Genomic DNA, 203216 nt, shown 5'->3' on the forward strand with positions numbered 1-203216 from the left:
ATAGAGATAATAATGTAATTTGCAAATGTAAGTTTCTGTTGATGTTTTCTAATTGTGTTGTTTTCTGATGGTAGTAGTGGATTGTCTGTTAAATAAAGCGGATTGTTTGGATAAGGCTGAGGAGCAAGAGGAAGCGTTGCTTTGTCAAAAGGCTGAGATATTGCAAAAACAAGCAGAGGTTTTTCATTAGGCTTAGGCTAAGATGGATAAGTCTCTAGCGCAGCTGGATCGTCTGCGTAAGGAGAAGCGTATAGTGTTTAAGAAGGGGCGTAAGGCAGCAAAAGAATGGCCTGCAGACCCTGTTATGGATCCTGTTGTTAAGGCTACTTATGTAGTTTAATTAAATAGTGGTTAGGGTGCTATGGACTTGTCGTTTCTTCCTCCTAGGGATGCTAGTGATTTGTCCTGGATGTCTAGGGGCGTTGGCGACCTGTTTTCTAACTTCCCTAAACTAGTCCCTGCTGCGCCTAAGCATTGTAAAAGTCCTGGAGCAGCTGCTAGGAGTGCTGGAGGTTCTTGACTAGTTCCTATGAGTTGTCTTTGTGCCTGTAGTTTTTCTATTTAATAAGATATTTGTTATAACTATCTTTGTTCCTATAGTTAATGATTTGTTTGACTTTATACTCTGGTTTGTTGGGTTCTACGATAATGCAGTCTTTAGTGTGTGATCCGCGTGGTGCTAGTTTAAGAAGTGTAATGTAAAAGACTAGGTGGATCTTTATTATGTTAGGTAGCTTAAGTTTGTAGTTAACTATTGAAACTTTTTGGATGATTTTAAAAGGTCTAAGTTTTTTGTAGTCTAACTTGTTGCTAGGTTGTTTAGTTTTAATATTTTGTTGTATAAGGTAGGCGCTATCTCCCTCTTCTAAGGATGGTCCTCTAATCCTTGAAGTGTTAGCGTACTTTCTTATTTGTTCTCTAATAAATTCTAAATCTTAGGAGACGTTTGTCTGGATTTTGCGAATTTTGTTGATCTTAGCTACAGCCTTTAGGGCTTGTGGTCCTTTGCGTAGTTCTCTATGTGCGGTAGGTTTAAATCTGTAGTTTAGGTAGAATAGGGAGTGTAGTATGCTTTCTCTAACTGCGCTGTTGTAGGCAAACTAGGCTGTAGGTAACAGTAGTACCTAGTTGTTTTGGTTGTAGTTGATATAGCATTGTAGGTACTGTTTAAGTATCTAGTTAATTTGTTTAGTCTGGCCATTGGTTTGCAGGTGGAAAGAGGTAGACAGTTTGTAGTCTGCACTAAGTTGCAAAATTAGTAATTTCTAAAACTTTGAAGTAAACAGCTTGTCTCTATCTAATACAATTTTGTTAGGTAGTCTGTAGTTGCTAATAATGTATTTCAAAAATGTGTACGCAAGGTCTTCTGCTGTACTTACTTCTAGGTATAGGATAAAGTAAGCGTATTTAGTAAGTTAGTTAACTATAACGTGGTTGATAAGCTCGGCGATCAGACAAGCTCGGCGATCACCCAACCGCAACCACAGCACATTTCCAACTAATAAGCAACACCCAGGAAATCAATTGAATTCCAACTAATGGAGGTCCTCTTCCTCAGATATTTCTTCGACAAATTGACATGTTCGCGCATTATGACCGGTGTTCCCACAGACGCCACACCGCCGTTGGCCCGTCTCAGTCCTCGGTCGGCGACCACTACTCCGGCGCGTTTCCTCCTCAATCTGAGCTGTCGCCTCTCTCTGTGATTGAAGGTCCTCTGCCTCAGCTATAGTAAGACTTCCTCCTTGTTTGAGACGGGTTTTCTTAGCCCTCCTGCGTCGGCTAAGCAGGTTATTCTCCTCTCGAAGGATCTGGACCTCCGACCTTAATAAGGCAATCTGGTGCATAAATCCTCGCGCTCCCTTTGATAAATGCTCTACAGCTTCAATAATTGAAGTTGGGGAGCTATTCTGATGGCGGGATATCCTCCTTTTAATGAGTTCAGACTGAGAAGATGCTTCTGTTGGGTTGTTTGGCGTCTGAGAAGTCCACGCAGGGGGTGTTGTTGGGAGGGACCCTGGAGGTGTTGGAGTGTGTAACTTGACATCAAGCTTTGAAAGCACACTTTCTGCGCTTAGAGGGACAAGCCCTGCTCCTCTGAATCCTCCCTGAATGTTATTTTCCGTGATAGCTTGCGTGAAAGCCTTACGAAACGCAGGGAAGAAGTCTTCTTTCGCAATATGCGTATTACCCCGGCGTATCTTATCCTCAATTTGTCGACCGTATGCCGTCTTTAGTGGCCCAAAACACCCAACGTCCAAGGGCTGAAGCAAGTGAGACGAATGAGCCGGCATGCAGAGTGTGACGATACTGTTTTTCTTGCAATATATCTCAAAGTCGGCGGCGTGGTGACTTTCGTGCCCATCGACGATAAGGAGGCGATGACTACCACTTGCACGCAGTTTTGAATGCCGATCAAAGTGCCGTAGCCAATCTAGGCCTCTTTCGTTTGTTGTCCACCCATTTTCAGACGTTGCAATGACCCAGTCGCGTGGGAGACCGGTTTCAGTATACCAGGTGGAGAGGTGATATTGGCCCGCAACGATGATGTACGGCGGAACGCTGTAGCCTGACGAACTAATGGCCTGAATGACTGTAACCCATTCACGATTGCCAGGCTGCATCATTCTCGTATTTGACCGCCTTTCGGCACTAGTGACGACCATTCCGGATGCAATCTGGCCCATCATAAAACCAGTCTCGTCAAAGTTGTAGATGTCGGAGTCCACGATGCCGTATTTCGCGATTGTGTTCGCCACAAGGCGAAACCACGCGTTTATCGCGCCTGCATCTTCGCATTGGGCCCTCTTATAGTCGTACTTACGAAAAAAGCGCGTCCGAAGCTGTGGTTGTCGCTTGACGAAGTTTGAAGCCCAGCGCTTCCCAACTGGGGGTGCGTCGCGGTCGGCAAGCAGTCGATTAGCCATATCTTCCACACCACTGAGGCGAGGAGGAAACGATCGGGAATCCAGGTCTAGAATGTACTCAACTAGCTTCTCCTCTTCAAGCGCAGTCAAATTTCGTAAGCTAGGCAATACGTCGCGTCGTGACAGCTTTCCCTTAATTCGGTCGCGTAACGTTGAGTAGGGTACTGAGTAGATCCGGCATGCGGCTCTTATACTAAGATTTTCAGTTTGTTTGATTGCCTGGATAGCTAAGTTCAATTAAGCTTCTTTATTCATAAGGGACATTGCTGAGTATAGTGTGATGTGTACGTAAAGGTGAAAGATTAGTTTATCCGGTCGGGTGATCGCCGAGCTTGTCTGATCGCCGAGCTTATCAACCACGTTAACTAATACACTATTGTAATAGACCTTTGTAAGTGGTTCTCTTGACTTTGGTAGTTTGACGATAAAGTCTAAAGAGATTGAGTGCTATGCTGCTGGAGGTGCTGGTAGTGGCTGAATTAGTCTGTAGGGCTTGTGCAGGCTGTTCTTGCTTTTCTTGCAGAGGTTACAATCCTGGATTGCGTCTGCTACGTCTTGTTGTGTTACTTGCTGGTTGTAGTGTTGTTAAATTTGTTTCTAGGTCTTAGTAACTCCTTAGTAACCATGTGCTTAAGCACTGTGAATTTCTCTAATTATCTTATGCGTCATCTTGTTGGTTGTGCTAACCATGACTTGTTTGGCGATTATAAGTAGCTTCTGTGCTGGAATAAGGTCTCTATTCTTGTCTGTCTTAAGGATGACTTGCGTTTCCTCTAGGATAGGAACTTTGTAATCTGTCCTTCTGCTAAGAGCATTGGCTCTGCTGTTGTTAGTTCCTTTTCTGTAGATAATCTAGAAGTTATATTCTAAAAGGAATTCTAACCATCAGACTTATTGTTTGTTTAGGTTTTTAGACGTTGTAAAGTGTGTGAGGTTCTTGTGATCTGTGTACACGAGAACTTTGTGTTTTGTACTAGATAGTTGTGGTCTCTATTCATGGAATGCTTTGATGATTGCCATAAGTTCTTTGTTGTAGATCTAGTAGTTTAATTCTGGTCTGTGAAATGCTTTTGAGAAGAAGGCATAAGGGTGTAGTCTTCCTTCTTTATTGCGTTGACTAAGTTGTCTGCCTATAGCAAAGTTGGAGGCGTTAGTCTTGACTTTAAAAGGTTTGTTTGGGTTGGGGATTTAAGTGATAGGTTTTGAGGTGACTTGTTGCTTGACTCCTTTGAATGCATTGTTGCGTTCTTTGGTTTATTTGAATGGGGTGTCTTTTTGTGTGAGGTTCTGGATGCACTGAACTTTTCCTGCGTAACCTTTAAGGAATTGTTGATAAAAGTTAATAAATCCTAGGAACGACTGGATGTCCTTAACGTTCTGGGGTGTAGGCTAGTCCTTAACTGCCTGTACTTTCTTTGCTTCTATCTTAATTTGTCCTAGTGTAATAGTGTATCCTAGAAAATCAACTTTCTTGCTGTAGAATTTACATTTCTCTGCTTCTACTAGTAGCTTAGCGTCTTAGAGCTTCTAAAGGACTTTGTGTATGTGTTCCTTGTGTAGCTTAAGGGTAGGTAAGAAGATAAGGATGTTGTTAAGGTAGACAACAACAAATATGTTAATAAATTTGCTAAGAACGTGGTTGATTATTGTCTGGAAGGTGGCAGGCGCGTTAGTAAGTCCAAAAGGCATAATAAGGTACTTAAAGAGTCCTTTGTGTGTTTAGAACGCTGTCTTCCATTCTTCACCTACCTTTATTCTAATCAAGTTGTAGGCTCCTTTAAGGTCTAAGGCTGTGAACTACATTGCTCTGTGTAGCAAATCTTAGAGTTCTAAGATAAGTAGTAGTAGGTAGCAATTTTTCTTTGTAATGCTGTTAAGCTGTTAGTAGTTAATACATAGTTGTAGCTTACCCTTCTTTTTTAGCACAAACAGGATTAGATATCCTGCTAATAATTTAGAGGGTCTAATGTATCCCTTCTTAAGGTTCTCCTTAAGGTACTTATTAAGTGCTTTGCGTTCTATTTCATTAAGTCCATATATTAGATAGAACTTTAGGTAGGAGCCTTTAATAAGAGGGATCTTGTAATTATAAGGTCTATGTTCTAGTAAGCCTGTTTCTAACTCTAGGGCAAACAGCTTTTTGTACTTCTAGTACTCCTCTAGAATAGCTAGGAGTAGGTCTGATCCCTAATCTAACGCTGCTAGGGCTACTGTCTTAGAAGGCTGTATCTCCCTAAGATAGGCAATGTATTGTGTGTTCCTTGTATTTTTTATGTTGTCAAGAGGTGCTCTAGGAGACTTGTTTAAGGCCTAACTCTTGCAGTGCTGCTTAGTAACTAAATCTAACTATTAGAGTTAGCTAGTTCTCTAATCTATTTGTAGGTTGTGCTTCTGTAACCATGTAATTCCTAGGATGACGTTAATGTCTCCTATTTCTGTAATGTTAAGTTGGAGTTCTTCTTTCTAGCTATGAACTTGCAAAGGGAGGTGCACTGTCTCTAAAACAATAAGTCTGCCGCCATACTCAACTTGTTCTCCTTCGACCGTCCGTAACGCGTACAGGCGTTCCTTCTTTTGCTATAGTATCTGTTGTTCATTTACCAATTGGGGTGAGATGAAGTTTCCTTGGGCGCTGCTGTCAATGATTGCATGTGTCTGTTGTCCTTGGATCTTAATGTCTAGGTTGAAATGTGCTGCGTTGTAGGTTGCGCATAGGGTCTTATAGGTTGTTGCCGTATGTTGCCCTTCTGTTGTAGGCGTCATTAGTTTTTTAACTGTTAAGCTTCTTTCTTTTATGCCTTTTGCTAGGCCTTTGCCTTAGCTTTAGAGTAGATAAGGCATTTGTTGTGTTTGTATTCTTGCTATCCCTTGTCGTCATTATAGTACAACATAGGGTATTTAGGGTCTAAGGTAAAGGTTGCAATGTTTCCTTCCTTATAGTATTGCATTATCTAGAATAGGAGTTGTCTGCATAAGTAGACATCCTGAATAGGTTCTTCTGTGTATCGTTAAGGGTAGAAGTAGAACTTCTTCTTGCTCTTTCTATGTATCTTGCAGTTATCATCCAGACATTCTGCCTAAAAGAGGTCTGCGTAGTCCTTATAGTTAGGGTTTAGTAGGGGGTAGTCTTTAGGTATAAGTAGTGTAGGTAGATAGTTCTTCTTATACGCTGTCCTATAGAACTAGACTAATTGGTTGTCCCTCTTAGGGTAGATAATCTAGTATTCTAGTTGTTTCTAGGGTTCTAGGCTCTCTTCTTTAGAGCTAGATGCAATGTAGGTTTTGTAGTACTGACTAGGCATGATCCTATAGTCAGGTGTGTCTTCTGAATTATAGTCCAAGCTGTCTAGCCCTTGCGGGTGGTCGCTTGCAGCGCGTTCGTACGCTTTTCTCTGTTGGGGGGTCCATGTTTGTGGGTCTTAAGGGTTGTCTGCTGCAACTTAGTTGAGTGTGGTGATCTTGATCCCTCCTCCTGGTGTTACTAGTCCTTGGAGTGCAGGTCTCTTGACTTCTTTAAGTTGTCCTATCTAGAGCATTTTGTTAAGTTGCTTGTTGATTTTGCGTGTAAGCTTCTGACTAGGGCCCCTGCGCATTATTGCAAGGGTCTTTAGTTGTTCTTAGGTTTTCTCTAGGGTGTCATCCTTCTTAAGTCCTTTCCTTGCGTCAGGGATCTTTTAGTAAATAGCAATCCTGCAGGCTTATTATAGAACGTTAACACATTGTTGTTAGTGTTCCTTAGGGGTTTTATATATCCCTATCTTCTTGTAGCCTAACTAGGTTATAGCTAGAGTCTAGGGGGTCTTAGGGTACTATCCTAATTGTTTTTTGCTATCTTAGTAAGTAAGGTAGTTGTTGTTGTAGCATGCAGTCTATAAGAGTAAGGCGTAGGGGATGTCTTTATTAGCAATGTTAATTTGTTAGCCTTTCTTAGGTACTAGTTGGAACTGCTGTTTCTTAGGTTGTTAGCATTCTCTAGCTATATGTCCTGGCTTGTTGCAGTTGTAGCACTTGAAGTCTTGTGCTTTGTTGTCTTTCTAGGCTACGCTAAGGTCTATTAGGCTACTGTAGTGTCTATAGGCAGTGCTGTTGCAATTCTAGTTATTTTGCTAATAGTTTCCTCTAGGGCGCTTGGCTTGTCTGTTGCGCTAAGGGTGGTTCTGCTGGAATTGTTGTTAGGGTTGCTATTAGTACTTCTTAGCTAAGTTAGCTGGTGCTTGCCTCTTGCCTCTTTCTTTGCGTTGTTTGTAGAGGCAGTTGTTAATCTTAATAGCAAGTTTGGCGTACTAAAGGAAGTCTTCCAGGCGATTAAGCTTAACGATCTTATCCTTGACTTCATCCTTTAAGTTACTGTAGAACATAAAGATCTTAGTGTCTTCAGTAAGCTTAAGCTAAGCGCAGAGTCTTCTGAATTCTGCAGCGTAGGTAGTAGCAGACTTGGTCTAGCGTAGGTAAGCTAAGTCTCTTTCTGCTTGTCGTAATTTATCAGGATCCTAGAATAGGGATTTCAAGGCGTCTTTAAATCCTTAGAAATTAGCAAATATATCCCTAACTTTGCTGGAACAATGGTCAAGGGTCTTACTGTTAAGGTATTCTTCTAGGAAAGGTTTGAACCATTAAAGGGCTTGTCCTTGCAAGAAGGTTGCAGCATGAATGACTCTCTTGGTTCTACTGCAAAAGTTTCCCTAATGGAAATTCTAATAGTTCTTAACTTAGATAAGGAATCCCTTAAGTATTCCTAGGGTTCTGTTATAGGTGATGGGTAAGTTGAGTTTAAGTTTCTTACGTCTATCCACTAGAGTCTGGATGATGTTGGCCATAGCTTGGAGGGTCTAAACCTCCTGCTGGAGGGTTGTAGCCTAGTCTGCTTTGTTCTTTAGAATCTCAGTTTGTTCTATAAGTTCGTTAATAAGCTTCTAAGTAGTGGCTAGGTTGTTGTTGTTTTGTCCTAGCTTGGCGCGAATCTGGTTGTAGACTTTGCTAGTAAGAGAGACTTCTCTGTTGGTGTCTGGTTGGAGTTCAGGCAGACGGAAGTCCTCTATAGTCTGGTTCTTAGCTAACTCCTAGGTGAGGTTTTTGGCCTGTTGCTGGCCCTGGGAGCTGGAGCTGGAAGTGGGAGTGTGACAAGTGGCTATTTTGTTAATACTGTTTGTTAGCTTTGTAGGGTCAACTTACTAAACAGGAGCAATTAAAGTGTTACAGTTAGCTTTCTGTAGTAGTATCTATTAGCAGAAGCTGAGGTAATAAAGCTAGGGAATAGTGCTATAAGTTGTACTAAAAGGATTAGGTCTTTAGAGGATACAGTAATTAGTTGTATACTCAACAAGGGGTTGTAACGTTAGTCACTAGTAAAGGGTGCTAAGAGTATCTAAGGGGATAATCATAAAGTTGATTGCTAAAGAGCTATAGAAGATAATCTATCTATGTAAAATAAATGTCCTTATATCCTATTCTTCTTGTTAGTGTCCCTGAGGTCCTATTGGTATCTTGGCGGAGTGATCAAGTGTAGTAGGTCTAAGGTGAGTTGCTTACTTGGTGATTACCTTAAGTGATTACCTTATCTCTTAATCACTTTCTTATCATTACGTGACCTTTTATCGTTCTTCTGTTCCGCTCCGTAAGCGCCGTCAGCATGCATATGAAGCGTGCTGTCCCCTGTTTCCTTGCGAGGGGTCGTTCCAGGTGGTTATATTAACCAACGCTTTTCAGGTCGTAACAGTTGTTTAGTTTTAATATTTTGTTGTATAAGGTAGGCGCTATCTCCCTCTTCTAAGGATAGTCCTCTAATCCTTAAAGTGTTAGCATACTTTCTTATTTATTCTCTAACAAATTCTAAATCTTAGGAGACGTTTATCTAGATTTTGTAAATTTTGTTAATCTTAGCTACAGCCTTTAGGGCCTATAGTCCTTTGCGTAGTTCTCTATGTGTAGTAGGTTTAAATCTGTAGTTTAGGTAGAATAGAGAGTGTAGTATGCTTTCTCTAACTGCGCTGTTGTAAGCAAACTAGGCTGTAGGTAACAGTAGTATTTAGTTATCTTAGTTGTAGTTAATATAGCATTGTAGATACTGTTCTAGTATCTAGTTAATTTGTTTAGTCTAACTATTAGTCTGTAGGTAGAAAGAGGTTGACAGTTTGTAGTCTGCACCAAGTTGCAAAATTAGTAATTTCTAAAACTTCAAAGTAAACAGTTTGTTTCTATCTAACACAATTTCGTTAGGTAGTCTGTAGTTGCTGACGATGTATTTTAAAAATGTGTACGCAAGGTCTTCTGCTGTACTTGCTTCTAGGTATAGGATAAAGTAAGCATATTTAGTAAGTTAGTTAACTATAACTAATATACTGTTGTAATAGACCTTTGTAAGTAGTTCTCTTAACTTTAGTAGTTTGATGATAAAGTCTAAAGAGATTAAGTGCTATGCTGCTAGAGGTGCTAGTAGTAGCTAAATTAGTCTGTAGGGCTTGTGTAGGCTGTTCTTGCTTTTCTTGCAGAGGTTGCAATCCTAGATTGCGTCTGCTACGTCTTATTGCATTACTTACTAGTTGTAGTGTTGTTAAATTTGTTTCTAGGTCTTAGTAACTCCTTAGTAACTATATGCTTAAGCACTGTAAATCTCTCTAATTATCTTATGCGTCATTTTGTTAGTTGTGCTAACTATAACTTATCTAGCAATTATAAGGAGCTTCTGTGCTGGAATAAGGTCTCTATTCTTATCTGTCTTAAGGATGACTTATGTCTCCTCTAGGATAGGAACTTTGTGATCCGTCCTTCTGCTAAGAGCGTTAGCTCTGCTATTATTAGTTCCTTTCCTGTAGATAATCTAGAAGTTGTATTCTAAGAGGAATTCTGACCATCTGACTTGTTGTTTGTTCAGGTTCTTAGAGGTTGTAAAATGTGTAAGGTTCTTATGATCTGTATACACAAGAACTTTGTGTTTTGTACTAGATAGTTGTAGTCTCTATTTATAAAATGCTTTAATAATTGCTATAAGTTCCTTGTTGTAAATCTAGTAGTTTAGTTCTGGTCTATGGAATGCTTTAGAGAAGAAGGCATAAGGGTGTAGTCTTCCTTTTTTGTTGCGTTGTCTAAGTTATCTACCTATAGCAAAGTCTGATGCATTAGTCTTAACTTTAAAAGGTTTATCTAGGTCTAGGATTTAAGTAATAGGTTCTAAGGATACTTGTTGTTTAACTTTCTTAAATGCATTGTTGCGTTCTTTAGTCTATTTAAATAGGGTGTCTTTTTGTGTAAGGTTTTAGATGTACTACACGCTTCCTGCGTAATTTTTAAGGAATTGTTAATAGAAATTAACAAATCCTAAGAACAATTAGACGTCCTTAACGTTCTAAGGTGTAGGCTAGTCCCTAACTACCTGTACTTTCTTTGCTTCTATCTTGATTTGTCCTGGTGTAATAGTGTATCCTAGGAAGTCGACTTTCTTACTGTGGAATTTGCACTTCTCTGCTTCTACTAGTAGCTTGGCGTCTTGGAGCTTCTGAAGGACTTTGTGTACGTGTTCCTTGTGTAGCTTAAGGGTAGGTAAGAAGATAAGGATGTCATTAAGGTAGACAACAACAAATATGTTGATAAATTTACTAAGGATGTAGTTAATTATAGTTTAGAAGGTAGTAGGTGCGTTAGTAAGTCTAAAAGGCATAATAAGGTACTTAAAGAGTCCTTTGCGTGTTTAGAACGCTGTTTTCTATTCTTTGCCTTTCTTTATTTAGATTAGGTTGTAGGCTCCTTTAAGGTTAAGGGCTGTAAACTAGTTTGCTCTATATAATAAATCTTAGAGTTCTAAGATAAGTAGTAGTAGGTAATAATTCTTCTTTGTAATGCTGTTAAGCTGTTAGTAGTTAATGCATAGTTGTAACTTACTATTCTTTTTTAGCATAAATAGGATAGGGTATCCTGCTAATAACTTAGAGGGCCTAATGTATCCTTTCTTAAGGTTCTTATTAAAGTACTTGTTAAGTGCCTTACGTTCTGTTTTATTAAGTCTATATATCAGATAGAACTTCAGGTAGGAGCCTTTAATAAGAGAGATCTTGTGATTGTAAGGTCTATGCTCTAGTAAGCCTGTTTCCAATTCTAGGGCAAACAGCTTTTCATACTTCTAGTACTCCTCTAGAATAGCTAGGAGTGGATCTAATCCCTGATCTAATGCTGCCAGGGCTACTGTCTTGGAAGGCTGTATCTCCTAGAGATAGGCAAGGTATTATGTTTGTAGTTTCTGTAGTAGTATATTATCAAGAGGTGCTCTAAAAGATTTGTTTAAGGCCTAACTCTTGCAGTGCTGCTTAGTAACTAAATCTGTCTATTAGAGTTAGCTAGTTCTCTAATCTATTTGTAGGTTGTGCTTTTGTAACTATGTAATTCTTAAAATAACGTTAATATCTCCTATCTTTGTAATGTTAAATTAGAGTTCTTCTTTCTAGCTATAAACTTACAAAGGGAGGTGCACTGTCTCTAAAACAATAAGTCTGCTACTGTATTTAACTTGTTCTCCTTTAACTGTCTGTAACGCATATAGGCGTTCCTTCTTTTGCTATAGTATCTGTCGTTTATTCACTAGTCTAGGTAAGATGAAGTTTCCTTAGGCGCTGCTGTTGATAATTGCGTGTGCCTGCTGTCCTTAGACCTTAATGTCTAGGTTGAAATGTGCTGCGTTGTAAGTTGCACATAGGGTCTTGTGGGTTGTTGCCGTACGTTGCCCTTCTATTGTAGGCGTCTTCAGTTTTTTAACTGTTAAGTTCCTTTCTTCTGTGCCTTCTGCTAGGCCTTTGCCTTAGCTTTAGAGTAGATAAGGCATTTGTTGTGTTTGCATTCTTGCCATCCTTTGTTGTTGTTGTAGCACAACATAGGGTATTTAGGGTCTAGAGTAAAGGTTGCAATGTTTCCTTCCTTATAGTATTGCATTATCTAGAATAGGAGTTGTCTGCATAAGTAGACATCCTAAATAGGTTCTTTAGTGTATTATTAAGGGTAGAAGTAGAATTTCTTCTTACCCTTCCTGTGTGTTTTGCAGTTGTTGTCTAGACATTCTACCCAAAAGAGGTCTTTGTAGTCCTTATAGTTAGGGTTTAGTAGGGGGTAGTCTTCTAGTATAAGTAGTGTAGGTAGGTAGTTCTTCTTATATGCTGTCTTATAAAACTAGACTAACTAGTTGTTATTCTTAAGGTAGATAATCTAGTATTTTAGTTACTTTAGGGGTTCTAGGTTCTCTTCTTTAGAGCTAGATGTAATATAGGTCTTGTAGTACTAACTAGGGATGATTCTGTAGTTGGTTGTTTCTTCTAAATTGTAGTTCAAGCTGTCTAACCCTTGCAGGTAGTTGCTTGCAGCGCGTTTGTACGCTTCCCTTTCTTAGGGGGTCTATGTTTGTAGATCTCTTAGGTTAGCTGCTGCAACTTGGTTGAGCGCAGTGATGTCAATCTTGCCGTCCGATGTTATCAGGCCTTAAAGGGCTGGTCTCTTAACTTCTTCAAGCTGTTCTGTCTGGAGCATCTTGTTAAGTTGTTTATTGATTTTGTGTGTAAGTTTTTAGTTAGGGCCCCTTTGCATTATAGCAAGAGTTCTTAGTTGTTCTTAGGCTTCCTTCTTCTCAGGGGTGTCATCCTTTTTAAGTCCTTTCCTTACGTTAGGGATCTTTTAGTAGGTTGTAATCCTGCAGGCTTATTGTAAGACATTAACGCACTGTTGTTAGTGTTCCTTAGGGGTTTTGCATATCCCTGTCTTCTTGTAGCCTAACCTAGTTATAGCTAGAGTCTAGGGGGTCTTAGGATACCATCCTAATTGTTCTTTGCTGTCTTAGTAGGTGAGGCAGTTGTTGTTGTAGCACGCAGTCCATGAGAGTAAGGTATAGGGGGTATCTTTGTTAGCAATGTTAATTTATCAGCCTTTCTCAGGCACTAGTTGGAATTGCTGCTTCTTAGGTTGTTAGCATTCTCTAGCTATATGTCCTAGCTTATTGTAGTTATAGTACTTAAAGTCTTATATCTTGTTGTCTTTCTAGGCTATACTAAGGTCTATAGGGCTGCTGTAGTATCTATAGGCAGTGCTATTGCAATTTTAGTTATTCTGCTAGTAGTTTCCTCTAGGGTGCTTAGCTTGCCTATTGCGCTAAGGGTAGTTCTACTAGAATTGTTGTTAAGGTTGCTATTAGTATTTCTTAGCTAAGTTAGCTAAGGCTTGCTTCTTGCCTTTCTCCTTGCGTTGTTTATAGAGGCAGTTGTTAATCTTGATAGCAAGTTCAGCGTACTGAAGGAAGTCTTCTAGGCGATTGAGCTTGACGATCTTATCCTTGACTTTATCCTTTAAGTTGCTGTAGAACATAAAGATCTTAGTGTCTTTAGTAAGCTTAAGCTAGGTGTAGAGTCTTCTAAATTCTGCTGTGTAGGTAGTAGCAGACTTAGTTTAGCGTAAGTAGGCTAAGTCTCTTTCTGCTTGTTGTAATTCATCAGGATCCTAGAACAGGGATTTTAAGGCGTCTTTAAATCCTTAGAAATTAGCAAATATGTCCCTAACTTTGCTAGAGCAATAGTTAAGGGTCTTGTTGTTAAGATACTCTTTAAGGAAGGGTTTAAACTACTAAAGGGCTCTTCCTTATAAGAAGGTTGCAGCATAGATAACTCTTTTAGTTCTGCTGCAAAAGTTTCCCTAGTAGAAATTCTAATAGTTCTTAACTTAGATAAGGAATCCCTTAAGTGTCCCTAGGGTTCTGTTATAGGTAATAGGTAAGTTAAGCTTAAGTTTCTCACGTCCATCCACTAAAGTCTGGATAATGTTGGCTATAGCTTGGAGGGTCTAGACCTCCTGCTAAAGGGATGTAGCTTAGTCTGCTTTATTCTTTAGAATCTTAGTTTATTCTATAAGTTTGTTAATAAGTTTCTAAGTAGTAGCTAGGTTGTTGTTGTTTTATCCTAGTTTAGCGCAAATCTAGTTGTAGACTTTGCTAGTAAGAGAGACTTCTCTATTAGTGTTAGGTTAAAGTTCAGGCAGACAGAAGTCCTCTATAGTCTAGTTCTCAGCTAACTCCTAAGTAAGGTTCCTAGCTTGTTGCTAGCCCTAGGAGCTAGAGCTAGAAGTAAGAGTATAATAAGTGGCCATTTTGTTAATACTGTTTGTTAGCTTTGTAGGGTTAACTTACTGAATAGGAGCAATTAAAGTATTACAGTTAGCTTTCTGTAGTAGTATCTATTAGCAGAAGCTAAGGTAACAAAGCTAGGGAATAGTGCTATAAGTTGTGCTAAAAGGATTAGGTCTTTAGAGGATACAGTAATCAGTTGTATACTTAATAAGGGGTTGTAGCATTAGTTACTAGTAAAAGGTGCTAAGAGTATCTAAGGGGATAATTACAAAGTTAATTACTAAAGAGCTATAGAAGTCTGTCCTTAAGTCTATCTAAGTCCATCCTATATACAAGTCCTATGTGCTTGTTGCTAAGGTTCTAGCTTACACCTAATTACTAGTAATCTAGGTGTTGTATGGAGTAATTACTTAAAGTAGGGTGCGTAAGCTGATGATGATGATGATGTATTTAACGTCCAGAGTAAAAGGGACGTGCCGGGCGGTACCGACATGGTCTATCCTAATCTAAACTATTTTACAGGCTGCCGTCTTCACCTAACGTTCCTGGTCAATGACTCGGGCAGATTTCGGAAAAGAAATTGGTCGCCTCCATCCATTCGCACAGAAGAGAAGCTCCCTGCGTAGTACCTAGCAGAAAATCTATGCTTGCCTTCGCCATACGTCGGCGGAGATGCCGCGGGGTGGCCTTACGGCCACGCTTGCAGAAGTAGAAGTGTACTGGGGTTTTGCGTCTTCCGCAACTGCAGTGAAGTAGTGCGTCTTGGTGGGCAAATCTCTCGTGGTACGCTGCAAAGTCTCCATGATGCGATCTTGCCGCATATAGCCTTCCTAGCAGATGCCGAGGAAGGCGAAGTTCGGGGGGCTTGGGATGAGGACTTATCCCAAGGTCGGCATACTGCCGAGGGCAGATTGACGGCCATCTCCTAGCGAAAGCCTGCAGATCGGCTGCTCTGGACTCCCGCTTCAGGTGCGCCAATGTAGGCTGTGGCTGTGATTCTGGGGTTTGTCTGCAGGCCTCCTTGGCAAGAGCGTCTGCTTCCTCGTTTCCAGCTATTCCCGTGTGTCCAGGGCACCACCAAATGTATACCCTGCCAGGCATCGTCCAGCTTGTCCGTCCTCTCTGTGCCCAAGAGGCGGAGAGCTCACTAAAGGCCCTAAACCTAGCCTGGCTGCTTCCTGGGCTCCGGGTGACGAGTCTGGCTGCGACTGCGAGGTTATCGAGGCAGATGTGAACATTGTCTGCCATCCGCGCCGTGGGAGACCTCATGGCTTCCAGTAGGCCCCGGAAAGCGGCTTGCGCTTCTGCGTCAAAGACCTCCGTCTGGTGGCCGAGCGGCTCTGATCCTCGGAAGATCTGCCGTGTGGCCTGGTACCCAACCCAGCCTGCTCCGGCGGCGGTTCTGCTACCGTCCACCATTAGGGAACCGTCAGTATAGACAACAATGTCCCGCTTTGAGAATGTTCCCAGTCTACCTGTAAAGGCGGTGGCCAGTTCATCCTTGGTCTTCCTTGGTTCATAGCCGACCATGCTCAGGGCTGTGTGCCAGTCGGCTGAGCGCTCCCAAGGCGGTAGCTCTAGCGGGTCGATGTATTCGGCATTTCTCTCGATAAGGCTTGCCATTCGCCGCAGTCTTGAGTCCGGTCCGGGCCTGTCTCCGAGCCTCGTTCGGAGGGGGTGTCGATCGTCAAGGCGATGGATCCTTACAGAGGCTTTATGGAGCTTCGCATCTAGCATCACCTCTGCTGGGGGCAGGGCAGCTTCACGCTGTAGGATCAGTACAGGCGTCGTTCTATACACAGGAAGTGCAGCTCGAATAGCCTTGGCCTGCGTAATATCAAGTTGGTTGAGTAGGCCGTTGACCCCGTTCGAGGCGATGTGCCCATTCTTGATCCGATTCCTGCCCGGCCACCATGCCTCTGATGCATAGTACTGAATGGGCAATACGCAGGAGGCAATAGCACGGCGCAGCAGGTGTGCCGGCGCGCCCCAGGCGGTGTTCCCTAGTCCCCGTAGTCCGTTGACCACTTGGCATGCTTTGGCGCAGTGGCCTTTCACATGGTTCTTGAAAGTGAGTCTCCGGTCGAAGTGGACCCCAAGCCACCGTAGTGAGGCCCCTTGATTGACGGCCTGAACTGTGTGCTGTCTCCCGTCCAACAGTCTGACGGTTATTGGCGGGTTTGTATTTTTTGGTCTCTTGGTGAAGTGGATGAGCTCGGATTTATCGGTGTCGAAAGTGATGCCCTCTAACGCCCCCCATTCTTGGGCTTCTTCCCATTCTTTCGCTAGCAGAGCACAATTGTCCTCTAGTGAGGTTGAGCTTGCCATGATGGCAATGTCGTCGGCGTAGCCAAATCGAGACCGCTTCCTGCCTGGATGAACAGTGCCCAGCTTGAATAAGGGTTCGATGTAAAGCATGAAGAGGATGGGGGACACGGGCGAGCCCTGTGGTAGCCCACACTCAAGGTCGAAGACGTCCCCCATCTCTCCGTCTAGTCTTATTCTTGCTCTTCTCCCGAGGACGAAACTCGAGACCCACCGCACGAGGTTCTCCGGCCATCCTTGGCATCGGAGGCGTCGGATCAGCCTCCCTGGCAGCACAGCGTCGAAGGCCCCTCTGATGTCGAGCGTAAGCATAGAGGTGACAAGACCTCTTTGCCAGGCACACTCGATATCGTGGATGGCCGCGGCGATGAGGTCGCTACACGAGCGGAGGGGGAGGGCCCCGAACTGTTGGTCGTGCAGTACCCGGAACTTGACTGTGATCCAGGCAAGCCTTCTTGCGACAAGTCTCTCCAAGCCTTTTCCGAGCACAGACAACAGCGCGATTGGTCTATACGAGCGCGGGAGCGCCCTGTCTCTCTTGCCCGGCTTAGGCAGGATGACTAGGATAGCTTCTTTGAAACAGGTGGGATGCCAGCCCTCGCATACGCATCCGCTGTAGAGCCGGAAGACGATATCCTCGATAACGGGCCACGCTGTCTTGAGGACGGCCGTTGTGATTCCGTCGGACCCGGGGGTGGTGCTTCTCGCAGAGAAGATTGACGTTTGTACCTCGTCTTTTGTAACATGCGGGAAAGGAAGATTGGCTTCCAGGCGAGGTCCTGGGCTCTCTGCTGGTATGTCCGTGGAGATAGCAGCATTTCTGAGGAGGACGCGGGCGAACAGATCCCGCTTCTCCTTCGGCTGTGAGATGAGCGCGGTTGGATTGCTCCCATCCCGGAGTGGAGGGGTCTGGAAGGATCCCTTAGCCTTCTGCCACCCGACCATTTCAAACACGTCTTTGCCAGTGGAGGCTGCGGCGATCTTTCCTCTCCAGTACGTGTCCTTAGAGCGCCGCAGCTGATGGAGAAAGTCCTGTTTCAGAGCGTCCTCCTCGTTTCGCTCCCATTGACAATCTATTCCCAAGGCGCAGAGTCTTGCCACAGTTGCTCTCTTGGTCGTGTAGGCTCGGTGTTTTCGCCTGCAGTTCTCGTCCCAGTATGGTCTCCCAGGTCCTCTGCCAAGCGCACGCCTTGTAGAAGCCGTAAGCGCTTCTACAAGGCAATCTGTGAGCTGCTGTGCTAGCATGTCCAGAGCCTGTGGGTCTCTTGCGTTGCTTGCAGTATGGCGCATGGGATGTATATTTCGCTGAAGGATGTCGAGGAAGAGCTTCTCGTCCATCGTGTCAAGCCGGAACCTCCCCGGGGTTGGGTCGACCGGATCGGTTAGGGCCAAGGGGACCCGGGTCAGCAGGCTTTCGTGGTCTGACGTTGTGTGTAGGGACGTTTCTATGCTGGTGGATGCCCCGTGGAGGCTGCCGGACGCCCAGCATAGGTCTAACGTGTTGCCGTCCTTATGTGTGGCTTCACCTATCGGCGACAGGAGGACAAGGCCAACGGTTTCTGTCCATTCCACCAGGTCATCAGCGTCCGAGGAGCTGGTCGCCTCGGGTTGCCAGGTCCAATGATGGAGGTTGAAATCCCCCGCGACCAACACACGTTCCTGGTGTCCGGGTTGCCAGGCTGTTATGATATCCCTAATCGCTTGGCCTGGTCGCAGCGAGCCACAAGGGGCGTTGTACACGTTGATGACTGTGAGAACTTTCCGCTTTCCCGCCAGGAGTTGTAGGAAGAGCAGGTCTGTGGATGGGCTGGGCAGCGGGCGTGTTTGTACGCCCCGTAGTCCCGTTCCTCTGCGGAGGTAGGTGAGCACCCTGGGTCTGTCTTCAACCCAGTTGTCCACTGGGGTGAAAATCTCGAAACCCGGGTGGCATCTTGTGAGCCTTCTCTCTTCCGAGCGGATAGCGGGCTCTTGTAGTAGCAGTATGTCGACATGGGCCGCGTAGGCTAGATTCAGTGCCGTTTCGTGTGCGAGTGGTCGTCTGGCCACGTTCGCCTGCATGATCTGCAGGACTTTAGAGGGCCGCATTCTCCTGATGTCCCTCATTAGCTTGGTTGCAGTCCATCTCTTCTCCTCTTTCTCGGGATTGTTGATGCGACTGCTGGGTCGCAAATCTCCATGATCTCTCTCCCTCGGCTCGGATGGCCCGTAGCTGTGCCTTGTTCCTCCTCTGGACTACGCCCCTCACCACTTTTGGTCTGATAGGGCAAGTCACGTCAAAGGCGGCATGGGGCCCGTTACACGACGGACACTTAAAGGGGCAGTCACAGCCATCGTAACCCTCAGTGCCGCCGCAAGGTGCCCGGTGTTGTTCGGTCGTGTGGGAAGGAGAGCTGCACTTGAGGCATCTCTTCCTTCTGGTACACGTTCGTTCGTTGTGAAAGCCGCCGCAGCGGTGGCATTGGGGAGACCTCTTCTCCTTCGGAAACTGCAGGTTGACGAAAACGCTGGCCCCCATCAAACGGAGGCGCCTTGGTAGTTGCCTTACGGCTTCCGCCTTGAACCAGGCTGTCACCGTGCCTAGCCTTTCGGCTTCGTCTTTTCTGGAAAAGTATGCTTTTTCGGGCTTGAGTTTCGTCGTGGCCTGGATCTCTTCAAGGAGCTCCTCGGTCGTGATTTCCAGCTCAGTGTTGGTGAGCAGGCAGTGTCTGGTGTAAGGGACGTTTGCGATATAGGCCCGGATCCAGGTGTCGCGCTGCTCGACCGCCTGTGCCTGGAGAAGGGCAGCAATCTGTTCTCTGTTCTCTAGCAGGACTTTTGCCCCATCTGCTGACGATGGTAGGAGTGCTAATCCTGTCTTGACATGGTCGATCCCCTTGAGGGCTTCTCGGGCTTGGGGACTTAGCTTTTCACGAACGAACGCGTAGATGTCGTAGGCTCTCTCGTTGCGGAGCGGGCTTTCAGGTGGCAGACGTGCGAAGATGCGAAGGTCTTTTGAAGCCGCCCGGTTTGCGGCTTGTTTTGCTGGCGTTGGTTCATGCAGTTTTCTGGTAAGCGGCTGGCTCGCCACCATCGCGTAGGACCGAACTTGGGGCGGCTGGTTCTGGGCTGTGTGTAAGGGATGCCCTTGGAAACTCAGGGCGGATTCGCTGGGTCCTGTGCTAGCAGCATGCATGGACCTTGCTAGACCGCGTTGGTGCCGGTCTGAACGCTGCTTCTCTTCCTGAAGCTCTTTCTCCAAGGATTCGATCTTCATCAAACAGTCTTTCAGGAACTGTGCCCTTTCGGCGTCCCGTCGTAGGAGATCCTGGACGAGGTTTGAGAGCTTGTTGATCTCGTCTTTAAGCTCCGCATTGTCTTGGTAGCTGACTTGCTCAACCACTCTGACCTTTGCGGTCGGTTTCCGGACACGTCCAGACCGTCGAGATGTACTGGCGTCCCCGTGAACGGTAATCGATGGCCCTGCGTCTAGAGAGACGGCCATGATGGTGAAATTCAGCTCGCGTGGGCTGATGGTGAGAAATGATAGTGCGGTGGGCCGGAGCCCTCTATGATCTTAACAGCTACTAACAGTGGATACCTTGTGAGGAGAAAGTTCTCTGACAATAAGCTCCAGGGTGCGTAAGCACTTACGTTGTGATCAATTGTGCTTACGCATAATCAGTTGCTCACTTCCTTATCTCCACGTGACCTTGCATTATAGTTCTTCTGCGCTGGGGGAGTGCACCCTGGTTTCCTGTGTCTGCGGGTATAACTTGTTTGTAACCGCCAGGTGCCCTGTGGGGGCGTCCCCTGGTCCTGTTATGTTTGACGGGTCGTAACAACTATATAAGCTAAATATAGTATCTATATTCTAAAAGTGTTGGAATAACATGATCACATGACCGTACGACACCTACGACTCAGGAACAAAGTGCACAGACTGGATTGTGCAGCACTCACTCATACACAGGGGAATCATCACTTGGCTCGGCCCGAATGACTCAAGGCCGGACGAGACAGTATATCTGTCTCGTACGACCCCAATCCTGTAGTTAGAAAGGACAGTCACAGATATCCAATCTTTGGTTCACCCTACATTTTCAGTACCTGCGTGCACGTACAAAGTCCATTCAACACTGATCAGTGATTGCTTGGGCAATCACATGGGATTGCTTCGTGCGATCACAGATTAGCAAGAGTGAAGAGACAAGAATTAACGTACTGGACGTCGTACGTTAATGAGTCTTATTCCTACCTATTGTCGCCTTCCAGCAAGAACCGGGTAGATAGGTGCAAGACATCTTGTGCTAATTCCTTATTCCTACCTACTGTCGCCTTCCAGCAAGAACCGGGTATTAGGAATAAGACGACTACTGCTACAGTATCGTACGAGAAGAATCTCTGTTGTCGCCTTCCAGTAAGAACCGGACAGAGACTCCTATCGTATAATATTTGAAGTACGTAGTGTGCGCTAAAGCACTAAACATAATAACAACAATCTGATACCGTACGATACGACACGGTTACCACAATGGCCGCTACTGAAGAGCCAGAGACTAGCCAACAAGGTCAAGTCCAAGAAAAAGAACCTTACCAACCTACGTACGAAGAAATGAGTGAGAGGAGCGAAATACCACTCAGCGTATGGAAGAAATCAACAGACCCAAGGTTCTGGGGCAATCGAATCAACATTAATGCAGCCCCCTCAGAAGAGGAATTAACTACGTACGTTGGGTACGTAATGATGGAGATTATCCACATTAGTCCACCAAAAGAGCAACTAAAGACCTCCCTGTACGAAGACTTTCACCAATGGACAACCTATCAATGGGATCTTGTCCATCGTACGTATAGGAATGAGTTGATCCGACTACTTAAACAGAAGGGCTTTGTGCTGCTCTCAGCACGACGACTCTCAGAGCAGTTAGTTGAGCTTGTGAAAGGAATTGGACAGGAGTTTGATGCCCAGGATGAGCAACTTACTCCTCGTACGACATCAACTCCAGGACGGATTACTACAACTACAGACACACCTGTTCGAAACCCTGAACCAATTGTTCCACAGACTGCAGCTGAACCGGCAATAGACTCAATTGAACACTCGTACAACGTACAGACAAGTCAGGAATCAGTCGTACGAGACAACCAACCAGCTGTACGAAACCTGCCACCAGGAGCACGATTCACCCAGGAGGTCGATAGTTTTCCGCAATTCCAGGGTCGTACAACACCTCTCTATCAAGGAGACAGTATCTATGACCTTCCACCGAAACGTATAGTCCAGAACGGACCATGCGAGCCAAGTACAGTATCTATATTCCAAAAGGGATGGCGGAAAGACAGAAACTACACTGGCAAACCGTACGACATCTTGTACGACAAAGCCAAGGTTTTCATCAGCTTCTGTCGACGACTTCACATCACAGAGGATCAATACCATGCTGTATTTCCAGATATCCTTGAAGATCGTGCGGAAGAATTCTACTTGCATCATATTGGCCCAACTAGGAGATGGGATGAGATGTACGACATGCTGGATAAGCATTTCAACACCAACATTAATCACAGCCTCTATTGGGCCGACTGGACCACTATGTCCTTCGCACGAGTTAGACGGGAGAATCCTGACAAGACCCTTATGGAGGTGCTTGAAACTCTTCTTGACAAGATACCTCTCATCCAACGAGCCCTTGGATCAGGATTCCAGGGTGAGGTTATGCTTCGTACGCAAGTTACTCAAGCATGCCGAGGAGTGCCTGAACTTGAGACTGCTCTTAGCAATCTTAAGGCAGACCACACGTGCGAAGAATTCTTCTCTAACCTCAGGGCATCCCTCCAGGTTGCCCTAGATCGAAAGACACCTTCACACGACATCCACTTTGTAGATAGGAGGTACACCTCCAACTACAAGGGACGTTTTAAGCAGCCGTACGACAGAGGTCCTCCCAGACAACCATTCGACAGGGGAAAGAACCAACGTTTTGCAAAACAAGGACCTATTCGTACAGGCAACAAGAGATGTTTTGTCTGCAAGAAGGAAGGCTGTTGGTCTACCAATCACACGGATGACGAACGCAAGCGTGCAAAAGACCAATACCTTCAGGCATGTACCATCCTTCATCAGGAGCCGTACGACGACTTTGCTGCCTACCTCTTAGATGTTGAAGGAGAGAACCCTGCTGAGGACTCGTACGATGAGGACCAAGACATTAATTCAGGGGATGATGAGGTATCCGCCTTCCTCATGTCCTCAGCATTCTTTCATCGTACGACAGGAGAAGACATCTTTTCAGCTCCAAAGACATCAGAAGCAAGCCAATTCCTACTGCACGACCCTTACAGTGCGGTATACCAAGGAGAACTATGGGACACAGGTGCTGCCAAATTCTCAACGGTTGGAAAACCTCAAGTATTAGCGTACTTAAGGGAATACCCTCGTACGAAGATATCCTGGGAGCCAGGATCAGCTCACGTACGATTTGGCGCTAGTACCTCAGTTGCATCTATTGGGACTATGAACATGGAGAACCCCCTTGGGAGTGTTACATACCATATCCTAGATGCACCTACACCTTTCCTATTTTCCTTGTACGACGCCGACAGACTTGGAGCCTACTTTAACAACGTAGACGATGTTATCGTACGAAAGAACGGACCACCTATTCCAGTTATTCGGAAATGGGGTCATCCATTCTTCAACGTCAGTCGTACAGAGGCCAGTATGTTCTTTACTGAAGAACAGCTCCGACGCCTTCACAGACGATTTGGACACCCTCGTACGGACCGTCTGCACCAACTCCTGAAGAATGCAGGGCATGATGATGTAGACTCTGCCATTCTAGAAAAGATCCAGAGGTTCTGTCATCACTGCCAGTCGCACGATCCTGCACCAAGACGATTCAAGTTCTCCCTGAAAGACGAAAGCCACTTTAATTACGAGATAGTTGTGGACGTCGTACGACTAGGGGAGAAGAATGCCCTACATGTTATTGATACAGAGACTGGGTTCCAAGGTGCTACATTCTTGAAATCTCTATCCGCACGAGATACTTGGAACGCTCTTTGCAAATGCTGGATCAGTACGTACGTTGGCCCACCAGACCACATCGTACATGACCCAGGCACAAATTTTGCCTCTGCAGAGTTTCGAAGTCAGGCTGAGATCATGGGGATTACGTGCGATGAAATGCCAGTGGAAGCCCATTGGGCAGTTGGCAAGATTGAGAGGGCTCATGCACCCCTCAGACGTACGTACGACATCCTCCATCAGGAGATCAGCCACAACACAGATGAGGAAACAATCCTCCAGATGGCTGTCAAGGCTCTAAACGACACTGCTGGCCCAAACGGCATCGTACCAACGCTTCTTGTGTTCGGTACATACCCAAGGATCAACAAGGATTCACCACCCTCACCAGACGTCGTACGAAGAGCAGAAGCCATCCAGAAGGCAATGAAGATGCTTCAAGGCATCCGTGCAGAAGTCGAGATCAATCGTGCGATCAACACTAGGAACGGTCCTAACCTCCAGAAAGTCCTTTCACTTCCAATCCAAAGTGAAGTCCTAGTATGGAGAGAGAACAAGGGCTGGACTGGACCGTACGAAATCCAAGGCATGGACGGATACACAGTAACAGTCAAGATGGTCAATGGCCCTACCCAGTTTCGTGCGACACATGTCAAGCCCTACTATCGTGAGGAACCCTCACAAGGAGAGGCTGACCCAGACGTCGTACAACCAACTCCTCAACAACAACCAAGGAAGAGAGGAAGACCAAAGAAAGGCCAGAGACACGCTGTACGAAAGTCAACACGGGTGCATATGGTATACCTGTCTCAGAAGGAAAAAGACCATTATGATCTTGCTGTCAAACTCCGACTTGACAACGTCATTACAGCCCCAGGAGCACCGTACGAAGAGTCCGATGGGATTGAGATTGATTCCCTGATCAATCAGGGAGTATTCATCTTCATCCTGTATGATCCAGACAAGCATGGCAACATCCGTATCTACAGCACACGTATGGTACGAGAGATAAAGAATATGTCTGCTAAGCCGTACGAGAAGTCAAGACTCGTGATTCAGGGATACGGGGACTGGGAGAAGGAGGAACTCCTAACCCAGGCACCTACAATCCAGAGGATGAGCCAGCGGCTGCTTCTTGCCATTGCAATGACTCTCGTACGATACTTCGGATGTCATGGAGAAATACGGGACATCATCCAGGCCTACACTCAGGCAATCGACGAGTTGACCCGTACGATCATTGCAAGACTGCCAAAGGAACTAGAAGGCAGATATCCTAAAGGGACACTTCTCCAGGTCATAAAGCCATTGTACGGACTTGCAGAGTCTGGGCTTTACTGGTACAAGACATACTCAGAACACCACAAGGTAGATCTGGGCATGAAGGAGTCTACGTACGACCCTTGCCTTCTCTACACCACTGAGGGACCAGACACCTTTGGGATTACAGCAATGCAAACAGACGACACTTTAAGTTTTGCAACTCCTCAGTTCTCCCAGAAGGAGGAGCAAGAATTGTTGAACAAGGGGCTTCGTGCGAAACCAAAGACCATACTTCAGCAAGGCAAAGGAGTTGACTTTAATGGAGGACGAATTCGATTATACAACAACTCCATTACCTTCACCCAGAAGGGACAAGTCAGCCAACTCCAACTTGTTGACGCCAACGCGCACGATGCTCAGCAGCAATACATCTCACAGAGAGCAAGAGGAGCATATCTTGCCTCTATTTGCCAACCAGAAGCCTCGTACGACCTGTCCGTTGCTGCCTAGGTGAAACAACCTGAAGCAAAAGACATTGAAGCCTTGAACGTACGACTCAAGTGGCAAATCGACAACCCAGACCGAGGTCTCACTTTCATTCCACTTGATCTGTCACGTACGAAGATGTATATCTTCACAGATGGATCATTTGCAAACAATGCTGACCTATCTTCACAACTGGGATTTGTGATTGTACTTGCAGAGGAAACTGCTCGTACGACCACCGACTTTGAAATCCAAGGGAACATCGTACACTGGAGCTCAACTAAATGCAAAAGGGTCACCAGAAGCGTCCTTGCAAGCGAATTGTATGGGATGACCACTGGCTTTGACAGTGGTATTTCCCTTAGCACGACGTTGAACGAGATCCTTCGTACGCTCCAGGCCCCACGGATTCCAGTTGTAGTTTGTTCAGACTCACGATCTCTGTACGAGTGCCTCGTACGACTAGGCACCACAGATGAAAAGAGACTTATGATTGACATTATGAGCCTACGTGAGTCGTACGAAAAGAAAGAGATCTCAGAGGTGAGATGGATCAACGGCAAAGACAACCCTGCAGATGCCCTCACCAAGAAAACGCCAAACTCAGCACTGCAGCAGTTAATTACAAGCAATACTTTACGAATCCGGGTTGAAGCGTATGTGGATAGACTGGAGAAAAGAGGTTCGCACGATGATCAGAAAGAACAGGAGTAGAGAAGACGTTTGGTGTATTTGCTTCCTGTCGCACGACCAGGACTATTTCTCTCCCAAACTAACCGCACTTATTACCGCATATCCCGCTTGTTTCCTTGCTCAATCCTGTTATTCGTACGACCATCACCAGTTTTTCACCATTCCCTTTGTCGCACGATAACCCAGATAACCCAGAAACCCAGAAGACCCCTTACTCAATCACAAGAGGAGCAGCAGATCCACCAAGCTCGCGACCACTCATGATCGCACGAGCCTTCTGCTTCTTCTCACGGCGAGAACGAGAACGAGTACGACGAGGAGCCTCATCAGAGTCATCATCCTCATCATCATCATCGTACGAGCCCTTGCCGTAATGATGGCAACGAGCTCCGTGCGACTGCCAAACGCACTCAGCACAAGCACCATTCTGGTACGTGGCGATGCGAGTGCAGGCACGAAAGCGAAGAGTGCCACCACGAGCGCACTTCTGAGGGCATGCCTCAACAACCTGTCCACGACTCTGGACAAGCACCGCACGAAAATAGCCCTCACGGCGAATGATCTTGGCGAGCAAGAAGGAGACATCCTCTCCAGCCGGAAGACGAATCTCGATATCGCGCGAAGGCATTTGAGCCACCTGACGCTCCTCCTCCTATGTCAAAGTCAGCCTCGTACGAATCAGCAAGCAAAAGGAAAGAGAATGTATCGTACGTTGATGGAGAGAGTAATAAAGAAGGTGCGATTGTGAGCAGTCGAAGTAGGAAGGGTGACCCAGCGGGTACCACCAGCATCAGCGCGAATGGTGATGGTGCCCATAGGGGTCATCTGACTGCCGGCAGGAACAACAGACATGGTGATGATTCGTACGAGTGGTTGATCGTTCGAGATGGTTCAGTTGACGATGTTCAGAGACCTGAGTAGACTAAAAGTCAGCAGATGAAAGGAAGGGAGTTAACTGGACGTACGAGATCTTGAGGTTCTCGGTTTCTTGAGTCTTTTCCTTGTCAGAAAGTTTTGACTTGGTGAAGTCTCTGTTGACGAAGAGGTTCAGAAGCTTCGTACGCCTTGTTCGTTCGAATTTCGTTTCGTACGGTGAAGAGATTTTGGTGCAGGTTGTGAAGGAGAAAAGAGAAGAAGAAAAACAGAAGGAAGAAAAAGGAGGAAGAAAAGGGCAACAGGCCGCCTCACCAGGCAGGGCAGGCTGGCAAGGTGAAGTCGGAAGGTGAATACAACAAATCCACGTGATCTGTCTGCTTAACCAGACAAGAAGGAACGACCGTACGAGAAGGGAAGGAAAGACTGCTGGCGTTATTGACGATTCTTATTGTTTGGATCCATCGTACAACAATCAGTGGCCAAACCCACTGAATCCGTACATGAGGTTATTGATGGAACAATCAGTGTAACCTGATTGGCTACGTCAGAGGGATCGTACGGTCAGGTCACAAAACAAAAGCTGTGAGTGTTGGAATAACATGATCACATGACCGTACGACACCTACGACTCAGGAACAAAGTGCACAGACTGGATTGTGCAGCACTCACTCATACACAGGGGAATCATCACTTGGCTCGGCCCGAATGACTCAAGGCCGGACGAGACAGTATATCTGTCTCGTACGACCCCAATCCTGTAGTTAGAAAGGACAGTCACAGATATCCAATCTTTGGTTCACCCTACATTTTCAGTACCTGCGTGCACGTACAAAGTCCATTCAACAGGTTAACTTATTAATTACCTAAGTGTAAGCTTAAGTAATATCCTATATTTCTTTATAATATCTAAAGTATTATATAAAAGTTATTATAATTGCAAGAAGCAGCTGCTAGCTTATCCTCTAGATTGTTAGTACCTAAGTTAAAAGTTCCTCCTTCTCTTAGTCTTTATATTTCTAAATTATAAGTCTTAACTTTTTATATAGCTTAGTAGATATATTCTTTATCTTTTATACTATATATATGCTGTAGATATAGATATTGCTATACTTATTTAGATTATATAAAATAAAGATAAATACTCCTTAATTAATTAGAGAATTAATCTTAATCCTATTAGACTCTTTATATAGTGCTCTTAAGGCTATAATAACGTTATTAAGTTAAAGTTTTATAGTAAGATTATAATAGTCTTTCTCCTTTTAAAACAGGTATACTATATGCATATATATTAACTTTTGTATAGCATATCTCTAGCCTTTCTTTAGTCTTCCTCTCTTCTTTAGTTGTTATTAAGGAGTTAGTTGTATAACGTTTAGGTTAGCCTCTTCTTATAAAGGTTCCTTATAATAATAAGGCTTAATATGTATTACATAAAACTAAGTAGGGCTATTAACTATCTTAACTATTACTATATATTTATTTATGCCTTAGATCTTATATAGTTTAGTTTAGCCTTTATTTTCTCTTTATACTAGGACTTTACTTTAGATTAAAAGTAAAAAAACCTTCTAAAGGTTAGAACTGTTCCTAATGTTAATTACATAATTAATCTTAACTTCTGTATAAATGCCTTAAAGCATCTTTATTACCTTTTAGATAGCTTCTGCTCTTTATATAACATCTAGTAAGGGTAGTAAATCCTTATTTATCCTTAGGTATATTTTAAACATAAGAAGCGTTAGTATAATGCTGTTTAGACTAGCAGTATTATTTAAAGCCTTAATAGCTATCTAGAGGATTATTTCCTTATTTATATTATAAATAATCTCCTAGTAGAGAATGTTATATATATGTCTAAGGGGTGTATAAGCCCTTTTAATCTTGCTAACTGCCTAATAAACCTTTACTAATATTTTATTATATATAATCTCTATAATCTTAGCCTAACTTTAAAATTCTATAGAAGTAAAGTTTATACTTAGGTTATATATAATATAGTCTAGTAGACTAACATACATACTAATCTAGCACTTACAAAAGGTATTTTAAGTGTCTTATGTAGATAGGGATTTTAAGAATATAGCACCTTAAAACCTAGTCTTTATATTAATAACATATAGGGCATTCTTCTCCTTTAGTTATATAACATCTACAACTATCTTATAATTAAAGTAGCTTTTATCTTTTAGAGAGAATTTAAATTATTTTAGTGTAGGATTATACAACTAGCAGTAATAATAAAACCTCTAGATCTTTTCTAAAATAGTAGATTCTATATTATTATGCTTTACATTCTTTAAAAGTTAGTATAGATAGTTTATATAAGGGTATCTAAATTATCTATAAAGGCGTTAGAGCTATTCTTTAGTAAAGAACATGCTAGCTTCTATACAACTAATATTAAAAAATAGATAACCCTATTTTTAAATAACTAGAATAGGTAGTCTATTCTTTTGTATAATAACGTTATTTATATTGTTAAAGTAGGCTTTAAGTCTATTAGCATTATATAAAGAAAATAGGAAAGGTGTAGGTGCATTTAGGATGTAGTATATAATACTCCTAAGAGGGTTCTTTATATTTATAGTTCTAATAGATGTAACTAAGGTACTAGCGCTAAATTGTATATAAGCTAATTTTAGCTTTTAAAATATCTTTATATAAGGGTATTCTCTTAAGTATGCTAATACTTAAGGTTTTTTAACTATAGAGAATTTAGCAGCACCTATATCCTATAGTTCTCCTTAGTATACTATACTATATAGGTTGTATAGTAAGAATTAGCTTACTTTTAATATCTTTAGAGCTAAAAAGATATCTTCCCCTATTATATAATAAAAGAATGCTAAAGATATAAGGAAGGTAGATGCTTTATTATCCTCTAAATTAATATCTTAGTCCTTATTATATAAGTCCTTAATAAAGTTCTCTTCTTTAATATTTAAGAGGTAGGTAGTAAAGTTATTATATAGCTCCTAATAAAGGATAGTATATACCTAAAGGTATTAGTTTTTTGCATGCTTGCGTTTATTATTTATATAATTTATAGACTAACAGCCTTCCTTCTTATAAATAAAACATCTCTTATTGCTTATATAAATAGGTTCTTATTTTACAAAACGTTAGTTCTTCCCTCTATTAAATAGTTATTTAAGAGGATTTCTATTATATAGCTGCTTAAAACATCCTTTATAGTTAAAAGTATACCTCCTATCTATAAAGTAAATGTTGTATAAAGGTGTCTTTTAATTTAGGGTAACTTAGAGGGATACCTTAAGGTTAGAGAAGAATTTTTTATATATATAGTCTGCCTTAAGATTACTAAAGGTAGTCTTAAGTTTAAGTACTTTTTAGCATACTTAAGTAACTTGCGTATAGAGTATAACTTTACTTTAGAATCCTAATCTAAGGGCTTATTAGATAAGAGGTATCTTATTAAGAAGAGTTTTATGTTATAACCTATTAGATATAATAGGACTAGGGGACGCCCCTATAGGGCGCCTAGCAGTTATAGATAAGTTATAAGCAAGCAGATATAGGAAACTAGGGTGACTCCTCTAGCATAAAAGAACTATAGTGCAAGGTTACATAAAGATAAGGAAGTAAGCAACTAATTATGCATAAGCATAATTAATTACAACGTGAGCGCTTATACGCCCTACTTTAAGTAATTACTTTATACAACACCTAGATTACTAGTAATTAGGTATAAGCTAGACTTTATTAGCAAACATATAGGACTTATATATAGGATAGACTTAGATGCACTTAAGGATAGACTTCTATAGCTCTTTAGCAATTAACTTTATAATTATCCCTTTAGATACTCTTAGCACCCTTTACTAGTAACTAACATTGCAAGCCCCTTATTAAGTATACAACTAATTACTGTATCCTCTAAAGACCTAATCCTTTTAGTACAACTTATAGCACTATTTACTAGCTTTACAGCCTTAGCTTCTGCTAATAGATACTACTACAGAAAGCTAATTGTAACATTTTAAGCACCTCTATAAGGGTCTTATTAGGATTTTTTTATTTTACTTATGCAAAAGATATAGCAGTCTAATTAGCTTAATAGAGGCTGTAATTAATATTAATATTAAAATGCTTATCTAGCATATTGTATATCTTATTCTACCTCTTAGTTAGGCTAATATAATGTAAGTAGAATTCTTCTATACAATCTTTAAGGATATCTAGAAATATAGCATAGTATTAATCCTCTATAATATAAAGTTATTAATAGAAGCTAATAAAAACCTTAGCCTTATTGTATAAGATGTTATACAGCTTGCTAGTATAGTTTCTGTTTTTCTACTATCCCTTTTTGTTGAATGGACTTTGTACGTGCACGCAGGTACTGAAAATGTAGGGTGAACCAAAGATTGGATATCTGTGACTGTCCTTTCTAACTACAGGATTGGGGTCGTACGAGACAGATATACTGTCTCGTCCGGCCTTGAGTCATTCGGGCCGAGCCAAGTGATGATTCCCCTGTGTATGAGTGAGTGCTGCACAATCCAGTCTGTGCACTTTGTTCCTGAGTCGTAGGTGTCGTACGGTCATGTGATCATGTTATTCCAACATAACCTATATAATTATTATAAGACTGCTAAAGGAACTAGAAAGCAGATATTCTAAAGAGATACTTCTTTAAGTTATAAAGCTATTATATAAACTTATAGAGTCTAGGCTTTACTAGTATAAGACATACTTAGAATACTATAAGGTAGATCTAGGTATAAGGGAGTTTATATACAACCCTTACCTTCTCTATACTACTAAGGGACTAAATACCTTTAGGATTATAGTAATGCAAATAGATAATACTTTAAGTTTTGCAACTCCTTAGTTTTCTTAAAAGGAGGAGCAAAAACTATTAAATAAGGGGCTTTATATAAAACTAAAGCCTATACTTTAGTAAGAAAAAGGAGTTAATTTTAATAAAAGGCAAATTTGTTTATATAACAACTTTATTACCTTTACCTAAAAGAAATAAGTTAACTAACTTTAACTTATTAACGCTAATACGCATAATGCTTAATAGTAATACATCTTATAGAGAGCAAGAGGAGCCTACCTTACCTCTATTTGCTAACTAAAAGCCTTATACAACCTATCTATTGCAGCTTAGGTAAAACAACCTAGAGCAAAAGATATTAAAGCATTAAATATATAACTTAAGTAGTAAATTAATAACCTAAATTAAGGTTTTACTTTTATTCTACTTAATCTATTATATATAAAGATGTATATCTTTATAGATAGATTATTTACAAATAATGCTAACTTATCTTTATAACTAGGATTTATAATTATACTTATAGAGGAAACTACTTATATAACTACTAACTTTAATATCTAAGGGAACATTATACACTAAAGCTTAACTAAATGCAAAAAGGTTACTAGAAGCATCCTTATAAGCAAATTATATAGAATAACTACTAGTTTTAATAGTAGTATCTCCTTAAGCATAACGCTAAACTAGATTCTTTATACGCTTTAGGCCCTATAGGTTCTAGTTGTAGTTTGTTTAGACTTACAATTTTTATATAAGTGCTTTATACAACTAGGTACTATAGATAAAAAGAGACTTATAATTAATATTATAAGCCTACATAAGTTATATAAAAAGAAAGAGATCTTAGAGGTAAGATAGATTAATAGTAAAGATAACCCTATAGATACTCTTACTAAGAAAACGCTAAATTTAGCACTATAGCAATTAGTTATAAGCAACACTCTATAGATTTAAGTTAAGGCGTATATTAAAAGATTAAGAGAAAAGAGTAATTAATAATTACTATATATAAACCTACCCTTATACGTTAACTACTTAATTATTTACCATCTAATTTAATACTACGCTAGATACTACTACTATAATTGCTATTATTACAATTATAAATCCTAAATTTGTTGCTTTATATAACTACTTAGCTTTCTACTTATAAGATGTATAATAACTAACTAAAGATGTAAAGAGATAAGATTACTCCTTCTTAATTAACTAAGGATTATATAAAGATCCTAAAAAGGATCTAAAAGTACTAACGTTCTTACCTAAACGCTTGCTAGAAGTGCGCTAGTTACAGCCCTTATATATAAAAGGGGGCTTATAGTTAGAAGGAGTAAGTCTATTATTATTAGATAAATTGTTATTATTGCTAAAGATATTACTAACACCTTTATGCTAGCAGCAGGCTTTATAAGACTAGAATATATACTTAGCGTAAGATCTATCTCTATATAAATTAAAATAAATGCACTAATAGAAGCATAGATTAGCAATAGTTGCATACTTATTAATATACGCATAAATAGCGTAGCTACAGCTTTAAATAAGCATTACATAGAAATAGTCCTTACAGTAGATAATTAAGGCAACTATCTACATAATAGTCTTATTAGTAGATATATAAATCTAAATGTTATATAAAGGTAAAATAATAATACAAACTTCTTTATCTTATGCATACAATTAGCAAGATTACTAATACCTATTAAAAGTATATATATTAATAGCAAGCAACATTAGGAAGCAGTAATTATTATTATTACTAGTAAGGAGATAAAGCTACTAAACTCCTTTATTATTAGTAACGCATATATTGCTAATAAAGGTATTATAGTTCTAAATAAAAACTAAAAGAGATATAGTAAACTAGCAACTAGGCTTTATAATAGTATTAAGAAGCCTTTAATGCATAAAAAGGTTAGTAGAGGAAGAAAGGGAATAGATAAGAGGATATATAAATTGTTTCTTATATCTAAAGAGATTTAGAAGCTTTATATATTAGTTTGTTTGTTTTATTTATTTAAATTTTGTTTTATATAGTAAAGAGATTTTAGTATAGGTTGTAAAGGAGAAAAGAGAAGAAGAAAAACAAAAGGAAGAAAAAGAAGGAAGAAAAAGGCAATAGGCTGCCTTACTAGGTAGGGTAGGTAGGTAAAGTAAAGTTAGAAGGTAAATATAACAAATTTATATAATCTATCTGCTTAACTAGATAGGAAGAAATAAACGTATAAGAAGAGAAGAAAAAACTGCTAGCGTTATTAATAATCCTTATTATTTAGACCTATTATATAATAATTAGTAGCTTAACCTACTAAATCTATATATAAGGTTATTAATAGAACAATTAGTATAACTTAATTAGCTACATTAAAGGGATTATATAGTTAGGTTATAAAACAAAAGTTGTAAGTATTAGAATAACATAATTATATAACTATATAATACCTACAACTTAAGAATAGAGTGTATAGACTAGATTGTGCAGCACTTACTTATACATAAGGGAATTATTACTTAGCTTAGCCTAAATAACTTAAGGCTAGATAAGACAGTATATCTATCTTATACAACCTTAATCCTATAGTTAGAAAGGATAGTTACAAATATCTAATCTTTAGTTCACCCTACATTTCTAGTACCTGCGTGCACGTACACAGTCCATTCAACAACCAGGAACATTTGCTAGAAGTGTCTTCCAAGTACTATTACCATTTCTTCTTCAGCTATCCGTAGTACTTTCCAGCCGGCAAACACGATACAAAGTTGTGCGACATTTGTTACCTGCGTGTATACATTAATGCCCCCGAAAGTCTACTAGTAGCCAGGCTGCTTTTTTCACATCAAGTTAGATAGACCCAACTGCACATCACTGCCATATTGCAAGCAGGCCACATGTAAACCAAATGCACCACAACGCAAAAGCTCTAGTCTTGCATTATTACCACCTTTAATGTACTCATTTATAGTTACGCACCTGCAGTGACCAGTTACAGTAACCGTAGCACGCTACTAAAATGTGTATCGTAGCTTTTATGATATTGATCACTATTTCTTACAGGGTGAGATCAATCCCAAACTTTTTGGCCGGAGCACCCCTCAACTTTACACAAGCCATTCTAGAGATGTCTACGGGCCGATTTCAGTTTGTTGTATTACTAGGGGCCCTGGATTTAGTATCTTTATGACACAGTCTCCTACACTGCAGTATTCCCATAAGACAGAAAGATGATTCCACCACGGACCCTTAGATAAGCAGTCAATCCGAGGAATTCGGCTTGTAAAGCAATAAAGATCTCAACCACTATTCACGTATATAAACATGTTCCGTCCATTGCGAATAACTTACCTTGTTCTCATCACCACAACTCTTACATTCCAATTTGACCATTTATTCAATTGTGGAAACATTAAATCCAACGCTTTTACATTCTCTGATTTCTCTACGAATCATTGTCATGGCTCTCGTCGCTGCTCGCTACCCTGATCTTGTAACCACCAACGACAAGATTGATGACCAGGATCGACTTTTCATCAGCGAGGATCAGTACAAGGCTATCAAGCCTGTGCTGAAAGCTCAGTACGCTGATGTAAGCGCCACCAACGACAAGATTGACGACCCGGATCGTCTTTTCATCAGCGAGGAACAGTACAAGACTGTCAAGAACCCTTCGGCTGCGGATGTTGATCTAAATGCGCTGCTGTGGAAGCTATATGGTCAGCGATCTCAGTAACCCAGGAGCGGAAAGCAGGTCTTTGTAAGGTTTAGCTTGGTATACAGGCTGGTGGTTGTTACAGGCCGTTTGTTGCAGGTTCAGGTTTCTACGGTTCCTTGTGTCGACTTAAGAAATTACTGTCACTAATCTAGGGGGTTACTAATTAGGAAATTGACTATGATTTGATTTAACTCCCTATTATTCATATGTTCATACGTCTGTCAGGTAGGCGAGTAGAATTTTCTATCAGTGTCTTACATGGCGAGAGCTGCGATCAGTAAAAACTTGGAAGTTTTGAAAATTCTGTTAGAAACGATTCATGTGCTTTTCGTAATTGCGCTGCACTAAGAAGCGATGCGCGTCTTTTGCCGGCCAACCTTTGACGAATTAAGACTTCAACATTTTTGGGAGGAAGTATCAGTAATCTAGTCAAGCTAGGAAACCTCGCTTGTGAAAAGCACCGCGCTTGTTACGGGGTTATAAAAGCGACTGTGATGAAACACCCACTCGACCTTAAGTCCGAGTCCGAATCCGAGTCCGAGTCCCAGGTTTGAATTTGCCCTCGCCCGCGTAACTTAAAGTGGGTTACGCGAGTGACTTTGGGTTACGCTGCTGGGGGTAAATCCGAACCTAGGTATGCCAAGGCTTGGGACAGGTGGTTCAATAGGGTTCAGTTGAAAACATCACCTTAATACTTGACCTTAACAATCCTACCAGGGGGTTTAAATGAAGTTTTAGTCTGTGCGGTGGTGAGTTGTATAGATGTTCTTAGCAAAAAATGTATTAGTACTTCTCTCATGGTAGACTGCAAACAATAATGCCACTAGGTTTTAAGTCATCGTCTACAAAGTTACGGAGACAAAGGATGTTTGAGGTCCCCGCGAGGGTTTAGAGCACAGAGCTTAAATATCAGTAATCGCTATCAAAAGACCTTGTCCATGATACCTTTCCTTGGCCGCACTACATAAGTCCTGGAAGAAGCTGTGTGGCCTACCATTAAACGTGGTCTCGATAAATTGTACGGAAACAACTTGATTTCGGTTTCGGGGGGGACGGCCAACTCTACCAACTCCATCAACCTTACCAACCTTCTCGATTAGAAGCTGACACCATGGAGTCTGTCCAACCGGACCAAGACTTTTGCGAAGCTCCCACCGCCATTGCCTTTGTGCCCCGTCGGACACCCGCCCTCCCTTGTGCAAACGGGGCTTACTACGTCGCGAGCGAGTTTCAGTATTACCCGGGTGGCTCCCAGACGGCGAAAACCAATATCTGGAAAACCGGAGGATCTCAACCCTTCTTCACCATTCTTGGTTCTGGTGCAGGCGAAGCGGGCTGGGAAAACCCGGATCCAGATTCTTGTTCTTGGCTCGAGGGCACCACGGTCTTGTTGTGGGCCGTACCAGGAGATGGCCTAACCAAGTTATATACTTTCGATGCGAAGGCTCCAAACCAAGAGTATAGTTCTCCAGGACGCGTCACCATGATCACCATGCAGCATGAGCAATACTGACAAGACCAACAGGCCGCAACACGTGTGTGACTTGCCAGGGGACTGTTCTCAGATCAAGACATTAAAGTTGGATGACAGCTGTAGCAGTTTCCGGGTTGGATTTGTCGCACCAGAAGCTCCAGGGGACCGGCATAATGCTACGACAGACGGCCACGGTTCTGCCAGGGTGCCTCGAGGCTCCGGTCGACTGTACACCAAATTGCCAGCCCGATGGTTGAGTGAATACCGCACCGCCCACGACGGTACCGAGGCTCGGCGAGATATGAGCGTCTTTTACGTGACCATTCACCGCCGGGATAACGGCAACGATGCAGGACGTGGAAGATGGATGCTCTCGGACCCACAGGCGCAGCCTCGCAACGTCTTGCACGGTACGGATCTACAATTGCCGCCCTGGACGCCAGATTCGTTTGTCATGTATCCATCAGGTTTTCTAATCAACGCAACCAGAGGCTCGATCAACACTGGGAGCGAATGGAGACACGAACTCTTCAGTGTTGACATGGCTGGTGGCGCGGGACTTGAACAAAAATTGCTAGAAAACCCCATGGTAGCACATGTCGTACAGCCCAGTGGCTGGAAAGGCATGCCCGAGTCTGTTTGTGTTTCTGCCTCGGGTACGTTCGCAGCCTTTCTGCAGTGCGAGAAAGACAATGTGTGTTTTGATCATCCCACCATTTTCATCGCCAAGCTGAAGGGTGATGGGAAGCTTGGCGTTCATATTCATAAGCTCGTTCTGTCCTGCTTCGACAGGACCGGTCTAGAGGGCGAAAGCCAATGGACCCCGTTTATTGTTTCGGTCCAGTGGGCCAGGCTGACAGACAAGATGGTCTACATACTAGTACAGAACTCGGGCAGAGTGGAGGCGTGGAAGGTGGCTATCCAAGACGACCCGGACACCAACCAAGATACAGGCGGTGTAGGAAAGGAGGCGTGGACCGGCACAGCAACCTGTCTTGTCCACGCAGGATGCATCACCAGCGTCGTGCCGTTCGCGACTGCCGACGGTGGTGCAGAGAGAATAATGATTACAAGATCGGACTTTGACGCAGCGTGGGTGGTAGAGACGGTAGACGTCGTGTCTCCTGACACCAGCGTGCATCTTGTGGACGAGCTACGCCTCATCCCTTCAGGGCCCGGTCTGCAGGCTAGCCATCACACCATTACTTATCCTGTTGGTGTTGTCGCCGAAGGCAGAGGCTATCACGTCCAGGCCTTCGTACACACACCGTTGGAACCAAAAGACACATCTCAACCCTGTCGTCGTCGTCGGAAATACCCAGTAATGGTTCTCATACACAGCGGGCCCAACGACGCTCACCGTGAAGCGTGGTCGGTGACCTGGAACCCTCTCTTGTGGACCAGCAGGGGTTTCGTCGTCATCGCGCCGAACATCAGTGGCTCCGTCGGCTTTGGACTGCCGTTTGCGCATTCCATCTTCCAGCAATGGGGCGGCAGGCCGTACGATGACATCGTTGCCCTGCTGGACTGGCTTGCCTTGAACAAAGACGGCGTCGTCGAGGACTGCCAGATCGACACAGACAAGGTCCTCTGCAGTGGATACAGTTATGGCGGCTATCTGGTAAACTGGATAGCCGGCCAGCAGAGTCGGAGTCAGGGTCAGACGAACAACAACAGCATTAAGTTCCGCGCCCTCACGGTTCACGGCGGCGTGTTCTCTCCCCGGGGCCTACTGGGCAGCGACCTCCCTCTGGCCTTCGCCTACGACTTTGGGGGCTTTCCGTGGGAGGGGGAGGAGGGGGAGGGCAAGGACGATGATAAAATCAACAGCTGGACCCGATGGGATCCCGCCCGCTTTGCGCGAAACTGGAGGACGATGATAAAATCAACAGCTGGACACGATGGGATCCCGCCCGCTTTGCGCGAAACTGGAGGACGCCCATGCTGTTTACTCACGGCAGCGAGGACTTTCGCGTCCCCGTGACAGAGGCCCTGTCTGCTTTCCAGGTCTGTCAGTACAAGGGCATTCCATCAGAACTATTGATTCTTATGGGCGAGGCGCACGTGGTCAGAAAACCGGTGAATAGAATTCAGTGGCAGAAGAAGATGGTAGAGTGGTCGCTTAGGTGGATCCAATAGGGAGAGTATGGTTGGTTTTTTGGGTGACAAGTTTGATGTATATCTGGTATGAGTTAGTCCTGCGACGAGATCTTGATTTTGATACTGAACAGGTTATGCAAATTCTCGAATTTAAGGATTCTAGTCCCGGGCTGTTGTGCTTGTTTGTTTGTTTGTTTGTTTGTTTCTTACCAGTAGGCATCACGAGAAATCTAAATTCTTTCAACCCAAAAAACAAGCCACTTGGAATCTCTTTCCCACATTCCTAATCCCTCATCTACCATGGGCACCATGTGCGCGTTGACGTTGAACTTGACACCACCGCATGCTTTCCCAACGTCCTCCCAAAACAAATTGAAGCTTGTAACGTCGTGGGCGAAAAGTTCCTTGCTCTGCTTTGACGGGGCGGTGCCATCAAAAGCCTTCATAACCTCACCACTTTTCCTCTCCTCCACTTCCGTTTCCTCTGTCGGCAGCAACACCTTTGCCATCATATGAAAGGCCTTCTTGTCATGATCAATCTGCTGCAACTCATTCTTGTCTAGCTGGTCACGGGTGGCAATCAGGCCACGACCACGACCACCACCCCCGTCGTGATCATCAACCGCCCCTGGAAGCTTGACAGGTCCGCCTTTAGAAGTTGCAGCCATCTGAGAGCCAACAATGACAACCTCTTCTTTCTGCAATAACAGCTCCGTGACCACGCGACAGCAGATCCTCACCTGATCGTCATAGCCAAAAAGATGCAGGACATTGACCAGCGCAACAACACTGAACCTGCCGTCTAAACATCTCTCCCCTAGACCCTGACTTCCGGGTGCAAAAACGTCAAACAGCATGTAGTTGTCGCCGAGCCCGTCGGCGTCACGAAACAGCCTTGCGGCACATGTCTTGTATCCGATGAAACGGTCCGCCATGAAAAGCTGCGAGACCGGAACACCATCAAACGCCAGCTTGCGCACTTCCTGGCCCAGACATGCACCCAGATCAAGAAAGAGGGGCGGCGGCTTGTCCTTGTCCGCGGCCTGCGAGAGGTAGGAGAGCAGGCGAGGGTAGAATGAGTAAGTGCTAAGGCGGAGGCGAAGGAACATGAACTGGCCGATGCAAGGAAAAGGGAATGTCTGCCATGCTTCGTTGCGCTGTACACATAGGCAAAGGGCCTCTTATCAGCCATTCTGTTTAAACCACAAAACACAAAGGTAATTGTGTGCATAGGAGAGCAAGTTGCTTCGGATGTGGTGTGCTGGCACTAACAATACTCTTGATGTGGGCGGGCTGCTCAGGCTCTGAGATCCCACTGTACCCAGATAACAGCTTGACTATGTCAGGACCTAACGCGGTCTCGTCTAGATCGACTTTATACCAAGAGACCTGTTGCGAAAACATAGCCGCAGTATAGGCTGAGGGCTCTTCCATTGTTTGTTTGGCCTTGACTGTATATCACAACGCTGTGGTGGATTTAGGTATCGAGGGAAAGCGAGCGTGGTAAGCTGAGGGGGGGATGATGTTTTCCCTCTTGCCTTGGCCTTCAGATGTATTGTGGGCAGTCAGTGTGGTGTTGGTCGAGAAGAGAATACCTGAGTAGTCGACTCTTTCTCTCTCTCTCTCTCTCTCTCGTGCTGCTCTTGGACATTTGGTGTTGGATTAACTTCACAGGCTGGTGCAGAGAGAAACTAAAAGTGCCGCCCCACCTGATGTAACCGGCGCTAAACTCCATTTAACATTTGAGAGGGGAAGGCTTAATTTGTATTTACATCGTACACCCTGTGTGCAACTTAGAACCCTATATTATCGCTTGGTGCCAGAGAAGCTTTTGCGGTTTTACCTTCTCTTGAATTAGGCTCAACACATTCACGGTCAGTATCAAACTCTCTTGTTCCACTATCGGGTCACATACATACTGTAGATGCTGAGAAAGGCTTAATCGCGATTAACTGCAAGGTCTCCCTTCCCAGCCAGGGCAATTGATGATCAAAAGCAGAAAAGGAAAGCAGAAACCAAAATGTAATGTGACTGCTCTGCTGGAAGCCCCGCCCCTGTGACACACATAATCACCCGGTGTGCATTTATCTAGCTCAAGCGCCAATGATTGGCGAAGCTGTGTTGGTATCTAAGCCTCGGGCAACAGTACCACCGCGCATTGTCCATGTACACATACAAACACACAAACAAACACACACAAACACATGTTGCTCTATGAAGTCATCAGTCTCTATTTCCCTGGCTGATCTTTGTTTGAATCCCACCGCTCTGCTTAATCCATCCATCCACATACTCAAAGCACAAGAACACACACACAGGACGGTTGGCTCCAGAGACCCGACCATGGCTACGCAAACAAATGCAATGCGAGTTGTCATTGTTGGCGCAGGTGCAGCCGGCCTGGTCACTTTGAAGACTCTTCTTGAATACATGAGACCTGCGTGCGCCCAGAAAGTGGAAGTAGTCCTATTTGAGTCGTATGTGCCCAAAACACTCTCTGCCTCTTCCCAACAACAAGAAACGAAAGTACAGGAGAGTATACCAACTGACCACAACGGCAGCCAGCCAGAAATCGGCGGCACTTTCCGCTATCGTGTGTGGGAAAATTCGGAACATGTCAGCTCTCGCCAGCTGACACTCTTCTCGGACTACAGACTCCCGCCGGGAGCCCCATACCATCTTCCCATCACGCAGTATGTCCAGTATCTACAGGACTACTGCTCCGAGTTTGGCTTATGGCCGTACATACATCTTTCTACCGTGGTGACCCGCGTCAGCCGGATTCAAGATGACAAAGGCCCTTGGCGGCACCGCGTCGAGTATCGTGCAACCGCAGGAGGCGATGCCGACACAGTCAACGTGCTCGAGTGTTCGCACCTGGCCGTATGCTCTGGGTTGCACGTGGAACCCAACATTCCCTATATACCTGGTATCGAGCACGTTCCCGAGTTCATCCACTCGTCCCAGTACAAGGCAAGGGCCCAGGTGAAAGGCAAGCATGTGCTGGTTCTCGGATGCCAGGAGACAGCCCACGACATCAGCTACGAGTCCCTCAAGGCCGGCGCCAAGTCAGTCACAATGGCTTTCCGTGATGGCTTCCTCTACTTCCCCAAGATCCTGAACCGCCTGTACATCTTCGGCATCAAGATCGACTGGGAGCTGCCAATCGACAGTTTCAACTCAAACCTTTTCGAGACAGCCTATGTGCACCCTAAGCTGGAGGCTTCAAGAGCTAGGTGGTTCCTCGCCGAATGGGTCTTGCGTCCTGTCGAGTGGCTTCTCACTGGTTCGACTGGGGAAGGGGCTGGGATAGATCAACATATCGGATTGGTAGCTCCTGAGCAGCAGAATCGGGCTAGTACAATTCACTGCAAGACTCCTCGAGCAATGGCGTATATGGTAGGTTTCATTGCACATTTTCGAAGAATCAAAGCAGCATAGTCGGTCTATTAACTAACCATAACCCTTCCGAAATCAAGAACCGACCATGGAAGAAGCCCAAAACCATCCGGGAAAAGCTGGGAAGCATCTTTGCAGACCGTCTTGAAGATGCCCAGTCCTTAGAGGTCATCAACACGGCTACCTGGCCGCGTCGAATCACTCCTGACGGCATAGTAGAGTTTACCCCAGACGCACAACGACCTGACTACGCCCGCATCAAGAGCATTGGGCCTATTAAGCCTGATATCGTCATCGCGGGCACAGGCTACAATCATTCCTTCCCCTTTCTGACACCCGGCCAGTACCCGGCTGCTTGGGACGCCACAGTGCGTGACATCGTGGCTCCAGGCCATCCGGACGTCGGCTTCATCGGCTTTGTCCGCCCTGGCGTGGGCGCCATCCCGCCAATGGCGGAGATGCAGGCCTTTTGGTGGACGGCGCTCATCTCGCGCCGGATGCAACTGCCAACCACTCCGGGGCACTACCATCTGCAGCACCCGCATGGCGCGAGGGTCCGCTACGGCGTTGACCACATCACCTATGTCGCCACCCTTGCGAGGGACTTTGGCGGCGTCCCAGACCTCTGGACGCTGTGGTGGAAGTACGACACCAGGGTTCTGCTGTGCTACTGCCTTGGCACCGCGTACAACAGCTTCTACAGGCTCGTGGGCCCGTTCGAGAGTCAGAGGGCTGCGGATGTCGTGCGGAGTGAGCTGTGGCAGATGGTAGTCAGTAGGGGTTGGGTTTACACGGTCTTCTTTAGCCTCATCCCCATGGCGTTCTGGGGATTGGTCAACGCGCTGTGTTGCCTTCTGGAGTGGGTTAATCTGCTGCCAAACATGAGGTCGATGGAAGAAACCATGGCCGATGTGAATAACAGGCTAGGAGAGAGAAAATGTCGAAGGTGAAGGAGAGCATAATTAATGATGTTGACCCTGAGCACCTAGAAGATTTCATGTTACTGCAGTAGCAGTGAAATTTGTTTAGCTTCCTGTAGATTGTCCCATTATCCACACATTATTTCCTATCAATGATATGATGAGCCTTCAACAACGATGTCCATGTGCATATCATGTTGGCGATAGGCGATAGGCAAAGGCCAACCTATCAGTCAGGCATCGGGATCCTGTCGGAGTGTGCGCCTATCGCCCGACGACTCTACAGGGGGGGACCCTAAGGTCCCCACGTCTCTCGATAAGAAACTCCTCCTGGCAACGATGGGGGGATCGGCCGGGAAACTCAGCAGTCCCTAGCCGTGTAAGCCGTGTCGTCCGACCGTCACATATCCAGCAGACCAACGACTGCGTCATCACTTTTCGACTTCTTCTCCCAAGCTTTGCAATTCTTGTTTAATCTGCGCAAGTCACAACGCCTATCAACATGGGCAGTGACATCGCCAATGACACTGCCGTCAAACCGACGTCCCTCATCAATCTCCAGCTGGGATGGCCGTCGCCTCGTCTCTTCGCCGCGAGTGGTCTGCTCGAGGGCGCCACTCAGGTTCTCACTTCAGACGCCGAGACGGCTGCCGCCCTTGTCTACGGACCTCACGTCGGACATCCTCCCCTCCGCGAAAGCGTGGCAGAATGGCTCTCCTCGGTCTACGGGACCACAGCTGATTCCGAAAGAATAAGCATAAGCAACGGCGCCTCGGGAAACCTGGCCAACGTCCTGATGAAATTCACCGATCCGCTCTACACCCGCAGGATCTTCATGGCTGAACCAACATACTTCCTCGCATGCCCCATCTTCGAAGACAACGGATTCCAGGGCAAGCTCAGAGGCGTCCCTGAAGATGACGAGGAGGGTCTCGACATGGCTTTCCTTCGCCGAGGGCTAGAAGCTGCAGAGGCGGAAGCATTGTCAAACGCCGAAGCCAGTGGCCAGCCAGACTTTCCAACGATAAAAACTGGCAAGACTTACCCAAAAGTGTACAAATACGTCATCTATCTCGTCCCGACGTTCTCCAACCCCAGCGCAAGGACCCTATCGCTGCAGGTGCGGAAGGATATTGTTAGTCTTGCGCGAGAGTATGACGCCCTCGTTGTCTCGGACGATGTCTACGACTTCCTGAGCTGGCCCGAAGAACATTCTGCTCCCGCCGACGCTGTGGGCTCTGTACCTCCTCGCCTTGTCGACATTGATCGACAGATGCCCGGCTGCAGCCACTTTGGAAACACGATCAGCAACGGGTCATTTTCCAAAGTCATCGGACCGGGTGTCCGGGTTGGATGGGCTGAGAGCACACCGGCTTTTGCTAAGGAGCTTGGGGAGGTGTAAGTCACGGGGGGGTGCTCCCTCCTTTTGTCACCCAATATCTAACTGACGCGGTAAAACTTAGTGGCTCTTCAAGCTCAGGCGGTGCTCCTTCACATCTCACCTCGACCTTTGTCGACAAGATGCTCCGAAGCGGTCGACTTCAGTCCCACATCAAAGACACGCTCGTTCCCACGTACCGCGAGAGATACTACGCGCTCATGTCCGCCGTCAAAGACGTTCTGGCGCCCCTCGGGGTCCGTGTGGAGGCTAACAAGCCCAAAGACGCGGCTGCTGCGATAGCCGGGGGTTTCTTCACATACCTTAGGCTACCAGACGACCTTCCCGTTGCTAGGAACGTAGCCGCGGTTGCGCTGAAGGACAAACAGCTACGCGTGGCGTTTGGGCACATGTTCACCGTCACGGGAGATGAGGGCAGCATCTCTCGGGCCGAGAGGGAGGACGGGGTTTCCCGATGTATCAGGCTTTGCTGGGCGTGGCATGAAGTTGCAGAAATCGAAGAGGGCATCGACAGACTCGGTGCTACCATTGTTGATATCAGGGAGAGAATCAAGAAAGGGGAGGACTTGAGTAGCCCCGTAGCCATTGGAATAAGATAGCCGTACTATGAAGTACGGTTTCAAATGCAGCGTATACATTGATCGCAACCAAAGCCTCCTTGGCGTGGACGCTTCTTGTCGAATAAGTCAAGTACTCATCATCGCGAATAGTTGCGCAGATGAATCGACCTCAGTCATCAATCAGAAGCATTGCAGGTTCTGAGCGAAAGGTGACAGAAACATTACGAAAGAGGAAAAGCACTCTGGCTCTTGCTAAGCAATCGCTCATTCCATGGTTTCCAAAGCTACCACGACCTAAAGCAAAGCCCTCTGATAGCTCCCCTGATTGTTCTACAGCAACTGACACCACCCTCAACCACACCCCCTTTTTCTCTTCCAACCTCAAATAATCGTGGCAGAGCTGCGAACAGGCTCCACAGCTCCCACCAACTTGTTTTCAGTCTCCTTTTCCATGGAACTCAAAGGGTTTGTGATCTCGGCTTCGGAAACAGGCTGATTCGCAGCTGCGACAGCCTCTTGCCGGAGCTGGCGTTTGTGCAGAAAGTCCGCGACAACTGCCATGCAGTGTCTTGTTAGCAAACCATATCTGATACTGCATAGGGAGTGTTGGTGACGTACGAACGAGAACTACCGCTGCGAGTGCAAATGCCAGGACTGAAGGGAACCCTCGCTCGAACTTGGGAGCCATGGTCTGCGGGAAGATGAGAATCGGCAAGAAGGAGTCTGTTATACCACCAGTTAGTCGCAAAAGTCTGTAGGTCATATCACAGGTACCTCACTCGTGGCGTAGAACAGCCCGTTCATGCTGGAAATTGTCAAGGCCCTCTCCTCGGCATTGCCGTTGTTGATCTCGTTGGCCCAGGTCTGTTTTCTCGGTCAGTCTCACATGGATCCTTCCATCGGCTCGAGGTACGACTCACCCAAGCCACTGCAGTCACATAACCACAAGCAACCAAGAAGAAACCCGCAACCCGTGCACCGTCAGAGTCAGGGTAGGCGGTGAGGATGGAGGAGCCGACGACCGTGGTGCCCAGCTGTGCGGTATTGTCAGCAACTTTCTCTCTTGCGACAGGGAGGAGGTTCTCCTTACCAGCGGGCCAACCATCCAAAGTGGCCGGTTCCCTGTCAAATCCGACAGGAAACCCCATGAAAAGTCGGTCACCATCGTGACAAGGTTGGCGCAGGCCGGGATGATATTGCGCTGGGTGACGCTGTATCCGTTCTCACCTACCCATCCGTTAGCTGGACTCCTTGCCTGCCGTCCAAAAGGCTAAACATACGCAGGTAGATGGCAAAGTAGTTGTTCGCCTGGCACGAGTTCCCATACTAAACCCACAGCAATAGTCAGTGTCTTCCCGTCACATTGCTTTGATTCAACGCAGGAATGAGAACAGAGGGAGGGCTCACAAAGATGTACATCATACAGAGCGCCCACCACCTCCAGCTTCCAAACATTCTCTTGACGAGCTTCAAGTCCATGACGCCCGTGATCTCAACTCGGCCCAGCTTCGCCGACCGCTGCATCGCGAGCTGCTTGTCTTCCTCGGTAATGTACCACGCCGTTGTATTGTGTGGGTAGTCCGGTAGGAGGAACCAGACGGACAGCGCGATCGGCAGGCTCATGCAGCCGCAGATGATGTACATCCAGCGCCAGCCCGCCATCCCGAGGTGCCCGTCCAGGCCCTTGTGGATGCCAGCTTGGAGGAAGCCGGAAGTTGCTTGCCCGAAGAAGCCCGTGACGTGCCATACGGCCACGCGCCTTGGGGGTAGAGTCAGCATGATGTTCTGTGATGCGGGCCACAGGGTTGTGCACTTACTTTGCAAGCTCCGTCTTGGTATACCACGATCCAAGCAGGAAGATGATGATGGGGGAGAAGGGACTCTCGAAAAGCCCGACCATGAACCGGAAAGCGTACATTTGGTTGCTGGTTTGGGCCGCAGCTTGCGCGAAGCTGTCATGTTTGTTTTAGCTACGCTTCTTGGCCAACAGCAGTGGTTCATGTTGTTTTCTCACGTAAAAGCTGTCCAGCCGAGCTCGCAGACCACGAGGCAGACCCGGGGTCGGACTTTGAGGGCGATCATGTTTGCTGGAATTTGCATGATGGCGAACGCGATGGTGTAGCACACTACACATCAGAACATTGTTAGAAGGTGACTTATCTTTAAGATTGTACTTTTGCACTTACTCAGCATGTATGTGTACTCGTTTCCCTTGATGTTCAAATCCTCCTTCATACCGCTGACATCTGTCGTTGTCTCGTCAGTGCACCATCCTCTTCAAGCCCTGGTCTTGCAAACGGCCACTCACAGGCATTGGTAATGTTGCTCTGGTCAATGTATTTCATCCACTGGCAGACCCATGAATTAGCAAGTGAGGCCAGCTCATGAAGGCATAAGGGTCACTTACCCATCCCAGGGTCGCACAGATGAGAATACCGAAATCCAACTTCCTCACCAGAGCCCTCTCCTGCGGGCTCTTGAGATGCTGGTCCGAATCCCACAGGTGGTATAGAATCTTCTTCCCCAAGGAAACATTGTGTTGCTCGTGCGTGCCGACGCCGACATCAGAAGCAGCGGGAGACGCGGCCGACTTGACCTCGTGCCTGTTTTTGCCGTCCATGGTTGAGCGAGCTCGGTGCGAAACCTGGAAAACGATGACAACAATAAATTCTTCAGAAGAGAGACTTCCACAGAACACCAAAGAGCCAGTGAGAGTTTCGACATTGAGACACAGATTCAACGATTACTCGCACTCCATAATGTAAGTTTTGTTGTCCTCCCCCCTCGGCCGCGGGTTATGATAAGCAGCCAACCACGCAACCAACCCCTGGCCAACCATACACCATGCGGCGTCTCACACTCACCTGCGTGATATCAACAGTATCAGCAGATCGAAAACGCAATCCGAGACCTTAGCACTCCTTGTGGATCCCTCTATTTTTTCGGCATCCTGCCCGAAGATAAGCTGTGCATGAGAAACACCACGCGCCGCTCCCTCGTCGGGCATCGTCCGACGCCTCTCCTTGTTCTCCCTCGATCACTTTCCCCGCATTCCTATCATTCGATGCCCCCCCCCCTGGTCCCCGGATAAGCACCCCCCGGTCGACCGGTGCGGCAGACATCCAGCGGCCTTCGCGGCGCCGACGTCGGGTTGCCAATCTACTCCAGCTTGTCCTATCTAAATCAGCCTACAACGAGACGACCATCTGTCATCCCTTCGTCCTTCTCGGACAATTTTTTGGAAGTTGCATCATTCGTTTCCGTCCCAACAGCCAGCAATCACTCAGAACACAGCCATAGTGACGCCCTCCCTCAACATCGCCAAGGAAAAGATGTCTTCGACAATCCCACCAGACCAGCTCGCCCTGGCCCGCGAGACGGTCCGCCCGAACCTCGTGAAGAGCCTCATGCTCCAGAACCGCCTCGCCCACTCCTTTGGCCTACGCGTCGCCTTCTCCACTGAGATGCCCCTCGTCGCCAAGCGCGCGGGGTACTCCGCCGTGCTCATGAACCTCGAGCACATGGCCATGAGCATGGAGACAATGAAGGACATTGCCGTGTCGTGTCTGAACGTGGGGTGAGCGCAGCAGCCTGACACTTTTCCCCCAACCTGAATTTCATATCGAGCTTCATCACGGACCAAATGAAAAACACAATCAAGGAGATTAGTTGGCTGATGTTCGCGCTTCTTCTTTTTTCCTCCACCAGAATCACTCCGACGGTGGTCGTCCCAACGTGCTCCCAAGAATGGATCTCGCGCTGCCTCGACTCTGGCGCCCAGGCTGTCATCGTTCCGCACGTCAACACCGTCGAACAGGCAAAGATGTGCGTCGACGCGTCGAAGTTTCCTCCACTGGTGAGTCCAGCTTCATTTCCTCCTTGAAAAGGATTAAAATGTAGTCCGTCTCCCTCTCAGGCAAGACTTACACCAAACCCCGTCACCTAGGGTCACCGCTCGGTCACAATGGTCACCGCAATGACCCAGTACACTACCCAACTATCCTACGCGGCCATCGCCGAGGTCGTCAACGATGAGGTGCTGATCATGCCAATGATCGAGACCAAAGAGGGCGTCGAGAACGTAGAGTATGTGTAGCATCCTTTACGAGGAGGCAGAAAATAGCCCCCGCGTGAATGAGTTCTGATACTTTTCTCCTAGGGCCATCGCCGCGGTACCCGGCATCGACGCACTCTTCATCGGATGCGCAGACCTATGCATGGAGTATGCTCTGTTCCCATCGCACGCTCGAGAAATGGCTAATAGTGAAATAAGACTAGGTATTCCCGGACAATACGACTCGGAGCTGTTCCATTCCACCGTGGCCAAGATTGCAGGCGCGGCGGAGAAGGCGAGCGTAGACGGCCGCAAGGTGTATGTCGGACTTGGAGGGTTGGAACCGAGGCCAGATCTGCTTGAAAAGTTTGCGAAGCGACACTCTCCTATCCGGTGAGCAATACTTTCCATGACACATTTTGCTTTGTACTAACGACGATCAACAGATTTGCCATGGCAGGCCGCGACTTGGCTCTGCTTCTGGCTGGCATGTCGAAACAAGCAGCGTCAATGAACGAAATCTCGACAAGGCTTCAATAAAAAGACTTTGGCCCAAGCTCGAGACGTGAGTGACGCTGCGCGATAGATTGTCAGTACGATGAAAACCATAGGAAGCTTTTGCGTGCCGAGAAAGACTTACATGGCCGTCACAAGAAGCGCGATGCCGGCCTGATAATCCCAGTCAGGTTAATGACAGGGGCAGCGCCGCCTGCCGCCTAAAAGGTACACAATCAACCCCCGGTTTGACCATCTTTGCGTCCAGTCGCTCTGTCCCAAATGGACAGGTTTTTTTGAGTCCGCAAGATAAGTCGGACAGGCAATGCTGAAACGTAGAGGAAGAAGTGGCAGCTTGAATTACATACCCTAGGGAATAGGCAAGCGAAAAAGCAGTGGAGGACAGGAGAAGAAGGGTGTAGGGTCCTTAAGTGGAATAATACGGATTCTCTACAAAACATAATCACTTGTGCAGTCTCGCAAGTCTACATTTCCACAACACAGGCAGCACATCTTAAAGCGCCAAGGTGTGGTTAACACAAGGATGTAGAACAGAAGCTCTTGCGTCGGACAACAGAAGAAGCTACCATCTGGGGGTCAAAATGTTCGTCTGCAGGTTTACAGCGGTTATGATTACTCCAATCCAGCACAGTCTCACCTATCCAGCAGCATAAAATCACTAGGGGGCCCCAAAGCGATATAGCCGAAGCTGTCTACGTCTATGGGCATGCTCAACTGGCAAAAGTGCGGTGTGACAGGCTCGGACATGTTAATGAAAACTTCTTTTCTTGATTCATCTAATGTAGTGTTATTTGTAGTCTTTGTAAGCTATATAAATTACAAGTATAGACAATACGCTAGATTAGTGATTACTTTTGAGATATCGGAGACTATTTCGTTAAAAGATATAAGTGTTAACTATGGTAAACTAATACCCTAGTTCTTACTGGCCCAATAACTGCTATTCTGTTTAGAATGCTGAAATAAAAAGTGGTCATGCAATAGAAGACACTCCTCTGAGACCTTAGTGCAAACAGCATTTAATTTCCCGGCGTAACAATCCCTGAGCTTTGGGGGATCTGGGCTTGATATCGCCATTCATTCTCGTCAGAGGTCCAGGCTTTAATAAGGTCTAGCTGTAACGGTACTCGTCGTTGATCAGTGTTGATAGAATGGGTAACAGACGAATACCGGATCATGGTGAAGTCAGATATCACCGTATCTGTCATGACAATGATATGCTCTCCGTGATATGCGGAATCGGAGACTTGAAGAATTTCTGGACGAGATCTCAAACGTCGGTCTGATTCGAATGAGTACGGGGGCGGAAAATCTTGCACGTCTAGATGGCTCGCCACATTATCCTCGCACTTTTTCCAGCATAACCCTCCACCACCTGTCTGCGGATCATATATAGCCATGACTGTACGGTCGATATTTGGACCATCACCGTTGAATTCGTCGGCCTGATATGCAGCCCATAGCAAGACATGTCCGGTCGGAGGTAGAACAGCGGCCGCGACAGTCACCAGTGATACCTGCACACTTGGCCCCCAATGCCCAGTTTCCGAGACATCAGGGTGGATTGCAAATACAGATAAATGAGAAGCTCGCGATACGGTCAGGTGGAAAATGATGAAGGGGATAGTGAGGAAGGCAACGGCATTTGCTATGCGGATCATGTCGCAGATTGAGACCGTGGATATTCTGATAAACGTTTTCCCGGAAAGAAAAGTCGATGGTTAACAGAAAAAAGTTCTCTACAGGCTGGATATCACAAGACTCCGAACAAAAGAATGAACTTTGGTAGAATCTTACTCATTGAGTAGAAAATTTGGAAGATTGACAATAGAGCATGCATGTATCGTAGTTTTAACTCCCGATGTTACATTTCAAGGTGTTAGATTCACAATGGTAGCGGACGAAGCTAGAGGCGCCAAGCAGCTGGGCCGAGCAGAAGTAGATGTTCCTTATCTCTAAGCACCTCATATGGAAAGTAAAAAGTATATTATCTGCGTCTAATCAAGTGAGGGAATTCTTTCAGCTCTGTCGTGGGCTGGGTTGTCCAGTATAGGCCATGCTCCAAGCCCACTTTTGGCTGACCAAGTATAAATAAAATCAAATGTGGGGTTGCGCGATTGCCTGCGTCGAGCCACTTTTACTACGTCACGTATGTAATCTGTAGCCACCACTCTTAACAGCTCCAAAGTGCCCTTTATGTATTCTGCACGTGCCTTAATTGCAACAGATAATTTTGGCTATAGCTTTCGTATGTAGGAAGGTTTAATTATCCTACTAAGGTTCAACTATTCTAGTAAGGTTCAATAGTTTCAGTAGGCTGCGCTTATTCCCCCTACGCGGACTTCAATACGTCCCCTCTAGCCACAGCCATTGCTAATTTTCAGCAGGTAGATACTCAATCTAGTGTCCACCTCTTCAGGGATACCAAAAGTTAATGTTTAACTGTTCTAAGAAGCAGGCATTCTTGCGGATTGTGTGAACCTCAACATTCAGTGTCCCTACGCCCTGCTGACCTGGTTTTTGGCAGCCCCTTTCCTAGGCGATAAAGCCCTTACAAAGTTTATTGCGACGAAGCCTGCAGCAAGCCCTTCGTAGCCGCAGACCAGCCGGCTCAGCCGGCTTAGCCAATCAAAATGTCCGATCTCCGACGGCCTTCGAAGTTCCTTTTGTGCCTCTTGCGCCCCCTGATTTAATTGTAATAGCTAATTTGTGGCTTCCCTTTCGTATCACTTAACACTGTAGGTGTTGGTATGCGTAGTTGTCTCTTAGCTAGTGTTACAACTAAAACTTCCGAGACTCGGGTTGCAGAAATTACAGACCATTTTTGGTAAGCAGGACTGGCGCTTGGCATCGCCATTCTTGAGCTCGGCGGCAGCTTCAGCTGAGTATATCTCTAAGATCGTGGGGAAACAGCAGAGGATAGGGATGTAAGATTTCATATGAGTATTTGTCATGCAAAGAGAAATGGGCAATGCAAGTTAAGAAAGAGAAGGCCCTCGACTCTATAATGCATTTCAATGTAGACGAAAGCTTGGATTGAGGACACTGACCATTTCGGCGAGTCTTTGGCACAGTATTTGGATCGAGGTGGGAAAACAGGGAGTGGATAGATACATCATTATACGTTGGTTAGATTCAATAATCTATATCTATACACTAGGCTATCCTTTGAAAGTTTAGGGTGATATTCGTCCCGAGATGAGACAAGTTTGTCATGATGGCCTGCACCTGACTCTGGTCGCATGCCATGGTGATGGAAACATTAAAGTGACACGGAAACGGAACAGAGTGCTCGTCGGGCTGTCGTAGCCAAAGAGGTGTCGTTGCAGAGTATGGCTTGTCTTTCATGACACAGTCTGCATTGACGAAGCCCGAATCCGTCATCTTGGTGTCCATGGTGATGGGAGATCCCATTAAGCCGGTCGGCGAGAAGTGCAAGTCATCCGTCTTTGGTTCTCCCAAGTGGATGGCCGTCCTATCCTTGTGTGTGGGCCCAGAATCCTGACTGTTGGGGGTCGGGCAACCGTTTGTCGAGTGTGAACCTGGGATCCCAGTTTTGATTAGCAACGAACCAGATGCTCTTTGGGGGGATCACGTGTATTACCATAAAACATTGGCGGTGACCTCTGGTTGGAGGTGGGGGCCGTGTCTTCGTTTCTAAAGGGACGAGTTGATGCCGAGGGATAACAAGACTCGATGAGCGACTCAAACTGCATGCAGTTGTCTACCTGGGTCTCAAGCATCTCAGTGCCAGGAGTCATCTTCAACAGTGTCGGCCTGTTGCTGGACAGAGGCTCCCTAGAAGCTGACTGTCGTCTCTGTGGCCTTTCCCCCTTGTCCGAAGCGCCGCTACTTTGGTTGAGCGCGGCATTATCCTCTTCGTTGTCGTCGCAGTCGTCCTCTTCCGAGTCGTCGTCATCCTCGTCATCGTCATTGTTGCTTCCCGTGCTCTTGCTGCCAACGGACTGGGCGGCTGGCTTGAATAATGCCGGGTCTGTCAAGTTGAGGAGTTCCCACTGTGATGTTTGGCTTTGTGAAGAGACGCTGTTGGGGCCGCTCGACTGGCGTTTTCTGCCTATCGCGTCGGACTCGCCTTGTCTGTTCTTCTTGTTCTCGTTTCTCAGTCGTAGGGTTGAATAGCGGTTCTTCAGCGCAAGTGTTGTCCGGATCGGTGTGTGGAATCCCGCAATGGTCGCCCAGTTGGTGCCGTGGGTGAGGACTTCGTGGAGTAGGCTTGCGTCCTGTGACTTGTTAGAAATGTCTGTTTCAGCTCCAGCAGCAGCAGCAGCAGCAGCAGCAGCAGCGTTTAGACAAAGGGCTGACCAACCTCTTCCTCGGCCCAGTCACAATAGTTGATGTTGGGGTTCAAGACCTGACTCCAGTGGCTTGAGCACTGGTCTGAGTTTCTGGACCTGACTTCGGCCGCAACCTGGCTCCAGTTCATCCCATACGTTTGGACTGCGGTGAAGAGCCGCTCATCCTCTTCCTCGGACCAGGGGCCTTTGTTGATGTGATTGTTTGCAAGACTGTTCCACCATCTCCGGCGGCAATCTTTGTTGGATCGTCCCGGCACCGATTTTGCGAGTTCGCGCCAGAGAAGCGGCCGTGATTCTTCCTCGGCTGGTTTCCCTCAAGAGGTCAGCACATGTAGGGATGATGGACGCAGCAATACGTTTGGTACCGCACCTTTTTGAACAGCAGCGCAGAGGAGCTTGTCTTCCTTGGCGGTCCAGTTTCGTCTAATTCGCGACATGGTACATGCAGAGAGGGGTGGGTAGCCGGCAGTTGGTCGGGTTGGTTGTGTTGGTTGGTTGTCCGATGTCAATTTGCAAGCGCCAAGAGGTAGAGTCTAAATAGCCTACGATGCCAAGAGGTTCCAAGATCACAAGCAATCCAATCATGTCGGCATTTGCAGAGTATGGGCTTGGAATTCGCCCCCGGTCAGTTCCGCGTTCGCCCCAAGTCTGCCCCCGAGTCATTAGCGGGCACCACACCATGTTACAATCAGCAATATGTTAGGATAGCGAAACCTTGTGAGGACCCCTGTGGCAGCTGGCTGTGGGAACAGCTTGACGGTGGTCTTGTTGTACATCCATCGTACAGGTGGAAGCAACACAACACACCGATGACTAGTACTCATCCGTCCGTCCGTCCGGCCGATAAGAAGGCCAGACCGGGATTCAAGCGGGACCTGTGGCGGTGGTGGCAGTGCCTATTTGATTATAAATGCACTACATCTATACGAAGGTCAAGATGGGAACGAAACCGAACTGGGCAGAGAAATTGCCGGCCATTCGGGCCGCTACGAGGCGGACTGTTTCGGGCCACGGGCATTTTCATGGTCTCCGGGGCAGGCAAATGACAAAAAAACCAACCAGCCGAATCCAGAATAGTGTCGCAGCAGAGCAGAGCCCCCACACACTCCAGTTGCCGGGCAGTGGATCCTGCGAAGCGGCTTCCCCTCCCCGAAAAGGGAAGACAACCCCCTCAGTAACCCCCATCATTGCAACATGGCATTATTTTATAGTTTTGGATGCATCTTAGGTAGCTCGTGGGATGGAGCCTTTCTTGCCATGATGGGTTAAGCGTACAATGAGGCCTGCTCGGGAATACTAATCCGCCAAAGTGAAAACAAAAAACTAAAAAATATTACCTATGCACCCTCTCCTCCTGCAATGGTGAGTTGGATTCTGCATCAACGCGTAATTGCCCCAACGTATCTCCTAATAAGGGAGGTAGTTAACTACTCTATCTGCGGTAGTCAACTGCTGCAGTTGCTAAACTTATTCCTTCAACAAGACCCTTATCTCTCTCTATACCTTGGAGTGGCTGTCGCAAGTAAATCTGGAGAACACTTGTTTTGGCGGAGTGGTCCCTGCAGGCTGCCGTAACATGAACCCCATCACTACCACGTGTAGTATCCTCTTGATCTGACGCGTAGCATATCCACCAAGAGGCCACCGTCATTTTACCAGTTGCTGTTCTTCCTCCAATCTATCTCCCCTGTGGCCTTATCAAGCAGTGGGCCTGTCAGACGGATAGAGGAACCTGGATGCCCCCTCCTTCTGCTTACGCTGTCTTTTGGCAACAATCACAAAGGACCTGCGCGGGGACACTGGAGACGGTGGGGAGACGCCACGGTTAAATAGAGTGATGCCCGAGCGTCCGTTCCATCGAGCGCATCAGCTGGAGAACGGAGACCGGACAGGACAACCGGCCGAGACCGATTACTGTATGTAAGTTTGGCTTGCCGGTTGTGGCGCGGTCTAACCTTTCCAAGACACCAGCAGCCGACGGGAGCCCGGCTCGTCGCGCTCAGTCAGTCCCGGTGCAGTGACGTCGGGGTGCCAATTTTGGGACAAGATCCTACATCGAACGTGTGTATACGAAGCCCGGTGAAGCCGGTGGGATAGATGAACCGGCTCTGCAACAAGGAAGCTAAATATAACCATACTCGCCATGTGCCCGGTTGCCCAAAACTCAAAACAGTTTTGCGATTCGCGACATAATTGTAACCCCCCGCGTGTGTCTGTCTGTTGACTGATCACTCCGTGACAGTACCGCTGGCATCTGTCCCCGCTCGCAAACGATGGGCCTGAGACCAAGTTGCCGTCAATATGATAGTGGTCGACCGGTGTGTGTGTGTGTGTGTGTGAGTGAGAGAGAGAGAGATAACCACTGTATCATGTGTGCACCGAGTAAAGATGCTTGTCCGTGGCGCGGAACCGAGTAATTACCCCCGTCGTGGCCCGAGTATTGCACAGGTGTTTCCACCACCCATACCGTACCCAAGTAAGTTCGTGTGTATATAGCGACTAGGCAGGTGATTTGCTAGCGAAATTATCCCTGAATCGCGACTTGCGAGTCAACCAACTCTTCCGTGTATGTTAGACTACTATTCATCCCGGGCTGCGCGAAATACCTCTTTTCGTTCTCGCCATCGGATCCATTTTGCCCCGTGTGCGTATCAGCGACGACCATGGCCGAGGACAACCAAGAGAAGCAGTTCATGCCGTTGATGCGGGACCATGATTCCGATGCCGACACGTTGGACGAGTTCACCTGCCAGAAATGCAGACACGCCGGCCGCCAGCAGACTATCTGGCCTGCGGTCGGCGTCAAGGCCATCCTCATCGCCCTGTTGGCCGTCGCCGTCGTGATGACCGGGCTCGGTATCGTGGCCTTTGCCGTCGTATACCAAAACAGCAACAACTGCGACCACCGCGAGCATGAGTCGAGCACCCTCAACTTGCCGACGGATTCTCTTTTCGGAGATAGTAAGTTGGCATCTTTCCGTTGCAAGACCTTGATCCAGTTCTCGTGAAGGAATCAAGCAACCGATCAAGCAAGTAAGCAGCTCGTTAACTTCCTTATCATCGAACTTCAGTCCCGTGGCGAAGGGTGATTATGGAAAAGGATCCCCGATACCATGATCCCACCCTTTCTGCGACCGACCAAGGCAATATGGAAAGACTAAACGACACTTTTGTCTGGAGCGACATCCTGCCGAGTAAGCGCCTGCACCCCCCCGTGCCCGATGGGATCTTGATCTGATAACCTCGTCCCAGCAACCATGATTGCCGTTCCCGATCCGTCCATCTATGGTTTAAGCGGCGGCGGTAAGGTATGGGAAAATCCGGCGGACTTTGACGATAAGACTGAGGCATGGACCGTCTCCGTCATGCATCAGCTTCACTGCTTGGTTAGTCCAGTCCCTTTTTCATCTTGATACAAGCATCTGGTCCGTTCTAAGTGAGAGCCGGAACACTAATGGCGGGATTCGCCCTGATCAAACAGGCCGATTTCAAGAAAAACTTCAACAATCTGAGGAGCGGCGGCGCCCTCAACGACGGACAGTACGCGCACCTCACGCACTGCGTCGAGATTGTGCGCCGCAACGTCATGTGCAAGGCCGAGCTCGCTCTCGAGCGTCCCAACGACCCTCACATCTGGCCGGTCCAGCACGTCTCGGGCTGGGGCAACGCGCACGTGTGTAGAGATTGGGATCAGGTCATGGCTGCCATCAAGAAGTACGCCATCACCCGCGGCGAGAATGGATGGCGAAGGATCCGGGACGATGACCCGAAATTGATTATTTGAAAAAGTCCAAGTCGCCTACTGCCAGAGGCAGAGTTGCGAAAGATTGACTATTGTTGATTCTCTATTTCCTGGACGTATAGTGCTTATTACATAACTACTATATAGGCAGGATGTACATAATCTCTCCCCTGTGGGTTCATAGCTAGTGGAGCAAGTTTTCCTCAATCAAATAGGTTAGAACTTTCACAGCAGTGTCTATATTGTCACGCAGCTCCCGAAAAGGGCCCTCTTAATTACGGGGCTCTGCGTCACACAAATGTGTACTGGTTCGGTCGGAGAGTTTTATTTTCTTGCCCATGATAATAGAAACATGAACTTAGACACCCTCATATGATTCAATTTAGGATAACGTACGGAGTCGACGCATAAACATGTTATACAGGAGAAAACCTTGCGTAAATGAATCATATTAACCAACTACAGAAAGTGGGAACGTGGCCACGGCCTCTCGTTATTCCTCATCCCCAGGCAGCCAGATCTCGTGCCCGTTGCCCTCTCTACAGGCCAGGGTCAGGCAACAAACAGATACCGAAACGGCGGCCAGAATCCAAAACGCCAAGCCCGTGAATGCGTGTGATGTTCCATAGCTATAGATCACGCCCGAGACGGCCGAACCGAAAGCGCGAGCTGCGCCGCTCGAGACAAAAGCAATGCTGTGCGTGCGCGCAAGGGCGGACGGATGAGGCGATGCACTGAATTTGGCCGGATTAGCCCCTCTTCTCAGCCCTTCACAATTACACTATGGCAGGGAAAGATTATTATCGAGGGTCACTTACAGTCTGATGAGCATCAGCTGCGATGGCGTGACGAAGACGGCGCAACCGATCATGGCCAGCTGCACGCAGATTGCCAGCCCCCAAACAGCAATGCTGTGAGTGCCTTGGCCTTCCGATACCGATGGCGTCAGCCTGCCGACGACGGCAATGTACGGCGCGATGGTGTAGATGACGGGGAAGCCTCGCATGAAGATTCGCCATGTACCCAAGGCGCCCAGCTTCTGGCTTACTCGCGGGTATACCCAGAACTGCAAGGGCAAACCCAACACGCCAATGACGGAGAGAGTCCAGCCAATATCGGACGGGGCCATGCCCACTCCGCCCGAGAACCGAAAGGGCAGGGCGTCGCCCTTGGCATGCCGGACCACGGGGTCGCTCAGGAAGTTGACCCAGAGGGATGTGTACGCAGCCAGGTGACTGTCGTGGATCGATGAGACGATGAGCATCAGAACCAGGTTTCTGGTCCACATGCGTCGGAGAGGGAGTACCGGGGGCATCTTGCGCTTCGGCTCTGTGGATAGAGTCTCCCGGCTACCTGTATCGTCGTCGCCTGCGCTGCTGCTTGGCGACCGCAAGGTATTCGAGTCGTCGCTGTCGGTCTCCATGAGAGGCACGTCTTCCACGCCCGTTGAGAGCTCGTCGACATCCAAGCGTGTGTATGAAGTGGTCTGTCGTCTGGGCGAAAACCAAGACTTGATTCTCTTTGCGATGGCCGCGGTGGGGTCGTGATGGTTCCGTACATGCGGAGACGTCTACAAAGATTTTGGGATTGCGTTAGATACGTGCCACACATCGCTTGTTTTTGACGTCATCGTTAGACATACCTCTTCTAGAAAAAAGAACATGACCAGGAATGCGACGAGGAGGATGACGGTATTGGCGAGTGCCGGGGGAGCATACGGATAGGTCTTCAGGAACGCACTGTTGCCGAACCTCGCTGGATACCTACCGGCGAGATTGGCCAACTGGCCTCCCATCATTGGGCTCAGGAGAATGGCCAGATTGGTCGCCATTGCGAAGCCTACAAAAGCTCTCGACAAATACCTGTGTGAGGAGTCGTTGGTCAGTACTGGCGGTCTTTGGCTCTCATGGCATCCGCAGTGAAGCAACACGGTCAGAAACCTACTTTTTCTCCTGAACCACCTCGGTGACGACCGTTCGACACGTTGCGACGTTGCCGTTGAAGACGCCTTCAAGACCCCATAGGAGGACGCCTTGGTAGAAATGCCGAATGAAGCCAAAGGAGCCGCAGCTGAGGACTGGACGGAACAGTTGTCAGGCTTCGTTCACGGGTCGGAATCAAGTCGGGCTTCCAGGCCAGATGATGGACACTTACGTGAAGCCCCCGTACCGAGCAGGAGAACCAGCTTGCGACCCCCCCTCGGGGAGTCGGCGAGTTTGCTGAGAAGGAGGGATGACAGGCATTGGCCTATGATGTAAGCAGCTTGGATCGCTGCCGACTGCCTCACGATCTGTCCGGATGATAATGTTGGGTCCAAAGACTCGAGTTGGTAGTACAAGTAAGTCTGCCAAGGGCGTAAGTGTTATTGTTCTCGCTGGCCAACTTGACAATGTCACAATGTGTCGTGAGGGTTCGCTTACAGAACTGGAATATCTGACAGCGGGCTCAGCGAAGCGAAGCAGGAACAGGATGGCCAGTTGGTCTTTCTTGGGCAAAGACATCCATCCTACTTTTTCGTCAACTGAAGCCATTTTTCCTTTCTCAGGTCAGGTCACAGCTGTGAGGGCCTCGTGCGCGTGCTTGTTGTGCGCTGAGCATATGTGACAACTTCAAGTTCTAGGTTTCAAGGCCGAATCAGTCAGTGTATTCAGGCTAGGTACAGTACATCTACAGTTTTCATGAGAGCCCTTTAATGCAGACAACACTGCGATGCTGCCAGATAACGTGACCCCAAAAGGGCTCGTTGCTACTTGTTTCCACGCGAATCAGGGAACAGTGGCCACGACCAGGGTTGTCTTTGTCACGTTACAAGGATGAACAGCACCAAGTAAGCTGCTCTGCAACAGGTAAAAGAAGGCGCTGTGAGGGCCTCTGCGCGCGTGCTTGTAGTGTGCTACCATAAGCACACGTAACAACTTCAGGCTCAAGGTTCAAGGCCAAGTTAGTGTATTTAGGCTACTTAAGTACAGTGCATTTACAGTTTTCATAGGCGACTTTTAATGCAGACAGCGCTGTAGTGCTGCTGGACAATGTAACCCTAAAAAGCCTGCTGGTACAGTATCTGTACTTGTTTCTGCGCAAATCAGGGAATGGTGGCTACAGCCAGGGTTTTCTTTGTTATGTTACGAGGAAGAACGGCACCAAGTAAGCTGCTCTGCAACAGGTAAAGAAAGGCATGTTGGGCTGCCAGAATGAGCCCCGAACCTAGAGCTGATTGCCGCCTCTCCAGTGCTGTTTTCCGACCTTGCAGTCTAGACACATACCGGAACTTCTCCTACGCCTTGCCGGAGACGACGGTATTTGTGCAATTTGTGTCGCTATATGCTGGGGCGGAGACGGGTAGACGGATACGCAACCTCTCGGCGGGCCCGGGTAAGCAACACGAGTCGTCCTTCTTTAATGACACGTTGGGGTTGCTCCAAGACCTTTGATTCCATTTCTCCCCGTTGTATTGTTTTCGCGCGACATTGTGTTGACTTTGCCCTTTGAAGAATGTTTCCCTTCAAAACCAGTGCGTCTGAATTTGAGACCACGGACCGTGGGCAGTACAAGGTCCTTGATGACCCAACCGACGATGACCTTGGAAGAACGCCGCTGAAGGAGCTGGGACACCTGAGGAAGCGTCTGCGGTTCTACCAAGTCGGCTTTTACACGGTTCTCGCCTTCCAAGCCCTGGCCGTTGTCTACTGGGCTTTCCTGGGCCATGCCGACTCACACTCCTCCGTCACGTATCGCGAACTAGAATGGAGCGGTTTGCTTGGAGAGGACTGGAACGGCCTTGTTCCTAACGGTCAGTGAAATCAGTCACCTGGACAGGGAAGAAAAAAAAAGCAGTGAATCGCTGACAGAAAGGGTTGCTACAGGTGTTGGCCAGCCGCTGAAGCCGGTTTATTTTGGTCCGGACCATCCCTACTACATGCCCGAGGATATTTTCGACGATTTCGACAAGTCCATGGCCATGATTGACAAGTGGAAATCGATGCATAACGGTGAGTTGCATCCAACGCCTCGGATTCCAACAATCTGTTCTTGCGAACTAATACGGAGTTAAACCCACTCTCAGGCTCCAGCGTGCTTGTCGACAAAGACGCGCCTCGTGTCAAGAGAATCAAGCCGGATGGTGATGTAGCCGAGATGGAGCCGTTCTGGCCGTGGGAGCCTCGCGCCGATGGCAAGCAGATCTATGCCATCCGCGGGTTTCACCAGATGCACTGCATAGTATGTAATTCTGCGCGATTGCGGACAAGAAACCGGGGAGAAACATGGGATACCTGTGCTAACTATCTACGTCCTGCGCAGTTTGTCATCTCGGAAGAGTTCACCTTCCATTACAACAGGGTCAACGAGACCAAGTGGACAGCCGGGCACGTGGCGCATTGCATCAACACGGTCCGCGACGCCATCATGTGCATGGCGGACTCCCAGCCGTTGTCCTTTGCGAACGGCTACAAGGTCGGGCACGCGACGGACGACCAGGCCATGATGTGCCGCGACTGGAAAGCGTTGCACGCCTGGGTCAGCGACCCGAGCCGGGGCGTGCGGGTGAAGAATGACGCGCCGCCGGGGAGCAAGTCGGACAAGATCGTGCCCATCATTCCGTACCCAGAGCTGACGGAGGCGGAACTCAAGGGCGATGCGTGAGGGTTGGGCGGCACAGAAGACGATGCTCTAATGTATATCAGTGGAATTCAACTCGAGCATGCAGCGCTTTCGTAGACTTTGAACATCCGTCAGCATTTCACATATTGTATGCTTTGTAGAGTTTTGCACAAGACTAAATGTTATACTTGTAAACAGTTTGCCAATTCTCCTACCAAATATCGTGAAGATACCGCGTCAAGTCTGGTCAGTGTCCTGTAGACGAAGTGCTTGAAGTGAAGAGGTAATTAAAGCCTTAATAGTCAGCGAGGACTGTCGTCGGTTCATTGATGGATACACAAGAACATTAACACTGTCGTTCCGCAAATCAAACAACAAGTCGAACAAAGTCTCAGGATCATGTGTTTCTTTCGTTTTTGTGACGTACATTCCATCATTGATCAAAATTGTTTATTTGGTAGTGTGCATTCCATCATGCCGAAAGTCCTTTCTCATTACATTCCGTCATAGTTCAAAGTGCTTAAGCATGACACCCGAGAGCTTGGTGAAAATCCTCCGCCGCTCCTCTACCAGCTTCATGTACGTCTCTCGGGGCTCAATGGCAATGGAGTCAATCACAATCAGCTCATCCCCCGTAAGCAACTCCGCATACGCCTTCTCGGTGAACTCGTCCAGCGGCATGCCGTACGTGCGGCCCCGCGGTCCTGCGTAGTCATGAAGCTCACCTTCGTGGTGTCAGTATGTGTTTGTAAATGTGCTTAACCCAAAGAAGAGGGCGGCTCGTGTTGAAGTGTCCCAAATTTGGGCAACACGACATGGAAAAATGAACGGGATGAGATGCAGATATGGTTGGGAAGGCTTACTTTGCACGACTGGGGGGTAGATCTCGACAATCTTGGTGGGCTTGTGGCGGTTCTGTTCGCGGAGACAATCCACAAAAGAAGTCAGGGCGGCTTTGGAAGCCGAGTAAGCAGCGAGAGTGACGGCCGGCACGACGCCGAGGTGGGTGCCGGTCACGATCAGGCCCGTGGGTGTCGTCTTGGCCTGCAGGTGAGGGAGGAACTTGATCATAAGGTTGACGAGGCTGGAGAAGTTGACGTTGATCTCGTTGTGGAACGCGGCCAGGTCGAACTCGGCCGGCCGCGACAGCCTGGTCATGCTCTGGACGCCCGAGTTGAGGAACACGCAGTCCAGGTCCGGGTGCTCGGTGAGGACCCTTGTTTGTCGGAGTATCAGCACAAGAACGACACCACCCACCACACGGACAAAGGTGGATTCTCACTTTTGGACAAACGCATCCATGCCCTCGGTGTCTGTGACATCGAACCTGATGGCGGCCGCCTTGCTAGGGTCGCCGTGCTTCTCGACGAAGCTGTCCAGCCTGTCTTGGCGGCGGCCGACGGCGATCACCTTCGCGCCCACGCTGACAAGCTTGTCGGCCATGCCGGCCCCGATGCCGGAGGTGGCGCCGACGAGAAGAACACTCTTGTACGGGAAAGACATTGTAATGGGGACTCGAATTACGCAATTCACAAGTTTGATGATAGAACTGGAAGCATATAGCTACCGCGTCAACTTGATCTTTGCGCGGGGTTTTAAAAGATAATCGCACTGAAGGCACAGCACATGTATGGATACGACCGTGCTGTGACAGGTCCAGTATACGTAAATCAATGCATCATCAACCTTACTACAGTGCTTGCGCAGGCATCTTGCTGTTTCACTGACCTTTCAGTATCTGTGGCCCTTTTCCTATCGGCCTACTACCCGGGTCAATCCCCGAGGCAGTTCCCTCTCCCCCCCGGTAGCAACCGCCGCTCGGGCCAGTGGTTTTCTATCTCCCGGTGCCCCCTCACACGTCGTATGCCTCCAATTTGACGTGATGCGCTAGGGACGGCCCCATGTGCCAAGAGGACATGGGTGACGGGAGGGGAGGCTGTCGAGCTGACTCGAGCAATACCCATGCAATGCTACGTGGCAAAGGCGTCAGGACCAAGGAACCAGAGATTTCCCAATTACTCGGTGCCGGGAACCATTTACTCGGTGTCCGGCACCAAGTATATCGCGTTATCGAGCCCCACCGGACAGGAAAGTAAAAGTAACAGCAGCAACTAGGATTAGGTGGTGGCTAGGCTGCCAAGGACACGCCGAGACGGGCTGACAGCGGCAGATCTTCGCCAAGGTGCCTTGTCTGGGGTTTTATCATGTCACAATGTGACAACCATGTAAGTAGATAACAAACGCCTGTCGAGATACCGAGGCTTCCGTGCCACGAGTCACATCCGAGATGCTGGTCCTTAGCTACCGCGGAAGTATAGTAATATCACAAATCACACCCTTACTCGGAGGCCGACATGGGCCTAGCGGCACATGGCAGGGTCTGTCTACAGGTAGAGCCGGAGAATGCGGAGCTGCATCCATCTCGGTCTCGGTAAACTACCCCGCGTATCTGTACCGTATCCGTATTCTGGACACAATATCGAAATCTATATCCAACTTTAACCAGCTGCGTCGTGCCCCCTGCCCTCCCAAACACCCCCCCACCCCCCTTCTGTCCCCTGTGACGCCTCCCATACGCTGCATTCCTTCTTCCCCCCCAAAGCTGGCTTCGATGTATCAGGCACTACCCCGAATTATGGCTGTGGACCAGAGAGTCGCCATGGCGCTGTTGGCGTTTGCTTTCCTCTCGTTGGTATGGCTCGTCTCCAGACTGTTTACCGGAAATTCCGACTTGCCGTTGATGGGCAGCGAGTATGGCAGTTCGGAGAAGCGCCGGAAGGCGTATCTAGCATCTGCGGGTGCCATTTACAGAAAGGGCCTTGACTTGTTCAGGGACAAACCGTACCGGCTAGAGACCGCCGATGGTGTGTAGTTGTTTCTATGATGACAGGCTCGGAGACTGACGTGAGCTAGGTGAGCGCATCGTGGTGCCCATGTCGGCCATGGACGAACTTCGACGCCTACCCGACGATCACTTGAGCATGATGGATTCCGTGAAAGAGGTAGTAGATTTCATACATTCACGCCACAAAACACTCCAAGATGTGGGCAAAGAAACTGACAGCCGGGCCACCAGAGCACCGAGACGAGATACACCGGCATGACGGATGTTGCCGACCTGCAATTTCTGGCCCATGTTCTCCGGGCAGACCTTACGCCGAATCTCGGTGAGTGGGCAATCAGTCCAGAAGAACATCTCTGTATCTGGATATGACGGTTAACAACATGTCTCCAAGCCCGTATGAACCTGAGACTGGCGGACGAGGTTTCCCGGACGGTGGATGAGACCATCGGAGCATGCGAGGACTGGACATCTCAGCTCATGTACAGGCAGCTCCTCCGAATCGTCGCCATCGCGTCGGGCAACACGTTCCTCGGGCCCGAATTGTGCCGCCGCGACGAGTACGTCCGCTCCAGCATCAGCTACACTGTCGACGTGTTCAAGGCGATTGCGCAGATCAAGAAGTGGCCCAAGTACCTCCGGTTCATCGGCCGGTACTTCACGCCGGAGCTCAAGACGATTGCGGTGCACCGCCGCAACGCCGAGGAGTTCTTGCTCCCCGTGATTCAGCAGCGGAGAGCCCGGATGGCCAAGGGGGAGGAGATTCCCGACGATTTGCTGCAGTGGATGACGAAAAAGGCCAAAGAGCGCGGCTTTACCGACGTCATGCTGGCCGACGCCCAGCTAACCCTGAGTATGACGGCCATCCACACGACGACCATGGCCATCATAGACGCCATGTGCGAGCTGGTGATCCGGCCGGACCTCGTCAACGAAATTAGGGACGAGGTTGCAGGGGTCTTGAGAGAGCACGGCGGCGAGTTCACCGCCAACGCCCTCTTCGACATGAAGTTGCTGGACAGTGTAAGTGCCACGAGGATGGCGGAAGATGGATGGGATCGGTTTACGGTCTTTTGGTGACCCTGATACTGAGCCTTGGGTGCAGGTCATACGAGAGTCTCAGAGACACAACGCCGATGGCAAAAGTAAGTCGACCACGGTGATGAAGAACCGAGATGGAATGAGAGATCAACACACTTACAAAACAACCGACAGTTCGTTTCAACCGTATCGTCCTCAAACCCATTGTCTTGAAGGACGGCACCGTGATCCCCAAGGGGTACACCATCGAAGCGCCGTATGCCGCCTTTGTCAACGACGCCCGCAACTACCCCGAGCCCGACACCTTCAACCCGTATCGGTTCGTGGACCTTCGCGAGGGCAAGGCGGCCGACCCGATCGGGTACAAGAGCACAGAGCAGTATCAGTTTGTGACGGTGACCAAGGAGAACATGGGGTTCGGGTACGGACGGCATTCCTGGTAAGATCTCTCAACACCTGAAGACTTCAACACATCCCCAGCCCCTCCTCCAAGACATATCTCCAATCGGTGGTGGCTAATGCGAGACGCGAAACAGCCCGGGCCGGTTCTTCGCCGCCAACGAGATCAAGATGATCCTGGCCTACATCATGGTCCGCTACGACATGAGGATGCCGGGAGGCGGCAAGGAGAAACACCCCAACGTCGGGTCTGGCGCACGATCGCGCAAAGACCCGGGGGCCAAAATCGAGTTCAAGAAGCTTCCGACGCCTTTGTTTTGATGGCCAGCCTTGAGTCTACCGGCTCGTTGAAGTCAGTGGTCTTTGTTTAGATGAAGGATATGTAAATCATTCAGATAATAAAATATCAATCCGCAGTTCTGAGTCCCTCAAGAGCAAAAGCGAATGGTACAACGTGTAGATGATGTGATGTAAGAAACTAATGAGTCGGTGGTGAATAAGGGGGCCGCAGAATCAACCGTGAACTATAAGCACCGAATTGGTGTATCATGTTGGTTTCTTACAGTATTGTTGTGTGCAGGTTCCCGCTGCTTTGTCTCCTTCAAATCCACTATACTAAGTATAAAGGGCATCTCAAGGATAGTGCGATGGCGCAAGAATGATCTGGGTTCATCGAAAGTTTTATCAAAGTACAACGGCTCATGATTCCATGCTTTAGTTTAGGTTCAAGTCATTAGTTGTTCTAGAGAGTTTCTATGGGTTTCTTCTCTATGCTACGGGGTTTACAACGTCTTCTTTTTGACGAGCGTAAAGGTTACGCTGTTGGCGCTGGCGGCTCGGGCTGCTCGGGTTGGGGTCGTTTCTTCATTGTAGCCCAGAGCCCTGACTGAAAGAAAAACCACGAGTTTTCCACCTGGAACCTCTCGGGGTCGACGATGCGGATCTGTTTACACAAGTAGACAACGTCAGCAAAGACTTGTTGATGACGACAAGGGGGGAGGGGGAGGGGGAAAGGGGCCGACTGGAACTTACATCGTAGTTGAGAATCAAAAAGGGGATCAGCTTCTTGATTTCGAGAATGCCCACGTACCGGCCTAGACAAATACGGCGGCCGCCACCAAACTGGAACACAAGGATCAGCAAAGCACACCAACCAACTAACGAAGAGAAAGACAAGACCGAGAGACTAACCGTCAGGATGCCCTGCTCCAGCTTCTTCTTGTGGGCCTCGTCCTTCTCCAACCACCGCTCGGGCCGCCAGAAGTCGGCGTCGTCGCCGAACCAGCCCTTGTGGCGGTTGACGACAAAGGGGCTGCCGCCGACGACGGTGCCCTCGGGAAGAAAGCGGCCGAGGATGGTGATGCCGCCCTTGGGCACGACGCGCTCAAAGGGCAGGTTGAAGGGCGGGTGCATGCGGACGCCCTCCTGGACGCAAGCATCGAGGTACGGCAGGTTGCGGACCTCGCTCCACTTGGGGAAAGGCATCGACACGTTGGCGTCGCGCAGCTCGCGGTAGAGGGCGTCGAGGGTGTGCGGGTACTGCAGCAGGTTGAAGAGCGTCGTGCCCATCAGGCTGCCCACCGAGTCGGAGCCGGCAATGACGTTGGAAAAGGTCCAGGCGACGGGGGCCCTAGAGATGGTCAGTTTGGATATTGTGATACAAACGAACGTAGTCATGGACAAAGGGGCAGCGTTGAAAAGGGGTTGCATGTTTGGGCATGTGTGTGTCTCCCTTACCAAGGCGGGACGGACGAGTCCTTTTCGACAATCTCGATGTAGCGCGTTAGAAAGTCCTTTCCGCGGCCGTACTTGTCGTCGTTGGCGTCGTTGGCGGCGGTGAGCTTGGCTCCCTGCTCGGCGCGCTGCTGCTTCTTGTCGGCGATGGCCTTGCCGACAAAGGCGACGATGCCCATGGACGCCTGGAGGCCGAGGATGCGCTGCAGAAAGTCACCGACGCGGTTCTTGCGGGCCAGCTTGTCGAACCAGGGGATTTGGGTGTACTGGTGAGAGATGCTGTCAGCCGTGATGTTCACATTCACGTTCATGTTCAGCCCTTTGGGTGAGGGAGGAGATATGTGCTCACCGGTGCCGAGACGCGCATAAAGTGGACGATGTTCTGCAGCATGTTACCGACGTCTTTCCCCGTGTCGAGAAAGCCGTAACGCTTGGAAAAGGTCAGGGTGCCCATGACATCAAAGGCAAAGTACTGGGCCCATTGGCCTAGGTTGACGACGACGTTGTTTTGGACAAAGTGCGAGTCGAGCTTGTCGCGCAGGCACTCGAGCACCTCGTCGACGCGCGGTTCCAGGTACGGCACGTTGGCGAGGGTGAAGAGCGGCGCGATGGGGCCCTTGAGGGTCTTGTGCACGTCGTCGCTCGTCGTGTTGAAGATGGCCTCGAGCTTGCCGCCGTTGGGCGTGTATCCCTGGAGGGTTGGGTAGAAGTCGGACTGCCATGTTGATGTCAGCTTGGTCGTCATGGTAGTTGTGGCTGTATAGGGTTATTGTAGTTGTGAATATGTTCTCTCTCTCTTCCTCTCTCACTCTCTCTCACACACACACGCACACACACACACCTTGGGAAACCCGGTACGGGTGGTGTAGATGACGGGCAGAACCTCGGGGTTGCTGATGGAGACGGTGTTGGGCCCGATGCGCACGACCTCGCCGTGGCGGGCGTGCTCTTCTTGGAGGATCAGGTGGGCTCGCGTCGTCTTGACCCAGAAGATGCGTTGCAGGTTGGTGAAACGGGCGAGGAAGGGTCCCGGGATATGGCGCAGACGCCACCACGTGCGGCCGAGCTGGAGGACGCCGAGGACTAGCAGTGCGGCGAGGGCCAGCGGAACGAAGTGGGCTTGTGCGACGGCCAAGGGGGCGGCCCGGACGGGAATTGTGGCGGCCATGTTGGTGGTGAAGGTGGTAGAGGTGGTGGTGGTGAGGTTCCCGGCCGAATCCTCGTGAGTGAGAGTCATGTAGTGGTATCCGGGCGGACGGGAACAAAGAGGAGAGGAGAGACCAAGAAGTTGACGTGCTCTGTGTGTGCGTAGGACAGTTTTGTGATTAATTATACGCTGCTTCAGTGGACGCAGTTCACACGATGCATGTTGAGATGGGATTATATGATGTGCAACTGTACGTGAAGTCCTACGCATTGTACGTGTAGTCCTATAGATGATGGTTACCGCGCGGCAAATGGTCACGGATGTTTGCTAATACTCTCACTTCCCTGTCCAAAATGTGCTTAACTTTATCCTTACCTGGTTCCATAACTCGGAGTACAGCCCAAGACGGTTTCGGTGGGTCTCGGGAGGGGCGGATATGTGTTCGGCCGGATGGACACCGAGTAAAATGCAGTAAATGCTACGTTGGCGATACGATGCATGGGGCACAGACCGAGATGGAGATGGCCGACAGAACTGACTGTGTGTGCCATGCCCAAGTATGCCTGGCCACGTGGCGAGCACACGGCTACATGGGAATCCTTATCGGAAGAGAGTTGTGTGCAGTGTAGTGTAGAACCGGATGGGGGTCGTTCATTGTGTGTAGTATAGTCGTCAACATGCTGGGTTGCAATAGTCAACACGTCCGGCTTAGAAGAAAAAAAGGTTACATAAATCCGGTAGTCCTACGACGCTTGTTTCTCGACGGTTGCGGACTATCACCAAACGACTCAAGGAAACTCAACTCAAGTGCTCAACCCGACGTGCTCAACTCAACGTCGGTAATACTTATACATACGTATTTATACATACATACTTATACATACATACTCGACGTAATCCCATAATCAGGCACAGACAACAGTACATCATGACACTTGTCAACCCCTCCCGTATCGCCTTGTTTGGGCCGCAAAAGGCCCACTGGACACCGCAGGCTCTCGCAGCCCTGCAGACGACGCTGAAAAGCGATGCCCGTTTGGCCTTCCTCCGAGAGGCTCTCGAGACGCTCCCCTCGCTGTGGCCGCTGATCGACTCTATACTGGATACGGCGGACACGGCATACCCTGGGGCGCAGAAGCTGCAGCATCTCCACGACCTTGCAACGGGTACTTCCACGATGACGACGACGACGAAGCCGTTGGAATTTTCCAACACGGAACTGGCGCCGCTCACAGTGGTGTCCCAGGTAGTGGACTGGATCCAACGCCATAGCGACAACAACAACCTCGGACTCGACACGTGTGACGCCGCCCAAGGCTTCTGTCTCGGCTTCCTATCAGCAGCAGCCGTTTCCGTCGCCACTGATACGGTGAGCTTCCGGCAACACGTCTCGAACGCCATCCGGCTGGCGGCATGCATCGGCGCCGTCATCGACGTCGAGGACTTGGCGCACGCGGCGTCTGATACCGTCGTTGCCGTGTCGGTCCGGTGCAAGACGCCGCAAGACCGGGCCCATCTGGATTCCTGTTTGGAGATTCTGCCCAGGGTATGTTTGTGTCCCCAAAGCAAGCTATCCATACAAAGGTGGTTATCGCAACTCGCTGACACCCCAGCTAGGCCTATATATCGTGCATCACGGACGACAAGACTCTGACCGTCACTCTGCCGCAGGGCAGCCAAGAGACGCTGAGCTCGCTCCTGAAAGAGGCCGGCATTACGGTCGTCCCCGTCGGCATCCGGGGCCGCTACCACAACCAGGAGCACAGCCGGGCGGCCGAGAGGCTCGCAAGAGTCTGTGCCGAGCACGGTGATCTGCAGCTCCCTGGGGCCGACAAGTTGCTGCTGCCGCTGAGATCGACGGCGACCTCGGAGGTCATCGAGACGGGATCTCTGCACGACATCGCCATCCAGCTCATCCTCTGCCGACGCGCCCACTGGTTCCAGACAGTCAAGAAGACCATTGGCAACGGGGAGCATCACCAGTTGTTGAGCTACGGTACGGAACCGTGTGTACCTCCGTCGTTGGCTCGCAAGAGCAAATCCAACGGCACGGCAACCGGCGGCGCAGCAGTATCATCATCCGACAAGGACGACGAGATCGCCGTCGTGGGAATGGCGTGTCGGTTCCCGCGGTCCGAGAACCTCGAGACCTTTTGGCAGCTCCTCGCCGATGGCCAGACGGCCCTCGGCACCATGCCGGCTGACCGCTTCGACCCGGCGACGCTGACGCGCGAGCCACGGCTGGCCAACTTCTATGGCAACTTCATCGACGCGCCCGACGCCTTTGACCACAGGTTCTTTGGCATCTCGGGCCGCGAGGCCAAGTCCATGGACCCCCAGCAGCGGCTGGCGCTGCAGGTCGCCTACGAAGCGCTCGAGTCGGCGGGGTACGGCGGGGGTGCCGGTTCCGGTACCGGCGGCGACGGCATCAAGTCCACCGGACCGAATGTCGGGTGCTACCTCGGCGTGGGCAGCGTCGACTACGACGCCAACGTGGCCGCGCGCGACGCCAACGCCTTTGCGGCGACGGGCACGCTGCGCGCCTTCATCAGCGGCCGCGTGAGCCACTTCTTCGGCTGGGACGGGCCCTCGCTGACCATGGACACGGCGTGCTCGTCCTCGGCCGTCGCCATCCACACGGCCCGCCGCGCCTTGCTGGCCGGCGAGTGCGCCATGGCGCTGGCCGGTGGCGTTAACGTCATCACGAGCCCCGCGTTGCACCAGAACCTCGCCGCCGGCTCGTTCCTCAACACCTGCGGGTCGTCCAGGGCCTTTGACGACGGCGCGTCCGGCTACTGCCGGGGCGAGGGTGCCGGCATCCTCGTGCTGAAGCCGCTCTCCAGGGCCGTGGCCGACGGCGACCGCGTGTTGGGCTTGCTGGCCGGGTCAGCCGTGAACCAGAACTCGAACCGCAGCCCCATCACGGTGCCCGACTCGTCGTCCCAGGGCAGCCTTTACCGGCGCGTGCTGGACGAGGCGGGCATCCAGCCTCACGAGGTGACGTACGTTGAGGCGCACGGAACGGGTATGTGCAAGGACGATAGATATTATGTGTATCTAACATGGTACATCCAACGTGTCGTGCTAACTAGACATAGGAACCAAGGTCGGCGATCCGATCGAGTACGAAAGTGTCCGGAGCACCTTTTCCGGTCCCCTCCGTACGGGTCCCGTGTACCTCGGCTCCGTCAAGGACAACATCGGCCATGCCGAGGCGGCCTCGGGCGTGGCTGGCGTCATCAAGACGCTGCTCATGATGCAGCACCAGACAATACCCAAGCAGGCCAACTTTTCCCGCCTCAACCGGACCATCAAAGTCTTGCCGGGCGACGCCGATGACGTCGTCGTGCCTGAGAGCACCCTTGCATGGACGACGACCACGACGACAGAGAGGCGAGCTGCCCTGGTTAACAACTACGGCGCAGCCGGGAACAACGCTGCCATCCTCGTGCGGCAATACACCCCAGCCCCATCGACTCGCCAGTCCATCTCGTCGCCGGTTTCATCGTCAACAGCCTACCCCATCGCCCTCTCCGCCAAGTCGGAGACCAGCCTGAGGTCGTACATGGACGTGCTGAAGGGCTTCCTCCTGGACAGGGACGAGGACGGGAACCCGCGCCGCCCCCTTGCCTCCGTGGCATACCACATCGCCCGGGCTCACAACCCAGCTTTTGACCGCCGCGTCGCCATTGTCGCGCACGACGCCCAAGATGCGGCGGCCGCCCTCGCCACGGCCAGCCCCGCCGTCGTCGCGGCCAAGAAACCTGTGGTTCTCTGCTTTGGCGGCCAGACCGGACGCACCGTTTCCGTCTCCAAGGCGCTCTACGACGACAGCGACCTGTTCAAGAGTCACCTAGTACGTTGATCATGCTATAAAAGAGATCAATAGAGAGACAAAGGAAGAGAGCAAGCTAACTGACAAACTCACCAGGACAAATGCGAGGCCACCTGCCGCACCCTCGGGGTCAGCATCTACCCGGCCATCTTTCAGAACCAGCCCGTCGATGACACGGTCACGCTCCACTGCATGCTCCTCTCGCTGCAGATCTCGTGCGCCCAGAGCTGGATCGACAGCGGGCTGCAGGTCGACACCCTTATCGGCCACAGCTTCGGCCAGCTCACCGCCCTCTGTATCGCCGGGTCCCTGGACCTCCACGACACCTTCCGCCTCGTTGCCGGCCGCGCCCGCCTGCTCCGCGACTCCTCGGCCATTCTCCAGGACCGCGGCGCCATGCTGGCCGTCGAGTGCGACGCCGCCGACATCGACGACATCGTGACCGGCGTGAGGATGACCGCAGCTGGTCACCGCGTCGACATCGCGTGCTACAATGGTCCCCGGAACTTTGTCCTCGCCGGCGACGTGGCCTCTATCGCCGCTGCCACCGATCGCTGTCGCCTCCACGGCCGCGTCAAGACGACCAAGTTGCAGAACGACCACGCCTACCACTCTTACCTGACGGACGCCATCCTGCCCGACCTGCGGGAGCTGGCCGCCTCCGTTACAGTCCGGCCACCCCGCATCCGCGTCGAGACCTGCACGGCTGACGCCTCATGGCCATCGTCCTTTGGCCCGGACGAGATTGTCGAGCACACTCGGCAGCCCGTCTTCTTTGACCAGGCAGTCGCCCGCATTGCCGCCAGACTCCCCTCGGCCGTCTGGCTCGAGGCGGGCTCCGCCACGCCCATCATCCCCATGACCCGGCGCGTCCTCTCTTCCACGACGACGACGACGAAGACGACGACGCAGATCAATCCCCGTTCTGCCGACGTCTTCATCCCCGTACAACTCGGCACGACCGTCGACGCCGCGGCCCAGCTGGCCAAGGCCACTTGCGACCTGTGGACCGCCGGCTCGCCCGCGCAGTACTGGCTATTCCATTCGTCATCGAGCCATCGCTATCAGGAGGATTTCAACGTGCCGCCGTACCAGTTCGAGAAGTCGTCGCACTGGTTGCCGTTTGAGGCGCCGGTGCCGGCGCCCGTCGCTACCGGTGCCAAGCCCGAGGCTATCTCCACTCCCAGCCCCGAGTCCGAGCCCGAGTCCGAGTCCGAGACCCACTTCCCTCCCGGCTTCGTCACGCGAGTCCACCCGGGCGACGCGGCAGTGCCGGGCGAGCACCTGTTTGTCGTCGACACCCAGGGACCACTTTTCCAGCTTGCCGCACGCGGCCACGCCGTCACGGGCCAGAGCATCTGCCCGGCGTCCATGTTTGTCGAGATGGTGGCCCGGGCTACGATGCTCGTGCCCAAGAAGCCCTTGACACGCCGTGGTGGTGGTGGTGGTGCGCAGGTTCCCTCGCTGAGCGACCTGACTATGTCGGCCCCGCTGGGCATCGGAAACAGCCAAACGACCGTCATCCGTCTTCGCGAGACGGGCCCGGACGCGTGGGCGTTTGCCATCATCAGCCAGGCCTCGGCGAGCGACCCCCGCGGCGCCACGCAGCACGCCAGCGGAACCTTTGCTTGGACGGGCGCTGACGACGCCGCCGCCGCGAAGCGCCTGCAGCTGCTTGGCCGCCTGGGTTCCTCGCAGCTCAAAACGGCGACGTCGTCGGCGACGTCGACGGCCGCCATCAGCGGCGCCATGGTGTATAAGTGGTTCGCCGAGGTGGTCGACTACGCCGACTACTACCGCGGCGTGCAGAGCGTGTCGGCCGACGACGGCAACCGGGCCGTGGGACGCGTCGCAATGCCGGCGCGGCGCCCGCCGCCGCTGGCGGACGCCGGCGTGTGCGATCCCATCACGCTCGACAACTTCCTGCAGGTGGCCGGCATCCACTGCAACTGCCTGTCGGACCGCGATAAGGCGGCGGTGCTCATGTGCACGTCGGTCGACGAGATTGTCTTCTCGCCCAACTTCCTCGCCGCAGACAAGAGGAGCGACGATGATGAGTGGGTGGTGTACACGCGCTTCGACGACGACCCCAAGCAGCCCAAGACGCGGACCAACGACATCTTTGTGTGCGAGGCGGCCTCGGGAAACATCGTCGTGGCCGTTCTTGGCGCGACGTTCCATAGTGTTCCGTTCCGGTCGCTGGCAAAGAGCCTCGGCAGGCTGAACGCGGTCGTACCCGAGTCAGTGCCCGTGTTGCAGTCCACCAAGCCCGTCATTCCCGACTTGGACGATGCCGCCGCCGACTCTGGCTACTCCTCGACGGATCTGGTCTCTCAGGCGTCGGACGTGGATAAGACGGAAACCCACGTAGGCGTCTTCTTGTCTGCTGCTGGTGATGATCATGATACAGCTGCTTCATCAACAACAACAACAACAACAACAACAGCAACGTTTGTCGACACCCTGGCCAAGGTGCGCGCGCTTCTCAGCGACATGATTGAGATACCTGTCGACGAGGTGACGCCGGTGACGACGCTTGAGGAGCTCGGCATCGACTCGCTGCTTGTCACCGAGGTACTGGCTGAGATCCAGAAGCAGTTTGGCGTACAGCTGTCTCAGGAGCAGTTCGCCGGGTGCGACCATGTGCGCGACGTGGCCACACTGCTGCAGCCCGTTGCCGCTGCCGCTGCTGATGCCGATTTCGACGCCGATGAGGCTCATGTCACGGTCAAGACGCCGGCGATGCCGCCCTCGGTCTCACACGGTTCTTCGTCGATTGCTACTTACCCTCACCCTAAGCAGACTCCCGGACTTCCAAACCTCGCTTCCATCGGCCACGACGCCTTCACCCGGTGCCTCTCCTCGTACGACACGCACGCCGACGCGGCGGCTTACACCGACTTCTACTCCCGAGTCTTCCCCATCCAGTCCGAGCTCGTCGTGCAGTACGTGCTGACGGCCTTCGCCCAGCTGGGCTGTGACCTCGCCCGTCTCGGCCCAGGGGACATCCTGCCGGCCGTCGACCACCAGCAGAAACACTCCAAGGTCGTTACACAGCTGCACCAGATCCTCGTCGACGCCGGCCTGGCCACCAAAGACGGCTTCCCTCACGCGGGCGCGGGCTCGACCACCTACCGGCGCACCGCGATGCCTCTGCCCACCACGCCCGCGCCCGTGCTGATGGAGCGCCTGCTGCGGCAGTTCCCGCAGCACGCCTCCGAGACGAAGCTCCTCTACTCTACCGGCAGCCGGCTGGCCGAGTGCCTCACCGGCCGGGCCGAGCCCGTGTCCCTCATCTTCCAGGACGCGGCCGCGCGCGCCCTCCTCGCTGACGTCTACACCAACGCGCCCATGTTCAAGACGGGCACCCTGCAGCTGGCCGAGTACCTCTCGTCCATCGTCTCGGCGCTCGCGGGCAAGGGCCGGCGCCCACTCAGGATCCTCGAGCTCGGCGCCGGCACCGGCGGCACTACCAAGAGCGTCATCGAAACTCTGATCGCCATCGCTCCCGCCGGCGGCGCAGCAGCAAACTTCACCTACACCTTCACCGACCTCTCGTCGTCACTGGTGGCCGCCGCCCGCCGCCGGTTCGCACAGTGGTCCTCCTTCATGGAGTACAAGGTCGTCGACGTCGAGAAGGACCCGGCGCCCGAGTTCCTCGGCGCCTACGATGTGATCCTGTCGACCAACTGCATCCACGCCACGCGCGACCTGGTCGCATCGACGGGCAACATCCGCCGGATGCTCCGCCCCGACGGCTTGCTGTGCCTCGTCGAGCTCACGCGCAACCTGTACTGGTTCGATCTCGTCTTTGGCCTGCTCGAGGGCTGGTGGCTCTTCGAGGACGGCCGGCAGCACGCGCTGGCGGGCGAGGAGAGATGGGAGCAGGCCCTGCGGAAGGCCGGCTTCGAGTGGGTTGACTGGAGTCGCAGTTCGACCAGGGAGTCGGAGACGTTGCGAGTCATCACCGCCTCGGCGCATAACCCGGTCCCGGCCAAGGCTCCGGCCCCGGCTCCGGTTCTCGCCCATAACCCCTCGACAACACAGCAAGGCGTTCAAACGATCCTGTTCAAGGATGTTGACGGCGTCCAGCTCCACGCCGATATCTACTACCCCGAGGCGGCGGTAGCGTCGGGCAGGAAGCTTCCTGTAGGTAAAAAATTCCCCTCTCCCTTCCCCCTTGCATCCATTGTGGACGAATGTTTGACTAACGCTGCAAGCATCAGCCCTCATGATCCACGGCGGCGGCCACATCATGCTTTCTAGGAACGACATCAGGCCCCGGCAGACTGACATGCTTCTCAAGAGCGGCTTTCTTCCCGTCAGCGTCGACTACCGCCTCTGCCCCGAGGTCACCCTCGCCGAGGGCCCCATGACAGACGTGGTCGACGCCCTCTCCTGGGTCCGCAACGTTCTCCCGTCCCTCCTCCGCCCCGGCTTCTCCATCGACACCAACCAGGTCGTCGCCGTCGGCTGGTCCACGGGCGGTCATCTGGCAATGACGCTCGCGTGGACCTCACTCGCCCGCCAGGTGGCGCCCCCCGCGGCCATCCTCGCCTTCTACAGCCCCCTCGACTACGAAGACGACTTCTGGATGCATCCCAACCTGCCAAGAGGAGCCACCTCGGACTCGGCCGAGTCTTTCCCTCTCGACGCCCGCATCTGGGACGGCGGCGTGTTCGATACGGCCCGCGTAGAGTACCGTGTGGCCCCGGCCAAACGCGCCCTCGGCGGCTGGATGGCCGCCTCGGATCCCCGCAGCCGGCTGGCCCTACACATGAACGCCCAAGGCCGCACGCTACACGTGCTGCTCAACGGGCTGGACAAGACGACGCGCCAGCCGCCCGCGGCGCCGACGAGCGCCGAGATCGCGGCCGTCAGCCCACTGGCGCGGGTGAGGGCTGGCCACTACACAACGCCTACCTTTATCATCCACCCGCGCGAAGACGACCTGATCCCCTGGCAGCAGGCGGACCGGACGTGGCGGGCGTTGAGGGACCGCGGCGTCGAGGCCGAGCTGAGGCTTGTCGAGGGCGTGCCGCACCTGTTTGACCTGGCGAGGACGATGGACGACGCTGCTGAGCGGGCTGTGGTTGAGGGGTACGAGTTTCTGTGTCGACATGTGGGCGTGAGTCTGCGATTGTGACGCATATGTCTGGCCTTGGCTGTTGGCTGACCGAAGTGCTTTCTGCTGGGTTTGTGTGTGTTTCTATTGTTTTTCTTGGTTTTTACCGGGTTTCCAGTATTGTTTTGCTCATGTACATATGCACGGTTGATGTTGAGATTTCCGTCTGCCCGAGTTTTCTTGTCTGTTTGTATCGGCCTTTTTGTTAGTTTCATTTTCTGTCCAAGACTTATGATAATGGCCCTCTTGACGTTATTCTTTTATTCTCCGTCTAGATTCTAGATCCTGGTTCGCTACATACTAGACCTCTTTCTGAAATGATTCGTCTTTATTGTATAGAATGTACGTATACATAGATATCTTTGCCAAGTATAAAATAGTTGAGTTACTTGTTGTTTGTTGAATTCCTCTTGGACACTTGCACGAATATTTCACCAAACTCAATTGTCTGGGAAAGTTCAAGAAAAAGCTGACAGTATTACATGAGATTAACTTTATCTAGGACTTTATTTCTTTATTCCCCTTGGGCTTTGCTGTTTGTTATCTGTGGCCAAAGGTGGAAATGAGGTCTGCGGAAGCAAGGGCTCCGTGTCATTAGATACGATGTGCTACATCAAGACATCTAGAGCGATAAGATCTTTCAAGAGTTTCTACGTGTTATGATTACGCCTCCAAAATAAAAATTAGACAAACTCCCTTTATTCCCTTAGTTAACCTCTTGCCCTCGACTTCGCACTTCAACCAAGCCAATGTCCTGTTTTACATCTGCACCAGGGCTTACTCGAGGCTCGGTTCTGGTTGACTTGGTCGGCACGAAGTCCTTGCAAAACAGCCAGCGCGTATCCGTCTTGATGCCCGACTGCGCCCATCCATTCACCTTCTCTGGAAACAGCGGAAGCACGCCCTGCAGAGACAAGTCATGTGCCATGACGACAAGCACGTTGTCCAGCGCGTCGAGCTCTTGGATCTTGCCCACGCTCGCCAACGAAGACGGCCCATCGGGGAAGATGGGCCCGGGGGCGTTGACCTCGAAGAAGGGCGCCGTGGAAGGACGCGCCGTCCATGCCTCCAGGAGACCGGGACAGAAGCCCGAGTCGTGGCCGTGACGCAGGAGCTGCTGCAGAGTCTCGCTGGGCGGCAGCGGCTGCCATGGACTAGGCCGGAGGACCCCCATGTGGTGGCACGCGTCAGCGCCCATGAAGACGAACGACGACTCGATCTGTCCGTCCGGGCCCCGGACGGCGTCCGTACGCGCCAGAGCGCACATGTGGCCGACGGCGTGGCCTGGGGCATCCAGGAGGTAGAAGGAGCCGTCGCCGAAGAAGTCAAAGGCGTCGAAGCGGCCAACCTTGGGGCCGTCGTGGCTGTCGAAAACGATCTCGCGCACAACACGGCCCTCGGCATCGGCATCGAGCACAATGGCATCGGGCCGCGTGGGCCAGCCGGGCCAGGTGGCGGCGCGGACACCGGGGCCGATGACGAGGTCCGTGGTGGACGGGAAGCGCGTGACGTCGCCAATGTGGTCAAAGTGGTTGTGGGACCAGATGACGGCGTCGACGTCGGTGCTACGGACGCCGACGGTGTCATAGGCGTCGTCCAGCATGGCGGCGACGTCGGAGCCGGGCGTGACGATGGTGGTGGACTCGATCAGCTTGACAGTGCGGGGCGCGAGGTTGCGCCAGTCAGGTCGCACGCCGAGGTCGAAGACGACGTGCCGACCGGTGGTCGGGTGAGATACGAGGAAGCAGTAGATGGGCGCGTGCAGGCCATCGAAGCCATCCATCTTGGGCCGCCAGAACAGCTCGGGGTTGATGTGGAGCAGGGTGTTACTGCGGGCACGGATGGTGTTGGCATTAGCATGATAGATTTACTACTGGCGTGGGGGCAAGCAAATGGGTGGAATGCTGCACCACACGCCATCGGGGAAGACAAAGACGTACGTACGTATCCATGACCCGGACGTCGACGGTGGACAGGGACTCTGGGATGGCCACCGCCGGGGGGCCGGCAAGGGGCTTGGAGGAGGTGGTGGTGGTGGCAGACATGTTTGGTGATGATGATCCGTCCTAGGACGTGTAAGCGTAGGAGGCTTTGCTGTTGAAGCTGTTGCTGTTGAGGCTTTTTGCTGCTTTTAGCGAATCGGACATATTATCAATGTGTGCTCCCGTCTGTTTGAATGGCGCGCCGTGAGCAAGATCACCATCAAGGGGAGCTCAAGGGGAGCTCCAGGCGTTGCATTCGACGCAATGCGACTTGGAGCCAGCCGGAATGAGCCGTGAGGCCGGCAGGAGAGAGGATGGCCTTGCCCCGGCTCTATTGGTAATCACCCCCTACTTAGACCAGACCAGACCAGACCAGACCATACCAGACCAGACCGGGACGAGTCGTGTTGATGTCATATAAACTTGGGTCCCTGGCGAGTGTGGCATATGTGGTTGGGGTTGTAGGGAGTGCTTGTAGCCCGTGTCGATCCGTGGTTTGAACACCGAGTAAACTGCACATGTAGCAAGGGCCTAGGAAGACGACGAATGGGGTTATGTTATCCGTTGTCAACCAAACAGGGATGCCCCGTGTGTGTGTAAGCCGCCCACCTCGAAGCACGTCCCATGTCGTGGTGGGAATCCCATGCAACCCTGTTTGTATATGGGGATGGATGGATGGTGTACAAAACGCAATCCCAGGTCGAGACACAGCCAAGCGACAGAGGCTTGAGCAGAGAAAGAAAGACATTCATTCTTCGCTCTCTCTCTATTCTATTCTACACTGTCATCGTCTCTATAAACCCGCAACCATGGATGTGGCCGTCGCAGTTCAGCCCGTATCAGCAATCCCAGCAGCAGCAGCATCAGCATCAGCAGCAATCCTCAATGGCTCCGTCAGCGAGGCTCAGGTTGCCGCCAACCATGACAACGACAAGGACGACGACGCTCTCTACTGGTTCCGCACCAGCGGCCAGGACCTCGCGCGCATGATGTACGAGGCTAACTACCCGGTCGAGACGTCGAACCGCTTCCTCACCTTTTACCGCGACGTCGTCTGCCCGCTGCTCGGCGGCCGGCCCCAGCCCGACTCGCTGCCGACGGCCGTGGGCTGGGACGGCAACCCGTTCGAGTACAGCTTCGAGTTCAAGGGGTCCACCAAGAAGGCCGGCGTCCGCTTCGTCCTCGACCTGAGCGAGGTCCGGCCCGCGAACCGGGAGTACCCGCTGAGCCTGGCGACGGTCGAGAAGGTTCTGGATGTGCTGTCGACCAAGAGCCCGCTGTACGACGACCACTGGCACCGCTCTCTCGAGCGGTGGTTCGTCTACTCGCACAAGCCGTCCGAGAGGCAGCGGGAGCTGGTGGCCAAGGTCGGCTACCAGACGCCCACCATCCTCGGCTTCGACATCAACCCCAAGATCACCGAGCTCGCGCCCGCCCTGCTCCCCGTCATGGTCAAGAGCTACTTCCCGCCGTGCTTCGTGACCGAGGACCGCGGATTCACGCGGTTCCGATCCCTCGCCCTCGGCGTGCGGCAGCTGCCGGACATTGGCTCGCACCCCAACATCCTGCTGGGCCTCAAGATGATTGAGGACTTTGTGGCCGACAACCCGCAGTACGAGGGTTGCGGCCGCGGCCTCTCGACCGACTTCGTGCCGGCCGGCCAGGCGCGTCTGAAAGTCTACCTGCGGTACTGGGGCGACTCGTTCGACGAGATCTGGGACTACTACACGCTGGGCGGGCGCATCCCCATCGCCGACCTCGAAGACGACAAGGAGAAGCTGCGCGACCTGATACAGCTGTCGCGCGGCTCCGAGTACCCGGCGGACAAGACCCGGCCCGAGACGGAGGCCGAGAAGAAGCGGCGCGCCATCTTTGGCACCAAGCCGACGTCGCTCTACTTCTCCCTCACGCCCGAGAAGCCGTACCCGATCCCCAAGCTGTACTTCTACCCTGCATTCCAGGCGCCCAACGACGAGGCCATTGCTCAGGGTATTGACACCTGGCTCAAGAGGCACAACTGGTATGACGGCGGCAAAACGCTGGAGGAGATGGTGGCCAATGTATTGTGAGTATTTTTTACCTCTCTTGTGGTGTTACAACTTGATACTACCACTAAGGTACTGACTGGCTAACTTGTTGATAGTGACTACCGGAGACTCGATGAGAAACCTGGCATCTTCACCTTCCTGGGTGTTGGACGGAAGGAGACCGGCGACGATAGCGGGTTGAGTCTCCAGGTCTACGTGACGCCCGAGTTGTACGAGAGCCCGCGGTACTGAATTGAGTCGGGGTAATGCGACATGAGAGCAACATGATGTAAACAGTATATGCTTTTCGACCGCGTGTGTGTTGCAAGGGAATGAATGGGATTGCATGGGTTTTATTTTGGTTTGATCGACTGCGAGAACTCTGTAGATTTAAGCCTGTCCATGCATTGAAATTTGATGCCATGTTTATTTGCCTCTGCTTTTGTAGTCTTCCTTGGTCGTGTTTCTTGACAGCAGCAGCCCTGACTGAGCACATTCGACAAGACTCAAGATGGTGACGGCTGAACAGAGGAGAGAGACAGAGAGTACATTCAAGTCTTTGGCCACGACTGTTGTGGCTGATGGATGAACTTGAAATGTATTCAGTCCCTTGCATTTGAACCCTTGGATTTTCAAAATTCTTCAAATGTAGCGTTTAGCTAGTTTATTTAGTTTCTTTAGTAGCAAACAGCTGGAAGCCACCATTAGTTTGTCTGGTCCCTGGTAATTTTGAGTGTGCAAGTCCATGAGCAGCGAACCCAGAGTCCACCCTGAAGAGTCGTTCTTATTCATGCTATGTATATTATTCATTGAATACGTAACCACTGACTGCTGTGATAGAGATCCAACCTAAAAAAGAGACCCCTCGACAAGTGGTGTAAGAACCACGCATACATACACCTCCAAATAAGAACATTAACGCCTGCAAACCCCCAACCCAACTCATCCTGCATGACCATCTAGGACTAGACATCGAGCTCGGCCTCGATGATGCGCTGCACGGCCAGCGGCGACGACCAGATCTTGACGACGCGGTAGCCCGCCGACTTCAGCAGGGCGCGCCAGTGCGTCTCGGTGCGCTCCTCGCCGGCCACCATGACCATCATGGTCAGGTCGTAGGCCGTGGTGTGCGGGTGCGCGATGGTCTCGGGCGCGATGTGGTCGTGGATCAGCAGGCTGCTATAGCCGGGCGTCAGGGCGTCGCGCTGCATCTCGAGGATCTTGCGCGCCGGCTCGTCGGACCAGTCGTGCAGGACGCCGTGCATGTAGTAGGCGCGGGCTCCTTTAAAAGGAACACCAATCAGCTTTGGGTCATATGGTGACGGCAATAACACGGGGAGGCATATACGACAACAGGGCACACGGGGAGAAGGGAGATGGTACTGAGACAACTCACCCTTGATGGGCTGGGGCGTGAAAAAGTCATGGCCCAGCTTGTTGACGGGATCCGGGCACTTGGACAGCTTGACGACCTCGGGCAGGTCCTCGACGTACAACCGGGCGGCGACGTGCGGGTGGGCGGCGCGGAAGCGCTCCATGTCGTGGCCGATGCTGCCGCCGACGTCGACGAGGACGGGGCCGTCAGGCCGGGCCGTGGCCAGCAGCGTGTCGTGGGGGAAGATGTCGAGCCAGCCGGCCTGGGTGGCCATGACGCCGCCCATGACGTGGTTGAAGGACTCGCCCTCGGCGCGGTTCTCGTCCTGCTGGTAGAAGTGGAACATGTCGAGGCCGCGGCAGTCCTTTGCGTACTGGAAGATGCCGTCCTCGGGGTCCACGGGGTTGCGGTACTTTGTCTGGGCGAGGTGGCGCGGCATCTTGAAGAAGCAGGGGAGCGTGGCATCGTAGCTGCGCCTGTTAGAGTCTGTGTCTCTGTCTCACTGTGTCTCTTCCGCTCGGATGGTGGTGATATGGTGATATGGTGACGGTGATATGGTAACGGCAACACTCACAGATGGTTGATCCACTCGCCAAACACGGGCTTGGTAAAAGAGACGGACAGCGCCGTCGGCTTAAAGACACCCGCCGACGGCTCCTCCAGGACGTGGTTCGCCGCCAAGTGTCGTAGGATCCGGGCTGACAGGCAGTCTACGTGTCAGCATACATACATACTTATTTGAGCTCAAACAAGGTATCGTGACCTGGGAGACTCACAAAGCAGCTTGGTTTCGATTTTGGGCACCAGCTCCTGGATCTCTGCCAACGTCTTCTCTCCGTCGCCGGCCGTGTGCCACTCATGGAAGAGCTGCAGATCCATGGCGACCTTGAGCGCGGCGCCAAGAGCGGGCTTCATAGAGGGGTCAGGGTTGTTAGCATACATAATCATTCTGTTCGCTTGGTCCCCTCATCTGTATGACGTGGAAACATGTTTATGCTCACCTGGCCCATAACAAGCCTCAACACAAAGTCCCACGGCGTCTCGAGGCGCGCCACCAGGGCGTACGCGGCTGTGACGGCTTCGATGCGCTGGCCATCGTTCTCGAACGATTCCGCATTGATGCCGTTGAGCGTCTGGATGATGGCGTCGTGTTTCGAGGCCCCGCCGTGGCCGTTGACGCCGTTGACGCCGTTGGTGATGGTCTGGGCCGGCATGCTGAGAATTTTGGAGCACAAAACTAAGTATATCAAGTAAAAGGAAGAGTAATAGTATGCTTAGGCTGTCAGGAAGTTGAATCGAAGGATCATACAAGGCTCACGAGAATCTCAAGGCAAATTAGCTTGGATTATACGTGCAGCTGATATTTGGGAAGTCTTGGTGTGTGTCAGCACGGTTCAGAATGCAACATGATATGGATAGCTTTCATTTAGTTAATTAGCACCATCTTGATAACTCCCGGTCCCCTCCACCAACTCAGGTCCCGGTCACCGAGTAAACCTTAGCAGCGCCGGGGACTGAGTAATGTAATAGAACCCCTCCAAAGGGTCACAACCCCTCTGTATCATCAGCCATATCTGTTGGAGATACTCATCTACCGGTAGCCAGCAGCCACAATGTCATCCCATCGGGTGCTGCGTCATGTTTCTCTACGGGTAGAGTCATATATGCGCTTTATCCTGGTCCAGGCAGAGATGGTCCTCATTGCCCGATAACATTGAACACACCAGAGGACCTACACCACCTACACCACCACCACCACCACCACCACCATGCTCTTCGCCCTCTCGTCGGCTCTCGTCCTGGTCGCCGCCGTGGTCGTCTACCGCGTGCGCTTTCACCCCCTCCGCGCCATCCCCGGCCCCTGGTACGCCGCCGCGTCGCCCCTGTTCCTCTGGACGATATGCTACCTCGGCATCGAGGGCCGCGTCATGCGCCGCCTCCATGAGAAGCACGCCACGGCCGTGCTCCGCGTCGGGCCCAACTCGGTCTCCGTCTCGGACAGCAGCGCCATGCACGAGATCTACGTCGCCGGCGGAGGGTTCCTTAAGGACGACCGGTACCGCAACTTCAACCTAGGCCCCGTCGAGACCATCTTTTCCACCCTCGACGGCGCCTACCGCGACCGCCGCGCAAAGGCCGTCGCGCCCTTGTTCTCGCCCGCCCAGATCCGCGCCGAGAGCGGCCCCCGCGGCTCCGTCGGCCGCCACGTCGACAGCTTCGTTGCCCAGCTGGCCGAGCTGCGCCGCGCCCGCGTCCGAACCGACCTGCTCGACCTCTGCGCCAAGCTGTCCATCGACGTCGTCTCCGACTACCTTCTCGGCCTGCCGTACGGCGGCCTGACCGAGCACGCCCACCTCAGCCTGCCCGACAGGCAGACGCGCGAGGGCAAGCTGAGCGCCAACGAGTTCGTCCACGCCATCGTCGGCTTCGCCCGCTTCTCCCTGCTGCCCAACAGCCTCTTCAAGCTCACCTACGCCGTGTCCCAGCGCCTCAGCCACAGCGTCAAGGTGGACGAGTCCCTCGCCAGGATCGGATCCTTTATCAACAGCGTCATGGCTCGCGTCACGGCAGACGCCGGCATCGACAAGAAGAACGCCGACAACAACGACAACAAGAATGACAACAAGACGGCGGGTTCCAGAACACACCTCTACCCGGACCGTCTCCTCGCCGTCGGCGTCTCGCTTCCCGAGACGGCCGCCCAGAGCAAAGCCATCCTCTTCGCCGGCGCCGACTCGACCGCCGTCGCCCTCGCTACGACCCTGTTCCATCTCGCCCGCAACACCTCCGCGCGCACCCGGCTGCTACACGAGATCCGCGCCGCCACCGCCGCCGGGGGCAGCAACAAGCAGCCCGACCTGGTTTTCCTGCGCGCCTGCGTCAAGGAAGGTCTGCGCCTGTGCATGGCGAACCCAGTGCGACTGACGCGTGTTGTGCCCCGCGCCGCGGACCTGCACGTCGACGGCCTCCGCATCCCCCCTGGGACCACCGTCGGCTGCGCGGCGTACGTCATGCATCACGACCCCGACGTCTTCCCGCACCCGTTCGCCTTCAAGCCCGAGCGCTGGCTCGACGACGGGTCCAGTGCCGGCTTGCGCCGTCCCGCCATGGAGAAGTCTCTAATGCCCTTCGGCCACGGTCTCCGCGCGTGCCTGGGCAAGAACCTGGCCATGCACCAGCTTCACCAGGCCGTTGCCGCCGTGATCGACGCCGAGATCCTCGACGGGGCTCGCACCGTGCAAGACGAGATCGAGGTGGTTGAGTGGTTCAATGGGGATATCAAGGGACACAGTGTTGACATTGAGTGGTGAGGCTGCAAGATTATTATACCCAATATAATTTCTGTTAAATAACGCGAGCGGCTGTTTTGCAAGCAACTTCTACTACACTAAGCAAGATATATTGTACTTCATTTATAACATATCAAAAGTTAAGAAATTAGCTCGAGAACTGCGTTCAGATGATAGTTCCATAACAGTGATTCACGATCTATTTCACAGGGTCTACCCACCACCAAGTCGTTCGTCTGCGTATTTTCTTTATGCAAATACGTGTAGTTGATTGAAGTAAGAGTACCACTTGTGTCACAGAAGTCATTGCAATGCTTCTCAAGAATGGCACGTCGCTTTACGAATTTGGGCTTCAATCTGTACCAAGTCAAGGAACCCATTTCCTGGCCACTCTGACATGAGGATACGTGACGGAATAGTATTAGGTTGATTGTACGAATAGCAAGCGTCTTATAGTACTATCTGTTTCAATGCTGCTGCTGCTTTGATATCCTTAGAAACGGTTTGGCTGTATCCCAAGGCACTGCATAGAGCAGACTACGTAGGTGGTGAATGATTACCCAAGATAGCCAGCTTCTTGCCTCGTGCCAAGAAACCGTTTCTTGGGCTATTTAAATTCAAGCTTCATGGGTCTCCGTGTGTGTTTGCCTCCAACCCGACAACCTGGCACCCTAGGCCAGCAACGGCTTGCTGGCAGGGTGTCTGCTAGTCATGATATAACAGGGGTAATTCGGATGGGCACCCGTCCCCTAGACCCCCTGGAATTTTAGTGTTCGCACAGAGTCTAATTCGGGTTCCGAGTAGTTTGTTTGGCCGGCACCAGGTCCCATTCGTTGTCTGCAGACAATAACACACAAGGCCCCCCCTTGATGAGAGCACCCAGCCTCTACTTCGTGGGTTGATATAGAGGTCATCCAACAACACAATTTCCAGCATTTTGACCTCACACTCCTTCCGCCACAGCTTCATTTCGTAAATTCATTCCTTAGCTCGTTGCAAGCTTGCAACCCCGTTCAAGATGCACTCTCTCCCTTCACCTGCGAAGCTCCTTACCCTGGGCTCGTCGGTGCTGCTTAGCAGTGCGAGTCTCGTCTCAGCCGCCGCTAATCCCCGTTCCGCATGCTCGAAAGCAGACAGCGTGCTCGATTTCGACTATGTCATCGTCGGCGGCGGCACAGCCGGCCTGGTCTTGGCCAACCGACTGACAGAGGATGCCGGCGTGACTGTTGCCGTCGTTGAAGCCGGCACACTGCCCGAGGACGTCTCGGGGAACTGGACCCAGGTTCCGGGCTACGCCGGCAAGTTCTTCTCGGGTGCGCCCGAGATGTCTTGGGGCTTCCAAACGACCCCGCAAGCTGTGAGTTCCAACGTCGTCGTCCTCAAGCTCTGTGGCCAGAGTCTCATCGATGGATCCATGGATTATTAACCTGATGTCGGGCAGGGACTCAACAACAGTACGGCTCACTACTTGCGAACGAAAGCAGTAAGTCCAGCCGCATACCCATCTGTGAAAACACAACATTCCAAGCTACGATTGCTAGACAGCCTTGCTGCTTCGCGTTTCCTTCTCCAAAAGTCTAATCATCGTGTGCCTTGCAGCTGGGTGGATGTAGCAACGTCAACTACATGGCGTACTCGCATACGACCAAGGGTGCTCACGCGGCATGGGCGGCTGCGGTCAACGACGAGTCCTACTCGTACGAGAACATGCTGCCGTATTACCGAAAGACGATGAAGTTCTCGTCCCCGAAGGAGTCGTCTCGCCTGGCCAACGCCACGGTCCGATACAACGAGGCCAGCGTGGCCACCAGCGGCGCGGTGGACGTCACGTACCCGGCCTACAGCCAGCCCTGGAGCACCTGGGTCTCCAAGGGGCTCGCAGCCATCGGAGTCAATGAGACCGATACCTTCATCGACGGAACCCTCATCGGTCACACTTGGCAAATGGACACGCTCCGGGCAAACGACAGCCACCGTTCCTCTTCCGAGACGGCCTACCTGCGGCCCGTCTTGGACCGGCCCAACCTCGCCGTCTTCCATTACACCACGGTCGAGCGCGTCCTGTTCAGCAACAAGACGGCCACGGGCGTCGAGTTCTCCTCTGCCACTACCGACTCCAGCTGCATCGGCACCATCTCGGCGGCTAAGGAGGTCATCCTCTCGGCCGGCGCCTTCCAGTCGCCTCAGCTGCTGCAAGTTTCGGGCGTGGGACCCAAGGACCTGCTGTCCAAGTACGGTATCCCCGTTGTCGCCGACGTGCCCGCCGTCGGCAGGGGGATGAGAGACCACATGACCATCTTCGCCTCGTACCAGGTCAACGTCGTCACCTCATCGGCCTTGTCCGGCGCCGACTACCTGGCCACCGCCATCGACGACTTCAACACCAATGGCGAGGGCCCGTTGGCAAGCTCGGGCGGTGACCTGGTTGGCGGAGAGAAGATCCCTGCCGACCTGCGAAAGGACTTTGCCGCTGAGACGGTAGAGTGTACGTTGCCATGTCCTTCTCCCCCCTCATGTTCTGATTCCACCGTCTTTCGTGTTTCTCTTTTACCCGAGCGCTGACTCTCAACACCCTCTTCATAGACCTATCCCCTTATCCCGCCGACTGGCCTGAGGTTCTTTACAACGTCTACCCCGGCGGCGTGACCGAGGCGGTGGCCAACGAGAACTTTGCCACGCTGCAGGCGACTCTGATGATGCCCCATTCCCAGGGCACCGTCATGATCCAGTCCGCCAACATAAGCGACGCGCCCGCCATCAACCCCAACTGGCTCACCGAGAACTCCGACATGGACGTCCTCGTTGCCGGCTTCAAGCGTGTCCGCCAGGCTCTCGAGTCCTCCGCCGTGGCCCCCGTCCTCGTGGGCGGCGAGGTGTTCCCGGGGCCTTCGGTGGCGACCGACGACGACATTCGCACCTACATCAGGCGGTCCAGCAGTCCGATCTACCACGCCTTTGCCTCAAACAGGATGGGCAATGGCACAGACCCTCAAGCTGTCGTGGACAGTCGCGGGAGGGTTGTCGGAGTCTCCAGGCGTCAGTTATCCTTCCCCTTCTGCGTACGTACCGAGACTGAACTGACAAATGTGAAAGTGAGGGTTATTGATTCGTCTTCATTCCCGTTCCTGCCACCCACTCCTGCGCCGCAAGTGCAAGTCTGTAAGTGAATTTACCCTAGCTACTCAGCAAAGATTCATGGCTAACACCACGGGGCTAGATGTCTTGGCGGAGAAGCTGGCGGATGACATCAAGAAGACTACCTACTGAGACGCTGTCGATGTAGTTATCTGTGCGGCATTTTGAAGTCTGTGATTGATTGGATTGTACTTTGGCATTCGTTGATTGTTGTTAATATGTATTTTTAATTGAGTGGTGGTCTATTCCTTGATTGAATGTTTTGATTGGGATTTTATAATTGTGTCCTTTGTTATGTTTCTTATTCTCGCCTTACGCCTGCTTAGTCCACTTGCACAGTGTTCCAGGGCTCAGATATTACGTCCACCGCCGTAGATCTCACCTACAGTTGGTCTCTTCTATACATTTGAAGACTAGTCATATAGCCATTCAGTATGTTCTATGCTTCAGCCTGCTACTTCATTGTGCTCGAAGTAAACACAAGCAGTACAGTGTCCTCCACGAGTCCGCTTGTCAGACAACAGCCAGATTCTTTGATTTCCGTCATAGCAGTCCAGCGCCCCCATAGCTCACACATTTCCATTTCATAGGCTCATGGCCTTAATATCGAAGCCGACATGACGTGAGAGACCTGTCCTTCCTATGGAATCGGACAATCTCGGTTGATTATCTTGTATGCACATCAGCTGTTCATTCTATGGTTCTTTGATCCACAAGCTGATATAGTCTATAACAATCTACATCATACATCGTATCTGTCTATACCTACTGGTGTTTCAAAACTGACTGGACAATGTTTCTAATGCTTAACCATAGACCCCAGCATGCCATCCACCCTGACCCCACCCTTCGACAATGCCCTTGTTGCATATGCAATGGTAGTCAGAGCCAATGGTTCCATACCGCTTCACCGCATCGGGTAAGCTGAGGAAGAAAACCATCGAGAGCGGCTTTATTTCTGCTTCAGCTTCTCCTTTGCCGCGACGTGGGCGTAGACGAATGCATACGCGACGTCCACGACCTCGGATGCAGCAAAGAAGAAGACCACAATGGGCTCCGCCACCCTAGTGTAGCTCTCCGGGTAATGCGCGTACCGCCAGGCAAACAGCACGATGGAGAGGAACGTGCCCAGCGTACGGTTGAACCTGGTCGAGGGTTAGCGTCTGGTCAACTCCCAGGTGTACCGCTGGCTCGGAGTACGGAAGGCCATTCACTCACCAGATACCCCAAGAGTGACCGGCGGTGCTGTCTCTACGCAACAGTTGCGCGAGCGACGTGCAGCTGATGAGCAACTGGTCCGAGTAGCCCAGGTAGAAGGACGCCGGGTCGATGCCAACAGTGTTGATGAAGGCCCAGAAAGCGCCAATCATGGTCACAACACCCAGCGACAGGATCCAGCCCAGATTCCTCGCCACAATGGGTGAGTGCTTCCATTCCTGCGGGCCGTACTTCCAGGTGGTGTAGATGATGCCAATGTCGATGATAAGCCATGGTACAAAGGCCACCACCTGTGCTGCCGACGTCGGCATGACGACGCCAAAGAGGAACTCCCATGCTATGTTTGCACAGCTTTATCTCTCAGGACTCATCATCAGCACAACGGGGTCCACATCGATAGGTGCAAATTGTCAGAACAGGGGAATGGGAGAGATTCATACAGTGCAAAAAGAGGCATGCCATAAGACTTGTCGCGCAAGCCCTGCCGGATGTACAGCACATAGGCTATGGTCCAGAAGAAGGACACCGATAGAATGAGACTATCTTGAACCTGCAAGAAGTACAACGGAGGCTGGTTCACCTGGTCGATGCGGTTGAGAGGAAGATGGAAACCCATTTTGGAAGCGGTCTGGGCAGTTCAAGGAATTCGGCAGTATTCTCGCATAGGTTTCAGGGAAAAGAGTAGCATAGGAATCGTGTCAGAATAGAGGTCTCATTCCACTGTCTCACTTCGCTATGAAATAGTTCACACACCTTCGCCTCGTGTGCCACCGCGTTCATGCGAGTGTGTGGGGATATGAACCATCTCGGGGTGTCATCCCTGTCATTACTCGGGGTCGCGGCCGAATGACAGGGATCGCGGCCGCGGCCCAATCCTGCTTACTCGGTCTTTTGAAGGCAATGTATTTAGATTTGCCACGTATCGCGGTACTGGATAATCGCTGGGTTGGACTGATAACTGGCACGTTGGAGATACCAGTGACACTTGGACTAGGTGTGATGCTGTATCCGTGACGCCATGAGTGAGTGACCTGCATTGTACAGATATTCCCGATGTTTGCTCGAATTCAAACAGAGCCGTCATCCTCCCATTTTGCGTCTTTGTCTATGCGGGGATACACTCTTCAACTTTGCGACCATAGTAGCAAGGAGAGGACAGCATCGCCGTAATGGCACTCTCTGACGGTGTTCGCCAGCTTCTGGCTGAAGCGGACGTCAAGATCTACTCGACCATGAGCTTGTTCGTTTTAGTCGCCATCGCCACCACCCTATCTACCGTTTCATGGTCGAAAGCCTCCCGAACCCTGCACTTCCCGTTCATTGGAAGCCCGTCCGGAAACACGGCGCAAAAGCGCCAATATTTCATCAGTAACGCCGTGAAGCTCTTCCAGGAAGGATATCAAAACGTGCGGTCTTTTGGGAACACCAACCCCCCAAACCCTCGACGGAAACTGGTATCATTCTAACACTGCTTATAGTTCCGAAACTCTGTATGGCGAACGATTGCTCTTGATGGTAATTACATTCCCATATGCGCTCCATCGGTAGCGTTGCGGTACTGCTTATCCTCTCAAACTCTTGACCAACTTTGCTCTAGGCGAGTTACTCGTGGTCCCGTTGCCATACGCAGACGAACTGCGCAAGCAGCCAGAGGAAGTAATTAGTAGAGACGTAGCCAACAACAAGGTTGGTGAACCCAGGGGCGTCAATCGAGATGCACCCATTTCTATTTAAACCACATCATTGACGTTGAACAAACTTCTAGTCGTTTGAGACGAAGCTCTTGAACATCACTTTTGCTACACCATTGATGGTTCACACCGTCAAAGCTGACCTCACTCACAACATCCCACACCTTACCTCGCCCATGATGACAGAGGCTCAGGAGACACTTCGTGAGGCTTTTGGAGAGAGTCCGGAGTACAGCGCAGTAAGCGTGTATCAGAAGCTACTGCGCGTTGTCGCCATTGTGTCCGGCATCGCCTTTGTTGGGCCTGAGACTTGCCGCGAGAACGAGTACCTCACCAACAGCATCATGTTCACCGTCGATCTATTTTCCGCCATTGCCGAGCTGAAGAAGTGGCCCAACTGGGGTCCCACGCGCCGCATTGCGAGCTACTTTATACCGCAGGTGAAGAAAATGAAGGATCACCGCGCACGCTCGATGGCGTACCTCGTGCCTGTCATCCAGAAACGACGTTCTATGCGATTTGACTCTAAAGAGGACAAGCCCAAAGACATGCTCCAATGGCTGATAGAAAAGTCCGACAAGTTTGGAGCGAAACAAGACGAAGATATCGCCATGGTGCTCATCCTGCTGGGTGTGGCAGCCATCCATACAACGACCATGGCCGTGACACAGACGTGAGTTGCAATAGTCTTTTCTCTCTTTCCTCAAATCAGTGGGAAACTGGCTTCTTTAACACGTCTCTCAACAGGCTTTACGATCTTATCGGGTACTGTCCCGAAGTTATTCCTGAGCTCCGTGAAGAAATTCGCTCCGTCCAGGCGGCACATAACGGAGTCCTCAACACCGAAGCCCTGTACCAGATGAAGCTGCTGGACTCGATCATGCGTGAATCACAACGGTTGAACCCAACCAATGTGATGCGGATGCAGCGTTGCGTGCTACAATCGTTCCAGCTGGCCGACGGCACCACCATCCCGGCCGGCATCGATATTGCCGTGCCTGCGTTGCCCGTCAACTTGGACGAGTCTAAATATCCGGACCCCTTGCGTTTCGACCCGCACCGCTTCGTGCGCCTGCGGTCCAGCGTCGACCCCGACCCCATCGGCTACGCCAGCAGGGAACAGTACCAGTTCATCAGCGTGACCAAGGAGAACATGGCGTTTGGTTTCGGAAAACCGGCGTGTCCCGGGCGCTTCTTCGCCGCCACCGAGATGAAGCTTCTTCTCATCCGCCTGTTGCAGGACTACGACATCAAGATGCCCGACGGCGTCGAGGGCCGCTATCCCAACATGATTCGTGGAACTTCCATCACGCCTGACACGAGTAAAACCATCATGATGCGGAGGCGGCTGTAGAAATGGGTTCAAAACTAGAGATCCATGGGGGCAAATGTAGTTGCGGAAAGGTTACCTTTTTTTACGACTGAGCCGGTCAACTTCAAGAGGCCGGCTTGGTTTACTCCTCGAACCCTATCCGCCGCTTGTTGCAGAATGAATTACATGGGTCAAATGGAGCATGATTTTACTTTGTCTCTAATTCTAAAAATGGCAATCAGAATGATTTAAGCAAATATTGATGAAAGTATATTGTTCCCAAACCCAAAGGTTTGCCACAAGATAAAGTAGCACTAGTGGAGATGCAGGAGACTTGATGGCCATCCAAGCAGATTGCAAGTGTCGCTACTCGCTTACACGGAGCTTAACGTAGAACGATGTATCCCTATCAAATTCACAATAACAGACACAAGGATGCACTACCCGGAAGCACTCAGCAAGCAAGAGGCTACGCTTGTCAATAACAAGACTGTCGGGGTGGCCTGTGACAATGCGGCAAAAGGTACGATATCGTAGCAATAGATTGTTCATAAAGTAACGCCCCTGTTAGGCTTAGTCACAAGAGTCGTTGAAGTCAGCGACTCGGCGCCCAGTTCGTTAATCAATCAACGCAGGATTACTCTGTACTCGGTTCCGCGACTCAGTCACAAAGTGGAATACAGCGAGTCAGCGTGCCGTGCTCTCCTACGCCTCCCTTCTTTGTTCACACTCTTACCCAATGTCTGCAAGTCATGGAACTTCAAGGGCCGTTTCCCCAGAGCTATCAGCAAGTTCAAATTCTTTGCATCTCGAACCGATCAAGTCTGTTCCTGCAGTGCAGTTTGAGTGAGTACATATAGCTGATTATTATCGGGACCGAAATGTGGGTCGAATCCCCCCAATGACGCATCTGAAAGTCCCGAGCGATTCCGTCTTTGCTTGTCCCGATCTCTTTTATGGTTCAGACCACAGGTATTTGTGGCGCCGAGTATTGTAGAACCGAGTTGAGCTCCCATGTGTTTCCCTTTTCACAAAGGTCTCCATTAATTTATGCGCACAACTTCGTTCAAAAGACCTTGTGATAGGAATAAGCTACCCTCAATGTTTTTGAAGACCATCCGTGACTGCTGAGTCATGCGATGAATTTCGAAAAAGGGAACGATGCTGTTCTCGGAACCCCCAACCCACACAAAGCAACATGTTGATATCAGTCGCCAAATCTGGTAGCGATCATTACTATCATTATCTCCTCCTAAGCTTTTGAGGCGTGGCATGTAACACGTACTAGAAAGCTTTTTTCGCACATACTCCCCGGATAAGAAAAAGCTGCACTATGGTAGGTCAATAGCAAGGACGATGCTTACTGACTTGAAGAAACTAACGTTCGCAGGAGTTACGTCCAGTGCCTGGCAGGCTCAATACCAACTCTGCTGATACCTTGACGAGCCAAACGTCTGATCCTCCCCTTCAGGAGTTACGTCCAATGCCTGGCAGACTTGATACCGATTCTCCCGATACCTTAACGACTCCAACGTCTGAGCACCTCTCCACGGACAGCAATCTTAACATTGTGTGGTGGGATGGTGATAACGATCCGGAACATCCGTACAACTGGCCAGTATGGCGGACGAGACTCAATTGCACCTTGGTGAGCTGTGCCAGTTTTGTCGCGCCGCTGGCAACTAGTAAGTGAACACCCTTTCTCGGTTTTCGGCGTGCTTAGAGGGTGTCTATCTACCTGCTCACCATATGTCTCCCAGCACTCTTTGCACCCGGTGTGCCCCAGCTCATGCGAGAGTTCCACAGCGATAGCGAAGAGCTTACAACGTTTGTTGTATCCATCTATAACCTGGGCATGGCATTCGGTCCCCTACTCATCGCGCCCCTTTCCGAAGTCTACGGCCGCGTCAAGATATATCATGTTTGCAACGTGGGCTTTGTGGCCTTTGTTATCGGATGCGCCTTGGCACCTAATCTTCAGTCTCTAATTGCCTTGCGCTTTCTCAGCGGCGTCTTTGGAGCATGCTTCAGTGCCAACGGAGGCGGTTCCATTGCCGACATGGTCCCACAAGAGAGGCGCGCCGGTGCCATGGCAGCCTTCACTCTCGGTCCTCTACTGGGCCCCATCGCTGGGCCTATTGCGGGCGGCTTCATCACTTCTGCAAAGGGTTGGCGATGGAACTTTTGGCTGGTAGCCATCGTCGGCACCTTTCTGTCGCTCGTCATGGCCCTCACCCTGAAAGAGTCTTTCCATCCCGTTATCCTCGAGGCCAAGGCAGCCAGGCTTCGCAAATCCACTGGGAACCCTCTCCTACGATCCAAGCTTGACTCCGGTCTGACCTTCAAACATAATCTCAGGCGCAGCCTTGTACGCCCGGTTAAGATACTCGTGTATTCACCTGTTGTTACACTGATCTCACTCTACATCGCTGTTACTTTCGGATACCTGAATCTCATGTTTACTTCCTTCACCGAAATCTTTGAGAATTACTATGGCTTTACTCCCGACCAGGTCGGGTTGGCCTATCTCGGTCTAGGGGTAGGTTCCTTGGTTGGCGTCGCTTTGTTCCGCCTCACGTCAGACCGGTACTTGGCCAAGAAAGCCGCCGATGCAAACGCCGCCGGCGATAACTCTAACGTGCCCAACGGAGGGATGAAACCGGAGTACCGCCTGACGAATCTTCCAATAGGAAGTCTCTTGGTCCCTATCGGCCTCTTTATTTACGGCTGGACTACACAGTATCACATTCACTGGATGGTGCCCATTGTGGCGACGGGTCTCATCTCGTGCGGGAATATCCTAACAATTACGCCTCTACAAATGTATCTTATCGACGCATTCCATGTTCATGCTGCGTCAGCACTCGCTGCAAGCATCGTCCTGCGATCTATTGTTGGTGCGGCGTTGCCTCTAGCGGGTTTGAGGATGTACTCAGCTCTTGGCATTGGATGGGGGAACAGTCTCCTTGGGTTCATTTCCTTGCTATTTCTGCCTCTAACATTTGTGTTTTTAAGGTATGGAGAGTACCTAAGAAAGCGGTTTGAGATCAAAACTTTGTAAGGTAATGCATTTTTGTACGGAGTATGTTATTACTATTGGGCGTAGTAGATTACTAAACGGAATTTCCATGGTGAAATAACCTTTTCGGCGGAAAGTAAATAAGCTGGGGAAAAGTCATCGCTACCCCGCAAGAGGCGTAGTGCTCCTCAGAAAATGGTTAGATACGCAACCTCATTATGCCTCATACTGAACTTGAACAATACGCAAGACTTTTCTGCAAGGCGGGCCATTGTTGTTTGGCTATCAACAAGTCATTGTTTTTCGTCTCATGCTTAATCCCCCATTTCCTGGGTCGACTTCGACTGTATCAAACAAGACAGTTCCTGTGCGCAAGTCATCATCTGCACTAGGTCGGCACCAAGACGCCTGCGATGCGGTTCCAGTTGTATGTTTTTGCTGTCTGGCAACTCCTGGCAGCTGCAACTGCAGGGAATGGACCTACGGTTGACCTACCGTATGCCCGTTATCAAGGGGTCTACAACTCGACGTCGAATCTCAATATCTTCCGGGGGTATGTGCTACACATTGACCATATTTCCTCCGTTAGCTAAACTCCGACAGCATCCGCTACGCAGCTCCTCCAACAGGAAAGCTTCGATGGCAACTACCCCAAGAACCGGATAGCAGCAAAACGGCCGTCACGCCAGCCGTATCTGACCCACCGCACTGTCCATGGTCTCGTCGTTCTCTGCAGTACCCAAAGACAGAAGCTGAAGAGGTTTCCCTTAGATCCTTCAACGTCACTGGAGACGAGGACTGTCTTTTCTTGAACGTGTTTGCGCCGGCCGACGCAGAAGACCTTCCCGTACTTGTATGGATCCACGGCGGCGGCTACAGTCTTGACGAGGCCGCGTCGTTCGACTTTTCCACGCAAATGGGGACCAACAATAACACTTATCTCGCTGTTGTGATTCAATATCGTCTCGGCGCCTTTGGCTTTCTGTCATCAGCTGACGTCGTGGCTAATGGGGTCGGCAATGCCGGCTTGCATGATATGGTCTTCGCGCTCCAGTGGGTGCAGAAGAACATTTGTAAATTTGGGGGCGACCCGGGTAAAGTGACGGTCGCAGGGCAATCGGCTGGTGCTGGAGCGGCCTTATTGCTGGCTACTACGGATATCACCGATGGGCTCTTCAGTGGTATAATTGCGAGCAGCCCATATATCACTACACAACCGTAAGTCACTCCTTTGTCATGTGTCTCGCGGTGTCACAAAATCGTCGGCTGAATACCTTTCACCAGTCAGTTCGATGGATACCGGCCAACGAAGAACTACCAAATGCTAGCGGAGCGTGTCAACTGCTCATCCACCGACAGCTCCTCGTCTCTTTTTTCCTGTCTCCAGAACGTAGACTCGGTTTCTCTTCAAAACGCCAGCGACTGGGTGAGCACACAGGGTCGTTACGGACAATGGGCATGGGGCCCTGTTGCCGACGGGAATCTCACCAAGGACACTTTTTCAAATCGGCTATCCCACGGGTTGAAGGGGTCCCGTTTGCTGACCAGTAACGTCGCAGACGAAGGCCCATATTTCACTCCGCAGAACATCACCTCCCAGGCGGACTTTGTCTCGTTGTTGCAGTCCAACTACCCCAAGCTGACCGCTTCCAACATTACGGAAATACTAGCCACTTACGCCCAGAAACACGAGGACTTCCTCACGGCCAACTCAAAGGACGCAAATAATACGGACCCGGGCTTTGCAACGAACGGTCGGGATGCACCCTATGCTACCACTGTGTCCAACTATGCCACAGGTTGGCAGCAAGTAGCCAACAATTTCTATGCCGAGGCCACAGTCATATGCCCCTCGCATTGGGTTGCCGACGCATACGCAGCGAAAGAGGGAGGCCGAGCATGGCGTTACCAGTTCAGCATACCACCCGCCTACCACGGCCTAGACGTGGGCTCCGGATCCGGCTTCGACGTGCTCCTTGCGGATGTCAACACTCCCAATACGTCCATAACTCTACCTCTCCGGCGCGGATTGCAGACCGCTTGGGGAGACTTCATCGTCAATGGGGCGCCAACTCTAAGTGGTTCTGGTTCGTACGTGAGCGTCTGGCCGCAGTGGAGAATGGGGGGGAACGGAGCCGCTTACATGTTAAATGTAAACGTGACAGGAGGAGTGCCAACGGAGAAGGAATCTACATTCGACGGCATGGTCAAGTTGCAAATCACCAGCTATTTGCCTGGCGGCGCCAACGACCCACCTCTACAGGATGCCTTGGACATTGTGGACGGCGAAAAATGGGAGGACGGCCGAGGGGAACGATGCCGCATGTTAGCGACACTAAGCCATTGGATCAACGAGTAGATTTATAAATCGATAAGTAACCGGGGTACGAACTAATGAAAGGGTTTTCCTAGAGAGTAGTGAAATAGTTAGTCTTAAGCCTTATTTTACAATAGGTTTAAATCCTAGTGAGTTTGTTTTGTTTCACTTTCTCAACTAGAATGGCTATACACAAAAAATGATTTCTGCTACTATAAGCTATGTGACTACACTTTGCTCTATTATTATACTACAGTTAGGAACTCACAGTAGTATCCGATAACAGAACTAAAGGGTAGAAGCTAGTAAACAGTAAGTATAAGGTGACTGATAGATTGGGCTTTTAAATAATAAAGTAACTGTCTTAACACCTGGAAGGATGACTGTCATCCTGCACTAGGAAGTTCAAGCTAGACCTATCTTTAACCCCTTTCATATAATGCATAGGTCTATTTAAAATAGCGTCCTGAGAGATTACCATTATACTTTTGAAGTTCTTAGATGAGAAAGGTTGTCTGCTCTAGAGAGCAATTAAATATTCTGTGCGATAGGCAGTATCACTTGTGTTATGGTTGGAGGTGCTGATTAGGGCCTTGGTAGTTGAGTAGCTTAACCACCTTAGGGCAGCCTGGCATCTCAAGGAGTTTAGTAAGGGAAAGAGTCTCTGTTTTTCGCTGTTATCAGTTAACCACAAGAAGGAGAGCAATTTTGCAACTCAGTACAGCGATAGTGTGCTGCAGCTCATCCATGTTGCATTTGAACAATTCATGAACAAAGCTAAGAGGTGTGTTGAAGCTGAGAAAGTTTGGTAAATCCCTCTAAGAGGCTAATCAGATAGAAAAACTATTGAAAGTCTTAAATAAACCTAAATGGACTTTCGAATAGGTTTATAGACATTCTAGAGAGGTTCCTCCATCTTATTCAGTGAGCCACCAAAAGGCTACTTCACAAATCATCTACCAACGAGCTCAAGCCCTGCGCAGTACCAATACGTTCCTCGAAGAAGAATCGCAGTCTCTCGATCCGGCTCCGGTCTGCCATCCACAGCCCAAACGCCGCCGCGGTGGTCGACAGCATCTTGTCCAGTGGTGGCAGAGGAAAGTCATCTGCCAGGGGCACATCATGCCGCACTGGACAGCCCAAGGCCTGCTGCTGCTCTGGCATCAGCATGCAAACGTGCAGCAGCTTGGCCGCCTCCAGGTGCAACAAGTTCTTGAGGATGGCCCCCCTCTGGGCCCACGTGACGAACTGTGCCTTGGTTGGGAACGTGGCCTTGACCCCGGAGATATGGCCGAACCTGGCGAACGAGGTAAACGTCACCGCTCCGGTCTGGTTGGCTGCTTGGATTATCGTCTGCGTCGTCGCTGTCCCGCGCACCCATCGGGGGTTCTGCGCCAGGAGGACATCGAACCACTCTATTCCGTATTGTTGCATATTATCACCAGGAATAAGCAACAGTCGGGCCAATATTTATGACAGCAAGTATTTTCCCATGGCACGGTAGACTCAGAAGAAAAGTCACTCACAGTTCCGCCAGTTTTACCGCCACCTTTCCCACACTCGAGCTTGCGCCGTAATAAGAAGCCTACCATTTCTAAATACAACATTTAGCGCTTTGTGGTATCACGAAAGTGGTTCGTAGGAGAATGCTTTGGAAGAAATCTGCAGGCAATCACGTAGACTTTAACTCTGTACCTCTGCTACATAGGCTTTCCCTTATCCCTAGCCTGGATTGCCTGGTAGGATATCCAATGCTTTGCCTTCTTCTCGTAGGAAGGTCTGTATCTAGCCTTCTTGCTGCCAGTGGCGACTAGAGCGCTCTCTGATTTGCTATGTCTGACGGGTCGCGTCAATCATCAAGCCGTCCATCACAGCTTTCTCAAGTAGTCCTCCACCTTGACACCATGAGCGTAAGCCTCCGAAATGTTGATGCGGTGGGCCTTCTCCCCCTGGCGGAAGAACTCTTCAATTTCTTCCGCGCTCATCTCCGGTCTTGCTTTCTTGAGGTTCTCCTGAATACGCCGCAGCCCTTCCCGGGCTTTCGCACGGATTGCAGGGACGTCCACTCCCACCAACTGCCCATCGCGCTTCACGATCTTCCCGTCCACCATGACGAGGTCCACGTCAGCCGGGGTAGAATGCAGCACGGCAGTGCCCAGTGGATTGGCTGTTCCGCTGAGAGCCCGCTTGCTGGTGATGACCACAACGTCAGCCCTCTTGCCGGGGCTCAGGGTGCCGATCTTGTCCCCTAATCCAACAGCCTCAGCGCCGTTCCGCGTTCCCCAGATCAAGGCGTCACGCGCGCCGAGGTTCATGTTTAACGCGACGCGACGACCAAGGTGGGTTGCTTGGTGGTCCAGCCCGCGCTGCACCTGCAGTTGCAAACGCATCTGCGACAGCAAATCCGGCGGAGCGGCGCTCGACGTGTCGATGCTGAGGGCCGGCTTCAGACCGTGCGCGAGAGCCATTCTCAGAGGTGGGAACCCCATGCCCATTTGGATGTCAGTGTCGGGTGCTAGGGCGATTTTGCCTCCCGTCTTGGCGATGAGGCTCATCTCGTGATCCGTCAGGCTAGTGCAGTGAATGTAGACGTGCCCAGGGTGCATGTGTCCGAAATCTGCGCGGGTCTCCAAGTCGTTTGTGAGGCTGGAATTGGGAACTGCACTGGTGTGCGAGCAACAGAACAACTCATGGTCCCGTGCAAGTCTCAGCTCGTCGTTAATCCATGAGAGGGGTGTTGTCCCCGACTGGCTAAGTTGGAGAGCAACGCGAACCACACCCTCTTGGTCGTTCTCTTGGACCATGCTGGCAACATGTGACATTCGCGCATCCCAGCCAGCCTTGCCTGCGGGGACGTCGCCATACTGGTCTGCGCTCATGCCATAGCAGAAGAATGCTCGGATTCCAGAGTCCTTCAAACCCTGCAGCTCTGCCTCGGCGTGCTCGGGTGAGTGGAAGGATTCGCAGGTGTCCATGATTGTCGTTACTCCGCTGTCGATGGCCTCCAATGCGCCGACGAGAGCAGAAATGCGCATGTCCTCGACGCCGGTTGCCGGCAGCCATCGCGTGTAAGTGTTGGCGAGGAAATGCCACAAGTGTTGGTCCACGCCGATGCCCCGCGTCAGGCTCATGGACACATGGCGATGGGTGTCCACCATGCCTGGAATTACGACGCCCTCGGAAGCATCGATGATCTCGGCGTCAGGGTCAGAAATGTCCTCCGCCTTGCCGACAGCCTTGATGATGCCATCTTGTACGAGGACGGCACCGTTGTCGAAGTCGCCGAGCGTGTTATCCAGGGTCACCACGAGGCCCCCAGTGATGAGATATTTTCCAGCCATTTTTGCTTCAGGGGATGTGTTTGATGAAGTTGAAGGTGCTTCATTTGACTGTAATCGCTGTCTGATTAGCGTTGAAGAAGGAGACTGAAGATTTCAATGAGGACTCGAAATCTAGATTTTGACTACATTTAATTAACCTCTTTTATGCTATTCTTTTCCAGTCCCAGAGGAGGAGGCTCTGTAGACACCCTCTTACTCGCGCCCCTTCACGCGAGCCGCGAGACATTGACACCCGAGGCACCCGAGGCCGTGAAAGAGTTGAACTGGCAAATCGACGAAATCATCACCAGCGAGTCAGTGGAGCCGCTAGGCTTGAGTTGCGGCCCGCCAAGTCTGTATGCAACCCGGGGCTGTTCGGCGTTCCGTTGCCCATCTTCACAAAAGCTACCTGGGAAGCAAGTTCTTCGCGGGAAAATGCCGTGGGACGGAGTACAACATGACAGTGTCACCGTGGTGCGTGCTGGCGTCGCACACAAAGGAAACTGCTGTGCTGGTTTGTTTGGCAGGTTTCGGCTCCCTGGGGACCCCGGACTGCCCCGTGAGGCGCAGCACTCCTGAATTTCTTGGCCAAGCATGGGTCTAAGGTCGGCCCGCTCCTCTCCCTTTACCCGCAACGCGAGGCGTTATGTTGAGAATGCTGGTACCTGTTTGGATGATCTAAGTTGCTTAGAAAACGACTAGCCTTGCTAGAACGACACTCGGCATCGATTTGGAAGCGCAAACATTAGGCATGGACAGCCGATCCGGGGCTCGTCAGATTTACTCGAAAGTCAACAACTAGCGTGGTTGGGGGTTGTTGCTTGCTAAAACATTTAGGTTGAGAGACGCTCTTAGAACGAAAGCCTATCCAAGAGGCATTTCCTATTCAACGTCTTGTCATTTGCGGTAAGAGCGTCCTATCGAGTGCCAATAGGCCAAAGAACGTGTATATGGGTGTTAGAGCCAATCACAACATGTCAGCGCGCTTTTACTGGCTGGTCGCTCGTTACATGGTTGGGGATAGTTGGAAAGGAATTGTGGATGGCTGGAGCTGCGCTGCTCTACGATGCCTTCTGGTAGCATTGGACGGCTTACGGACTTTCTCATAACTTACGGACCCCGTCTTGCCCGTTTCCCGATAGATCGCATTGCATCAAGGCCTCTTCGAGCTCTCATGGCCTTGCCCACGGGTGCTTGCTGTGGAGGCACATCCACTCAACCCGCTTTTAGAAGCGGTCTTGTCTACTCCCACTTTGAGAGAAGAAGCCACCTCCGTCCTCGCCCTTGACCTCGCTTGCGACGGACAACAAATTGTCCGGCCATCAAGAGAATTCGCGTAGAATTCGCGAACTCCGAACCATGTGCGCGAGCGCCCCCCAATTGGGAGCTTCTTCGGCATTAACCGGGGGGCGAGGCGCGCTCCCAGTTCATCTCCACCACGTCATTTTGAGCTACAGTCTTGGATTTCGAACCTCACAACGTTTGCGGCCTGAATCCCGCTTCTCTAGCCTGAGGATTCCACGAGACGATGCTGTTTTCCCCCGAAGCCTTCTACAAGCTGCCAGGGAAAGATATCATGAGGGCCACATCCCCCAGAGTAGCATGTCTTCGATCCTCAAACTTCAGACACAGAGATTCTTCAGCAGGACTTTTCACAGATGGAACAAGTCTGTCGACAATACCCGTTTTGCCGGCTACATCAAACACAAACAATGTCGTCTGCTCAACCACCTACAAGCAGCACAACCTCTGGAAAGGTGCCGCTGAGCCAGTGGCTGCCCTGGTGAAAGGCCGCGGTGTTTCCAATGTTTCAACCTGCGATAGAACTCCTCCTTCTACTGCTAGGGCTTATGTCCTATCTTTTTAATACTTCTCACAGGCAGGTCAGCAGATGACCTTCCCTCAGAGTTCTCGTCATAAACTTTGACGGCGGTACCGTGAGCGCCGCTGTCAGACAGGCTGCAAGCGACCTCGACTCGAACGCACTCCTTTCTATTAAATTCGGCGACATGGCCCGCTTTGACGACTTGCCGGCTGTCATGACACAGTCTACTAACAAGAACATTGCGCAGCTGTGGTGGTTTACATATGCTTATAATTCTCCAAATTTGTCTCTCTTTTTCTTTGCTATGACTTAAGCTTTTGTAGCCAGAAGTCGAGCTTCTTACGGGGTTGGATCCACAGAAAAAAGCTTTCAATAGTTTCTGGTAATTGAGATGTGGGGTTTCGTTCTTGATAAGCCTTAGCTCGTTTCATAATTGCCCTCCCGGTACCGCAAAAGGTAGGTTCAGGGTCAGTAGAGGTTGTAGATGAAGAAGTTGAGCTTGTAGTAGTTGAGCTTGTAGTAGATGAGCTTGTGCTTGTTGTGTACGTGCTTGTGCTCTCTACAGATAAGGAGCTTGAGCTTTCGGTGGTTGAGGAGCTTGAGCTTGTAGCTAACGTGGAGCTCGAGATCGTTGTGGGTGAGGAGCTTAGGCTTGAGCTTGTGGCGGATGAGGAGCTTGAGCTTGTGGTTATGGAGGGTGAAGAAGTTGAGACAGGCGAGAAACTCGAGGTAGGCGTTGGCGCTTGAGTAAGAGAGCCTGTTGTTGACGATGACGAAAATAAAACTGAAGACGGCGAGAATGATGACGACAAGGATGACGATGAAGAGGATGGCGAAGCACTCTGGATGCTTGATGATGATGAAGAAAGGCTTGGCAGAGGGCTTGGCGCTGTGACGGACCCTAAGGTAGTACTTGAGATTGCTGAGGTTGTGCGAGTTGATGTAGAACTTTCTTGAGGCACGAGACTTGAAGCACTCGTAGTGAAATCGCTTATTGGGCGGCTCGAGAGCCCTGTATCGGACAGATTTGCGGCAGATGACCCCGAGCTATCTTGACTGGACGAGCTTGGAACTAGAATCTGGCCGTTTTGACATTGTTCAACTTAGGTATCCGTTAGATAGGCATCCAGACAACAAACTTTAAATAGTGCAATTTGTGATTGTTCTTACCAGTGTATGCTAAGAGAGAGACTGGGTCGCAGTCAGGTGGTCTAGATGCAAAGGTGATATAGACCTGTGAATTCCGATCCTGGCAGAAGCTTGCCTGGTTGCCGGGCAGGATTGGATTGGAAAACTGAAGGATCCCTGTTGAGACACTGAATGTGGTGGTGACAGAGCCCACCGGTTGCGACCCTCCGGCGTTGAGAAGTTTATAATCCTCACCTGAATAGTACACAGGCTCGCCGTCGATCAAAAGCTGTTCAGAGATTAAGTCGAAGCGTTTGGCGCTGTTACAATCCTGGCGATCTTCATTGGTGTTCTGGACTACAAACCCCTCTATGATTCTCTTCCTTAGGATTCGCTTGAAAATTGTCGGACCCGGAACAACGAGAAAGATCAGGGGTTGAGTAGCTGGAACGAACACCGATGGAGAGGGACTGGAACTGGAGCCAGTCACACTGAACTGGGCTGTACTGGCCGAGGTTGAGATGCCAGGTGTAGACGTGGTGAAGAACGATGAGGGAGGTCCAGATACTGAGATGGAAGAAAAGGAAGATGGTGGAGACGAAGCTGGATCTGTTGAAAATGTTGTGCCTGATACGTCAGTCCTTATCGTGAATTTTGATACGGGGAACGAGGGATTGGAAGACACAGAATCCGTTTCGGAAACACTACCTGAAAGATTGGTGGAAGATTCAGCTGTCGTTGCTACAGGCGAAGTTGGAGTGTTAAGGCAGACTGAACTGAAAATAGGCTCCAGATAAGTCGAGAAATATGTAAAACAAACTGCCTCTGAATCATCACTGTATGGGCGTGAAACAACACTTGCGATGGCTTGCAGTACAATAAGGGAACTGGCGAGCGATTGAGGCCTCATGTTGGAAAGTTTGAGATAAATCTGCTCGGAACTGGTTCAACTTTTTGTGGCCAAAGCGGAAAACCGTTTAACCGTTCTGGACGGATACAAATACAAAACAACGTAAAGTATGGGCTGGGGATAGTAGAGGAGTTACGTGGCTGGTGTCATTATACCCAAGGGAGGTCTAAGAAATGCCTCCAGTACTTCTTCTGTGACGTCGTGAGCCTTCCAGTCGACCAATGCTCTACATTCTTATTGGTCGACGTCAATAGTGGACAAGTCGTGCTGAGGATAAGATGCAGGGAGACCTAGGACAGTCCTGCAAGACGCCACTCAATGAAACAGGACGCATTTGCTAGCCTAGCCTCAAGCTGAATTCTGGAATATCTGCTGTAAGCTTGACGGGCAACAGGGAACTGCACTCCCATCGGGCTGGTTTGCACAGTCAATCGGTGAATTGGACTAAGATTTGATACCGCCACACTTAAGATAAGTGGTTATTGTGTTCGGCCCGAAGCTGGCTGAGGATCAGCAAATCTGAATCATAACATGCAGTGAGTGACCTATAGGCTTGCGCTCCTAGAGTCATTGTTGTAAGCGATATTTCCCCCTGCATATCACTTTACTCCTAAGAGATTCCCCTTGCATACCACACGGCCACTGTCGTCAAGACCTGCACGAAATTTGGCCTAACCCCATCATCTCAACCGTCACACGTCCAGTCTTGGAGGTACCGCAGGGTACTAGTATGTCAGAGTCGTAGCCATGACGGCTGGCGCAATTGCTCAAACCTGATCTGCTACACAATTAAGCCAAAAGGCACAGCTCGTCCTTCCGTTTCAACGAGCTGCTTACTATCTAAGTAAGTAAGTCTGTCTCAAAGTCTAGCTTGGCTTCACCCGCAGTCCCGCACCTAGGCTTAGACACTACACAAGAGGTAATAAGCCACATCCTATCAGGTAAACCACTTACATTGTGAAAAGTATGATAGGTCAATTGCGTGTCTTCGGATCTGTGCATGCAACGGGGAAACGCCTCCCAACTAGTGGTTGCAATGAGCCACACACGTGACGACGGAATTATGGACCCATCCAATCAATGTTTCCGACATTGCCCGAGTGAGGCTGGGCACCTACGATGTACTGCTTGGACCCACCTTTCCGCCGTCACGTGTGTGGCTCATGGTCTCCACTTTCGACAGATACGGGTTCAAAGAGACTGAGACGTTAACGAAGTTCTTATCCTTGTCGGACGAATCACCGCTGCCTCAGAGAAATCTAGACATATTGGATGGCGCACCAGGGAATGTTTAAATTCGAGTAGGCAGGAAATTGTAATATCTCTAAGTCCCAAAGTAGTGATATCAGAGGAGGTAAGATGTCCTCTGTATAAAATGGCATATGAATTATAAACCAAGAGGAAGCGTGCAGTGATTGGCTACCATCTACATCCCTGTTACCGGACGCCCCTAGTGTCCCTCCCTGCCCCGCCCCGCCCCGTCCCGCCCGAGGCCAACACCGTTGAGTGAATTATAATACTGAATTCCGTCACTGCATAATTACCTGTAGATTAATAAATAACAGGCAGCTAACCCTACAAAAGAATCCAGAAAGTCAACAATCTGTGTATATCGAAGGCGAGCCGAACTGAACCCGTCCAAGCAGCAGGCGAAAGCGAACTTTGTGTTAAGTCCGCGCAATGCGCGCAATGCGCCGCTGGCGAGCAGTTCAGATAATCGGGTCACCAGGCGTAGATTGCAACCTTACTTCTAAGCTATGCGCGGTTGAACTTGGCACACCAGCGAGAATGACTCGTGCTGGCACAGGCTTCAATTTTAAGCAGCATATTAGAGTGCAAGAAGGATTGCAACGGCGCTTACTAACTTGGATCACACGTTGCCTCGTCGATGCTGCCACTTGACCATGTCTGCAGCAAGTCGCATCCTTTCCCAAATTATTTCTCCCTATCAAGTCGACGCTTTGCGAGGACTCTATGGCACTGAAAGCTACTATGGCCATGCCACATTGATGAAAACACCAAATGCATACCTGGGTGATGGTAAGTCATGGCCAAGGAGGCCTCGAACGTGCACGCCACAGATAGTTGTCTATTGTGCTCCGGAGAGCGGAAAAGGTAGAACGATTCCTGCAGCCTGTTCCAGCCACATTATCATTCTACCTGCATGCTTGCTTCATGTCGCGTCCAATGATACCCTGCGCCAAGGCGGCAAAGCCCTGCAGAGCCACTTGACCTTGCAGAACGTGCCTCAATCCTTCACTCGTGGCCCTCTGGAACCCTCAGGGGTCCTCCCCACCCGGCCCGCAGCCGTCTCTGCCGTACGCCCGAAGAGGGGCTTTTACAACTAAGCACCTGCATTTGCACGTGCGATGGAAGACGCCAAGTATTGCGATGACTTGGCGCAGTTCAGCTCCGCCGGGACTAGCCATGGCTGTCGCGGTCTTCTGTACCTTGCCTCTCTTGGCCCTTCTGGATGAAATCCACGGTGGCTCGATATGGCGAGAAATCCCTATCTGCACCATGCAGGTGTCCATAAATAGGGTCCTACCAGGGGGTCAGGCCCCCTGGCTCCCACCCAGGTTGGTTAAAGACAGTATGATAAACCTGGTTGACACAATTTACGACTTTTGCTATCAGTACCACTGTAAGACCCGAGTGTTCAGGATTCCATTGGTGGTTCAGTGTTTGTGATTGACCTCTCATCGGCCGTTGTACATGGCTTGAGTCGGCGTCACCATAAGGCCTCGCCTCTTCAGCATGCGTTACATGTATATAATCCCGTTGCTTTCTATACCTCCTTCTTTCACCCCTTCACCATAAACAACCTCAAGATCACGCCCATCACCCTTTATCACTCACTCCAACTTCTTTTTTCAAGACGTATACCGTCTTTCATCACGCTTTCAGCTCCGTCACTCTCAGCCTCTTTGCCTCTCAGCTCTGGGCTCCCGTCCTGGCCGCTGTCGCGCACGACCCCGCGGTCAAGGCAATGCCTGGCAACCACGGTTACCTTGTTCCCATCGACAAGGACCCAAAGGACTTTGATCTGAACGCCGACTGGATGGTACTCGTTGATGATTATATCAACAGGGACACCAACGAGACCATCTTCGACGAGAACGGCTTCGATACTGTCGCTAAGAGGTCTCTAAGCGACCCTGCCGAGTCTCTCGCGACGCTCCAAGCCCGCAACACTGGTTTCAGAATGTGGTTCAGCAGAAACGATGCTGATATGGGGTGTGACATCGGCCACGGCTCCATCGCCTGGATGCTTGGAGAAGCCATCTACGCCCTCTGCAGAGAGGGGTGGTGCCAAGACGGAGACGGTGTCAAGTGGACTTATCCTGTCAGATGGATGAACGGTGGCGGCAATCCGTCCACAAGATGGCTTGAGATCACGGCAAACGGCATCTATACTGGCCCACACACCCTCGGAAATATGCATAATCTCATGAAGGCCTCTTCTACGCAGCAAACCGTTAGATTTGCGGAAAGGAGGACCTACATGACCTCCCAGCATGGAAGCGGAATCCTCTTACACCGTTGCCAAAAGGCAAAGTACCCAAACTACGTTCGTATCGCAAAGCCTTCGCCCAACATGATCGACCTTCAGCTTCGCATCAGGCTACAGAGTATCGACAGCAGGCCCTCCCCCTTTAACCCTAAGTCTTCTACGGGCTCAGCTGTGCTAACACATGTCGCTACTTTAGACAGCTGCATGGGAGCCAACGCCGTCGCGGCTCTCGCTGGAGCTCTCAACGGAGCTGTCGGAGCCTTCTTCGGAGTCGTTGCCTTATTCTGTAGTTAACTATGTCGCGAGTTACGGAATCAATGGTAGTACTCACATGTAAAGCATGCAAAGGCCGAGGAGTTTCTGCGACTGTGCGGGCGAAACCCGAATCACCACTCGCCGAAGACACGCCTCGTGAACCCAAGCCAGCCCCATGGCCATTATGACCATTGTCTGGGGATTAGACATGTGGTCTTCGTTCTAGGTGCCGGTTTTCCAGAGATCTGCACTGCGGTACACCGCAATACATCGAGCGGCTTCGAATTGCCGGCTTGTCCGTCGTTTAAGGATGACAGAAGTGCCGTGGAAACGCCCCAAGTGTCCACCAGGAGCTTTATTGATGATTTGCGTCAAACTAGGGTGCGCCTTAGATTACATGGCCTGCCCTTCCTAGTAAGCTTTGTGTCTTATTTGCGCCTTTGACGCCTCCTAACGCTTCTTGGTTTACACAAGTCCGGTTCAGTGAGCTGAGACTTGGGGCTAGATGGTGACGTATGAGATGAGTTGTTCCTCTGCCCTTTCTAGCTTATCATAACTGCTTTGTTCTGTTTAGTACATACCACTGTTTTATTATGTCTTCTGCCTTGTCTCTTAGTCCTTTTAAACTGTCAGGGTTAGGTTGTCTACCCTATCTGTAAGACAAGCAGTAGCGGCAAACATTCGTTAAAGCTGAACAACAAGCTTCTCTCCTGATAGAGCGTTTCTCTTCAGCGTCTGAAGCCCCTCCAAGATGGCAGGAAATCCCTCTATAACCCTAACAGGATGCGGTCTTAACTTGCCCCCGTCAAGGAGCCGCTGCACGGTGGCAAACCACTTGACGGCAAACTCCCTCACCTCAACATCAGCATCACGCCCAAACGGCGGGGGCCAGCTGATTGGCTTTCCGTGCATCGAGGGACCCAGAACCCAGTCCGGCGTCACGGTGTGCTTTCTGGTGTGGAGGACGTCGGGGAACGGCTCCAGCCGCGTGTACTTGCCACCAGTCCGGCCGAGGCACGCGTAGCAGAATGCCATAGTGTCGACCTCGGAGATGCAGTCCAAGGCGAACTTGAGACTGTGTCTAGTGTAGTCCTTGATGTCTTGGACGCAGGTTTTCGACTTGTAGTCAAACACAACATCTGCGCCGTAAGACTTGACCAAGTCAAAGTTTTTCTGCGAGCAAGTCCCGATCACTACCATGCCAGATCTGCGCGCCGGGAAAAGCCTCTCCGTTATCAGTCTGTGCGGTCTTTTTTCTTCAATGGCACGGTAGACTCAGAAGAGATGTTACTCACAGTTTGGCCAGTTGTACCGCCATTGTTCCCACACTCGAGCTCGCGCCGTAAATCAGGATATGCCTACCCTTGCCCTCCGTGATGGGCGCCTCCGGGTGTCCAGGGATGCCCAAGGACTTGAACAACGCCAGTCCCATCGTCGCAACCGCCGTGCCCAACGACGCCGCCTGGAGGTCGGATATGGTTTCCGGCACCTTGAGACAGGCGTGTGCGCTGGCGCCGACGGTGTGCGCGAAGGCGCCCACGGAGGGGGTGAGGCCGTGCATGCCCTGCACCGCGCTGCACACTCTATCGCCGATGGCCAGGGGTGCTGGCGTCAGGCTTGCTGCCTTGCTGCCGAGATCGAGGACGGTACCGGAGAAGTCGTGGCCGGCGATTGCGCCTGGTGTGATCAGCCGGCCCTGCATCTTGTTGTCGACGGGGTTCAAGGCCACGGCCGTCACTGATACGAAAACCATGTCGTCCTCGAGCTGGGGTACTGGGGCGTCGTTTGTGATCTCCAGGTTGCCATTGCATGATCCCACGATTGCGGTTTGACGGCTGAGTACGCCGGGGACTGTTGTTTTGTCCATGTGGGTATCTGAGTCAAACATCTTCTCTGCGTCTTGCAGTGTCACTGAGTCTGAAATTGGCGCAACGAGTCTGACTGAATTTGCCGCGTTTATAATCGTTATCCAAGTGATTCGTGTCTTCTCCTGGTCTCGGTCCCAGCCTCGAACTTGATACCAAGCGTTTTGCCTAAATATAGCTCATGTTTTCGAAGTGAACCGTGTCTGTTCTCTCTCCGTCCCCCGTCGGCGAAGCAGCTGAGACTGATTCGGCGCCAAGAGTGGGGAGGCTTTTGGGGCAAAAGCAAAAGTCGCCGTCGGCAAGGGGTTGTCAACGTTGTTGGTCCATCCCAGGTCGGCGGCACCGCCTCACCTCCTTATGCGGTAAAGTGGTCTGTAGTGGTCTCCATAGGGTCAAGGCAAGCGAAACGGAGGCTGTGCATGCATCGAGTGTGTCGATCAACCGCCTGGTTGAGATGAGAGAAAGTCGCTTAAAGAAGACGCTCAAAGAAGACGGATCATATCAGGATCTGTTCAACAGGATTCAGTTTACCTAACCACACAATTGAATATCGCTGTCCAGTAACAAGATACCATGTTTGAACCAGCTACCGCGACCGCTACCTCGACGGCTGTTGCCCAAGACGATATGCAGCCGTCTTCGGACTGGGCCGTCAACGACGTGGAGGCAGTCTCGCCCGAGAAAATGGCCATCGTCAATGCCACTGCACCACAACTCAAAGAGCAGGCCATGGCCATCACCATGTCCTTTTACTACAGCATGAAAGACGTCTACCCGGAGCTGATTGCCAAGTTCGCCAAACAACCGCGGCAACTGTCGACGGCAATCATGGCTTACTGTCAGTTGCTGGACGATCCGCCAAAGCTGATGAAGGGGGTGGAGAAGATCGCCAAGATACACGTAGACGCAGACATCACGCCGGATCTGTATGCGTTGGTTGGCAAGGGGTTCATCCAGGCCGTTGGAGAGGTCTTGGGAGATCAGGCGACGCCCGAAGTGCTGGAAGCTTGGGATGATGCGTTCAGGGTCCTCTCCAATGTTTTGATAGCTTCAGAGAAACAGCTATACTCCCAACGGCAAAGAAGAGACACCGTATCCGTCTGAGCAACTTTGGTGTTTTGGTCAAAGAAGATAGTGGCTTTGGATCAGACGCAGTTACAACATGCCGTGGGGCTTGGTAGGATAGTTAAATGATTCATGTCAGTGGTCCAAAAAGACACGACAGTAGCGTTACTCATCTTTGTACCCTTGGACTGAATCGTGGAGCCGGATCAGACGTGCACGTCTTGAAACCCTGCCTGCACATGTGCCGCCATGAATTATATATTCGATGATTAAGCTTCATACTCTGTACACACGCTAGGTGAAAAACCACTTTTTCCAATAATTATCCCCAAACAGACTTCAATTTTGGTTATCTTGTCCAAGAAACACCAAACAAGACGCTCACAATGTCGTCTGCTCTACATCTCGGCTACACAGGATCGCAGCGCAAATCTCTGATTGTAATGATGTCTATTCCGACCTATGGTCACACCCTGCCTCTCCTCAAGATCTGCTCGCACCTCGTCGCGCGAGGATATTCAGTCTTTTTCATCGGTGGCACCGAACATCAGGCCCAGATACGCCGCGCTGGCGCGGAATTCATCGAGCATCCGCCGTGGGGCATAACGGACGAATTCAAAGCCGAAAGGGACAAGATCGTCAACGTTTTCCGACGCAACACCTTTGAAGCCGAGCACGTCTACGTCGGGAGCATGCTGCAGCGACACCGAGTCCTTCGCTCCACGCTGGAGCATGTGCGCAGGAAGCACCCGGAAGAGGAGGTCCTCATCATACACGAGTGCATCTCGGCCTTTGCGACGCTCCCCTTCTTTTACGGCGCACCGCTGCCCGCGGGCTATGGCAGGTTTCCCAAAGTCATCAATATCCCCATCTATCCGATGTTTGTGTGGAGCATCGACACTCCTCCGTTCGGACCTGGCAGCCCCCCGACGACGACCTGGCTGGGACGCCTAGCGAACTTGCTCCTTTACTACGTCATCATCAGCCTGCCAATGTATCGTCAAATCTTGGGGCGCGTCAACCAAGAGATGAAGGTTCTCGGTGCCACTCGCCAGGTCACAGGCTGGCTGCCCGACGTGGTGACCACCACGGCGGACGTGGTCTTGATGATATGCAGCCCCAGCATGGAGTACCCGCGGTCTGATCTCGATCCCAAAATCCGCTTCATCGGCTGCCTACCGAACAACGTCTCCACGACGTCTTTTCGGCCAACCTTCCAGCCGCAGGCATGGTGGTCGACCATTCAAGAGAACGCCAAGCTGCCGTCGCAGACCAGAAAGCGGCTGGTCATGGTAACTCAGGGGACCCTGTCCGTGGACTACAACGACCTCCTGATTCCACTCATGCAGGCGCTGGCTGGCCGACGCGATGTTTTGGTCGTCGCACTCTTGGGAGGGCATGACAAAGAGCTGCCTCGAGACTTTCCAGTACCCGCGAACGCCTACGTGGCCCAGTACTTGCCATATGAGGTGATCCTTCCTCTGAGCGATATATCTGTACAGAATGGCGGGTACGGCGGTTGGACGCAGGCCGTAATGTATGGCGTTCCCACGGTTCTCGCGGGGGCGACAGAGGAAAAGCGAGAGAATGTGATGCGCGGGCAGTGGACTGGCACATCCGTGGGGATCAAAAAGCGACGGCCCTCTGTGCAAGAGTTACGAGAGGCAGTGGATACTATCCTCGAGAGCTATGACGAGTACAAGTCGACAGTGTTGAAGCTGAAGGCAGAAAACGACCGCCTGGATGCCATGGCACAGATCGAGCGTGCTACAGAGGGATTCCCATTGGACACAGTTCGGCAGTCATAAATGCCAGCACGGGAATAAGTGAGCATATTGGTGCTGAATGGTTCATCGTTCTCGCTGACGGAGACACTCGGCGCCGTGCTAGTCGAGTGGTTGAGCGCTGTGATATGACCATGACAACTTTCTTTTTGTGAACTACTGGACATGTGTATGCATGGTCCAAGCAGCTACACTCGTACTTTGAATACGCTCTACATAATAACAACAGACTGGGTCATCTGTGATAGAAACCCCAGCACCCTATCCACATCCGCCTGCGTTGTAGGAACATGATGGCTGCCCTCAAACTCCATGTATTTGGTCTTCGGCCCCTTCCAGAAGTTCTCATACATCTTCCTTGACTGCCCATTGTAGGGGTCTTTTGTTCCAACAAGATGCAGCGAGGGGATCCCTACAGTCTGGTCATGAATCGCCGAGTCTACAACGTGTGTGCGCGTGTCAGTTTAGCTGTCGTTTCAAGTAACCCGTCAGCCGGCGTGTTTCTACGTACGTTCTTTTGGGGAAGTGAGCAATGTCAACGGTGGATACGTAGAGCACACCAGCCAGGCGAACTGGAACGTCAGACACTGTCCCCAATACCGACCCAGCTCGTGCTGGTCGAGGAGCAAACCCGTGGCTATGCCGCACCCTTGCGAGAAAGCAACTATACCGACATACGGCGCATCGCTCACTTGCTTAAGCAGGTTGCCCAGGTGGTTTCGCACCGTCTCGCGCTCGCGGTTGATGTCTTCGGCCGTCAACCCGAGGTGCTCCGAGTTGGACTCCTCGCACTGCCACCGGTAGAATGGCCCCGAGCCAGCAAAGGTCGGATGCATACCGGGCCCGATGCCACATTCGAATGGCGCGTTGGGGAAGACGAAATCGAAACGGTCGTCGAGCGCCTTTGTGAACCGCCGGAGCTGGACTCTGAAGATGGCGGCGTTGGAGCCTGCGCCGTGCAGACAGAGGATCTTGGGTTTGACCATGGATGCTGTATCACGGTGTTTGTCCTGAGCGTATCAGACTGGTGGTGGGCACTGCAGGCAGTTTTTCAGGATGATATCTCGACGTTTGCAACAACGGAACAATGAGAGGAACTCGCAAAAAGGGTTGTGAATCACTTCAGAGTGAGAAAAGGCCCAGAATAGGAAGAGCCACGCAGAAGCTGCCAAGGACGTGTAACGACCGGCCGGCAAACGTTGACAAGATCTGTTCCAGTTTCATCACGGGTCGCTAAGGCGGATTTAGTTTCATGGCACATTGACAGATGACCAGTCTGTAGCAATGTGTCCTGCGGAGACTTTTGCAAGTCCTATCTTGGCTTGCTGTTTGGGCAGAAAAAAACAAAAGTCCCGGCGGAGTGGAGTTGAACTATTTCTGGTCTCAGCACCTTCATGACTCTCAGTTCCGGCCGGTCGCGGCTTTAGAGACACAGAGGTAAGTTAAATATGGCACCGTCTATGCCAGGGTAGCTAATCATGTTGGTGTCAATCACATTCACACTTCGCCGATAACCAATTCACATGACAATGGCACCCCACATTCAGACGGAGCAGCTTCACCCCGTTTTCGGGGCTTCGGTGTCGGGAGTAGATTTCTCCAAACCGGTCTCTGAAGAAGTGCAACTAGAGATTCAGAAAGCCCTGCATCAGGTGAACAAGTCATCTTCCGTGGAACCATCAAAGGATGCTCTCATGGACCACTCATGCTAACGTGTCATGGTCTGCAGTATGGGGTTCTTGTGTTTCGGGACACGGCACTTGACGACCAGAAGCATGTCGATTTTGCCAAAATGTTTGGTGCTATCGACAAGTTGAACATTCCACCTGGCAGCGGCATCAAAGCCCGTTTCGAGACGGATGAGTTGCAGGATCAAGGAAACCTGGGCCTGGACGGTACAGTTCTTCCTGACGAGTCTCCAAAGGCACACTTCAACAAGGTATGGGAGCCATACACACAAAGAAAATCTCGCACTCTACTCACTTTTTTGCCAACTCGACAGGGCAATTTGTTGTTCCACGTAGACAATAGCTATCACCCCCAGCGGGTTAAATACTCCATGCTCCGCGCCGTCGACCTCCCGCCCCAAGGGACGGGCGGAAACACCGAGTTCGTGGATGTGCGCCAGGCATGGGACGATTTACCGGAGCCGTGGAAGCAGGAGCTCCAAGCAAACGGTTATCGAGTGAGGCACTCCATGTGGCACTCCCGCAAGCTCGCCTCGCCCGATTTCTTTGCGCGGCTCGATGCCACCAACTATCCGTCCTCTCTCCGGAACCTGGTCCAGAAGCACCCCGACACCGGGCGAACCCACCTGTACATTGCCTCGCACTGCTTCGACATCGAGGGTTTGTCGACGGCCGAGTCGAAGGAAAAGCTCGACTTCCTAATGAACCATGCCACGAAGGACAAGTATATTCTCTCCCTTCCCTGGCTCAACAAAGGCGACATGATGGTCTGGGATAACCGTTGCGTGATGCACCGTGGGCAGCCTCTTTCGGGATCGCACAAGCGAGACTTGCGTCGGGCTACGATCCTCGACGAGGGCCCGGAGGCGTACAGTTTCGACGCAAAGACATATGATTACATGAAGTTTTGGTCCGCTGCTTTCCATGTCATGCAGCAGTATGACACTGGAGTCCAGGAGGCGGCAAAGAAGCAGCTTGGTCTTGCGGGAAAGGACGTTGCTGGCCTGGAGAAGGCCATACCTACAGTGTAGTAGTAGAAACAGGGAGAGCGCCGTTACAAAGCTTCAGGCAGCAGTTAGTCTAGTTTGAATGAATTAAAAGAACTGAAGCAAGTTTATCGAGATGGATAAAATGTTGGCACATCGAACCATGAGATACTGCCGAACAAGACAGAATGAGTCATGGCTGTCGCACTACAAAACCTTGGCTTCTCATATTAGATGCGGCGGGATCTTGACTTTTGGCATGTGGATTAGTAATCAGAGAACTTGGTGTGCACATACTACAGCCAACTACATTGAAGCTGAATCGTTTTCTTGCCTTGTTTGACGCTGGGAATGTCCCTGGCCAGGGCAAGTAGGGTTTATCAGAGGCTAGGATCTAGAGCAGACAGTAAACTTCCCCCACCTTACAGGAAAGGGTAATCTAAAAGAGTAGATACAACAGTAACAAGGTTAGACGCAAAGGTTAGCGAAAGTGACTCAAAGCCAACTTCCTAGCCCCTTGGCCCTCAATTCGCATTAGCACCGATCACGCCCTTAGTTTCTTTGACACTACTCTCCTCAGTCCTTTGGGTCCCTGCGTTAGATGATCTCATGCCCCAGGCGAAGAGGAAAGAGACTCCAGACAGGCCCGTAGCAAGTAGGAACACGCCCCGGAGACCACCCGCAAATGCGTCCAAGGCACTTGTTAGCTCGTCCCCAGACAGGACTTGGCGAAACTCTGTGGCTCCTCCGGTTAGAACCATGTCTGCCGCAGCTGCATTGGAGATGCGTCGCTCGACCTCCGTCTGCAACACGTTGTCGAAAGTGACACTGGCAGCAGTCGATGCAAGCGCACTTCCGAGATACATGCCAAATGTCACGATGGAAGACGCAATGGAGATTTGGTCTTGAGGCAGGGCGACTTGGGTAGCAATGCTGGGCTACGATGCGCACCTGGTTAGCTAGCTGCTTTCTGCTGTGCTTGTTTTTGTTGCAACTCACTGATTGTAGTGACATTCCACGTCCGCAACCGGCAAGGAACTGGGACAGAATCCAATAAGGAGTGGGTGTGGCGGTCGAGAACCTGCTCAGCAGACCGCATGCCACGGTGTGCACTGCAGTACCTGCCACCGCCCACGGAAGATAGTACCCAATCTTACCGACTGTATAACGAGTCAGTAAAGTCACGACCTCCTCCATGGCAGGTGAGACCAGAACTCACTCAGGAAGCCCGATGCGAGAGAGAACAGGATCTGGCCCGGCAAGCCCGGGATCGTGTAGAGCGCACCGGTCATGGCGGACTCGCCACGTACAGACTGGAAGTAAAGCGGCAGAAAGTAGCTCTGTACGGTCGTCGCACCGATGGTGAACATCAGAGTCGCCGCCCCGGACCAAACCACCCGCTGCTTCGCAATGGACGGTGGCATCAACGCCTGATGACCCATGTGAACGCTCCAGTAGACGAAAAAGGCAAACAGGATCACGGAAAACACAAACATGCCAATGAGTATGGGACTGTTCCAGGGGAGCAGGTCGCCGCCGATGTTAAGCACTAGAAGCAGCAAGCAGGTCGCAGCCGTGCAAAGGCCACAGCCCAGAATGTCGAAATAGTGATGGAGGCCACGGAGCACGATGCGCCAGTCGGGCTTTGCGGTCTGCTCTGGTATACCCGTGAAAACCAGTAGCAAGATTGCCACGGCGCCGATGGGGAGATTCATGTAAAAGACTGGCACGAGTGTGAGTATCTTGAACCGGTTCAGTAAAGAAGAGACAATGTCTCTGGTATTGCTTACTCCAACGCCAGGTGCTGTACTCAGTAATGATGCCTCCGACAATCGGACCCAAAAGCATACCCGGGGCCGCGACTAGAAGATCCATCGGCCGTTAGAGGAGTGACTAAATGGCTCGGGACCAAGAGTTTGACGACTCACGAGACATGACCACTGCAGTGAGCCCTGGCGTGTGTCTGGTCAGCTCGACATTTCCCTCTCAAATCCAAACACGGTCGGGCGTGGACTCACCAGGTCTTTTTTCCAAAGGCGCTAGGCCGGCAATGACGGTTTGGTTTCCTATCAAGAGACCGGAACCCCCCATGCCCGCCACTGCTCTGCCCAAGATGAGCATCGCGGAGGAGCTGGCTATTCCGCATAGAAGAGACCCGATTTCGAAGAACAGGATGAAGCCTATGAGAGACCACTGCACGCGTCGTTCTTTAGCCACGGAAAAGCCCGTCTTGGAAAACCCCATGGTCTGGGCGGTAGCCGACGCACCTTTGTAGGGAGGAAAGTGAATATCTTGCCGGCAATCGGTTGGAAAACAGTGCTGGTTATCCACCTTGTGATTAGCAAAGATTGCAGTTGCTTCAAGCCTGTAAGTAACCATATTTTCTTGACTCACTTGGTGATGAAGTACGCGCTCCCGTACCAACCGATATCATGAAGAGATTCGAATTCGTCCGTGATATTCGGTATGGCCTGATTGCCGGCATGGTCAATGAGGGACTTGTCCAGATTTTGCTCAGTATTCACGCCGGTGAACTTACAGGACCGAGGATTGAGCCGTCAAGAAAGTGGACAAACACGACAAGACAAGTTCCTCCCATTGCCGCCCACAATGCCCTGCCTTGTAGATATTCATGCTGCACATTCTTCTCGTGCTCGAGGGGTTCGGATTGAATGGATAGCGAATCCATCTTTGGAGTTGAAGTCACTTTGACTTCCAACACTGTGATGATCGCGAAGATTATTGGCTCGCCCGCGTCGACTTGAAGAAGCAGTGTTGTTTGAAGTCTATCACGGCGTATAGACGGGGTCGTGGGACCGCCTCTCCTACTGACTAGGCGGTGCAGCCGGCTGTGTATCACTGCCAAGATGCGCAGCCATTAATCGTCTTTGCCTGTTCTGGAAGGGTGGTGTCACGCGTTACAAGTGTGACTATCAAACCTCAAACCGCTAGAAACCAAGTCTGGCGTCAGGCTGGCTATCATCATACGCATCCACTACAATCGTTCCCGCAAGATCGTATCCCTGTACCTGTGCTACCTCAAGAGCCCCATTGCAGTGTTTTATTCATGAGCGAAACTCATTATAAATGAGCATGACTAAGGTCACCAAGGTTACCCCGGTAAAGGTACAGGTAGTGGTCAGACTATTTGTGTCCGTAAGCCAATGGTGATTGATGCCATGTTTCGTTCTTTGAAATTTAAGATAATAATCAATAAATAAAAATGAAAGATGACTCCCTACCACCCCACTATTGTTGTGGCGAGACAACTGCTTAGTGCTCTTGACCCGAGAGAATATCACCGTCTAAGGTTTAACTGGGACGGCGGTTTAGAAATGCAGATCGTCTAAAACGCTTGCGCGACAACCACGAACTCCCTATGATAATACAAATGTGCACGTATCGCCCGTTTCCGCCAAGCTGCCGCCAAACCTCTCCACCAGTGCGTTAACACCCGTCCTCCGTCGGCTGTAAGAGATATGCCACTGCAGCTGACCCGAAGAGTAAGTTGTACCCGGTCCGGCGGGTTTCTTGGCTCGTAGCTCAAAGTTCTTGAATGAATTGTGTGTTTCATCATGGTCAGCAACCCGCCGGGGCTGCGTTTAGTAGTGAGTAGCTCTGCGGCGGTGCACAAGGGTCGATTTCACAGTTTCGAGTGTGACATTCAGCAGTTCTTCTGGAGATGTTCCACACTGTTATGAGATTCGTGATGGACCATGTCTAAGAGATGAGGTGAAACAGAATGGTTCTCTAGCAGCGGTGTCTGACACGAACCATCAACAGTACATAAAGTAGAGTACGTCTGATGTTGTTCCATTCGATCTTGTAAGAGTCGTAACTTCCAAGCGAGCTTTGTTGGTGCCTATTCATCCCATTGCCTTCAGCTTTCTCCCTTGACCGCTTTGGCTATTAGAGTCTTGCGCAGAGTTCTACCGCGTCACATCAGCCATGGACGCTCACGCCCTAGAGCCTATAGCCATTGTTGGCATGGGATGTCGCTTCCCAGGATCTGCCAACTCGCCTTCCAAACTTTGGGAGCTTCTGAGGTCGCCCCGCGATCTGGCCCAGCGCATTCCAAGGCAGAGATGGAATCTCGACAAATTCTATCACCCGACGGGCAGCCATCACGGCACCACAAACGTAACGGAATCCTACTTCCTGGACGGGCAAGATGATATTCGACATTTCGACACAAAGTTCTTCGGCGTGGGCACCGCAGAGGCAGAGGCCATGGACCCCCAGCATCGCATGCTGCTGGAGGTCGTATACGAAGCCATGGAACACGGGGGATTCACGCTCTCCTCGCTCCAAAACTCGGACACGGCCGTCTACGTCGGCATGATGTGCACCGACTACAACATCACGTTGGGGCTGGACTCGACATTTATTCCACAATATACGGCCACCGGCGTCTCGCCAAGCAACGCCTCCAGCCGCATCTCCTACTACTTCAACTGGCATGGCCCATCAATGACAATCGACACGGCGTGTTCATCTAGTCTGGTAAGCAAGCATCTTACTCAAGAACATCATATCCCACATGGGTTTTCTCCCCAGGCGTTCGTTTGTTGACGATACAATTATCTCTAGGTTGCCGTCCACCAAGCAGTAGACCACCTGCGAACAGGCCGCTCCCGTGTGGCAGTGGCGTGCGGCACCAATCTGATGATCAACGTCTCTCCCTACCTGACGGAAAGCAAGCTCAACATGCTCTCTCCCACCGGCCGCTCGCGCATGTGGGACGCCGACGCCGACGGCTATGCGCGCGGCGACGGCATAGCGACCGTGCTTCTCAAGAGGCTGAGCGACGCCATTGCCGACGGCGACGCGATCGAAGGCATCATCCGGAACACAGGCTTCACGCACGACGGACGAACGCTAGGGATCACCATGCCCAGCGGTCAGGCGCAGGCGGACCTGATCAGGCGGACGTATGCTGAAGTCGGGCTGGAGTTGACGAACAAGGCCAACTGGCCGCAATTCTTCGAGGCGCACGGAACGGGAACCCCCGTCGGCGATCCTCAGGAGGCGTCGGCGCTCGTGTCGGCCTTTTACCCGGATGGCGACAACGCCTATGAGCAAAACGACAGGCTTCTCGTGGGCTCTATCAAGACCCTCGTAGGCCACACAGAGGGCACGGCCGGGCTCGCGGGTCTTTTAAAGGCTTGTCTTGCTCTCAAGCATGCCGAGATCCCACCCAATCTGTTGTTCAATCGGCTATCTCCCGGGGTAGCGCCGTACTACAAGCACTTGTGCATCCCGACGGAGCTGCGGCCGTGGCCGGCAGTCCCCGGAAACCAACCGAGGAGAGTCAGTGTGAACAGTTTTGGTAAGTGTGATGTACCTTGTTCGCAAGACGGACGGGGGGGGGGGGCGTGACATTTCTTTATCGCACAGCGCGTGAAGAGAGCTAACCGCGCAATTGCGATCTATAGGCTTCGGAGGTACTGATGCCCATGCCATCTTGGAAAGCTACGAGGAGACATCGGCCTCCGGGCAGAGGACAGGGGAGAGCAGCCGTGCTTCAAGAGTAGTGCTGCCTTTTGTGTTTTCCGCTGCTTCCGAAGACGCACTGAGCGGGTTGCTCGTCAAGTACGAGTCCTACCTCGAGGATCACCCAGACGTCAACCTCGACAATTTAGGATACACACTCGGATGCAGACGATCTGCCCTGCCCTACAAGGTGGCGCTGACGGCTTCAACTGCATCCGATCTCGCAGACAAGATTCGTGATGTGGTCTGTAAAGGAAAGGAAGATGAGAACGACGATAGAATGGGATCATGGGGGAGAACATCCGCTGAGCCATCCACATCGTACCTGGGAATCTTCACCGGACAGGGCGCGCAGTGGCCGAGGATGGGGGTTGAGTTGATCGCCGCCTCCCCGGTTGCCTCGTCCGTCCTAGCCGACCTGCAAGCATCCCTCGATACATTGCCCGTCGAGCACGACCGGCCCAGTTGGAAACTCATCGACCAGCTGTCTGCTCCAGAAGACATCTCCCGAGTCGCAGCCGCCGACGTAGCGCAGCCACTATGCACCGCCGTGCAGATCATTCTCGTTCATCTTCTACGGCTGGCTGGCATCCAGTTTGAAGCTGTTGTCGGCCATTCCTCTGGGGAGATTGCTGCCGCATACGCGGCCGGCTTACTCTCCGCCACGGATGCCATCCGCGTCGCCTACTACCGCGGCTTGTGGGTGACGCGCCAACACGGCGGGGGTGAGAAGGGTGCCATGCTGGCCGTGGGAACATCTCACGAGGATGCCGCGGCCCTCTGCGAGTCCGAAGACATGGAAGGGCGCATCACCGTGGCCGCCGTCAACTCCCCCTCCAGCGTGACCTTGTCAGGGGACGAAAGTGCCGTCTTGCAGGCCAAGTCCGTTTTCGAGGAGGAAGGCAAGTTCTGCCGGCTCCTCCGCGTAGACAAGGCGTACCATTCACATCACATGCTTGCCTCTGCGAAGGCGTACGAGGAGTCTCTGATTGCCTGCGGCATCAAGTGTCTCACGCCCGATGAAGATGCGGGTGCCGTTCGGTGGTTCTCGAGCGTCGACAGTGGTATCCTGGTGGCTCCGGACGCCGGTATCAACGCCAAGTATTGGGTTCGCAACATGACGAGCCCAGTCCTGTTTTTGAGTGCTCTCAAGGCAGCGCTCACCTCGCACCCTGGCGTCAACGTTGCCGTCGAAGTCGGGCCACATCCAGCCTTGAAGGGGCCGGCAACGGACATCATTCAGACGGTTGTTGGAAACGGGCAGGCTGCCAACTCTCCTCCATACTTTGGAACCCTTCAACGCGGCGTGAATGACGTCGATGCATTCTCTGAGCTGCTTGGAGGCTTGTGGACACTCCGCGGTCCGGAACCTCTTCGCCTGCAGGCTTATCAGGAGTCCTTTGGTACCGGACGTGCTCGGCTTCTGTCCGACCTGCCGACATACGCGTGGGATCACGACAGGCCACTCTGGTGGGAGGCTCGGTCGACGCGGAACTTTCTCCGACAAGAGGACGTGTTCCACGACCTCCTCGGCAGCAAAACATCGGACGCCTCTGCCGAGGAGTGGAAATGGGTCAACTGGCTCAAGCCAGACGAGATCCCTTGGCTCTCTGGGCACTCGCTCCAGGGCCAACAGGTGTTCCCGGGAGCGGGTTACCTCGTCATGGCAGTTGAGGCTTGTATGAGGCTGGCTGGCAAACACTCGGTGCGGCTGCTCGAGTTCAACAACGTCGACATCAGAAAGGCCTTGGCTATTCCCAACGCGGGGACGGAGACTGTGGTGGCTCTATCGGGCATTCAATGGGTCATGCACCAGAGCGACAACACCGCCGCAGAGGCCGTCAAAGGCACCATCACCGCCCGGTTCACCTGCTCATCACCCCCAAGTAAGGAGGCCAACGAACTGCTGCTCAACTGCAGTTGTGAGGTGCTCATCACCCTCGGGCAGCACGACTCGGACATGCTCGCACCTCGGACCACCGCGCCCCTTGCCATGGCTGACGTGGCAGTCGACGACTTCTACGCCGCCATGACGAAGCTAGGCTACTACTACGAGGGGCCTTTCAAGTGCATCACCAGTCTGCAGCGCAAGCTGGACGTCTCGAGCGGCACTGTCCGCCGACCCGTCGTCGAGCCTGATAGCACCGAGACACCGTTGCTCATCCACCCCGGCATGCTAGACAGCGTCCTTCAGGCCCTCTTCGCGGCCTACTCGGCCCCGGGAGACAACCGCCTCTGGTCGATGCACGCGCCCCGCGAGATCAAACGAATTCGCATCAACCCTGGTCTGCTATCGGCGGCCGCACAGCACGGCGCCGTGCACGAAGAGCACCTCTTGGCCTTCGACACGGTCTTGACGGACGCGACGCAACGGAACCGCATGGTGGGCGACGTCGACCTGTATACGACGGGGTACAGGCAGAAGCTGTTGGAGATCGAGGGACTGGCCTTTGTACCGCTCTCCAAGTTCGCGCCCGTCAACGACCGCCACGTATTCTCTCAGTACGCGTGGGTTGCAGACGCCCCGAGCGGCGAGCGCGCCCTCGCTGAGACGACGGGGTTCGCCGTGGCTCCCGATGGGCTGGCAAAGGCTGAGGCCCTCGAGCGGATATCCTTCTTCTACCTGCGCACCATCCGAGAAACACTGCACGTTGAGAAGGCCAAGGACAACCGCGATCCTCCACTCGCGGATCACCGCCTTGCCTTGCTGCGCTGGGCGGATCACGTCCATCAGCTCGTCGAGAGTGGGAATCATCCGTACATCCCGGCACTCTGGCTGAAGGACGACCAGGCGACCATCGACTGCATCAGTGCTCCGATGGCCGACGATGCGGACGTGAAACTTGGCCTCGCAGTCGGCCGGAATCTGCCCGACGTGATCCGCAACGACGAGAATATCTTGGTCCACATGATGGCCGGTGGTCTTCTCGATCGATACTACGAACAGGGTCTCGGGCTCGCGGACCTCAACAAGTGGAGCGCAAACCTCGCACTGCAGGTCTCCCGCCGGCACCCGCAGATGTCGATTGTCGAAATCGGCGCCGGCACCGGTGGGACAACCAAGGGCATTGTGTCCGCACTGTCAGAGTCCTTCGCCTCGTACACCTTCACAGACATCTCGCCGAGCTTCTTCGAGAAGGCCCGGGAGGACCTGGCCGCGTGGGGACACCGTCTTGAGTACAAGGCGCTGGACATCAACAACGAGCCGGCCGCGCAGGGCTTCGTCACAAACATGTACGATCTTGCCGTTGCGGGCAACGTCCTGCACGCGACCCCTGATCTGGGCAAGACGCTGCGGAACTGCCGCACCCTGCTGAAGCCCGGCGGGTTCCTCATGGCAGTCGAGTGTGTCGACGACACGGCCATCCGCGCCGGCTTCGTCCAGGGCGGCTTGGAAGGCTGGTGGATCGGTGCCGAGACGGGCCGCCCCTGGGGACCGACCGTCTCGCTCGCCGAGTGGGATACTCTGCTCAAGGCAAGCGGGTTTGCGGGCATCGAGACGGCCACGCCTGTCCTCAATGGCTTATACAACCAGGCCTCTGTTTGGATGGCGAGAGCCATCGACGACGACTTCCGCATCCTGCGTGCACCATTGGCGGCAGCAGATTCCAAGCAATACACCATCCCAGACCTGGTCCTTTTGGGCACTCGGGTAGGACGTGATGCGGAGGCGCTGGCGAAGGGCATTCGCAGCATTTTCGCGTCAGCGAGTCGTGACACGGCTGCCGTCGCCAATGTCATGGTGGAGAGGATCCATGAGATCGAGTCCCTCGACGCCCTTGCGCCGCATGATGAAGATGGCAGAGAGGGTCTCAAATTGCCGGAACACTGCACATTGCTCTCCCTCGTCGAGCTAAACGCACCCGTCTTCGAGGACTTGACCAGCCACAGATGGGAGGCTCTGAAAGGAGCGCTGACGCCGTGCTCTAGCATCCTCTGGCTGACCGCCGGCGCGCGGAATGGCATTGTTCCCTTTGCCTCGATGATGGCTGGTGTCATCCGTACCCTCGTCAACGAGATGGGGGTCAAGACCTTTCAGATGCTAGACGTCGACGAGGCCTCGGACCTGCCTGCCAACGTTGTCGCGGATACCGTTCTGAAGCTCGCCATACAGCACGAGTGGAAGGCCAAGAGGGTCCAGAAGAACATGACATGGACTCTTGAGCCCGAGTACGCGTTCGAGGACGGAGTCCTCAAGGTTCTGAGAGTGGTTCCAGATCCCGCGAGGAACGACAGATACAACTCTCTCCATCGCCGCGTGACCAAGTCCATCGAGCTCCCGCGCGGCGGGGACCTGTCCGCAACGGCGCCTGCGCCTCTTGTCAGAGCTTCGTGGAACGAGGCAGAAACATGTTGGAACCTGAGGGAAGAAGCTCGCGAGGGCATTCAGGCGGATTTGGACGTGTTTGCCGACGCCGGCGTACAGGCCGGGGATTTGATGGTCATGGAAGTCGACTATGCCCTCCTGTCATCCGTCCGCACACACGCCGGCTGGCTACATCTCGTCGTGGGCCACGATGCTGCGCTGCATGGCGACGGCACTCGATACGTCTGCGTGGCGCCGAAGCACGCTTCCACCGTTGTAGTTCCCAGGGTGTGCGCGATTCCCACAAGTGGCGAAGGCATCATCCAGCCCTTCTTGTCGTACGTGGCGGGTTTCTTGTTCTGCCATAGGTTGTTCGAGGTGATCCCTCCCAGGGGCAGTGTGCTTCTCCACAGCCCCGACGCCGTCTTCGCCGGCATCTTCGCCAAGCTCGCGAGAGAGAGGCAAATCAACGTCCGCTTCACGTCGGCCGAACCCGTCAAAGCAAGCAAGCAAAACTGGATCTGCCTACACCCACGGTCGCCGGGTCGGGTCATCGCCGCCGCCATCCCCAAGAAGCTGGACGTCTTTGTCGACATGTCCGGATACAGCCTTGTCGCGGATGATGATAGCCATGTCTACAAGTTGGGCGGCGGGGGCCCCGAGTATGCCTTGTCGGCCACGCTGCGAGAGAACTTGCCTTCGCAGACCGCTCGTTACGACATGTCGTTATTCTTGGCCGCGCAGGCGGAGCCGGTGCAGACGTTCGCCGCCACTGCGACCGCCTCCGGCTGCAATCTCGAGCCCGTTGCGCGGCTTCTGCGGGACGGTAACAAGCTGGCGACAGACTTGCTCTACGACATCCCGGATGGCATGCCGCTGGAAATGGTGCATCTCAACGAGATCTCGACAGAACAGGCGAGATTCACGCGACCCAGGGACCTTCGCATCATTGACTGGGCGGAACACGCTGAGCCATCCTCGCCCATGGTCGATGTCGAAGTGGAACCTATCGACCGCCGACCTGGCCTATTCCGCCGTGACGAGACGTATTGGCTGGTCGGTCTCGCTGGAGACATGGGCCGTTCGCTGTGTGACTGGATGGTTGACCACGGCGCCCGGAACATCGTCTTGTCGAGCAGGAACCCCAAGTTGCCTCAAGACTGGGTAGAGGCACACGGCGCCAAGAACGGCGCACGCGTGGTCGGAGTCTCGATGTAAGTGTTTTGTTGCCCTTGTCCCGTGTTTGTTCCGCACTTCTCCTGCATGACGGGGCCCTCTCTCCCCCTTTGAGGTCCGAATACTAACAACCGCTTCCCAACCAACCCATAGGGACGTCACCTCATTCGCCAGTACAGCGCGTGCCAAAGATGCAATCCTGAAGGACCTCGGATTCCCCAAGATCGCCGGCGTGGCCAACGGTGCCATGATCCTGCGAGACAAGCCCATGGTCGAGACAGACTTTGATACTCTGCAGCAGGTGCTTCGACCCAAGGTCGACGGGACGCAACATCTCGACAAGCTCTTTTCCGAGGAGGGCGACCTTTCCTGGTTCATCGTCCTCACCTCGTTCGCTTCTATCATCGGAAACATGGGACAAATGGCCTACTCGGCCGCCAACTGCTTCCAAACGGCGCTGGTGCGAAACCGCCGCACCCGCGGTCTCCCGGGCAGCGCCATAGACATCAACATGGTTGTCGGCGTGGGCTACGTCGAACGGGAGCGTCGCACCGGCGGCCTCGACCGGCACGCTGCCGACCGTCTGCTGAATCGTTCGCAGCTGCTGCCCGTGTCCGAGCCGGACCTCCATCAGATGTTCGCCGAGGCCGTTGTGGCTTGTCGTGAAGGCCCCAAGGTGGGCGATTCGGAAATCGTCACCGGTCTGCAGCACTTAACGACGGAAAAGGCTGCGGATACCTTCTGGGGGCTGAGCCCCAAGTTCTCCCACTGGGTTCGTGATAGAGGCGCGAGCGGGGCTCAGGGGGCAGGGTCGGCTCACCAAGAGGCGAGAGTCCCCCTCAAGGCTCGTCTGGCCCAAGCGATGGGGCTGGAACAAGCTCTCAAGATTGTCAAAGGTGTGCTAATACGTCCTTCACTTGTGAAACCACACTCAGCTTGAATGCGTCTGCTAACGGCATCTTTTCTCACCATCGCAGACGCCATGCTGGCCAAGCTTAGGCTTGCCCTGTCTACCGACAAGCTTGATCCGAACATGCCGTTGGTGGATCTAGGCGTGGACTCTCTTGTGGCCGTGCTATTGCGTAACTGGTCCATCCAAGAGACTGGAGTGGACGTGCCGGTGCTGAAAACCCTGGGCGGAGACTCGACGTTGGAGATCGCGCAGTTCATCGTCGAGAACCTCGAGATCAACACCAACGAGGCCCTCGCCGACCCTCTCGTCAGTTCGGCGTCAGACACAAGCTTTGACAGCGACAGCACACCCTCTTCTACACACTCCCTGCCTTCAGAGCTGACAAGCGTCTCTAGCAATTCTAAGTAACGTGGTAGCTAGAAGATAAAAACGAATTGTACCTTGGAATATACAGTCCTTACTCAGCCCCTGCACGAGAACTCTTGACTTTGGTCTCTGACCGTGCGCTCCGGCCCGGTTCGCTCCCGCAATCAAGTGGAACTCCACAAACTGATGGAGATTGCCTCATAGGTAGAAGCGGTCGGTGCTCAGGAGGTCTGTCTGAGTGGCAACAGTCTAGATGATGTCAAATCACAGACGCAAGGTGACAGCTAAGCTGCACATGCAGCCGAGGCTTGGCGAAAAGCTGGACGTAAAACGCATGTTAGCCACCATCACTGGGATTCGCCAACGACGTATTCCGTCTGCGGTAGCCAATATCGCAGCTGTGCTGTATTACGCTGAGTTTGGATCCGTGGCTCACAACAATTAAGAAATTCAGGAACACGAAAGTAGATCAATTTAGGAATCTAGCTAATAGTTATATAAGAATGCCTAAATCTCAACGCATTCCGCAGTAGAATATCAGAGTAGCTGCCCCTAACCCTTACTATTAAATAATCCACGTAAAGAGATGCAGGCCTGTAGCACCCCCAGTAGTAACACAAGCTACATTCTTATTAGTACAATATTAAACCTAGATTAGTAGATTAATAGTTTCTACTTACCCTGCATATGGTTTCCACCATCGAAATTCCAGGGTTCGCTAGTAAAAAAAGATGTTGAGCCGCCAATTCCCTTATTTACATCACCAGGTTCTCCTAAGTACAAGATCTTGTCGACTTGGATAGGGTGCGAATTTGTGTCATAAGCAATTGTTCCAAGGCTGTGTGTTTTCCCTCGCTTACTACTAACATCAGTGCAGCCTTGTTGTGAACTACTTGGGCCTGACCTCCACTTTATAACCGAAACAAGTGGAAGGCAATCAGCGTAAGTTCTGCCATTGGATAGTAAGCGCTGCACACAGACTTCGTCGGCATGACAGAAAATTTCTCTCCTTTCCCCTGGACCACCTTGAGCAGTATTACAGAAGCGACTTATGATCGAGTAGGTAAAACAGATGGAGCTACTGAATGTCTGCCCAGGTGGGCATGGTGGATTTGTGCGGGCGTCTCGGGGGCCAATAACTCGGCGACCAATATTTGCGAGGCTTGTATTGAGCGGTTCACGCCCTGCCGGGGCGACATCCAGCTCTACCGGGGCAACATCAATCGAGAACTTCGTAGTAGAGTTATTAACTTGTAAGAGAGGAGTTACAAAACAACTAGCGGGAAGGACCACTATAAGAAGAGAGAGCTTCATTTTAAAGGTGGACGGATTTGTTTCATAGATAGGTTAGGTACAAAAGAGACCACTAGTTAGAGTCATGGGGAATAAAATATCATATATATACTTGAATGCTGTCCTGATTTCGACCTCGCTAGCAGTGTAGTTTCAGTCTGACTCTAGTAACATTCTGTTCTTTTAGCTAGCGCGTCTAATTTACATTCAATAGACAAACTTTATAACTTAGCCTACTACTAATAAAGTGGTAATGAAGCATATGGCAGGGTTATATAGTCTTAAATGTAGTTGTTAAAATGTGTAATTCTTTGAAGGAAAAAGAAAATGTAGACAGCTTTAGGGTCAACTTACACAAGGCAAGGATCTAAGAGGTAAACTAACAGTGTCCTAATGAAGCGTAGTATAAAGTCAGGCAGTACTAGAACCAATAACATCTAACACTGATATCAGAGTTTCATCAATATTGTTGCCAAATGTGACGTACGTGAATTCGTAATCTTGTTTCAGGAACGACAGTAGCAGAAACTAAGTCCTGCGCTGCAAACTTTAACATACTAGACATAGACAAAGACGGAATTAATAGCGATTCGTTCGCTGCTCAAACTTGTAAGTTTTATCTTTATTGAAATTATGGAGCATGTAGATGTAACTTTGTCGGCATCTAGGTGACGCAGCTACTTAGAGGTCTGTAGTCCACGGTTAGCGGTCAGCAGGGCTAACCGTAAGCAGTATTGTAGAGTCTTTTACTTTAGACTAGATCTTACTAGATTAGAGTTCCTTAGAGCGGTGTAAGGCTTCCTTGATTCGATGCGAGAAAGTTTTAATGCTAGCAAGATTAAGAGCTAGCCAACCTTACGTTGTCTCGGCCGTTCTACTGCAGTTGCAAACGTTAGTAGCCGCATGAAACCTCGTATTTTGCCCTTAGGACTGCAGTTCAATCTTAAGCCTTAACAGAAAAAGAGCTAGCAAGGATCTTTGCAGCAATCATGCTAACAGCAGGAAAGGAATAACATGCAGAAAGCTTGACAATACCTCCTAAGCCATACTTGTACCTGCTCTCCATCCCGCCTCACCTGACCGGGCAGGCAGCAAGGGATAGCTTCATTTCATAACACACACACACACAACAAATTAATAAATATTGCATTAAACGTTAATTGAAAATGTTCGAGTACTTCTGTTTAGCTGTATAATAAAACTAACATTAAGTAATTATGTTTAGTTAGGAACAGCCTCAAGTCAAGCAAACAAGGGGCTGGAGTTGCGTTGATTGTACACTGCGCTGATATTCTTCACTAAGTGAACTTCTTTACACCTAAATGTTGCAGTCAACACGATATTTGCCGTCCATCTCCAGACTACAGGAGTTTGCTTGGACGGGAGATGCTCTTGTTTGAATGCAGGGCCGTGCTCTTAGATCCAGGGCGGGCGGTGTTAGCGGCAAAGTTGGTAATAAGGAAGTTCTCGTCCAGCACTGCCTTTACCATGGAGATGGCAGTCGGGTGCGAGATGAGCTCTCGCAAGATCTGGTCTCTGGTTAAGCTCCATAAAATAGAAGACGCGCACATTGCTAGGGTTGGGGTCTAGAATGGATAGGTATGTGTCCTTGCTACGTGCCCCAGCTGCTGCCTTAACCTTCTAGAGCTGGTCAAGAGCGGCGGCGGCAACTTCTGTTGTAAGTACTGAGGGTACACGGGCCCATCCGTGCTCTCTGAGATGACTTTTGGATTTTTCAAGGTCGAAAGCTATAGTCGATGAGCGACAATATCAGATGTAAGTGTGCAGCATTTGAGGCTTGAACGATACTTACACACCAGAACGCAATCATTGCCTCATTTAGATGACAGTGCACGCACGCTAATCACAGACATATCCTCTTCTGAATAAACCGACTGCGTTGAAAGGAACACCTTTAATATTTTGACCAGATGCAAGCCGCCTAAGCCACTATCAATCAATTCTACTGCTTCTCAATATCAGATGCATATGCATGCCAGCAGCCCTGCCTAAGATGCTACATTCCTTAAATGTCAGATTAGAGGTACCAAGTGTGTACTGCGATATATTTTGTTCAACAATTTCTAGTAATAGATAAGAGGTATAGAGTAGTAAGACCTTTAAGAACCTAGGCTAGTCTGTAGTACTACATCTAGATATCAATCTACTTGTACTCCTAACCCTACTATCTCAAAGAACAGTAAATTGAGCCGCAACTTTCAACTCATCCCCAGTAAGTGGAAACGCACAGAGCTCAAGATTATCTGTACCTTTAATCCCAGGGACTTCAATGGTCCAGTCTGAGATCGTCTGCGCAGACTTATAGTATGCCCCATTGACTTTCACATACATCCACTTAACTTGTTTATAAAGCCCAGTCACAGCGTTAAATGCCCACTCGTGAAATCTAACAGTCCTCCCAGTCCCTGCTGGCTGTAGGGTAAATTTACTGCAGCATTTCTCTCCTATTTCTCTTCCACCAACTACCCATACCTTCAGGGAGGGATTTTGGACGCATGATGTTGTTGGCCTCATGGCGGTACCAAATCGAGTTCTCCGAACGCCATTTTGACGACAGACGTAATTTTTGTCGCAACCGATTTGTGAACGCATAGTGGGCAAGAACATCGCCCATGGCGGATCATAAGGACGACAGGTAATTACTCGAATGTTACCTTGGCAAGTCGAACCGTAGGAATTGTATCTGACTGTTTCTCGGTTTTGCGGCGGGTGGAGATGATCGTGTTCATGGCATTTAACGTCTTCGTCATTCTCATTAAATACCTGTCGTTGTAAGATGGTCGAGGAGGAGGAGCTGTTTGCTTGTAAAAGTGTTCCATTATATGACATGACTTTAATTAACTCCTTGAATAACTCTTCGTCTGAAAAAGAGTAGGTAGGACTGGAGGGTCATCAATAGTGTTGAATAGCGTATCTTCTGCAGCTAAAGCCGAGTTCAACAGAGGAGTAGACTCTACAGATCTGAACACACAGATGGCTACAAAAATGAAGAGTGGAGTCATGATTTAGAAGTGATAAAATGTTTTAAGGAAAAAACTGGTCAAGGTTGGTTTGAAGGGACATTGTAGGCGATAGCTGCCATATATAGTTAATTGGGAAATCTTACCTGCGTGTATGTCTACGTAATAGAACTACCTAACACTACGTCCTAGGTTGCATTTTACCCCTTCCTAGCTTAAATTCTAATTCTTATCCTCTAAGGTGCTGCAAAAGTCACTTTTTACTAAGGTCGGCAGAGAACTTATTCAATTCCATTGCCTAAAAGTTTCTAGAAACGTTTGCCCAATTACATAGTTACATGTCAGTGTTTTTAGAGCAGTGTAAACCTTCTTATCTTAAGCCTTGACAAAAAAAGAGCTAGTAAGGATTCCTTCAGCAATCATGCCACCAGCAGGCAAGGAATAACACAGAAAGCTTGACAGTACCTACTAAGCTATACTTAGTTTAGTTCCAGTACGAAGATTTCTGCTTTCAATCCAATCAAAAAAGGGCTTCATGCCGTGTACTTGTTGTTTTTCCATGCAGTTAGGTAGAAGGCTACACTACGCGTGCATTACAACCCTGTCAATAAGGATGCAAACTCTAAGCTTTAGGTAGAACTTTCTTTTATACTTTCATTCAGTTTTTCCTCTTTAAATCAATTGGCCGCGTAATCATCAACGTTTGACAACGTTTGATTGTGCTTGCAATTGGACGGATGTCTAATCAGGGGGACAAGACAACCTCATTTTCCGGTTTGCAGCTCCAAGTTGCAAAGTTCAGACGCAAAACTTAGAGGCCCTAGTCCCTCTGCCGGTTTCCGATTTCCAAACTGTCTCCGCCTAGGGCTATTCTGCCTTATTCAAAGAATTAATTGCCAAGTACTGCTTCTCAGTTCTCTGTAGCCGCAAACTTTATACATCCACAACATTCCAAACTTCCACTCCACATCATTGACACACTTCCTCATTGCGCACCACTGCATGTGATCCCGAGAACCCTGAACATGACCAGCCCCTGTGTCTTAGAGGTCTTTCCTTATAAACTCTGCACTTGGCCACTACGGGGCCAAATTCCGGTTTCAGCAAATGTAAAGTTTCTAGATACATCTGCAGTTGCATTACCAGTAGCCTCTAGCAACTAGGATCATTCATCATTCAAACTCTATCCTGCTAGTTTAGCAACCCCCTGCCCTTAGCCCTTCTACTGCAGTTGCGAACGTTTGTAGACGCATGGAGCCGCGTGTCCTGCCGTAAATCCTGGTGTTGGTTTCTAGATGCATCTGCCGTTGCGTTGCCGACAGCCTCTACCAGATAGAGCTATCCATCCTCAAACTCTATCCTGGTAGGTTTGTTCCCCCATCGCCTCGGCCCTTCTACTGCAGTTGCAAACGTTCGTGGGCGCATGAAGCCGCGTCTCCTGCCCTTGGGACTGCCGTCAATCCTGTTGTTAGTTTCTGGGTCAAGAGTATCGTGAGGGGACTGGAAAGGTCATGCAGGATGTGTCTGAGATCGGCACTGTGCAAGAGACGGAGACTTGTTGGGCCTTCCGTTGCCAGCCTCCCCAATGCTATTTGAGGGCATTTTTACGGTAATTTCCAATTCATACAGCGTCGCCTTATCACGCGGTCTGTTGGGAAGAATACTCTAGGATGTAGGGCACACTGCATACCTATAAGTAGCTTACAGGCCTTTCTTCATCCACCAGCTGCTTGCGTACTGATTAGCAAACACTAACTTTTCAAGTAGCAACCGCTTGGAACAAAATACAGCACATTCTCAACAATGATCAGAGTCTCCTGCGTTGTCGTGCCCCTGGCAGTCTGTATGCTAGCATGCGCTCGCGTACTTGTTCCGCCTGGCTTCCTCCAGGACGTCAATCGGTTCGTTAGCACACTTTGCGTACATGGACACTATCCACGTACCTGTACAGGGCCAGTTTGAGCTAATCACAAACAGCCTTTCGAACTCCCTTTCGGGAGATGGTGTCCAAAGTGACGACTCGAATTGGTCTCAAGTAACCCCTCCCAATCCTGACATTTCGATGAGAGCCGGAGGCCTGGAACCACCCATCGCTGCTGATATGTTATCGGCGAGGGGTTGGGATTCTCCAGACTTTCAGCAATTGGCGCAGTCTACTACAGAGTCAAACGAGCAACAGAGTGAAAAGGAGATAAAGAAGAAGGAGGAGGAGAAAAAGAAAAAGAAGAAGGAGGAGGAGAAAAAGAAGAAGAAGAAGAAGAAGAAGAAGAAGAAGGTGAACAAGGGGGGTGTTGGCGGTAGTGGCGCCTGTGGGGGTAGCGGCGTAGGTAATAATTGTACTGATAATAGTGTTGGTGGAGATGGTGTTGGTGGCGGTGTTGGTGGTGGTGTTGGTGGTGGTGGTGTTGGCGGTGGTGGTGTTGGCGGTGTTGGTGGTGGTGTTGGTGGTGTTGGTGGTGGTGTTGGGGGTGGTGTTGGTGGTGGTGGTGTTGGCGGTGGTGGTGTTGGCGGTGGTGGTAGTGTTGGCGGTGGTGTTGGTGGTGGTGGCGGCGATGTTAGTGGTGGTGGTGGTGTTGGTGGTGGAACCGGAGGTGTTACTGGGGATGCCGGCGGCGGTCCCGGCAGCACTTCCTGCGGTGTGGTCGGCGCCAGGGTCGGCAGGGCATAAGCAGCATGCTGTATTAGGAAAGATAACAGGCCTCGAAACGTGTTCTGCTGCTCAGCTATAAGAGTCACAGTGTATAGTTTGGTCCGAGCTGTGTGGATCGTCAGAGGAGTACAGAAATAGAAGTTACATAGTAGCTGTGCGAGTAATATCCTTGCGGCTCTCTGCAAAACGCACCACACACGACAGATATGTGAGGTTTACTGTCACAGGGAAACCCTCGTGTATCAGAGCTTTCCGGATCAGTTCCTTTACGTGCCATTTCACGTGGTCAGACGTATATAACTAGACTACATTTTATTCTCTCTACATTATATGGAACAAGCACCTTTCTCCCATCTTCTCCTATGCCTTACTGTGTGCTCTAACTCGTGACATTTACTCTGCCTACTCTACTCCCTATCCAGCTGTTAAGCAAGGAAACTGACATTAATTACAGCCAACCAAACAGATACAGAAAGACAGTTATCTACATGGCCAAGTTGCTACTATAGTAAAGTCACCTACGAAGTCAATTGTAGAAAGGGACGGTTGCGGAGCTGCTGCAGCAGTCAACTGCCTCGCATAGCGTAGGAAATACGCTTTAAGAGCATACAAGATAGAGGCTAGATAGCACAGATAAGATCTAACCATACAAAAGAGTATGAAAGCTACCAAACACGAAAAAAGCTGTTCCTTTTGCTTAAGTTTTGTTTGCTATTCAGGAGGCGTTACAGGCCGACGTTCTAGTTATCATTCCATATGCGTCTTTTTTAGCAAGACAAACTACAGCTCCAGTTCTTCTCCTTTGCTCCCTCTCAGGACTCAACCAACTGCCGCAAACTCATGCTAACACTAGGGTCCTGCCAACCTGCTCGTTAGTTCTTCCACCCTTTCACGTCGACTACTCAGACACCGCACTCCAGCATGGCAGACTTTTATAGCTACACCTACTACCATTCACTAAGGACTTCGTCTTCCAAGCTGGTGTGCCCTGCCTCCAAGAAGCTACGAACTGGAGCAACCGCTACACCGGTGTGTAAGGTCCAAGTAAACAGCACCGCCACTATAATGTACAACCAAGACTAGGTACGGCCAGACTCTGTACACTAGGTTCCCTTTATGCAGCGTTCAGGCGATATTTTCGCCAGAAGCTGTGCATACGGACACGCTGACCTATGGTGAACTCTCTGTAACAAGAACTGTCAAGAGAGCGTGTTTCATTAGCCGCCGTCCAAGGGCCAATACTTGTAAGCATTTACTTACTCAGTCGAATAATCCATGTAGTTGTGTATTGGGTCAAGGCCGGGTTTGTGCGGGCAGGAGTCACGGGATGGGGGGCAGCCCTGCGTAGGGCTGCCCTGGGCTGGCGTATCCGAGATAAGATCCCCTTCGCCATCGCAACCGCCTCGGAACGTGTGGTAAAGCCCGAGCCAGTGGCCTGTCTCATGCGTGAGGGTTTTCCCTAGGTTAACGTTCCGACCCTTCCCGCCTGGGATCGTTGACGAGGCCACAGTACAGCCATCCAGTGTGAAGGTATTTGAGCCTACAGACGCCCCTTGCGGGAACGTGCACTTGCCTAAAATGCCTGACGAGCGACCTAGAAAATAGACGTTGAGGCTGGCGTACCCCCCTTGGCGGAGGGCGCGTTTCATACGTAGCTCGTCGCCGCCGCCAGCCCAGCCGGCGTTCACAGTGCGTGTCACGCCCTGTAGCCTGAACGAAATATCGTGAGGTCTGAAGTTTGCGTTAAGAACGGCCATCTGGCGGTGGAGCCCTACATCCTTATTAGGTTGTAAATCGTCGGGTTACCCAAGTACCGGAGATTGGCGCTGACGTACATCTATATACCCACCGGCAGCTGAGCGGCTCGAGGCTAGAACATGGAGATATGTGTCTACTACGATACTAGCTCTTGAGCGTATGACTAGGGTGCCGTTGACGATCTCATCCCTCCACAGGCCGTGTGCGATTTTGATATGATCGTGCGATGGGTTCGGCGTTCCGCAACTAAAATCACCATGAGCCACGGCAGTTTGGGCGGCGAAGCCCTGCAAAGCGGCCGTCAGTTCACGGAGGAGTCGCATCGTGTCACTGCATGCGTGTTTGAAGTCAACCAAAAGATCTCCCTTGGTATCCCTAAGTAACGCAGTAGGGGCATGCGAGGTAAAAGACACAGCCTTCCTTACCTCTGATTGCGCGTAAGTCAGGCAGCTGGCTCTGCACATAGGCGTCCTGGCTCAACAGTAAGTTCCAAATCCAGTACAACCCGAGATGGAGAAGAGCGTGCTCTCTACACGCGGCGAGGTTCTTTAAGCACGCAAAGAGTACTATGACCGGGAGTGTATGAGGAATCAAGGGCTACTTTGCAGAAGTATGTAAGAGGCCTAAACTTCTAAAACAACTTTATGTTCTCTGCTTACACTACACGTGGGTGGCTAGCCTCCGCCCCAACAGATTCTGTAGTCCCTCCAGTTTGGGAACGTTAGAAACGGTGAACAGCAGGCTCTGGTTGACTTTGATCTGCTACTCGCGGAAGAACTCTGACCTGGAGCTACTGATCTTCTTCAGTGCAAGGGGCTGCAACAAGAAACCACTGATTGAGGAATATTATTTAATAATATGCAATAGGCCCCTTGATGAATGTAGTGCGCAGGCCTCGTCATCTGGGCTGTCACCTAGTTTGACTTCTAGTTGACACATAAACGTTAAATCATGGGGTGAGTTGCACCTCCCTGCGCTGTCCCTGTGAAAGTAACTGCTGGTTAAGTTTGTAAAAAAAAAAGGGAAATATTCGCCGATGACTTACCTGTTAGTTGGGGCCTATTGAGGTCAAGCGTCCCTGTGAAAGTTCTTCTTCCGAAGATATCGATGCGAAACTTAAAGCTCACTGCCAGGTATCTTCTGTCCACTCCCACACTTACCCTCCATCAAGTTTAGGTTCAGAAAATGTTTGGAGTGCTTCTAGCAGCTTGCTAAGCCTGTTAGTACATTTCTTCTTGCAAACTATATTGTAATTCTATAAGTCGTAAGGACATATGCAGGGTTAGATGCAGTAGGAAGCTTTTACTTAACCCTTACAACCTTGTACAGTTTGCATGGCATGCTAAGTGCAATCTGCCCTCATTCCAGCTGCTGTACCTCATTTTGATACAGTACAGACGGTACCTACCTCCTTATGTCGGCAGGCTGGTAAGTGGATTATGTGTTGAGGTAGACGTTCTTGCGTCGCTTTTCGGGAACTTGTTAGTCTACATAGATATAAAGCCTACTGGGACAGGTAAAGAAACAGTGAATTTTATTACGGTATGTCTGGTTGCTAGCCCTAAAAACATGGATGCTAAGCTGACAATAGGGACATATATAACCTAGACGTAGACCTAAACTTCCCCTAAGTAGTTTTTAGAGCTTGAAACGTTGGCAGTTTTTGCGTCTAATTACTGCCAGAAAGTAGAGATGGATGAATATACGTGTCAGGCCATCTCTAGCTAATTAACACCAGTCTTATGTCTACTATAGACTGCTATTGGTTAATAAATTACTCTTATCTGACTACCCCGTCGTAAGGTCTGGTGTAAGCTGCTATTTTTCTTCGATCTGTTTATAATCTAGTAAAAACACTGGTGAGCACTCGGTTCTATTGCATGTAGGTCTGCTTGCCACTCCCTTGGAGTTGTCAACGTGAACAGAGCTTCTTATGGGGCTGGAGAAAGACTGCTGTAGTATCATCCGAACCTTTGTCTCTGTCCTAGTGTGATAGGCGACAATAAATCCCCAGCCTATTATGCCTCTACAGTATCAAATCCGTCCTCAACTTTGGTGTAGTAGGCTACAAGGGCATATTGCCGACTTTGGCTGTGCCGAGAGGTTAACGGTGTTTTAGGCTGTTTAGGCTACGACACGCTCAGTGGCGAATGAAATATGTAATTGATTCAAAGAGCTATCTAACGTTTTTACTCGACTTTATTTACAAGCAACATATAGTAAGACAACGATCAATTAATGACTTAAGCCTTTGGCATGAGCCTGAGCAACTTGTTTCCAATATCGAGCTGCGCTCTTCTCCCTAATGCTTCTACCGTACTTTGTCACCACGAATATGCTCGCATTCCACACGAAGCCAATTGCTGCAACAATGATGTAGGTGTCTCTGTAACCCATTTGATTCAACCAGGGGGTTATGCCGTAGTTGATTGCAAAAGACATTGTGTTGCGGATGATGACGCAAGTGGTGATCATGTCACCGCTCAGCTGGGGGTACGAGGCAATGGCGTAGCCGAGGGAGCCTGATACGGCGAGTGCATTGTTGATGGCAAGGGTGAATTGGGAGATTACGAGACCCATCCAGTGAATATGGTACGTCACGCCGAGCCCGTAGAGAAGCATGCTGAACGGAACCAGGAACATGGACGCGGAGAAGAGCCACAAAGAGTGCTCAGACTCTGATATGCCGCCGTTGCGGCGGGCGAGTTTGATGGTGAGGAGTCGACCAACTTTGCCACAGTAGTAGCCCCTGCGGGACAAGAAGGAATATTATCAGTCAGTCGTTCGTTTCTCTCAAGTTGAGGAACCAGGGTATCTTACCCGACCATAGTGCCAAGCAGACCACCTGCGTATGCGGCAGCTACACCGGCTGTCGAGAAGCCGTACATTGTGGTGTAGACTGTACCAGCAGTAGCGTTTTGCACACCAGACCAGACCAAGTTGTTCGCACCGTACATCAAACTAGATTGCTGTCAGTCTTGGTGGACATATGGTTACATGCGGTTTCGATGTTAATCTCACTCACCCTGCGTACACAACCGAAGGGTATGTGAATCCCCGGAGACCGCCAAGCGCAATGTCCAACATGCGATTGGGCCTAGACTTATCCTTGATACCAAGCTTTTGAACGTATGTCTTGCGGGGGAAAAAGACCTGCCCGGTCTCGCTATCGACTGCCTTATCATCATTTGCGGAGTTGCTGTCGCCGGCTTTATCGGACATCTTCTCGTCCGCATCATCGCCGCCCTGCTGATGATCAGTAGCCCCGTTGTCGGACATCAATGCCGTGTTGTCTCCCACCGGCCTTGCAGGTCTGTCGTAATTGGTCTCCTCCATGAAAAGGAAGCAATAGACAAATGCAATACCGTTGAAGATGGCGCACCACCACTGGAATGTTTTGAGATGCGTCAGTAATAATATCTCTAGGCAGGAATATGCTCCTGCGGAGATCCTCACCAGAGTCCACTCCCAGCCCATGCCAACGTTGATGAAACCTGACAGCATTGGAGCAAGCTTGCCTGTCATGGATAGACCCCATCCGTAGAGCGCAAGGTACTTTGGGCGCTGGTGCGCGAACCACTGTTTGCTAATTGTCAGATGGCTTTTTGATTGAAAGCTCAACACATTGAATACGTACAATATCGGTGATCGATATCTCGCATAGCGACTCAACCGGCGCTCCGAAAAGCCCAAGCAGGATTCGATTGGCCAGGTACGTGTGCTTTTTCGTGCACATCGGAGCAGTGGCAAGAATAGCCTGTGGAAATGAACATAAGTCAGATTAATCCATCTTTCATGTAGTGCCGTTGTTGATTATAAACATACGATATTGGCGAGGAGAGACGCAAGGTATGCCGGCCGTTTGCCATATTGCAGCGCGCACGGTTGCCAGATCAAGCAACCCCAGCCATAGAACAAAAACTGTGAGAAAAGGTTTAGCCAGTTAGGTACGGGTACACGCCTTTGAAATTTAGCAAGAGAGTGTTCTTACCATGATACCTGTCCCGTTGTTTATATCCGACAAGGACAAGCCAGTTGCTGTTCTGATAGGCGTCACGACAGAGTAGACCGCGCTACTCGGAATCGCGATCATGATGGTGTAGACAAGAACACACGATGTCGCCAACCATTTTCGCTTCTTCGTCCAGTTGAGCGGATCCTCTGGGTCGTCTGATGCGCGAGGAATGAGGACAATGTCAGCTTCATCGGACCCGGAGGCGTGTTTGCCGACGATAGAGCCGTCTTGGTCGATGAGCTTGGTGGTGCCGGGTGGGAGGCCATCTCCGCCCGCTGGGGCGACGGTTGTGGGGGCCAACATGTGGTTGGTATCGACCTCAAGTGCTTGGTATCTGGTGTGCTTGATGTTTGACGATACCTTCGGAATCCAGAGTGGTGTGTTAGACGGAGCTTTGCTTCAAAGGTCTCGGAAGAAAAAGCCACAAGAGAGAGCTTTGTGAGAACGCGCGATATCGACTACTTATCGCAGTAGAATGAGTTGATCTCGAAGCCCAATTCAGTCTCTGCTAAAGTGCAAAATGAGCCATTGGAAAGGAACACCGGCGATATCTCGGTGTGAGGAAGACTGCTACCGCCCCCTCAAGAAACCATCGTGCGGGGTACTATGATAAGACATGAAGGTCTGAGATCTTGAACATCGTCCTGATGCGGTGCATACGACATATCTTTTGGGTCTAGCTGTTCTTTCGATGCACCTCGATAACAAGTCCGGGTTCTTGAATGGGTAAGAGCAAAAGCCTCTCCCCATAGACCCGGATCCAGATAGCAAAACATTAGCCTTGGTATGGTGCCGGCCTTAAGATACCGATATGCGCTTACATCCTCTCTCGTCTCTGGGTCGTCGATTGCCCGCATTCAGCGGGTCCTTGAAGGCAGGGGTGCCAAATATTGCATCAGCTTGTCGTCTTTCCGACCCGCACCGGGACTGATTTGGCAGTTGACAGCGAGATAGGAAGGGAAGTGCCAAATCTATCGTTATCTAAAGATAGTTGCACAGATAGGAAACTGCAATCAGTTGTCGTAGCAGCCAACAAAAGTCCTATGAGCCTCAGGGGCCCGGTGAAGAAGATTGCTAACTTCTCTGCCTGTGTGTCGGATCATTGATAGACCCTCTGACTTGAAGTAAATCGCCTGTTTACACAGCAGAAATTCATCAACATCTTGAAAAGCTCCTAAATCGCCTTGAAATGGCAAACACCATAATTCCTCCGAGTTGGAAAGAGCTCGCACAAGTCTGTGTAGACATCCAGCAAAAGTCAATACCAAAAGCCTTTTTGCTTCCCGACGACCAGCTTCCCTCAAAAGACCGCCGGAACGTTCAAAATGTGCCATATGAAGCGGGGATTTTGTCAGTTGAAGAACTGGACATGACAGAGCAAGACGCTTCAAGCTTGCGACGGAAGTATCAGACAGGGGAATGGTCTGTGAAACAGGTTATCACGGCCTTTCTGAAGAGAACAACAATCATACATCAGTTGGTAAATTGAGATATCCCAATCAAGTATCGTTCCGACCTGGTTCATGGCTAATATCTAACGGTGCACTCAAGACTAATTTTGCCACGGAGATACTTGCCGAGGAGGCTCTGAAAACGGCCGAAGAGCTCGATGCATATTATCAAAAGACAGGCCAGCTGCGCGGCCAGCTCCATGGTATCCCGGTTTCTGTCAAGGTAGATTTGGCCTATCACGCGCTAAAGATTCATCAAGGCTGACTGGATATTCTCAGGAACACATTGGGATGGGTGGCCATATTACCCACGCCGGCTTTGTATCCAAGATCACAAACGTCCCACTTGAAGATGCACTTTCCATCCAAATCTTGAAAAAGGCTGGAGCCGTAATCCATGTTCGCACCAATCAGCCCCAGAGTCTAATGGTACTTTTCTTCCCTCTTAAACAATATGCACGAGAACTTGGACTAAACAAATGCAACTAAACAGCACTTGGATTGCAATAATAATATCACGGGTATGACACTGAACCCGCACAACCTGTTGTGTTCTCCCGGAGGCTCTTCCGGCGGCGAGGGCGTATCTGTTGGCGCCAGATGCTCCGTTGTTGGCGTCGGTACCGATATTGGCGGCAGCATTCGTGTTCCGGCAGCATTCAATGGATGTTACGGCCTTCGGCCTACTGCCCTTCGGGTTCCCAATCTCGGGAACTTTGGCATTACTTCTGGACAGGAAAGTATTCGCGGTGTGGTTGGCCCATTGGGTCAAAGCGTCGACGACTTGGAACTGTTCATGAGTACAATGCTTGAAACGGAGCCCTGGGACATTGAGACCATGTTGGTGCCAGTGCCATGGAGGTCTGTCAGTATCAAGAAGGACATCACCATTGGAGTCATGCTTGACGATGGGCACGTTTAACATCTCTCCCGTATCCTATATGCGACTACTAGTGCTGACAAAACCAGGGTCGTCAAACCACACCCACCGGTCCTTCGAGCCCTTCGCGCAGCCATGGGCAAGTTGAAAGAAGCGGGAATCAACGTCGTGGACTGGAAGGCTCACGACCATGCACGTGGTTGGGATATAGTGGTAGGTTGATGATATCCTGCAGACTTATATGCATAAACGGGGCAATGCGACGAAGTCCGACATGACTGACAAAACTCTAGTCAGCTTTGTATTTCCCTCAAGGGCCGAAGCCATACCTGAATACATTCGCAGAGAGCGGAGAACCGACGCTTGCTCTCACCCAACACGCTTTCAACTTCTCCAAGGCGGAACCGCTCTCGGTAGCGGAGAACTGGGACTTGAACTATAAAAGAGAGGCATACAGACGAGAGTATCACGCCTTGATGAAGCACCTTGGTGTTGACTTTATTCTCTGTCCGGCTTATGTCGGGGCCGGGGTGTTGCAAGGTGGCGCAGAGTACTGGAACTACACTGCAATCTGGAATGTGCTTGATCAGCCTGCGGCCATTCTGCCCAGCGGACTCAGGGTTGATAAGTCAATGGATAGGCTTGAGGAGGGATATAAGCCCCGGAATCCAGACGACGAGAAGGAATGGAGAGCTTGTAAGTCAGCTTGTGCGACGCACTTTCCACGTCAAATCTCCTATGATGTCTTTGAAGTTTACTAATGATCTATTGTAACAGTTGATTCGGAGCTACTTGACGGCATGCCTATTTGCTTGCAGCTTGTTGGTAAACACTTCCAGGATGAGGAACTTCTTCAGGCAGCGAAGCTTGTTGATCAGGTTTTGAAGAAGTAACTTTGTAAATTGAGCTGGTAAATAAAGATTCCTCCTCTAGACAATGACCTCGAAGGGATTAGCCTTAGGGAATGAGAGTGTATGACAGGGGGCATTTTCTGCAAATTTGAGCTAGAGACTAAAACATTACTAACTTGTATAATAGCTCGGCGAGACTTGGCATGACTGATTATGTGCGCTGAGATTCGAAGAATGTGACCCGCACACCCTTGTGGACTACGATAATGCTTTGTGCAACCAGCATGCGACGAGAAATTAGTTTTAGGCCTATCATCAACATCCCAATATATGTTCTGGCTGTGACCATGTTGTAGGTGTTGCCGTTGACGAGTCGTCTAGACGATCATTCTCAGATAAATATGGAGCATATTGCCCCTGGCTGTCGAAAGCTATGTTCAGCAATGTGAGGGTGCTGTCGCAGCAATGACGAGTGGAACTGGGACTCTGGAGTGCCGCGGCTTATCGTCTCACCTTTCACCGAAACTCTCTCTCTTGGCAACTGATAAGATGAACAAAACCCGCGGACAAGTCGATGAACCCGGATACGAGTAACCGATAACGACTTCTAATCCAGTCGCCAGGATTCAGAAAAGACGACCCGATTCGTCCGTTGTGTTGGTTGATAGGGCATATCCCTGCACATCTCGCATAGGTTCGGGGCGAGAGTTTCGGCTCAAAGCCAGCCCGACGGGGGGCGGGGTTAAACGTCGCTGTCGGATGCCTTTTCCAGCAGCAGGTGCATATTCAGTGCAGCCAGCATTCAGTCCGTATGTTTGTAAAGCCGATATCGCGACTTGATCATCACGCGATGATCTTCGAAGCTTGATTTGATACTCTCACCTCTGCTCCTTTGTTTCGAGCATCTTGTTTCTCGGCTCAGCACTAAGCACACTCTCATCTCTCTTCTTCGACCCTCAGGAAAACACGGACAGATCCCTCCACGGCTACAGCTTGGTCCGCGACATAATACCCCCGTTACCAACGAAGGACGCCGTCATGTCCCGCCTCATAGAGACTGTCGATTTATCAAACACAACTACGGCATACTATGCACCAGCAACGATCACGCGCAGTGGCGCTCTGGTGCATGTATCGGGCCTACCTGGCAACACCAAAGATGGCCATGTTCCAGCAGACTACGAATCGCAAATCTATCTTGCGCTGCTGAACCTGCGAAAAGTCATCCTGGCTTCGGATTCAGCGGTCTCAAACATTGCAAGCTTGACGCTCTACATTGTCGATTACGATGCCGCGAAGCGACAGCATGCCCGTCACGTCCAACGGTTCCTGGGACAGCACCGTCCAGCAATGACGCTCGTTCCCGTGCAGCAGCTCGCTGTTCCGGGATGGCTTATTGAGATCAATGCAGTCGTGGCTCGCCCGGATCTGCTGACTGTGTCTCGGATCTTACCATCTGTGCAGCAGCAGCAAGCTGTCGATGTCGTCATTATCGGTGCGGGACTGGCGGGGCTTTCTGCAGCTCACCAAGTCCGAAAAGCCGGCCTTAGTTGCATTGTGTTGGAGGCCCGTGATCGTGTGGGCGGCAAAACGTGGAGCCAGCCGATGGAGAATGACGGAGGCCGAGGAGTTTTTGATGTCGGGGCAGCCTGGATCAACGACACGAACCAGAGCAAGATGTTCGAGCTCGCCAGAAGGTACGGAGCAGAGTTGATTGAGCAGAATACCACGGGAAACTGCGTTCTTCAGGATTTTGAAGACAAATGCAGCTCCTTTGCATATGGCGAGCTACCCAACGTAAGTTCAGTTCAACCTTTTGGTTTGTAGAATTGAAGTATAGATAGCTAACCGAAATTTATCCATGAATAGTTCAACGACGCAACTCGCAGTCGTCTAGCCCAAATTAGGGACATGGTGGAAGCAGATTGCCAGGCCCTTGACGTCTTCAGACCAAAGAACACATCATTCGATTCTTTTACATTTGAGGCATATCTTAAATCTCGAAATGCCGATGCTACCGCGCTTGCCACCGCTACAGTATGGACTCGAGCAATGTTGGGCCAGGAGCCGAGAGATATCTCGGCACTTTACTTTCTCAACTACTGCAAGTCCGGCGGCGGTCTGCTGCAGATGCGGTCGGATAGAAAAGACGGAGGCCAATTCTTACGAGTCCGCCAGGGAACGCAGTTGTTTTCAAAGGGCATGGCGTCTTCGTTGCCTGATGGCATGGTCCGCCTCTCCAGCCCCGTACAAGCCGTCGTTCAAGGAGAGAACCGTTCTGTCAGCATCGAAGCTGGCGGGAAGGTCTTTTCGGCACAAAAGGTCATCACCACCGTCCCAGGCCCTGTTCTCAAGGCCATCTCTTTCACCCCAGCTCTGCCATATCAGAAGCGGGCCTGGATCGAGTCTCAAACCTACGGCTACTATACAAAAGCAATGATGCAGTTCAGCGCGCCATTCTGGGTCGAAAAGGGCTTCTGCGGCTTGGCGCAGTCTTTCATCGGGCCTGCTTCGGTAGTGCGTGACACGAGCAGCCCCGAAGACAAGAAGTTTGTCTTGACCTGTTTCATGGCAGGTGAACCTGGAAAAGTATGGGCGGCGATGGCAACCGCCGAGCGCGAAAACAGCTTGCTAGACCAGCTCAGCCATCTCTACGGGGTCAAAGATATCCGCCGTCTTTTCCTTCGCATGGTCCTGTATGAATGGGTCAGTGATGAGTACTCTGGGTGGGGATGTCCCTGCACATCACTCACTCCCGGCGTCCTCGACACACTGGGAGGAGACGCACTCCGGGAGCCGTATCGTGATATTCACTTTGCGGGGACCGAGACGGCAGGCGAGTGGAAGGGTTACATGGAAGGCGCTGTACGAAGCGGAGAGCGGGCAGCGGCCGAGGTTGTGGAAAGTCTTAGAGGCGGCATCGTGTCCCGCCTGTAAAGTCCACACAGCCATTGCGAGAAACTCTCGGCCGGAGGATCTTGATTTCACAGTGAACAGCGTGTCAATCATGTTGTGAACTGTCTATAGTATGTTATAGTTGCGCCAGGATGCTTACTAGTACCATCGATCCCATATCACACCACCCTGCTGTCTATACACACAGCAACTCATGTGAGCATCAGCGTAGTTCCTTTTTGCCCAACGATTGATCGCCACTGGCTAGTCGTACGGCTTTCTGATGAGGGACCCCTTTTCCAAACTTCGTCTAGTACTTGCGTCCCAGTCCTCACCGCTTTGATGCCGTAGATTGCCACTTTTTCGTACCACATCTTGAAGCGGTCTTGTAGACTCTCATCAAATGCCTCCGATGCTGCCATGAAAGATGGCCAGAAGAGAGGCGCGGCCAGCATTCCGGATTCGCTCTTGATGGCTTCGATGGACTCGATATCGTGTAGAACTGATTGGACATATTGTCGCATATAGCGATGACTGAGAAGCCTGATGTTTTGCGAAAAGTAAATAATGAGGGCGTTATGGAACGCGTGAGTCTGGTGGTAAATGATGCCAAAGCTAACACCAATATTGGCATCCCGGTAGCGAGCAAGCTCTTCTTCAAGCGGCCAGTCAAAGATGTCCCTTTCGACCATATCGCAAGCTCTTTCTAATTCTGTCGAAACCGATGGCGAATCATTTTTGTTTCTTGCGCCTTCAATTTGATCCAGAAGGTCGATGGCTCGTTTAAGAAGTACTAATAAACTTTGTGGTATGCCGTATATGCATTCGAAAGAAGCCATCTCGTCTGCAGCTTGCACTGGTTCTGTGGAGGCTGATGAACTGTCTTCATCAGGACACCTCATAGGAGACTGCACCACGCCTTCTGGCTGGGTTATGGCGAGACATTCTTCTTTTTTGGGAGCCGAAAAGCGTGAGGCAGAACCCTGAGATGCTGCTGTGCTTTCATAGATGACTCTGAGATAGAAGTAGATGCGATGCAAGGCACGAGCCTTGGCCGATAGCTTGGGCTTCCCCCGGCCCATATGAATTATCAGTTGGTGAGCGCCATCTAGGTGTAAACGACAGGTGCTTGTGTCACCCGACATGACCTGTTACTAGTATGAGTTTTTCTTTTTCTATACTTGCATTGTCGAGATCAGGCAATGACTTACGTTGATTGTAATCATCGACAACATTGTCGCTAGAAACTCTTTATATTTTGGCCTCCCCGGCGAATGAAGATCGAGCTCCACGGTTTCCTTGAGCAACCCGATCGCTCTGTACCGGTACCGGGCAGCTGCCTCAACCCACTCATCCTGTTGCGATTCTAGTGCTTGGGTGTTGGAGAAGTAATATGCACTGATGGACAGGAGAGCATTCCGCAGGGCGCTTCGAATCCTTGATGTCGTACCTATGATACTGAGCTCACCGGCACCTTGAATGGCCCGGGGAAGGTGGATCGTCTTCCATGGGCTTTTCATGTTGTCGATGACGCAGAAAATGTTAACAACTTTGTACATATAGTGATGCATGAGAAAGCGTTCTTGTTCCGAGAGCAAAGACTTTGGCGTTTGCGAAAGCCCTGGAAGCCGTCTACGTCTGATGTAGTGTTCATCCGGCGGCGAAGTTGTTGCAACAACCAACAAATCCTCAGCCTCAGAACGATTTGGGTCTGCGAGGGTGAGATCGCTGCCACCTATCTCAACTCTCTTTGGTTCGTGGATAAATGGCCGTGATTTTTGATTTTCATGCAGATTGCACAACTCCCATGCTGCCGCTGTCTCGGATTGTGACGGCGATGGAATAATCACGGGTACTCTAGAGCTCTGAGACTCTGGTGAATCGAGGCATGTAAGTGATCGTGTCTCGGAGTCGAGGCACTCAGAACCCTCCTCTGGCAAAGGCGTTACCGTGAACGCATTATGCAACGGAGCTGTGCCGAAAACTCCGAAGGCATCGATGTTGATGGCGACGTCATCGCAACCAGAAGATGCAGATTCCCGCTTTAAAGAGTCGATCAGCCTGAGGATGCCGTCGACTTGCCCCCATGACAAAATCTTTTGGAAAGGGGCTAATTTGTTGTTAGCGATGATCTCACCATTCGATTGAAGGGTCCTGATACTTACGAAATGCGATCTGCCGTCTTGAAAACGAAGTGGTAGGCACCTCCCTGGCTAGTTCAGGGCTCGATAAGTTGGAATCAGGAGTGAATGCAGTTTCTGGTGGAAGCCATTGCAGACGGACACCATAACCTCCACATTCCAGCCCCCTCAGATTACACTGACGACATCCAGGCTTGTTCTCGTCGCATTTCACCTTTCTCGACCGGCATGTCCAACAACCAGTGAAAGTCTTGGTGCGTTTACGGCGTCGATTGATCGCATGCACCGGAGACGCCATTGAACAGTGTCGTTAAGTGTTGTGGGATCGAATAATTTGTTTGCCCTGTCCTCACATCGTGTAAATCAGGAAGCTGGGACCGAGGAGGCCTGATAGAACACTGTCTATGAGTTGGTCAAGCCGGTCCATTTCCAAACGACCCTGGTCTTGGAGATAAGTCCGTGGAGACTCCGACATGAGATGCGCCTATCGCGGCAAAGCCAGTTCAACCGAACAGGATCAAGGTGGGTCTCGATGATAACGTATCTATCGTAGATACCACGAAAGGAAGGCGACAGCGAAGCCAACCATTTAGCAGATGCAGATAGGATGCCGAGACTCCAGAACTGGCACCATGGTAGATCACCTACACCTAAGGTTTACCGGTCGTTGATCCAATATCTAGCCAAAATCCTCAGTAAGCCGAGGACAAGATGCCATCCAAAGTGCAAACATTTTCATGTATTTGGCTATTTGATCTGTCTTGTTCCGCCATATTTTTGTTGCCCGAGACAAGGCGTTACACAATTTAGTTACTCTACCGAAGCACAAACGCCTCGTCGATAAGGAGTCATATTTTCTCACAGCCATGTCAACTGCCACCATTACCCTGGCCCCGAGTGCGGCAGAGGCCTCTCTAGAGGTGAAACCTGACATGACAGAAAAGTCAGGGGTGACGGCACTTTCGACTGGGGGCTATGAGTTTCCCGGCATTCCCGATATACCTGATCTGTACAAGAAACGACAATGGCAGCTTGAGCACATGGCTGGTGCATTTCGAGTATTTGCTCGCAAAGGCTTCACCGAGGGTACCAGTGGACATATCAGCGTTCGCGACCCAGTAGACCCTAACACTTTTTGGATCAACCCGTGAGTCGTCGATACAACTAAACATTCATCTTCTAACCGCCAGACAGGCTTGGTAAGCATTTTGGTATGCTCAAGGCCAGCGACATGGTTCACATCGATGAAAACGGTCAAGTCATCGGTGGTAACAGGGCCGCCGTGAATGCAGCGGGCTTTATGATTCACAGTGCGATACATAAAGCGCGCCCCGACATTCACGCAGCTTGCCATACACATTCACCCGCTGGGAAAGCTTGGTCAACTTTTGGGAGACCGCTCGACATTATCAGTCAGGACACGTGCAACTTCTGGGGTATCCAAGCTGTCTACAAAACGTTTGGTGGTGTGGTGTTGGAGGCGGACGAGAGCGAAAAGATTGCGGCAACCCTTGGCGAGAAGGGCCGCGTGATTGTGCTGCAAAATCATGGATTGTTGACAACTGGGGGTACAGTCGACGAAGCAGCGTATTTGTTCACGTTGATGGAGAAGTCGTGCGAGGTTCAGATCATGGTGGAAAGCACAGGGCTACCTAAGAACTTCATCGGAGACAATGAAGCTGAGTTTACTGCTAAGGTTAACGCTGATCCGGTATGTTTTGATAACCATGGCTGCTCAGCAGGCGCTGATCACTATCTTAGGAGACATTATACACAGAATTTCAACCCGACTTTGAGTATGAGATCTGGAAATCAAGAGGAGAGTTGCATAAGGGGGATTAGATGAGAAACCATTCCTACCTTGGAAGGATTTTCAATGAGAAAGGTACAGCTAGTAATACGGAATTAATAGTTCTGCTACACAAGTAAAACTTCACGCTGCTGCTGCTGCTGGCAATATCCAGGATCGTAGCAAGTGAGGGAGAGCTGCTTAACACAAACTACGTTGACTACAACCAGGTTAAATTGGCGCTGGTGGCGGTTCCGCACGGCTTCAAGATACTCCTCTACCTGTCTTTACTAATTTATCTAAGCCTTTCTTAATCCTTCTGGGGAAATGCCGCAACTCTTGCATGCGCTCCTGAAAAACCCGCCCCCCTTCCATACATCAACAGGGTTGCCGTACGCCTGAACTCTTCCCCCATCCAACACAATAACCCGATCGAACGTCATCGCCACCTCCATTCTGTGTGTCACTGCTACTATCGTGCTTCCCCAGAGCGTCTTCCTCACCTTCTGCATTACTCGGACATCGGCACTGACGCCCAGGGTGCCCAAAGCCTCGTCCAGTACGCAGATCCGCGGCTTCTGCAGCAGCACACGCGCGAGCCCGAGCAACTGGGCCCTCGCCGTCCCGGCGGAGATGCAGTTGGCAGCGGCGTCCAAGTCCAGAGGCGTTGCGCCACCGAGTCCTGCAAGGGCATCGAGGGCAGACATGACCCGATACACGTCGGCGTCGGAATGCCGCCGCTCCGGGTCGACGTTGTCGCGGATGGTGCTGCAAGGAATCGGCACAACATCGTGAGGGACAGCAGTGACGTGTGACCGCAGCCGTTGGAGCGGAACGTCCGTGATGGACAAGTCGTCCACGGCAAGGGTACCACTGTTGGGATCGAGAAGGCGAAGAAGCAAGGATACAAAGGTCGACTTACCGGCACCCGTAGGGCCGACAACGGCGACATGAATGCCGGCAGGGATCTCTAGAGTTATGTCGTGGAGAGCTGCCGTGGCCGTGTCGAGGATGCCTCCCTGCCCATGCGAGGCACTCACCCTCTCCAAGCGTATCTCGCCAGCTGCTGGCCATGACGACCCAACGGCGCCCGAGGAGGAGGGACGCAAAACCTCTCCTTCGCGCGGGGGCTCCGTGGCGTAGGAGACAAGACGGTCGACGGCGACTGTGTGATGGAGGGCGCTTGTGGAGAACCGCATTCCTTGTCTCAGAGACGCCGGCAGCACCAGGACCTGGCTCATGATCAGCCCGGCGATGGCAGGCGACAAGGGTGTGCGTGAGGATGTCCAAACGACAAGAAGACCCGTAGTTGCAATAATACATGTCATAATGCCATCAAGTCGAACCTCAAGCCAGCGAAGGTTGGCGGCTGCAAGGAAGCTGGCGTTGCTACACACGTCGAGTCGCTCGCCCAAGAACGAGCGGGCCCAAGGCTCAGTCTTGTAGGCGTAGATGCAGTCGGCCCCCTCGATAACCTCACTCAACGCTGCGTTGGCATGGGCGCGCAGCTCGGCCTCGCGGCAACGAATGCTTTTCAAGCGCGGGGCGTAACGGAGCATCATGGCGATGACAGCCGTTAAGCCTGGGACGACAACAACAGCTAGCTGAGCCGACACACACAGGTGTAAGTAAAAAGCCGCATCACGTTGAGCAAAAAGGCGTTTGAACGTGATATACAAATAAGAAGACAGGAAACAGAGAAACAGAGAACCAGACAGTGACTGACGAACCTTGAGTTGCATCACCAGCATGAGAGATAGACCGCCTAGCAGACGCGAGAGGTGCAACATGGCACTGCGTGTTGCCTCGATCAGTCCTCGGTCCACCATGTCAACGTCCCTGGACAGATGATCCATCATGGTACCAAGCGGGATGGTCTGCAAGAAACTCATGGGGGCGACAACAAGGCGCCGCAGCGCGCACTCCCACAGACCATGGCTTGCCTGCAGCATCTTGACGGTGAGATGCAGGCAGAACAGATACGCCAAGAGGGCCTCTGCCAAGCCCAGCGCGACGAACCCGAATGCGTATGCGTGTCCAGAAGAGAGCCCGGGTCGGAACGAAGTCCACCATGCGAGCCACAAGACCACGCCGACGCCGGCCACCTGCCAGGAGCAGACGAGACCAAGCGTTGTCAGCGTCTCCCGAAAGCCGCCAGCAAGCCTTAAATAGAACCCCAACGACTTTTGTTTATTGACGTATGTGGGAGACGGTGTCAGTCGTGGATGGACAGCGAGTGTCTGAATTGCCGGGCCCAAGGGGGCCGAGACCGGAGCTGGAATCCCGACTTGCGCCGCCTGCTTCTCATCCCACCGCATGTGCCTGGTTTCAGCCGGCGCTCCTTCCGGAGGAGACGAAAGACGCTCTTGGAGCTCGGTCAGAGAGTCCAGCCAGGTGACGCGTCCACGGTCCAGCCATAGCACGCGATCGCAGCGGCGAGCTACCCAGTGCTGGTTTGTGACCAAGAGACGTGTCTTGCCGCCGAGAAGGCCGCAAATCGCGTCCTCGAACACGGTTCTAGACACGTCTGGGTCAAGGTTGCGTAGGCAGTCGTCGATGAGAACCAAGTCGGCGTCCGAGTAGAGCGCCCTGGCAATGCTGACGCGCTGGGCCTGACCGCTCGAGAGACCCTGCCCGCCAGCACCGACGGCGGTTCGATCCCCTTGGGGGAACCGGTCGAGATCGGCCAGGAGAGCCGAAGCACGGAGGACTTGCTGGTACCGGTCCGGGTTGAAGGGCCGGCCAAAGGTGATGTTGTTACGGATCGTGTCGCCCCGGATCCACGGTGACTGGCTCGCGGAGGCCAAAGTGGTTACTGAGCCGTCCAACTGCATGATGCCTTGATCCAGGCACATTCGGCCGGCGACAGCGGCCAGAAGAGACGACTTACCGGAGTCGGTCTCGCCACACACGGCCACCAGCTCGTGCCTCTGGATACGGAAGCCAGGTCCGAACGCCAGCTCGAACCCGCTGCTGTCTGCCCGTGTCCCCGGCCACTTGAGAATCGCGTCGACGGCTTCGATGGCCCATTGGCACCGCCAACCCTCCTCCTGATCCTCCAATCGTGTCACCGCGGGCATCAACCCTGGCTCCTCGCTCTCCAGCCACTTCTCGATCGATCGGCATCCCACCAGAAACTCCTGCACCTGCACCGCCCCCTGCGCCGCCCGATTCAGATGAGGTTTGAGAGCCAGAAAGAGGGCCAACGACGAGAAAGCCCTCGCCGGGTCCAGCCCCACGACGTCGTCGTGCAACGCCTCATATGCGACAAGGCTTGCCGCCGATGCCAACGTCGGTAGCAGCGCGCCCGCGGCCTCCATTATGGCACGGTTGTGCCACAACTTGCGCGCCATCGCCAGCTCTCTCATCCTCATCCCGCAAAGTCGGTTGATGGTGGCGTTCTGCGTTGCCCAGCCCGCGAGCTTGGTGCTCCGGATGCCCTGCATCAGCTGCTGTGTGTTGGATACCCGGCGCTGGCAGAGCCCGCTGAGGGTCTGCTGCTCCGCCCAGACGTGCAGCGCGACACCGATGAAGATGGGTAGTCCCGCAAGCAGGACGGCCATGCCGGCCAGCGCCGACGCGTTCGCATTGGCGCTCAGCGCGGGAATCGCCAGAACGAAGCTGGCCGGCACTGTCCAGACGGCGCTGATGCCGCTGATGGCTTCTTCGATCCGAGAGGCCTCCACGGACGCGAGGTTAAAGACGGCCCCGGAGCTCCAGGATCCCCCTTCGCCGTTGTCGTCGTCGTCGTCAAGGTTGTGTACTCTTTCTACCGGTACACCTGTTCTTCCTCCTCCGACAGCATCGACGCTGGAAGGAGGCGGCGGTCGTAAGAAAGTCTTGTTCATAATAATGCATGTAAGCGCCGCTTTGGCCTGTGTGCCGGTGACCTCAAGGCGGTAACGGGAGGCGTTGATCAGGACGCCCGCGGAAATTTGTGCGAAAACCATGACGAAGACAAGGAGGTAGGCACGGGCAACAGAGACATCCCGCCCTCCCGACTCGTCGTCGTCGTCAGTTGTGCCCGCTGCGGATGTCGTGGCGGTTTCCCGGGGGTCTTGATACGTGTCTGCTAGAGCTACAAGAAGCCAACGGAGTACCATCGGTGGGATGGCAGCCATAACCATGGCCGCAAGCTCGATGAACCCTCCCATGAGCAGGCTGCGTTGAAAGCATTCAAGCAAGCTTACCGCGAGCCGTCTGCCCGGCATGCGGCCGGTTGTTGTGCATGTTGAGCGCTTGCGCCAGCAATTGCGAAGAGCCAGCGCTCGAGGCGCCGCCTTTTGCTGGTTCGAGATGATGTTTCTGTCGTCTTCGAAGTCTGGTCCTGTCGCTCGAGGCGCCCGCGGCGGTGCCCAAGAGAAGAGCAACTCACTCATCATCAGCGCCACACGCAGCCGAATCCCTTGAACGGCCAGAAGAATCGACATTTCCCCCCACCCAAAAGGAATAAAGTGGTGTAGCGACACGTACTTCAATGGGCTGCGGTAACTCTGCTTTCAAAATTGGAGAGAGGATGGGTATAAGCCCGGCCGGCGGAGACATACCAGTCATCGACCGGTGGCTTTTTAGCTAGCTACTTAACAACGAGTAGGGACTACCGAAGGCTTTGGTCGGTGCAGTAGGCCGGCTGCGCAGAGAGGCCTATTATTATAATTAAAAAGTTCTCCTATTACTTTATTATTGCAAATGGCGTCTTATAATTCAAATAACCTTAAATTAAGAAAATGAAATACTAATAAACTTAGTGTACATTGCTTATAAATAATAATTCTAATTCTATATCTACATATATCTAAACAGGAATGTATAAATTCAAATATTGAACGTGTGTAAAAGTAAACGATTTCTACACATAGACAACCTGTATTATAAAAGCTCTAACAGTATGTAAGCTTACTAACAGATTAAAATAGTATATTATGAATTGCTTTGCTATCAATATTTGTATTCTAAGAGAGCATTTACTAAGCTAGCTATGTAGTACTTTTTGCTTACCTGCTATTAACCTACTAAAAAATGAAAGGTAAACTGACTTTGTAGTTAGGCTGACTCATTACGTGGTCTTCCTGTTACCTGCGTCCATTTTTCTTGTACTAATCCCGCCTACAAAACAAGGATGGCAGCTTTGTTACCGGTCTAAAGATAAACTTTTCTAAGACTGGGATGATCTTTCTTAGAGTTTGTACCTGCAGGGCGGCTGGTCCGGATGATGTTCATTATTCGAGGCTACGTTTTATGTCAGTTCTCACAGACATTCGACGAACATCTGAGTTCAGACAAACTCAAATCAATCTAGTGAGTCATTAAACGAGTCAGTCAACAAGTAGGGATTCTTGTTGACTGCGTCAGACAGTTTCCGTGGTCTACAAGTCGGTGTCGTGCTGTGAAGCAAAAGGCCACCACACATAAGAAAGGACGGAAGCCCTGACCGAGGTAACGTGCGTATTGAAATATTGTTGATAACCCACAAAATGGCAGAGAAACCCCGTCTTATTGACTTTGTGAAGAGGACTCGGACGCGGCCAATGAGGCTGTTGCTCCTCGGCCTACCGCGTACAGGAACAGAATGTAGGTGTAATCCTTGAGCCTCTACCTCTTTATCCCCTTCCCTTGTCTTCTGAAAGCAGAAAGGTAGTGAGGAAATTTGTTGATATGATACTGCAGCTTTGAACGCCGCACTAGAGGAACTCGGGTTCACAGTCTTTTCCTTCCATGCCATGTGGCCTACTTGGCAGGAGACATTCCCGTTGTGGACCGAGGCCATCGAGGCCAAGTACCATAACCGCTGCAAGCCGTACGGACGTGAAGAGTTCGACAAGCTGCTTGGGGACTTTGACGTCGTTAAATGTCCCCACGCCCTTCTCTTTGCCGAGGACCTCGCTGCGGCCTACCCCGAAGCCAAGATCATCGTCACGAACCGTCCCTACACGCCATGGCGTGAGTCTATGGACAGAACTGTTTTTGCGATACGCCGCTCTTTTGTCTTCCGCCTGCTACATCCGCTGGATCCTTTCCGCGCCGCTTGGTGGCGCCTCATGCGATTGGTCATTGACACAGCCTACGGCGGCTGGGCGGACGCGGTCCCCGGTCGTGTGCCCTATGACGAGCACCATACCCGTGTCGAGGCTATCGTAAGGGATAACCCCGAGCGGTTACTGGTCTTCTCGGGCTCTAAGGACGGCTGGGCCCCGCTATGCCGGTTCCTGGATCTGCCGGTGAGGGAGACGCCGTATCCGTGGAAGAACTCTGGGCAGGATTTCTGGCAGACTCAAGGACTTCGAGATGGAGAGAGGCTCCTGCTACGAAAGCTTGCTGGGTGGATTACGATATGTGCGGGATTCGGAGCAGTGATCCTTCAGTTTGTCAGACTTCGATAGGAAAAAGAGATGTGAAAAGTACCCAAGAGACTTGGAAAGTGAAAACGATAACAAATCAGGGCCCAGGCGTGTGTACTACTCGTTTGCACTTTCAACAGGAGCGATGAAATTGATCACAAGTCTGGGGCCTCCCTAAGCATCTTGGTGTCTAACGATGACAAAGAACAGTGCAAGACTTTAAAACAATTCGTATTGAATCCAGCATCACTTGGTCACCGTTATGTTGTCAATCTCATGAACAATCTGAAGACTAGATCACAGTCTCATGTGAGTGCAAGGCTTAATCCCAGACTTGGTTCACAAGCTACGTTTGCTTACACAAAAGGGTGTTCCTGAGTCTCGTTATAATCGTGGAGGCTCCCTATCTCTAGAGTGGAGTAATGGGAAGACGGAAAACTTAAGGAGGAGAAACACGTTTGCCATACTTATCAACAGGAATATTCTCAGATCTCATCTTCCTTATGTTGCGTTTAACGGCCTCCCAATCACGGCATGTGTGCGTCTCATGCTGTCCGACTAGTTTAGGAACAAAGGCCTTTTGGCCGGGATAATGGATGAACTCGAATCGCTCCATGTTCATGTTCGAAGCACACATGATGGCCTTGAGACACAGTCAGTGTCTGAAAGGTTTAACAGGCCCATGTTTTCTTACCTGACGGAGACTTTCAAGACAATGCTCAATGTGCTGCTTTGTGCAAACGTCGTACCCACCATCCAGGTTCAACGCCAGCTTCATGTAGGTCGTCCTTATGCATACCTACTCGTCAGATCGTCAGCAACAGGCGCGCAAAGGAACAGCTTTTGAAGCCGAGAGGCTTTCCGCGACGCGGCTACGTACCAAGCAATGGAGTTGGTGAAAGACGTTCCACGCCACGGGCTGCAGTCCTTCCGGCTGCAACGCATTCGCATTGAAGTAGTCCGGCAGTCCGTACTTGGCTGGGTCTTCGATAGCGATGAATGGCTTGCCAACTTTGGATGATTGTTAGCCTCCAGTGAAACAGGGGATAAATACTTTTAGCCATTCTAGAGAAAGACAGAACTTACAAGAGATCAGATCGATCCACTTTTCGTTGGCACCGGGAGCCGTAAAGTTATAGGAAGAATCGTGCTCGAATTTCTTGCGAACTAGAGGGACTACTCTGGGTCTCAGCATATAGAAAAGCCATCAACACCCGCGAGAGGGCAGGGTCAGGTAGGCAGCCGTCAGAGAGAGCGAGGGGGCGTCAGTTACCATCCGCGACGAAGGGTAGTTCGTCAATAGTTGCCATACCCAGCCCTGCAGCAGGCTTGACCGTGGACGACGCCAGAGCAGACAGGTGGCCAGACGTGCCAATATAGAAGCCGAAGCCGACAGAGACAAGGCAGCAGGCAAAGGCGCAGACGAGCATGCAGATGGGCGAGGCGAAAGTACGGCCAGCTCGCGGCCGCATCATGCTAAGCATCCCTTGATCCTCGAACGCATCTTCGCTATCTAAAGTGTGGTACTTGGACGAAAGAGTGTCAGAGGACATGATTCCGAAATTGCGGATAGAAATTGGAAACAAAGAGTATAGTACACTCGTCTAAGTGGACGCATGCTAGCCTTCTGATGATGTGAACCGCCAAGGGGCTTTTTATATGTGACGTAATGACGCCTTACGGCCGTATTGTGGACTTGAGTGAAGCCAAGGATCTTGTCATGTATTCAACGTTTCTACCCGGGGCTTCGATCCCCGGTGTCATCGGGGACCAGGCGTCTTGGGTTGTCACACGCCGTCGGTCTCGGTCTTGGGAACATGGGTTTAGAGTTTCATGAATCCAACTTCCCCACTTTCAAATCAATATTTAGATCCCTGACGTGGGAAAAGAGCGGTGTTATCCTTTGCTTCTGCCTCCTCCTAAAGTATATCCCGCCGACATTTCCGATTGAAATAGGTGTCCCTAGCCGACCCCGCCACACCGGCTTCTGTGAACATCTGCCGGTTGGTTACGAGCTTTAAGGTCGCAATATACTAGAAAAAGGTCAAACAAAAAGCTTCTTAAAGCGCGTTTCTTAATCTAATAATCTAATAAGGTTTAGTTACTCGTCGACTCTCGACCGAAATACTGCGAGTCATTGCCCGCGAGACTAGATTCGCCGTCAGGCGTTCGTGGAAGGTTGAGGATGTGGTGGGCGCGAGCTGGGCCTATGCTATCCAGTTGACGAGGGCCGAGTGTCTTGCCGCTCTCGAGGGATGTCCCGACCATGCCGTGAGTTGACCCCAAATCTGTCCAAGCCGCGAAGTACTCAGCTTCCAAATGGGGGACAGGCAATTTCCCCAGAAAAAGGGGGAGGGGGGGTAATAGAAACAAACAACACATGCTTACTTTAGACTGTCACACTTTGTAGCGAATAGCGCCTCACAAAAGGGTCCACGCGAGCTTCCAGGTTGATGGACGGTGCACCATCTCAGGACCGCCGTAAACACTGCGTCTGCTACTCTCGGTCGTCTTCAAGGATACCACTCGAAGGGAGCTACCTATTTTCGCCGCCTATCACGCGGAGCACCTCCGAGAGCCGCAGTACATTCACCTTTTACACCTTTCCATTGACTCTTTGTTTACCCCCCCCCCCCCCCCCCCCCTCTCTCTCTCCCTCTTTTATTTTCTAAGAATGGAGTGAGTCTCAGGGTTAGGCAATTAGGGCACACAGGGGCATTTGCTGACGCTGGGTGGTACTCCTTTTGGTCTATAGCTACGACGACGTTGTCGGCCACTCAACACTCATGGACATACCGATTGGCCCAGGCGTACAAGTGTTATCGTCAAGTACCGAAAAACCCTTGGGCGGTACCTCACTACGTGATATGTTGCTCCAGGCGCTCGTGATATCCTCCAGCGGCCGTCGATTCAGATGGGGGTATTGGAGACAACCGTCCAAATACTAAAGCAGGCCGAAAGACCACCCATAATCCACAATTTCGGACCAGCGGCGTCATGGACCGCATTCTTCCACCGCCTGAAGGCCGCTGGTCTCCGTGTCACTACAGTTCCTGCTCTGGGATAGGATCGATACAGGAGGAGTGGTAATATTGAAGATGATGAGACTGATGAGGAAGGGGACGACAACGACAAAGATGATAATGATGATGATGATGGGGATTTTATTGCCATCACGGGCTTTTTGGGTCGATTTTCGGGGACTGAGAGCTGTGAGGACCTATGGGACCTGCTTTGCGATGGCCGTATCGTCTCGGGTGAGGTAAGACACATCTTCCGTACTACATTGAAGTATGTTTGTGTCTTTGCTGACCTTGGATAAAACCCCAGATGCCCTTAGAAAGGATTGCCGACGTATTTGGCGGACCTCTGCCCTAAGGCTGCTTTATAGACAAGGCCGGCCAGTTTGACGCGTCTTTCTTCGACATGTCGCGCCGCGTGGCGCGTCAGACGGGCCCGGCGCACCGGCTGCTACTCCATGTGACGCAAGAGTCATTGGGCATGGCGGGCTACACCGGCGACGGGGTCCGGTACTACGTGCCGCGTGGGCACATTCGTCGGACAGGCGACGGACGACTGGCGCGAGCACAACATGAACCCCCGGGACGCCTACTACGTGACGGGCGGCCTGCGCGCCTTCGGCCCTGGCCGGCTGAACCACTACTTCGGCTGGGACGGCCCGTCCCTCTCGGTGGACACGGCCTGCTCGTCCAGCGGCGTGGCTCTCGATCTGGCCGTGTAGGCTCTCCGGGGCCGCAAATGCGACATGGCCGTCGCCGGCGGGTCAGCATCGTCACGGGCGGCGCCGACGTCGGCATGTGCGCCGGCCTCGGAAGCGGCGGGATCCTCGGCGCCCCCTGCACCGGCACGGCCTGCAAGACGTTTAGCGCGGCAGCCGGCGGGTACACGCGGGGCGAGGCGGTCGCCGTCATCGTCCTCAAGAGGTTGAGCGACGCGCGCAGGTGCGGAGACGTGGTGCACGGCGTCATCCGAGGCATCGCGACCAACCTCTCGACGGGGACGAGTCCCAACATCACCCGACCGTCGGTGGCGGCGCAGGTGTCACTGCTGCGTCAGGTCCTGCACGAGTCCCTGAGGTCGCCCGCCGACGTCTCGTACGTGGAGCTGCATGGCTCGGGGACCCAGGGGGGCGACCGCGCCGAGATGGAGGCCGTTGCAGCCGTCTTCGGCAGCGGTAATAATCGACAACATTATGGCAGGAGGCGAACCAACAACCACCTTCGGGCTGGCAGCATCAAGGCCAATATAGGGCATAGCGAAGGGGCGGCTGGCATCACAGCCGTTGTCAAGGCGCTGGTGGTATTGCGCTACAACCGCGTTCCTCCCAATGTCGGCCTTGGTATCGGGGGGGGGGGCCTAACCCCTCGTTCTCGCCCCTGGATGATCTGCGGACTCGCATCAACGTGGAGGAAGATGAGCTCGTGAGTTGTCGTCGTAGCTAAGGTTTTACAGTTTAAGCTAGAAACAAAGACTTTTACCTAAAAGATGACAAAGAGGCATACTAATGCTTCTAAGGTGTAATTTGAAGAAGCATGTTTAAAGAAAGAGATGGATAGGTAATTAGATAAGTAGGTCCTCTATTAGGGGACCATAGTAGGAGTTGTAATACTATAGTAGATCTAGTTATTAAGCTAGAAGGTGAGCTAGATTTTATATCTTGTAAAACAATAGTGAATATCCCTTAAGTAGGGAAACAGTGTAGTAGACAGAAATATATATACATCTTTACAACTTTGCCTGCTCTTCTCTTGTTAAAACTCGGCGAGGGGGTCCTGCCCGGCTGCCGTCACCCAGCATTGTCATTTCATCATCGTCCTCTGACACCGAGATTTGCCATTTCTGACGCAAGGTTTCCGACGCGGTGCCCTCAAAACAGTCGGCAATATATTTTCCAAGAATGGGGAGAAATTTAAACGCACTGAAGCAAAAGGTTAGCCTATGTGTACCACAACCACACTGTTTGTTTCTACTTACTGGCCCGAGCCACCCGTGGCAAAGAAAAGCCCATCAACACGGGGGTGGTGGCTTACAACGAAGTCGCTTGTTGGCGTCTCTGTGTACCAGCAGAGGCGTCTTCGGAGCCACGGCCGATCTGCAAAGGCTGGAAAGAACTGGCGCAGACCATTCCGGAGTGCCTCATCGGCATCAGGAGGTAGAAAGTCAGACAGAGAGTTGTCTCGTTCCAAATTAGGCGATGATACAACCCGCTGCTTGGCGGTTCCGGCGCCGTCGGAAGCAACTGAGACCGAAATGCGTGTTGCGTATCCAAATCCGTGGCGGGCCAGCTTCAGCACATGGGTGCCTGGCGTAGGAGGGAAGCAAAAGACACCCGTCGTCATGTTCATCATGACTGGAGTTGATGCCAGAGCGGCCGCCTCCTCTGGAGTAAGTTGGACAAAGCCGATGGGCTGGCTGGACGCAGTTATGGCGCGGTTAACACCGGAAACTAGGCTGTTTGTCCACGCTCCTGTTGCGAGTACGACGTGGGCGGCTGGCATTTCCTGCTCCGACAGCAGCTTTACCCCAATAACTCGCTTTCCACTGGTGTCGTACGTCAGTCCCACAACAGTTCCGTTCTTTCCCGTGACAAATGACACGCCAGCTCGGCTTGCTGCTCGCGCCAGCTCTTGCATTGCCGCACCTGCATCGGCCCAGCCGCCTTCAGGATTGTGCATAGCAGCTAGACCCCTTATTTCAGCCTGCACAGCCGGGTATAGCTGCTTTATTGCCTTATCGGCCTTGTCGGCGTCAAAGTCTTGCGCCAGAGACTTTCCCGCTGCGTGTTGTGCACGTCGCTCCTTTCTAACCTTGGCAGTGTATGGGGTGTCGTCTCTGCCGGTCAGCAAGACAAAGCCGCATTCGTGGTAGTAAGGCGCGTATTCGTGGCGCCAGCCGTCGAGTGCCTCTTTTGCAAGCCGGGCGTACAAGGGATCCGCATATTCCGTTCTGATAATGCGGGAGGAGTCAACGCTGCTACCGTCAGGGACAGGAGGCAGGTAACGGTCAAGTACGGTAACGTTGGTGTAGCCACGGACGTGAGCCAGCTCGTGGGCCAAACCGAGTCCAAAGACGCCGGCTCCGACGATGACAATGGAGGCGTTTGGCTGCGCATGGCGGGAAAGGAAGTTAGCCATTGTGTTGGCGAAACTCAGGTGTTCAAGTGTCCAACTGAGGAGTGTCTAAGCTTGGGAGCAAAGAGGGTATCTAGCATAATATTGATGCGACGACAAAACAACGGACACTGAGGAGTACAAAAGGGCATTGTAATCGGAACTGGGCCGGGGCTTTTTCGGATAACTTTACTGGATACAGATGTTGAGGCATGCAATCCGACAATCACCACGGCATTGTACAACGAACTGATAGGCTTTTGCTTGGCAGATGAACTTATGCTAACCTAATTCGCCAGCCCCTCTCCCCTCCACCCGGTTCAACAGCAGGCCAGGCCTAATAGAAAACGTGTCGGTCCAGCAGAGCGATGCATATGTGTATAGCGCATTTGCAACTGATAAGGCAAAGAAGCAAGGTTGGTCGATGATGAGGGGTAATTGCGTCGCTTCTCGATCGGTTAGCCTATTAATACGATTCAAATCGGCTTCCAAGTGTCGACCCTGTCTATGCCCATTCCCAAAGTGATTATTTCTTCCCCGCTGTCCAGCTGTCTTCTGTTTTGCATTCGTCATGCCGCACTCATCGCCCGCCACACCTCCACAGCCCGAACAATACATCGTTCGGCCGACGGCTCACTGTCCCAACAACTTCTTACCTGTGCTGGTGTATCGAGGTGTGTTGCCGGAGCCACACAATGAGGAGACGACATCCACTTATCTCCAGCGATACGGGTGGGTAAAGAAGGTGAATCGGGAATCTGTGCAAAAAGAACACGAATATCAGTCGATTAACATGGGGGGACCAGGGCACTTGGGGAACCATCACGACCAAACATTTTCACCCCAACACCCACGAATGCTACGGTAAACTTAGGTTCTTATCTAAGTACGGGAGGCCAAGATGTATTCTGATAAACCTGCCTGATAGGTATCTTCCAGGGCGACTCTGAGCTCGTCTTTGGTGAAGGCGGGGGCGACACGAGCGGGACTGGGGCCAGGTGTTTTGTTCGTGCAGGGGACGTCGTCGTTGTCCCCGCCGGCGTAGCCCACGCTTCGGTTACTCAGGAGAGGAAATTGGAGGAGGGGGGAGACGGTGGAGAGAGATATCGGTACATTGGCGTCTATCCTGAAGGCGCACCCAAATGGCGGAACGAGTATGGTAAGAAACCACTGGTCGACAATCGCGAGCTAGCCGAGGAAGTATCTTATGTGCCTGTTCCGGACAAGGATCCTATCAGCGGGCTTGGGGGCCCATTGGTACAGATCTGGACCGGTATCGGGCTTCGTAATACCTAGGTGGTATGCACCCACCACCATGAGATTGCTTAACGTCGGGCACCCACTTATGGGCACCCCCTACATTTGGGCACCCCTAAAATGAAGCCATCTCCATTATAACTATCGACTTTAATTAATTATTGCACTCTTCTAGATGCTACTACAATACAGCTTCTAGCTTTACTAGGTAAATTAGACTTACTAGATTTATCTGTAATATCCTCTTTTTTGCTAGCCTTAATTTAAGCCTTCTAGATGTCCTTAATGTTAGCAAACTTAGTGTTTAGGTTGATCTAGACTGTCCTTCTTTTCCTTGCTGCATTATTAGTAACTTAGGCCTGCAGGAGCTCTAGCTTATGCTAAGCAGTTGCTAGCTTATAGGCCTGCTTGCTAAAGCCTTTTTTTACCTTTATAAAAAGGAGGCGTTAAGTATAGACATTATTATCTAGCTTTATAAATAGCTTTAGTTACCTAGCTAGATCTTTTATCTTCTTTAGCGTTAATTATACTACTATAGATAATGCAGATGCCTACCCTTTATCTCCCTAGCCTCTAGACTGCCCTTTGCTAGCCTAATCTAATGCCCTTAGTGTTAATAGAAGTAGTAACTTACTTATAAGGGGCTTTACTATAGAAATAAGCTATAGGCTAGTCTATTTCTATCTACTCTTAATATTCTATATTATTAGGCCTGCTAGATAAGCCTTTTAATAGCATCTAAGGAAGCTTTTTTCACTTATAATAGTAGAGTTATTCTAGTAACTAAAATATTTAAGCTTCTTCTTATAGGCTACCTTTATAAGGCTAAAGACTAACTAATTTAGTAGCTAGAGGATATAGGAGGTATATAGTAATAGAAATAGAAAGTAGATATTATTAATATAATATATCTATATAAATTCTATTATTATATAACTTCTATAGCTATTAATAATTAATAGTCTAATATTATTCTTACTTTAGAAGGTAGTCTAAAGGATAAAGACCTTTTGCAGCTATTTAACTGCAGTATTATCTATAGTCTATTTATTCTTTATTGCAGTAAACTGCTATCCTTTATAAGGGCTAAGATCTAGAGGAAACTACTACTGCTAGACTATCTTACCTTTATATATAATAAGGGGATTAAGAGTATAGCCTAAGGTAGAGATGCATTTAATAATAAATACTTATACCCTTAATTTAAGCTGTTTTTTATAAATAGACTTTATCTTAGCTATTTTTAGCACTAGCCTATTAGATCCTTAGCCCTTAAGGATATTAGTCTTATCTATATTATATCTATTAGCTAGTTTAATGCTAATAATCTCTAGTATAGCAAAAAGTTTAAACTAGTCTTTAATAACCTTAGTAGATACCCTATTAATGCATCTAGAATTAATAAGGTAACTTCTTTAAACCTTAACTAAAGGATTTCTCCTTATAAAGGTAGAAACCTAGCCCTTTCCTATAGGCTCTATATCTCCTATAGTATAGAGGATCCTTTCTGCAAATAGCTTTACTTGCAGATAGGTTAAGGTAACACTAAGGGCATATTAAATACAAATCTATTTAGCTAGCTTATGCTCCTAATTAAGAGAAAGCCTCTAAAGGTTAGAAAACGCGTATTTTCTAGCCTGCTTGCTATTAAGTTAATGCTAAAGGGTTAATCTTAGAATGCTATATATAATGCCTACCCTCTTTATAGCTATGCTGTTGCTAATAGCTTTAATTGCCTGCTAGACCTTATCTTTAGTATATTAGACTATAAGGTATAGAAGAAGGTATTCCTAAAAAATGAAGTTGTTTAGATAAGTATTGTAATTATTGTAATAGTTGGAGGTAGGAGGAATAAGGGGGCTAGTCATAGTGTTAAGGCATTTTTAGGGTGCCTAAATGTGGGGGGTGCCTATAAGTGGGTGCCCGACGTTATTAGGAGGAGGTGGTGGAGGAGGAGGAGGTACGGACATGCTGCTGGGTAGGTTACACGTTATACCGTTAGACCTTTGAAGATAGCCTGTGAATTGTTGTTATCTCTACCTGTCAGTCTGCGTGCGTGACGCCATTGTTCTAGCCTAATGACTAGACAGGGAACAGAAGCGTACGTTCCCGCCAATCTATGCAGGCCACTCGATTGGCTTCATCTTACGTTGACTCGCAGCGATATGAGAGTCACCAGGATGAATCTAAGTATCAAGTTCGTCTCGGCGATGTAGCCAACTGTCCAGCTCTCATTTGAGCCCGTGTCTGATCTTTGCTTCGTTAACGGGGTTAGTTAACTAAGAAAGGTCTTCGTATTAGTATTTATTATCTGCATTTGTTCCGGGTTTTTACTGAGATAACCAGGGTGCATTTCAACCAATTTTAACCACCGCCCCATATCACAAGTGACTTGTTATTCTTGTTGTTGTTGTTGCTTCTTTGACCATGTTGAAACTTTTCGGTCTCGCCTCCTCGTCGCCGTCTGGGCCGAAACCCTCGTCTTCGGAGGCCGAGCGACGTGCCCTGCCAGCCTCATGGTATCGTTCCGAGGCCATGTACGAGCTTGAGCGCCGTGCCATCTTTTCCCGCCAATGGTTACTTCTCACACACATGCTCCGAGTTGCAAAGGCCGGTGACTATGTCTCCTTCAACATCGCTGGCTTTCCCTTCTTCGTCATTCGGGATCGCGATGGCAACGTCAATGCCTTTCACAACATCTGTCGCCATCGAGCCTACCCCATCATTGACCATGACAGTGGCACCGCTAGGACTTTGTTCTGCAAGTACCACGGCTGGTCGTACGGGCTGAAGGGCAACTTGGCCAAGGCACCACGTTTTGATACCGTCCCAACCTTCGAGAAGTCGGAAAACGGCCTGCTACCCATCCACACACACGTCGACAATCTAGGCTTTATATGGGTTAACCTCGAGGCGGGTGAAAAGCCGAGTATCGCTTGGCACGCAGATCTGGCCGCCGATGCCCAACCACGGTATGCTGTCCATAACCTCATGCGCGACTATCATTTTGATCACACCTGGACGATGGATGGTGATTATAACTGGAAGGCACTCGCCGACAACTACAACGAGTGCTACCACTGCCCGACAGGCCATCCTGGGGTCAATGCCGTGGCAGACCTCTCCCAATACTACGTTGAGACAGTCGGCGGGCAAATCCGACACTTCAATACCAACAAGGATGAAGAGGATAAGACTATGGCCGTTATAAGCACCTATCTATTTCCCAACTCGTCCATCACAGTAACGTACTTCACACCTCCCTTCCCTCCTTGGACAGACCCCGAGAAAAAAGGGATGTATGAGGGCCTGATGCTCACAAATATCTATACAACAGGCCTCATTTCTTCTACATTCAGCGCTGTATCCCTGTTTCTGCCTCGAAGACAAAAATGGAATACGACGTGTACAGACATAACAGCGCAGGCGACGAAGACTTTGACAGAATCAACCAGTTCTACAAGCAAGTTCTTCAGGAGGACAAGGACCTATGCAATGGTGCACAGAAGAACCTGAACAATCGCATCTTCATCAATGGACAGCTGCACCCGGAGAAAGAAAAAGTACGTTGAGAGAGCCCAAGAGACCGTGTGATCCCATATGACCCTCCTCAGTATCAACGAGACACGTCTGACTCGGCCTACTCATCAAGGGGCCACTCTATTTCCAGGATACGGTGCGCGAGCTTGTAATGAGCCACCGCGCGCAAGAGGAGAAGGAGAATGGGGGCAAGGAAATCTGGCCCGCGTCACCCAAGCCCACCCAGGCAATGAAGACGGCCAAAATGCTCGAGGAAGAACTGTTTTGTGCTGGTCTGGCGGCGGGCCCTTGCCAAGGCCCTTCGGAGTTGAGCCAGTTGGCGTGGTAGATTTCGTAAGGCGCAGTCTGTTCAAAGAGATTAAATTGCAGCTTTCAAAGACGAGAGATCTTTGACGTGACGCATGAAAATGAAATTGTTCCTGAGAGGTGCAACTACTTGGTTGCCTTTTACGCCCTAAATAAGTGCGGCGTAGCCTCCAGTCGTGGCAACGCCTCGGGCACAGAAGAAGCCTGAACTTAGTGTTCAGCGTATCCGTAAATTTGTTACAGAAGGAGGAGCCAAGTCGTCACCAATGTGCATGATTGCTACAGACGATAAGAAGTTCGGTTCGTTTCTGTCGTATTGAGATAATTCAACTTTTAAGTAAATTCGGGCAGCGTAATCTAATCAAAACAGCGCAGTGCTGAGGTTTGCTTTTTGACAAGTGTAGATAGTTCAATAGAGTAGTTGACGATGCTATTTCGTTGCTCTATCACGACATTATCGAACGGCTATCCAAGACAGGATTATCGTTTGTTGTTTACGACGCACGTCGACCGTACGGCTCAAACGGAAGTAGAGCAGAGACAACAGCAAGAAGAAAAAACAGGGCGGCACAAATGTACAACGGCGTCACTGTCGTCGTATCCGCAACAACGGCAATGACTGCTGACAAGAGCCCCATAGCTCGGTTGGCAGCGACTGCGATACCGTTACCTGTGGTGCGATGAGCCGACGGAAGGACCTCCGCGGTATAGGCGTAGAGAGTTCCATAGTAGACATTGATGCAAATAGCTATGGAAAGTGTGGTCTTAGAAATGATCTTGAACATATTGTGATAGAGCATGAGGAGGGTAGGGTGTCGAGACTTACAAATGGTACAACTTAAAGCAAGGTTCTGCTGCGCCGTGCTCACGGCAGTGTAGCCAAAGAAAAGGGCCATGGTCACAATTGCGCCTATCACCATCGTGTACCGGCGTCCGAGAATTTTGATTTCGGCAAGCCAACCTGCAATAAGAGGCCCGAAGATAGCGCAAAAGTTGACAATGGTGTAGTCTCGCCATGTTTCGTAAAAGGTAGGCGGATCAGACGCAATGCGACTGCTGATCACAGACCTATTTGCTCCTAATTGTTAGCACACACACCTCCTTGGAGCTATGTAGATAATCGCCCGTAATTGGAAGTGAATGGTTGATTATTGGACCAACTTACGGCAAGAACACGAAGAATAGAGGGTACGCCATGCCAATCATTGCCCATGAAAGCCAGATCAGGCTAGTAGAGATGGCTATCTTCCGCGTGACGAAGAGTCCGCGCAGATGGCTCAGAAACTGTCTACCGACTTTGTGGTGCGGCTTTCTCGCCGTGGATTCGACGTTGAGATGGCCACAAGCTTCCAGTTGCTGCGTGGTCAGCGAGCACGTTCTGTTGTATTTTGTTGCGAGGGCCTGCAAGTTGGCTACGAGTTCCTCGTCACGGCCGGCACTGAGGAGAAACTTTGGCGTTTCCTCCAGCCGAACGACCAGAACCCTCGCCGCAGACATGGTGAGGATTATGGCGCCGGAAGTGAACATAATAAGCCTCCAGGCCTTGTTGTTCTGCCACGTGCAGACTTCGGGGGGCGTTGTCGTCGTCGTCGTGTCGCAGCTCCAATCGTCTCGGGCTGCGTAGTAGGTTTTGGTCAGCACAATACTTCGCTACGGAGACCATTGCTCCTCCAGGATTTACTGTAGCCACTTACAGAAGAATCCCCAAGCAATGCCACCTTCTAACGTCTGCCCAAGTCCCCACCAGGCAGCCATGGCGGTGATGGTCCACTGCTTGTCGAACGGCAAGAACTCGAGAAACACGGCCGGGTCCAAGATGAGATTACCGCCCGCCCCAAAGCCGAGCAAGGCGACAAAGAGCCCCAGTGCGCCCCAGTTCGGCATGGCGCCGGCAACAAGCGTGGAAGCCCCGGCCATGAGCAGCGTGATGTTGAAGGCCATTCGGCGACCTATGATGTCGGCACCAAACCCCCAGAAGAGCGCACCAACCAAGAGGCCGGCGTACAGGGCCATAGTGAGGCCAGTAGGGTACCCGCCGCCGCCAATTTCGACAAAGGCCTGGGTGGCGATGATACCCTGTAGCATGGCAGCCATGGAGTCGACGGCGTACCCGAAGCCGTTGAGGAAGAAGAGCTTCAGGTGGAAAGGTGTCCAGCCGATTTCATTGATTGCCTACAAACAAGGTGAGATTGGGGGGTTTTATATTCTTGCACAACGTCACCGGTTTGTAGGGCGTGTCTTGGTTCGGAAAGCATACGTTGTTGACCAGAAATATCTTGTTGAGCATGACGGGACTCATCTTCTCGTCTCCAAGAAGGTCATTCCCGCTCTCATACATCGGCGAAGAAGAGGCAACAAGCATAGAGCCATTGTCATTTGCGGATTTCCCCTTCTTCGCGTAGGAGAGATCAAGAACAGGTTCGGGAGTCATGGTAAGGTTAGGAATAAAATGAGCCAGCCTCTGGTGAATAGCGAGAAAGCCAAGCGGAGGTTTCCCCCTGAGGGACATTTTATCTATTTGGAGTGCCAACGATTAGTCCTGGTGTGCATACATGTTGGCGAGGTTGGTGCCGAGAGGCCGAAGGACGCGCAGATAAGCAAGTCGTTGGTGTTATTCCCACGCAAGCCTAACCAAGGGCCTCAACGCAAATGGGTGGTTTAGTTTAGACATGCTTGTAACCGGTGGCTGGGACATCATGACCAAGGTTGAAAGATGCCACCATTGCCCGCTTGGCGCCGCACCTCGTCTGGCCATCTCATCCCGAACATTCACGCGCAGCCGTGTTTTGACTGTAACCTGAGGAGGGGGTACTTGAGAGGCTTGTAACAGTTACACAATCTTGCGCGGCCCTGAACTGATAGCGGATTTATGTCGGCTTCTTCTTCATGCACACATGCTGGGGGGTTTACTTCACCACGCGTCCCATCCCGACAGCCAATCGGCCATGGTTGATAGATAGTCTCCCCCCTGTTGGCGATATCCAAGTGAAGTTTGAAATTCTTATCTCCTCGCATTCGGGAGGTCAGAGATAAGGAACCGGGGCCAAGCTTCAGGTTGAACCTCGTCTGTCTTGCTATCGGCCTTAGTCCTAGCATCCACAAGTTCGGAAAACATGCTTCATTGTTGAAGCCCGGTAAGCTGCGCTAGCCGGGTAAATGGGCCTGATGCTTGCTTCATATCGGCACATAAGTAATTGCGCTGCTGAAACTAGCTTGGTTACTGACCCAAAAAGTTTACCAAATTATTACCGTTGAAATAGAGCATTGGCTAGAAAAGGGACAATGGCCGATTCTTCTAACGCTCACAAGACCAAAACCCCCTCTGGACATCGCGTACGATGCATCATCATTGGAGCTGGGTAAGTGAGCCCCCCTTTGTTTCATGAAATTTCATATCTATCCTTGCCGGCTAACTTCCGTTTTTCTACAAGCGTGTCTGGGATACTCATGGGTGAGCATTGTATTGTTCTCACATCTTGGTTGAGACATGCTGAATGGATACAGCGTACAAGCTGCGGACCTACCTGAAGGACTACGTAGATTTCCACATATACGAAAAGTCACCAGATCTCGGAGGGACTTGGTTTGAGAATAGGTACCCCGGTGGGTTCTCTCCGCTTAGCAAATCGACGAATAGCATCATGAGAATAGTAGAGCTAATCTGTCCCCAGGCTGCGCCTGCGATGTTTCTAGCCATGTTTATCAGTTCTCCTTCGCGCCAAACCCTGACTGGTCCCAGTTGTAAGGGAACCCCTTATGGCCAACACGCCGTCCTTCCTTTGCTGCGGTGTGGGGGAAAGGAAGGAGAAAAAAACTAACACGCCCAGCTTTGCTTCGTCGTCGGAAATACAGCATTACCTCAAGGCTGTCTGCCGCCAATTTGACCTGGAGAGTTACATCAGCTACAACTCCAAGGTGGCAGAGGCACAGTGGCAGGAAGACAAAGGCGTCTGGTCGGTCAAAGTTGAAGGCCTCGACGCCACGGAAGTACATCAGAGCGAGATCCTCGTGAATGCGGGCGGCATCTTGAACAACTTCAAAATGCCCGAAATTCCAGGCCTTTCGGATTTCGGCGGACCGATCGTCCATACTGCTGCGTGGGATGACAGTGTTGACTTGCTTGGCAAGCGGGTTGCCATTATCGGTGCCGGTGCAAGCGCTGTCCAGTTGCTTCCGGCCATACAGCCTCTGTGCAGGTCCATCGATGTTTACATACGAACGCCGTCGTGGATCTGCCCCCCAGTCGGGCTGCCACCAGGGAGCATCGAAAACCCATCTTACACAAACGCAGAGAAGCGCAGGTTCCGGGAGGATGCCGCATACTCGCTTACGATGCGAAAAGCCATGGAAACCGAGTTCAATAACATGTTCGCAGCGTTCTTCAAAGACAGCCTGGAGCAAAATGACATGCGTGCACAATACCAACACTACATGTCGAGTCTCATCCCGGATCTTGGTCTTCGGGCGCGACTTATTCCGTCGTTTGAAGCAGGATGTCGTCGCATCAACCCATCGGCGCCGTACCTCGCCGCGCTTCAGAAATCCAACGTTCACCCCATCTTCGATCGCATCTCCCGTATCAGAAAGGATGGGATTGTCCTTGCTTCCTCGGAAAGGCACCAGGAGGAAGGCGACACGCATACTGCCGATGTCCTCATCTCTGCGACCGGCTTCGACACAAGCTTTCGTCCAAGATTTCCCATCATCGGCCGGGGAGGAGTGGATTTGAGGGACCTGTGGAAGACTGAACCTGCCTCGTACATGGGAATCGGCGTAGCGGGATTTCCAAACTACATGACGTTTCTAGGGCCTAACACGCCCATCTCGAACGGAGGTCTGATGGGTGAGTTGATCGAAAAATATCTCGGCTTCAGCCTCTAGAATTCTCAGTATCCGGACTGTGCACAAAGAGAGAGTGACGTGGAGCTGACATGAGAGACGATGGCCTGTAGGTGTTCTCGAGGCAACGAGCGATTACTTCGTGCGCCTTCTCGCCGAGTTTTGTCGCAAAGACGTCAAGTCATTCGACGTGACGCAGACTGCACAAAACGACTTCTCCCAGCACACGTCGGAATACATGAAAGACATGGTGTGGTCTGGCTCCTGTCGTAGCTGGTGTATGTAACGCAGCCCAACTCCCCCTTCCATCCTACTCATCAAGACCACGCATCTAACGCCAAGGGGCGGCGGCGTTAGTCAAATCAGAGACCACGGGCCGTGTCTCGGCGCTGTGGCCAGGCAGTTCCCTCCAGTACATCCAGGTGCTTGCCGAAGACCGATTCCATGACTACGCATGGTCGTTCAAAGGCAACCGGTTCGCACATTGGAACAAGGGCTTTTCGTGGATCGAGAGGCCAGACCTCGACCCGTTGGGTGTCGCCATGGCCGAAGCGCGGAGGAGCATGAACACTCTGCCTTACGCCGGAGCAGATCTTAGCTTCTACCTCACCGAGGCAAAGCCGCTGCCCGTCGACACAGACGTAGACGATGAGAAACCTGCGGTGACGACCTTTTGGGGGTAGGTTTGGCGAGATCTTATCTACCGCCTCTCCCGATCTAGAAGACACTAGGTATTGAAAGCCACCACAGCCAAAGGAGGACGAGGACAGAATAGATATCTGGATAGTGAAATTGCAGCTACCTGGTATAATAATCAATGTCTACCCGCCCGCGTTGGGACTTAGCTTGCCATAGACTCCATCGCACAAGTCCAAAAAGAACAGTGGATGTAAATGTACAGTTCAACACCTCCTTCAGTATCGATTTATTACTGAAGTTGGCTGAGACAGCATTACGGGTTCTAAGGTACCTGAATATAATGAAAGTATCGATATTTACTGGATAAACCTATTTGTTGCTAATGCGGTTAGGTCCGTTTGCTGTTTAGCTAATTATATGCACGGGCCACAATGGGAATTCAGCCAGTGTGGCCCGTGCCTTGTTCGCCCTTGACCCACCCACACTCTATTCCCCATCTATTCCCCCCCTAACACCACACCACCCCTACACAGATCCGCAAGCATCGCATTCGCACCGCAATCCCTGATTCCTCAAAAACCGTTTCCCAAAGTTGACCGTGATCTGCTCGCCATGCCGAATGCTCCTTGAAGCCTCAATGGCGGACACCCAGTGGCCCGATACCCGGAGTGCTCGGACCCGGGCGGACGCCCGACAGGAGTGATTGAGCAGCCGGAAGTTGTTGCCAACATTTCCCATGTATATCTGGCAGACGGCGGTTTCTTCGCTGATGTCGGGCCGGGCCATCTCTATCACGAAGCTGCTGTTGGTGGGATACGTGCCGGCGGGGACAAGTTCGCCGCAAAGCTGCCCGATGACGTCGCCCTTCCGGTAAGATACGTTGCCTTCCTGCGCTTCCGTTGCCTGTAGACCGAGGCCTTGCCTCGCATAGAGCTTGATGCGAAGGCTCTTCGCTTGCAATCTCTCGCGGATACACGCGCATCGTGTGTCGGTGCAGAGGTCGCACTGCCGGTCTGCCGGCGGCACAGCCAGAGGATGCCCAGGCCATGACCAGTCAGCCAGCCATCCGGCAGGCTTCGGCCAACCTGGGTGGAGGCTTGGCTCGTAGATGTTCTCCTCACACCCGGGGAATGGTTGAAGGAGGGAGAGCAGGTTATCCTCATCTATGGCACTGCTCCAACTACGGAGTTCAGGATGTTCCTTCTCCCACCTGAAGTCCCCATCACACCTATTCCCCATGACCATGTCTTGGAATATGCTGCAGGCGTGGCAAATACGCTCCACAAAAGGCGTTTCCGTCAGTCGCGTGAACCTTTCCATCTCATTGCTCTTGAGGCTGAGGTAGTCGTTTGCTGATAAGCAGTACGGCTCCTCCGCCCTCAGCGGTATGAGCGATAAAAGCCCGACAAAACGACCACAGATGGATCGCCATAATCGACCTTGCTTGAGATGGTAGAAGAACCTCGGTCGTTCTGCTTGAGACCATCCGAACTTGTCCATGGTCTCTTTCAGTTGAGCGGGGTCGGCCCGGATCCGGCCCAGCTTATTGTTGTCGACGGTTTGGGCGATGTGATACTGGACAAGCCGAAGGATGAAGCTGTTGTAGTTTGACCTCCCAGTGAGGGTCGCAAGACTCTTGGAAAGCCTCAGGGCACGCTCAATGCCGGTGTCCTTGCCGTGCAAAAGGCCGCTCTCCGTGTCCAACGATCTCCTGCTGAACACAAGCGAGCAGAACTGACGGATGGCGGGGCCCCCTTGAACAGCAGCCACTCGTAAGAGCATCTTGGGGCCTGGTGGATCAATGGCTGAGCACGGGGGGAATCTGCACAGCTTGTCGTAGTTCATCAATTTGACCATCAGCTTTCCCACTTCTGAAGGCACCTCAGTCTTGGCGATAGGAACTATGCCCAAGCCTTTGATCTTTTTGGACGTTTCTGAAAGTCTTGACGAAGGCAACTGTCTTTTCGAGCCTGCTGCTCCTCCCGGGCTGCTCTGAATACATCTCGTCGACGGTAACGGCGTTCGCGGTACCACAGCACCAGTCTGTGCTTCATTCCCGATGCCAATAGTTTCAGACCGCTGTTTGGCACGGGGGGGGCAAGTCTGAAGACGGGTCGCACAAGATCGCAGGGAAACCAGAGTGGAGGAGCTGTTGCCACAGGGCTCCGATGGCTCGTCGTGCGGGTCCATGGAAATGGGAGGCGTAGGCTGTTGCGAAATTGTTGGAGGCGAGGCATACTTGCCAGCGGTAACAGGCGTAGGTATCGCTTGAATAGATTCGGTTAAATTCAAGGCTTCTTCTGCAGATGAGCGCTCACGGGTTGACCGGGTTGTTTCCCATTCTTCTGACGCCATGATACATGTAGTCTCTCTGGATGACCGGTACGAGGCTCTCAGCTTGGATGTTTTTTCAATGACAGTGTCCAAGGAGCCAAAGATAATTTCCAGCTGGGTATCCTCGTTGTTGAAATTCTTCGGAAGGTCATCCGGTGATTGGGAACCTGTCGGTCCGAGACTTTCAGGTCGGCCTCGGTCACATTCCAGCTTGAGCTTGACGGCGTTGAGCTGCTGGAGAAGTCCCCCAACAAGAATGATGAGATCATCCCATTCCCGAACGTCGCCAAGGTCTGGCGTTGTATCCATAATCCTGTCAAGCAAGATGCAACAAAGTTGTTGCTAAAAGATCGAAGTAAACCAAAGTGAAAGTAGAATCATTAGGGGTCTGATAAGGGGTGCGGGGTATTATGTTCCAAGGATGTGAATCACGTGGGCTTATCTGATTAAAGGATCTGTTGAATTAGAGGGTATAATGCATACAAAGGGCGCTACAGAGTGCCTTGGAGATAGAAATTATTAGCTACTACAGCTAGCTGCTTAGTAGTATAAGAGGGCCAACTGTAGGCTTAATCTTAAGTAGTAGGCTTTATATTTATAAAATGTATAGTAGGTTAATTATATATATATTTAGATGCATATATTTAATAAAAAAAGTTCTATCACACTAGTAAAAGTCTTATCCTACCTTAGCTATGTTCTTTAATAGAGAGGAATCTTATTTTTACTAATATTAGTAAAGTAGCTTCTGTATAATAAACTATAGACTTTATACTAAATTAACCTATACATATAAGGATTAAAAACCCCTCTTTAGAAGGAAAATTCCTTATATTCTATTAGCTAGTAGAGTAGCTTATTTCCATCTTGTAAAATACAGAGATAATACTATGCCTCTTACTTTAATATCTTAACTAATATAAAAGCTCTAATATGCATATAGAGCTTAGGGCTATATTTATAGTAGGTAATCCAGTAATTAATTAAAGCATAATAAAAAAGGTTTCTATAATTCAAATTCAACGAAGCGAGAATGCGGTGGTGATACTTTGCTGGCTACGCTTAAGGCAAAATTTGTGCAGCTTTGGTGGGACCGTATGTCTCCTTACAACTGCGTAGGTTTTTAGCGGCAAAATACGCGTTGAAAAAGCATCCTAGCAACTACCTCTACTGCAGGACAAAAGTTTGGTTAAGATAGGTTATGCTAGGTAGTATCTCTGCATTCATTCTTACAGTACCTAGCCAGCACTTGCACATTTCAGCTGAATACTGGGCTGATATTGAGATGCTTACTAATCGCGTCTGAAGCATCTAAGTCACTTCAGCCAATCACTAACATAACGTATAAGAAGGGCAGCAAACCTCAGAGCAACGTAAACACGCCAACAACATAGACTTGCACACTACAGTAACGTAAACCGTATTTTGCCTAGGATCCCTTGAACGATCTGGCTTTGATTAAGTCTCATTTGACATGCGAGCTAAGTTCGCCTACTTAGCGTATCAAGTAACACTAGAGAGACTGCAAAGCGTTACTATCCTTTCTGCTGAATATAATACTACTTCTAGGCCTAAGACGTAATAATTCCATCTTATGCTAACTTACAAACATACGCAAAAGCTATGTTCTCAGTTTTGTAACATGTGCGTGAAACTTCTTGCTCCCTTTTAAGTCAACTACTTGCAAATGCCCCGCTTTTCCGGAAGATCTGTCCACGCTACTAGGGAACGGGCTTCGGCACGGGATCTAGACAGCCAACTCAACCCCTAAAGGGAAATAGACGGGAAGCAATGAAACTGGGGAACCAGCGGGAACCAGGGACAGATAGAAGGCATAGTAGCCATCAGGCAGGATTTGGAGGACGAAAGGAAGGGCGATGTATGAAGTACATAGTCCTAGCCCACGGCTCTCCACGCCACATACCCTTCGGGAGGTCTGCGACAAGGGTTCCAACCTTGCCGCCATGGCGTTAAATACAACAACAACAACAACAAAAAATGCCCCGCTTGGTTTAAGGCTCCTTGTTGCCTATCAAATTCACAAACACAGACGCAGCTGTAAGGTGGAAGCCGCTCTATCAATTCCTGTAAATTATAGCAACAGCTCTTAAACTTTTTAACTGCATCGTCTCTCAGCAACTATTTATCTTTTAGGGTGACTATGGAAAGACGCTTGACAATGCGGCACTGATTGCGTGCTGCTTGAAGCATCATATAGAGTTTAGTGGGCATTGGAAACTCTTGTAGGCCTGACGTTAAAGTGACCAAATTCCAGCTACAAGGGAATTATCGCCGGAGCCTTCCAAATCCTTAATAAAACTAGCAACAACTACGTAAAATTGAAATTTCTAAAGTTACTCTTGTAGGCCTGACGTTAAAGTGACCAAATTCCAGCTACAAGGGAATTATCGCCGGAGCCTTCCAAATCCTTAATAAAACTAGCAACAACTACGTAAAATTGAAATTTCTAAAGTTACTCTTCGTGAATTATAGTTTACGCCAGATATAAGGTTGATAAGGTGAAATCTCTTAGCTAACTTGGAGGTTGCTAACTCTGTCTTAAGATCTCATAGGTACTGGTTTATTAAGTCTGTCGAATGCGTACAAACAAGTAGCTGTACCTATATTCTGCTTCAACGCTATGCATCTGTTCACCACTCAAAGCGCATTAGTGTAGATAATTAAAAATGTTAAGCATGATGCAGAATCTAGTAACAACACGATCCCTGGCTGTAGGTTAATCTCTTTTATGTCTGAATAATCCTAGGCTACTGAAGAATGAAATTGAGGGTTATCGAAATTTACACAACACTAGTCAACATTAGAGAGAGGAAGAGAGGAGGAAAGAGCGTACATTAATGTGCCGAACATACAGAGCCTCCCGTTCTACACTAAGTAGCACTTTAACTGCGGTAACTAAAACGCTATTGTTAGTTTGCTGTAGCCTAAAACTTTTCTGTAGCCGGGAATTTCCTTAAGAGACACCGTTAGATTATCAAAAAGGCCGCGTAATCCTGTTCGTGGCCTGGAAATAAAATTACTATAGATTCTAACTAAAATAAAGGTTTGCTTACGAAACAATTCTTTAATAGTGGGGCGCAACACGCCTTTGTTACCTTTTTCTGTCACCAGGGAATAGTATAGACGTGACAGTGTTTATGAATAGGTGTTTGCGCTCCATAGATTAGCATAGACTTCTCCCCTCTTTAGCAGATATAAACAAAGGCATAAACGCGTAATGGATTGCGTGTAATGGATTGCGCGGCCTTTTTGTCTATTTAGAGTAATGTGCTAGTAAATATCTCTGCGGATGCTTGAACCCCTCTCCTAGCCACTCCAGATTGCTGAGATAGCAAGTATAAATATCGCATATTTCCCTACCTTTTCTTTTAGCTCCGCCACCACCATTTCCTCCAGCATAAACTCACTAGTAGTAAACAAACCAACTTTTCACCAGACTAACACAAATGGATATTATATTCTTTTTTACATTGATTTTTACACTGTTAGAAATTCTTCTTATTACTGTCTACACTTACTCCATCCCTACCTATCTTACGTTGTTATATAACATATAATGCATAATTTGCTAAATTAGCACACAGGTTCACCCCAATCGCCTATGCTAAAGCATGGGATGGGTGTACTTGTATACAAGTAAAAGCTAATCCTACACTTAAAACTAAGGGCAGAGTTTCAACCAGCGATTTACAAACGTTGGCTTGTAGGCAGGCTTAGCCAGCTTTTGTAGCCGGACCCTGGTCAGTTCGTAAGTAAACCTAGTACTAAATCTTAGTTTCTTAGCTAAGGTACACTAATTATCTTACTAGGACATTTTAACCTTCTAGGTTAGGACAGGGATTGGTGTACCTCATATAAAGGTGCTAGGATATCAGGGGATAATATGTATAATGCATGCAAGTACTTTGGAGCAGTTGACTTGTGCTGCGTCAATACAGATTCAACTAGTACTGTTGCAACTGATCATTCATTTGGATGCGGCTGATGAGGGGAACGCGGGTAATGCTGTTATCTAGGTTATTACCAACCTAGACGTCGCGCCTGGAAAGTTCTATGTTACAGCTGATAAAGAAGGCAACAGATTGACTACATAGTTCTAGTAACCTAAGTATAGGATAAGTTAGTTGTTGTATTGCTTAGTGTAGTCTGCAAGTTCTACAGTAAATCTATGTAAATAGTTAGTAGTTATTTCTTGTAAGGCAACTTTAGCCTAAATATGTGTTTTAACTAAGTAATTGTATGCAGTTAGTTTTACTTAAGTAAGGGTGTTACTAGTTCTATTATACTCCCTTAAAGACTAGCTGTTATTGCATGTAGCGTTCTAGCAGAATACTAGGGTTGGTGCTAAGGGTTGCGCGCAAATACAGGAGGGCATAGTCTGTGCATTATTGCAGGCTAATTCTTGCAGATTATGCATAAAAAAACAAAGGATAAATATCGCCACCAACCTTCCTACTCTAGGCCCCATCTATAGTCTACCTCAACACCGTGGCCCTGCAGACCTCCCCCTCGGCCCGGGGCCCAGACGCCCTGGACTTCAAGCCTACGCGGTGGCTCCAGCCCGTCTCCAGAGGAGTGGACGAGGCGCCGCAGCTTATAACCCCGCAACGCGGCGCATTCCTTCCTTGGTTCGCCGGTCTCCGGGTGTGCCCGGGCCAAAAGATGTCCCAGGTAGAACTCGTCGCGGTCGTTACTTAGCTTTTCCGGAAATGCACCGCCGAGCCGGTCCCGAGAAAGGAACAGAGCATGGAGCAGGCGAGACAGAAGTTGTTAGACTTGATGCAGGATAGTCAACCGGCCGTGACGTTACAAATGAAGCGGCCCAAGGATGTGCATTTGAGGTGGACGAGGCGATAAGTTGGTGTTCCTCTGCAATGCCACATTGATAGTCTGGGTCTTACCGTCTCAGAGTCATCCTCGTCATTACAAGTGTCGGCAAGCATCATCACCTTGAGAGCAAATTCTCACCAAGAGGTCGGTTCATCGAGCGCATTAGTGAATGGATGTTCAGAGTTCATTACGGTGTATATGTCAGACCTGGATATTATATATCCGAGTCGTGCATTCATCCCCTGCTCAATTCCCTGTTGCAATAAGGGTTATTAGCAGCATAGCCACGAAACCTTGTTATGTTTCTTGTTTTAGGTTAGCTATGTGTCAACAACAACAACGCACTACTAGCTGAGTAGGCAATAGACTAATATGCACGTTATTGCTGGCTGCCAAGCTGCCGCCTGACAGCATGTAATGTTGTCAGGCCCATCCCAGTACACTTGTTACAACGATTGTCACACTACGCTTATGGGACAATATAGTCTTACACAAACATGATTGAGTCTGCTATGGATATGCCAGTATAAAGGGTCTTTCACTCACGTTATAGATAGTCGGGCTATTCCCTTAGTCTTTCGTTCTTTGTACTCATCGAAATACCCTATTAAACCTTTACCTGACAATCGCTGCCTAACAGCTTTGTTGCCCTGTATTGGAGTTTGATTAATCCTTGTGGGCCTTAGCCCACTCGGTGCGCCGAATACCAATCTACTCGGGCACAGGCAGCCGACAGCCGGCTGCCTGGCCCGACTAACATCAATTGCGACAATCGACACAGCCATTTTAGACTCAATTAATCCGCTATTATGTGGAGTACTTTTACTCTATGCTCTAGTGTGTTTTTAGTCGGCAAAAGCACAATAACCTAATTAGGATATTAGCACTAGCAATAGCGACAGCTAGCTTGTTAGAGTCGGCTTTCTATAGTAGTGTCTATTAGCAGAAGCTAAGGTAATAGTGCTATTAAATAGTGCTGTAAGTTAAACTAAAAGAATTAAGTCTTTAGAGGATATAGTAATTAGTTGTATACTTAATAAAAGACTAGTAATCTTAGTTACTAGTAAAGAGTGCTAAAAGTATCTAAGGGGATAATTATAAACTTAGTTGCTAAAGAGCTATAAAAGCCTATCCTTAAGTCTATTTAAGTTTATCTTATATATAAGTCTTATATATTTATTACTAAGGTTTTAGCTTATACTTAATTACTAGTAATTTAAGTATTATGTAAAGTAATTACTTAGAGTAAGGTGTATAAGCGCTTATATTGTAGTTAATTATACTTATATATAATTAGTTGCTTACTTCCTTATCTCTATATAATCTTATACTATAGTTCTTTTGCGCTAGAGAAGTGCACTCTAGTTTCTTATATCTACAGCATATAACTTATTTATAACTGCTAGATACCTTATAAAGGCATCGCTTAGTTCTATTATATTTAATAAGTTGTAATAAAAGACTAACTTTAAGATATTAATTTTAGTAATAATACTTAAGGATATAAAGATATTTATTTTAAATAAATAGATTACCTTTTATAGCTTTTTAGTAATTAACTTTACAATTATCTCTTTAAATACTTTTAGCACTCTTTACTAGTAACTAATATTATAAGCCTCTTATTAAGTATATAACTAATTACTATATCCTCTAAAGACCTAATCCTTTTAGTATAACTTATAGCACTGTTTCATAGCATTATTGCCTTAGCTTCTGCTAATAGATACTACTATAGAAAGCTAACTATAACAATCTAGTAAAATAATACGCTTAAGAAACTAGCCTTAAACTACTAAAGTAGATTGTTTGTATTGCTTTGCTTTTTAACATAGGCTACTATAATACTACTAGAAGCTAAGGATATAGCAATTATAAGTAGCTTAACTGCAGAATACTATCTTAAGATAAGGGATAAGTATAAGGCCCTATTAGAGAAGGTATTATAGTCGTAGGAGTAAGGTATAAGGATGATTTAACTAATTAATAGACTATTAACAAGTATTCCTATATCCTATCCGTCAATCTAGTCTTGCGCGTCTATTGCTAGAGTTTAGGAAGTGGACGTTTTACAAGAGGATATAGATTTGAACAGGACTGGCCCTCGAACAAGCTCCTCCTAGTCTTACACAACATACTCAGGGAGGCAGATCATGTCCTGGCCCCGAAAGAATGAAGTCAAAGCCCACGGCACTACCCTCCCCTCGGGAATTTTGATCCAAGGAGCACTGGCAGTCAACCAAGGCTGCGTCATCGACTGATAGAAGGCTGCGGATACATCGGCACTTGGTGTTGGTCTCTATGACGTTCTAAGCAAGCAAACCTTCCCTCAACCACATGGAACTGCTGCACCACTTATCAATCTCGCTGGCGCTCACACTCTCGTCACATGGTCTAAAACTACGGGGCAGTTGCCCTCTGTAGAAGGCGCAAGAAATAATCACCAAATACAATAATATTCACGTATACATGCCCTAACCTTCAGCTTCCAAACCAACAGCCCACCAACTGTTCACCCAGCGTTACCATGTAAAAGATTTTAACCAAGTAGGTCTAGTGTTTATCGGCACTATTTCTTTACGTCCTCCAAGTTAGCATAACTTCATGATTCATCTTCCCTAAGCGTCATTGACGGTGGTATTCTGGCCGAATACCAGGGTTGGGGTGCAGGGTTGCGCGCAAGAAGGGGAGGGCTGGTCCGTGCGTTTTGCCGATTGTTTTTTCAGCCGATTACCGTAGGGGGTTACCAAGACCCGTTCCCCCCCTCCGCAACCCTTTGTTCCCCTCACTTACTCACTAACCCTTAACCCCCTCCGCAACCCTTACCCCATGCATGCACGCGCAGTCGCCGCAAGACGCACGGACCAGGCATGGTCAGCCAACCGTCGTCGTCGCCTGGAACGTCAATCAACAATCCCCTATCTGTAACGGTCCAAGGCGTGTGTATTTGCAACAGGCTATGGCGACTACTACGAGTATCCTCAGATGAGGATTAGAAGGGAAGAACAACAAATCTCCGCCTCGCAGCGGCCTGATCAGGGCCATGCGGCCCATGCCGCACTGGCCATCGGATTGTCGGCATCGTGGATTCCGTGGTGGGCCTGACCCGGGGTCGCCCGTGGCCGCGATATCCAGCAAGGCCTCATACGGGCCCAGCCCGTTACAATACCCCCCTCCTCCCCTTCCGAAGGGGGCCGTGTTTCTCTTCGTACTCAGCTAGTGCTATTGTGTCCTGAAACTGGCTGAGTGGTTCCCACGTCGGCTTCGCCCAACCCGTCCATTTCACGAGGACCTTCCAACCCCTACCGTGCTTCTTCTTATCCAGTATCTCCTGGACCTCGTACTCCTGATCAGGTCCAGACACAAGGGCGGCGGGTTGTATATCGTCCTGTTCCTGCGATGGAAAAGGGTCGTTTCCGGCATGCCGCAGGAGGGACACGTGGAAGACGTTATGTATCCCAGGCGGCGTGTCTAACCTGCACGCGTGTGTTCCGACTGTCTCCTGAACCGTATACTTGGCGTTCACCCAGTCCAGTTTCTTTGAGGGCCTGTCTGATTTCACATTCGTTAACCTGAGCCAGACTTTGTCGCCCGGTTTGAACTGATCGGACGGCTGTCGCCTCGCGTTGGCGTACAGTTCTTGTCGCTCTTGAGCCGTGGCCATGGCGGCTTGGGCCCATTCCGTAGCGTCCTTCAATCTCTGCACAAATCCTTCAGCTTTCGCGATAGGGGTGCTGTCGTCCGTTCTCAATGGCTCGTCCACCCTGATCAGGTCGATGTCGTATCCGTGGGTGGCAAAGAACGGACTCATCCCTGTAGATGTCGCCGGTCGGTTGTTAATAGCCATCATTGCCACTAGGGACAATTCGTCCCAATCATCCTGAGCATACGAGCAGAAGGCCCGCAAGTAGGTCTCTACTACTTGGTTAGCTCTCTCCGTGGCTCCGTCAGTCTCCGGATGGTAGGCTGTAGAGAGTCTCTGTTTGATTCTGAGGAGCTGACACAGGCGCCTCCACGTCTGACTGACAAATTGTGTCCCTCGATCAGTCACTATTGCTCTGGGGGTTCCGTGGTGTCTGATCAAGGCAGTAGCAAGAGTGTTCGCTGTTGCTTCGGACGAAATTTCCCACATAGGCTCCAGTATAACGTTCTTAGACAGCCTGTCCGTAATAACCAAGAGGTTCTTGTTCTTCTTCCTCGTTGTAGGTAAGTCGGTAATAAAGTCGAGCGATATCTCTGCCCAAAATCGCTCGGGTATCGGTAACGGTTTAAGAAGCCCTCTGCGCTTCTCTCTCCAGACGTTGCCTCGTCCACAAACGTCGCAGTTGCGGGTGAATTGCCGGACGTCCTGAGACAGCCCTGGCCAGTGGAACGTCCGACTGATCAGGGACTTAAGCACATCTCTGCCCGGGTGCCCTGATAACACGGAGTCGTGAATGCTCTGAATCAGCCGCGTTCGCAAAGGCTCGTAATGCGGGACCCATATCCTGTCCCTCCAGCAAAGCCGGCGTTTTCCGTCGACTGTGCACTCCGACAGCATGATAGGGATTCCCCACGTAGAGGGCAGCTGTTTGGCTCCTTGCTGTACAGCGTCCCTGATCAAGTAGTACCGGTTGTTGTTCTCTAACCCAACGTCCCACAGGCTCTTCAAAGGGTCGTCTTCGAAGGGGTTCACTGGTGGCTCAGTCCATTTAGGAGACTCGTCGCTTCCTCCATCAGCGTCCCCGCTTGATACAAAACCGGCCCTGATGGTCGTCTTGGTCTGATCAGGGCACCTCGGCCCCAGGCTCAGTACTGCGGCGCGGTTTACGCGAAGGCTCTTCCGTCCTTCTTTCAACAGCTGTAACTCTCGTCCTTTCAACCTGTCGTCCTCTTCCCCTAGGGGCATATCCTGCTCCCTTCTCGACAGTGCGTCAGGGGTAACGGCTAGCTTCCCGGGCCTATACTGGATAGTGAAGTTGTACTTAGACAGTGTCTCTGCCCATCTAACTTGACGTTCGGTCAGTTGTCGCTTTGTAGTAAAGTACTTAAGGTTGAGGTGGTCTGTGACGATGGTGAATTCTCGGACGCTTCTGAGCTCTGCGTCCCAGTGCTCTAAGCACCGTATTATGGCAAGCAACTCCTTGTCGTGAATAGGGTAGTTGCATTCCGCGGGGAGATTCTTCTTCGAGAAGAACGCTACTGGACGTAGTAGACCCTCTTCATCGTACTGAGAGAGTGTACCTCCGATCACATATCCGGAGGAATCCGTCTCTAGTACGGTTTTTCGTTCTGGATCCCAGTGCGCTAGTACCGGCGCACTGATCAGACGGGCCTTTAGGTCCTCAAAGGCGTCCTGGCACTCTTCAGACCATACGAACGGGGTGTCCTTCTTCGTCAGGGCAGTGAGGGGTCGGGCGACGGCTGAGAATTGGGGTATGAACTGTCGGTAATAGTTGGCAAACCCCACAAAGGATCGGACTCCCCTTACTGATCGGGGCGTTTCCCATAGCTGTATAGCCTTGACTTTCTCAGGGTCGACTCTTAGACCCCTTCCTACCTCGACAATGAATCCGAGGTATTTCACGCTTTTTGCCTCGAAGTCGCATTTGTCGATATCGATCTGTAACCCTGCCTCCTGCAATCTGATCAGGACCTTCTTAACCTTGCTTCGGTGATCTGCGAGCGATCCGCTCGAGTAGATCAGAATGTCGTCGATATAGGCAGAACAGAACTCATCAAGGTAGTCCCTCAACGTGTGATTGATGTATCGCTGAAAGGTCGCCGGGGCCCCAGTTAACCCGAAGGGTGTGACCATCCATTCGTACAGGCCGTACCGGGTGCGGAATGCAGTCTTCCATTCCTCCCCTGCCTTTATCCTGATCTTATGGAAGGCTGCAATAACGTCTAGCTTTGTTAACCACTTGGCTTGTGATACCGCCCTCAGCGTCTCGCTGATCAGGGGGAGAGGGTATCGATCCTTCTTCGTGATTGCGTTCAGACCTCGGTAGTCAACACAGAATCTCAGGCCTCCGCCAGGCTTCTTCACGAAAAGTACGGGGGCGGAGGCCGAGGAGCTGCTAGCTCTAATGAACCCTTTGTCCAGCAGGTCGGTAAGGGTCTTCCGCAGCACTATCAGTTCCTCCCTGGACATACCGTATAGTGGTCCCCAGGGGGCTTGATGCTCTCGGCCGTTGTTGTCTTTTTCCAGGGGGATCTCGTGGTCTATCCCCTTCCTGTGCGGCGGAAGCTTCTCGGCCTGATTACGGTCAAAGACCGGAAGGAACTGGTGATAGTGTTTAGGGAGCTTGTCTCTTGGGTCCGTCTTCTTCTTAGGGGCCAAGGCTTTCTCGATATCCGCGATACTTGCGGCAAAAATTCTCATACCGGTACCTTCCGCCGGGTTTTCCCGTCTCTCGCGCCTGATCAGGGCCATGAACACTGATGCCGCCTGCTTCTGTAGAGGAAACCGGTGATCCTCCTGCCCGGGTTTCCTTCCTTGTACCGTGTGGTTTGCTACTCCAATATGCAGGGAGTTGGTTGCTGGGCGGACGACCACATCATCGTCTTTCATCCAGGATTGTCCAAGGATCACGTCGTCCTCCTGATCAGGGATGACGTAAAAGAACAATCGTCGTCTCTTGTACCCGTCGATGTCGATGCTGGCGTACGTGACGGTGTCTATAGCCCCAGGCACTGTGACGTTGACCTGTTCGAGGGCTCTCGGTGGTATGCTGATACGCGGCAAGCGGAGTTTCGTAGCGTAGGTGTCGCTGATTGTGGCGTAAGTGAGGCACCCGTTATCCACCAAGGCGTAGGTGTAATGGGTGTTATTGATTCCGATGTTAACATAAAAGGGCTCACTATCCATGTTCTTCCTAACACTCCGCCACTCCTTTCTTGCTTCTACCTCCTGGCGGCGCTTTTCGCCAGGAGTTACTCTTTTCCCGAGTCTTCTGAGGTCTGGTCAGACTCCGTCTCGCTCGATTCCTCCGAGCTACTCTCGGCAACAAGCTTAGTCTTGGACTTCTTGACTTTCGACTTCTTAGTCTTTGCCTTCGGAGGTTTCTCTTCTACGTCCTCACAGTGCCGAGCGAGGTGCCCTGGCCTCCTGCACCTATAGCACAGGAAGTCTTTGGTCCTTACGTCCCTCTTCTTCCCTCCCTGGTCAGGGGCCTTGGTCTTACTGACCTTGGTAGGCTCCCAGTCCATCTTGTCGTGAGGTGGTCTTGTAGGGGACTTAGGCTTTGCCTGACCAGGGGTAGACAGCCTTCGTCGCTGCCTCTCTTGGCGTTCCTGAGAGGACTGGTTGTCTAGGCGAGATCCGATCTTCATTAAGAGCCTGGTGTACTCGGGGTAAGATTCCGGGATATCAGCCACGCTGATCAGGTGGCTGCGTAGGGTCGCATTCAAGGCTCCTTCAAGGTAGTTGATTCTTACAACGTCAACCCATTCGCCTCCTCCGCTCTCGGCCAGTTCCTTCTCGAACTTAGGGAGGAAAACAGCAAAGCTCTCGTACTCTTTCTGGCGGAGCGTTCGTAGTCGGCTGAGTGCCCTGGCCTTGGCGTTTGGGTCTCCATAGCAACTTTCCAGGTAGCTCATGAACTGGTCGGGCGACTCTTCTCCGTTTGCTCCACCCTGAGCGTAGTACGCTGACGCCATTGCTTGAGCTGTACCATCCAGCCTGGCGTATATATATCCAAATATATCAGCGTCACAGTCAAAGGCTCTCCTATCTAGGCGGATCTTTCCTTTCATCTCCAAGAACCAACGTCGGAAGTTTTTACGGGTACCATCGAACTTCGGAGGGTCGGGTATCTGGTGTTTTCTTCGGAGCGCGGTTATCGGTTGAGCCTGATCAGGGGGGGTGGAGGTTGCAGTCGTTGTAGGGGTCTCGTTTGGGGTCGTTGTCGGGTGCCTAGGTGCGGCTAGGGCTTGCTGCAGCAGTCGAATCTGCTCTCCGTGGGCCTCTCGTTCGGCCGCTTGGGTGGTTCGCATCTCCTGTAGCTGGGCAGCCAGCTGACTGATCAGCTGCACCAGCTGCTGTGGATTCTCAGATGGTTCGGCATTCATATTGCCCTCCATGTCGATAGCTCCCGCAACACACTGTGTTCTCTGGGGCTCTTCCGGTCTATCCTTTGTCCCGCAACCACAACGTGGTTCTGTTGAGACTGGACGGGGTACTCCTGATCAGTCCTACTCTGATCGGGTCCACGGGTTCTGTAGCTATTTTGGTTGACGGTCCCTTTTTCAACTAAGCTACGAGGCTCTGTCCTCCAGCCTCCGCCAGACCGCTACTTCTAGAGAAAGGCTCCGACGTCCTTAATCGCGCAGACTCTGGCCGTCCTCACTAGACGAACCGACCGTCTAGTATAGAGGATCCTGGTGTTTGGGATCTGAGGATAATGTAACGGTCCAAGGCGTGTGTATTTGCAACAGGCTATGGCGACTACTACGAGTATCCTCAGATGAGGATTAGAAGGGAAGAACAACAAATCTCCGCCTCGCAGCGGCCTGATCAGGGCCATGCGGCCCATGCCGCACTGGCCATCGGATTGTCGGCATCGTGGATTCCGTGGTGGGCCTGACCCGGGGTCGCCCGTGGCCGCGATATCCAGCAAGGCCTCATACGGGCCCAGCCCGTTACACTATCCCTCCCCTAGATAGATAGATAGAATGGATAGAATAGATAAAGACATATAGGATAGTATTACACCTACATATCTGCATATATACGCACATGCATGCAGGTCCTAACTGCTAGGTTGTAAAGTATACTACTATCTAACAACTACGCAGATCTATATTAAGGATAGTCCTAACGTTAGAGCTGGCTTTTATTATGTAGTGTGTTTTAGTTTAGATTTAGAATCTTTTTTAGAAATGTAATAAAAGTACTAAAAAAGGAGATAATTGCAGCGCTTTGTTTGCGTTTCTATGAAAATAGAAAGCAAGATAGGGATTAATTTGTATTTCTATACATATAGAAAGTAAGTTAGAGGTTAGTTTGCATTTCTATAAGAATAGGAAGAAATATAAATACAAATACATCAAAACTTATACAAACACTATAATATCATTCAGTATTAATATAGAAAACTTTACATTAGTAAATTTAGTACCTAAAGGGTTAGTTAGTAAAGAAGGTATTCTCATACTAACTAATAGGTATCTTAGTAGATTAAGAATAAAGAATAAGAGATTAGAGGCCATTTAGCTTAGGGTTAGACTCTTAAGAAAGATTAACAAGGTAAGGTAGTAGTTAGTAAGGTAAAGACAGCCTATAAAATCCTGCAGTACATACAGTTAATCTAGGTAACAAACATGTTGAGATCTTGCGTCTTGCTGTTGTAGCTGGTGTCTTGCCTTGGCGTCGTCCATTGTTAATATTGATAGGCAGGGTCAACAAGGTCGCCAGGGACAGGCACGGATCGGACGGTAGAGGCCTTAGGAGCAAGGGACCAGACCAAGGACAGGACTACAGGGCCGGTCGGTCAGAGATCGGACTAAAGGTGGGATCGCCCGAGACAGGCCAGCAGCCTATAAAACCATGCAGGGCCTAAGGCCAAGATAACATTGCATACCTAACCCCAGCAGGGTCTTGGTAGTGTACTCGACACTCGCCATGGACTGCAGAGCTCGAAGGCCCGGGCCGGGCGAGGTCAACAAGGCCGCCGGAGCCGGCCAGGGATCAGACCAGAGTCCGGATCGTACGAGGCGACCTGGGCCGCCTCTGTTGCAGCCTCCCAGGGGAAGGAAGGCCCGAACCCCTCCCCCTTCCAGGGGTAAGTCATTTGACCTCACAGGGTGGGGAGAAGGGAAGGAGGGGGGTGATGGAGGGGGGGAAGCTGCGTTTATAACCCCCCCCCCCCCCCCCTTATTCCTTCCTAAAGGGAAGGTGCAGACAGCCTGTTCCATCCGTTTTCAAACAACTAAAAAGGGGATGATTTTCCTGCAGCCTATAAAACCGGATGAATCATCCCCCCTGATAAGGCTGCTGCACTGCCTGCCCAGCCTGCTTTGAGGCTGGTACTCATGAACCCGACGTTCAAAGTCGGCAGCGCATCGATCTCCCTCTGAAAACGCGGGCCCGTCATCTTCCAGGTCGACGGCGCCTCAGCGACGGCGCGCCATCCTAGGACTTGTACGAAGGCCACGGTACGCCAACCCGGAGGTTCGGGCCAAGGGCAGGATCGCTAGGCCAGGATCGGACCAGGGACAGGATCACAAGGCCGGCCGGTCACAGATCAGACCAAAGGAGGGATTGCACAGGGAGATACAATAACCCCTAGGGCCGCCCTAGCGTAAGTGCAGGGTTAGACCTCTAGATTAACGTAAGTTAAAGCACCTACTTTTTTACCTATTTACACCTATTCGTATAAAAAGTGCTACTTTTTACCTTCCTATTAGATAGCTAGCTTTAGTAGTTTAAAAAAACATAAAAGTACTACTAAGTTTAACTTTCCTAAAACATTATATATAAGTATAAAAATTAAGCGTTTATCTAGTTTTTATTAACCTAATCTACAATAAGTATAATTGATAAATTTAATGTAGTATTACTACAGCTACATTAAGGTTATAGTAAAGTTAGGCTTTGTTTTAATATTATTAATTTATTTAATAACTATGGGATAGAATATTAAAAGACTAGTAGTATTCGCTTTTAAAATATAGTAGACTAAGTAGAAGTAGTCTTATTCTTTTAAAGCCTTTCTATAAGTATTAAATTAGTAGAATAGAAAAGATATTATAGAATACTCTATTATATAATGTTAACTATAGCATAAAACTTAAGTAGTCTTTATAGTACTATCTATAAAGTATATTACATATACATATATATAATTAGAGAAGTAAGTAATAAGTCTAGTTTACTTTAATTAATAGTAAGATTAAAATACTAATAAAATGTATATAAGCCCTACTACTTTAATAGTTAGTACTATTATTTACATATAGGATTATATCTTATTTATAATCTAATAGCTAGTTTTATTAGAGATAGGGTTAAAAGTAGCACCTTTAGTCTATAGTCTAAATAGGGGGTTGAAATAGGGGGGGTAGGTAAAAGGTAGGTGCTTTAACTCAACCCTTGCAATTAGCTGCCTGCAATAAATAGACAGATTGTCCCTAGCAACAATACATACAATGCGTAACCAGTACATTATCTAGTATAAAAGCCTACCTACTCTCAACAAGGCTGCCCTCGTCAACCTCAAGCCACCATCGTGGGGCCAAGACAATCACAATCCACGATGTACTGCACGCTCTCAGATGGAGAGGCACGCCGATTGTGGAAGGGCTGACAACAAGGCCGCCAGAGCCGGCCAGGGATCGGACCAGGGGCAGGATTGCAAGGCCAGGATCGGACCAAGGCTAAGACCGCAAGGCCAGCCGGCCACGGATCGGATCAAAGGAGGGATCGCCCGAGGCAGGCCAGCAGGCGGCAAGGCCGGCCCCTTCTTCCGTGCCTGGCTCGGCCGCAGGTCCAGATCTCCGGATCCGATCAGAATTAAACGCGAAGCGCCTGTATCGGGGCCACAGAGACGTTTGCTACTGTGTGAAGAATCCAGCAAAAGAGGGCAGGCAGGGTTATAATAGGGATTTATATATTGCTAACTAAGGTAGGCCAAAGGCAGCCTATAAAACCCTGCAGCACGTACAGTTAATCCAGTCAACAAACATGTTGAGATCTTGCGCCTCGCCGTCGTGGCTGGTCTCTCGCCTTGGCGTCGTCTATTATCAACATTGCCAGGCAAGGTCAACAGGGTCGCCAGGGCCGGCCAAGGATCGGACGGCCGAGGCCTCTAGAGCAAGGGATCAGACTAAGGACAGGACTGCCAGGCCGGACAGCTACAGATCGGACCAAAGGAGGGATCGCCCGAGGCAGGCCAGCAGGCGGCAAGGCCGCCCTTGTTTCCATGCCTGGCTCAGCCGCAGGTCCAGATCTCCGGATCCAATCAGACTTAAACGCGAAGCGCCTGTATCAGGGCCACAAAGACGTTTGCTACCGTCTAAAGAATCCAGCAAAAGAGGACAGGCAGGGTTATTATAGGTATTTATTGATCACTCACTAAGGCGGGGCCGAAGGCAGCCGTTAAAATACTGCAGGGCTGAAGGCCGGAAACCCTAAGCAGAGATCCGACTGCTGGGCCCGGGCGAGGAGTGGGCCGCCTCGAATCGGACCAAAGTCCGGACTGCCCGCACAGAGCCGGCCACGGATCGGACCAGAGACCGGACTGCGCAGCGGAGGCCGGGCCCAGGAACAAGGCCGGCCGGCGAGGGCAGGCCCCAGGTGGCCTCCAACACCAGTCACAGAAGATCAGCTTCGGCTGAGAGGGCTGGCCTGTGTAGCTGAAGGAGGAAGGAAAAGAGGGGGTGAGGGAGGGGGTGTTGGCTGTTTTTCTATCCCCCTTTTTTTTATAGAAACCCCTCTGAAGGGAAGGTGCAGACGGCCCGTTCCTTCCCTTTCGAAACAACCAAGCAGGGGATTGTTTTCCTGCAGCCTATAAAACCTGACGAATTGACCCCCCTGATAAAGCCGTTGCACTGCCTGCCCAGCCTGCTTTGAGGCTGGTACTCATGGACCCGACGTTCAAAGTCGGCAGCGCATCGATCTCTCTCTGAAAACGCAGGCCCGTCACCTTCAAGGTCGACGGCGTCTCGGCGACGGCGCGCCATCCTCAGCCCCGCACGAAGGCCACCCTACGCCAACCCGGAGGTTCGGACCAAAGTCCGGACCGCCTGGGGGCCTCACAGGAGCCAGGGTTCGCATCAAGGGCAGGATCGCAAGGCCAGCCGGCCACAGACCAGACTAGAGGAGGGATCGCCCGCAGCAGGCCAGCAGGCGGCAAGGCCGTCCCTAGTTCGAAGCCCGGCTCTGCTGCAAGTCCAGACCCCCAGATCCAATTGTTATAGATCTCTCTCGCCAAGGCTATAAGGGCAGGAAGGCAATCCTTCCACCTTAGTTGTGTTGCAAATTATTAGAAGATAAACCCTAGAATAAGCGGCATGTAGAAGAGTAGACTGCCTATAGAGGACTAAGTCCTATCCTAGGTAAAGATGTCCTAATTCCTATTTGTAGTTACCTTATTGCTATCTACAATCTATAGTACTAGTGCCTACTAGGGCTAGTTATTAGCCCTAGGGTAGTATACTAACCTTAGTTAAGTTGTAGTAGGCTTACTCTATGTAAATGTAGTTTAGTAAAGGCTATAGGTTAAAGTAGCTCTATTATAGAACCCTAAACTAATAAACCTTAGAAACTCCTTTATAGTAAGTAAGTAAGGCTAGACTACTTAGGGCTAGCTACTAAGAAGGGAATTAGGGAGATTAATAGATATAATTAAAAGTACTTCTAGTAGTTACTATAGTAATAAAAGCAAAGCTATTTCAAGCTTATAGAAGCTATTATAAATTTTATACTTATAATCTTAGTTACTATAACGTTGTTTAAGAGGGATTAGTTTGCGTTTCTACAAAAATAGACCTGTAGGCTAAAGACGGAGTAATGTAGAAAAGAACAGAAGAACAACCTCTGCCTGCAGTAGATAGGGGAGGTAAGGTGTAGTCTAGCTAAACAAGGGGATAAGCAACATTTGCATAAGGTAGGGAAGAGTAATAGATTAGTAATCTATAAAGAAGACAGCAGCTAAAGAGACTATAAACCCTGCAAATGTAAGTAGTAAGGATAGAAGGAGGACTTTATCTTTTATACCCCCTTAAGTTACTTAGTAGGCCTACAGTAGTGTACAGCTTAACCCTTTCCCTATTCTTCTTACTTTTCATTTCTTCTTATTCTTATACCTTACAATATTGTAGATAGAAAACACTAGTATTTCTTACAATACTATAAATAACATAATTTAGCCTTCCTAGCTAGTAATACTATTTATTCTTTTTACTTAAAAATCTTTTATTTTCCTTTTTAAACTTATCTAGGTTTTTTTTCTTCTTATTCTTTACCTCCTCCCCCCTATCCCCTCTCTGCTTACTACACTATAAAGGCTGCTAGTCTCTCTAGCAACGCCAGACCCACTATGCAACATGGCATGTAAAGATAATTAAAGCAACTACCTACTTAATAAACATAGTCTTGTTTACTATGCCTACCTAACCCTTTATACTATAACCACCTGTGTTTTTCTAAAGAGAGCCTATGCTGAATAGGCTGATGTTTAGTAATTCAACACTGCAGACTAAGACGACAATGGGCGGAAGCAGCTGTACAAGCGGCAGAGGCAGTCCACCCTGTGCAGACGTCAACGCCAGTCTGTACCTCACCTTTGTAGAGCGGCCTCGGGTTGCTGTCTGCACGCACTGCAAGCAGGCGGTCCGACCGGACGGTGGCGTCGAGGGCCACTTCCGGCAGACTCACCAGCTCAAGGGAGCAACGCTCCGTGCAGTGGTCGACCTAGCCTGGGCGGCCGCCTATGACAGCCCTCTTGAGGACCCCCACACATGCGAACTACCACCGGACGGCAGCCTGCCACTTGAGCAGCTAACTGTGCTAGACGGATATGGATGCAGGCGGTGCGACTTCCGGACAAGCAGCCGGAAGCTAGTGAAGCTGCACGTACAGCAAGGGACACACAGCACAGGCAGGCCGGCAGTCGGCCCCAGGGCTACCAACAGCAAAGAAGCCGAGCCCATCGACTGGGGGGCAGTAAGGCTGCAGTCGCTATCGCAAGGCCGCTACGCACGGTACTGGATCGTCCGCGACCCCGGGACGAACGAGGGAGGGCCGCTGTCGCAGTCACCCCGGCAGGGGAGCAACGACGTATTCGCCGAGCGGCTGGCGAGACGGCAGGAGCTTATGACAGCCGAGGACGAGCACTGGGAGCGGACAGTCGTCGCCACCTCCGACGTCAACCGACAGTCGGCCTGGGTGAGGGAGATGGGTTGGGCCGTACACCTCGACGGGCGCAACCTGGTGGACCTGTACGAGGCCGGGAAGGCGCCCCTGTCGGCGGCAGCGCGGGACACGGTCCGGGACGAGGAGGGCCGGGAGGAGCAGCGACGGCTGGCCCTCCTGCAGGAGAGCTTCCGCCACGAGGTGGCCAGGTGCTCCCTCCGGCTCGACAAGGTGCCCCACGAGACAAAGAGGTGGCTGAAGAGCGTCGATCCGGCCAAGCCCCACGGACGGCCGTTCGCGCTCGAGCAAATGGAATCAACAGTCCGGAACTACCAGGCGGTGTGGGAGAGGTATCTCTGTTACTGCCTACGGGCGCATCAGCTAGGCCGGACAGAGGCACAACAGCAGCGCAGGATCCGCTTCACAGACGAGCAGTGGACGGCACTGGACGCAATGGCCGAGGCCCTCGCCGTAGCAGGCGACGCCAGTGCAAGCCGTCAAGGTCGGGGCAGCTGGTGCTACAGCCAGACACAGCCGACCAGGGCGAGTACCGAGAGCGAGGACGACGACAACAACGGTCACTACTACGACGACGACAGCGACAACGACAGCAGCTACGCAGCCGGCCGGCTTGCCACCAGCAGCAGGAGCAACACCCTCAGCATGGAGGGTCAACAAATCCTCCGCCGTGGGTCTGGGGCTGCCGGGGCCAGCCAAGCGGCCGACGGCGGCCGCCCAGAGCACAGCAGGGCGCTAGATCGACGGGTGTACCAGTTCTGCATTGTGTCCCTAAAGCAGAAGGTTGCCGTGGACACTTTTGCGAACCCGCTCATCCACTTCACCGCCGTGCTCGGGGTCATGAACCCGGCAAAGAGGAGTGGGGGGACGGCCGGCAGCGGTAGCGGAAGCGGTCAGAGCAGCGGGGTTGGGTGGAGCCCGGCATCCCGGTTCACCCAGCGGCTCGCGGGGCTCCTGTGGTGCGGGCGCATATTGATGCTGGAACACTTCTTCGAGAAGGAGGCAATCGACGGGGACCCCAACGAGATGAGCGCGGAGGTAGTGGACGGCTTTGTAGAGCAGTACCGGCACTGGCTCGCCGACGGGTCGCACACGCCCTTCAGCGCCATCATCCGCATGATGGCGTACGGCAAGGGCCACCGGAACAGGGAGGGCGGCACGCCTCGGGTGATGTGGGAGAAGAGCGGGCAGGCACTCCGCTACCTCGGGCAGCGGGTGGCCATCGACGACTTCCGACGGGCGGCGCAGCAGCCCAGGGCCGAGGCCGAGGCAACGCTGCACGAGCTCATGCGCGGGGGGTGGGCGGAGGCGGGCGGGCAGCTGGCGCTGGACGGCGTCGTCGACACGCTCGTGTTCGAAGGCGCCGGGCGGTCCTTCGCGACGCACGAGAAGAACGCCTGGCTCCGGCCGGGGCCCGGGACGCTGGCCGAGCTCTGCCGCGGCAGCATGTGGGACGCGAGGCTGCAGCAGTGGCGGCGCGACGGCGTGCTCGGCTGGCTGGCCAGGGCGCAGTCCTTCAAGCGGTCGCTTCTCGCGTCGGCCCACATATGGGGGGGCCAGCCCGGGCGGGGGCCGGAGATGACGACGATGCGGTACTGCGACACGCAGGACATGGCGCGGAACGTCTTCGTCTTCGACGGGCAGGTGATGCTCGTCACGGACCGGGACAAGAACCGGGCGATCCGGGGCCTCAGCCGGAAGGTGGCCCGTTTCCTGCCCGAGGCGGTCGGCAAGATGATGGTGGCCTACGTCGCCTGGCTGCTGCCCTTCGAGAGGCTCCTCCAGGCCGAGGCCGGCATACAGGGCCCGCCGGCCTCGCTCCACCCGTGGCTCTGGAAGGACGGGCGCCGGGGCCTGTGGGACACGACGGAGCTCAGCAAGGAGCTCGACGCGGCGACGTCGGCGGCGATAGGCGTCCGCCTCACGGTGTCGAGCTACCGGCACGTAGCCATCGAGCTGGGCAGGAGGATCCGCGGCCTCGTGGTGAAGCAGGCGGAGGTCGAGATGGCCGAGGAGGACGATGGGGCCGGGCCGGGCGCGGGCGGCGCAGGCGGCGGGACGACGGGAACAGACCCCCTGACGGGCGAGGTGCGGAGGAAGTCCCGGCTGGAGTTCGTATGGGACCTGCAGGCAACGCACGCCGGGGTCACGGCCAGGCGGCACTACGCCATCGACGTGCAGTTCCCCAACCAGCTGCAGCCGGAGATGGTGGCCAACTTCCGCGAGATCAGCCGGCTGTGGCACGCCTTCCTCGAGTTGCCGCCGCCGTCGGGAGGGCAGGGGGGGCAGCAGAGGCAAGCCGAGCGACAGGGACAGCTGGCCGCCGGCGACGCCGGCGCCACGTACCCAGTCGGCACACCAGCAGCACCTGCGTCGTTGTCCAGGAAGCGGAGGGCATCAGGCCAGCCGGCGGAGGCAGCAGCACCGGCCAACCCCATAGCCACCCCCACGAGGCCGGCCACCAGCCGAGAGCAGCAGGCCACGCACTCGGGCCGCCGGAAGCGAGCCGCCAACGACGCCATGCTGGCACGGAGAAGCGCGCCGGAGGAGGCGGAGCTGGACAGGCGGCTCGAGGCCGGGCTGCGCGTGCTCTTCGGGGACGAGGCGGGCTGGAGGACGGCGGAGCAGCACGAGGCGGCGCGCAGGGTCATGTCGCTGCGGCAGGGCGACGTCCTCATCGTGGTGCTGCCGACGGGGGCAGGCAAAAGCGCGCTCTTCCAGCTGCCGGCGGTGCGGGAGGTGCACGGCGGGGTCAGCATCGTGGTCGTGCCGTTCGCGGCGCTCCTCAACAGCCTCGTCGAGGGGGCCAGGACAGCCGGGGTCGACGTGCTCCACTGGCAGCCGAGGGCGGTGACAGGCCGGCGGGAGGGGGAACGGGTGGCGTCGATCGTGTTCGTCAGCGCGGAGCACTCCCAGTTCGCCGAGTTCCTGTCCTACGGCGAAGGACTCCGGGCGCGCAGGGTGCTCAAGCGCATCTTCGTGGACGAGTGTCACACGATGCTCCTCGACGGCGGGTACCGCCCCCAGCTGGCGGAGGTCAAGGGCCTCTACCGGTTCGGGGTGCCGATGATCCTGCTGACGGCAACGCTGCCGGTCCGGATGGAGGCGTGGTTCCGGCGGCTGATGCTGGCGGAGGACGCAACGACGGTGCGGGCCAGCACGGCGCGGGTCAACATCCGATACCGCGTAGCAGGGGTGGTGCCCGGGGGGTTCCCCGCGATCATGACGGCGGTCGTGGACGAGGTCGGGCGACTCGGGCGGCAGATGGCAGCAGGTCAGAAGGGGGTGGTCTACTGCCGGTCCAAGGCCAAATGCAAGCAGGTGGCGACGGCGATCGGATGCGCGGCGTACCACGGGTCCCTGAGCGCGGAGGGGCGATGGGAGGCGCTCGAGGCGTGGTCCAAGGGGCGGTCCGGAAGCCGGTGGATGGCAGCAACAACGGGACTCGGGTCGGGGGTAGACATCCGGGGCGTGGTGGCGGTGATCCACGCAGAGGCGCCGTACGGGCTCGTGGACTTCGCGCAGCAGACGGGGCGAGGGGGCCGGGACAAGGGCGAGACGGTGGAGTCGGTGATCTTCCGGGACGGAGAGAGGGGGCCGCAGCGGGACGCGTTCGCGGCGGACGTGAACCAGGTGGACCAGCAGGGGATGCAGGCGCTCATGGAGACGGAGGGGTGCCGGCGGGCGGTACTCGGGGAGTTTATGGACGGAGACGGCAGAGACTGCCGGCAGCTCGGGGCGGAGGCATGCGACCACTGCCAGGGGGTTGCGGAAGAAGAGGCAGGCAGCAGCGGGGACGGGGACGGGGAGGAGGTTAGGGTTAGCCGGGCAGCACAGGACACCAAGGCAAGGCAGGCGTTGTCGAAGGGCCTGCAGGAGTGGCTGAGGGAGGTGGAGGGCGGATGCGCAGTGTGTTACATGGCGTGGTGCAACGGGAAGAGGATTGAGTGGAAGCGTGGTCGGTTCCAGGGACACAAGACAGGATGCTGCCCGCGGCTGGAGGGCGGGCGATTCCTCCGGTGGCGGGCGAAGGTGCGGTTCGAGCGGTTTGCGTGCTGCTGGCTGTGCGGGCTCCCGCAGACGGTGTGCGAGGAGGGGTGGGCGGGAAGGGGGGCGGGGGAGGGTCAGGGCAGGAGGGGAGCCGGAGGGGGGCAGGGGCGGGGGCGGGACACGGGGGCCGGGGCCGGGGCCGGGGCCGGGGCCGGGCCCGGGGCTGGGGGCGGGGCTGGGGGCGGGTGCCGGTGGATGGACGCGGTGCTGCCGGCGATCCAGTGGACGAGCCAATTCAGCGCGGCGCAGCGGTGGCTGTTTGAGGCGTTCGAGGTGGACGCGGGCGACGAGGAGGAATTCACAGGGTGGCTGGGGCGGTCACGGCATGTGGACGGGGAGGAGACGTCAACGAACGCGCTGGCGGCGTGGGAGGTGCTGGTGCAGCGGCACTGCCTCGGTAGGGATAGGGGGGCTTAGGGTTAGGGTTAGGGTAGGACCTAAGGAGGGTTAGGGAGCAGGGTTAGGGTTAATTGACATGGTTAACAGACATGGTTAAGAGACAAAGGCCTTCTCTTTAGACAGTCAGGCGTAGCCGCAAGAAGGAGAAGACATAGTAGGAGGGAAGGGAGGCGCAGACAGTGTAAATGGATATCACACGGCTTTCTGCACTGTGCACGGGTAGGGGACGGCAGTCGAGGGTTAGGGTTAACGTAGACGACGTAGACAAGGCAGAACGGTGGCTTAGGCGGCTACGGGGAGGGTCCCAATAAGCGTCGGAACGGCAGACGACTGTTGCAACGTGGTAGGAACCCAGGAACCCAGGAACCCAGGCGTCTAGCCAGCCCCCGCTAAGCTTGTGAGTTGTTGGAAGAGTAGGTTCGTCGACGCGTGAGTAAGGATTGTGGAAGGTGGAAGGTGGATGGCGGGGTTGTAGGGGTTCGTCGACGCGTGAGTAAGGATTGTGTTTAGGGTTTAGGGTTAGGGTTAGGGTTAGGGTTAGGGTTAGGGTTAGGGTTAGGGTTAGGGTTAGGGTTAGGGTTAGGGTTAGGGTTAGGGTTAGGGTTAGGGTTAGGGTTAGGGTTAGGGTTA

At 51.1% G+C, this 203216-nt stretch overlaps 54 protein-coding genes across 54 annotated transcripts; 28 read left to right on the plus strand and 26 right to left on the minus strand.

Moving 5' to 3' along the window:
- Positions 1-37521: 37521 nt before the first annotated feature.
- Positions 37522-38640, plus strand: CDEST_13040 (Putative peptidase S9, prolyl oligopeptidase, catalytic domain, alpha/Beta hydrolase; the record flags this gene model as incomplete). Its single annotated transcript, XM_062929196.1, has 1 exon — positions 37522-38640. One exon carries the CDS (start codon positions 37522-37524, stop codon positions 38638-38640), a length of 1119 nt encoding a protein of 372 aa, XP_062785247.1.
- A 346-nt stretch (positions 38641-38986) lies between these two features.
- CDEST_13041 (uncharacterized protein) lies at positions 38987-40160 on the minus strand (the record flags this gene model as incomplete). Its single annotated transcript, XM_062929197.1, has 2 exons — positions 38987-39913; positions 40029-40160. The coding sequence occupies 2 exons, from the start codon at positions 40158-40160 to the stop codon at positions 38987-38989; spliced, it is 1059 nt and encodes a 352-aa protein (XP_062785248.1).
- Positions 40161-41099: 939 nt separating this feature from the next.
- CDEST_13042 (Putative flavin monooxygenase, FAD/NAD(P)-binding domain superfamily) lies at positions 41100-43105 on the plus strand (the record flags this gene model as incomplete). Its single annotated transcript, XM_062929198.1, has 2 exons — positions 41100-42155; positions 42236-43105. 2 exons carry the CDS (start codon positions 41100-41102, stop codon positions 43103-43105), a joined length of 1926 nt encoding a protein of 641 aa, XP_062785249.1.
- Positions 43106-43577: 472 nt separating this feature from the next.
- On the plus strand, positions 43578-45073 carry CDEST_13043 (Putative aminotransferase, class I/classII, pyridoxal phosphate-dependent transferase, major; the record flags this gene model as incomplete). Its single annotated transcript, XM_062929199.1, has 2 exons — positions 43578-44473; positions 44539-45073. The coding sequence occupies 2 exons, from the start codon at positions 43578-43580 to the stop codon at positions 45071-45073; spliced, it is 1431 nt and encodes a 476-aa protein (XP_062785250.1).
- Positions 45074-45415: 342 nt separating this feature from the next.
- On the minus strand, positions 45416-47654 carry CDEST_13044 (Putative major facilitator superfamily, MFS transporter superfamily; the record flags this gene model as incomplete). Its single annotated transcript, XM_062929200.1, has 12 exons — positions 45416-45588; positions 45653-45757; positions 45814-45898; positions 45955-46068; positions 46125-46261; positions 46315-46360; positions 46442-46793; positions 46852-46986; positions 47049-47160; positions 47221-47280; positions 47343-47382; positions 47442-47654. The coding sequence occupies 12 exons, from the start codon at positions 47652-47654 to the stop codon at positions 45416-45418; spliced, it is 1572 nt and encodes a 523-aa protein (XP_062785251.1).
- A 712-nt stretch (positions 47655-48366) lies between these two features.
- Positions 48367-49628, plus strand: CDEST_13045 (Putative hpcH/HpaI aldolase/citrate lyase domain, pyruvate kinase-like domain superfamily; the record flags this gene model as incomplete). The annotated part of the gene is made up of 5 exons (XM_062929201.1): positions 48367-48611; positions 48743-48890; positions 48981-49120; positions 49194-49481; positions 49535-49628. 5 exons carry the CDS (start codon positions 48367-48369, stop codon positions 49626-49628), a joined length of 915 nt encoding a protein of 304 aa, XP_062785252.1.
- Positions 49629-50623: 995 nt separating this feature from the next.
- Positions 50624-51265, minus strand: CDEST_13046 (Putative immunoglobulin-like, galactose oxidase-like, Early set domain-containing protein; the record flags this gene model as incomplete). The annotated part of the gene is made up of 1 exon (XM_062929202.1): positions 50624-51265. The coding sequence occupies one exon, from the start codon at positions 51263-51265 to the stop codon at positions 50624-50626; it is 642 nt and encodes a 213-aa protein (XP_062785253.1).
- A 1453-nt stretch (positions 51266-52718) lies between these two features.
- On the minus strand, positions 52719-54409 carry CDEST_13047 (Putative SANT/Myb domain, Homeobox-like domain superfamily protein). The gene is made up of 4 exons (XM_062929203.1): positions 54291-54409; positions 53932-54224; positions 53209-53845; positions 52719-53146 (listed from the first exon to the last, which is right to left on the minus strand). Exons 1-4 carry the CDS (start codon positions 54355-54357, stop codon positions 52761-52763), a joined length of 1383 nt encoding a protein of 460 aa, XP_062785254.1. The 5' UTR covers positions 54358-54409; the 3' UTR covers positions 52719-52760.
- Positions 54410-56461: 2052 nt separating this feature from the next.
- CDEST_13048 (Putative mycotoxin biosynthesis protein UstYa) lies at positions 56462-57890 on the plus strand. The gene is made up of 4 exons (XM_062929204.1): positions 56462-56881; positions 56992-57114; positions 57173-57306; positions 57402-57890. Exons 1-4 carry the CDS (start codon positions 56584-56586, stop codon positions 57702-57704), a joined length of 858 nt encoding a protein of 285 aa, XP_062785255.1. The 5' UTR covers positions 56462-56583; the 3' UTR covers positions 57705-57890.
- A 250-nt stretch (positions 57891-58140) lies between these two features.
- On the minus strand, positions 58141-60337 carry CDEST_13049 (Putative major facilitator superfamily, MFS transporter superfamily). The gene is made up of 6 exons (XM_062929205.1): positions 60083-60337; positions 59817-60006; positions 59607-59739; positions 59305-59524; positions 58481-59232; positions 58141-58396 (listed from the first exon to the last, which is right to left on the minus strand). Exons 1-6 carry the CDS (start codon positions 60191-60193, stop codon positions 58156-58158), a joined length of 1647 nt encoding a protein of 548 aa, XP_062785256.1. The 5' UTR covers positions 60194-60337; the 3' UTR covers positions 58141-58155.
- Positions 60338-61107: 770 nt separating this feature from the next.
- On the plus strand, positions 61108-62452 carry CDEST_13050 (Putative mycotoxin biosynthesis protein UstYa). The gene is made up of 4 exons (XM_062929206.1): positions 61108-61452; positions 61526-61651; positions 61726-61880; positions 61962-62452. Exons 1-4 carry the CDS (start codon positions 61155-61157, stop codon positions 62301-62303), a joined length of 921 nt encoding a protein of 306 aa, XP_062785257.1. The 5' UTR covers positions 61108-61154; the 3' UTR covers positions 62304-62452.
- Positions 62453-62696: 244 nt separating this feature from the next.
- CDEST_13051 (Putative short-chain dehydrogenase/reductase SDR, NAD(P)-binding domain superfamily) lies at positions 62697-63916 on the minus strand. The gene is made up of 3 exons (XM_062929207.1): positions 63544-63916; positions 63125-63477; positions 62697-62986 (listed from the first exon to the last, which is right to left on the minus strand). Exons 1-3 carry the CDS (start codon positions 63762-63764, stop codon positions 62766-62768), a joined length of 795 nt encoding a protein of 264 aa, XP_062785258.1. The 5' UTR covers positions 63765-63916; the 3' UTR covers positions 62697-62765.
- An 898-nt stretch (positions 63917-64814) lies between these two features.
- CDEST_13052 (Putative cytochrome P450) lies at positions 64815-66936 on the plus strand. Its single transcript, XM_062929208.1, has 7 exons — positions 64815-65125; positions 65175-65266; positions 65326-65428; positions 65498-66126; positions 66209-66248; positions 66319-66583; positions 66681-66936. Exons 1-7 carry the CDS (start codon positions 64873-64875, stop codon positions 66862-66864), a joined length of 1566 nt encoding a protein of 521 aa, XP_062785259.1. The 5' UTR covers positions 64815-64872; the 3' UTR covers positions 66865-66936.
- A 330-nt stretch (positions 66937-67266) lies between these two features.
- CDEST_13053 (Putative cytochrome P450) lies at positions 67267-69673 on the minus strand. Its single transcript, XM_062929209.1, has 6 exons — positions 69119-69673; positions 68627-68992; positions 68281-68543; positions 67735-68173; positions 67576-67665; positions 67267-67486 (listed from the first exon to the last, which is right to left on the minus strand). The coding sequence occupies exons 1-6, from the start codon at positions 69512-69514 to the stop codon at positions 67358-67360; spliced, it is 1683 nt and encodes a 560-aa protein (XP_062785260.1). The 5' UTR covers positions 69515-69673; the 3' UTR covers positions 67267-67357.
- A 530-nt stretch (positions 69674-70203) lies between these two features.
- CDEST_13054 (Putative Acyl transferase domain superfamily, phosphopantetheine binding ACP domain, thiolase) lies at positions 70204-78748 on the plus strand. Its single transcript, XM_062929210.1, has 5 exons — positions 70204-70970; positions 71042-72449; positions 72523-73280; positions 73356-77412; positions 77486-78748. Exons 1-5 carry the CDS (start codon positions 70353-70355, stop codon positions 78403-78405), a joined length of 7761 nt encoding a protein of 2586 aa, XP_062785261.1. The 5' UTR covers positions 70204-70352; the 3' UTR covers positions 78406-78748.
- Positions 78749-79047: 299 nt separating this feature from the next.
- CDEST_13055 (Putative metallo-beta-lactamase, ribonuclease Z/Hydroxyacylglutathione hydrolase) lies at positions 79048-80429 on the minus strand (the record flags this gene model as incomplete). Its single annotated transcript, XM_062929211.1, has 3 exons — positions 79048-79053; positions 79166-80213; positions 80329-80429. The coding sequence occupies 3 exons, from the start codon at positions 80427-80429 to the stop codon at positions 79048-79050; spliced, it is 1155 nt and encodes a 384-aa protein (XP_062785262.1).
- Positions 80430-81083: 654 nt separating this feature from the next.
- CDEST_13056 (Putative aromatic prenyltransferase) lies at positions 81084-82828 on the plus strand. Its single transcript, XM_062929212.1, has 2 exons — positions 81084-82431; positions 82510-82828. The coding sequence occupies exons 1-2, from the start codon at positions 81176-81178 to the stop codon at positions 82643-82645; spliced, it is 1392 nt and encodes a 463-aa protein (XP_062785263.1). The 5' UTR covers positions 81084-81175; the 3' UTR covers positions 82646-82828.
- Positions 82829-83183: 355 nt separating this feature from the next.
- On the minus strand, positions 83184-85157 carry CDEST_13057 (Putative O-methyltransferase domain, S-adenosyl-L-methionine-dependent methyltransferase superfamily). Its single transcript, XM_062929213.1, has 5 exons — positions 84770-85157; positions 84545-84677; positions 84343-84466; positions 83790-84238; positions 83184-83675 (listed from the first exon to the last, which is right to left on the minus strand). The coding sequence occupies exons 1-5, from the start codon at positions 84980-84982 to the stop codon at positions 83359-83361; spliced, it is 1236 nt and encodes a 411-aa protein (XP_062785264.1). The 5' UTR covers positions 84983-85157; the 3' UTR covers positions 83184-83358.
- A 380-nt stretch (positions 85158-85537) lies between these two features.
- On the plus strand, positions 85538-87079 carry CDEST_13058 (Putative cytochrome P450; the record flags this gene model as incomplete). Its single annotated transcript, XM_062929214.1, has 1 exon — positions 85538-87079. The coding sequence occupies one exon, from the start codon at positions 85538-85540 to the stop codon at positions 87077-87079; it is 1542 nt and encodes a 513-aa protein (XP_062785265.1).
- Positions 87080-87905: 826 nt separating this feature from the next.
- Positions 87906-90601, plus strand: CDEST_13059 (Putative glucose-methanol-choline oxidoreductase, FAD/NAD(P)-binding domain superfamily). Its single transcript, XM_062929215.1, has 6 exons — positions 87906-88415; positions 88500-88541; positions 88658-89543; positions 89642-90094; positions 90152-90217; positions 90276-90601. Exons 1-6 carry the CDS (start codon positions 88077-88079, stop codon positions 90323-90325), a joined length of 1836 nt encoding a protein of 611 aa, XP_062785266.1. The 5' UTR covers positions 87906-88076; the 3' UTR covers positions 90326-90601.
- A 211-nt stretch (positions 90602-90812) lies between these two features.
- On the minus strand, positions 90813-92105 carry CDEST_13060 (Putative terpene cyclase PaxB). Its single transcript, XM_062929216.1, has 3 exons — positions 91852-92105; positions 91412-91762; positions 90813-91338 (listed from the first exon to the last, which is right to left on the minus strand). The coding sequence occupies exons 1-3, from the start codon at positions 92025-92027 to the stop codon at positions 91146-91148; spliced, it is 720 nt and encodes a 239-aa protein (XP_062785267.1). The 5' UTR covers positions 92028-92105; the 3' UTR covers positions 90813-91145.
- A 279-nt stretch (positions 92106-92384) lies between these two features.
- On the plus strand, positions 92385-94662 carry CDEST_13061 (Putative cytochrome P450). The gene is made up of 5 exons (XM_062929217.1): positions 92385-92817; positions 92890-92926; positions 93009-93097; positions 93177-93775; positions 93850-94662. Exons 1-5 carry the CDS (start codon positions 92581-92583, stop codon positions 94454-94456), a joined length of 1569 nt encoding a protein of 522 aa, XP_062785268.1. The 5' UTR covers positions 92385-92580; the 3' UTR covers positions 94457-94662.
- Positions 94663-95528: 866 nt separating this feature from the next.
- On the plus strand, positions 95529-97475 carry CDEST_13062 (Putative major facilitator superfamily, MFS transporter superfamily; the record flags this gene model as incomplete). The annotated part of the gene is made up of 3 exons (XM_062929218.1): positions 95529-95750; positions 95805-96099; positions 96175-97475. Exons 1-3 carry the CDS (start codon positions 95748-95750, stop codon positions 97473-97475), a joined length of 1599 nt encoding a protein of 532 aa, XP_062785269.1. The 5' UTR covers positions 95529-95747.
- Positions 97476-97684: 209 nt separating this feature from the next.
- CDEST_13063 (Putative carboxylesterase, type B, carboxylesterase type B, carboxylesterase type B, active) lies at positions 97685-99792 on the plus strand (the record flags this gene model as incomplete). Its single annotated transcript, XM_062929219.1, has 3 exons — positions 97685-97986; positions 98037-98651; positions 98718-99792. The coding sequence occupies exons 1-3, from the start codon at positions 97847-97849 to the stop codon at positions 99790-99792; spliced, it is 1830 nt and encodes a 609-aa protein (XP_062785270.1). The 5' UTR covers positions 97685-97846.
- A 903-nt stretch (positions 99793-100695) lies between these two features.
- CDEST_13064 (uncharacterized protein) lies at positions 100696-101184 on the minus strand (the record flags this gene model as incomplete). The annotated part of the gene is made up of 1 exon (XM_062929220.1): positions 100696-101184. One exon carries the CDS (start codon positions 101182-101184, stop codon positions 100696-100698), a length of 489 nt encoding a protein of 162 aa, XP_062785271.1.
- Positions 101185-101618: 434 nt separating this feature from the next.
- Positions 101619-103091, minus strand: CDEST_13065 (Putative metal-dependent hydrolase, composite domain superfamily; the record flags this gene model as incomplete). Its single annotated transcript, XM_062929221.1, has 1 exon — positions 101619-103091. The coding sequence occupies one exon, from the start codon at positions 103089-103091 to the stop codon at positions 101619-101621; it is 1473 nt and encodes a 490-aa protein (XP_062785272.1).
- A 2106-nt stretch (positions 103092-105197) lies between these two features.
- CDEST_13066 (uncharacterized protein) lies at positions 105198-106933 on the minus strand (the record flags this gene model as incomplete). The annotated part of the gene is made up of 2 exons (XM_062929222.1): positions 105198-105997; positions 106066-106933. 2 exons carry the CDS (start codon positions 106931-106933, stop codon positions 105198-105200), a joined length of 1668 nt encoding a protein of 555 aa, XP_062785273.1.
- Positions 106934-111386: 4453 nt separating this feature from the next.
- Positions 111387-112590, minus strand: CDEST_13067 (Putative GroES-like superfamily, alcohol dehydrogenase-like, NAD(P)-binding domain superfamily; the record flags this gene model as incomplete). Its single annotated transcript, XM_062929223.1, has 2 exons — positions 111387-111909; positions 111998-112590. The coding sequence occupies 2 exons, from the start codon at positions 112588-112590 to the stop codon at positions 111387-111389; spliced, it is 1116 nt and encodes a 371-aa protein (XP_062785274.1).
- Positions 112591-113140: 550 nt separating this feature from the next.
- CDEST_13068 (Putative Globin-like superfamily protein) lies at positions 113141-113671 on the plus strand (the record flags this gene model as incomplete). The annotated part of the gene is made up of 1 exon (XM_062929224.1): positions 113141-113671. One exon carries the CDS (start codon positions 113141-113143, stop codon positions 113669-113671), a length of 531 nt encoding a protein of 176 aa, XP_062785275.1.
- A 347-nt stretch (positions 113672-114018) lies between these two features.
- On the plus strand, positions 114019-115440 carry CDEST_13069 (Putative UDP-glucuronosyl/UDP-glucosyltransferase; the record flags this gene model as incomplete). Its single annotated transcript, XM_062929225.1, has 1 exon — positions 114019-115440. One exon carries the CDS (start codon positions 114019-114021, stop codon positions 115438-115440), a length of 1422 nt encoding a protein of 473 aa, XP_062785276.1.
- A 188-nt stretch (positions 115441-115628) lies between these two features.
- Positions 115629-116402, minus strand: CDEST_13070 (Putative serine hydrolase FSH, alpha/Beta hydrolase; the record flags this gene model as incomplete). The annotated part of the gene is made up of 2 exons (XM_062929226.1): positions 115629-115855; positions 115928-116402. 2 exons carry the CDS (start codon positions 116400-116402, stop codon positions 115629-115631), a joined length of 702 nt encoding a protein of 233 aa, XP_062785277.1.
- A 537-nt stretch (positions 116403-116939) lies between these two features.
- On the plus strand, positions 116940-118135 carry CDEST_13071 (Putative TauD/TfdA-like domain, taurine dioxygenase TauD-like superfamily; the record flags this gene model as incomplete). The annotated part of the gene is made up of 2 exons (XM_062929227.1): positions 116940-117086; positions 117146-118135. The coding sequence occupies 2 exons, from the start codon at positions 116940-116942 to the stop codon at positions 118133-118135; spliced, it is 1137 nt and encodes a 378-aa protein (XP_062785278.1).
- Positions 118136-118614: 479 nt separating this feature from the next.
- CDEST_13072 (Putative major facilitator superfamily, MFS transporter superfamily) lies at positions 118615-120779 on the minus strand (the record flags this gene model as incomplete). Its single annotated transcript, XM_062929228.1, has 9 exons — positions 118615-119028; positions 119090-119250; positions 119310-119813; positions 119881-119952; positions 120019-120042; positions 120109-120283; positions 120358-120409; positions 120485-120561; positions 120630-120779. 9 exons carry the CDS (start codon positions 120777-120779, stop codon positions 118615-118617), a joined length of 1629 nt encoding a protein of 542 aa, XP_062785279.1.
- A 1259-nt stretch (positions 120780-122038) lies between these two features.
- On the plus strand, positions 122039-130386 carry CDEST_13073 (Putative Acyl transferase domain superfamily, phosphopantetheine binding ACP domain, thiolase; the record flags this gene model as incomplete). The annotated part of the gene is made up of 5 exons (XM_062929229.1): positions 122039-122593; positions 122681-123419; positions 123526-129103; positions 129219-129961; positions 130043-130386. 5 exons carry the CDS (start codon positions 122039-122041, stop codon positions 130384-130386), a joined length of 7959 nt encoding a protein of 2652 aa, XP_062785280.1.
- Positions 130387-130836: 450 nt separating this feature from the next.
- CDEST_13074 (uncharacterized protein) lies at positions 130837-131684 on the minus strand. Its single transcript, XM_062929230.1, has 2 exons — positions 131025-131684; positions 130837-130965 (listed from the first exon to the last, which is right to left on the minus strand). The coding sequence occupies exons 1-2, from the start codon at positions 131656-131658 to the stop codon at positions 130910-130912; spliced, it is 690 nt and encodes a 229-aa protein (XP_062785281.1). The 5' UTR covers positions 131659-131684; the 3' UTR covers positions 130837-130909.
- Positions 131685-133744: 2060 nt separating this feature from the next.
- Positions 133745-134695, minus strand: CDEST_13075 (uncharacterized protein). The gene has a single exon (XM_062929231.1). It carries the CDS (start codon positions 134485-134487, stop codon positions 133828-133830), a length of 660 nt encoding a protein of 219 aa, XP_062785282.1. The 5' UTR covers positions 134488-134695; the 3' UTR covers positions 133745-133827.
- A 1682-nt stretch (positions 134696-136377) lies between these two features.
- CDEST_13076 (uncharacterized protein) lies at positions 136378-137470 on the plus strand. The gene is made up of 2 exons (XM_062929232.1): positions 136378-136519; positions 136596-137470. Exons 1-2 carry the CDS (start codon positions 136422-136424, stop codon positions 137284-137286), a joined length of 789 nt encoding a protein of 262 aa, XP_062785283.1. The 5' UTR covers positions 136378-136421; the 3' UTR covers positions 137287-137470.
- Positions 137471-138382: 912 nt separating this feature from the next.
- On the minus strand, positions 138383-139490 carry CDEST_13077 (Putative peptidase M43, pregnancy-associated plasma-A; the record flags this gene model as incomplete). The annotated part of the gene is made up of 3 exons (XM_062929233.1): positions 138383-138452; positions 138529-139046; positions 139104-139490. 3 exons carry the CDS (start codon positions 139488-139490, stop codon positions 138383-138385), a joined length of 975 nt encoding a protein of 324 aa, XP_062785284.1.
- Positions 139491-141261: 1771 nt separating this feature from the next.
- On the minus strand, positions 141262-143344 carry CDEST_13078 (Putative major facilitator superfamily, MFS transporter superfamily; the record flags this gene model as incomplete). Its single annotated transcript, XM_062929234.1, has 6 exons — positions 141262-141775; positions 141847-141987; positions 142052-142605; positions 142664-142783; positions 142852-142947; positions 143018-143344. The coding sequence occupies 6 exons, from the start codon at positions 143342-143344 to the stop codon at positions 141262-141264; spliced, it is 1752 nt and encodes a 583-aa protein (XP_062785285.1).
- Positions 143345-144230: 886 nt separating this feature from the next.
- On the plus strand, positions 144231-146265 carry CDEST_13079 (Putative amidase; the record flags this gene model as incomplete). The annotated part of the gene is made up of 7 exons (XM_062929235.1): positions 144231-144521; positions 144593-144715; positions 144772-144921; positions 144986-145353; positions 145462-145585; positions 145666-146068; positions 146150-146265. 7 exons carry the CDS (start codon positions 144231-144233, stop codon positions 146263-146265), a joined length of 1575 nt encoding a protein of 524 aa, XP_062785286.1.
- A 759-nt stretch (positions 146266-147024) lies between these two features.
- Positions 147025-149301, plus strand: CDEST_13080 (Putative flavin amine oxidase, YjgF/YER057c/UK114 family, RutC-like superfamily). The gene is made up of 2 exons (XM_062929236.1): positions 147025-148020; positions 148093-149301. Exons 1-2 carry the CDS (start codon positions 147262-147264, stop codon positions 149158-149160), a joined length of 1827 nt encoding a protein of 608 aa, XP_062785287.1. The 5' UTR covers positions 147025-147261; the 3' UTR covers positions 149161-149301.
- A 29-nt stretch (positions 149302-149330) lies between these two features.
- CDEST_13081 (Putative zn(2)Cys(6) fungal-type DNA-binding domain, fungal transcription factor) lies at positions 149331-151557 on the minus strand (the record flags this gene model as incomplete). Its single annotated transcript, XM_062929237.1, has 3 exons — positions 149331-150266; positions 150330-151228; positions 151284-151557. 3 exons carry the CDS (start codon positions 151555-151557, stop codon positions 149331-149333), a joined length of 2109 nt encoding a protein of 702 aa, XP_062785288.1.
- A 568-nt stretch (positions 151558-152125) lies between these two features.
- Positions 152126-153101, plus strand: CDEST_13082 (Putative class II aldolase/adducin; the record flags this gene model as incomplete). The annotated part of the gene is made up of 3 exons (XM_062929238.1): positions 152126-152406; positions 152454-152970; positions 153021-153101. The coding sequence occupies 3 exons, from the start codon at positions 152126-152128 to the stop codon at positions 153099-153101; spliced, it is 879 nt and encodes a 292-aa protein (XP_062785289.1).
- Positions 153102-153347: 246 nt separating this feature from the next.
- On the minus strand, positions 153348-157478 carry CDEST_13083 (Putative AAA+ ATPase domain, ABC transporter type 1, transmembrane domain-containing protein; the record flags this gene model as incomplete). The annotated part of the gene is made up of 2 exons (XM_062929239.1): positions 153348-154630; positions 154775-157478. The coding sequence occupies 2 exons, from the start codon at positions 157476-157478 to the stop codon at positions 153348-153350; spliced, it is 3987 nt and encodes a 1328-aa protein (XP_062785290.1).
- A 972-nt stretch (positions 157479-158450) lies between these two features.
- On the plus strand, positions 158451-159563 carry CDEST_13084 (uncharacterized protein). The gene is made up of 2 exons (XM_062929240.1): positions 158451-158619; positions 158716-159563. Exons 1-2 carry the CDS (start codon positions 158523-158525, stop codon positions 159426-159428), a joined length of 810 nt encoding a protein of 269 aa, XP_062785291.1. The 5' UTR covers positions 158451-158522; the 3' UTR covers positions 159429-159563.
- Positions 159564-159628: 65 nt separating this feature from the next.
- CDEST_13085 (Putative mycotoxin biosynthesis protein UstYa) lies at positions 159629-160989 on the minus strand. The gene is made up of 5 exons (XM_062929241.1): positions 160660-160989; positions 160473-160562; positions 160267-160397; positions 160081-160185; positions 159629-160029 (listed from the first exon to the last, which is right to left on the minus strand). The coding sequence occupies exons 1-5, from the start codon at positions 160937-160939 to the stop codon at positions 159826-159828; spliced, it is 810 nt and encodes a 269-aa protein (XP_062785292.1). The 5' UTR covers positions 160940-160989; the 3' UTR covers positions 159629-159825.
- Positions 160990-162812: 1823 nt separating this feature from the next.
- CDEST_13086 (Putative beta-ketoacyl synthase, thiolase, polyketide synthase, beta-ketoacyl synthase) lies at positions 162813-163832 on the plus strand (the record flags this gene model as incomplete). Its single annotated transcript, XM_062929242.1, has 1 exon — positions 162813-163832. The coding sequence occupies one exon, from the start codon at positions 162813-162815 to the stop codon at positions 163830-163832; it is 1020 nt and encodes a 339-aa protein (XP_062785293.1).
- Positions 163833-164128: 296 nt separating this feature from the next.
- Positions 164129-165541, minus strand: CDEST_13087 (Putative FAD dependent oxidoreductase, FAD/NAD(P)-binding domain superfamily, MTOX family; the record flags this gene model as incomplete). Its single annotated transcript, XM_062929243.1, has 2 exons — positions 164129-164325; positions 164382-165541. The coding sequence occupies 2 exons, from the start codon at positions 165539-165541 to the stop codon at positions 164133-164135; spliced, it is 1353 nt and encodes a 450-aa protein (XP_062785294.1). The 3' UTR covers positions 164129-164132.
- Positions 165542-166088: 547 nt separating this feature from the next.
- Positions 166089-166813, plus strand: CDEST_13088 (Putative uncharacterized protein YjlB; the record flags this gene model as incomplete). The annotated part of the gene is made up of 3 exons (XM_062929244.1): positions 166089-166262; positions 166324-166381; positions 166446-166813. 3 exons carry the CDS (start codon positions 166089-166091, stop codon positions 166811-166813), a joined length of 600 nt encoding a protein of 199 aa, XP_062785295.1.
- Positions 166814-169201: 2388 nt separating this feature from the next.
- Positions 169202-170642, plus strand: CDEST_13089 (Putative aromatic-ring-hydroxylating dioxygenase, alpha subunit, rieske [2Fe-2S] iron-sulfur; the record flags this gene model as incomplete). Its single annotated transcript, XM_062929245.1, has 3 exons — positions 169202-170022; positions 170112-170337; positions 170427-170642. 3 exons carry the CDS (start codon positions 169202-169204, stop codon positions 170640-170642), a joined length of 1263 nt encoding a protein of 420 aa, XP_062785296.1.
- Positions 170643-171114: 472 nt separating this feature from the next.
- On the minus strand, positions 171115-173051 carry CDEST_13090 (Putative major facilitator superfamily, MFS transporter superfamily; the record flags this gene model as incomplete). The annotated part of the gene is made up of 4 exons (XM_062929246.1): positions 171115-171688; positions 171786-172236; positions 172315-172792; positions 172842-173051. The coding sequence occupies 4 exons, from the start codon at positions 173049-173051 to the stop codon at positions 171115-171117; spliced, it is 1713 nt and encodes a 570-aa protein (XP_062785297.1).
- An 851-nt stretch (positions 173052-173902) lies between these two features.
- CDEST_13091 (Putative flavin monooxygenase, FAD/NAD(P)-binding domain superfamily) lies at positions 173903-176142 on the plus strand (the record flags this gene model as incomplete). Its single annotated transcript, XM_062929247.1, has 7 exons — positions 173903-173979; positions 174052-174071; positions 174125-174223; positions 174292-174361; positions 174448-175463; positions 175573-175737; positions 175817-176142. The coding sequence occupies 7 exons, from the start codon at positions 173903-173905 to the stop codon at positions 176140-176142; spliced, it is 1773 nt and encodes a 590-aa protein (XP_062785298.1).
- Positions 176143-176623: 481 nt separating this feature from the next.
- CDEST_13092 (Putative SET domain-containing protein) lies at positions 176624-178741 on the minus strand (the record flags this gene model as incomplete). The annotated part of the gene is made up of 1 exon (XM_062929248.1): positions 176624-178741. One exon carries the CDS (start codon positions 178739-178741, stop codon positions 176624-176626), a length of 2118 nt encoding a protein of 705 aa, XP_062785299.1.
- Positions 178742-181845: 3104 nt separating this feature from the next.
- CDEST_13093 (Putative cytochrome P450) lies at positions 181846-183151 on the plus strand (the record flags this gene model as incomplete). Its single annotated transcript, XM_062929249.1, has 3 exons — positions 181846-182201; positions 182263-182701; positions 182915-183151. The coding sequence occupies exons 2-3, from the start codon at positions 182693-182695 to the stop codon at positions 183149-183151; spliced, it is 246 nt and encodes an 81-aa protein (XP_062785300.1). The 5' UTR covers positions 181846-182201; positions 182263-182692.
- Positions 183152-203216: the final 20065 nt, after the last annotated feature.

This window comes from Colletotrichum destructivum, chromosome 8 (assembly GCF_034447905.1).
Source record: "Colletotrichum destructivum chromosome 8, complete sequence".
Lineage (NCBI taxonomy): Eukaryota > Fungi > Ascomycota > Sordariomycetes > Glomerellales > Glomerellaceae > Colletotrichum > Colletotrichum destructivum.

Bases quoted from the DNA above. Each gene is read 5' to 3' on its own strand.
- CDEST_13047 (XM_062929203.1), bottom strand. From the start codon at position 54,357: ATGTCGCGAATTAGACGAAACTGGACCGCCAAGGAAGACAAGCTCCTC. The intron at 54,225-54,290 runs GTGCGGTACCAA...GAGGGAAACCAG, and splicing joins CTGCGCTGCTGTTCAAAAAG to CCGAGGAAGAATCACGGCCG. The intron at 53,147-53,208 runs GTAATACACGTG...CTGGGATCCCAG, and splicing joins GTCACCGCCAATGTTTTATG to GTTCACACTCGACAAACGGT.
- CDEST_13048 (XM_062929204.1), top strand. From the start codon at position 56,584: ATGGCCGAGGACAACCAAGAGAAGCAGTTCATGCCGTTGATGCGGGAC. The intron at 56,882-56,991 runs GTAAGTTGGCAT...ATCGAACTTCAG, and splicing joins GGATTCTCTTTTCGGAGATA to TCCCGTGGCGAAGGGTGATT. The intron at 57,115-57,172 runs GTAAGCGCCTGC...ACCTCGTCCCAG, and splicing joins CTGGAGCGACATCCTGCCGA to CAACCATGATTGCCGTTCCC.
- CDEST_13049 (XM_062929205.1), bottom strand. From the start codon at position 60,193: ATGGCTTCAGTTGACGAAAAAGTAGGATGGATGTCTTTGCCCAAGAAA. The intron at 60,007-60,082 runs GTAAGCGAACCC...CGCCCTTGGCAG, and splicing joins CTGTCAGATATTCCAGTTCT to ACTTACTTGTACTACCAACT. The intron at 58,397-58,480 runs GTAAGTGACCCT...GGCCAAATTCAG, and splicing joins CAGCTGATGCTCATCAGACT to TGCATCGCCTCATCCGTCCG.
- CDEST_13050 (XM_062929206.1), top strand. From the start codon at position 61,155: ATGTTTCCCTTCAAAACCAGTGCGTCTGAATTTGAGACCACGGACCGT. The intron at 61,652-61,725 runs GTGAGTTGCATC...ACCCACTCTCAG, and splicing joins GTGGAAATCGATGCATAACG to GCTCCAGCGTGCTTGTCGAC. The intron at 61,881-61,961 runs GTATGTAATTCT...CGTCCTGCGCAG, and splicing joins TTCACCAGATGCACTGCATA to TTTGTCATCTCGGAAGAGTT.
- CDEST_13051 (XM_062929207.1), bottom strand. From the start codon at position 63,764: ATGTCTTTCCCGTACAAGAGTGTTCTTCTCGTCGGCGCCACCTCCGGC. The intron at 63,478-63,543 runs GTGAGAATCCAC...CCGACAAACAAG, and splicing joins ATGGATGCGTTTGTCCAAAA to GGTCCTCACCGAGCACCCGG. The intron at 62,987-63,124 runs GTAAGCCTTCCC...GACACCACGAAG, and splicing joins CTACCCCCCAGTCGTGCAAA to GTGAGCTTCATGACTACGCA.
- CDEST_13052 (XM_062929208.1), top strand. From the start codon at position 64,873: ATGTATCAGGCACTACCCCGAATTATGGCTGTGGACCAGAGAGTCGCC. The intron at 65,126-65,174 runs GTGTGTAGTTGT...GACGTGAGCTAG, and splicing joins CCGGCTAGAGACCGCCGATG to GTGAGCGCATCGTGGTGCCC. The intron at 66,127-66,208 runs GTAAGTGCCACG...CCTTGGGTGCAG, and splicing joins ACATGAAGTTGCTGGACAGT to GTCATACGAGAGTCTCAGAG.
- CDEST_13053 (XM_062929209.1), bottom strand. From the start codon at position 69,514: ATGACTCTCACTCACGAGGATTCGGCCGGGAACCTCACCACCACCACC. The intron at 68,544-68,626 runs GTGAGCACATAT...ATCTCTCACCAG, and splicing joins TTATGCGCGTCTCGGCACCG to TACACCCAAATCCCCTGGTT. The intron at 67,666-67,734 runs GTTAGTCTCTCG...CTTGTGTTCCAG, and splicing joins TGGAGCAGGGCATCCTGACG to TTTGGTGGCGGCCGCCGTAT.
- CDEST_13054 (XM_062929210.1), top strand. From the start codon at position 70,353: ATGACACTTGTCAACCCCTCCCGTATCGCCTTGTTTGGGCCGCAAAAG. The intron at 70,971-71,041 runs GTATGTTTGTGT...CACCCCAGCTAG, and splicing joins GTTTGGAGATTCTGCCCAGG to GCCTATATATCGTGCATCAC. The intron at 77,413-77,485 runs GTAAAAAATTCC...TGCAAGCATCAG, and splicing joins GGGCAGGAAGCTTCCTGTAG to CCCTCATGATCCACGGCGGC.
- CDEST_13056 (XM_062929212.1), top strand. From the start codon at position 81,176: ATGGATGTGGCCGTCGCAGTTCAGCCCGTATCAGCAATCCCAGCAGCA. The intron at 82,432-82,509 runs GTGAGTATTTTT...ACTTGTTGATAG, and splicing joins GAGATGGTGGCCAATGTATT to TGACTACCGGAGACTCGATG.
- CDEST_13057 (XM_062929213.1), bottom strand. From the start codon at position 84,982: ATGCCGGCCCAGACCATCACCAACGGCGTCAACGGCGTCAACGGCCAC. The intron at 84,239-84,342 runs GTGAGTGTTGCC...TAACAGGCGCAG, and splicing joins GGCGAGTGGATCAACCATCT to CTACGATGCCACGCTCCCCT. The intron at 83,676-83,789 runs GTGAGTTGTCTC...TTCCTTTTAAAG, and splicing joins CACGCCCCAGCCCATCAAGG to GAGCCCGCGCCTACTACATG.
- CDEST_13059 (XM_062929215.1), top strand. From the start codon at position 88,077: ATGCACTCTCTCCCTTCACCTGCGAAGCTCCTTACCCTGGGCTCGTCG. The intron at 88,542-88,657 runs GTAAGTCCAGCC...TGTGCCTTGCAG, and splicing joins ACTACTTGCGAACGAAAGCA to CTGGGTGGATGTAGCAACGT. The intron at 90,218-90,275 runs GTAAGTGAATTT...CCACGGGGCTAG, and splicing joins TGCGCCGCAAGTGCAAGTCT to ATGTCTTGGCGGAGAAGCTG.
- CDEST_13060 (XM_062929216.1), bottom strand. From the start codon at position 92,027: ATGGGTTTCCATCTTCCTCTCAACCGCATCGACCAGGTGAACCAGCCT. The intron at 91,763-91,851 runs GTATGAATCTCT...TGAGAGATAAAG, and splicing joins GGCATGCCTCTTTTTGCACT to CTGTGCAAACATAGCATGGG. The intron at 91,339-91,411 runs GTGAGTGAATGG...ACCCTCGACCAG, and splicing joins GGTCACTCTTGGGGTATCTG to GTTCAACCGTACGCTGGGCA.
- CDEST_13061 (XM_062929217.1), top strand. From the start codon at position 92,581: ATGGCACTCTCTGACGGTGTTCGCCAGCTTCTGGCTGAAGCGGACGTC. The intron at 93,098-93,176 runs GTTGGTGAACCC...ACAAACTTCTAG, and splicing joins GAGACGTAGCCAACAACAAG to TCGTTTGAGACGAAGCTCTT. The intron at 93,776-93,849 runs GTGAGTTGCAAT...GTCTCTCAACAG, and splicing joins ACCATGGCCGTGACACAGAC to GCTTTACGATCTTATCGGGT.
- CDEST_13074 (XM_062929230.1), bottom strand. From the start codon at position 131,658: ATGAAGCTCTCTCTTCTTATAGTGGTCCTTCCCGCTAGTTGTTTTGTA. The intron at 130,966-131,024 runs GTAAGTAGAAAC...ATAAGAATGTAG, and splicing joins TGGTGGAAACCATATGCAGG to CTTGTGTTACTACTGGGGGT.
- CDEST_13075 (XM_062929231.1), bottom strand. From the start codon at position 134,487: ATGTCATATAATGGAACACTTTTACAAGCAAACAGCTCCTCCTCCTCG.
- CDEST_13076 (XM_062929232.1), top strand. From the start codon at position 136,422: ATGATCAGAGTCTCCTGCGTTGTCGTGCCCCTGGCAGTCTGTATGCTA. The intron at 136,520-136,595 runs GTTCGTTAGCAC...AATCACAAACAG, and splicing joins TTCCTCCAGGACGTCAATCG to CCTTTCGAACTCCCTTTCGG.
- CDEST_13080 (XM_062929236.1), top strand. From the start codon at position 147,262: ATGTCCCGCCTCATAGAGACTGTCGATTTATCAAACACAACTACGGCA. The intron at 148,021-148,092 runs GTAAGTTCAGTT...ATCCATGAATAG, and splicing joins CATATGGCGAGCTACCCAAC to TTCAACGACGCAACTCGCAG.
- CDEST_13084 (XM_062929240.1), top strand. From the start codon at position 158,523: ATGGCAGAGAAACCCCGTCTTATTGACTTTGTGAAGAGGACTCGGACG. The intron at 158,620-158,715 runs GTAGGTGTAATC...ATGATACTGCAG, and splicing joins ACCGCGTACAGGAACAGAAT to CTTTGAACGCCGCACTAGAG.
- CDEST_13085 (XM_062929241.1), bottom strand. From the start codon at position 160,939: ATGTCCTCTGACACTCTTTCGTCCAAGTACCACACTTTAGATAGCGAA. The intron at 160,563-160,659 runs GTAACTGACGCC...GACCCAGAGTAG, and splicing joins ACTACCCTTCGTCGCGGATG to TCCCTCTAGTTCGCAAGAAA. The intron at 160,186-160,266 runs GTACGTAGCCGC...TCTGACGAGTAG, and splicing joins TTCACCAACTCCATTGCTTG to GTATGCATAAGGACGACCTA.